Raw genomic sequence first — 288,358 nt, 5'->3', positions numbered from 1 at the left:
ATCAATGGCCTTTCTATACACCAACAGTAATAAAGAAGAAATGGACATTAAGAAAACAACCCCATTCACAATAGTACCACACAAACTCAAATATCTTGGAATCAACTTGACTAAATATGTGAAGGACCTATACAAAGAAAACTATAAAACTCTGCTCCAAGAAATAAGAGAGGACACACGGAAATGGAAACACATACCCTGCTCATGGATTGGCAGGATTAACATCATCAAAATGTCAATACTCCCCAAGGCATTATACAGATTTAATGCCATCCCTCTAAAGATACCCATGACATTCTTCAAAGAAGTGGATCAGACACTTTTGAAATTCATTTGGAACAATAAACACCCTCGAATAGCTAAAGCAATCATTGGGAAAAAGAATATGGGAGGAATTACTTTTCCCAACTTTAAACTGTACTACAAAGCAACAGTTATCAAAACAGCATGGTATTGGAATAAGGATAGGTCCTCAGATCAGTGGAATAGGCTTGAATACTCAGAAAATGTTCCCCAGAGATACAACCATCTAATTTTTGATAAAGGAGCAGGAAATCCTAAATGGAGCAGGGAAAGCCTCTTCAACAAGTGGTGTTGGCACAATTGGATAGCCACTTGCAAAAAATTAAACTTAGACCCCCAGCTAACATCATGTACAAAGGTAAAATCCAAATGGATTAAAGACCTCGATATCAGCCCCAAAACCATAAGATATATAGAACAGCACATAGGCAAAACACTACAGGACATTACAGGCATCTTCAAGGAGGAAACTGCACTCTCCAAGCAAGTGAAAGCAGAGATTAACAGATGGGAATATATTAAGCTGAGAAGCTTCTGCACCTCAAAGGAAATAGTGCCCAGGATACAAGAGCCACCCACTGAGTGGGAGAAACTATTCACCCAATACCCATCAGATAAGGGGCTAATCTCCAAAATATACAAGGCACTGACAGAACTTTACAAGAAAAAAACATCTAACCCCATCAAAAAATGGGGAGAAGAAATGAACAGACACTTTGACAAAGAAGAAATACGCATGGCCAAAAGACACATGAAAAAATGTTCCACATCACTAATCATCAGGGAGATGCAAATCAAAACAACGATGAGATACCACCTCACACCCCAGAGAATGGCACACATCACAAAGAATGAGAATAAACAGTGTTGGCGGGGATGTGGAGAGAAAGGAACTCTTATCCACTGCTGGTGGGAATGCTGTCTAGTTCAACCTTTATGGAAAGCGATATGGAGATTCCTCCAAAAACTGGAAATCGAGCTCCCATACGATCCAGCCATACCACTCCTAGGAATATACCCTAGGAACACAAAAATACAATACAAAAACCCCTTCCTTACACCTATATTCATTGCAGCTCTATTTACCATAGCAAGACTCTGGAAACAACCAAGATGCCCTTCAACAGATGAATGGCTAAAGAAACTGTGGTACATATACACAATGGAATATTATGCAGCTGTCAGGAGAGATGAAGTCATGAAATTTTCCTATACATGGATGTACATGGAATCTATTATGCTGAGTGAAATAAGTCAGAGAGAGAGAGAAAAACGCAGAATGGTCTCACTCATCTATGGGTTTTAAGAAAAATGAAAGACACCCTTGTAATAATAATTTTCAGACACAAAAGAGAAAAGAGCTGGAAGTTCCAGCTCACCTCAGGAAGCTCACCACAAAGAGTGATGAGTTTAGTTAGAGAAATAACTACATTTTGAACTGTCCTAATATTGAGAATGTATGAGGGAAATGTAGAGCCTGTTTAGGGTACAGGCGGGGGTTGGGTGGGGAGGAGGGTGATTTGGGACTTGGGTGATGGGAATGTTGCACTGGTGATGGGTGGTGTTCCTTTTATGACTGAAACCCAAACACAATCATGTATGTAATCAAGGTGTTTAAATAAAAAAAAAAAAAAAAAGACAAGAGAAAAAAAAAAAAAAAGAAAAATGAAAGACATTCTTGCAATAATAATTTTCAGACACAAAAGAGAAAAGAGCTGGTAGTTCCAGCTCACCTCAGGAAGCTCACCACAAAGAGTGCTGAGTTTAATTAGAGAAATAACTACATTTTGAACTGTCCTAATAATGAGAATGTATGAGGGAAATGGAGAGCCTGTTTAGATTACAGGCGGGGGGCGGGTGGGGAGGAGGGAGACTTGGGACATTGGTGATGGGAATGTTGCACTGGTGATGGGTGGTGTTCTTTACATGACTGAAACCCAAACACAGTCATGTATGTAATCAAGGTGTTTAAGTAAAAAAAAAGTGTGGAGACTGCCAAACCCTGCCACTCCAGCACCCCTACTTTTTCTTGTTTTGTTTTGATTTGTTAGTTTTTTATTTTATTTTCCTTCTCTTTTTCATTCCACTTTTCTCTTTCTTTTTCACTCTTGTGGTTATTATTTGGTGATTTATCTTTATTTTTATTTTTATTTGCCTGGTGCATTTTTTTCTTTTTTTTCCATTTTTCTTTCTTGTTTTTTTTTTCTTCTTTCTTTTTTTGGTAGTTGTTACCAAATTTTTTCTCCCTTTTTTTCTTATCCTTTTTATCTCCAATGACAGTGGAATGGATGCTCAATCTACATCAAGCTATAAAGTGGAGACCATTTGCACTAGCATCTGGGGGGTAATGTAGGGAGATACGGGATACATGCTGGGAACAGGGGTGGAGGGAGGACAGCACTGGTGGTGGGAATGCCCCTCATTCATTTTCACTAAGTACTATAAATGATGCAGTGAAAGATTTATAATGCGCTTTGGTCACAATAAAAATTAAAAAAAAAATACAGAGACTGACTTCCTCAGTTTTATAAGGAAAAGAACTGTAGACCACAGTCAGGCAACGAAGTTCAGAGTGCTCAGGTGATCGCTGGGTTTCTGAGCAAACGAGGTAGGGGACCAGGAAACTAGAGAAAAGGTCTGGAAACAGGAGGGAATATAGGATTGAGGGACCTCAGAGATGGCTGGAGGGCTGAAAGACCAACCACCTAGGCCCCTGTGTGGGGGCTGGGCCTATGGGCACCATGATTATGACGTCCTTCCCCAACCCTGTGACCTTTTGTGAGGTCAGTGGCAGTTGATGATGTAACAGAGTCTATATATATACATACATACATACATACATACATACATACATACATACACAGGTCCTGAGTGTTCTGGGCTCAGTTGCCTTAGGCAAATGCATGAGTTTCCCATGTATCCCATGGTCATGGAATCTGGAAGTACTTTTTTTTCAACCTTTCCCAAAATCCCATTTCCCTGCCCTGCTGGCTGGTATGGCCACCCTGACCTTCTGGGCTACCTCCTTTGTGTGATATTTTTATTACTTTGGCTACAAGGCATCAACTACAGTGCAAGGAACATCTATGTGAGATACCTGGTAAGGAAACAAGGCAAGTACTTGGGAGAATGAGTGACAGTGTCTCAGAATGTGACTGTTCAGAGGAAGAGGGAGGTTGGAAAGTCTAAAGCCAGGGTAGAACATCATTCATCTCACAGATCCCAAAGACTCAAGGAGTATGGTTTGGATGGTGGAGGAACCAATTTTATTTCAAATTTAGATATATTTTGGTGTTGAGGCTGAAACCAAAGAAAAACCCATCATACAGTGCTGCTAGAGAACTTTCTTTTAATTCTCAGCTATGCAGGAGATGACATATCTTATATTTTAGTTGTAGTCACAGACCACATGTGATCACTCAAACGGGAAAATCCATGTACGTTGATGAGAACACTGATGCTGAGCTTCTGAGAGTCACTGAGCAGAGGGAACCAGGGTACTCACAGGGTAAAGGCTTTATTCTATGAGTCTCCTTGCAGACCTCTGTGGACACCATCTAGTGTGAGCCAGACTGAGACTAAAACTATTATTAGCATCTTTATTGATAATATCTTTGTAAATCCTCAATCAAGAGACGTGATTCTGCATTCACTGAAGTAATACTGTGCTGCTAGATGAGGCTTCTCTGAGGTTCTCTAAGTCCCCACCTCACTCGTTTCTTTTAGCGCTTGAGGGCAGCCACCAGGAGAAAGCAGCCAGCAGTGAGTGGGAAGGAGAAGCCTTTCGGGAACTCTCCAAGGGGGCCTCTTCTCTCCCTGCCATCCAGTAAGTACCAGATCTTGAACATTGAGGATATCAGTTTAGATACTGTCTCTCAGAGAACTCAGGGACCCAGAGGGATGGAGGGAAGGCTGATCAGACAGATCCTGAGGGACTTCGGGTGTCCCACGACCCATAGCTTGGCATGAAGTGGGAGCTAGGAAGTGCCTACTGCACTTCAGGAGAAAATGGGTAAGGACATAGCTTCTTCTATGGGTTATATCAGGGTCCTATCAATAGTCACAAAGACGACAATACAAAAAGATTCAACTCATTGAATAGACACCAACCTACCATGATACAAAAGTCATTTCAGGAGTCAAGACATGTTCCCTAGTTATTTCAGATAATAGAAGTTCAGGATACAGGTTGGGAACCCACCTTGGAGCTTCATGCAAATGTGGTTTTGGGTAAAAAGACACAAATATTTTATTTCTAAGATCTGCATGGAAGAGACTGTCCAAGAAATCAACAAAGAGGTGACATTTTTTTCTAGGTGACAGCAGGTTTTTTTAGAATTTTTTTCTGAATGCCTGGGAGGAGTCCATGAAAAGGGGGTAAAAATAAGAAAAAGGTAACAAAACAAAAAAAAGCAAAAAACAACAAACAAAAACCCAAAACCAGCAACTAAAAAAACACAAACAAGCAACAAACAAAAAAGCAAACAAAAAGCAAAACAAACCACAAAACAACAAAAAACAGTCAAAAAATCCAAACCAGCAACTACATAAAAAAGTTAGCTGTTTCTTCTTCTTCTTCTTCTTCTTCTTCTTCTTCTTCTTCTTCTTCTTCTTCTTCTTCTTCTTCTTCTTCTTCTTCTCTTCTTTTTCTCTTCTTTTTCTTCTTCTTCTTCTTCTTCTTCTTCTTCTTCTTCTTCTTCTTCTTCTTCTTCTTCTTCTTCTTCTTCTCCTCCTCCTCCTCCTCCTTCTCCTCTTCCTGCTCCTTCTCCTCCTCCTCCTCCATTTTCTCCTCCTCCTCCTCCTCCTCCTCCTCCTCCTCTTCTTCTTCTTCTTCTTCTTCATTTTTTCCATCTTTTTTTTTTTTTGCAAAGTCACAGTAAGTGTTGGGTAAATTAGAAAGGAAATTCCCTTGGCCTAAGAGATCCTGGGTTCCTCCACCCTTGAAGCATCCTGTCATGGGAACAATTACAGGCTCCATGCACACTCATTTTCACACCTCAAGGTCTTTTTATGGTGGCAGTCAACTTTCCGCCCAGTTGTGGATGATAAAATCAGGCCTCTCTTACTAGAGATCTTCGTACTTACACAGGTCATAGGCTGAAGCCTAGGTAGAGTCTTTCTTCACATTTCTAGAAATTCTGTTTCACCACTGTTGTTGTAATCAGTCTTTTATAAATGGTGGTCTTGATTTTTGCACCAATCCTAGGACAAAGCCTGGGCTGAAGGTTTTTTTTTTTTTTTTATATTTCCAGAAGTTCTGTTTTATCACAGTTGTCAAAGTCAGACCTCTGGGACTGGAGATCTTGGTTTTTGTACAGATTCTAGGCTGAAGCCTAGGCTAGGGTCTTTTTTATTTGTCCCAGGGTAAGTACTGCTGCTGTCAAAGTCAGTCTTCTGTAGTTTCTGTAGTCTTGGCTTTTGCACATATCAAAGGACGACATGTCTTCTGATTTCATCTTACCATTAGGACAACCTGCTCTTAAATCAAGTTATTGCTGGTTCCTCTTTGTCAGGATGTCATAAAAACTAGCACAAGTTGGTGCTAGAGCAGTATTAGGAATTTCCCAAGGGAAGTTTAGTTCCTGGTGCTGTTGCAAGGAACTATTGTCAGTTCTATGTCTGGGGTCTAGGTCTTAGAATTAGAGGGTCGCTGCCTAATCACATAAAGTCTTAGTTGGCTCCACATGACACATGTTTAGGGTGAGAGGCACCCCTATATTATAAAATGTATGGGTTCTTATTCCTAGTAGAAAAGAGCTTGTTTCTATATATAAAACTTCCCTTTTTTTAGTATGCCTTTGCAAAAAAGGAATGGTGCCATATTATATTGCTGTTGCATTTGGGGATAAAAATGTCAGGCTACACAATCTCTGTGCCCTGGTTCTAAGGCAACAATTTTATGTGTTGGGTGCTAAAGTGTAGGGAGTTTCTGTCATTTCACTCTGTAAGGTGTTCCCTCCATGAATCATTATTAGCTATTTATTTAATAAGAATATGGGTTCTGAGTAATCTTAATGATATTTTATCTTAGTGATATTATTTCTCTTAATTAATTTTAAAAATATAACTAGCTTCAAAAAAGATTGTAACTAGTTTCAAAAAAAGATTAAGGATAAAATAAAACTTCAGGATGTTACAATTTACTGTTATAAAGGTTTGTTTCACTTTTTATATTTAGATTTTAGAAAATTTTGAATGTATTATTCAGGCATATACATTACATTGAAACAATATGTAATTAAAAGTATTTCACTTACCTGTGTCGATTACTTTAAAAAATATTGTTTTGTTTCACATTCATTGATGCTCATAATTTAACTTTGGCTCTATGTTTAGGAATCATTCCTGCCAGTGCGCAATAGTCCATATATGATGAAAATGAATAAAACCTCAGTCAATCACATGCAAGAGATTGTACTACCTACTGTACTATCCCCCTGACTAACCCAGGTTTGATAAAATATTAAGACAACAAAGGCGAAAAATATTTTAACAATGGTGTTTGGAATATTAGTGATATAATGCAGGTTATAAAAATGGGCCCTTACGGAGGAGGGAAACCCCTCCCATTCAATTTTCAAACTGGAGAGGGAGCTCGCAGTTGGACCCAGCAGAGCGCACATGCCAGAAAAGTCGTCCCTCTGTTTTTCTGGTATGTTACAGCGGGCAACAGATCTCCTGGGCTGAACACTTGGTCCAGGAGACTGGGACCCCCCCATGCCAGGCGGATCTTCATGGCCCGCCCGGCAACTCAGGCCCTGGGGGGCAGGTGGAGGAGGGAAACCCCTCCCATTCAATTTTCAAACTGGAGAGGGAGCTCGCATTTGGACCCAGCAGAGCGTACATGCCAGGAAAGCCGTCCCTCTGTATTTCTGGTATGTTAGGGTCGCTGGTCGGACAGAGGGCCACAGATCTCCTGGGCTGAACACTTGGTCCAGGAGACTGGGACTCCCCCTGCCAGGCGGGTCTTCATGGCCGGCCCTGGCAACTCGGGCCCTGGGAGGCAGGTGGAGGAGGGAAATTCCTCCCTTATGTATATTTGTCCCCTGGTTTCGTTTGCTAGTAATACTATTTTTCAATAGTCGCCAGCGCGACAAATGTACTGTTTAAGCATTATTCAAAAACGTTCCTGATACTAGACTGTTCCTAGGAATAGAATCAGGATGCCCAAGATTCTGATAAAACACTCAAATTGACCTTTATTGTCTAGTCTTTTATGTATTGCCTCTCCCCTCACCCCTTTGTCTCTCCTACCTCCTCATACCCAAACCCTGAACCATTATCTTCCCCTTATTCAACCCTCCTTATCCTCAGTTCCTGATTGGGTAGACACCAAGACTGACCTTCTGCTCCACCACCACCATCCAGCTTCTTATTGAATGACACCCTCTCTGTCCTCAGCTCATGCCTATACAAGCAACTACAACCAGCACGCCTGTTGACCCATGCTTGGTAGCCCCTCATGCCCCCATCAAACTATGGACTGTTGCATGATACCGGAATCAGCTTCAGCATAACCCCTAGTTCAAGGACAATATAGGGTTCTGTAATGCCACAAAATATGTCTCAAACTCAACTATCATCTGTTGTCTTCAAATACCCTTGTTTTCTTTCTTTTTTTTCTTTTTAAAACATAAAACGGTCACATGTATCTCTTTTGTATATCTCAGATGTATTCCCCTACATCTATAACTCTTTCAAATATCCTCATATAGTGACAATTTTGCCCACTAGATTAGTTATTTGATTGTTTGATTTTCCCCCTGTGAGATCTGTTTTATAAGCAATACTGGCAGAAGAATAACTCTGTATAGATTTCACGTTTATACCAAGCTACGGGAAATGTTAGACTTTATTCGTTGGCCCCCAGATGCACCAACAATATCTTGTGGCATTGCTTCTCTTTTGCATAGGCACATTAAAATGGGAAAATAATGCATATGTAAACAAGTTTTTATCTAATAGAGATGGGAACACAAATTTGGTAATGTAATTAGGCCTTTTACCCTGAACATTGGCATAATGATTTGGCTCAGGTCTCAGAAGAATGGGCATCGCCCATACACACCTAACTATGGAAACAACCACAATTGTCTTTAACACTCCCAGGATCCAAGCCTCTACCAGAGAAGTCCTACCACTGCTTTGGCATTGACTTACTCCAAAGAGTACTCCCAACACCCAGCATATGCCGAAACTAGAGGATGCTGCACATCAGCCTGACATCAACGAAAGAAACACACAGAATCCAGAGTCTTTAAATATAAAAGTCTGATACCAACTATAGCTAAAGTGTGCAAAAGTTTCACCGGGACCTTGAGAATGACTGGAGTTGGATAGACTGGTATGCCTAGAACCCAGAGTCTGTCTTATGCCAATAAACTTCTGGGGTGAGGCCTTTTTGTAATCAGGTCAAGGACTTTTTTTCCATTTTCTCCATTTTTCTGGACCTATGCAAACATTGGCGATTGCCACTGTCACACCTTTACTATATTTTTTTACTCTTATCCTTTAAGGAAAAAAAATACAACTTACTGAACTTAAAAACAAATTACTGTAGTAGAATGCCTGTCTCGAATACAGGTAGAGGATGGGAAGGGGGGAGGGGGTAATGTTGCACTGGTGAAGGGGGGTGTTCTGGTTATGACTGTAACCCAAATATGATCATGTTACTTAAATAAAAATATATTTAATAAAAAATAAAAATGGGCCTTTAATTTAAAAATGTAGCAAATTTTTTTCTTTTTCTAAATTTTTTTATTTTGAATTATGAGAACAAAAGATGCAAAGAAAGAGGACAAGGTAAAGTTACAGTGGAAGGACAATCACCCCTAGCATAATTCTCAGAAGAAGTCCCCTTGCTGATATCTTAACTTTGAACTTGAAGCCAAAGAAAGTTAAGATAAATAAAACAGAATCCATGTACAATTACTTTGTCCCTCAAGTCCCCAGATTGTAACACATTATAACATTTCTTAACAGCACACAAGGCAATCTAAAGCCATAAAACTTACGTAACTCCTTAAACATTACAGGCATAGTATTTTTTACATTTTCGTGTACATGCATATTAGCTTAAGTTAACCTCAAATTTTAAGTGGGTTTTTTCTAAGGATTAGAGTCAAAGGAGCACAGTAAAAACGGTGTTAGAGTGGCAATTGTTGTTTGCATAGGCCCACCAAAATATGAGGGGCATGGAAAGGACTAACCTTGGCCTAAATACAAAGAGACCCGACCCCTGAAGTTTCCTGGCATAAGACCAACTCCAGGCTCCAGGCAAGCTAGATCGACCAATCTAAGACATTGTCTGTAGTGCCAACACATTTTTATTTTTCACACAGTCTCTGTTGTTGGTATCATGTTTCTGTATTAAAGATCTTGGAATCTGCATATCCTACATTGAAGTCATGATGTGGAGTGTCTTCTCGTTTCACCTCACCATTAAAGGGCAATGCAGGAAGCCCTGTCCTGTAAGCAGGTCGTTGTTGTTAAGTCTTCTCAATGTTAATGGAAATCTCTTTTGAGCAGGTCGATGTCTGAGCAGTGGTAGGGTCTTCCATGGTAGAGGATTGCTTCCAGGTGATGTTATAGACAAACCTCACAATTAAGGGGCAATGCAGGAAGCCCTGTCCAGTAGGCAGGTCATTGTTCTTGTTAAGTCTTCTCAGTGTTAAGGGAAGTCTCTTTTGAGTAGATCAATGTCAGAGCAGCTGTAGGGTCTTCCCTGGTAGAGAAATGCCTCCAGATGATGTTATATACAACCTTGGATATTTTGTAGATGTCTTCTCTAGATCAGGGGTGAATGAAGAATGCCCATTCTTCTGAGGCCTGTGCCAGGTATTTATGTCAATGTTCAGGGTGTAAGGTCCCATTGCACTACAAGATTTGTGTGTTCCCATCTCTATTACATAAGAACTTATTGGTATGTATAGTATTTTCCCATTTTTGTGTGCCTAAGCAAACAAGAAATAAAGCCACGTGGCACTATCAGAGTATATGGGGGCGTAAGAACATTTCCAACAATACCATGACTTGGTTCAAACATAAGCATTAAACTGAAGGATTCTTTAACACTAAATTCCATATTGAGCAGTTCACAAAGAGAAAATAAAAAAAATGGGGGGGGGGAAATTGTCACTGTATAAGAAAATATTCAGCAAAAGTTATAGCTGTCAAAGAAAACACCCATAAAATGTTGAAAAACATGTGTCCTTTTTATGCCTTTTAAAACAGTTGGGTGGGTGTTAACTCTAGGGCACCACTTTGGTCTGTGACTTAGGACTCTACAGTACTTAAGTTAGAAAAGGTAAATGAGAAATAATGATGATAGGAGTTAAGGAAGTTAAAGAGAAATATGATCTTTTAAAGGGGTATTCAAAAGGACAGAGTACGAAATGGACATTCTGCATAAATAAAAACATAATTCAATGATAGTGAGTACTATTAATGTTTCTTGTGCAAGCGGGGGCTACTGCCCCCACACGATTTTGAAAATATAGACTGGAAAGAGATTACCAGTGACTTCAAGAAGCTGGGAGGCCAGAAGTTCAGAGCCCCACCCAGACCCTCCCTAAGGAGCTGAATGGATAATGGGGGAAAGCCTAGGGTACCTTCAAGCTCCACCAAGGGGCCCAACTCACCAGCTTGCCCAGGCACGTGGCCTGGGGAAGCCCTGGAGATCTGGAGCAAGGCGGTAGAGGGGTGCTGGGGTTACCTAAGTCCTGAACCCCCCCCAGGCCTGGTTAGGAAAGCCTCCAGCATGGCGGGGGGCCTGCCGAACCATGTAGCAAATTTTTAATCATCAGAACCATTTCAAATTCTTGCAAAAAAATTAGCAGAAGGGAAATTTAATGACTGCATTTTGCAATTATTTCTTAGATATATTTAAATCACAGACATAAACATAGGAAAATAGGGGTCAGAGCAATAGTACAACAGTAGGGTGTTGGCCTTGCTTGCAGCTGACCCAGGACGGACCTCGGTTTGATCCCCGGAGTCCTAAAAATTGGATATGGTTTGTTTTTGGAGGGTGCCACACTCGGTGACGCTCAAGGGTTACTCCTGGCTATGTCCTCAAAAAATCGTTCCTAGGGGCCCGGAGAGATAGCACAGTGGTCTTTGCCTTGCAAGCAGCCAATCCAGGACCAAAGGTGGTTGGTTCGAATCCCGGTGTCCCATATGGTCCCCCTTGCCTGCCAGGAGCTATTTCTGAGCAGACAGCCAGGAGTAACCCCTGAGCACCGCGGGTGTGGCCCAAAAACCAAAAAAAAAAAAAAAAATTTGTTCCTAGCATGGGGAACCATATGGGACACTGGGGGATTGAACCAGGGTCCATCCTAGGCTAGCGCATGCAGAGCAGATGCCTTACTGCTTGTGCCACTGCTCCGACCCCTGGATATAGGATTTTTATCAAACAAGGTACACAAGGTCCAAGAAGTTAATGAAAGGTGTTCAAGATCAGGTTATCCAGGGGCCAGAGAGATAGCACAGCAGTAGAGCATTTTGCCTTTCAAGCAGCAGATCCAGGACAGATGGTGGTTGGAATTCGGGCATCCCACATGGTCCCCCAGAGCCTACCAGCAACGATTTCTCCCATCCAAATACTAACCAGGCCTTACCTTGCTTAGCTTCCGAGATCAGACCAGATCAGGCATGTTCAGGGTGGTATGGCCGTAGACTACCAGGGGGGATTTCTGAGCAGAGAGCCAGGAGTAACCCCTGAGCGTGGCTGGGTGTGTCACAAAACCAAAAAAAAAAAATCAGGTTATCCCTGTTGTTTTTTAATTCTAATCAAAACGATGATATAGCATGTCACAACCATTAGAATGACTATCATAAACATAACAATGTGATGGAGTCCAGAATGTTATCCCTCCAGTGCTTTGTAAATTTGCCCACTGGTAAAGTGGCAAAGTAGTCTCTGATTACCTTTTCAATCTCTGTAGTGATTTTTCATTTATAATTTGGTTTATTAAGTTTCTCTGTCTCCCTTTCTTTGTGAGTCTTGTTAGTGGTTTATCAATCATGACTTCAATACTAGTGTAAAATACTTTAGAAATATAAAATAGCAACTACACACATTAATATAGTTTCCATTTAAAACAGCAAGTTCTTCCTAAAAATTTTCACGCTTGCAGCTACTACTTTGAGTTATTTCCAGTTAGGGCACAATTAATAAGAACAGCTTCCCATTACCAACCTAACATACCCAAAATCACAGTTATGATACTAATAATTATGATGATAGTGAAAGTATTATGTACTAGTACTGTATCTACAATGTGGCAAAGTTTAACTATTTTATTTAACTAATAATTTGTTTTATTTTTAGAACCCCCATCTGAAATAGCTACTATTATGATGTACAAAGATGAAATGACAATTAAAGAAGTTAGGCATGGTGTTGGAACATTATATAACTAAAACTCAAAAAAGAAATTTGTTTTTAATTATAAGTATCATGGGACCAGAGAGAGAGCACAGCAGGTATGGTGTTTGTCTTGCACTTGGCTGACCAAGGTTCAATTCCCAGAATCCCAAAGGACACCGAGTCTGCCAGGAGTGATTTCTTAACTTCAGTCAGGAGTAATACTTGGGTACCACCTGGTGTGCCCCACAAAATAAAAAAAGAATAGGCACTATATTATATTGTGTTGATGTATTTGAATGTATTTACATAGATTAACATCATATAGCAACCAATTATCACAAATTAAATTTAATGACTTATTTTCTGATTATTCCATTTGCCTTTGCTTTAAGTTTTCTTAGAGCAAACAATATAAAATAAACTTATTATATCTGATCTGAAGCTAAACTCATGGTGAAATAATAAAATAATAGAATTCTAAAATGCTAGGTAAAAGGGAAAAGTTGCTTCAGAAATGATGCTGGGATATACTAGTTACCTGGAGCTGATAGAAAGACAAATGGCCAAAAATTTGATGGCATGAATACAAAATAGCATTCTCTGACAATTATTACCCCCATTATTGTCATTATAGTTTAGGTACCATTTATTGCTTACAAAGTCAATAAATTTCACCCCAGCAAAGTGTCAAAGAAACTTTTTCAATGTAATGACATTACACCTAGTCAAGTTTTTCATTCCCCCCCCTCCCAACTTCTCCCCAAGCTTCATGGTTACCTCAGTTTTTTGTAAGGCAAGCTTAGTTTCTTTTTAAAAATAATAATTAATTTATTTAAGTATCATGTTTACAAAATTTTTCATGGTTGAATTTTAGTCATACAAAATACACCACCCTTCACCAGTTCACATTTCTGACTACCAGTGTCCCCAGTTTCCCAACCTCCTGACTCTTGGCAGAAATTTTATTTCTCTCTATATGTTTATCTCTCTCATCCTTTTATTTCCCCCTTTTTGACACTGGAGCTTGCACTACTGTTAATGGAGGAGTATGTGTCATGCATATCTCTTTATCCCCTTTTAGCATCCTGTTTTTGTCTAGAGTGATCAGTTCTAACTTTCATTGTCATAGTGGTCCCTTCTCTACCCTAACTGCACTGACCCACTATTGTGGCAAGATTCCTACCATGGACTGGTTCTCTGGGCCCTTTACTCTCTCTGAATATTATTACCACACTTTCTTTTATCTTTCTTATACCCTGCAAATGAATGATATTATTCTATGTCTATCCCTCTTCCTCTGGCTTATTTCATTCAGCATAATAATTTCCATATACATTCATGTATAAGCAAATTTTATGACTTTATTTTTTCTAAGAATCACAGAGTTTCCCATTGTGTAGACTTACCATAGTTTCTTTAGCCAATCATCTGTTCTTGGGCACTTGGAATGTTTCCAGATTCTCGCTATTATAAATAGTGCTGAAATGACATAGGAATGCAGAAGGCTTTTCAGCATGGTGTTTTTGGTTTCCTAAGATATATTCCTAGGAGTTGTCTTGCTGGATCATATGGAACTCAATTTCTAGTTTTTGGAAGAAAGTCCATATTGTTTTCCAAAAAGGCTAGACCAATGTACATTCCCACCTGGATTGAATGAGAGGGCCTTTCTTCCTGCATCCACATCAGCATTAGTTGTTCTTGTTCTTTGTAATGTGTGCCAATCATTGTGATGTGAGATGATATCTCATTGATGTTTTGATTTACATCTCCCTAATGATTAAAACTTAGCAAAAAAAATATATATAACCCCATCTGAAAATAAGGAGAAGATATGAGCAGACATTTCCTCAAAGGAGAAATATAGGTGGCCAAAAGGCACATGAAAAAAATGTCTGCATCATTAATCATTCAGCTTAGTTTCTTTAATACTGTCTTTTCCCTTGTTGATAGCACAGCTGTAGGGTATTTGTCTTGCATACTACTGATCTGGAACAGAGCAGGTTCAATCCTCAGCGTCCGATATGGTCCCTGTAGACTGCCAGGAGCTATTTCTGAGCTCAGAGCCAGGAGTACTCTGAGCACTGCCAGCTGTGGCCCCCAAATAAAAAAAATTCTTTACTATATATGAGTGAGATCATACAGAATTTGTTCTTCCTCTGACACATTTTTCTATCACCATACCCTCCAGGTCCATTCATGTTGCATCAAGATGCAAGTTTCATCTTTTCTTGAAATTGCTAGTAGTCCATTGTGTGTATATACTACAACTTCTTTGTCCATTTAGTTTATATTTAGACATTTGAATTGTTTTCACTTTCTAACTATTGTACTAAGAGCTTCAATAAACCTAGGTGTGCAGATAGCTTTTAGAATTAATGGTTCTGTGTTTTCAGGGTAGATGCCAGAAAGTGAAATCACTACATGTAGTATGGAAGCTCTATTCTAACATTTTTTAGAAATATTCATACTGTTTCCTTAGCAGCTGAACCAGAAAAATGTAAATATTAGTGTAAAAATACAGCAGATACCATTATTAATTTTCCCTCAAAGTTTCACTTCAGAAAAACAAAACAAAAACAAACAGTGCAGTGCGGACTAGCCAGCAACTCATAATGGAAAAATAGAATACCTTAGTAACTAGCTCAGGAAGTATTTAGTCCCTTTACTGTGTGTTTTTTTTTTTCGTTTCAATTAATATCCTTCCTATTTTTGTGCACTTCATTTCTTTGGGGAAATGTCCTGAATCAGATTTGATTGTGTTTTTTTTTAACTTTTTTATTGTGTGCAAAATATTCTTGGTATTTGCACATTCACAAAATGTTCTTAACCTCAATAGAAAATAAGTTAGAGAATATTAAAACAAGTCCAAATCATTAAGAAAACTTTTGAAATCCCTCAAGTGTAGGAATAATGTAGATAGAAAACAACAAATTGACTTAGACCAAGACCTTGAGAAATCTTTGAAAATATCAAAAATGGTTTCATAAGATAGATGCCTGTGTATATGTGTGTGGGAAGAGATAGGGGTTCATGATTACTTCTTTAAAAGAAGAAGAAAACAAACAAGAAAGATTTGGGTTGTTTTTGTTCTTGGACCACACCTGGCTGTGTTCAGGGCTTACTCCTAACTCTGTGCTCAGGAATTACACCTGGCATGCTCAGGGGACTATATGGGATGGCAATGGTGGAAACCAGGTCAGTCAATGTGCAAGAAAAATACCCTGTCTACTATGTTATTTCTCCAGCTGCAGGTTTGTATTATTTTAAAAAAAAAAGAAAAAGAAAAAAGAAAAGCACAAAGGGTCAGTCCTTATCGCACACAGCCTACCAGGCTTCAATCCCTGGCACTCCAGGTGGTACTCTAAGTCACCAGCAGTAATATCTGAACACAGCTGAGAGTGTTCCCCCAAAAAATCAAAAGCAAAACAAGAAAGCCAGAAATAGTACAGATGTTAAGGCACTTTGCCTTGCATGCAGTCAACTCCAGTTTGATCTTCAGCAGAATGTTTTCTTCCCTAGAACTGCTGGAAGAGATTGATGAGCAGTCAGGTATAAATTCTTAGCAGGGAAGGGCATGGCCCCCAAACAAACAACATACAAATAACAAACAAGCCAGAAAGAAGCAAGCTTCTCAGATTTAGAGTTTGATGAGGTATTAGTGTTATTACTAATACTTTGGTATTAGTGTTAGTCGAGTATGCCATCTAAGGGAGCTATCCCTTTCTTTTGCAATCAACTGGAAGATGACATGAAGTGCTGAGGCTATATAGAAATAAATCAAGACTGAATTCTTCCATTGCTAATGATATTTGGAGTGGGGGGACCCACACAAGACTTCACTCAGTCATTACTCATAGTGGTGTTCAGGGACCAAGTAGAATATGGGAGACCAGACCTCAGTAAGTCACATTCAAATCGAGAAGCCTAGATGCTCTATCTAGGGCATCCTTCGGCCCCATCCAGGCTGAGTTTTTGTTTGTTTGGGAGTCACACCTGCAGTGCTCAAGGGTTAGCTCCTGGATCTAAGCTTAGAAATCACTCCTAGCAAGCTCTAGTGACCTTATGGGATGCTGGGGATCAAACTCATGTTTTCCATCTGCAAGGCAAATGTCCTACACATTGTGCGATGGCTCCTGCCTCCAGACTGAATTCTTAATGAGTCTGTATTTTTCAACCAGCCATAGGAACTGCTTAAGATGAGGAAACTGGTTAAAAATGAAAAATGATATTATATTGTTTAAGATCAGAACATAATTATATTATAAACATAATGTTCTGAGTCATCTTCTCCCAAAATATAGGGCCCAAACTTGACTTCTCTCCTCCTATGAAATCATTCAGGACACATTGAGGCCTACATCTGTTTCAAATTCTATAAAACTTCTCATCTTTTCTGCTATTTATACTACAAACATGATTCCATTTTAAATATTACTTAGTTTTGGTTGTGTTGTGAGAATGTAGAAAGTGTTGACTAGAAGTGTTGATTTATACATTCCACAAATTTTACTAGAGTGTCTTTTCTGGTCTTGCCTCTGAACCACTGAAGAATATGACAGGCAAGGTCTTGGACTTTATGGAGTTCCATTCACATATCCAGAACACACACCATCATTTTGTACCTCTGGAGCTTTACACAAAATGGACTCTTGCTGTTTTTTTATTGTGTGAGTGTAAGAATCATAATCGGGGGGCCGGGTAGGTGGCGCTGGAGGTAGGGTGTCTGCCTTGCAAGCGCTAGCCAAGGAAGGACCGCGGTTCGATCCCCCGGCGTCCCATATGGTCCCCCCCAAGCCAGGGGCGATTTCTGAGCACATAGCCAGGAGTAACCCCTGAGCGTCAAACGGGTGTGGCCCAAAAAAAAACCAAAAAAAAAAAAAAAAAAAAAAAGAATCATAATCGGGGTCGGAGAGATAGCACAGTGGCGTTTGCCTTGCAAGCAGCCAACCCAGGACCTAATGTGGTTGGTCTGAATCCTGGTGTCCCATATGGTCCCCTGTGCCTGCCAGGAGCTATTTCTGAGCAGATAGCCAGGAGTAACCCCTGAGTACTGCCAGGTGTGGCCCAAAAACCAAAAAAAAAAAAAAAAAAAAAGATGCTACTGGCGAAGAAGGTACATCAATGATGACACAATGAATTACTATGGTTTCCATGTTGTTGAGGTTAGGATGATATGCAAAATGACACTTGTTTGATCTCTGCCTTCATATGAAAAAAATTTAACCTTAAGACTTAAAAAAAAGAATCATAATCATGTAATTATTACTTTGGGATGTGGGATTCATGTGCAAAAAAATAAGTCCAATTCTGAAAACAAATGAATTGTGATCTACAAAGAAAATCTAGAATGAAGCCCTTGAATAGAAGTTGATTTCTTGCTGACTGAAAAACCAAGAAATTACACACAGTTTTCATTGCATCATGCCAGGTGTTTTGCTCAATGGACAAAGATGTAGTTTAGTACACACTTGTAAATTGTGATATGAAGCAAGCTGAACCCAGATCACCATGAAGATGGTGGCCATTCAGTCAAGAGCATCTGACTGCTAAAACTTAACTTTGCTCTTGGCTAGGGAGACCCAAGTATAGCTTGCTAAGAACTTTCTCTCTTTTAAGACTTGAGTTACTATTCAAGCACGGATTCCTCAGGGCATATAGTAATCTGGGATACTTAACATTTATTCACTCTTCACCATAAATAAGAGTAAGTTTTTTTAAAAAAAAAAACTAATTTTTTCTTCAAACCCATATTGTTCCTTGAAAATGTATCTTGCTTGCTTGTTTCTGTGTATCTTTTCTTGCTCTTTACAAGAAGCCTGTAGTCTCTCTTGAATATATATACTTCCGTCCTTTCTTTCCCAAGACATAGTTCTAAGCAAGTTTTGTTCAATAAAAACTATCTTGATTTGCTAATCAAATAAATTGTTTTATTTAAAAAAAACATTAGTATGGGACTGGAGGTCATCAACCAATCATGTGTTTTGAATGCATGAAATCTGGTTTGCATGCATGTTCTGCCTCTGACACCCCAAAACAAATAAATATAATTTTTAAAAATAGCTTCTGGAGATTTTAGTTTAATTATAAAGGTATGCTTTATTCACTGGAACATTCATACACAATTTTTGTTGAAATAAAAATCAAACAAATTTAGAGGGAACTTGCAAAAAGCATTGGCCTGGGAAGAGTCAACCTACATTCTAGCATTGACTGCAATTTAATGGTTGGTTAAATATAAACCCTAAACAAGTGGAATAATAACTGGAGCCCACTTTCCATGTTTGTTAAACAAAAAAAATGCTTTTTTGTGACCTACCACCTTTAAGGTTTATTTTTTTCCTTAAAACAATATTAGAAGAAATTCTCAAATGCTGTTTAAAAATACTTAAATAATCATCTACCACGTACCTATCCCTTTTGTGCAGTATTTGAAATAGTCACATAGGAATTAAATCTCCTAATTACACATGATATTACATTGAAATGTTTTTGAAATATTAAGATGGCTGTTCTCTAGGCTTCATAACCCAGAGCTAAAGTTATGCACAGTGATCCTGTTATATACTCCTAAATTCTACTTTATCAAACAAAGCTGAAATTAATAGGGTTTTGGCACCTAATTGTTATTTTAATTTTTGTTTTTGGGCCACACCAGTGGCACTCAAGTGTTACTCAGAAATTGCTCCTGGCTTGGGGGACCATATGGGACGATGGAGATAGAACCGAGGTATGTCCTGGATCAGCTGCACTGCTCTACCGCTGCACTATTGCTCAAGCCCGAGGGTTTTGTTTTGTTATTTTCAACTCCAAAATCTGATTTAAAATAGCTAAAATATTGCCTGTCACTCTTTAGATACTCCAACTGTTTTACTTACAGTCAGTAAGAATTATAAACTTCTTTTTCCCAACCAGACAAGCAAAATTATAAGATTAATGCAAAATGTGTGTTGATTAAAAATAGTGAAGGGTTTCACAATATAGCAAGTTTCTCTTTAAAGAAAAAAGGTCTACCAATCTCTGCTTTATTTAAACTGTGACTTTGCCCTGTGACTTTTATTTCCATCAGGAATAATGAGTTCTACATGTCTTAGAAAAGAAAATGGGGCCTGAGAAAGTACAGCAGGTAAAGTACTTTCTTGCTCACAGCTGAACCAAATTTGATCCTGACACCCCCACATGGTCCCTGAGCACTGCTAGGAGTAATTCCTGAGTGAAAATACAAGAGTAACCCCTGAGCATTGCTGAGTTTGAACCAAAAACAACAATTAAAAAAAATAAGTGGCTTGACTCTGAATTCTGCTTCTCATCTGCTGCTTATAGAAATCCTCCTTTCCAAATTTTAATTTAATTGTTAGCCCTTCCTTCTCTGGCTCATTAACTGCCCTTCTGGGCAGGTTATCCACTGAACCCCCCAAAAAGTCTCCAGTTGCTTCACATGGGTGACGAACAATTTTCACCTTGCACTTCAGCCAACAAAAACGTTGTGTCATTTTACAAGCAGCAAAGTCCCAAAAGGCCACACAACTGCATGATAATAACATATGCAGAAAAATCATTTAAAAACTTTATGGCTTTGGGAGAACTAACCCAACACAGGTAAAGTTGGTGCATACTTACTCAGCCTCATGCCTGGACAAGTTTAAACAAGAACACTTACACATGAATTACCTAGTCTGTAAACAGAAACAGAACTGGAATTGAGATAATCCCTTGCAATAGCTTTTACTTAAGGCATGTGTATCTTATTGGCATCTTATCTAAGAAATAAGGGAAATAATACATTTGAGGAATGAAAGCTTTGTTATTTTAGTGAATGTGATTATTGAAATGCTACAAAATTCACATTCTGTCCCATTTAGAAAGAGACAAGACTTTTGCTCATGGAAGTCCAGTTGGAAATTAGCCTTGATAACTACTTAGTCCAAATATTCCTTGAAAATCTTTCTCGAAACCGGCTATCCTTTGCAAAAGCTGGCTCCCTGTGTGTGATACCAGGCGGGGAAAATCCGCGAAAGTACACCGGCCCAGTGGGGCTCAGCTGTGAAAGACTGTGAGTGTGACCTGTCTATGTCTGTCTACTGTCCTCTTGCGTGAAACTCTTGCGAGTGGGGCAAAAAGAGCCTCCAGAAACCTCGCTCGCCCAGACGCCATTTTCAGGGAGGGACTTCAGAGCATAAAAACCGGCTATCCTTTGCAAAAGCTGGCTCCCTGTGTGTGACACCAGGCGGGGAAAATCCGCGAAAGTACACCGGCCCAGTGGGGCTCAGCTGTGAAAGACTGTGAGTGTGACCTGTCTATGTCTGTCTACTGTCCTCTTGCGTGAAACTCTTGCGAGTGGGGCAAAAAGAGGCTCAGAGGAGCACGGCCGCTCCGCTTCGCTACGCGGCCGTGCACTCTTTCTAAGGAAAGAACTCCATTGCAACAAGAAGGAAAAATCACACTAAGAACGGCGCTATATCACAGAAGCAAACATTTCTCTCCAGACTGTCTTCTCTGTTGCATGCTCGGGCCTAAGATTTGACCCAGTGTGAAGCTTCATCCACGGAGGACTCCCCTCCCTTAGAGGCAAGTCAGCCCATCCAGAAAGGGAGGAGCCAGAGGAGTGTGCTGCCTACATCATATAGACAATGAATACCACTACAACACGTAGAAAAACCCACAATACAAATGTGACAATGGGGAAACAGCGCAGGCCAGCATCAGACATAGAGAATGAAGATGACAATTCTGAGGACCAGATAATGACTGAACAACTAATCAACCTCTCAGATAAGGACTTTAGACTAGCAATATGGAAGGTGCTCAACAGACTCCAAGAAACCATGGATCGAGTTGAACAGAACACTAATAAGAACCAAGAAAATATGAAGGCAGAAATGACAAAACTCCAAACTGAAATAACATGTCAACTAACAGGCCTGAAAAACTCAGTAAACGAAGTGAATGACAAAATGGATAAGCTCTGGGACAGGGTATCAGAAGCTGAGAATAGACTTGGTGCTGTGGAAGATGAGATACATAACAATTCCATACAGCAGGAGAGATTGGACAAAAAACTTAAAGCAAATGAGCAGACAATGGAAAAATTAGTCAAAGAATGGGAACAGACGAAAATAGAAGTCTATGATAAGATCAACAGAAACAACTTAAGAATCATTGGAGTCCCAGAGACCCAGGAAGAAAATTTCCAGGAAGAATCAATGGTCAAGAACATCATTAAAGAGAAACTTCCAGAGCTAAAGAATATATGTGATCAAATCCTGCATGCCCGAAGAGTACCAACCAAAAGAGACCCCAGAAAAACCACCCCAAGACACATCCTAGTCACAATGACAAATCCCACAGATAGAGACAGAATTCTGAAAACAGCAAGATCAAAAGGGGAAATCATGTTCAAGCAAGCTTCCCTGAGATTTACAGCAGACCTGTCACCAGAAACGCTCAATGCCAGAAAGCAGTGGTGGGATATTGTGACAAGACTGAATGAAATGAATGCTTCACCCAGAATACTATACCCAGCAAAACTCACTTTCCGGTTTGATGGAAGAATACATGGTTTCACAGACAAAAAACAGCTCAGAAACTTCACAGACACAAAACCAGTCTTAAGAGAAAAACTGAAAGACCTAATCTAAGACAAGACTACCCAAAAGACACACCAAATTTTGAAATAAAGATGGCGTTAAATCCCAGGACAATTCTTTCTCTCAACGTCAATGGACTAAATGCACCAGTTAAGAGACACAGAGTGGCTAAATGGATCAAAAAACTCAATCCAACCTTCTGCTGCCTACAAGAAACGCACCTGAATAGTCAGAACAAACATAGACTCAAAATAAAAGGCTGGAGAAAAGTTATCCAAGCAAACAACACCCATAAAAAAGCTGGAGTGGCCATACTAATATCAGATAATGCAAACTTTATACTCAGGAAGGTTGTAAGGGACAAAGACGGACATTTTATATTAATCAAGGGGTACGTAGAGCAGGAAGAATTCACTCTCCTAAACATATATGCACCGAATGAGGGGCCAGCAAAATATTTAATACAACTGCTGACAAATCTGAAAAATAATATCAACAACAACACAATAATTGTGGGGGACCTAAACACGGCTTTGTCAACACTGGACAGGTCAACCAGACTGAAACCCAACAAGAATATACTAGACCTGAGGAGAGAAATGGAAGAGGCCTAGTGGATATATATAGGACACTCCATCCCCAGAAACCTGGATACACATTCTTCTCCAATGTACATGGGACATTCTCCAGGATAGACTACATGCTGGCACATAAAACATACCTCCATAAGATCAAGAGGATAGAAATTTTGCAGACTACCTTCGCTGACCACAAGGCTCTGAAATTATTTGTGAACTCCAAAGGGACTCAGAAGAAACACTTTAACACCTGGAAGTTAAACAGCCTCATGCTCAATAACCAGTGGGTCCGAGATGAAATCAAGGAGGAAATAAAAAGGTTCCTGGAAACAAATGACAATAAAGACACAAACTCTCAGAACTTATGGGACACAGCAAAAGCAGTACTGAGAGGAAAATTTATAGCTTTGCAAGCACACATCAGGAAGGAAGAAGGAGCTTACCTGAGTAGCTTAATGACACAGCTAATAGAACTAGAAAATGCTCAACAAAAGGACCCAAGAACAGGAAGACAGAAGGAAATAACAAAGCTGAGAGCAGAAATCAACGAAGTGGAAACTCAAAAAACAATCCGAAAGATCAACGAAAGCAGAAGTTGGTTCTTTGAAAAAATAAACAAGATTGATAGACCACTGGCAAACCTAACAAAGAAAGAGAGAGAGAGAAACTTGATAACTCGTATCAGGAATGAAAAAGGAGAGATCACTACTGATATGACAGAGATTCAAAGGGTAATCAGAAACTACTTTGAAAAACTCTACGCCACTAAAAATGAGAACCTGGAAGAAATGGATAAATTCTTGGACTCTTATAATCTTCCACGGTTGAAGGAAGAGGATGTAGCATATCTAAACACCCCCATCACCATTGATGAAATTAAAACAGTAATCAAATGTCTGCCGAAAAACAAAAGCCCAGGTCCAGATGGATTCACTAATGAATTCTATCAAACTTTCCAAGAGGAACTACTGCCAATCTTGGCAAGACTCTTTCATGAAATTGAACAAACAGAAACACTTCCAAATAGCTTTTATGAAGCCAACATCACCTTGATACCTAAACCAGACAGAGACGCTACCAAAAAAGAAAATTACAGACCAATATCACTGATGAATGCAGATGCAAAGATCCTCAACAAAATCCTGGCAAATAGGATTCAATGCCTCATTAAGAAGATCATCCACTACGATCAAGTAGGTTTCATCCCAGGAATGCAAGGCTGGTTTAACATCCGTAAATCTATCAACATAATACACAACATCAATAACAAGAAAAATAAAAACCACATGATCATATCAATAGATGCAGAGAAAGCATTTGATAAGGTCCAACACCCATTCTTGATCAAAACTCTCAGCAAGATGGGAATGGAGGGAACCTTTCTCAATATAGTGAAGGCCATCTACCACAAGCCAGTGGCAAATATTATCCTCAATGGAGAAAAACTGAAAGCCTTCCCTCTAAATTCTGGCACAAGACAAGGCTGTCCTCTCTCACCACTCCTATTCAACATAGCACTGGAAGTACTTGCTATAGCGATTAGGCAAGAAAAGGATATCAAGGGAATCCAGATAGGAAAGGAAGAAGTCAAGCTCTCACTGTTTGCAGATGACATGATACTCTACTTAGAAAACCCTAAAGACTCTATCAAAAAGCTTCTAGAAACAATAGACTCATATAGCAAGGTGGCAGGCTACAAAATTAACACACAAAAATCAATGGCCTTTCTATACACCAACAGTAATAAAGAAGAAATGGACATTAAGAAAACAACCCCATTCACAATAGTACCACACAAACTCAAATATCTTGGAATCAACTTGACTAAATATGTGAAGGACCTATACAAAGAAAACTATAAAACTCTGCTCCAAGAAATAAGAGAGGACACACGGAAATGGAAACACATACCCTGCTCATGGATTGGCAGGATTAACATCATCAAAATGTCAATACTCCCCAAGGCATTATACAGATTTAATGCCATCCCTCTAAAGATACCCATGACATTCTTCAAAGAAGTGGATCAGACACTTTTGAAATTCATTTGGAACAATAAACACCCTCGAATAGCTAAAGCAATCATTGGGAAAAAGAATATGGGAGGAATTACTTTTCCCAACTTTAAACTGTACTACAAAGCAACAGTTATCAAAACAGCATGGTATTGGAATAAGGATAGGTCCTCAGATCAGTGGAATAGGCTTGAATACTCAGAAAATGTTCCCCAGAGATACAACCATCTAATTTTTGATAAAGGAGCAGGAAATCCTAAATGGAGCAGGGAAAGCCTCTTCAACAAGTGGTGTTGGCACAATTGGATAGCCACTTGCAAAAAATTAAACTTAGACCCCCAGCTAACATCATGTACAAAGGTAAAATCCAAATGGATTAAAGACCTCGATATCAGCCCCAAAACCATAAGATATATAGAACAGCACATAGGCAAAACACTACAGGACATTACAGGCATCTTCAAGGAGGAAACTGCACTCTCCAAGCAAGTGAAAGCAGAGATTAACAGATGGGAATATATTAAGCTGAGAAGCTTCTGCACCTCAAAGGAAATAGTGCCCAGGATACAAGAGCCACCCACTGAGTGGGAGAAACTATTCACCCAATACCCATCAGATAAGGGGCTAATCTCCAAAATATACAAGGCACTGACAGAACTTTACAAGAAAAAAACATCTAACCCCATCAAAAAATGGGGAGAAGAAATGAACAGACACTTTGACAAAGAAGAAATACGCATGGCCAAAAGACACATGAAAAAATGTTCCACATCACTAATCATCAGGGAGATGCAAATCAAAACAACGATGAGATACCACCTCACACCCCAGAGAATGGCACACATCACAAAGAATGAGAATAAACAGTGTTGGCGGGGATGTGGAGAGAAAGGAACTCTTATCCACTGCTGGTGGGAATGCTGTCTAGTTCAACCTTTATGGAAAGCGATATGGAGATTCCTCCAAAAACTGGAAATCGAGCTCCCATACGATCCAGCTATACCACTCCTAGGAATATACCCTAGGAACACAAAAATACAATACAAAAAACCCTTCCTTACACCTATATTCATTGCAGCTCTATTTACCATAGCAAGACTCTGGAAACAACCAAGATGCCCTTCAACAGATGAATGGCTAAAGAAACTGTGGTACATATACACAATGGAATATTATGCAGCTGTCAGGAGAGATGAAGTCATGAAATTTTCCTATACATGGATGTACATGGAATCTATTATGCTGAGTGAAATAAGTCAGAGAGAGAGAGAAAAACGCAGAATGGTCTCACTCATCTATGGGTTTTAAGAAAAATGAAAGACACCCTTGTAATAATAATTTTCAGACACAAAAGAGAAAAGAGCTGGAAGTTCCAGCTCACCTCAGGAAGCTCACCACAAAGAGTGATGAGTTTAGTTAGAGAAATAACTACATTTTGAACTGTCCTAATATTGAGAATGTATGAGGGAAATGTAGAGCCTGTTTAGGGTACAGGCGGGGGTTGGGTGGGGAGGAGGGTGATTTGGGACTTGGGTGATGGGAATGTTGCACTGGTGATGGGTGGTGTTCCTTTTATGACTGAAACCCAAACACAATCATGTATGTAATCAAGGTGTTTAAATAAAAAAAAAAAAAATTAAAAAAAAAAAAAAAAAAAAAAAAAAGAAAATCTTTCTCTACTCATTGATATCTTATCTAAATATGCCATAGTGATAAATGTACACAGAAATATTATGGGGATATGAGAAAACCCTTTCAAAGATAACCCTTTTATTACAGGCCACTTTAGATGGCCAATGCACAGAGTAGGAAAGGCTGGATGTGGCCATCCCTACAAAATACAGTGAAGAACTAGAGGTAGGAGAAGATATTTATGATAACTGAAGGACAAATATTCTCACCAACAATCATTTATGAGACCTACTCATATATCAAATGTATAAATTTTGTATATATGTCTTTAGCATATGGTCATATAGTTAAACTTTGATCTTCATATCATGGGTAACATTTGGCATTCTCCAATTTGCATGAAGTAACCAGAAGCAAAATCTATATTTGTATTTTAGCATTCATCAAATTTTCATTTCTGAATTGTACATGTATGAGCAAGAATAACATATTTTAAAATATTTTATTACATGATATATATTGTTACAGATACATAATGTACATGCATTATATATATTCCTAAAATATAAATGTTCTTTATAAATAAATACATTCTGTATACTATATATAAAAAGATATAAATTACTAATACACACACCTATAATTTTTTTCTCACTGAACTCTAAAGTAACCACTCTCCAAACTCTAATTACTTGCAGATTCTGTTTAGTTTCCTAAGATTTCTTGATCCTACAAACATTAATCTGCTCCAGGAAATTACACTGGCTAGTTGCCTTTAAAAATCCTTGACTAACTTTCAAAAGAAATTCCGTTCCTTCAGGAAGAGAAGATGTAATGTCCATTAAGTATTTGTGAGAAGATGAAAAGATTTAAGTGATTCAAAATTATCCTTAGTGCCTGCAGGTGAAAAGTCATATGCATCCCAAATGCAGAGCAATCATCCTCATTGATCCATATCCCTTAACAGTCCAGAAATTCACCAGTGGTCTATTCATTCATTTGATTGCATACTCTGTTCTCATTCAGAACCATCACGTTAGAGAATCCAGAAGTTTCATCTCTTTTCTCATGACTTCAACTGGATGATTTCTTCTAGAAAAGTAACCTCTTTTTTAAAATTATTATTCAAAAATTTTACATAAATATTTCTACACCAGAAGGAAAATATGGTTCAGATATTAGCATCCTTTGTACCCCCAAAGACACCTATAAAATGTCTTTCATAATAACATTGGTCTGATATTTATAGGTCACTTTTCTTTTATGGCACAAAAGCAACAAACATCCAACACAGAAAGCCTGTGTTGCAAAATTTCACCTTGAAGCTTGTCCGCTGCATGTCTGCATTCCACTACTTTCCCTCCATCTTTTTCCAGCATCTGACTTACTCACCTTACCACAATTTAACTTGAGATGCTAGATAGAGATCAGACTCTGGGAGGCTGTGGCTGAGGAAAAAAAAGAGTATATTTGATTAAAAACACATAAAAACACATAAAATATGTCTAAATAAACCCAATTGGTGGGCCAGATATATAATAGCTGGGGTAAGGCACTTGCCTGAGCACAGAGCTAGGAGTAAGCCCTGAGTACAGTTGGGTATGGCCCCAAAAGCAAAAATGTAAAATAAAATTTCTCTCAATTTTAGTGGCATAATCACAAACCAATCATACATGAATTGACACAGTAAAGAATCCCAATGGCTTTAATACATCATTTCATGGAATTCACCTGTATAGAAAAACATCTGTCCAAAAGAAAATAGTATGGGGCTGGAGAGATAGCATGGAGGTAAGGCGTTTCCCTTTTATGCTGAAGTATGGTGGTTTGAATCCCAGCATCCCATATGGTCCGTGCCTGCCAGGGGCAATTTCTGAGCATAGAGCCAGGAGTAACCCCTGAGTGCTGCCAGGTGTGACCCAAAACAAAACAAAACAAAACAAAACAAAAAAACAGTATATAATTTACAAGGCTTTCTTCCTGTCTTGCAATTGACTAAATTTATTCTGTACTCACAAATTAGAGAATTACTTGATATCTGTTTCTATAAAGATATTAATTGTATCATAAGAACCTGACCTTATGATCTCATTCAAGTATAATTATCTCCCAAAAGGTGCCCCTCCAAATACATAACATCCGATATTACAGTTTCAACCTCAGAATTTTCTGGGAAGATACAACTCAGTCCACTAAAGTGAATTATTCAGGAAAAGAGTCTCTGAGTATCAGTGAAGATTCACATCTGAAAAACAAGCAAAATCCCTTCTTTTTCCACCTTCCAAGGTGTTTTATTTGGGGGGGGGGTCTTTCAAGTTAAAAACAAAGAATAAATATGATTATTGCTGAAGTTCTTTAACCAGAATCTCTAAGTGTGAGTTTATGGACAATGACTAAAGAGTATTTTCTACCCCCAAACTAGCTTTTCAGTTTAATAATTGCATTCTGGGACTAAGGACAGCAGGAAAGACACTTGCCTTGCATTCAGCAAACTCCACTGCAATTTCAGCACCACATAGTTAATTCCCTGAGCACAGAGCCAGGAGTTCGCTCAGAGAATCACCTAATGTGTCCTCCAAACCAAAATAATATTAATGATAATAATTGAATTCTTGTTCATTTAGAGTTTTTGTATTGAAGAAATATACTTTATACTATGTTTCAGGTGGCATTAATGAAAATCAGTATGTCAAAAGTTCACAGTTGGAAGCTAAGTTCTATGCTTTATCTGGCAAAAAAAAAAGGCAACATTCTTTTTTAAGATTGTAGCCGAGGTTACATGTTTACAATAGTGATAAAATTATATGGTATGATGGACACATTTACTGCATCTCAGCATCCCGATAGTGCCCCAAAACCTCCATTCACTATCCTTATATCACTTCTAGTCCACTTCTTAATTCTCCCAACTCCCTCCACATGTTTGGCAAGCTGAATTTTATAATATAAGGCCAAGGTTTATTACTATTTGAAACGGTTCATTCCAAAAAAGGCATAATTTTTGAAAGGTTATTTAGGAGTTTCAGTTTTCTTGATATTTCTAAATTGACATCAAATGCCTACGTGGGAATATGATATTCTTAACTAATCATTCGTTTAAAATGCATTAGACACACTGATGAAGTTTGTTATACATTGTATGACTGTAACTCAATCATAAACAACTTTTTCTGTGAAAAATTAATGTATTATAAAAACCTTATAACCATAATGTTTAAATTAAAAAAACTCAAGAAAATATTTAAAAAGTATAAAAAAGAATATGAACTAAAATTTGCATTTTAAATACAACCTATACGCCATAATCTCTATGGAGAAATATATATGTTCAAAATAATGTAAATGACTACTTTAAATAAAACCTAAATTCTAAAAAAATGCATTAGAAAACATTTTAATTGAAAGAGAAATAGATAGGGGAATGAGAAAGGTTTTACTCATTTATAAGATATAGTAGGATATATATATATGAAATATACATTTATATACAAAGTTATATATAAAAATGATAGAAGGATATATAGAAAGATTTTACTCATAAGGTACATATAATAGTGTATATATATAAAATATACATTTACCAGTATATGTAAAGTTATATATAAAATATAATAAAAATAACCAGATACAATAGAGACAAGGGTCAGGAGGACCAGTCCATGGTAGGAAGCTTGTCAAAAAGAGTGGGGAGTGCAGTTAGGACAGAAAAGTTACCATTATGACAATAAATATTGTAAAATGACTACTGGATACTGAAAGGAGTTAAAGCAATGTGCATGGGCCCGGAGAGATAGCACAGCGGCGTTTGCCTTGCAAACAGCCAATCCAAAACCAAAGGTGGTTGGTTCGAATCCCGGTGTCCCATATGGTCCCCCGTGCCTGCCAGGAGCTATTTCTGAGCAGATAGCCAGGAGTAACCCCTGAGCATCGCCGGGTGTGGCCCAAAAACCAAAAAAAAAAAAAAACCAAAAAAAAAAAAAGCAATGTGCATAATATCCCTCAATAAATATATTGCATATCATAGTGTCTAACGGAGAGAGGAAATAGGGAAAAGAGAGAGAGGAGAGAGAGAGGAGAGAGAGGAGAGAGAGGAGAGAGAGGAGAGAGAGGAGAGAGAGGAGAGAGAGAGAGAGAGAGAGAGAGAGAGAGAGAGAGAGAGAGAGAGAGAGAGAGAGAGAGAGAGAGAGAGAGAGAGAATATGTCCCAGATGCAGGCAGTGAGGAGGAGAAGCAGGAAATGGGAAACATTGGTGGCAGGAAATGTGGACTGGAGAAGGTCGTTGGGCATTGTATGACTGAAACTTAATCATGAACAACTTTGTATCTGTGAAAAACTGTATTATGTATCGACTATATATCAACTGTATTATGAATAACCTCGTAACCACGATGTTTAAATAGAGTAATTAAAAATGGATAGGGTTGGGGCCAGTGAGATTGTATAGTGGTAGGGCATTTGCCTTGCATGTGGCCGACCCGGGAGGGACCTGGTTCGATTCCCAGCTTCCTATATGGGTCCCCAGCCTGCCAGGGACAATTAATTTTATTACTTTTTTAATTTTTTTTTGGAGGGGGTCACACTCAGCAGCGCTCAGGGGTTATTCCTGGCTCCATGCTCAGTAATCGCTCCTGGCAGGCTCAGGGGACCAGATGGGATGCCAGGATTTGAACCAATGACCTTCTGCATGCAAGTCAAATGCCTTACCTCCATACTCTCTCTCCGGCTTCTCCAGGGGCAATTTCAGAGTGCAGATCCAGGAGTAACCTCCTCTGAACGCCACTGAGTGTGGCCAAAAACCAATCAATCAATCAATAAATTAAATTAAATAAATAAAGTTTAAAGTTTAAATGGTTAGGGTAAAGTTTCAGATGATATGAGTAAGATTCAGCTTATTGTTCCAAATTAAGATATTTTTGTGGGGGCCGGGCGGTGGCGCTAAAGGTAAGGTGCCTGCCTTGCCTGCGCTAGCCTTGGACGGACCGTGGTTCGATCCCCCGGTGTCCCATATGGTCCCCCAAGCCAGGAGCAACTTCTGAGCACATAGCCAGGAGTAACCCCTGAGCGTTACCGGGTGTGGCCCAAAAACCAAAAAAAAAAAAAAGATATTTTTGTGGGGCCAGAGAGATAGCATGGACCTAAGGCGTTTGCCTTTCATGCAGAAAGAAGGTCATCGGTTCAAATCCCGGCATCCCATATGGTCCTCCGAGACTGTCAGGAGTGATTTCTAAGCATAGAGCAGGAGTAACCCCTGAGCGCTGCTGGGTGTGACCCAAAAATAAAACAAAACAAAAAGATATTTTTGTGGGCCCGGAGAGATAGCACAGCGGTGTTTGCCTTGCAAGCAGCCGATCCAGGACCTAAGGTGGTTGGTTCGAATCCCGGTGTCCCATATGGTCCCCCATGCCTGCCAGGAGCTATTTCTGAGCAGATAGCCAGGAGTAACCCCTGAGCACCGCCGGGTGTGGCCCAAAAACCAAAACAAAACAAAAAACAAAAAACAAAAAAAGATATTTTTGTGCACAAAAGAGAAGTACATGATGATGAGAATTAATTTTTTGTTTGGGGGTCAGGGTGATGGGTTCCATGCAAGGCACACATCTTACTCACTGAATCTCTCTGGTCCTCTCATAAGAATTTTTATGAAAATTCAGTTTCAAAAAGACTCTGAAATTCATTCATAATTTTTTTATTTTTAAAAAGGAAAGAGCAATCACTAAGCACATATTTTGTTTTTAATTCTAAATCTACCCAATGCAATTATGGCTACTATCATAAATTGCAATAAAGCATAATTTAATACTCCAGCAAGGGTGCTGTTAAAATGTGAACATTAACTTTCCAATAATTTCTAGAAATTGAAATGGAATCTGTTTGGCAATAAGAGGACATTTTGGATATCAACACAAATATTTTATGTAGTTATGTAACTATAAAAATAAATGTTTTATAAAAGTATATCCAGAAGGCCTTATAAGTAGGAAAAATAATCATAATTAACAAGACTTTGTAACATATGCAACTGCCAAAAATAACTTTAAAACCAACTGTAGCTGATGAGGTCACTGCTAGTCTTGTCATAAGATCTGACTACCTGGGGGAAATCTTTTTAAAGCACTTGAAATAATTCATTTTCCATCAATCAAAGTTGAAGAGAGCCTCCCTTTTATGTGGCTTTTTAGGGTGCCAAAGTCATGGAGTTGATCACATACTTCAGCTCTTGAAGCAGCTACTCTTATAATACAGGTGTGAATGTGTGAATCCACTAGTGCCATCTGGAAAAGAAGACATGAAGGACTATGTCTTGAATGTATGGTGGAGCTTAGATTTTGTTTCCAGGGTAATATTATCTAAAGCAACCAAATTTAAGAAAAGGATTGTGAAAGCACCCAGTGTTTGAATGACCATCTTGACCAAAGGGTTGACGTAAATAATGCTGCATTTTAATTTTTTAAGTTATAATAAGAGGTGGAAGAAGGAAAAAGGAGATTCAAGGGAGAAGAAAGAAGGTAAAGTGGGGAAGGCAGGGAGAGAATGAGAAGGCAATGGGGGACTGGTATCTAGGACCAGAAAAAGAGTATAGAAGGATGATGAGGACTGAACCCAGATTGGCTGCCTGTTCTATCTCTCCAGGTCCAATATCACACTTTTATCCAAATCCTTCATCCATGGTTAGGCTCTCAATGCTGACATACACCATCCAGAATGAGGATCCCTCTCAGTTCCTCAGAATCCACACAGGTCTCATGGTGTCAGCCCCATCGGACCTTGTGACACACTCCCAGCTTCTACCAGGTGATAACCCCTTTCTCCTCCCAGATCATCTAGATGGCCTCATCCTCTCACCTCCTCTAACTATCCCCAAATTAAGAGAAAGTACAGGGGTTAAGGTGCTTGTCTTGCATGCAGCTGATTCGAGTTCAGTTTCAGCACTGTGAATGATTCCCCTAAGTGCCATCAGAACTGACTTCATTTGGGGGGAGGGGGGTTTGGGCCACACCCAATGATGCTCAGGGGTTACTCCTGGCTATGTGCTCAGAAATCGCTCCTGACTTGGGGGACCATATGGGATGCCAGGGGATCAAACTGCAGTTTGTCCTAGGTTAGTGTGTGCAAAGCAAGTGCCCTACCACTTGCACCACTGCTCTGACCCCAGGACTGACTCTTAAGCACAGAACTCATGAGCACAGAGTGAGGAGTATGCCTTGAGCATGATAGGGTGTGGCTCAATATCTTCGCTCCTTAGAGCTAGTACTAAGGAGACTGCCTTGCAGGAAACTCTGTTCTGATCTCTGGAAATCCATCAGATTTCCCCAAGCACCGCTCCTATACCTTCAGTCAGGCTTGTCCACATGGTGAATAAGGTCACTCTCTCCCCTGAAACTGCTCAGTTCCAACCCTCAAATTTGGTGTAGGGATCTCAATCCTCACCCTAAAGGGATGCTAGTAGCAGTTGAAATGGTTAATCCTGGGATCTCCAAGCTTTCCAAACAGAACTCAATTGTGAGCAATTGAGCCTAACTAAACTTTCTGTCTCTGTTTATACTCACTGCCTATTATCTCCTCTAGTCAGACGTTTTAAATACAGTCTCATCAAAAGATTCCAGTTCTGACCTCTTCCTGAATTTCAGATTCTTATATCCAGATGACTAATTAAATTTCCTACGTGGTTGCAGAATTTTGTATAGCCCAAATTAAATGAATCTCCCTATCCCTACACACAAAAAAAAAAACTTAATTCCCATAATCTTTCCAATAAAAATTTCATTCTTTGTTTCAGACCAAAATCCTATGAAAGATTCTTGACCTTTCTCCTCTGTTATTATGTACAAGTTATGATCAAATACTATTCAAAATCCAAATATAATACCCACTCTCAGCACTACATAGATCACTGCCATACATCAGAGTGGTTGGTTCTCTGTTTCTAAAGTCTGTTGCCAACATAGAGGCCAGAATGATCTATGCATACCAGGTCCTCTCACTCCTCTGTTAAAGACCCCTCATTTGGGGCCGCTGAGGTGGCGCTAGAGGTAAGGTGTATGCCTTGCAAGCGCTTAGCCAAGGAAGGTCTGCGGTTCGATCCCCTGGCGTCCCATATGGTCCTCCCAAGCCAGGGGTAATTTCTGAGCACTTAGCCAGGAGTAACCCCTGAGCATCAACTGAGTGTGGCTGAAAAAAACAAACAAACAAAAGACCCGTCATTTGTTTTTTTTGTTTTTGTTTTTGTTTTTGTTTTTTTGGTTTTTGGGCCACACCCGGTAACGCTCAGGGGCTACTCCTGGCTATGCGCTCAGAAGTTGCTCCTGGCTTGGGGGACCATATGGGACACCGGGGGATCGAACCACGGTCCGTCCAAGGCTAGCGCAGGCAAGGCAGGCACCTTACCTTTAGCGCCACCGCCCGGCCCTAAGACCCCTCATTTGTAAAGAAAGATTCATCCTCCCATCTTCAAAGGCTTCCATAAACTAGAATGGTTCTTCATCTTGCCCCCATTTCTTGGCATCTCCTTCATGCTGTTTTAACTATATTCCCTCTCTTCTAGTTGCATTCCCCTTTCCATAATATTGCTGCCTCTATTGCTCTGAAATTTTCTTCCTTCTTGGGAGCCTGTTCAAACTTCTTCACCTTGGACCTTCACTCAATTTAAAACAATGCTTCAACTACCAGTCTGCAAACTGGTGCTGATTTAGGTGTAAAAGTTGAAAAACAATGGTCTGCCATAGTAGTTATCACTTCTGGTCTATGGTCTGGTGTAAAAGGAAGGCATTTAACACTTGGTAAATGTAAAATGGCTGAAAAACTTTGATTTAGAGGAGCTTGATTCTGGGGTCTGTGTTGAATAGAAATTAATTCTCTCAATGTTCTGTGATCTTTTTCCCAACTCAATTTTTCTCCTTAGTACTGACCATCATTGGATACACCTTTAACTTGTTCATTCTCTTTCTTGTCTTCTTTCTCAAGAATGAATCTCAGTGGGTAGTTGAGCTGTGATTTTTCTTCGTTCTGTATCCTCAGGCTCTAAAACAACTCCTCATCCCTTCCAAGCATTCTGATAGTTACTAAATGAATGAAATACAAAAAAGTAAATAAATAAAACCCCTTGCAATAAAAATTTTAATTTATGCTTTCACATCTAAGCAAATGGCAAGAATATATTTTGATACAGTCATGAAATACACTACTGTATGCAGTATGTTTGCCTTATATGAGGCTTACCCAGGCTAGATCCCCAGCACCTTATATGGTTTCCTGAGCTCAGGCAGGATTGAAGAGCCAGGAGTAAACCCTGATTACAGCCCAATGTGTTCACCATTTATCCCCCACCCCACCACCCCAAAGAGAATATATTCTGTCTCATAGTTTAAGTTTCTCATGTTTTGTCTTTTAAAAAATTTAGATTCTGAAGCTCACCACAAAGAGTGGTGAGTGCAATTAGAGAAATAACTACATTGAAAACTATCATAACAATGTTAATGAATGAGGGAAGTAGAAAGCCTGTCTAGAGTACAGATGGGGATGGGGTGGGGAGAAGGGAAAATTGGGACACTGATGATGGGAATGTTGCACTGGTGAAGGGAGGTGTTCTTTACATGACTAAAACCCAACCACAATCATGTTTGTAATCAAGGTGTTTAAATAAAGATATTAATTAAAATAAATAAAATTAAATTAAAAATTTAGATTCAGAAAAAATTAATTGGGAAAAATATATTTTCATATACCTTCTGCTTCTACAAAGATGCATAAACATCAGTGCTGTGTGATAGGCAGAGCAGCAAAATTCAAAACCAAAAAAGAAAAACATTACCAAGAGATTGAACTGCCATAACAGATACTTTCTGTTTTATTTATTACAAAACTACCAGTCATCTTATTCAGGACATGTTCCTATAAATTAAGATTCTCTAATAATAAACAGAATTGAACAGTGACTCAAAACTAGTAAATGTAATTTCTGAAAACTAGTTATAGAACATTTGTAGATGTAAAAAAAAAAAAAATCTCCTTAACAGGCAGAGACATTAGAGTTTAAGGGCCAGAAGGACCTGCTCACAATATGAAGCTCACCAAAAAGAGTTGTGAATGCTGTTAGAGAAATAACTACACTAACAACTAGCATGACAATGTTAATGAATGAAAGAAGGTAGAATGTCTGACTGGAATACAGGCAGGGATGGAGGAGGACATTGGTGGTGGGAAGGTTGCACTTGTGAAGGGGGGTGTTCTCTTTATGACTGAACCCCAACTACAATCATGCTTGTAATTATGGTGCTTAAATAAAAATTTTATTAAAAATTTCTCCTTAAAAAATAAGTAAGAAAAATAAAAACAATCTGCCGGTTCCCATTACCCACTTCTAACCCATCAAATGAAGTAAACTTGGATGCCAAGAGGCTCTGTCCTCAGCATTACAGCCCAAGCGCCTCTACTGCGCCTGCGCTTACGCCTGCACAAAAGGAGGGGTGACGTGTGCGCTTGCGCAGGAGGCGAAAACAAGAAAGATGGCGGCGCCCACCTTCCCCACGCCGCTGCACGGGCATGTGGGCCGTGGCGCTTTCCGCGACGTGTACGAGCCCGCGGAGGATACGTTCTTGCTGCTGGACGCGCTAGAGGCGGCGGCGCCTGAGCTCCGCGGGTGCGAGGAGGAGGGTGCCCGCGGGAGTGGGCGAAGGGCAGCCTGCACGGACAGCATACCGCCTACGCCCGTTGGCCTGCTCAGCCCCTGCAGTGATGCTTTCCCTGCAAAAGAGTAGAGGCTTTGCAGAATGATTGCAAAACTGCAAATTTGATTTTTCAGAATGATGTTTTTGATTTTTAGTGTCTTTCTTTGGGTCCCTTTTGCAGTTGTTCTAGCAAGCTAGACACTATTGGAGTTGGCAGTTTTAGAAAATAGTAAAAACTTAATTGCATGCTGTACTTTATAAATCCATGTAGCACCCATTGGTAACATGAGATGAACTAGGAGAGAGATACTAGCAGCACTGGGCCCTGTGCCCAGCCTATTAAGTCGCCTTTTCTGCTCTTCTAGCATCAGAAAGAAATGGCAGAACTGAATTTTTTCATTCGTTTCCATTTTTAATGTAAACATGTTTCATGGAGATTTTTATTTAATCTTAAACAGTTTAGGTACTTGCAGCTAGTGACTGAGCGCTTTCCCCTGGTACTTTACAAGTTGAAGTATCACTGACTTTTCATTGAACAGAATTGGGTGATGGCATATGCATTTTTGTTTTGTTTTATTTGCTGTTGTTTTATATTTTGAGCCATATCCGGCGGTTCTCCTTTTTATTCCTGGTTCTGTGTTCAGGAACCATGCCCTGCAGATTCAGGGGGACCATAGAGGGTTCATACAAGGGATCGAACCCAGGTCAGCCTCATGCAAAATATCCTGCCCGCTGTAATAGTGCTCGGACTCCACATATGAATTTAAAATCTATACTTAAAATGGGTTTTCCCCAAATTAACTGACAGATTTTACATGGTTTTTGCATTTAACCCTCTTAAAATTGGTAAGATCTTTTTTCAGTGTTATAAAACAACCCAGATTTTTTATATTGCTTTTCAGTTGTAAAAGATGAAACTTGGAGGTTTACTGGATTATAGAACAAAACAATATTGTTTTATAAAATATCTTTTTTTATATATATCCCAGAAGTATTTTAGAAGCACAAATTTTATTGCAACGGGGGCTGATTTTGTTATAATTTTTTGATAATTCTGCCGTTGGCGATCTCATTATATATGATTGTGATTGTTATTTCCAAATAGAAGCCAACCAGTAATATTTAACAATCTTCCTACAGTAAAATAAAGAACTATCAAATGCGTGGATTGATTTCCAAAGTTAGGAAACCTTAGAGTTAGATGTTGAATAGTTGTTTGAGTGATTATTAGGTGCTAGAGAGGCACTCAAATCTCATCAAATCATTTTCTATAATGTGTACTTTGGAGACTTTCTCTAATGTATATTTTATATACTTAAGATGTTAGGCAAGGAAATTTAATTAAAATTTAGTAGGATGAAGAATATTATAGCTAGCATTCTTAGGATCATTAATAGTCTTAAATACATGGATATTACCCAAATTCAGGGTGCAAGTAGGGCATTTTTTTGCTACATAAATGTATTATCAGTAAAATGTTAGCATTCTGCCTCTTAACATATGGAGGAATTATGAATGTTACATACTTTTAAATGGCAGAGTAAGCATCTTTCATAAATAATTTTAATGTATATTTTATTAGTAATCTCATTTTAGGGGCCAGAGAGATAGCACAGCGGTAGGCCATTTGCCTTGCATGCCGGGCGGGGCCCATTTCAATTCCTGGCACCCATATGATCCCCCAGCCTACCAGGGCTGATTTCTGAGTGTAGAGCCAGGAGTAACCCCTGAGCACTGCTGAGTGTGGCCCAACAACCAATCAATCAATTCAAAAATAAAGTTTAAAAAAATATAAAAAAAGGAAATAATTAGAAGCTTTTTGTTGGAACAGGTGATTTCTGTCATTACTACTATTTTTAAACCTACATTAATATTCTGTGGTGTTATATAATATTTTTAGACATTGAAGAATAACTTATATTGCTACTCCTCAAATTTTCATTTTTTGTGTTATGCACAAAGTGGTTGTCAGAAATTTGACATTTTAAATTTCTGTGTTGCCATCTAAGTATAAGTGATGGATGATGCTGGGGAAAAAACAGTAAAGATAACAATTATTTTCATTGATTACATTTTAATCCAACTGTACTAATATCTTATTTTTGTTTTTTTTTCAGGGTGGAAATATGCCTTGAAGTAGGGTCAGGGTCTGGAGTGGTATCAGCTTTCCTAGCCTCTCTTATTGGTCCTCAAGCTTTGTACATGTAAGTGTAAGTATAGCAGATTCACTCAAATCTATCCATATGTGCCATTACAGAGATTCACAGGTATGAGGTCTTAAACGAAATCAGTTTTCTAAGCTGGATTGATAGCACAGTAGGTCTTGCACACTGCTGACCCAGGTTCGGTTTCTGGTATCCCATATGTTCCCCTGAGCCTGCCAGGAATGATTTCTGAGCATAAAGCCAGATGTAATCCTTGAGTGAAGAGTGTGCCCAAAAAAACAAAAACAAAAAAAAAAAAACAAAAACAAAAACAAAAAAAAGGAAAAAAAAAGAAATCAGTTTTCTAAGTAGGTATAATATATCTAAAAATGTCTATTGAAGTTTAGTAAAGACTGAGATGGCAAACTATGCTTTCCTAATAATGATGCCAGAGTCAAAACTAGTTTATGCTATAAAATTATGTAATTTTAGCTCATCTCAATTTTTTTTATAATATATATAATTTTTATTTTGATCATAGTGTCTTACATATTGTTGACAATAACATTTTAGGTACATATTTACATAAAATCAGGGGGGATTCCCATCACCAATTTGTCCTCCTAGCTCATCTCAATTTTAATCCTTTTTAGGTGACTAATATATAAAATGATTTTTTGATAACTAAATGTATTCTTAAGACATTTGAGAATATAGAAAGTATAAAGAAGAACATTAAAGTTATATAGTTTTGTTTGTTTTGGGGGCTGCAGTCATTTGATGCTTAGGGGATACTCCTGGCTATGCACTCAGAAATCGCTTCTGGCTTGGGGAGACCATATGGGACGCCAGGGGAACAAACCAAGGTCCGTTCTAGGCTAGCGCTTGCCTTACCTTTAGTGCCAGTACTCTGACCCCAAAGTTATATAGCTTTTACCACACATGTCCCAGGTGTATTTTCTTTAGGTTTTCTTTATCATGAACATTTTTCTTTCAAAAATTCCATTGTTTTTTTTGTTTGTTTGTTTCTGTTTTTGGGCCATCCCCTTGCAGTGCTCAAGGGTGACTCCTAGATCTGCACTCAGAAATCACTCATGACAGGTTTGGGGGACCCTATGGGATGCCAGGGATCATGTTGTAAGGCAACCCTGTGCTATCTCTCTGGCCCTCAAACAATTTCTTTCAAGTATCCATGCTAGTAGCTTCCTAATATTCCATCATTAAATTCATTATTTGGGCCTGGAGAGATAGCATAGCGGCGTTTGCCTTGCAAGCAGCTGATCCAGGACCAAAGGTGGTTGGTTCGAATCCCGGTGTCCCATATGCCAGGAGCTATTTCTGAGTAGACAGGAGTAACCCCTGAGTACCGCCGGGTGTGGCCCAAAAACCAAAAAAACCCCCAAATTCATTATTTAATAAATTCACAAATATATGTGCCTATATATATATATATATATATATATATATATATTCCTCTACTCTTAGACAGTATATTGGTGTCCTTTGTAAACAATATAACCCATCTTTTTTCCTTTTTTTTTAAATAAAATATTTAAGCACCATGATTACAAACATGATTGTAGTTGGGTTACAGTCATAAACAGAACACCCCCCCACTTCACCAATGCAACATTCCCACCACCAATGCCTCCCTCCCTCCTTCCCAATCCCTACCTGTATATAAGACAGGCATTTTACTTCTCTCACTCATTAAGATAGTCATGATAGATGCTAGTGTAGTTATTTATCTAACTGCATCCACTACTCTTTGTGGTGAGTTTCATATTGTGAGCCAGTACTTCCAGCCCTCATCTCTATTGTCTCTGGGCATTATTACAATAATGTCCTTAATTTTTCTTAAAACCAATAGATGAGTGAGACTATTCTGTGTCTATCTCACTCCCTCTGACTTATTTCACTCAGAATAATAGATACCATGTACATTCTTTTTTCTTTTTTGAATTATTAAAGCATTCTAATGTACTTTAAAAAAACTATTTATTTATTGATTTATTGATTGGTTTTTGCGCCACACCTGGTGGTGACGGTCAGAGGTTACTCCTGGCTCAGCACTCAGAAATCGCCCCTGGCAGGCCGAGGCTCCATATGGGATTCTGGGAATCTAACTGATCCCTTTTTGGTCTGCCACATGCAAGGCCAATGCCCTACTGCTGTGCTATCTCTCCAGCCCCTCTAATGTACTTTTAAATCATTTCTATTAAAAGGACAAAGCATGCCTTCTACTTTTTAGTCACAGATTTCTCTCATGAATATAAAATATAATGTTCATTCCTCTTCTGTTTGCAGGTGCACTGATACTAACCCTGAGGCTGCAGCCTGTACCCTGGAGACAGCACGCTGCAATCAAGTTCACCTTCAGCCCATAATCACAGATTTGGTAAGCTGTTCGTCCTTGTCCGATAACAGCTCATTTTTTTTTCAAGCAAGTTAAGGTCAAACTGATTTTGGTTCAGAGCAAATTGAGTGATTAAGTTTGGTCCACTAAAGAGTGCTCCTCAGGACCAAAACTTAGGACAGTGGCAACACATTTATTTGCCTTGCTTGCAGCTGACCCAGAGTTGATCTCCAGCATTCCACCCATGTGGTCCTCTGAGCTGGCCAGAAGTGATTCCTGAGCATAGAACCAGGAGTAACCTTTGAGCATCTCCTGGTGTGACCAAAAACTGAAAAAAAAAAAAAAAAAAAAAAAAGTATGCACTCAGGGATCATTCTGATGGACTTGGGACTTAGGGTGCTGGGGATTGAAACCAGGTTGATCACATTCAAGGCAAGCACCCTACCCACCATACTATTGCTCTAGCCTTCAACGTATTTTCTTGTTTGATATAATCTTTCTTGCCCACAATACAAAGGGAAGTTCTTTTGTTTCATATAATGGCTCTGATCCTAGGCATTGTTTATCATCACAGTAACAAGTAATTGAGTAGAGAGCCTTTCTCACAGAAGTGACTCTTAAATCTTTTCTGTTGTCTCATGATATAAGTTTCTTGGTTATGAGAATGTGTTTAAACTGGCATAAAGATGTACACAAATCTATGCAGGACATTTGCCACAGACCTAGAGATTCCTTAATTATTTTTGTTTTCTACAAGTGAGCTAGCTCATAGTGTAAAGAGGTGAGCTGTGGTTGAGGTAAGACTTTTTTTCTGTCATGGGGAGGGAGGGCCACAATTGAGTGCTCAGTTATTACTCCTAGCCCTGTGCTCAGAAATTACTCCCAGTGATGCTCAGGGGACCATATAAATGCTAGGGATCAAACCAGGATAGCTATGTATGTACAAGGCAAGCACCCTATTGACTGTACTATCACTCTGGCCTCACTCTTCTGCTAAGAATTTCCACAATGATAGGTTAAATGCATTGTTATCTGTACCTGAATAAAATACAAAAATAGGGGCTGGAGCAGTGGCGCAAGGCATAAGGCATTTGCACTTAACGCACTAGCCTAAGACGGAATGAATGCTATCCCCTAGTATCCCATATGGTCCCCCAAGCCAGGAGTGATTTTTGAGCTCATAGCCAGGCACTTAATGCACTAGCCTAAGACGGAATGAATGCTATCCCCCAGTCTCCCATATGGTCCCCCAAGCCAGGAGTGATTTTTGAGCTCATAGCCAGGAGTAACCCCTGAGCATCATTGGATGTGGCCCAAAACCAAAAACAAACAAACAAAACAAAACAAATATAAATAAATAGGGACCAGAGCAGTGGCACAGGGCATAAAGCGTCTGCCTTGTGCACACTAACCTAGGATGGACCACGGTTCAATCCCCTGGCATCCCATATGGTCCCCCCAACCAGGAGCGATTTCTGAGTAAATAGCCAAGAGTAACCCCTGAGTGTCACCGGGTGTGGCTGAAAAACAAACAAACAAAAACAGAAAAATAAATACCTCCACTTTTGTTGGTATAGATTTTTTTTTTTTTTTGGTTTTTGGGTCACACCCGGCAGCGCTCAGGGATTACTCCTGGCTCTACACTCAGAAATCGCCCCTGGCAGGCATGGGAGACCATATGGGATACCGGGATTCGAACCACCATCCTTCTGTATGCAAGGCAAACACCTTACCTCCATGCTATCTCTCCGGCCCTAGTATAGATTTCTAACATCTTTTTTATCATAAAAATTGGTAAATACTTATAAATATTTGTTTGTTTATTTAATTCAATCTGGCTTAAATTTTTCCTGTTGTTGCACATTAGGTCAAAGGCTTGCTACCAAGATTAAAAGAAAAAGTTGATCTTCTGGTCTTTAATCCTCCCTATGTAGTGACTCCACCTGAAGAGGTAAGGCTTACAGCAATTCACTGCCAATATTTTCAACAGTTTTCTTTCTAAAATCAAATGAGTTTCATGTGACATCAATCAACTGCTTAGGATTTACACTTACTTGCAGTGAAATGTGTTCTATGAAATAGACTAGTGGGGCCTTAATAATAGATAATACTGCAGGTTGGGTGTTTGCCATGCACATAGCTGACATGGATTCGATCCCCTGCATCCCATATGGTCCCCCCAAGCTCACTAGTGATCCCTGAATGAAGAGCAGGAGTAACACTGGAGTATCACTGGTTGTAGCCTCAAAACAAAACTAGCAAACAGATGGATTCAATGATAAAGTAAAATTGGAAATCTCTCTTGCATTTTTATTTACTGTACAAAGAAAATGAACTTCTTTGTGTAAAAGAAACAGACAGGCAAACCATGGTCTCTCAGATCTACAAACTACAGAAACAGTCATGAATGAAAAGGAGGTTTGGGGGCCACAGGGACACAGAAGTGTTTCTGTTTCCCCACTGCCTACTTCTTGAGTTTATGTTTGCTCTGCCTGAGATGTTGATGTCACTATTGTAGGAGTCTGAATAAAAATAATTCCTCGGGTTCTGCCATAATTCAGTGTCCTAATACTTATATATACTCATAGGTGAAGCAGCTACAAAACAAGGATTTCCTGCAGGCTTAAAATATGTTTCATAAAGTAGAATCTAGAAGATATGAATTAGAAGAGAATGTGGTCTCTGATCAGAACTGAGTCAGTTGTTGGAAAGACAAGTGAAAGAAAAATTTCAGTGCACAAAGCATGGAGATTAAAAAAAAAGAGAGAGAAGGAAATCATGAAAGTAAAAGATGAGAAAGTAAAAGAATTTAGATCTGGGGGGGCCAGAGTGATAGCATAGCGGTAGGGTATGCATGCAGCTGACCCTGAACGGACCTAGGTTCAATTCCTGGCATCCCATATGTGCCTGTGCCTGTGCATCCCCTGTGCCTGCCAGGAGCAATTTCTAAGTGTAGAGCCAGGAGTAACTCCTGAGCACCACTGGTGTGACACCCCCCAAAAAAAAACTTAGATCTGAAAGATATACAAATAATAGGAATTTATCCTTATAAAAAGTTGTAACTATATTTCTTATATATTCAGAAACATGACATTAGGAGGGTTTAACAAATATCCGCCCTTAGCATACGTACAGGGCACTGTTTACTAACTTTAAATATGTTTCCTCACTTATTTCTGAGAGTGGACAAAAGACTGTTCTTTTTATTTAAAATTTTTATTGATGGGGCCGGAATGATAGCACCATGGGTCAGGCATTTGCCTTACACACAGCTGGCCTAGGTTTGTTTCCCAGCAATCACATGGTTCTCCAAGCCTGCTAGGAAGTAACCCCTGAGTTCTGCTGGGTTTGGCCCCCAATTTATTTTTATTGAGGCACCATGATCTGCAAAGTTACTGTGGTCGAGTTTCAGGCAGACAACATTCCAGCACCTGTTCCTTCACCAGTGTCCACCTCCCTCCACCAATGTTTCCCATTTTAATCTCTCCAACCTCCCAGCTACTGAAGACCACTTCTTATGTTTCGTTTCTGTTGCTTTTGAGCATTTGCTATTCCCCTACATGACATTTTTCTAAGTTCATAGACAAGGGAGGAAATAAATGGCAAAGATTATAAACCTATACAAGGTCACTTGGGCCTGGGAATGTTAATATGGAATATGTACTGCTGACAACTACTCATCAGGAAGATTGTGGTTCTAACTGTAAGTTGAGTCCAAACAAAACTTTTTCTAACTGACACAGGTAAGAAGTCAAGGAATTGAGGCTGCTTGGGCTGGAGGCAAAGATGGTCGAGAAGTTATGAACAGACTCTTTCCCCTGGTTCCAGATCTCCTTTCCCCAAGAGGCCTTTTCTACTTAGTTACCATCAGAGAGAACAACCCAGGTACTACAAATAACTTCATCCTGTACTGATCTTTTTTTTTTTTTTTTTTTGGTTTTTGGTTTTTGGTCTTTGGGTCACACCCAGCAGCACTCGGGATCACTCCTGGTTTCACGCTCAGAAATTGATCCTGGCAGGCTCGAGGGAATGCCAGGATTCGAACCATCGACCTTCTGCATGAAATGCAAACGCCTTACCTCCATGCTATCTCTCTGGCCCTACTGATCATTTTTTTAAAGCAACAATTAATCATGGCAAGGGGCAGAGACACAGTACAGTGGGTAGGGCCCTTGCCTGTACTCAGCTGATCTGGGTTCAGTCCCAGGCACCTCTGAACATTGTCAGGAGTAAATCCTGAGCACTTATTCAGGAGTACCACCTGAACACTGCCCATAAAACCCAAAAAGAAAAAAAGTTAATCTTGACCAGGACTCCACAAGTAACCGAGAATGATCCTGACATATTTCCAACAGCCACTATATAAGAGAGCTGTCCCCTGTAATAGAAGACTTTTTTTGCTATTTAAAAAATACTATCTTCTGGGGCCAGAGTGATAGTACAGTGGTAGAGCGTTTGCCTTGCATGCTGCTGACCAGGGAGGGGCCCCAGTTTATCCCCAGCATCCCATAAAGTCCTCCGAGCCTGACTGGAGTGATTTGAGTGCAAAGCCAGGAGTAACCCCTGAGCACTGCCAGGTGTGGCCCAATAAAACAAAAACGTCTTGTGGATAGACATTTTTTTCTCCATAGTTTCTGAACTTAATATTCAAATGTAAAATTGAAACTTTCTTCTAACACCTTACCCTCAATCGTAAGGATTTATTCTCTCCCAGCTAAGTCTTTGTGCCTTTAACAGACCTGCTTTAGTTCTAGGATGAATTCTTAAGTCTTGGACTTTTAGGTTACTTTGGAGCTAACTCTTGAACAAATGAGGTCCTGCACTGTAACCTCAGTTGGTTTTAGTTTTGGTTATTTGATTTTTTTTTTTTTTTTTGGACCATGCCTGGCAGTGCTCAAAGGTTACTCCTGTCTCTGCATTCAGAAATCACTCCTCGCAGGCACAGGGAATATGGGATGCTGGGGGTCTAACCCAAGTTGGCTGCGTTCAAGACAAACACCTTGCCTGCTGTACTAGTGCTCATGCCTGTTTTTTTGTTTTTTTTTGTTTTTGTTTTTTTTTTTAAAGACAGGGAAACTATGCTGGGGGTTAATGGAGGGGTTAAAGTGCTTACTTGGTATCCCACTGGTTTGAATTGCTAACACCATATATGGTCCCCTGAACACTGCTGGGTATGCCACCCCAAACAACAAAAAAGGAGATTTTGTTTAAAAAAAAAAACCTGAATAAAAAAAAGGAGGCTCCAAAAAAAAAAAAAAAAAAAGAAAAAGGCGGGGAGGGTTCAATTACTATGCAAAGGCAGTGTTGCTATAAAGTTTCTTCATACTGTCATTGACATTTTTCATTTAGGAGAAGGAACATAAGGCAGAAATGGGAGCCAAGGAATTAAATATGAATCACTTGCTGTAATAACAAGTATAACTAAAGATTGAGTTCAGAGAAGGTTCATACTGCAAAACAAGCCATACAGTCTCATGAGAAAATTTCAGCAACACCTTGAAAAATTGAAGTGCTCCCATTGGTCTGAAACCCAAGTCCCCTTTCAAGGAAATTGTACTTTGGTATACATTGTTTTCCCACATGAATAGAATTTTCCAATAGGCTGTGCTTATCATCTTCTTAATTTATCAGTGGTCATGCATACCCTACTAAATGATCTAATTGGATGATTTATTTTCATTTTAGAAGAGATTTTGAAAGCAATGAAGAACAAAGGTCTCCAGGGGGCCACTGCACTTTCCAGGCAAGCAGGTAGAGAGATGCTTTCGGTCCTGAAATTCACGAAGTCCTGATGTAAAGTGTATGTCCTTGATTGTATTTTATATATGTATATCAGATAATTTATTCAATTGAATGTGTATGCAAATATGTTGATAAGCTTATAGTTAATATATCTGTTTGTTTGGGGGGCCACACTAAGAGATGTTCAGGACTTACTCCTGGCTCTGCACTCAGGGATCATTCCTGGCAGGCTCAGGGAACCATAGGGATGCTGAGGATTAAACCCCAGTCAGCCATATGCAGTGTGACTGCTATACACACTGTGCTATTGCTTCAGTTCCTGGCATTTAAAATATCTGAAATGAGCAGGAGTGATAGCACAGCAGTAGGTCGTTTGCCTTGTACATGGACAACCCTGGATGATCCCATTTTCAATCCCCGGCAGGTCCCAGGTTCAATCCCCAGTATCCCATATAGTTCCCCAAGTCTGCCAGGAGCGACTTGTGAGCACAGAGCCAGGAGTAATCTGGGTGCTGCTGGGCATGGCCCAAAAACAAATAAACAAACAAAAATATCTTGAAATGGAAGTCATTTGATTGACTATTAAAATTTTGAGAAACTTGTTCTATAGAAGAAAGTGGAAGAGGAGGAGTCTCTTTTACCCAGGAATCAGATCTATAAAAATACTTGCAGAATATAAAAAAATATATATGTATATATACATTATTATAATGCATTTTATGTAACCATAATTGTCATTGATGTATAAAATATATAAGAAAGGATATTTCAGTATTAAGTTAACCTAAATGTCCTTCAGTAAAGGAATTAGTAAGTAAATTATAGTATTCATAGAACATAAGTTATTTGTCCAGGCATTTATACATACTTGATACTTTTGAATCAGAAAAGGATCATGATATATTTTTGAATATAAAGGCAATTTTGTACTGTATGTATTTTGTAAAAAATAAGAGGGTATGTTATATGTATATATAAGATGATCTTATAAGAATAACAGTGTGGGGCCAGAGCGATAGCACAGCGGTAGGGCATTTGCCTTGCATGTGGTCAACCTGGGATAGACCTGGGTTCAATCCTCGGCATTACATATGGTCCCCCCGAGCCTGGCAGGAGTGATTTCTGAGCACAGAGGCCTGAGTAACCCCTGAGCACCACATGGTGAGGCCCAAAAACCAAAAATAAGTGTGGATGAAGGAATGTTTATTTTTGTGGTTTTTGTGGTAGTGTTTACATAATAACATTTCCATGAAACTTTTATAAAGACTTGTATTGTTAAAAAAATTGTTTAGACATACAAACTGTCCTAAGAACTGAGGTTCCCAATGTAGAAGAGTTGATTGGGGTTGAATTACTGAGAATGGTATAGGGAAGTGATACTTTGGTGGGCAGAATGTTGTACGCATAAAACCCTGTCATTAACAATATTGTAAATTAAGGTGCCTCAAATCCCATTTTAAAATAAAGCTTATTTTTAAAGTAATTTTATCCACTTGCTCTTTATTCTGTTAATATGAAATATCTCCATTCTCCCTGATCAGACTTTTCCTTTTATCCTTTATCCTGGTTTCTTTTTTCTTTCAGCACATCTATCTCTATACTATACATTTTATTTTCCCTAAAATCAAGTTCACCTTGTATATAACACCTCTTTTTGTTTTTTCACCTTTATTTAAACACCATGGTTTACAGAATTGTTCACAATATAGTTGTTTCAGCAATAACTTGCTTTTGGGGCTGGTTTCTCTGCCTTACCACCTAATGGTGAGATGAAACCAGAAGACACTTCATGATACCCTGACATCAACATAGGTTCTGTGCAAAAACCAAGATCTCTAATTACATCTCAGGAAGAAATAATGAAGTCATAGAATAGAAACAAGCACTTGTTCACTTGTTCTCTAGGGGAAACTTGGGTTATTTTCTTCTGAGTCAGCGGTCTTCAGTTCTTCCCCATGGCCACAGATGGGTGTTACCTGTTCAGGCACAGCACAAAACCCTCTTGTCACCATGGAAAGAGGAGAGAAAGTAGAGGATGACACAGGAGTAGTTTTATGGGGCCAGTTTGTGGAGGTGGCATATGTCAATTCTATATACATTCCAATAGCTAAAACTTCTTTGGGGCCAAAAATTTCTACTACCCACTTATAAGTTGTTTTAAGGTACATTGAAAAGTCCTAAGGGGCTTAAGTGATAGCACAGCGGAAAGGGCATTTGCCTTAAGATGAAGTCTACCTGGGTTTGATCCCTGCATCCCATATGGTCCCCTGAGCCTGCCAGGAGTAATCCCTGAGCACAGAGCCAGCAGTAGCCCTTAAGAGCTACCAGGTGTGACCTAAAAATAAAAGTCTTAAAGATTGTTGCAGAGGATGGAGACTGAGTCATTACAACCCACTTATCAAATGTGTTTCATAGCTTTATTCATTTTAGCCTTTCAGCTAACTAGTACAACTGGGTAGTCAAATAGCATTCTTTTTGTTTGTTTTGTTTTTAGGTTTTTGGGCCACACCCAGAGACCCATCTCACTCCCAATTTAAAATGCAGTTTTAATGCTGAAAAGGTTCTAGATTCCAAGTAGTAAAAACCATACCATTAAGAATGCTATCTCATGGGCCAGAGCAATAACACACCGGTAAGGCATTTTGGCTTGCACACTGTCTACCCAGGACAGACTGTGGTTCGATCCCCCAGCATCCCATATTGGTTCCCCAAGCCAGGAGCAATTTCTGAGCACATAGCCAAGAGTAACCCCTGAGGGGGTGTGGCCCAAAAATCAAAAAACAAAACAAATAAACATGGCCATCTGCATACAAAGTCTGTGCTCAGTCCTTGAACTATTCCTATAGTCCCTTCTTCCTGTTCAAGATGACAAAATGCAGTTCCATGATTCCCACAAATTCCAATCACATTGGTCTAGCTTAATTGACACAGGCATTTGAATTAGCAAAAGAAAAAAACCTTATGTGTTTTGTTTTGTGGACCACACCTGGCAATACTCGGGGGCTGTTCCTAGTTGTGTTGGTGAGTCAAGCAGTGCTGGGAATCCAACCCACATTCTAGCCTGCAAAGCCCTGCACTCTAGCCCTTGGTGTTATCGAGATAGTGGACAGTGAAAAGGTCGCTGCCTCGCACATGGCTGACTTGAATTTGATCCCAGACATCCCATGTGGTCCCCAGGACGAGTGACCACAATTACTGCCAGACGTGATTACTGAGCAGAGCCAGAAGTAACTCCTGAGCACCACCAGGTGTAGTCTAAAACCAAGCAAATAAATAAATAAATAAATAAATAAATAAGGCAATAAAAAACTACTTTATTTTTGGTGTTTCAGAAGGTGGATGAGGGGTACAGGGCCACCCAGTGGTGCTCAGGGGAACAACAGCTGGTGCCAAGACTCAAACCTAGAGCTGCCACATACAAAACATATTCCAGCACTCAGAGCCATTTCTGCAGTCCTCCAAAATCCTCATGGTTTCAGAGGAGTGAAGCCTAGGTGAAGCCATTCTGCTGCTGTTTGGGGGGGCGCTATATCCAATCTATCCCATTGTGACTGTAGCTCCTAAGGCAGAGCTTTTGCAAGTACATCATCACAGCAGTAGGGACAGGGAGGATTATGGAGTGAAAACCTGGTGGTTCCCGTAAACCAGCACTAAGGGAGGTTCTGCAGGAAGACCAAACAATCTCAAAAGAAAAAAAAAAAATCAAAAGGATCTCAGCTCTTGCCCAACTTCAAGCTATCCCGTTAGCTTCAACATTTCACAGCTGGCAGAAGAAAGAAGACTGATAGAGACAAATAAAATAAACAAAAACAAACCCCTTTATTAGCAGCACTGTAACTGTTCTATTGTCTGGTGTCTTCATCTGTTTTTCTTTTTTTGGGGGGAGGAAGGGGGTGCAAACCAGTGATACTCAGGGGTTACTCCTGGCTATGCACTCAGAAATTGCTCCTGGCTTGGGGGACCATATGGGACGCCAGGGGGATGGAACTGCAGTCTGTCCTAGGCTAGCACATGCAAAGCAGACGCCTTACACCCTGCGCCACCGCTCCAGCCCCTGGAGCCCCTCTTCGTCTGTTTCTCCAAGTCCTATGGAAGCAACATGGCTGCATGGCTGGGCCTAAAATCTGTTCTCCTAAAACATTAGTTATACCTCTAAATAAAGCTGAACAAAAAAGAGAGAAGGCACAAATAGTGGGGATGAAAAGATCAGATTTACAAAAGAACAGAAATATTAATAGTCATTTAGCATACTAGGGCATTTGCCTTGTAAGTGGCAGACCCAAGTTAGAATCCCTAAGCACTTAAGAACCAAATACCGTTCTGTAAGCACTACAAGGAATAATTCTTGAATGCCAGGCCAGGAGTAAGCCCTGAGCACTTCTGGGTAGAAAAAAAAATTGGATGGGGCAGAGAAATGGCAGAACAGCAGGTAGGACATTTGCCTTGCACTTAGTTGACTCAGGTTTGATTCTCAATATCCCTTATGGTTCCCTAAGCACTGCCAAGAATGAGCCTTTAGGCAAAGAGCCAGAAGTAAGCCCTAAGCAGTGCTGGGTGTAGCCCTAAATCCAAAACAAATAAATATGTCCTGTTGAAGACAGCCACAGATCAAGACACATGGGCCCGGAGAGATAGCACAATGGCGTTTGCTTTGCAAGCAGCCGATCCAAAACCAAAGGTGGTTGGTTCGAATCCCAGTGTCCCATATGGTCCCCCGTGCCTGCCAGGAGCTATTTCTAAGCAGACAGCCAGAAGTACCCCTGAGCACCGCTGGGTGTGCCCCCCCCCCCCCAAAAAAAAGTCAAGACACATAGACTGAAGTCCTATAACTGAAAACAGCTTTCTCATTGGCAAGCTGTCCAAATGAAAGACATAAAAATAATAAATTTTCAAAACAATGATCAATGTATATAGGGAAGCAAGCTATAATTAGCAATAGTTGGGGAACTGCTAAGTAGAATTTTCTTACACGGCAGGGAGACCAACCTGCTCAGCCTTATGGAGCAATTTGACAACATCTAAATTCATAGGGTCAAAGTATTTACTGCTTAAGTTCTATTAAAACATTTGCAGGAATGAAGACTGCTTAAGATGCCCAACAGCTGAAATGACTGGCAAGCAGACTGATGTATTACCAAAAGCACTTCTATTTAGTGGAAAAGAATTATATGAAATGGAACAAAATAGGATATAACAGGATTTTTTTAATCATTTTTAAAAAGTGCTACTACATGGTTGCAAAACCAACTAAAATATAAAATCTTAAAAATAGAAGTCTCAGCTACTGAATAGAACAGAACGTGAACTCGAGGGATGGAAAGAGGAGATGCATCGTGGAGTATAAAAGAGTAACATTTTATTGAAAAATCAGAAGCAAATATGGCAAAATAGTTTGTGAGGAATACAAGGGAATTTATATTATTACTATTATTTTGTATATTTTAAATATTTTGTAATTAAAAAGAATTTTAATGGGCACATGTGGTTTACAATCAAATAAATAAACCACATCACAAATATTCTCAAGTAATAACATTAGTTATTTAAGCTGCAGAAACTTATATACATACACTAGTGCATGAAATAAGGTACATTCTAAACTGTAATTTATTTACATTAGGATTCTAAATAATTTGGTTAATGAGCTCCATATCTCATGCAATTTGAAATGTCCTATGGTAAAATTTTAGGGGACAGTATCTAGGGTTGTCCAAGCTACATAAATAAAATTGTAATTAATACAGTATATTGAATTTAGTCTTATTTTGGAAAGCTTTTTCTTTAGCACATAAACAGTAACAAGTTTTATATTAATATCTACAATTTTCCAAGATATGTGTTGAGTCGTAAATAAGGAATAAGGATTCCACTTAATGTCAGTATTTTATCAAAAATCTCTCACCCTATTAGTAATGTGGAAAACAATGCTGTTACTCCTATTTTCTTTTAGTTAGGATTTGGGTCGGAAACCAAGAAGTAAAAATACTGGAAAATTTATAAACAAAGTCATTATAAAGCCATTTTGAAAGGAGAAATGTTTAACTTTCAGCGTAACATGATTCTTTGGATGACTATGTCACAGGAAGGTGAGTTAAAAAGAAATTTTTGCTATTTGTACTTCATTTATTGACTCCTAGAGCCTCCAAGTTATAAAATAGTAACACTGAAGAGAAAATTTTGCAGACAGATAAAACTGGGTAGGAGAACACATTTATAAATACAACTCATGAATCTGTAAGTCACACTTCATTCTCAACTATGATATTCTGGCCACATTCATACTATTTCAATAATAGTCACTTTACCGAGTTGATGGTAAGCAGTAATTTTATTTAATGATTTCCTTTTTGCCAATTAAACATTTGCAACAAAAATGATTAGACAATATATCAAGTAACCTTGGTATTAGTTAGGCCAATCTTTAATGTAATGGAAGAAAGCAATAAAATCATTCCCAATTTAAATTTCGATCCTTATATATTTGGAGCACAAATTTTAAGTGTAACTATGGCAGGAGGCAAATTTTTTTTTTTTTGGTTTTTGGGCCACACCCCTTTGATGCTCAGGGGTTACTCCTGGCTATGTGCTCAGAAATCGCCCCTGGCTTGGGGGGACCATATGGGACGCCGGGGGATCGAACCGCGGTCCTTCCTTGGCTAGCGCTTGCAAGGCAGACACCTTACCTCCAGCGCCACCTACCCGGCCCCAGGAGGCAAATTTTGACCTATTTCAAAGGAGCCTGTTACATTGAATTTTACGTAGTACTAAAATTCTTAATTTCAGAAAGTTTAAAAAATTTTGCTATGCCATAACTTCTAATATAGTGTAACTTTGGCCAGTAAGGATAACAAAGTCTGCTTACAAAATTGAAATCCTTCTACAACATTTAAATTTCGTCTGTTGTTTTTTTCACCAAAATTGAGTTGAGATATTCTTTCTTCCTCTAAACAGAGAAGTAAGAACCACTCTGCTTCATGAACAAAATCATCTAAATCCTAGTTCTCTCGAAGTTTTATCTTCTAGAGACACACACATAGTCAAGTATGAATTGAATTTCATTAATACATGGAAATTCTCCACAGCGAAAGTTCAGGATCATAAATTGAACTTTCTGAATTTCATGACCTTTGATGTGGGAGGCACATTAAAGTTTGAATTATACTCTATATAGGACTACATAATATACTTCAAAACAGTTGTAGGTAAGCTTAGTGTAATTTTTATCATGAAAATAATCTACAAATACCAGGATATTAATGTTGCCTGACAGGAAGATTTCGGATCTATATGTCTGTGTAAATCAAGTCTGTCCATTTATATGCCTCACCTAGAGCACACATCAACAGACTGCTTTAGTATGATATAGATGTACAGTAATTTTACACAAATTCCAATTCTGTAATTTAGCTTTCTCCCATATTTATTTTTAAATATATAGAGACTATTAATATAAATATTTTCTTTCAAATATGTATTCTTCTTATGTAAAAGGAAAAGATTCCAAACATTTACAAAGCAATCTAAAGAGAAGCAAACCTGGTTTTGGAATTGTTTCACGTCAACCAAAATAATTTTCCAGAGAAGGTCCTATTTCAAAGTAATGCTCATTGACCTCCTCAAATCAACATGGTAAGCTGGATCCAAACGCCCGGCTTTCGTTGGTTTACTTCAGGCATCAGTTTCAATCAGGGAAGAAAAAAATAAATCTCAGAAAAAGGTCTCACGACAGAGTGGACAAGTGGATTTGTTGCTGGATGTAAACCATTTGTACTGTAAAAGGAAAAGATTTTGAAGTTTAAAAAAAACAAACCACATATACTTAAGGCAATTTAAATGGTATACAAAAAGTGAAAACTGGCAAATTTTGCTTCCTCCATTCACCTCCTATATCAATATATCAATATATATCAATATAGACCCAAGTATCGCTTCCAAAGTCATGAGTGAGGCTCAAGCTCAGAGCAGCAAGATATGTACAACTCCCTGGAAAGCAGCTGTATATAACTTTCTCTTTCTGTGTTTAAGAAAGCACAGCACATGTGCTCTATGACCTCATAAACATGGTACCTACATGTCCCCTCCTGAGATGTATACTTTCCGACTTTCATGCAAGGTTGTATACTGGAGCTTGCTCCAACTTCAGAGAAGCCCACGCTCTCTTGTAAGCATGTGACTTCCTCCCTATCTTCCTCCCCTTCCTCATGGCCTTCCATAAAGCCTATTTTGACTTTGAAAATAAGAGTAAAAGCCTCTGATGAGAGGTGGCCCCAGATTCCATTCTTTTGAACTCTTCTTTGGGGCCTAGATACTACAAGGCCATGAATTTTTTTGAGTGCTAAGTATATTAGAAACATCATCCATTAATGTGCCTTGAATGAATCCAATCTTCAGTTAAATCACTATTTAAAAGTAAAAAATTTTGATTTAGATGTAAAAATGCTAAATTCCTCCCATTAGAATGAAGAGTTTAACATTCAGTATTATTATTATTTTTTTTTTGGAATTCAGATGTAAGGCATACATATACATATACATAAAATATTATATAAATAAGTTAATTTAGTCTTACCAAGCATGCAGAATGAAACTTTTTCTTGCATGTTCTACACGCTTTTTTGGGAAGGGAATAGTTAAAACCATGAATGACTGAGAAACAAATCATACAGTCTTCAACACCCTCAAAACGTTTGTCCACATTATTTTTCCATAATGCTAAGCCTTCCATAATACTTCCATTCTGTTAACAAAGAAGAAAAAGAGTTAAGAGTATATGTGTAAAACCACCAATGCTGGCTATATTCAGTGTGTGTCTGTGTATGTAAAATCACCAGTACTGGCTGTATCCACTTATCTTAAAGTTGCATCATAGTTGGTTTTTAAAGTGACCTTCAAAGTCATACCATCTTTCATCTTTAAGGACAGATCTCTCAAAAATTCAGCAACAATGTGTCATGTTTTATAGTCTCAGCTTGTGGTTTAATGGGCTTTTAATAAGTAAGTTATTTACACCAGTTCTCGTAACTTCCTGACTAAAAATGATTCAAGCAGGTTACTTCATCTCCACTACTTTGTTTTATCACTACACTATCAGTAAATGTTTAAAAATAAGTTTTCTGGGCTGGACAGAGAGTACAGTGTGTAGAACACTTGCCTTGCACATGGACAAATTAAGTCTGATCCCCTGAACCACATACAGTCCCCCAAGCACCACCATGAGTGATCCCTGAGCAGAGTCAGGAGCAGCACTGGGTGTGACCCCAAAACCATCATCATCATCATTGCCATTATTTTCTATGCTGAAGAATGCTTTGAGATGCATCGTAACATGCAAATCAAAAACTAAAGAAGTTCAATAGTATGTCTAAAACTCAAGGATCTCTTAAGTTCTGATATTTCTCTAACCAGAGAAAAGCTGCAATATGAAAGTAATTGAGAAAAGGCTGGAATGATAGTATAGCAGGTAGGACATTTGCCTTGCACACAGCCGACCAGGGTTTAATCCCAGGACTCGATATGGTCCCCTAAGTACCACCAGGAATGACCCGAGTACAGAGCCAGGAGTAACTCCTGAATACTGCCACATGTAGCCCCAAAAGAAAACAAAAAGTATATTCATTACCATACAAAAAGATTGCCTCTCATGGGCCGGGCGGTGGCGCTAAAGGTAAGGTGCCTGCCTTGCCTGCGCTAGCCTTGGACGGACCGCAGTTCGATCCCCCGGTGTCCCATATGGTCCCCCAAGCCAGGAGCAACTTCTGAGCACATAGCCAGGAGTAACCCCTGAGCGTTACCGGGTGTGGCCCAAAAACCAAAAAAAAAAAAAAAGATTGCCTCTCACAATTTCCTTAACACCATATTATTATTATTATTATTATTATTATTATTGTTGTTGTTGTTGTTGTTGTTGTTGTTGTTGTTGTTATTTTGCCATAGTGGGATTTAAGCCAGAGCTTTACACATGCAAGGTTAAGTCCTATCCACTGAGGGATATCTCTGGGCCAATACCATGGTTCTGTAAAATCTCCAATGAATGCAAATGAAGTTAGAATCATTTATCCTGAAAAGCAATTATTGGGCCAGAGTGATAGCACAGCAGTGAGGCGTTTGCCTTGCACGTGGCCAACACAGGATGGACCCTGGTTCGAATCCAGACATCCCATATGGTCCCCCAAGCCTGCCAGGAGCAACTTCAGAGTGCAGAGCCAAGAGTAACCGAGTGCCGCCAGGTGTGACCCAAAAAAAACAAAAACAAACAAAAAACAAAGGTAATTGTTGTGTAGGACTAGACCAGAGCAATAGTACAATAGTACAGCAGGTAGGATGCTTTGCCTTGCATGCAATCCTCAGCATCCCATATGATCTTCCAAGCCCTGCCAGGAGTGATTCCTGAGTGCAGAGCCAGAAATAACCCACTGGAATATGATATATGGCCCAAAGACCAAATAAATGAAACAGCTCTAGCAGATTCGAGTCCTTTAGGCTTGTTCATTAGAGGAAACAGACTACTTCTCTTTCCTTGAGGCAGATGGCAGACATGTGCCATGAGCAGAGCACATGAGCACAGAGTCATGAGCTCTGCCCCTCGTGGAAAGCCAAGTGTGTGCACAGACATGCACCTGGTGGGTGAGGTATGTGCTCAGCTGCAGCATCCAGTTTCGCCACTGCTGCACGGCCACCCCGACTCTCTTCCCACTCTCCACAGTGATGGAACCCAGCGGGTAATTTGATGGCAACTGGATTATAAGTTCGATGACTATATCCTCAATGGAGTAAGTGGCCATTACTTCTCGAGTAGTGGCTCGAGCCTTCACCTGCAACACACAGAAAGGCCACACGTTATTTAAACTTACTATCTCCCTTATCTTTCGTGCAAAGAGAATTTTTCACAAGGGCCAGAACAGTAACAGCTCAGCGGGTAGGGTACAGCCCACCCAGGTTCGATCCCTGGTATCCCATATGGTCCCCAGAGCCTGCCAAAAGTTATCTTTGAGCTCAGAGCCAGGAATAATCTGGGTGTGGTCCCAAAACAAAGAAAAAACAAACAAAAATGAATCTTCATAGCTTAACCATTAGCAGACAAAGTCTTCATTCAAAGACATTGCTGAGGAAGAGAAAAAAAAATTTTTTTTTGGTTTTTTTGGGTCACACTCGGCAGCACTCAGGGGTTACTTCTGACTCTATGCTCAGAAATCTTGCCTGGCTGACTCGGGGAATGATATGGGATGCCTGGATTTGAACCACCGTCCTTCTGCATGCAAGGCAAATGCCTTACCTCCATGCTATATTTCCGGCTGAGAATGATTTATTTGAGACATGACCTATCTACTAAATACCTGTAAGTGCCATATATTTTATAGTCATCTGGGACAATCAATATTTTATATTTATTTATTTTTGGGTCATACCTAGCAGCACTCAAAGGTTCCTCCCAGCTCTATCTCAGAAATCGCTCCTGGCAGGCTTGGGGGACCATATGGGATACCAGAATTCAAACCTTCTGCATGCAAGGCAAACACCCTACTTCCATGCTATCTCTCCGGCCCCAATAATAATAATTTTTTGAAGATCTTTTCTCTTTAGCACCCCAATTCATCACCAAATCCATGCTGTTCTCTGTTCACCTTTAGGAACATTACTCTATATGATGACTGGGTGACTTACTGTTTCTAGGTGAATCACAAAAATTACATTCCATCTCATGGCGTTTCACATTTATCATACTGTTACTCTATACAAGCTTTCCCTCCTTTGACCCACTTCAAAGTCATCCTCTGTAACATCTGACTGACCCACTGAGCCAGGTGAACATTTTCTAGTGCAGAGTTCTCTTCCCTCTGTGCTGTTCTTCACTGCAAACCAAAAAGCAAATACAAGGTCCCTTTCCTTTATTTTTTTTTGGGGGGGTAGTAGCCATACCCAGAAATTGCTTAGGGGTTATTCCTGCCTTTGCACTCAGGAATCATTTCTGGTGGTGCTTAGGGGAACACATGGGTTAGGCAGAAACCAAACCAGCATGGAATGCAGGCAAGGCAAGTGCCTTACTCACTGTACTGTCTCTCAGGTCCTCCCTTAATTTTTGGTTAAGATTACATGTTAAGGCATACATGTACTCCCTGAGTCCATGAACATAGTGCCTGACTATACCTCTTGAGATATGCTCTTCCCTACTTTCACACTAAGGTTGTATTGGAGAAGCCCATACTCTCTTAAGCTCAATTCTTCTCTCTTTCTTGTCCTCACCTTTCCTTTCCTCAGAATTTCCATATAAAAGCCTATTTTTACTTCCAAAAAAAAAAAAACCCAAAAAGAAACCAACAACCCTGTAATAGAGTGCAGAAATCTGCCCCTATTATCCATTTCGCAGGTAACTGGTACATGGTACCTGGCATTGTAATAAATAGTTTGAGTAGATCAATGAATATTTGAAAATAATTCGATGGGGTCAAAAAATTATATTATTGTTTCAATCTACAAATAAATCCCAAGATCTGATAACCAGAGTCAGAAACCAAGATAACTCTGAATTGGAGAAATAGCATTGGGGTTACAGTGCTTGTCTGGTGTGCAGATGACCAGATTTGGTTTCCAGCACCATATGGCTCCCTTTAGGAGCAATTTTTTTTGGGGGGGGGTCACACCCAGCAGTACTCAGGAGTTACTCCTGGCTCTGTGTTCAGAAATCGCTTTTGGCAGGCTTGGGGTACCATATGGGATGCCGGGATTTGAACCACCGTCCTTCTGCGTCTAAAGCAAACACCCTACTGCTGTGCTCTCTCTCCAGCCCCCAACTCTTAAACACAGAGTCAAGAGTAACTCCTGACCACTGTCAGGTGTGCACCCCACACCCCAATAAATTCATTAGATAATTAATTTAATAAATAATTTATGAGCTACAATTGTGATGACACTGCTAACAAATGGGACAGGTGTAACCAATATTCAAGTAACTTGTCCAGGAAAAAAATTTCAAAACAATACTAACCGTCATGCCATTAAACAGTTGAGTGCTTGTTTGTACAGAAGATATTTCTTGAAAAGAAAGAACATTGCTGACATATTTGCTGGTAAATCTGTCTACAATATTGAAAACGCGCTTCTCACTACTATTCCACCACAACCTGACCATGGCAGGCAAGTCCTTTAATGTCATATGATAGACTGAACATGCCAAGTGCGGAATATGGTATGGTAGTGTTGCTGTTTCTGAGGAAAAAGCAAATTCATAGTTAGTAACATGCTTTACTTATGGAGAATAAGAGTAATCTTAGTATTTTCCTTAAAAAGTGATTTTATTCATTAGTCAACACTAGTGATAGAATTCATAGAAGAAACTATACCAGAGAAATCAGAACTCTGAATATTTACATTGTCCCATACATAAAAAAATGAACCATTCAAAAGGCAAAATGAGAAACTAGTGAGATAGAGAGGACATTGGATAAGGCACTTGGTTAGCATGTAGCCCAAGCCAGAATCAATCCCCAGCATCCCTTCTGGTCTCCTGAGCATCACCAGGAGTGATTATTGAGTACAGAGCTAGAAGTAAGCCCTGAACATTGCTGGGTATGGCCCTTGAACAAATAAACCTAAAAAGAAGGGCCATGGAATGTGGCTCAAGAGGTAGGCACCTTAAGGGGTTGAGAACATGCCTTGTATGTGTGAGGCTGAGTTGAATCCCCACCAGCACTGAGTGCTCCCCGCCATCACTACCAGATGTGACTGCTACACAACAGCAATAACAAAAAGGGATAGGAAGCAAAATGATGACTTCTATGAGCTGAAAAATAGGCCTAGAAAACAATATTGCATGTAAAGTAAAATAATGCAAATAAAGAACATATAAAAACAAAAGATTGGGGGGCAGAAGAGATAGATAGCACAGTGGTAGGGTGTTCGATTTCTGGCATCTATATGGTCCCCCAAGCTGCCAGGAGTGATTTCTGAGCACCAAGCCAAGAGCAACCAATCCATGAACACTGCTGGATGTGGCCCCCCAAAATATATTTTTCTATAGGGGCTGGAATGATAGCACAGCGGTAGGGCATTTGACTTCCATGCAGTTACTTAACCTGGGGCGGACCTGGGTTCAATCCCTGGCATCCCATATGGTCCCCCGAGCCTGTCAGGAGCAATTTCTGAGCTCAGAGCTAGGAGTAACCCCTGAGTGGCACCGGTTGTGGCCCCAAAACCAAAAAAAAAAAAAAAAAACAACAAAACAAAACTATTATTTCTATAAAACACAAAAAAGGAAATTGGCCTCCTTTTACTTTCCTTACAGCTCAGGGGATACATTTAAATCTCAGAATCTACACCTCAATATATACAAGATACAGTATCAACTGCAGATCTCTGTAGAAACAAGAAAATTCCTATTTGGGGGATATCCTCCTTAAGACTTATAAGCTCCCAAATGAAAGGAATCAATTTCACTAGTCTGTTTCTCCCAGGGTAACTGTAAAACAGTCATATGACTATAGTAGTTTGAGCTAATGGTTTTTCTTAATGAGGTAAGTCTCAAGAGACTCAAATACAAAAACTGAAATTCAGTGCAGTTTTAGCCACAGGATCTAGTCAAATGTCCCATATGGAAAACTGTGTAAAGACTGACACTTAACATTCATCCAACCAGAACCCACACAAGGAGCTACTGTCTGCACCTCTGGGGTAATTAAAGCTGATAAGCATACACTGAACTGAGAGCCACTAACATACTTCTTACTAACCTCTAATACTCAGATGGAGGTCTTCGGTAAAGAAGGTCTTCGGGTCTTTGTTTGAGGGCTCAACGGCTGTCTCTGTGTAGGTTGGATTTTCCGGCATAAGTCTGAAGAGGTGATAAAGCAATTTATTCAAACTCTTTGTTTTCCGAAGGTACATTGAATACAGGGCCCGAAGCTGGTGGAGAGCACAGAATTGTCAAACTGAATTAAACATCATTAGCATAACAGATTGTAAAAGGACACCATTAAAATGCATTGATTTGGGCTGGAGCAATAGCATTGCAAGTAGAGCATCTGTCTTGAATGTAGTCTGAAACCACAAGGTTCGATCCCCAGCATCTCATACAGTTTCCCAGCACCACCAGGAATGACTCCTGAGTGCAGTCAAGGGTAATCCCACTGACACTGGGAGTGGTAAAAGAACAGAAAACAAGATTACAAGGAAGTGGTTTACATAATATATGCCACGTTCTTAATTTGCAAATGTGTAATTCGATGGAACCTTTCCTCCTAACTAGCAGTTTTCACTGTGCTCTCATTTGGATATATGCTTCTAACAACTTTCTCAAAGTGTCCTCTATTAGTAAGTATCTCTCTAAGCCATAAAACCTATTCACCATTTTATACAATGAGTCATTCACTCTCTCCCAAGTCTTTCCTTCTACATCACACATTCCTTCCATACAATAGTTTCCCCAAATCCTGCCTAAGACTAATACAATTTTGTTTTTCTTTCTTTTGGGTATTTGGGTCCCATTCAACAGAGATGCCAATGGTCTCTCTGGTCTACTAACACCATTTTCTGGCTGGCCCTTCCTCCATCAAGTACTCCAGTTTCCCTTTGAATGGAGAACAGACTCAAGTAGTCCCAGAAAATGCTTTCAGATCTTCTCACAGCTGTTTTACAAATTAGGCAGTTGTACACTAAATTTAAAAATTCATGTACATGAGCCGGAGCTGTGGCGCAGCAGTAGGGCATTTTTGCCTTACACACGTCTGACCTAGGACGGACCATGGTTCGATCCCCTGGCATCAAGGATTTAAAAAGAAAAAAAGACAAGAAAAAAAAGTAAAATATGAAAGAAGTAAAAAAGAATTTTAATCATCTGGAAAATCACACCGGAAACTAATACCAAGTTATTTATCTTTGTATTGAAATATCAAAGAAGTCACATTCCATTGTTGTGGCTAACTTTCTTAAATGGGCATCCACCAAAAATGAAAAGAAAACCAAAGCAAATGTACATTTCCCAGCCTCCCAGCCTCCTAGGCAATAAAGTCTTTCTCCCCAAATGTCAGACAACAGAGACATCTAGTGGCTGCTAGAATAATCTGGGCAAAATAATAGATTTTTTTTTTTCACTTAGAGGTAACAGTTATATGCAATGATATTTCATTGATCTCCATCTAAATAATGATCTTAAGGTCAATTTCCAATGAATAGTCAGAAGTTGATCAAAGGAAAAAATAGTAAAATTCAATTCTTTTGAAATTACTACCTTGGTAATACAATATTCAATTAGATACATTTTGTTTCCTGCTATAAGGACTAGAGAAAAATAAATGAATGCAGGAGAAAAAAAAAAAAGAATGCAGGTACATTCCCAGGACAATCTTTGCAAAAACTGTGTGTGTATGTGTGTGTGTTTGTGTGTGTGTGTGTGAGAGAGAGAGAGACAGAGAGATAGAGACAGAGACAGACACAGAGAGAGAAAGACAAAGTAAAATAAGTGAGAAAGTGAAAAGCAGGGTCTGAAAATCAGTAATGTCTCAAGTTAAATGGATTGAAATGCAAGACACTTTCCACCCTTAAACGTAAAAAAAATTGGGCAGTGGGATGGGGTTGGAAGCCATACTCAGTGAGTCTGAGAGTCTATTCCTGGCTTTATGCTCAGAAGTGATTTCTGGTGGTGCTTGGGGGACCATATGTTATGCCAGAGATTCGAACATCATGAAAGGCAAAAGCTTTATGTCCTTGTTCTGCTCTTCTGTTCTCTCTTCTTTTTTTGGGGGGGTGGGGTGGGGGGTTGGGGGTGGGTTACACCCAGCAGAGCTCAGGGGTGACTGCTGGCTCTACGCTCAGAAATCGCTCCTGGCAGGTTCAGGGGACCATATGGGATGCTGGGATTCAAACCACCATCCTTCTGCATGCAAGGCAAACACCTTACGTCCATACTTTCTCTCTGGCCCCATCTGTTCTCTCTTCTTAAAAAGAGAAGGAAGAGGTTTAGAGCAGCAAGAGAAGCACATGTAGCACAATAGTGCCAAAAGTCGTCATGTGTTTACCTGGGAAGAAGCAGCTTTGAAGAAAGTGAGTATTAATTTCCAAGTGAGGAGGTATCCCAGGACATAACAGAAGTCTTCGCTCAGCGGTTTGATATTAACAATCTGTCCAACAGGAACACATCCCAACACATTTTCTAGTAAGTCCTCTTGAGTGCTAAGAAGAGACATCAGCACGGCTGGTGGAGACCTACAAACAAACATCAGAACTGCAGTTGTTTTTTCAAAAATCATTCCTCAGAGAAATAGCACAGCGGTAGGGCATTTGCACAGGGCCAAACTGAGACAAACCCAGGTTTGATTCCCGGCATCCGATATTGTCCCCCGAGTCTACCAGGAGCATTTCTGAGTGAAGAGCCAGGAGAAACCCCTGAATGCCACCGGTTTTGGCCCAAAAACCAAAAATAAATAAATAAAAGAATTAAAAACAAAAGCATTCCTCAGCACATTGACAGCAGGACTTAAGCCTTTGCAAGAAAGCCTCAAAGCTCAGAGTCCACTTTTACTTCTATTTCATGGAATGGTGATCATAGAATAAGAAATCATACTATGTTTTATATGTAAGTATTAGAGTATACCCACTTTTTCACCATATTGTCATTGCACCCCACAATAATATCAGTACAATTATTATTTGAGGGGTTTAGATCACACCCAGTGGTGCTCAGGAGTTACTTCTGTCTCTGCATTCAGGAATCACTCCTGGAAGGCTCAGGGGACCAAATGGGATGCTGGGATCAAACCCAAGTCAGCCATGTGGAAGGCAAATAAATCACTCCAGCCCCAGCACAGTATTTTTTTTTAAAGAAAAGTTTCATATAATGGTCATATGCCACATTTTTGCAAAAATAAATAATTTTGCTATATAGCAAAATGCTGTTTAGTAAATAAAACAGAGACTGAAGCAATAATACAGCAGGTAGTGTACCTGCCATGCTCACAGTCATCCTGAGTTTGATTCCTGGCATCACCCTAGACACAGTGGTGTCCAGGGTTCAAAAATCAAACAAACAAAATACATACTAACTATAAATTATTTCTGAATGTTAGTTACTACTGTCATTTTATTACTATTAAATTTTTTTATAACGAGGCTGGAGCTGTTGCACAGCAGTAGGGCATTTGCCTTGCACAAGGCCTCCCTGAGATGGACCTGGATTTGATTCCCAGCATCCCATGTGGTCCCCAAGACTGCCAGGAGCAATTTCTGAGCAGAGAGCCAGAAATAACCCCTGAGCACTGCCAGGTGTGTAACCCCAAAACAAAAATAAATAAATAACAATTTTTGTTGTTTGGGGCCACACACAGTGATGTTCAGAAATTACTTCTGGCTCTAAACTCAGGAAATCATTTGGGAAGCTGAGGATTGAACCCAGGGCAGCCATATGCCAGGCAAAGCCCTACTGATTGTACTAACACTCTGAACCTTTGAAATATTTTTTTAATGGAATCACTGTGAATTACAAAGTCACAAAGTTATCCTGATTGAGTTTCAAGCATACAATGTTCCAACACCAATCCCTTCACAGTGTTCACTCCCCTCAACCAATGTCCTCAATGTCACTCTCAGCCCACCAGCCTAGCTTTATGACAGGCACAATATATTTTTAAATATACTTAAGTTTAAAAATGGGCCTGGAGAGATAGCACAGCGGCATTTGCCTTGCAAGCAGCCGATCCAGGACCAAAGGTGGTTGGTTCGAATCCTGGTGTCCCATATGGTCCCCCATGCCTGCCAGGAGCTATTTCTGAGCAGACAGCCAGGAGTAACCCCTGAGCATCGCCGGGTGTGGCCCATAAACAAAAACAAAAACAAAGTGAAATGAACTGTGAGAATTTAATGAAGCAAAAAGTTTAAATAACTTACAGGGCTGGTTCTTCTTCTTCATCTCCATATGACTTTAAATTATCCTGATCATACTGTGGCAATTCAGGCATTAATCTGCAAATCAGACCATTATTTTATTTTAAGTTATGTAGTCACACCTACGAGCAGAAAGACCCCTATTTGTTTGGTGACATGCTGGCTCACACCCAGATGTGGCGAAACACAAATTGCAAATGAGGACATTGTGTTGAGCCCAGTTTTAAGTGGAGTTTTTGTTGCTGTTGTGTGTTTTGGAAACCATTAATGGTCACTACTCCCTTACTGTCAAAGCTATTTATTAAGAATGTTGACCTAACAGATTTTTTTATTTTTAAGTGGGGGGACAAGTATATGAACATGAATTTGAACCCCAGCAATCCCAGTATGACCTGCATCCACTGAGGCAATCCTGAGAGTTATTCTGTTAGGGATCCTTATGAGGAGGGGCTCAGAAGCTGGTGCAGTAGATTAGGAGAGCCCCAGGGCAAACACCAGGTCCTCAAATTAGTCCCAGAACCAGGCAGACATTGAAGAGATCAATTCCTCCCATCTAAGGTTCCCATGAAGGAAGAAAAACCCCCACAAATTTGGCATCCTGTTATAGTAATACACGTCCAAACTGATTTTGTGTGAGTGTATCTTAAAGACTAGCACGAACAGTAAAGATGAATTCTACTGTAAACTTCTATTCACTATCAAGTTTCCATAAATAAATAAATGTGTGTGTCTGATGATCATTCTAGAACATTGAGAATTCTTTTTTTTTTTTTAATATGGAACGCTTCACGAATTTGCATGTCATCCTTGCACAGGGGCCATGCTAATCTTATCTGTATCGTTCCAATTTTAGTATATGTGCTGCCAAAGCGAGCACACATTGTAGTGTGTAGTGTCTTACTTGTAGAGCATGTGGTAAGCAGCAATTTGCACAGGCCGAGCTCTGGAGAGGAGTAATGGGGCTAAAGTATTTAACAGAGTCTGGAGATTTTCTGGTAGGTTTGGTCCTTGGCCAGCAACCAATCTGGCAGGGAGTTTGTGATTCAACAGTTGATCCTTGGGGATGTAGGTTAAAGTTTCACACATGGGCTTCAATACTGCATTCGAAAAGGCCGTTTCAGATGTGTCTTTGTTTTCTCCTACGGAAAAAAGGGCAAGAAAACATATGTAATACTAAACAAAATGAAAAAACAAAAACAAAAACAACTTGACTGGTTTACAGACAAAAAGGAAATAAAAACTTGAGCTTTTAGAGAGGTTCTAACTAGCAGAATAAATCATACATTTTAGATAACTAGCTCACTAAATCATAAATCTCAATCTAATTAGATCACTCGACATTCTCAAGATTTAAAAACTTCTGTGGTCTTAACATAAATAAAGCATATATTCAAAGATACTTAATCATGTAATCAATCCAAACTTCTATTGTTCGAATTTGCAACAGTATATTCAGATACCTCGCTTATTGCTTATTTGTCTGTAAAGCAGAAGCATTTAAAAACTTTTATTTGGGGGAGGGAGTTTGGGCCACATCCTGTGACACTCGGGTTACTTCTGGCTATGCACTCAGAAATCGATCCTGGCTTGGGGGACCATATGGGACACCGGGGGATGGAACCGTGGTTCGTCCTAGGTCAGCACGTGAAAGGCAGACGCCCTAAAGCTTGCGCCACCACTCTGGCCCTTAAGATCCTTTTTTTTTTTTTTTTTTTGATTTTTGGGTCACACCAGGCAGCGCTCAGGGACTTCTCTTGGCTCTATGTTCAGAAATCACTCCTGGCAGGCTCGGGGGACCATATGGGATGCCAAGATTCGAACCACTGTCCTTCGGAGTCTAAGGCAAACGCCTTACCGCTGTGTTATCTCTCCGGTTCCAAGATGCTTTTTTTAAAAATTACTTTATTTTGGAGCCGAAGTGATAGCACAGCAATAGGGTGTTTGCCTTGCACGAGGCCAACCTGGGACTGACCTGAGTTCGATCCCTGGCATCCCATATGGTCCCCAGAGCCTGCCAGGGGCAAATTCTGAGTGCAGAACCAGGAGTAAACCCCTGAGCGCCACTGGGTGTGTTCCAAAAACTAAAAAAATTACTTTATTTAAATCACAAAGTGATTTAAATCACAAAGTTGGTTTTTTAGAAGCATATAAGACATTTTTGATGTGAAACATCTCTTTGTTTCTTTTACTATTTGAGTTTTTACTTTGGGTTTTTTCAACAAGTGATTTTCATTAACTATTTTTCTCCCCCCTCATACCCTCCCTTTTCACTTGCCTGTAACAGTCACCAAAAGAGGTAAAAGCAAACTGTGGATGCCTAGGGAAAAAAATTCTTTCCATTCACTGATTAGATTTGCAGGAAGGTTGCCAGCAGTCTCTGGAGTCATGGAGTCAAAGAAAGCACTGAGCTCACAGGCCAAGTCACAGCTGACACAGGCAAACAGCTGGACAAGTGGAACACAGTACAGTGCTTGGTTCTCATTTGTCGTCTGAAGAGATGGAAATGGAAATAAAAAGCACACTTGCATTAGAGCATCACAAATCCAGACAATAAAGAAAAAAACCCTTTCAGTTTAGTCAATTTGAACACATTTTGTTGTTGTTGTTGTTTTTGGGACACACCTGGCAGCACTCAGAGGTTACTCCTGGCTCTAAGCTCAGAAATCACTCCTGGCAGGCTCAGGGGACAATATAGGATGCCGGGATTTGAGTCACTGTCCTTCTACATGCAAGGCAAATGCCCTACCTCCATGATATCTCTCTGGCCGCTGAATTGATTTATTAAAAAATATTTTACACTTTTTTAGGGGGGCTGAAGGAGGGTGGGCTGTCCCCACACCATGCAATAGTCAGGTGCTATTCCTGGCGCAGTGCTCAGGAGGCAATATGTGGTGCTAGGGATTCAAGTCAAGACATGAAGCAAGATGGGCAGCTAGCCTTCTGCACCTCTCTTCAGGCCTCTAGTTTCTTTTAATAGGTGCCACTCTCAGCAACGCTCCGCCTGACAGATCCATAATTGGGGCTCAGTAGGAAATTCATACATGCAAACATGTATGAATGTATGTTTTACCACTGAGCTACAGTTCTAGCCCGTTAAGTTTTTCTGTTTTTTGTTTTTTATTTTTTAATAAGAATCTAGAGGCCAATGCAATAATACAGCAGGTAAGGTACTTTCCTTGCTTACTGCCAATCCAAGTTCGATCTCCAGGGGCCAGAGCGATAGCACAGCAGGTAGGGTGTTGGCCTTGCATGCGCTCAACCTGGGTTCGATCCCCAGCATCCATATGATCCCCTAAGCCCTTGCTTGTCAGTAGTGATCTCTGGGCACAGAGCCAGGAGTAACTCCTGAGTGCTCCAGGTGTGGCCCAAAAAAACCACAAACAAACAAAAAAAAATAAAACAAGTTCAATTCCCAAATGATCACCCTCTCCAGGAGTGATTCCTGAATATGAGGTAGGAGTCACTACCAATGAACACCATGGGATGTAGCCCCAAAACAGAAGAAGCTGGATTAGGCCGAGTTCAAAACTCTAAGCCCACAACTAAGCTGACAAAGCAGAGATTTAGACTATTTCCATTCTTCTTCTGTTGCAGACCCACAACTATTAGCCACCTGAATTGATTAATCTCTCGAATTGATTAATCTTTAATAGCTTATACTGGCACAACTATTAGCCACCTGAATTGATTAATCTCTCGAATTGATTAATCTTTAATAGCTTATACTGGCAACATGGGCATGGCACTTTTCTAGAACAATTTGCCTAAAATCAAAAAGATGGAAAGACTTGCCATGACAAGGGAAAGTCTGAAAGGCATATGCTGCAATATTATATGTATTTAAATGACCTCATAAAGAGAACGTTTTCGTAGCAGTTAGAAATCTGGTGACTGAGCCAGAGAAATAGCATGGAGCTATGGCATTTGCCTTGCATGCAGAAGGATGGTGATTCAAATCCTGGCATCCCATATGGTCCCCCGAGCCTGCCAGGAGCGATTTCTGACCATAGAGACAGGAGTAACCCCTGAACGCTGCTGGGTGTGACCCCACCCTCCCCCCAAATAAATCTGGTGACTGAATAATCTGGGGACAAATAGTGAACTCCCACTCTTTGACTATTCTGGTAAGAAATATACTTTATAATGTGCTCAAATATTTGCAAGTTCATTACAAGAATCATTTAAAGAACAAAATTTGGGAGCCATGTTTGGAGAAGGGTATGGAGAATTTTCATTTCATGTTATCTGGGAGGAAAAATAAATATAATAAAGACTATACAAGATTATGAATTATAATTTGTAAATTGTGCTGACACCCAGATATGTTGAGGAATACAAGAGGGACCAGGATGACAAAATTTACCTCCAACCAAGCCAGCATGGAGCACATGATGAAGTCCCATTCACTTTCTGCCAAAGGAGATGAGCAGTATTTCAGAAACAGGGAAAGGAACCGCATTATTTCTATATTTACACCCAGTATCTCTGGACTTACTTCTGAGAGATTACTATGGTAAAGACAAAAAAAAGTATTAGAAAATGTTATAGACCTTCAATGAGAAAACAGTCCAAGTCCTACTCATATCTTACTCAATGGTCTTATTTCTACAAAGCTCTGACTATGAAAATACATCATCTGGATTCATGACTGCAAGCAGGGAGGAAAACAGGGGAGAGGATACCACTTACCAACTGAAAAGAAAGACATCCTCATGATCTTTCTTCCAAGTTATTAGAATTTTTAATATGCCATTCAATAATTCTCCATCATCTATGCTTCTGGTTTTCAGGCAGGAATTGAAAATAGCAAGATGTCCAAAACCTCCTAAAAATTTCAATATAAAAATTAAAAAACATGATATTGTTTTCATTTAAAAAAATCTGAGTTTGAGAAATTTCCAATTTTCCTTAAGACGTGCCCAAGAAGAAGGGAAGAGCTTTGAAGAACATCAGCAAACGAGTCTTTAAAGCATCAGGGGGCAGAACCCATGCCCACTCCCAGGATCAAATAGGAATAGGACAGAAGCAGTGGATAAACAAAGCTTCACTCTTAACAATTATACTGTTTTCTGATTTTTATTACCCAAGCATAAATAGATCTTATTCAGCATTCCCTCCTCTCTAACCAAAACTAACCAAAAAAATAGCAAGAATAAATTTAAGTAAGAATGGAAAAGAGAATATTCTGTTCTCTAATTCACTCACTTATTCAAATAAGCATTCACTATAGCTGGAACTTTGTGTGAGTGAGGGAGGGAGAGAGAGGGATAGAGAGAAAGAAAGAGAGAGAGAGAGACAGAGAGAGACAGAGAAACAGAGAGACAGAGAGAGATTTTATTTGAAGCATCATGACTCAACAATACTACCAATGAAAATGTTTTGCACATCCAACATTCCAACATCACATCCTTCCACCAGAGCATCCACTTTCCTCCACCACTACCCAAGATTTCCCCTCCCAGCCACCTCTTGTTAATTCCAACTCTGTAAACTAGTCCTCTAGTTGATTGCCTTTGATTACTTGTTCATTCCCAATAAGCTCTGTGGGGCAGAAACCCATCTCCACTGCAGCAAAGAAGAGAAAGGAAAGACAGAGGGATCTTTCTCCTGTGTGGGCTATTTTATATCCCCTCCAAAGGTAACAAATGATAAGGAGGAAGTGCATTTAAGAAAAAGGAGGGACAACGAAGACAATAGCTGGAACTGATCACTTTAGACAACTACTGTTCGTTGAAAGGAAGTTAAGTGATCTGCATGAGACACTTTCAGCAACATGTCTACAAACCATGGTGCTTAAAAGGAAAAAAGAGAGAGAGCGAGAGAAGAAAAGTGTATGCCATAGAGGCAGGCTGGGAGTAAGGGTAGAGAAAATCCAGCAGGTTACTGGGGAAACTAGTGGTGGAAAATGAATGGTGAAAAGATGTGTGTGGGAATACTGTATGATCAAGCTCAACAACTAACAGTTTTTTAATTCTGTAGCTCACAGTGATTTAATTAAAAAATTCCATTTTTTTCTGGAAAGACTAATGGTATTTTATTTACCTCTATTACCAGTTCCTAATGAGAAAGTCTCAGCAATTCTATACTTCCTCAGTCTCAAGCCACTCTCTTCTCAATGCTTCAAGATTAACTTTCTTTATTCTCTCATTAAGACTACTCCAACAGCTTCCTGTTTGATCAACTCTTAATTTCTCCTCGCACATCTACCCTCTGTCCAAATACAACTGTCCAAATAATCTAAGATAAATGTAATTGTTTTCCCTTTCTCCTAGTTGGAACCAATATATCCTTACTAGCCACAGCTTACAATTCTTGTTCTGCAAAAATTCTGGTCTTATGACCCATTCTGTAATGTTCAGATTCTTTTGTTTATTTTTTAAAACAGTTTATTGTCTCATATTTTTGTATTACCCAGTTCATTTATGCCCTTAAGAAAAAAATCATACTTCAATTGACAATTTTTGGAAATGGCCACTGATATCCCAAAGCAGCAAAAACGCCTTTTTGGCCATTTGCACAAAGAATACATCTTTTTGCTAAAACAGATCACATAAGAAAACTGTGTCTGCCTTCTCTACAAGAATTACAACAAAACCAGATCTCTTGAGAGATCTGCTCTGCTTGCATGACGTTAGGTTTAAAAACGGGCATGAGAGGGGCTAGAGTGGTGGTGCAAGCAGTAGGATGTCTTGCATGCGCTAACCTAGGACAGACTGCAGTTCAATCCCCTGGAGTCCCATATGGTCCCCCAAGTCAGGAGCGATTTCTGAGCACATAGCCAGGAGTAACCCCTGAGTGTCACTGGATGTGGTCCCAAAACAAAACAAACAAGAAAATAGACACGAGGCTAGTCAGGACCATTATTACTAGTGACCCTGAGAACCACAATACAGTGCAATCTCTAGTGATCTGCAAGCAATAATGTGAGCATGGCAACCAAGTGTGACCCAGAGCAAACTAAACATGGGACCCAAGATACTGCAACAAGTACACCCTAACCACCCCTCCCAACAAAGGCAAAGGAAACAAAAGATAGAATGCAAAGTATTTTAAAAAGACAAAATCAAAGCTCTCTTCTAAGTATATATTAGCTAACTAAGAAATGAGTCAAAAGCTACAGGTAGAAATGATAGTACATAATATTTGTGATTCTAAATAATACTCAAGTATTCTATCATTTCTATACTCCACAATGACAATAGCCAGTCTCTGAGGAAACATCTGACTGTCAATTTGTTCTGTAGTTAAAGTGCAAACCAAGATTAAATCAGCAATAATTAAATGCATGTGTGAGGCAGGGGTTTTCGATACTAAAACACAATTCTTTCATTTGAAGCCATAATTAAGTCATTAAGATGCTTACTATAAAGTAACTAACCATTGGTGCTCCAAAGATCCTCTTTCGTCCAGGACAAAAGGGCAGGTATACACTGAGCAATGAATTCTTTCTTGTCTTCCTTTGACAAAAATGGACAGAGACTTTGAATGGTATGCATTTTACCTTCTGTTAGTGGGAAAAAACTGTTCAATGAAAAGAAAAAAAGTATGAATTAAACCTATCCTCAATAGTTATTCCAGATTCAGAGACAGCAAAGAAGCAGTAGTTCTCATTACTATACTAATGATGTATAAATGTAAGATATTGAGGGGTCGAAGTGACAGCACAGTGGTAAGGCATTTGCCTTGCATGTGGCCAACATTGGACAGATCCTGGTTCAATACCTGGCATCCCATATGGTCCTCAAGCCTGCCAGGAGCAATTTCTGAGCAGAGTCAGGAGTAACCCGAGGGCCACTAGGTGTGGACCAAAAACCAAAAAAAAAAAGAAGAAAGAAGATTGACAATACTTGCTCTACTTAATGGTGAAACACATATATTTTTTTCCTTTTTTTACACACTTCTATTTTTATATTTTTATTTTTTAGATAAGCATGTACAAACTTTTTCAATGCATATTTCTTAAAGTTATGTGAGGAATATATGACTATTCTTTGAAGAGTCAACTGCTTTGGAGACCACACCCAGTGGTTACTTCTAGCTCTGTGCTCCGGGGTTACTCCTAGCTCTGTGCTCAGAAATTACTCCTAGCAGAATCGAGGGTCCATATGGGATGCTGGGGATTAAAAAAAAAAGGGGGGGGATGGGCCTGAGTGATAATACAGAAGTTATGGCATTTGCCTTGCATGCGACCAATCTGGGTTATATACCCAAGATCCTATATGGTTCCCTGACATCTGCAAGAATGATTCCTGAGCATAGAGACAGGAATAACCCCTGAGCAACATCGGGTGTGGCCACGAAACAAATAGAAGAAAAGGAGCTTGGACAAAGAGTTGGTATAGTCATTAATATATTTGTCTTGCAATGGCCAACTCCAGTTTGATTCCTAGCATGACATATGGTCCCACAGGCTCCTATAGGAGTGAACCTTGAGCACCAAGCTAGGAGCAAGCTCTGAACACCACCAGATGTGGAACAAAACCCAAATAAACAAATAGTAAAAAAAAATTTTACTTAGGGAGTCAGGTGGGGACCTCCTGTAGCCATCTGGAGTCACTTGTAGCAATACTTGGCTAACTGGGCCAGAGAAGTTAATGCCAGGACCAAGAATGCACAGCTAATTGACTTCTCCAGAGGCTCAGGATACCTCTAGCAGTGCCAAGAGCCTCCAGGACTGAAGGAAACAGTCCCCCTAAGAATAAACCCCAAGGTTAGAATATTTCTAGATAAAAGTTTAGGTTGAGCCGGAGAAAAAGTACAGAGAGTAGGGCACTTGCATAGATCACAGCTGACCATGTTCAATCCTCAGCATCCCAAAGGTCCCAAAAGCCTGAGAACAGAGCCAGGAATAACTCCTGAGCACCTGAAAAGTCTAGGAAAAAAGAGAAAGAGAAATAATATAAAGAAATTCTGCTCAGGGGGCTGGAGTAATAGCACAGTGGCAGAACATTTACCTTGCATGTTGCCAACCAGGGATAGACCCAGGTTTGATCCCCAGCATCCCATATGGTCCCCCGAGCCTGCCAGGAGTGATTTCTGAGCACAGAGCCAGGAGTAACCCCTGAGCACCACTGAGTGTGGCCCAAAAGGCCAAAAAAGGGGAAAAAAAAATTCTGCTCAAATTCTACTCCTGGCTCTTTGCTCAAGGGACCATATGGAATGCTGGGGATTGAATCTGGGTCAGCTACATGCAAGGCAAGCACCCTCACCAATTATCACTGTATCATTTTCTTTAATTGCAAGCAAAAAGGATTCTATTTTTTTTTTTTTTTTTTTTTTTTTTGGTTTTTGGGCCACACCCGGTAATGCTCAGGGGTTACTCCTGGCTATGCGCTCAGAAGTTGCTCCTGGCTTGGGGGACCATATGGGACCCCGGGGGATCGAACTGTGGTCCGTCCAAGGCTAGCGCAGGCAAGGCAGGCACCTTACCTCTTGCGCCACCGCCCGGCGCAAAAAGGATTCTAAATGCAAAGTTTCAAAATCAGATTTTAATTTTCAATTTTACTGGCCAGGAATATACAAATCAATATTTGTATTTACTTCCAGACAGCAAAGAGACAGAAAAGTCTTAATGAGGGGACAAAGAAAGATACTACCAAAAGGATTTAAGGGAAAAGAGGAGATACTTATGAAATATTATTTGTTTAAAACAGTACAACATTCCAAGCCAGAGTGATAATACAGCAGTAGGCGCAGGTAGTGAACCCAGATTCAATCCCTGGCATCCTAAGTGGTCCCCGGAGCCTGCCAGGAGCAATTTCTGAGCACAAAGGCAGAAGTAATTCCTGAGCGCCGCCAGGTGTGGCTCAAAGACCAAAACCAAAACCAAACCAAAACAAACAAACAAAAAAAAGTATAGCATTCCACAGCAAAATAAAACAGTATTAAATATTTATGAATGGGGAAAAGACATGTGTGAAGCAAAAATAAGTTAAATTTTTTAAAATCTTTAATTCTCATTTTTGTCAATTTTCCCATTTACTAACCTGTGCTTTCTTCTTCAGTCACACCTGGTAATGTTCAAGGGATTACTCCTGGCTCTGCACTCAGGAATTACTCCTGGTGGTACTCAGGGATTATATGGGATGTGGAAAATGAACCCAGGTTAGCTGCATACAAGGCAAATGCCCTATCCAACGTACTATAGCACTAGCCCTAAACTATATATTTTAGTTCATTTGATATTGTTCATTAGCTGAGAGCTACCAAAGTTAAACTGCATTAAGTTACAAAGTAAAAAATATCTGAGGCCAGATAGATAGCACAGCGAGGAGGGTATTTGACTTGCACACAGCCAACTGGAGTTTGATCCCAGCATCCCATATGTTCCCCCAGGCTTACTAGGATTTGATTTCTGAGTGGAGAGCCACTGAATGTCATTGGGTGTGGTGCAAAAACCAAAACCAAAACTAAAAACAAAACAAACAAAAATTTTTTTCAATACCTTTCTTTTCTCTTATAATGCTGTTTTACTTCATCAGATGAAATACTTTGAGAAAGGATCAACTTAGCAATTATGAGAGACCAAAGGGTGCCATTTTCCATGGACCTAATTAAGGGAGAGAGAAGCAAACATGAAAATATATTTAAGATTTTTAAATACTGGTTTACCTGGATTACTCTAGCAGAATTTTAATTAATTTTTGGTTTTGGTTTTTGGACTACACCTGGCAGTCTCAGGGGTTACTCCCACTCTGCACTTAGAAATTATTCTTGGTGGTGCTCATGATGACCATATGGGATGCCTGAGATCATACCTGGGTTAACCACATGCAAGGCAAGTGCCCTACACACTGTCCTGTCTGGCCACAATTTAGCAGAATTAAAAAAAAAAAAAAAAAAAAAACAACACTTTGTGAAGCAGCAATTCACCATACATTTTTGCACCCCAGAAATTTGCCTTACCAAAAATAAAATTGCCTTACCAAAAAAACTGGGATCTTAGGCTTCTGAAACTCCTTCACAAGTGATACTAAGTTCTCACTCCAACAGAGCCCGACATTCACACACATACACACACACACACACACACACACACACACACACACACACACACACACACACTGAAACTCCTTCACAAGTGATACTAAGTTCTCACTCCAACAGAGCCTGACATTGACACACACACACACACACACACACACACACACACACACACACACACACAGATAACCCCAGGGATCAGACTAGAAGGGTCAAGGGTTACATAGAGCTCAGCAGCACAGTGCATAAACACACACACACACACACACACACACACACACACAGAGATAACCCCAGGGATCAGACTAGAAGGGCCAAGGGTTACATAGAGTTCAGCAGCACAGTGCATAAAGTGCTGGATTAAAGACCCTACAATTAAAACAAATATATAAAAACACTGAAGACTTAAGAACCAATGACTGGTAGAAGCTGTGGAAAAAAGAAATTCTAATTGTCTAAATGGTAGTAAAGCTCTTCAGCCTGGGCCAGCCTTTGCCCCTACAAATCTTCCTCAAAAAAAGAAAAGAAAAATCTCTTAAAGATAAGCAGTTCAGGAGCCTGAGCGATAGCACAGCAGTAGGACATTTGCCTTGCACGCGGATGACCCAGGACGAACCTGGGTTCTATCCCCGGCATCCCATATGGTCCTTCAAACAAGCAGAAATTTCTGAGTGCATAGCCAGGAGTAACCCTTGAGCGTCAATGGGTGTGACCCAAAAACCAAAAAGGGAAAAAAAAGATAAGCAGTTCAGGGGACCAAGCAATAATAGAGCAGGCAGGGGGTTTGTCTTGCATTTGGTCGACCCAGGTTCAATCTTTGCCCGGAACTCCATAGTGATTCCTGAGTGTTATCCAGGGTGAGTCAAAAACAAAACAAAAGAAACAGAGACAAAAATGTAGTTCAATGCAAGAACTCTGACAAACTAACAATTTAATAGTTATGACCTATATAGCAATTTGTTTTTCATTTCTACTTGCTCATCTGAGAAGTTGTGGTTACTTATCTATATCTGAAACAGTATGCAAAGCTGAACCTGAGAACAGTTGGAGAAAGAGTTGCAGATTCCATAGAGGCAGATGTGGGAGGCAGGATGGAAACTGGGAATGTTGGTGATGGGAAATGTATGTACCCTGGTGAAAAAAATGGATAATGGACACTGTATGACTGAAACTCAATCATGAACAACCTTAAAACTTTTGCTCATGGTGAGTCTATTAGAAAATTCATTAAAAAAGTAATTACTTGGGGCCAGAGCAATAGCACAGTGGTAGACCTTCACATGTGGCCGACCCAGGACGGACCTAGGTTTGATATCTGGCGCTCCATCTGGTCCCAAGCCAAGAGCGATTTCTGAGTGCATAGCCAGGAGTAACACCTGTGTTTTGCCGGGTGTGGTCCAAAAACCAATAAATAAGTAAAAAATAATTACAATCCTGGTGATTGTGAGAAAAATTATTTATTGTACATAATTTATTGAAGATTAAATTTTACTTTGGAATAATTATAACAGACAGTATAATGGAAAATAACTATAGGAACTAAGATCATAGTGCAAGTTCTATTATTTATTTATTCTAGATATTAAAAAAATACTTTTTTAATTTTTTTTTTTTTGGATTTTGGGTGGTGCTCAGGAGTTATTTCTGACTGCGCTCAGAAATCACTCCTGGTAGGCTTGGGATGCCAGGTCCGTCCCGGGTTATCTGCATGCAATGCATAGTCTCTACTGCTGTGCTACTGCTCCGGCCCTGTTACTAAAAGGCACTTAAAAAGAGTGATAGCACAGCAGTAGGGCATTTTGCCTTGCATGTGGCTGATCCAAGATAAACCTCGGTTCAATCCCCAGTGTCCCATATGGTCCCCCAAACCAGGAGCAATTTCTGAGCGCATAGCCAGGAGTATCCTTGAGCTTCATCGGGTGTGGCCCAAAAACCAAAACCAAACCAAACAAAAAAAGTACTTCATACCTTACAAGCTCTAATTTTAAAAGGGAAGAAAAGAAAGGATCGCATGACAAAATTACTGCTACTGACTTTTTTTTTTGGTCATAAGTCCTTGGAGATTCTTTATAGATTAGTAAAGGAGACAAAACAAAACAAAAAAAAACAGTAAAAGGGATTCTTACCTGTTAAACAACAACTGTAAGAGGCCAGAAGTCTTGCCAAGTCCACACAAGTTATCATATGTAATACCCAATTTTTGAAGCATTTCATAATACCCAGTTAGAAAAATAGGTGGGTCATCTAATTCTTCGTACCACTGCAGTGAATAGAGCAGTTCTGCAACTAACAAAGGAAAGCACATATCATGAAGTGGATTTGGGGAACAAACCTTTCAATCAGGGTCACTCTCTTCTGTGTCCCATTCTTCAACATAGTGTGCACTGGCTGAGTTCAAAACATCTATGAACAGATCTTTCAACTGAGACTTTATTAAAAAATTTAAAAACTACTACTCCTCTCCCAATTCTTACTTGGTCCCTTTGCTAATTATATAAAAATATCTCGGGAATCAAAGACACAGGAAACACTGCAGGAATTTTCCCAACAGTTTGTCACATAAGGTATAAAAGTTGCAAAACAGAATTAACTAGGGACTTCCATCAATGATGAATAATACAGGCCAACATATTAAGATATGGGTAAACGTATGACACAGGTCCTCAGTGACAAAGTAGTCTGGATTCAAAGGAGCTACATACAGAGTTAGCAATTAGAATATTAAATCTACCTTATAGGAAGGATTGTAAAAATTATAATACCAAGTATCTGTTTTAAAAAATTAACTGGAAAATCAGAAATTTTTGGGTTTGGTTTTGAAACCAAACCTGGCAGTGCATAAGGCTTACTCTGGGCTCAAGGATCACCCCAGTAGGGCTAAGATGACATATGGGGCATCAGGGATTGAACCCAGGTTGGCTATATGCAAGGCAAGCACCTTTGTAGCTGTACTAGGTTGACAGATTATTCATTTTATGCATTTTTAATGTACATGCAAAGCAAATGCTCTACCAATTGAGCCACATTTCCAAGGTCAGAGATTTCTTTGTATGAAATTGTGCAGTCAGAATTAGGAGTCAGAAGACTTGAGACCTGGAACTAAACCAGGCCTATCCTTTAAAAGCAAAGTAAAGCTAAATCAAGGTTTAAAAAAAATCTCTGATTGTGATAAAAAGAAGATAAAAATGTAGGTCAGAGGGGCCGGCAAGGTGGCACTACAGGTAAGGTGTCTGCCTTGCAAGCGCTAGCCAAGGAAAGATCGCGACCGTGGTTCGATCCCCCCGCGTCCCATATGGTCCCCCCAAGCCAGGGGCAATTTCTGAGCGCTTAGCCAGAAGTAACTAACCCCTGAGCATCCAACAGATGTGGCCCAAAAAACCAAAAAAAAAAAAAAATGTAGGTCAGTTTGTTATCGGTAATAATGAATAAATATAAATTATTACAACATTGGAATAGTTTCATTATGTAAGCAAGGTAAACAATGGATTCCTTTTCATGTCCTAATGGTACATGGAACTGCTAAACAAAATAATTGTGCCATATTTCTTGCATAGGGCCGACATTCTCCACTGCTAGTAACTGTTACAGAGGGCTTAAGCAAATATAATACCATAATTATGCAAATCCCCTCCTTTGAATGCCAATTTATACAGTTCTCACAGTTATATATAATTCAACATCATTTTCTGGAATGGGGAAGATTTTCTTGAAATCCTAAATCCTTGGAATTTAACATCAGAATCCCCAACATCCATATGGTCCCCTCCCTGAGCACTGCCAAGAGTGATTTCTGAGTACAAAGCAAAGCACCCTGAGCACCACTGGATGTGGCCCAAAAGAGAATATGGTTGCCTAAAACTCAACTATCAATAACTTTGTAAAAACCATTTTTAATTAAATTAAAAAATAATTCTTGGGCCAGAGAGATAACATGGGGGTAAGGCATTTGCCTTTCATGCAGAAGGTTGGTGGTTCGAATCCTGGCATCCCATATGGTCTCCTGAGCCTGCCAGGAGCGATTTCTGAGCATAAAGCTAGGAGTAATCCCTGAGCATTGCTGGTTGTGACCCAAACAAAACAAAAAATTCTGTTGTCTGTTTATAGGCCACCCCCAGCAGCATTCAGATCACTACAGGATTTGTGCTCAGAAATTACTCCTGGTTGAGGCTGGAGAGAAAGCATGGAGGTAGGGCGTTTGCCTTGCATGCAAACGGTGGTTCGAATCCCGGCATTCCATATGGTCCCTGAGCCCGCCAGGAGTGATTTCTGAGCCTAGAGCCAGGAGTAACCCCTGAGCACTGCTGGGTGTGACACCCTCCTCTCCCACAAAAAAGAGAAATTACTCCTGGTGATGCTTGGGGGACCATATAGGATGCCAGGGATAAAACCCAGGTCAGCTGTGAGCAAGGCAAGTGCCCTACCCACTGTGCTATTGCTCTAGCCCCAATAAAATTTTTTTTTCTAAAAAAAGAATAAGGCAGCTGAAGATTTTAAACTCCCTAAGGATTTAAACTGTACAAAAGATTATTCAAAATTATATTCAAAATTACTTCCAATTTCACATTTGTACTTAATGCCTCATATACTTACTTATTTTCTCAAGCTCATTATTTTCTAGAATGACTTCCTTTTTCAATGCAACTAGTAACATTTTGCTCAGTAATGCAGAAGTACACAAGTGGCTGGGAAGTTTCTTTGTATCTTCTTCAGAAACAGTATTGAAACACTCATAATTCAAACTCAATCTTCCTTCTAAGAGAGGGCTATGCAACCACTGTAAATAGAATACATTGTTATATTCAAAAGCACAAAACTGGAAAGACAGTAGGTAGTAGGTTGCTTGCCTCACATGCATACAGCTAACCTAGGTTCAATCCCTGACAACCCACATGGTCCCCTGAGCTCAGCACCAAGATTGTTCCCTGAGTGCATCTAGGTGTGGCCCAAAAGGCAAAAAAAATTACATTCAAAATGATGATATATTTTAAATTAGACTACCCATGCAATTAAGACAGGAAACAGGGACCAAATGTATGGTGGGTTAAGCACTTGTATTGTGAAGATTTGATTTTTGGGACCCCAAAAGGTGCCCTAAACACTTCCAAGAGTGTGATCCCAGAGCACAGAGCCAGGTGTAAGCCCTGAGAACAGCTAGGTATGCTACGAACACCCCCCCCCCCAATTTTTGTTATAATTGTGTTTGGTTTCTACTTAAAAAAAATCAAGATGGGGTTGGAGCAATCATACAGCAGGGAGTGGGCTTGCCTTGGATACAGCCTACCTGGGTAGATCCCTAAAAATAAATAAATAGAATAAGCAAAACAAAAGGGAAATGATGGACACATCAAATGATCCTTCACAGGGGTGTTCTGTTTATGACTGAAACCCAACTACAATCATGCTTGTAATCATGGTGCTTAAATAAAAATTTTATATAAATAATTAAATATAAATAAATAATATATATAAATATTTATATATATATGATATAAATTCTTCACAATAGAACTCAGTCTTACTAATCTTGTACCATGATTGCTGCCAATGTGAAATGGAGTCTTATTTATTTTTTTTGTGGTTTTTGGGTCACACCCGGCAGTGCTCAGGGGTTATTCCTGGCTCCACACTCAGAAATTGCTCCTGGCAGGCACGGGGGACCATATGGGACACCAGGATTCGAACCAATGACCTCCTGTATGAAAGGCAAACGCCTTACCTCCATTCTATCTCTCCGGTGTCTTGTCAATAGCAAATATGCACTATACGTAAAGGTAAAGTAAAACTATCATTTCATTAATCTTTTATTTCCTCCCCCAAGTAAAGCAAAATCTATTGGGGGAGGGGGTGTTTGGGTCTACTTCAGGCAGCACTTAGGCTCTTTACTAAGAAATCACTCCTGGCAGGTTCGGGGACCACACAGGATGCCGGAGATCGAACCTAGGTTGGCTGCGTGCAAGGCAAATGCCCTACCCACAGAGCTATCACTCCAGCCCCTGAGAATCTATTCTTGAATGAAACAAAAATATTGAAGTACTCTTCAGAAAAAGCTCTGCACTACGAAATTTAGCTTACCTGCATAGGAAGGGAGTGCCTCATCTTTTCCCACTCACTGCTGCTTGGCATTACATTTCCGATATAAATTCCCAAAAGGGAGGTATCTTCGCTCTCTAGAAATGCACTTAGCAAATCCTCCACAGTGGATAAAAGAACCTGAAGGCTGGGAACAGGGTAAAGATTTCAGAGTAGGGTGCTTTCCTAGCACGTGGCAGACCCAGGTTCAATCTCCAGCATCCCATATAGTCCCAAACCTTCCAGGAGTGATCTCTGAGTGCTGAGCCGGAGGAACCCCTAGCACCACTATGTATGGTACCAGAACAAAGACAAAGCAAAACAAAATACCAGGAGGTATTGAATCCTCCAACTAAATACTGAATTATTACTATGTTAGGGGCTGGAAAGATAGCACTGCCAAGAAGGTGGTTGTCTTGCACATAGCTGACCTGACTTCAATCCCTGGCATCCCAAATGGTCCCGAGTCTACCTGAAGTAAATTTTTTTTTGGGGGGGGTTTTTTTTTTGGATCACACCCGGCGGTGCTCAGGGGTTACTCCTGGCTCTCTGCTCAGAAATAGCTCCTGGCAGGCACGGGGGACCATATGGGACACCGGGATTCGAACCAACCACCTTTGGTCCTGGATCGGCTGCTTGCAAGGCAAATGCCGCTGCGCTATCTCTCCGGGCCCCTGAAGTAATTTCTGAGCAGAGAGTCAGGAGTAATTCCTGAGTGCTGTCGGTGTGGCCCCAAACCAAATAATAATAATTTAAAATAATAATAATAATTACTAGGGCCGGGTAGGTGGCGCTGGAGGTAAGGTGTCTGCCTTGCAAGCGCTAGCCAAGGAAGGACCGCGGTTCGATCCCCCGGCGTCCCATATGGTCCCCCCAAGCCAGGGGCGACTTCTGAGCACATAGCCAGGAGTAACCCCTGAGCGTCAAACGGGTGTGGCCCAAAAACCAAAAAAAAAAAAAAAAAAAAAAAAAAAAAAAAAAATAATAATTACTATCTTGTAACCATGAGGTGTCACGGTCACAATCCATTTAGCCTAAAACACAGGATGGCACCAATCCCACATCATTATCTATAAATAAGGAATACAGAAAATGGGCCACAACCCATTCCTCAATTAAATGAGTTTAGATAATCAGCAAAAAACAGCTCTTTTGGGGGATTTGAGAGAAAGTACTGCAGGCAGTGAGCTTGCCTTGCACAGAGCTAACCAACATTCAATCTCCAGCTTCTCATTAAAGTGTCACCAGGAATATTTCCTGAACACAGAGCCAAGAACAACGCCCCCCTGAGGGGGGCGGCTGAGAGATAGCATGGAGGTAGGGTGTTTGCCTTGCATGCAGAAGGACGGTGGTTCGAATCCCAGCATCCCATATGGTCCCCCGAGCCTGCCAGAAGCGATTCTGAGAATAGAGCCAGGAGTAACCCCTGAGCACTGCAGGGTGTGACCCCCATCCAAAATATATTAATTAAAAAAAAAAAGAATAACCCCGGAATAGCAGTCAGTGTGGCCCAAAACTCAAGATAAAAAACAAACCGAAACAAAACACTACAATCCTGGCAGAAAATGTTTGGATCTTCAAGAATCCTGTGAAGATTTTGAAATCTGACACAATCTTTCGTAGCCTCTCAGATTAATTGGGTTCTTAAGGTTGGTGATCGAGGTTTAAAGGAAACAGTGTGAGCAGGCACTGAAGGGCTGATTACCTTCTGATATCCAAAGAGCAAGACTCCACTTGGTTCTTCAACCACAGCGCAGATAAACGTAGGAAGGAACTTTGTTTGTATGTATTGCCAGGCTGATGGATCAATAGGTTCACACCAGCGAGCCAAGTGTTTCTCAGTTTGCATATAAGGAAGTCTAAAATCAAGAAGTCAAGAGTAACTTGTAATCCCATTTCAAAGTAATGAAAATCAGTAAAAAAATATCTGAAAAAGTACACTAAAGATGGGAGATTTTTAAAGTATTACTCAAAAAAAAAATAGACTTACTATTCAACTGTTTTAGTGATTCAATCTAACTCATACCATATAAATGAAAAATTGTCAATGGTTTTTAATGTTCTGAGATTTTGTTTATCAGAGCTGTGCTTTGGGAGATTTAAAAAACATGCTTTTTAATATTTAAAAGGGGGTTAGGGAGGCAAGTTATCTATAAATATTTTTATATTCTTTTCAAATAAGCCTGAATGCAAAAAGTAAAAAAATACAGTCTTTCAGAAAAGAAAAAAAATGAATACAGCCTTTTCAAAAAAGGCTAAGAGGCTTGCCATGCATGCAGCTAACATGGATGCAATCCCTGGTGGCACCCCATATGTTCTCCCAAGCACTGCCAGGAGTGATTCCTGAATGTAGAGCCAGGAGTAAGCCCTGAATATCACTGTGTGTGCCCTCAAAACAAAACAACAACAAAGACAATTTCAGGTCGGAGAGAGCTCAATAGGCTGAATGAATGCTTTGCATGTAGATGGCCTGGGCTTGGTCCCTGTCATTGCATGGCCCTCAGAGCATCACTAGATGTGAACCCTTTCCCCCAGTCCCAAAGCAGAGCAAGAAAGTCTCTGAGCTCCTTCCCCCAAAAATGGTATGGTCCCAGTATGGTCCCAAAACACATACAACCCATTCTCAAATTATTTTAATTTTATAAAAAGTAAAAAGCTTAACTATAAGTAGGAAGTGAAGTATTAATATCCCCATTAATAATTAATATATTAAGAGCAAGGAAACTGGGGCCAGAGCAATAAGATGGCAGGTAGGGCATTTGCTTTGATGCAGCAAACCTCAGTTTGATCCCTGACAACCCATATGATTCCCCCAAGCACTGCCAGGAATAATTCCTGACTGTGGAGACAGGAGTAATCCATGAGCACAGCTGGATGTAGCCCCAAAACATAAACAAACAAAAAAAAGTGAAGATACTGGAACCAGAGCAACAGTATATTTGCCTTACAAGTGGCCACCTGGGTTCCATCCTCAGAATTCCAAGTGGTCCCCCAAGCCTGAGTGCAAAGCCAGCCAGTAATAAGCTGTAGCCCCAAACAAACAAACAAAAAGGGCACTAATATAAAAAGAAATTAAGTAACTTAGACCTGCCTAAAAAACACTTTGCCTGGCACACAATAGATCTGTTTGCATATAGTATCCTGTGCACTAGCAGAGGTCATTCCAGAGCCAGAAATAGCCCCTGAGCATTGCCAAGTGTGGCTCAAAATCCCAAAATGAGTAAATAATGAATTAAACCTTTTACCAAAGTGAAGGAGTTAAAATCCTGTCTATCCTGATCCCTTCCAAAACTGTTTCTTTAATACAAAATACAAACCTGAAGTATAAATATGATAGATAGATGGATAGATGGTGATAGGTAAATAGATGATAGAAGATTAGATAGATGGGTAGATGGTTAATAGATGATATATAGAAAGATAAATAGAGAGATTGATAGATATGTACATGGTTTCTAAAGCTGAAAGTATTTAAGATTTGTGGCACTTTACTCAAATGGTTTTCAACTTTTAAGCATTATGATCCAATGAATCACACCTAGACTCACATTTCGAAGGTCAGGGCTGAAGATTTCCAACAAAACATTTGAGCAGTAGCATTTATTACCTGGCAAACGTGTTTTATCTTTGCTCTCAGCACATAACTGAAAGAGAGTTAATAATAAATCTTCGGATGATAGTTTTAGTGCACATCCTTCTGCTGAGCTGAAATAGTTATAGATCACATCACAGATGAAAGAGACGGGTGAATCCTTATTTTCAACTTCTGACAATTTCTTAGCTTTGACTAAAGTTCCATGAAGTTTAACAATAATTCTTTCAACATACACTTCTCGAATCAAATAATCTAGAGGAAAAAGATTCAAAGACCACCAAAAGATTAGCAGCAAATTCAAATACCTTCCTTAAAGTTAGCAATTACTTGAGTTATTTTTTGTTGTTGTTTTTAAATTAAAAATACTCTTTAGGGGGATTGAAGAGATAATACAGCAGGTAGGGTGCTTGCCTTAAACACAGTTAAACCCAGTTCGATCCCCAACATCCTATATGGTCCCCCAAGATTGTCAGAAGTAACCCCTGAGCACCATGAGGTATGGCCCAAAGCCCAAAAAGAAAAATGAAACTTCTTCTTTAGGGCTAAAGAGAATAGCTCACCAGCTAAGTGATGAAACTGTGTAATTTGTTATGTAGATGGACCTGGAAACTTTACCCATTTGGGTAAATTTAGTCAGAAAGAGGGACCAGAGCAGTAGCACAGCATTAAGGTGTTTTCCTTGAATACTGCTGACCTGGGACTGAACCGGATTCGATCTCCAGCATACCATATGGTCCCCCAGCCTGCCAGGAGAGCCACCAGATGGCCCAAAAGTAAATAAATAAATATATAAAATTTAGTCAGAAGGAGAGGAACAGGCACAGAATGATCTCTCTTCTAGGGAGACATAGAAAAAAGTGCAGTAGGGGAATAACCAATGCCCACATGCAAAAGAAACTGGTCTTTCATAGGAGGCTACCACTAGGGAGAGATGGGAGGGCGGATGGTAAGGATGACACTGGGAGAAAGATGGAGGAAAATGAACATTCTGGGATGTGGTGAGGAAATGAAACCCTATCGTGTAAAGTGTTATAAACTACAGTGCCTAAATTGAAATTTTTTAAATGATTAAAAAAGAAGGGGGACAACACAGAAAAGGACAATTCAAAAAAGTCAAATGTTTACTTATTAGGGAAATTTATATCAACAAATCAATGTTTTCTCTTATTCACATTCACACAAAGTTTCAATTTAGTGACAACAGCCACAATCTACAAAATTAGAGTGCTTTTACTACAATCAAAACACTTTAGAAGATACAACTATTCACTGTCTTCCAAAACATACTATAAAGCTTGTCACATTCTTAGAAAATTAAGACATCCAAATGGTGTACTTTAATACTCTTAAACCAACAGATGCAAACTATGATGCATGGAAATCCCCCAGACTGAAAGGAAAATGCCCCTGCTAAAAACAGAAAAGTCCAGTGGTTGCCTACCATTCGTAACATGCTGGGATAACAACAAGTTTAGCAGAGCCCATCTTTCCAAGAAGTAAGAGTCCGCAGATACTGGGGATTCAGAGTCCTTAGTACAAAGTTCATCGGCCAAGGTTACCAGTTTCTCTCCAAGGATATCTCCTTTGAGCCAAGGAGTCACTAATGCATGTTTATCTGAACTAGAGCATGCCTAAAACCATCAAATTAAAGGTTAGAAGAAGTCCTAACAGTACATCCATCCAAAACATCACTGTCATATTCTCTCTCTTCATTGACAATGTCCCAATATTGTTCCCACTAATCCTTGCTTGTAATACACTTTCGTGCTTTGTTCATGAAATCTTTTCAACATAGATATTCCCCATTGTCATTACTTGGAAGAAATTCATCCCATTCTTGAAGCATCATGCAAAGCCACCTGCAGCTTGATAAAGGTCTCCCCATTCACTCCCACATGTATTCATTGCTGCTTTTCTTGGAATTTCTAGTTCACTTAACTGGACAGCATTATTATCAAATGTTTCCTCTGTGTGTGTCTTGTTTCCAATGAGACTGTGAATTTCTTGTGAGTATATGTCTTAAACTTCTTTTTTTTTTTTTTTTTTGGTTTTTGGGCCACACCCGTTTGACGCTCAGGGGTTACTCCTGGCTATGTGCTCAGAAATCGCCCCTGGCTTGGGGGACCATATGGGACGCCGGGGGATCGAACCGCGGTCCGTTCCTTGGTAGCGCTTACAAGGCAGACACCTTATCTCCAGCGCCACCTTCCCGGCCCATGTCTTAAACTTCTAAGAGACTTGTTACCAACACTGCAGACATGTTCAATGAATAGTGAATAGAGGAATTTGGGAGACATATTTACCAATGCTTTATAGATACTTGAGTGGAGAGAAACAGAGACAGAGACAGGGACAGGGACAGAGACAGGGACAGAAAGAGGAAGGGAGGGAGAGAAAAGAGAGAGAGAGAGAGAGAGAGAGAGAGAGAGAGAGAGATCTGGGCAAGCAGGGGAGAGGGGGGAAGGGAAACCAGGGACATTGGAAGCTGGAAATGTTGATGGGTGAAAGGTGGTATAGACTATAAGACTGAAACTCAATCATGAACAACTCTGTAATCATGGTGTTTAAATAAAAGGAAAAAAGAAGTGTGCTTGTTAATTATGCTAAAATGAAAGAACAATTGAGCACAGTGGGTAGGGTGCTTGCCTTGCATGCAGCTAACCCCAGTTCAGTCTTCATCACTGAGAATGATTCCAGAGGACAGAGCCAAAAGTAGGCCCTGAGTACTGCAGGTGTGGACCCCAACCAAAAAAAAAATTGGGGGAAAAATTAAAGTTATATAATGGTAGTAAATTATGGGTATAAATTTAAACAGGGGGCCTTCTCCCAATTATATAAACTAGTTACTGGGGCCAAATCTGTGCAAGTGGTTTATTTCCATGGGGTAAAGAAGCAAGAAAAAAAATTGCGAATCCACCCCCAAAAGCATGCTGATCCATGTTCCCAGAGCTTCTTTTGCTTTAAAGGCTGAGAAGAAAGGAATTTGCAACTTGGTTCATTTCAAAGCAATCTGGAAAAAAAAAATCCAAGCGCAGATTGGACAGTGTCTATAAACTGCTTACCATTTTTATAAAAGTTGTAGCTAACCAAAGCTTTTATTTTAAAGCAAGTTTTAGTACTATTTCTGCTTTAATGGCATTGGGCAAATTTCTTAAATAACCAAGGCCTATTTCCTTATCTGAATAAAGAAAAGCTTAACCTAGAAAATCTCTAAAGTCCTTTTACTAAGTTATCACATGATTTCAACCAAAATTCAGTTAGTTTTTAAAGAAGCTAATTAAGGACTCTGCTTGTCCACAAGTTTAGAGGCATTTTAATACTAGTTTTCATATTAAAATTTGCAAATAAAACAATCTGCCTTATAGAATATAGAAGATAAACTTCTAAATAAAATGTCTTATCTAAGCAACTCTACAGAAAAACTCTAGACAACTTTAAAGGGATAAGGGGTGAGTTAAGGAGGGAAACATTGGGGCCGGAGAGGTAGTATGGAGGTAAGGCGTTTGCCTTGCATGCAGAAGGATGGTGGTTCAAATCCCAGCATCCCATATGGTCCCCTGAGCCTGCCAGGAGCAATTTCTGAGTGTAGAGCCAGGAGTAATCCCTGAGTACTGCCAGGTGTGACCCAAAAACAAAAACAAAAAAAACAAAAAAAAAAAAAAAAAAAAAAGAGGGAAACATTGGCTCTGGCTTCTCAATGCTGCCCTAGAAGAGAGCATTCTTCCTAGTAAATGTGAATAACTCAACTTCCTGGCACGTATGCTTAAACTGGGAGTGGGTATACTAGTTCTCTTATACGATTAATTTTCTTGCTCTAATTAGACAAGTTTGGTTATAATTGGGGATTTCTGATGATGACTAATAGGGAGACAGTACTGGAAAAGGATGCAAATGAATATTCTATAAGCACTTTCTAAAAAATAAGATGTTGGGAGAAACAGGGAGCTGCTTAATGGGGTATAGTTTCAAGGGTTGCAAGACAAAGTTCTGAAGGCTGGTTACTCACAATGTGAATATACTTAACACTTCTGAACTGCCTCTTAATGTTTGTGGTGGTAAATTTTACATTAGATCTCCGTAATAATGTAAAAATTGTAAATAACTAGTAAATACATAAAATATTCTTTTTATAAAGAAAAGTTATCTGTATAAAAATTTTCCAGGTTTAAAATATTTAGAAACGGGCCGGGCGGTGGCGCTAAAGGTAAGGTGCCTGCCTTGCCTGCGCTAACCTTGGATGGACCGCGGTTCGATCCCCCGGTGTCCCATATGGTCCCCCAAGCCAGGAGCAACTTCTGAGCACATAGCCAGGAGTAACCCCTGAGCGTTACTGGGTGTGGCCCAAAAACCAAAAAAAAAAAAAAAAAAAAAAAAAAAAAAATATTTAGAAATATTTCATTCCTATGACATGAACGCCATCATTAACTTGAAAAGCATATTTAAGACATTTAAATGTCTAAATTGATTATGTTCCTGGGTTTTATTACTCTTAGCAGTCTTTTCTTATTTGGTTAAGTGACAATCAAATAAAGGCCAAAAGAATTTGACTGAGGGAGCTGGCTAGATAGTGCAGCAGGCAGAGTGCTTGTCCTGTACATGTCAAACCTGGGTTCAATCCCTGATACCCAATAAGGCCCCTTAAGCCTACAGGAAGTGATCTCTGGAGCACAGAACCAGGAATAAGCCCTGAGCACTGCCAGGAATGGTCCCAAATGCTACCACATTCCCCACAAAACAAAAATAAATGGTGAGTGTACTATATTCAAAAGAAGAAACAATTTTCCTTTCCAGACAAAGTTAGAACCAGTTAAACTAGTTCTACAGAAGGAAATTAGAGGGACCAGAGTAATACTATATAGCAGGCAGATTACTTGCCTGCACATGGCCAATCCCAGCATCCCTTAAGATTTCCCAAACCCCTCAGGAGTGATCTCTGAGCACAGAACCAGGATTAAATCCTGAGTACCACTGGGTGTGGTCCACCCCCCCCCCCAAACACACACCATGAAAAAGAAATAAAGCAAAAGTAATTAGAATAAGAGTAAAATATTGAATCACCTAGAGCCTGTTTATTCTTTCCTGGCAGGCCTCTGCAGGAAGATTACAAAAAGATACTTAAATATCTTCCTAAATTTTGGGAAAACTCTATAATATAAAATAAGTTACTGAACACTGACAAGCTGACCACATACCAAGGAGTTCAGCAGATTTGACAAAAACCTGAGGTGTTACTATTTTGTGTTTGTATAAAAAATATTGTTTTAATTTTTCAATGTACCTAGAGACAAAAAAAAAAAAAGCACAGTGGTGTTTGCCTTGCAAGCAGCCGATCCAGGACCAAAGGTCGTTGGTTTGAATCCCAGTGTCCCATATGGTCCTCCGTGCCTGCCAGGAGCTATTTCTGAGCAGATAGCCAGAAGTAACCACTGAGCACCACCGGGTATGGCCCAAACCCCCCCACCCCCCAAAAAAAATTTTAAAGCTACCTTTTCAACAACTTGAAGAATAGAATTCCACTTCAGCTCCACCTGAAAGAGAACAAAGAGAAACTGTCTGTTAAGAAAAATAGCAAAACATTTTTCAAGTAGATAAACTTTTGCACAAAATGAAAACTTTTTTTTTTTTTTAGCTATTTCAATTTCTTAAAGTATGAAAAATTCTACTGTCTTTTTGGTTGTTCTTTATTTTGTTTAGGGGCCACCTCCACCGATGCTGAGAGATTTATTCCTGGCTCTCAGTGCAGGGATTACTCCTGGTAGGCTGCGGGGACATAATGGATGCCAGGGTTCGGACCCAGGTCAGTTGCATACAAGGCAAGCGCTTTACCCACTGTACTATTGCTCCAGCATCCAACATCCTACTTTTACTACCAAGCTTTTGTCAAGGAGTTTCATTTATTTTTTCAAATAGCTAGGTACTATCTTTAAAATAGTATTTGTGAAAAACAAACCAGAAAATAACCATGCATATTTCATTCTGCTCACCACTAGTTAAAAGTGTCTTGGAGGTTGGAGATATAGTACAGTAAGTAGGAAAGGCACTTGCCTTGCAAGTGGTCAACTCAGGTTCAATCCCCCAGCATGTCATTTGATCCCTCAAGCACTGCCAGGAGTAATTCCTGAGCACAGAGCCAGGAGTAATCCCTGAGTATCAAAAGGTGTAGCCCCAAAACAAAACAAACAAACAAACAAACAAACAAAAAAAACTGGTACCAAAGTGAACTGTTAGCTTTGAAAAGATTTACACACATTAATACCTCAGTTAGATCGTCCAAGATAGTTTTTCTCTCCAAATTATTGTCACAGCAATGGAGGGCACTATACAAAATATCCACCAAGAAGCCGGCATCCTTCCTTTGGTCTTCATTCAGCCAACCTATTAGTTTCTGGTATAAAAACTGCACCGCGGGATTCTTTTGCATAAGTTTGACTATTTCGAGAGGCTTTGTCTTGATAGTACCATGTTTTTCATCATTTAGCAGCATCTTAAACACTTTAGTTGAAGAGAAGGAGTTCAGCAGAGTAGACAGAAACCTCAGATGTTGCTTTGATTTGTGTTTGTTGACATAATTCATACTCATCTCTGCCAGCTTACAAACTAAATCTTCTAAAGGCCTTTGCCTCAGTGGAGAGAGATGATTTGCAGAGCTATTAACAAAAGAAGGTTCAGCTTTTAATTCAGAGACTTCACTGTTCTGTGCTTCAGATAATTCAAGTTTTTCATTGTCTGGAATATTTTCCGTCACTTCATCAGCAAACCTAACCTTACAAGCTTTTCTTTTATTGGACTTCAATGAGCTTTTTGGCTTCTGAAGAACCTGTAATAGGTTAGATACACCCACAACAGACTTCACATCCGCTTCGGGCTCATCAATTTTCTCAACACAGATATCGGATAGCTTTTTCCAGAATCTTAGTAGCACTTTCTCCAAGTTTTGAGCCATGATATCATCTTTTTCTGTATCTGCCTTGGCTTCCCAGGAGCCTAAAGTGTCTGCTAAATGATCAAATAGCTCTTCATCTTGCAATTTGGGGTCTTGGAGAACCGAATCGATAAAAGGGATCAACTGGAAAGACAGGGGGGGAGAGTTATAAAATTAAGCAAAGCATTTTAAAAACACTGCCATATCTCATTTCTTTTATTTTCTTTTTTTGTTTTTTTGGGGGCCACACCTGGTGACGCCCAGGGGTTACTCATGGCTATGTGCTCAGAAATTGCTCCTGGTTTGGGGGACCATATGGGATACTGGGGGATTGAACTCCAGTTCCGTACTAGGCTAGCGGCGGCAAGGCAGACACCTTACCACTCCACGCAATCGCTCTGGCCCCCACATATCATTCTTAGGGTCAGAAGGAACACATAACAGATTGAACAATATACTTGGCATGAGGGAGGACTAGATTCAATCTCTGATACCACATGGTTCCCTGAATACCACACAATCCTGAGTCACCGGTTACCAGGTATGGCCCCCAAAGAACCAAATGCCCCCCAAATTTCCTCAAGAGCAGTTTATTTCCTCAAAACTGTATTACTAAATAGCTTATTTTCAGGACCCTGAGAATACTCATCTGAGTATTTCTTGAAGATCATTTTCATATTATATAAGAACTTAAATTTTTTGTTATTTTATAATTGACCAGGATTTTTGTTTCCACAAATAATAGTAAGTGCTCCTTCTGAATAAATCTAGCTTTTTTGCTTTAATCTAACAACATGAAAGATATACAGAATTCACAAAGTTGGAATCACAAATCAACTAAAATATCAACTAAGATCGGAGCTTTCATACTTCATTAATTTACTTCCATAAGAAATCACATTTAAGAACCTATTCAAAAAAGGATAAATGTACTTGAGAACTTTCAAAGTAACATTATTTAATATCATATCATACAAACATCTCTATGTTCCATTTTACACTGTAGCTCCCTAAAATAGTCAGGGTCTGTATATTCAGACACTGATTTATACTTCACATTATCATTATCATGATAGCAACCAACAGAGCAGAGCACTTCAGTTTATTTGGTCAGAAATACATATTATTAGCAAATGATGAAAATGAAGTCTTTCCAAGAAAATCTAATAATTGGTAACACGACACAATGAATTTTCTTCTTCACAGAGAACAAAGCCACTTATGATTTTACATAATAAATACCTGGTCATTGATGAGCATCTCTTCAATCTCATCCTCACCTAAGTTCTGTTGCATTATAAAACGTAAGCATTCAAAAAAGGCAGATATTACTGCTGAGCACTCTGAAATGCTGGTTTTGATTTTCTCTGTTGAAAGCCTAAAAAGCATATAAATAATGGTGGTTTATTCTTTCATGAAGAAAAAAAATTAAGGAACCAAAATGAAAAAATAAAAAAGCATCATACCAAAAGATTATTTTATAAAATAACTTAAACTAGGGCCCGGAGAGATAGCACAGCGGCGTTTGCCTTGCAAGCAGCCGATCCAGGACCAAAGGTAGTTGGTTCGAATTCCGGTGTCCCATATGGTCCCCAGTGCCTGCCAGAAGCTATTTCTGAGCAGACAGCCAGGAGTAATCCCTGAGCATCGCCGGGTGTGGCCCAAAAACAAACAAACAAACAAAAAGAAAAACTTAAGCTAAAAACTAAAAAAAGACAACCCAAATACAACCTGATTAGAAACGAACATGAAGAACTGTTGGGGAAAAGGGTTTCTTGACAAAAAGAGGTCAACAAAAACTTTTTATTTAACTAGAGAGAGTGTGACTTGTGCCCCTGGACAGTTTTGACTCAAGGCACTCATATTCCATCACTGTTGCCAACAGGGGCATGGAGGTAGGGCATTTGCCTTGCACATAGAAGGATGGTGGTTCGAATCCAGGAATCCCATATGGTCCCCTGAGCCTGCCAGGAGCGATTTCTGAGTGTAGAGCCAGGAGGAACCCGAGTGCTGCCGGGTGTGACCCCAAAACAAAACGAAACAAAAAGCCACCGCCCCAAATAAAAAAAGAAAAAAAAATTTTCTATACATAAACAATACACATGCAAATTTAAGAGTGGTCAATAAAAACAAGTTTTTAATTATAACATTATTTGTATCTAAGGCCAGAGCACAGGGAGAGGGTGTTTAATTTGCATGCAGCTCAGGTTTGATACCCAGCATCCAACTGCCTTGCATGAGGCCCAGCCAGGTTTGATCCCAACATTCATATGGTTCCCCGAGCCTGCCAGAAGTGATTTCTAGGTGTGGACCTAGGAGTAATCTCTAAGTGCACCCAGGTATAGTCCCAAAACCAAAAGAAACAAGAATCTCACACTATTTGCTTCTGGCTTTAAGGCTTTACTTGGCCAAACTCAGGGACAGGAAGTGACAAGGATGGAATACATGTGCTTCAGACACTGAGACATCTTCCAAGCCCCCAGATTGGGTCTTTTACTTAGTAAGATCAAAGAGTTTTAAGTAATTTTTAAATTCACAAAAGTTTGTAAAAATGTTGCTGGTTTGGGCCAGAGAGATAGCATGGAGGTAGGGCATTTGCCTTGCATGCAGAAGGATGGTGGTTCGAATACCGGCATTCCATATGATCCCAGGAGCAGTTACTGAGTATAGAGCCAGGAGAAATTCCTGAGCACCACCAGGTGTGATCCCAAAATCAAAAAAAAAAAAAAAAAAGTCACTGGTTTATTTCCTACATTAGGACATTTGTATTTATTAACATACCAAACACTGGCTCAATGGGAAAACTTCATTCTAAAAAGACAACCTTTTTCACCCAGATTTTGCTATGTACTACTAACTAAAGTCTTGAAAATAACCAATAAAACATCTACAAATGTAGGTTGGAGCCATAGAATGGAGTACAGAGGGTAGGGGGCTTGCATCTCATGTGGCTAGTCTGAGTTTGATCCCCTGCATCCAATATGGTCCCTTGAATCACAATAGGAAGTGATCCCTAGTTTCAGGAATAAGGCCTACACAACACAGAGTGTAACCCAAAATCATGCCCATTCTCATTCTCTCTCTCTCTCTCTCTCTCTCTCTCTCTCTCTCTCTCTCTCTCTCTCTCTCTCTCTCTCTCTCCTCTCCTCTCCACTCTCTCCTCTCCTCTCCCTTCTCTTCTCTCCTCCTCTCTTCTCTTCTCTCTCCTCCTCTCTCCTCTTCTCTCTCCTTTCCTCTCTCCTTTCTCTCTCTCTTCTCTCACACCCCTCTCTCTCTCCCTTCTCTCTCCCCTCTCTCTCCCTTCTCTCTCTCCCCTCTCTCTCTCCTTCTCTCTCTCCCTCTCTTCCCCCCCTCTCTCTTTTGTTTGGGGGCCACATCAGCAGCACTCAGGAGCTACTCCTGGCTCTGTGCAGGCTCAGAAATCACTCCTGACAGACCCGGGGACCATATGGGATGCTGGGGATCGAATCCGGGTCCACCTCAGGTTGGCAACATGCAAGGCAAATGCTGTACCACTGTGCTATTGCCTGACCCCCCATTTTCTTTTTCTTTCTTCCATCATTCCTTCCTTTCTCTCTCCTTTCTCTATCTCTCTTTTCCCCTCTCCCTTCTCCCTCTTCCTGAAGTTTTATAGGTATTTGATGAGCAACAAAACATTTGGAGGCATTTAAGAAAGAATGCATCATCCTACCAATCTATGCAACTTTTTTAAGTCCTCAAAGCCCCAACAAAGTAAACAAGAGTCTAAATTCCTTACCCGGTCACTAGGCAGGTGAGAAAACTTTTGAAGAAATCCAACTTTGGCTCTGTGATGGTCTGAGGGAGTTTGCTGATAAACGGCAGAAGATAAGGGTATATGACAGAAGCAAGACCCCGGCCACCTTCACGAACAACAGCTGACAGCTTGGGAAACACACTTTTTTTTGCATTTACATGAAGCCAACAATCCTAATCAAAGAAAAGGTATCACAGCTAGTATTCTAAGCATACTTTTCTAAATTAATAGAGGACAGACTATCAAGAAATAAAGAGTAAACAGAGTGAAAGAGAGAGATTCAAATTTCTCCACTGAAAACTTAAACTTGGGGCTGGTGAGGTGGCGCTAGGGGTAAGCCTTGCAAGCACTAGCCAAGGAAAGACCATGGTTCGATCTCCCGGTGTCCCATATGGCCCCCCAAGCCAGGGGCAATTTCTGAGCACTTAGCCAGGAGTAACTCCTGAGCATCAAACGGGTGTGGCCCCAAAAGCAAAAACAAAACAAAAACTTAAACTTAAGGGTGTAGGAAATGTGCTACATACAGAATCAGGTACACTGTATCTCCAGCACAATACTAATCAAAAACAATTCCCTTCTCAAGGTTTGCAAAAAGAACAGCAAGATTTTCCATCTTAGTAGGATTTAAATATGACTTCACTTTATCAGGCCACATCGTTTAAGAATAATAGAATAGAATAGAATAGAATAGAATAATAGAAAATGACTAAGATGGAAGCAAAATAAAATGGCAATTTTGGGCTGGAGCAATAACACAGTGGTAGGGTGTTTGCCTTGCACATGGCTGACCCAGGACGGACCTCGGTTCACTCCCCAACATCCCATATGGTCTCAAGTCAGGAGCAATTTCTGAGCACATAGCCAGAAGTAACCAAACAAAACAAACAACAGCTTCAATTTTACAGGTTATGTTAAGATTCATTGGGGTCGGAGAAATAGCATGAAGGTAAGGGGTTTGCCTTTCATGCAGAAGGTCATTGGTTCGAATCCTGGCATCCCATATGGTCCTCGAGCCTGCCAGGAGCGATTTCTGAGCATAGAGTCAGGAGTAACCCCTGAGTGCTGCTGGGTGTGACCCCCCCCCAAAAAAAAAAAACAAGACAAAAGATTCATAACAAATTTGGGGCCAGGTATTTTATTTCCAAGAAAGTATTTTTTCCTAAAAGTTTTAAATATTACAAGCTGCCACACCCTTTCTCAAGTAGCTAGGACTTCAAAAACACACAACTAAGACAAGGATCCTCAGAAATACTGATGGCAACCCTCTAGCATACCTCAATAGTTGTAAGCGTATAAAGAACAGCTTCCCAGAGAGCTGGGCACACGATGGGGTCACTGTCATCGATGCTAAGAAGAACAGATGGGCTGACTTTGGATGCCTCCTCCTTCATCAGTTGTGGAATCCGTTGGCAAAAAGCAGAAATTAACTCAAAATAAGCTGAGCGAATCTAAGAGAAAGAAAAACACCCCACACGGAATCTGAATTAAAGTAAAGCTATGCTATTTTATTTGTGAGAATGGTAAATACACTATTCATATTAACTCTCAAAGTTAAGAAAACTAAAAGCTAGGGCAGGAGAGCATGGGGTTGTTAAAATGCTTGTCTGGCCTCCCACTGACTCTGGGTACCAATTTCTCAGCATCACACATGGTTCCTGAGCACTACTGGGTGTGTCCCAAACTCCCATATCCCAATCTCAAAATAAATAAAAGCCCGAACTGTACATAACTTAAGAATTTCAAAAGGATAGAGGCCAGAGTGATAGTACAGCATATAGGGCATTGGATTGGATCCCCAGCATCCCATATGGTCCTGAGCCTACCAGGAGTAATTTCCAAGCATAGAGACAAGACCCTGAGCACTGCTAGGCATGATCGCAGAACTGAAAAAGCAAAAATTGGGCCCAGACAGATAGCACAGTGGCGTTTGCCTTGCAAGCAGCCGATCCAGGACCAAAGGTGGTTGGTTCGAATCCTGGTGTCCCATATGGTCCCCCGTGCCTGCCAGGAGCTATTTCTGAGCAGACAGCCAGGAGAAACCCCTGAGTACCGCCGGGTGTGGCCCAAAAACAAAAAAAAAAAAGGAAAAGAAAAAATAAATAAATAAAATCGATCTACACAAACAAAAGGAACAAAAAGACAGGGCCAGAGAGATAGCACAGTGAGTAGTAGGGCATTTGCCTTGCATGTGGCTGACCTGGGAGGGGCCCGGTTCAATTCCCGGCATCCCATATAGTCCCCCAGCCTGCCAGTAGCGATTTCTCAGTGCGGAGCCAGGAGAACCCCTGAGCTCTGCTACGTGTGGCTCAGAAACCAATCAATCAATAGTTTGTTTTTTTTTTTTTTAAACAAGGAACAAAAAGACATATATTAAGCATAATTAGAATGAACAGCCAAAAGTGGATGATGAAGAACAAGATTAAAAAATAGGGGCTGGCGAGGTGGCGCTAGAGGTAAGGGTCTGTCTGCCTTGCAAGCGCTAGCCAAGGAAGGACCTTGGTTCGATCCCCCTGGTGTCCCAAATGGTCCCCACAAGCCAGGGGCAATTTCTGAGTGCTTAGCCAGGAGTAACCCCTGAGATTAAAAAATAGGGGGAGGGGCCAGAACAGTAGCACAGTGGTAGAGTGTTTGCTTTGCAGGACGAATGGTGATTTGAATCCCAGCATCCCTATGGTCCCCAAACCTGCCAGGACGATTTCTGAGCATAGAGCCAGTAGGAATACCCTGAGTGGCGCAAGGGATGGCCCAAAAACAAACAAAAATAAATAGGGGGAAAGCAATCACATGGTGCTTTCCTTCTTTGTATGAGCCCAACCCAGAGTTCAATCCTTTGCATCCCATAAGGGTTCCCCAAGCACCGCCATGAGTTAATTCCTGAGAGTAAAGCCAGGAGTAACCCATGAGCATATTGATTAACGCCCCCCCCCCAAACAAAACCAAATAAAAACAAAAAGGGGTATATTACATGAGAAGAGACTTGTACACTGAACAATTTTAAAGTGCCATGGGCAGTGATGAGTGAGATCAACTAACCAACTGCTAATATTAGCACCCTAGTAAATAATTTAGTAGCACTCTAGTAACACAGACCACTCATCTAACTCAAAGATGTATTTGCACGATAAACATAGAATGGAACAAAAGATGCAAGAGTGGGGATTTGGGAAAGGAGTCTGAATGTCGTAGAAAGCCTATCTAGAGTACAGGTCAGTGTTGGGGTGGGAAGGAAGGACACTTGGGATATTGGTGATGGAAATGTTGCACTGGTGAAGTGTTTTATATATATATATAAAGAAAAGACCTCCCAACGCTTACCACAGGCTGTGTTCTTTACAATGACTGTATAGAAAGAGGAGGTACATTAAATGCACCCCATATACACCTCAACCCAGGCCCTTTGCCTGGTCTGTACTGTAAATGGGTGAGAAAAAAAAATAATAATGTCTTAGAAGAGATACCTGAGGTACACTGTGTTTTCCATATTTCCAAAACTTATTCTGTGATAAAAGTGACTTAATTTTCTCTTCAAGCAATTCTAGCTCACTGTCAGGTAGCAGGCACAGCATTTTCTTTATGGCCAATAAGGAACAAGTTACAACACGATAAAATTTCGCTTTTCTTTCTTCCTCTGGAACAGTTCTTGAAGTGAAGAGGAAATAGAAAGATGAGGAATAAGTTATATATTTGCTGATTCTATTTTTACATGTTTTATCATCAAATATCTTCTGAAGTTAGCTAATTTGGTCCCTATCCCCCCTCACCACACACACATCAAAATATACACATATGTTCTAATCATATATTTTTTAACTAATACTCCGATGAAAACAGTTGTCTAAGTACATAGTTCTCAATAGAGGGCACACCTACCAAAGAGATCTTAATAGGCTGAACATTACTTTCCTTTATAAACTATTAATAGCTTAACTAGAATATGGGGGAGAGAAGTAAATGCGTTAATTTACTTCGAAAGATCTACTCATATTTCTTCAATTATTTCAGCAATGACTTTAAAGGAATATTGCTATGACTTATCAAAAGATTGGGCCATAGCAATAGCAAAGCAGTAGGGCGCTTGCCTTGCATGTGGCCAACCCAGGCTCGATCCCTGGAATCCCTTATGGCCAAGAATATATATTAGAGAACAGAGCCAGGATTAACTTCTGGTTGCCAAGAATTCCACCCCCTCCCCAAATAAAACCACAACAAAAAAAAACCCTAACCTTCCAAACCAAAATTAAGCAAATCCCAAGCAGATGATCTTCATGAACTCTTAAGAAATTGTTTCTGGGTCGGAGCAATAGGACAGGGTTGGGCATTTGCCTTGTATGAGGCCAACCCAGAACAAACCCTGGTTCGATCCCTGACATTCCATATGGTGCCCCGAGCCTGCTGAGAGCGATTTCTGAGAGCAAAGCCAGGAGTAATCCATGAGGGCCACCAGGAACCCCCCCCCCCAAATGCAGAAGCTGAACATGGGAAAAATCCAAAAACATACTTTGGTCAAGGAATTGAGTGTGGTAGGGACCGAGACAGAAGTGAGAATAAGGAGCTGCCTTGTCCGTAGCAAACCCCAGTCAATCCACAACATCATATTTAAGTGAGCTCTGAGTAGAGAGTAAGGAATAAATCCTAAGTACTGCTGGATGTGGCCCCAAACAAACAAAAGAACTCTATGGGGCCAAAGTGACAGGGAGTGTCTTTGCCTTCACAGAGCTGACCCAAATTCAATCCCTGGTATCCCAGATGGTCCCCCAAAGCAATTCTTGAGTGCAGAGCCAGAAAGTAAGCCCTGAGTACCACTGGCTGTGGCCCAAAAATGGAAAAAAATAAAAAATAAAAAACACCAAACAACCAAGTGTGGAATTCCCAAGTAACTCACACTGGATAGTGAAATAATTCCCAAGTGAAAGCATATGAAAGTATATGAAATAAACTTCGGATTTTCATGTCTCTATAAAATTCCTTTTTTAAAATGTCATGTGGGGAGCTGGAACGATATAGTACACTGAGTAAGGTGCTTGCCTTGTATTGTAACTGACCCACGGTTCAGTCCCCAGCACCTCATATGGTCCCCACTACGTAATGCCAGGAGTAATTCCTTTTTTTTTGTTTCGTTTGCTTTTGGGCAATATCCAGCGGTGGTGGCGGCAGTGACTCTCAGGGGTTACTGCTGGTTCTGCCCTTAGAAATCGCTCCTGATAGGCTCGGGGACCATATGGGATGCCAAGAATCAAACCCAGGTCCATCCCGAGTTGGCCGCGCTGTGCTATCTCTCCGGCCCCATAGGAATAATTCCTAAGTGGAAAGCCAGGAGTAACCCCTGATCATTGCCGAATGTGATCCGAAACAGCAAAAACGAACAAAAAATGTCACATTGTAGGACTACAAATATAGTGCAGGCAGTAAGATACTTGACCTTACATGTAATCTCTTCTACCATGACCCAGAGTCACTTTGGAGCAGAGCCAGGAATAGCCCCTGAGCAACACTGGGGTGACCCAAAAGTCTTCACTATCCCCATCCCCAAATTAAAAAAATATCACATTGTATGGAATCATCAAGAGACCCAAACTTTAGCAACATAAACTCAAAATGGGACCATCATACAGGCAGGCTGGGGCACAGGGGTTGTGTTATGGGATGTCGCACTTTCAGAACATTGGTGAAGGGTGGTCAACACTGATGGTGGGATTGGCACTGAAACACTGTATGTCAGGAACCCAATATGAAAAACTTTCTTTGTAAACAGCAATAAAATAAAATTATTATTTTTTGTTTGTTTTTGGGCGACACCCATTTGATGCTCAGGGGTTACTCCTGGCTATGCACTCGGAAATCGCTCCTGGCTTGGGGGACCATATGGGACGCAGCGGTCCGTCCTACGCTAGCGCTTGCAAGGCAGACACCTTACCTCTAGCGCCACCTTCCCGGCCCAATATAAAATAAAATTTTAATAAAATTGATTTAATTTAGATTTTTCAATAAACTTAAATTAAAAACTATATATATCACATTGTAATTATTACCTACAATAGTTACATAGACATGACTTACTGTGGGTCACTAAGAGTATCAGGAGTTTCTTTTATAAGATGATCTTGTAGTATCTATAAAAGAACACAGAGCTTTATGAATTTATGGAATTGTCAAGTGACTAAAGCATGAACATCAGCTTAGGTGGAAAATTAGCAAAATTAAGTAGAAAACATAAAATATTTGAATTTCCCCCTTTTCCCTTCCCTAGTACTGTAACTAAGGTTGACTATTGTTGGAAAGAGAACACACAAATTTGGCCATAGGAACTTTCCCTATATTCCCAGGAATACAACTGGGTGGCTAAGTACATGCACTATTTTTGTGAGGCCCTGAGTTCAATCCCTAGCACAGCTGGACATAAGCACAGCAAGAAGTGACCCCTCCTTCAAAAATGAACGTATAATTTGGTCTTATATAATGGAAAGTTGCACAAGGATAAAGAAAAGGAAGTTAAGAAGAAAAGGAAGGAGGTAAAATATATAGATTCTAATGTTCCAGGGGTCCTCAAACTATGACCCATGGGCTATATGCAAGCCCACTGGGTGTTTTTGCAGCCTAGCTGCTGACTCATCCCAGGCATATAGTATGTGTGGGATGTGTGCCACACTCTCCAACTCCCCTCCTTCTCCATCTTTCACCTCCTCCTCTCAAGTCTTGGGCAGGGGGTCCTCAAATTTTGACCCATGGCCCATTATTGTTCACAGTTTTTTTGTTTTGTTTTGTTTTTTGGCCACACCCGGTGACACTCAGGGGTTACTCCTGGCTATGTTCTCAGAAATCGCTCCTGGTTTGGGAGATCATATGGGACGCCAGGGATCTAACCAATGTCCATCCTGGGTCAGCTGCATGCAAGGCAAACACCTTACCACTGCGCTATCGCTCTGGCCCCATGTTCACAGTTCTTTTATAAAAATATAGTCCAGCGCTCCAATGGTCTGAGGAACTGTGAACTGGCTCCTGTTTATAAAAGTTTGAGAAACCCTGGTTTAGACAATGGTTATTATAGGAAATGTAATGGAATCAGAAACATAGGATTATGGGAATGAAGCCAAGTTGAATTTTTAGTTCTAGATTGAATCTTGTTTTTTTTTTTAAACTTTATTGATGATTGTAATTTTTGGATCAAAACAGGCAGTGCTAAGGGATTACTCCTGGTTCTATGCCTCTGCTAAAGGATCACTCCTAGAAGTGCTCAGAGAACATATGGAGTGCCAGAGATTGAACTCAGCATTTGCTCTGTGCTAAGCAAGCAACCTTCCTATTATATTGTCTCTCAGGGTCCCCATTCACTTCTGCTTCTTTATGTAATACTAAAATGACAGTTGTTTCATTTTTCTAGTCCATATATTAAGAAAAGCAAGTAAGGTGGAAAGAAATGAGAAAAGGCCATATGAGATAAAAACAAATTAAAGCCCACCAAAACAATGGCTCCTATCAGTCAAGTAAAAATGTTAGAAAATTATTGGAGGGCCAGAGTGTAGTACAGCAAGGAAGGTGTTTGCCTTGTATGCAGGTGACCTTGATTCAATCCCCAGCATCCTATATGGTGGTCCCTTTGAGGACTGCCAGGAGTTATCCCTGAGCAGTGCAAAAAAAAAAAAAAAATAAGAGGCCAGAGTAATAGCACAGTTGATAGGACGTTTGCCTTGCATGTGGCTGACCTGGGACCAACCCAGGACTGAAGCAGGACCAACCCAGGTTCAATTCCTAACATGCTGTTTGGTGCCCAGAGCCTGCCAGGAGTGATTTCTGAGTGCAGGAGTAACCCCTGAGCGTCAATGGGAGTACCCTCCCCACCCAAAAAAAAAGATAGAAAGAAAAATATTGGATAAACTTATATTATAGTATCTGCTAATAGAAATATATTTATTTGGCCCCCTGAAAGGGCTACCTTCAAATATCAAAGATTTCAAGTGCTCCCCTTTGATTTAGATCATTGTACTAGAAATAACAATAAATTACCACTCCTAAAGATAATAAAGAAACCTATTTAAGAATGTTTGCGGGGCCAGAAAGATACCATGGAGGTAAGGTGTTTGCCTTTCATGTAGACAGGGGTCTCAAAATCAATTTACCTGGGGGCCGCAGGAAGCAAAATCGGGGTGATCCTTGAGTGCAAAGTCAGTAGTAAGCCTTGACCATTGTGGGGTGTGACCCAAACAACTAAAACAAAACAAAACAAAACAAAACAAAAAAAGATTCCTCTAGGGCAGGGCCACAAAATGTTGTATGGAGGGCCGAAAACGGCCCTCGGGCCACGAGTTTGAGACCCCTGATGTAGAAGGTCGGTGGTTCGAATCCCGGCATTCTATATGGTCCCCTGAGCCTGCCAGTAGCAATTTCTGAGCGTAGAGCCAGGAGTAACCCCTGAGCATTGCCGGGTGTGAACCAAAATCCAAATAAAAATAAAAGTAAAAAAAGAGTGTTTGCTTCAGGCCAGAGAGACAGCATGGAGGTAGGGTGTTTACCTTGTAATGGTGGTTCAAACAAGTCTGCCAGGAGCAATTTCAAAAAAATGTTTGCTTTAGTACAGGGATTAAAGTGCCTGTTTTGCACTTAGCAGACTCCAATTGAATTCTAAGCTCCCCTAATAGTCTTCTAAGCACAAACTCAGCCAAAGCACCACCAAAAATACCTGTGCATTGCAGAGTTAGAGAAATGGCCCAAATCACACAGCCAACCTGGCTTCAATCCCCAGCATCCCAAATGGTTCTGAGCCTACCAGAAGTGATTCCTGAGCATAGAGTCAGGAGTAACCACTGAGGCTGTGGAGTGTGGGCACCCCCCACCAAAAAAAAAACTGATCATCCCTGCAGGCTAAAGGAACAGGACAGCAGGCAGGGATAATGTCTTGCATGCAACAAACCTGGGTTTGATCTTTGGTATTCTATATAAGACCCTGTGTACCAGCACTGTCAGAAGTAATTCCTGGGGCCAGAGTGGTGGTGCAAATGATACCCCAACATCCCATTGGGTTCCCCAAGCCAGAAGTGATTTCTGAGCACATAGCCAAGAGCATCACCAAGGATGACATAGCCAAGGAGCACATAGCCTCAGCGTCACCAAGTGTGGCCCAAAACCAAAAAAAAAAAAAAAAGGAAGTAATTCCTGGCACAGCACCCAGAGTAATCCCATGAGCCTTGCTGGGTGTAGCCCAAAAGCCAAAAGCCAAAAGCCAAAAAAAAAAAAAAAAAAATGCATACAAGGCCAGAGTGATAGCAAAGCAGGTAGGACATCTGCCTTGCATGTGGCTGACCCGGGTCAATCCCTGACATCCCATATGGTCCCCCAAGCTTGCCAGGAGTGACTTCTGAGAGCTACCAGGAATGATGCATGCCCCTCCACCCCCCAAAGTTTGAACCATATGGCTCCCAAGTAAAGCTGCCTGCCATAAAGGAGGCACTGCTTGATTGTAGCATCGTCCAGACAATATGATCTAGCCTAGAAATGGAGAAACTACATTTAACAATAAAATAATATTCTCTGCTTCAGTGGATATTTCTTGGGGGAATAGGGGTGCTTCTCCAGCAATGTGTTTAGCATTAATGTTAAATGCTTAACATTTTATTTTTTTCAAATTTTATTTTATTGTTCTAATAAAATAGGGGGAGGAAGGGAGAAGCCAAGTGTGTAGTATAAAAAGGCAAACCTTTGTGCATTCACACAAAGAATTACCAGAGAGTCAACAAAAAGAATAAAGTTGACCTTAATGCCCCTAAGGACTGAGAGAGAAAAAATGCCTGACCCAGCAAGAACTTACACTTGCGATTTCATCCTTACAAAACGCGATTGCCTCAGACTGCTTGCTAGGAGGGAAGGCAGCTTCAAAAGCTTCTCTGGCAGCAGAAGCAGCTGGGGAGTATGTGTCACACTGAGCCATCAACCAGTAGCCCATCACACTTTTTAAATAGGGGGCCAGCTGCTTCTTCACTTTAAGGATCAGTTTCTCAAAAGCTTGCTGTGTGGCTTCTCGTACCCGGCGGTCAGGATCCTGTTGGAAATGAAGTTATGACTTAGCCTGGCTCTAAAATTACTGAACAAAGGAACTCACAGTGATTCAGAATATTACAGATACACTATAGATGGCCCATTCATGAAAATCCACTGATGTAGATGATTAAAAGAGCCAGAATTACAATTAGGGTAGAGAAGAGTTTATTACGACAATGATAGTTGGAACTGATCACTGAACAAAAACAGGGTGCTGAAAGGGGATAAAGGGATATGTTAATGCATGGTATCCCTGCATTAACAAGACTGCAAGCCAGTGTCAAAAGGGAAAACAGAAGAGGGGGTTAGGGGGAGGGAGAGAAAAATATCTGCTCAGAGGCAGGCAGGGGAAAGGATGTGAAGGAAACTGAGGACATTGGTAATAGAAAATGTGTCCTAATGAAGGGTGGTGTACATTATTTCATTGAAACTCAATCATGAACAATTAATTTTATAACTACAGTGCTTAATTAAAACAAAAAACTGGGGCCAGAAAGGTGACGCTAGAGGTAAGGTGTCTGCCTTGCAAGCGCTAGCCAAGGAAGGACTGTGGTTCGATCCCCCAGCGTCCCATTTGGTCCCCCCAAGCCAGGGGTGATTTCTGAGCACTTAGCCAGGAGTAACCCCTGAGCAAACGAGTGTGGACCAAAAAAACAAAAACAAAACAAAACAAAACATAAAAACAGTGAGGGGCTAAGCAATACTTACAAGTGAAATTTTACAGAAAATTCTTGGCCAGTAGGGAAGGACTCCTTTTACAATGTCTGTGTCTCTTTCTGTACACATAGCTCCAAATTCCTGCATAGCCTGAAAGTAAATTATTAGCATCATCATGGATCAACAATCATAAAGCTGGCAATTGATTATGTACTTATCCTTTTCTAGAAGTTTTCTGTCTTTTATATACTGGGAGAAAAAATTATTTCAGCTTGTGCCTTAAAATTGAGTTTGAAGAGTTCCTACTATCAATGGTAGAAAATTCAAAACTTTCTTTTTTTGTTTTTTTTTTTTTGTTTTTTTTTGCGGGGGGTTTCATACCCAGTGACACTTACCCTGGCTCTGCACTCAGAAATTGCTCCTGGCAGGCTTGGGGGACCATATGGGATGCCAGGATTTGAACCACCATCCATCCTGGATTGGCCACCCTGAAAGGCAAATGCCTTACCACTGTGCTATCTCTTCAACCAACAAAATGATTTTTAAGAAATAGTGCAACATTGGCCCAGAGAGATAGCACAGTAGCATTTGCCTTGCAAGTAGCCGATCCAGGACCAAAGGTGGTTGGTACGAATCCTGGTGTCCCATATGGTCCCCTGTTCCTGCCAGGAGCTATTTCTGAGCAGACAGCCAGGAGTAATCCCTGAGCACTGCCGGGTGTGGCCCAAAAACCAAAAAAAAAAAAAAAAAAAGAAATAGTGCAACATGGGGCTGGAGAGATAGCTTATCAGTAGTGTTTTTGCTTTGCATATGCTTGACCAGGGACAGACCTGGGTTTGATTCCTGGAATTCCATCCAATCCCCCAAGCCTGCCAGGAGTGATTTCTGAGTGTAGAGCCAGAAGTAACCCCCGAGGGCCGTCAGTGTATGTCCCCTCCAAAAAAAGAAATTGTGCAACAAACCCATGTTTATGGAGCCGGTCAGACAGTACAGCAGGTCAGGTCCTTGCCTTGCATGGATCAACCCAAGTTCAATCCTCGGCATCCCATATGGTCCCCTGAACTCTGCCAAGAGTTTTCCCTTTGCACAGACCCATGAGTAAGCCCTGAGCACCCCCAGGTGTGTCCCGAAACCCAAAACAGGGAAACAAAACCCCCATGTATAACATAAGCAATAAATGTAAGCTAAGCATTATAAGCCTATGTGTGAGACAGAAGTAGAATATAAAAGAACTTATTAGTGACAGATGATGGTTCATTTTTCTTTATATAACATATACCAATAACTTTAACCAAAATTTTACTTGTGAAAAAAGAATAACTTGCTTTTAATTTTGTGGTGACATCTTTCTTCGAAAGTTTCCGTAGTACCATTCGGAAGTCAGAATCAACAAGACTGTCTATTTCTTCAGCTCCTTGGATGGCAGGAACATAGCCTAGTTCACTCTGAGATGTCCCAAATCCAATAAATCCCGGCACGGTTCCCTTTTCTTTGGCTAAGAGTTCTGCAGCCCGGCCACTGTTTGAAGGCTGATTAGAGAGGAGGAGGAAAAAAATCAGTCCTGGAAAAGCTCAGAATTTAACTTTGATTTCTTTTCAGATTCCTTGACAATTCCCGAGAGCTCAAGTTTTTGTTTTAGGACTTCTCCTTTCCTAAGGTGTCATTTACTGCAAGTGATAACACAGTAAGTAGATGGTTGTCCTGCATGAGGCCTACCCAGGTTCAATACCTGGCATCCCATGTGGTCGGTCCCCTGAGCATCACCAGGAATGATGACTGAGCTCAGAATCAGGAGTAACCTCTTAGCACTGCTGGGTGGCCCAAAAATAAGGGAGGGAGGGAGTGAGGGGAGGAGAGAGGGAGGTAAAATTTCAAAACTGAGAATGAAGGCCGGAGTAATAAAATGGCAGTAGGGCGGTTACCTTGCACACGTCCAACCCCAGAGGAAACCTGGTTTGATGCCTGGCATCTCATATGGTCCCCGGAGCCTGCCAGGAGTAATTTCTGAGTGCAGAGCCAGGAGTAGCCCAACTGCCGCTGGGTATGAGCCCCCCTCCCCCCCCAAAAAAAAACCTAAGGAGAGAATGAATCATTCAAAGTAAGATTAAGGAATTTTCTGACATTTTTATTGCAAATTTCTATATAATTCATGCCTAGACATAGGTATTCTGTGTAATGATGTAAAACTGATGAATGAGGTCTCCAGAAAAATAATACAGTGAGTAGGACATTTGCCTTGCATGCAGCCAACCCACCTCTAACCCCTGGCACCCCATAAACTCCCCTAAGCCTGTCAGTAATGATCTCTGAATAAAAAGCCAGAAGCAATCCCTTAGCATAGCTTTGTGTGGTCCAACACCACCCCTTTTCTCCCCCTGCCAAAAAACACTGACCCAATTCACTCTTACGTTTATAAAGAAGGATAGCACAGCAGCTATGGCATTTTCCTTGCATACAGAACACCTAGATTCAATTCCCGGCATTCCATATGGTCCCCCGAGCCTGCCAGGAGTAATTTCTGAGTATAGAACCAGAAATAACCCTGAGCACTGTCAAGTATAGCCACCAAACAAACAAACAATTAAAAAATGCAAAACAAACCAACTAAAAAAAAACAAACAAGAAACCACCAGAAGACGGACAAAACAAGCATATGTATGATAGCTGCTCCCAGAGGAGAATCACACAGATGCTCAAAGCCTGCCAATCTCAACTAAAATGATTCTGTTCAGTCATAAGGTCAAAAAAATCAATATAATGATAAGGATATTAGAAACAGTCCTTTGTTTTGAGTGACAGTCAGTGGCTGATTTGACTTAAGCATCCAAGAATTAAAGGAAATAGTTAGAATTATATAAACTAAGTATCAAGAGCATCCAACTTGGGGGGGGGGGGCGCACACCTCGCACTGAACAGCTGCATGCTGCTGGGGATTGAATCCAGGGCTCACACACACTTAGCTGTCTGTCAGACCTACAGCCCAGATCTCCAGTCTCCCGCAACACAATGTTCTCTATAACATCATTTTTGGTGTTATGGTGTTATGGTCTTGGGGACCATATGGGATGCTGGGGATCAAATCTGGTTTAGCAGTGTGCAAGGCATAAGTCCTAACTACTATTCTGTCTTCTTGGACCTAGAAAATTAAAATTATTTTTCAGTTTTGACTCCTTTAATAATCAGTAACAATTTAGGCTGTTATATTCATTTTTATAATAAATCTGTTAACAAATGATTCCTTGGTATAGAGCCAAGAGTAAATCCTGCACACTACTGGGTGTAGGCTCCACTCCCAAAATTCAAATTTCTAGTTTCCTAAAAGTAAAAAATTGGGGGAAGGGTCTCAACCAGTGGTGCTTAGAGGTTACCCCCAGAACTTTGCTTGGGGACTCATGAAAACATGTGGTAGCAGGAATGTAACCTATCACTAACACACAAAGCAAGCTCTCACTAGCCTTCTGAGCTAGTTGGGGGGATGGGGTTTGGGCCATATCAGGAAGTGCTCTGCACTTAGAAATTATTCCTGGTAGGGTCAGGGAACCATATTGGATGCCAGGGATCAAACCAGAATCAATCCCAGGTAGGCCCCATGCAAGGCAAATGTCCTACACCTGTGCTATCACTCAGAGCACCCCCTAAAAAAAATTTTTTTAATGCATTAATTTTGCACTTATTGCTTGCCATTGTTTTCTTTGGGCCATCGCTGGCCAAATACCCAGCAATATTTAGGGGTTACTCCTGGCTCTGCACTCAGGAATTGCTCCTCTTGGGCTCTAAAGACCAGACAGGATGTCAGAGAGCAAACCTCACATGCAAGGCTAATATCCTCCTCATTGTGCTATTGCTCTGGCCCATCAGTGCTGACTCTGAATTTTAAAATGATGATGCTGGGCCAGACAGATAGCACAGCGGTAAGGCATTTGCCTTGGACCAGCTGATCCAGGAAGAACTGTGGTTCTAATTCCCGTGCCTGCCAGGAGCTATTTCTGAGTGCCACCGGGTGTGACCCAAAAACCAATAAATAAATAAATAAATAAATAAATAAATAAATAAATAAATAAATAAATAAATAAATAAATAAAAATAGGGGTGGAAGAAATAGCACAGCAGTAGAGTGTTTGCCTTGCAAGTGGCCAACTCAGGAACAACAGTGGTTCAAATCCTGGCATCCCATATGGTCCCCCATGCCTGCAAGGAACGATTTCTGAGCAGAGAGCCAGGAGTAACCCCTAAGCGCTGCCGCCAGCTGTGGCCCAAAAAAACAAAAAACAATAAAATAAAATAAAATAAAATGATGATACTATTTTCTGTTACTTACTTGTTAAGCAAGACACTCATGTTTCAAAAATTAAGAACCCCCCTAGAGCAGGGGTCTCAAACTCAATTTACCTGGGGGCCGCAGGAGGCAAAGTCGGGGTGATCCTTGAGTGCAAAGTCAGTAGTAAGCCTTGACCATTGTGGGGTGTGACCCAAACAACTAAAACCAAACAACAACAACAAAAAAGATTCCTGAGTCCCGGCGGAGTCACCAAAAAAAAAAAAAAAAAAAGATTCCTCTAGGGCAGAGCCACAATATGTTGTACAGAGGGCCGCAAACGGCCCAGGGGCCGCGAGTTTGAGACCCCTGTCCTAGAGCCTAAGCCGAGTACAGTGGGTAGGACCTTTGCCTGGCATCCCATATGTTCTCCTGAACCCACCAGGAGCACTGAATGCAGAGATAAGAGTATGCCCTGAGCACTGTCAGGTGTGTCCCCAAAATTTTCTATAGATCACTAACGCATCTACTTTATTCTTCTCTGCCTGTCTTAAAGAGGAACTTGAAGTGGCAATCTCCAACTTATTCAGTAAAACTCAAACCTTTCCCCATCTGCCCTTCACCTTTCTTTGTTGTATTTTCTCACACTCTTTCTTTGCCACCCACCCTCCTCCCCACTCATTATTTTGCTGCCTTCATTTGTCTCAGTGCCAAAATGAATTCAAGGTTCTCTAGGTACATTAAGCTTGTTCATATTGTGATCTTCTATTTTTGTTTACAGGCCATTCCTGGCAGTATTCAGGGCTCTGCACTCAAGGCTCACTCCTAGAGAAATTCAGGGAGCCAACCATAAAGGTTACTGGTGATTAAACTCAGGTCAGCCACACTGATGCGAAAGATCACCAGGTATTTTATCTCCCATCCCCATGATGTGATCTTTGTAGAATCCTTTCTCTCTACCTGTAAATTTTTCATTCTGTTGTCCTAAGAAAAACAAACTCCTACTTTATTCTTCAAACAGCTGTGTTTTCAACATTTACCTCTCTCAATTCAATCACAGTTCTTTTCTACTGTCCCACTTCCTGCTCAGGCTTGTACTGTCATTCTCTAATAAATTGTATTGTTTACTTATCTGTCTCTAGCATCAAACTCATGGCTCATAAATAGCAACACATGTCTTTGACTACAGGAACTCAGTATTCCAAGTCTTTGCTTGAGTGAACAACACATGACTCTGAACTTTCTGGCTCTGTGAGCTTTGGGCAAATTCATTTTATATATGTCACTGGGGCAGGAGAGAGTATACAGAAGGGAAGGTGATGGTCTTGCAACCCAATACTGCATAAAGTACTCAAAACTGCTGGATATGTCCCCAAACCCAAACCAAACATATCTGTTAGTCTCAGTGACATCTTTTTGTTTGATGGTGTAGGGAAGAAAGGACCTGTCTTGGAGGACATTTCTGGTATAACAGAGTTGCTCACATCAAAGCAAACACCTTAACTCTTCCCTGCACTTCTCTAAAGAGTTAAAGTACTATCAGTTTAAACTAAATTACTATCAGTTTTAAAATGAGATCTTAGAAACTGAACATTAAGAAGAACTGTCGGGGCCGGGTGGTGGCGCTGGAGGTAAGGTGCCTGCGCTAGCCTAGGATGGACCGCGGTTCGATCCCCCGGCATCCCATATGGTCCCCCAAGAAGCCAGGAGCAACTTCTGAGCGCATAGCCAGGAGTAACCCCTGAGCGTCACAGGGTGTGGCCCAAAAACCAAAAAAAAAAAAAAAAAAAAAAAAAAAAGAAGAACTGTCAACATAAAACATAATTTGGGAGAGGTAGAAAAGGGGGATCGGAGGTAGGATATTTGCTTTGCACATGGCTGACCTGATTAGATTCTTGGCATCCCATATGGTCCCCCCCAAGCACCACCAGGATGATTCTTGAGTGCAAAGCCAGAAGTAAATCCTGAGCATTGCCAGCTGCAGCCAAAAAACTAAACAAAAATAAAAATAAAATGCAATCTCTGGAATAACACTTACAGAATACATTATTTTATTGTAAGGAACCCAGATACCTAAATACTACTAGGTGTTAATAATATACTGATATTAAGTTTCCTGCTTGTTTTTGTTGTTTGTGGTATTGTAGAATGGCATTATGTTTAGAATATATAAGCTTAAGGGGCCCGGAGAGATAGCACAGTGGCATTGCCTTGCAAGCAGCCGATCCAGGACCAACCACCGGTTGGTTCGAATTCCGGTGTCCCATATGGTCCCCCATGCCTGCCAGGAGCTATTTCTGAGCAGATAGCCAGGAGTCACCCCTGAGCACCGCCGGGTGTGGGCCCCCCCCCAAAAAAAAAAGAATATATAAGCTTAAGTATTTAGGAATTAGTGTCATGATTTCGGCAAATCTCATATAGTTACAAAAAATATTGAGAGCAAGAGAAAGCAGCTGTGTCCAAATATGAACTGTTGGTGAATCTGGGTAAAAGAACCTAAGGGTTGTTGCTCTGATTTGGAATATTTCAAAACAAAACCATGGAGAAGCAGTAAAAGAGATTTAAAGGGAACATAAAGCACTTGAGCACAGTTATGGCACATGGACGGTTACTACTATCACCGCCAAAAAATGGGGTAGTGAGATCTTTAGTGAGTGGATGGGAAATGGAAAAAAATTTCTCAAAACTGGGCTATAACTAAACAAAGACAGTGCCTTTGATTCTAGTACCATGTGCATGTACATGGGTGTGCACACATAATCACAGCACTAATTGTGAAGCTTTCATCCTTTCTAGGGATGCAACAAGTCGAGTTGAGTCTGGACCATATGCCAGCCATGGCTCTCCTTAAAGAGAGCGCTCGTGCTTGCAAGATTGCGTACAACCTGCCCTCATAGCAATTATCTGGGGTCCAGGGAGCCAAGCCAATAACTGCACCTGGAGACAATCGATCACCCGCTAAGTCAGAAGTCCAGCGGGGAAAGGGGAAGGGATAGAAGCCGAGAGAGGCCTTAGCCCAGGCAAAATTCAGGTGCAAACAGCACAAGACCTGCAAGGGAGGCGGAGACGGACAAGCAAAGCCAAGGCTTGTAGCGGGTACCAGAGTTGCAGAAGAGGAGGGAACTAAAGGTGAAGCATGAAAATAAATAAATAATAAAAAAAGGTGAGAGGCTCATTGCCCTCCACCCTAATGGCTTTGGCATGCACCGCCCCCCGACGGCTCTGGGGTACCCGATCAGCTTCAGAGCAGGTGTCAAGCAAGGCTCTGTACCCACTTAACCTGCTGGTCACCTCAATTCTGTCACACACACACACACACACCCCGCAGCTAACCTGGGAAAACTGACAGCGACTGGACCCGGGTCTGAAATCAAAATGAATGAACATCGTGTGATGAAGAAGAGCAGCTTGGTGGTCCTAGAACATCTTCGTCCAGGACAGGTTGGAGATTAATGCACCGTGGGGAGGGTGGTAGGCAGGGAGAGAGAGAGAGAGAGAGAGAGAGAGAGAGAGAGAGAGAGAGAGAGAGAGAGAGAGAGAGAGAGAGAGAGAGAGAGAGAGAGAGAGAGAGAGAAGAGCAAAATAAGAGAAGAGAGCAAGAAAGAGAAGCAAGAGAAGAGCAAGAAAAAGCAAAGAGCAAGAGAGAGAAAGAGGTAGCAAGAAAGAGAAGAGAGCTTGCAATAGAGGTCGAGAAAAGAGCAAGAGAGAGAAAAGAAAGAAGAGAGTAAGAGAGAAGAGAGCAAGAGAAGAGAGGTAGCAAGAAAGAGAAGAGAGAAAGAGAGAAGAGAGTAAGAGAGCAAAAAAGAAGAGCAAGAGAGAGAAGAGTAAGAAAAAGCAAAGAGCAAGAGAGAAGGGAGCAAGAGAGGAGAGAGAGGTAGCAAGAAAGAGCTTGCAATAGAGAGGTCAAGAGAAAAGAGCAAGAGAGAAGAGAGCAAGAGAACAAAAAAGAGAAGAGCAAGAGCGAGGAGAGCAAGAGAGAGAAGAGAGCAAGAGAGGAGAGAAAAAGAGAGAAAGGTAGCAAGAGATGAGAGCTTGCAAGAGAGGTCACAAGCCTCCCTACAGGGGCGCCCCACCACAGCCTCTCTCAGCTCGCCGGGCAGCCCCCTCGAGCAGCCCCAGAGACAAAGCGATCGCCAGGACTGCCCGGTCTTGGCACGTCAAGCCACACTCACCCTCAGGTTCCCCTTCGTCCGCTGCTTGTTCTTCCCGCCCATAGTGGCGGCTGCTGCGCCCCGGGTACACTCTGCAAGCCCGGGTAGACTCCGCCGGGCCACAACTTCCGGCCCCCGATGCCGGAAGCGGGTGCTTGAGAACGACTCCACCGACGAGCCTCTTCCGCCACCCTCCCTCCCTCCCTCCCTCCGGTCCCGCCCCCACTTCCGCTCCCGCCTCCCGCTGCCGCGCTTTGACCAATCGCCGAGCTTGCGTCATAATATTGGCCACGCCCACAGTGGAGTGGAGTGACGTCGTTCTGTCCAATAGAAAGTCAAAGGTTGGGGCCCGAGAGATAGCACAGCTGTAGGGCGTTTGCCTTGCATGCAGAAGGACAGCGGTTCGAATCCCGGAATCCCATATGGTGCCCCAAGCCTGCCAGGAGTGATTTCTGAGCGTAGAGCCAGGAGTAACCCCTGAGTGCTGCCGGGTGTGACCAAACAAACAAACAAAAAAACCCAATCAATAAAACCTCTCTTCTGCACTCTCCTGGAGCCAGATTTGGTCCATACCCCAAGTGTAACATTTTTACACTTTTTGGTGGTGTAATATCTTAATCATAATCAACCACCAATGTTTTAATAGTAACTAATGTTTAGATAATATATCAGTAGCATGCAATAATTACATCAAGCGAAGGCGGCAAAGGACCTTCTTTGCTGCCAGTTATCATAGGCTGTTTTAAGTTAGAAAACAATGACAACACTGAATACTGTAGAAATGATCTGCTCAGTGTATAATCAGTTCTTGAGGTAGCATGTTTTGTTGGCATATTTAAAACACTACCTCTGGATATTAACTCTAGTAAGTGAAAGACCACCTGGGAGACAATGTTAGGTAGTTGGCAAAGATGACTTGGTCCATTTTCTTCTGTTGAGCCACACCTTGCTTCTCCAATATCCAATAATAATCTATTCCCCCACTTGTGTAGATACAAATTTGCCCAAAGGGTAGTTTGCTTCCTCAACACAGATGGGAGGGAATACAGCTCTTAAGGCACTTGTTTTGCATGCAGAGCCAAGTGTGTGTTCTCTCTGTCTCTCTGTCTGTCTTTCTCTCTCTCTCCTCTTTCTTGATCTCTCATGTTTCATAAAGAAATAAAACAGTACAAATTAGCCAGATCATCCGATGGCCAAGAACAGTATGCTCTCATGACCAAAACAGTGAATTGTTGAAATCCAATACAGTATATTCAGATAGTTGCATAGAAGAGTCTTTTATTATTTTTTACTCGGTTTTTGGATCAACAGCTTGGTGTTTACTCCTTTCTGTGCACTTATGGGCCACTTCTGGTGGGATTCTGGTTCCATATGTAATTGAGCCCAGTTCACATGCAAAGTAAGCATCCTATCTATTGTATTATCACTTCAGCACCTAGAAAAGTCCTTTAAATGTTGGAAAATATTTCATAACATGGAGAGCCTCACAATATATAGTTTAATACTAAAAGGTAGATCACCCTACTACTCAATTTGACTGGCTTTAAAAATGGTAAATCAATAGCAGTAGGTAAAGGATTATTTTGGGTTTTTTTTAGCTACTTAAACACATGCAAAAACAGCATTCACACAAATGATGTGGAGATGGAACAAAACATTGAGCTTAAGGATTGATGCTTGAGGTTAGTTTTGTCATCTAAGAATTGCACAACTTTGGCTGGAAAGATACTGCAGTAAGACTTTTGTACATTGCCAGCCTGAGTTTCATCTCTGGCACCACATAGGGTTCCCAGCATCCAACCAGGAGTAAGTCCTGAGCACTGCCAGGTGTGGCTAAAAACAAAACCAACAAAAACTAACCAGCTATCATAAACTTTAGTAGGTGTGGCCCCAAAACCAAAAATAATAATAATAATAAATAAAAGATTTTGGCTTCAAAGTCACACCTGGTGGCACTTAGTACTCCTGGGTCTGTGCTCCAAGGCAGTAGTCCAGGACCTTATGCAAATTTGGAGATGGAACTTGGGTCAATTGTATGCAAAGCAAGCTCACCTACCTTTTGTACTATTTTTCTGACTCTCCTGATTTTTTTTATGAATAACAATGACACACAGTTACAAAGTTGTTGATGTCTGAGTTTCAATCATACAGAATTCCAACACCCACCCTTTCACTGGTTACACTTCGTGTATATAAACCTTGTGTATGATATACCTTGTTTCCCTTCCACTCCTCACCTGCACCCCACCCTGCTTTATCCTTGTGCAGGGGCCAATTTTAGTATATTTGTTGCCAAAGCAAGCACCAGGAGTGATTTCTGAGTGCAGAGCCAGGAGTAACCCCAAGCGCCACATGATATCACTAGATATGCTCCCAATCATGTTTGCAGTTACAGTGCGCATAATTGTTGGAAAACCTTGCCTTTACCCAAAACAAATGTGTTCCCAAACTTCCTTTTTCACTCACCTATACCTTTATTTGTTTGTTTGTTTATTTATTTATTGGTTTGGGGGCCATACCCAGCAGCACCCAGGGATTACTTTGGCTCTCTGCTCAGAAATCGCTCCTGGTGGGCACGAGGGACCATATGGGGTGCTGGGATTTGAACCACCCTTGGTCCTGGGCCAGCCGCTTGCAAGGCAAATGCCCTACCACTACGCTATCTCTCCAGCTCCTCACCTTTGACATGTAAAAGATCCACCTAGACTAGATTAGCTTGATATAGGTACTTTTGTCTCATTCAGCTCTCCCTCTCCAGGTTGAATCTAAATTGGTAAAGAGGTTTCAGTTTGGTGGGCCCAGGAGAGACCACGAAGGGAGAAGCCACCTGATTCCATGATTCTCTCCCTTATGCCTGACTTGTTTTATTAATTCTTCATGGTGACTCTGCTTCAGAACTGCTCACCCTGCATTGGAAATATGGCATGTGGATTCATTTTTACATACAAGTATGTGTTCACAAAGTGCCACGTTCCTAATTTCTAAGAACATCAAAGCATCTCCTCCATGGTCCAACTTCATCCAGAGAACATGATAGGAATCAAAGTTGGTGCTCCAACTCCCACACGAGCTCAGAGATAGTCAGGAAAGCTGACTACAATGAGGGTAGGGGGATACACTTTATTTTAAGCCTATTTTATTTTTATTGTTGGGGTTTGTGTTTTGGTTTGGGGGTCACAGTTAGCTCAAGGATTACTTCCAGCAGGGGTTGGGGGACCATATAAGGTGCTGGGGATTAAATTTAGGTCAGCTACATATAAAGCAAGCACCTTACCTGTTGCACTATAGTTCAACCATTTCAGCACTAGGACACCTGCCCATAGGTAAAAGTCCCCACTCTTTCCCCCAAGAGCAAAGCTACCATATTGACCTTGGCATCAGTTCCCAGATTGACCAGGCCCAGATGAGACCCAGCTTTCACACAGAAACACCACCTGCCCCCAGCATAGGGTCTCCAGCCAAGGCACATGCAGGAGTGAAGTTCACCTGGAATCCAACACTCTGCTTCTAAGGGCTAGTATGGCTCACTGGAGCTGCAGGGAATGGTAGAAAATGGGTCTGAAGTTCTAGAGAATCTCTAGGAACTCAGTGTCTGTATGTAGCACAGGTCAGCCTTTCATGCTAACGTGTATGGAATCTTTCTTGTCCTTGCTCGACTCATTTTGCCATTTTCTATGGGCAGCAAGACATTTAAGGCCTATGATGGTTTCCCAGGTGAGATCAGACTGTGTCTCAGTGGCAGGCTCCTTTGAAGAAGGACCTTACTTTGTTCTATGTGGGGTAGATGGAATTAATATTTTGGGAAAGGGAACAGGAAAAGAATGAGTGAGGATTTGTTCTTGAATACCTTTAACATTTGAATGCTTTGATCTTCTGTGAAATTTCACCAAAGTTGGATGCTATTGGGTTTTTATGAAAAAAAACTTGCTGGAGCTTTTAAAAAAAAAATGTCTTATTCCATCTGTCCAGTCTTGAACCCTGGATCCCAGACATAGAATCAACATAGTTCTTCACAACAGCTACAGGAAACAAATCCCATCCGGGACATCCTTAATAATGCTGGGCCACCAACAAGTGCCAGCTCTAATATGATATCCTGACAACAAAGAAAATGGGAACAACTTGACCTAAGAACAGGTTATCCTACCTCACCAGCTAACAATAAGGCAAAATCAGAAGACTTGTCACCCTTTGGTAGGTCCAAAAAGCCAAGATCATGATTTACAGATGACTGGCTACTAGAACCGTGACTGGACTGAATATATCTTGAGACCAATAAAAAAAGCCCTAGCCTAGGGTGTGGCCCAAAAACCAAACAAACAAACAAAAAATGTCTCAGGCTTGATGTTCAAGACCATGTCTTCCTGAACAGGTATTTCATTGGTTTATCTCTATTTCTCCCTGCTTTTTCCACTCTGGAGCAGCCTGTGTTCTAACAGGCACTTCCCTTCTTCTCTGTCCTCACATCTTTTTAGTTTATTTTGGGGCCACATACAGTGATACTCAGGGCTTACTCCTGACAAGCTCAAGAAATGCAATGGAAGTGCCTGGGATCAAACATAGGTCAGCCATGTGCAAGACAAGTGCCCTACTCACTGTACTATGATCAATCTAAGCTCCTTCCCTTAAGTCTTTCTTAGTAAGCTTCATTCAATATAAATTATTTTGTTTCACATCCAAATGTCTGAGCTCACACTGGGGAGACAGCTCACAGAACTGTAGTTCATTGTTCCCTTACCAGCAATCCCCAGCACTGGATGGTCCCTGATCCTCACTGGGGTGACCCCATGCACTGAATCCAACTAAGCTATGAACACATCAGATTTGGCAACAAAAGAGCTGAAGTTTAAACTTATGCCTCAGCTACTTATCTGTGAGACAGCTTAGGAGTATTAAGAATGTAAAAAAGTAGGGCCCGGAGAGATAGCACAGTGGCGTTTGCCTTGCAAGTAGCCGATCCAGGACCAAAGGTGGTTGGTTCGAATCCTGGTGTCCCATATGGTCCCCCGTGCCTACCAAGAGCTATTTTTGAGCAGACAACCAGGAGTAAACCCTGAGCACTGCCAGGTGTGGCCCAAAAACCAATAAATAAATAAATAAATAAATAAATAAATAAATAAATAAATAAGTAGGGGCTGGAGAGATAGCATGGGGGTAGAGCATCTTGCATGCAGAAGGTCTGTAGTTCAAATCCAGGCATCCCATATGAGCATCCCCTGAGCCTTTCAGGAGCGATTTCTGAGCATAGAGCCAGGAGTAACCCCTGAGCCCTGCCAGGTGTGACCCAAAAACAAAACAAAACTAAACAAAAAAGAACGTAAAAGGGCCAGAGAGGTGGCGCAGCGGTAAGGTGTTTGCCTTGCACGCATCTGACCTAGGATGGACCACAGTTTAATTCCCCAGCTTCCCATATGGGCCCCCAAACCAGGAGCAATTTCTGAGCATATAGCCAGAGTAACCCCTGAGCATCACCGGGTGTGTCCCAAAAACAAAAAAAAAAAGTAAAAATAGATGCAGGAGAGATAGTATACCAAAGTAAGGCAACCCCAACCATGCCTGAGTCACCAAAAGTGATCCTTTTTCGGGGTGGGGGGAACTTGGGTCACACCCGGCAACTCTCAGAAGTTACTCCTGGCTCTGTCTCAGAAATTGTCCCTGACAGGCTCAGGGGGCTATATGGGATTCAGAGAATCAAACCACCGTTGTTCCTGGGTGGGCTGTGTGCAAGGCAAATGCTCTACCACTGTGCTATCTCTTCGGCCCCCAAGAGTGTTCCTTGAGCATAGAGTCAGGAATGAGCACTGAGCACCACCATATATGGACCCTCAAAAAAAAAAACCAATGCAGGACTGGAACAATAGTACAGTGGGGCAGCCTGAGAGGTGGCGCTAGAGGTAAGGTGTCTGCCTTGCAAGCGCTAGCGTAGGACCAACCACGGTTCAATCCCCCGGCATCCCATATGGTCCTCCCAAGCCAAGAGCGATTTCTGAGCACATAGCCAGGAGTAACCCCTGAGTGTCAAACGGGTGTGGCTCAAAAACCAAAAAAGAAAAAGAAAAAGAAAAAAATAGTACAGTGGGTAGGGTGTTGGCCTTGTACATATTGGCCTGGGTTTGATCCTCAGCAACATATATGGTTCCCTGAGTCTTGAAGTGATCCCTGATTACAGAGCTATGAGCAAGCTTTGAGCACAGGTACTTGTGGCTCCTTCCCCCCCAAAAAAAACCAAGAAAACAAAAACAAAAGACCAACATACAAACAAAAAAGAAATCTAAGAGAATGCAGTCATTTTCTATTAAGGTGTCCAGAGATTTGCAAGGCTTTTGTTGCCATGGAAACTTGTTCTCTCAGTCCTGCACGCCTGGGACAAAAGAACTGCAGTGTCAGCCCTCACACTGTATTTGTGGCAGAATGAGAGGTTAGACTGGCTGAGCAGCAGCGGCTCTCCCTTTAATCATAAAAGCAAGAAAAATTTCCACCAACCTTATTTAAGGTTATGATTTTAAACTCAGTTCTCCTTTCAGTTCTGACATACTGAAATAGATTTTTCAAATGCAACACATACACTTTAGCTATACCATTGTCCTCATGTTTCTGAAGGGCACAAAATTAAACATCACATATCTTTAAAAAATATGTATTGGGGGAAAAAAACAAACAAAAGGTTCAAAATACTTTCCAGTTTTTCTACTTTGGTCATTGCCCTTCTACCCCAAAGAGCATTTGAAAAACCTCCCCACAGTGGCTGGCATTTAAAAACTGGTAGAGCTGACCAAAATCCATGTGGTTCCCTCGAGTTCCATTAACACTGAACACCTTTTCCTCAAAAATTGAAAATTTTCTTTGTGTTTCCATTTCAGCTTTTGCATCATCCAAAGAAATATCTTCTCGATGACGAATTAGAATTCTCTTCCAGTTTAATTTTCTGAGCCTGAAATAAAATTTTAAAGCAGACATTTTGAAAATGCCCATTAAGTCCCTAGAAACATGAATTTCTAATAATAGATCTCGCAATACTATTTCCTAGAAGTAAAGAAATCACATATCTTACTGGGATTTATTTTAACCACATGTAATTTGGTCCTCAGTCCTATATAAAACTCCTGTATTTATTTTTCATTAGTGCCTGAGTCAGAAATCTAAAAATGTAGAAACATGGGTCAGAGAGATAGTACAGAGGGCAGGGTGTTTGCCTTTTGTGCTGCTGGCCAAGGTTCAATCCCTGGTTTCAGATATGGTCCTCCAAATACCGCCAGCAATAAGAGCTGAGTGTAAAGTCAGGAGTAACCCTCGAGCACCACTGAGTGTAGCACATAAGGAAAAAAAAGAAAAGAGGGGCCGGCGAGGTGGTGCTAGAGGTAAGGTGTCTGCCTTGCAAGCGCTAGCCAAGGAAAGATCGCAACTGTGGTTCGATTCCCCCCATCCCTCCCCCTGCGTCCCATATGGTTCCCCAAGCCAGGGGCAATTTCTGAGCGCTTAGCCAGGAGTAACCCCTGAGCATCAAACGGGTATGGCCCAAAAAAAAAAAAACAAACAACAACAAAAAAAAAGTAAAGTAAAAACTACTGAATCTCAAACTCCCAAAGGGACTTCTCAGAAGCAGTCAGGAATATAGCAGAAAAAAAAAATTCTTTTGTTTGACCAGGTAAACTCAGTTAACAGCATCATGAAGATGCAGAAAGATTCAAATCCATTAAAATCTATAGGACTGTTGCTTATTTCTTAGTCAGGGGCTCAACACAGCATCTGTTAGCTACAAGATCGTCTCTTATGGGCAATTAGATAAGGGGAGGGATGCTGGCCTGCTGTGTGTCCTGTTTTATCCTCTGGTCTAAGACCCAATTTCCTTCAAATATACTATCAGAGACAATCTACTTTCCCCCTCTCTAGTAACTTTTTGGTACAATGACTGACCCAGCAATGAAAAACTGGAGAAAGCAAACCTTGACCAGAACTCTTCACAGGCGCTCTGTGGGCCTTCTACACAAACAACACCAGGTTTTCCAGGCATGCTAAAACCAGTAAGGGAAAGCTCTTTCGACCACTCTAGAATATTCTTTCTCTTGCATTTGTTGTAGATGTGATGGCTATAGATCCACAGTCTTGTGAGAAAGCGGTCTCCTGGCTGCACTGAGTTTCCTGGGGTCAGGGTGGGTGAGGAGTCTTTGCTAACATAGCCACAGCCATATTCACGAACCCACTCGGTGGCATTCAGTATACAGACATCGCCCAGACAATTTGTTTGCAGGTATTCGATCAGGTCTGAGTTCAGCTGAGTCTGCTGGGATCTACTTAGTACTACTGATCTGATTTAAAAAAAAAAAGTAAAGAACAAGATATATAAATTCAATCAAATTTTTTGGAACAGGAAACAAACATTAAGTACATTTATTCTTGGATCAATTTTGATTCGAAAGTTGGCCAGTTTCTGTAACATACCTGACAGTGATTTCGGGCAGGACTGCAGGATATTTAAAGGGAAGAATACAGGCCAGAGAAAACATCGCCTGAAAAATAAAGAGCCGTAAGAACTGTTTTAGATCTTGACAAAGTTTCAGGTTCTCCCAGAAACAAATTTAAGAGGCAGGCTGGAGATATAAAATAATGGGTAGGAGCCTGCTAGTCAACACGGTTTCGATTCCCCAGCATTACATATGGTTTCCCCCAACATCGCCGGGAGTGATTTCTGAGTGTCGAGCCAGGAATAACCCTTGAGCACTGCTAGATGTGACCCCAAATCTAACAAATAAAAGTAAATTAAAAAACAACAACAGGGCCGGTGAGGTGGCGCTGGAGGTAAGGTGACTGCCTTGTAAGAGCTAGCCAGGGAAGAACCACTGTTTGATCCCCCAGAATCCCAGATGGTCCCCCCAAGCCAGGGGCAATTTCTGAGTGCTTAGCCAGGCGTAACCCCTGGGCATCAAACGGGTGTGGCCAAAAACAAAACAAAACAAAACAAAAATAAATAAATAAAATGGTAGGGCCGGAGAGATAGCATGGAGTTAAGACATTTGCCTTTAGGGGCCGGGAAGGTGGCGCTAGAGGTAAGATGTCTACCTTGCAAGCGCTAGTGTAGGAGGGACCACGGTTCGATCCCCCGGCGTCCCACATGGTCCTCCCAAGCCAGGGGCGATTTCTGAGCACATAGCCAGGAGTAACCCCTGAGTGTCAAACGGGTGTGGCCCAAAAACCAAAAAAAAAAAAAAAAAAAAAAGACATTTGCCTTTCATGCATAAGGTCGGTGGTTCGAATCCCAGCATCCCATATGGTCACCCGTGCCTGCCAGGAGCGATTTCTGAGCGTGGACCCAAGAGTGACCCCTGAGCGCTGCCGTGTGTGACCCAAAAACAAAAACCAAAACAAAAAAGGAGGGGCCGGGCGGTGGCGCTACAGGTAAGGTGCCTGCCTTGCTTGCTCCAGCCTAGGACAGACTGCGATTCGATTCCCCCGCCCCTCCCCGCGTCCCATATGGTCCCCCAAGCCAGGAGCGACTTCTGAAGGCATAGCCAGGAGTAACCCCTGAGCATCACCGGGTGTGGCCCAAAAACAAAAAGGAAAAAAAAGAAAAACCAACAACAACTGAAGAGCTAGGAGATAACTTAAGTGGTAGAGTGCCTAGCAAGGGCAAGGCCTTAAGTTTTCTTTTTCCTTTTCTTTTTTTCTTTTTTTTTTTTTTTGTTTTTGGGCCACACCCACCAGTGCTCAAGGGTTACTCCTGGCTGTCTGCTCAGAAATAGCTCCTGGCAGGCACGGGGGGGGGGGGGGGGGGGGGGGGGGGGGGGGGGGGGGGGGGGGGGGGAACGACGACCAAATGGGACACTGGGATTCGAACCAACCACCTTAGGTCCTGGATCGGCTGCTTTCAAGGCAAACGCCGCTGTGCTATCTCTCCGGGCCCAAGGCCTTAAATTTAATCCTTGGTCCTATTACTTACTAATCCCACTTGGTCCTATTACTAACCCCAATTCACATTACCTCACGATCCTGTTGGGTATGTTCCCTATTTAAGAAAAATAAAATTGACAAGGAATTACCATGGCTTCCTCAGATACATCCAGGTTCACGTTGATAGTAAAGTAAACTTTTGAAGATCTCCCCTCCATGGTCTTCTTTTCAACACAATCCTTCAGTTCTGCTAAAGCCAGCTGGTCGTTTACAATGAGCTCATTCTCGCCTGGGAACATGCTGGCCAGCAGGTCTAACTCTGAGAGCTGGGCCTCTGCCTGCTCCACCTCCGTCATTCTGGGATATTCATTAGTGTCTACGGAGGCAAGTGGATAAAAGACTTTACATCAACAAGCCTGGGAGGAATCATGGGTACTGACTCAAAATGTATTTAGTTGTCTTTATAACTGCTGAAACTTACTGTTTCTCCCCATGATTCTCTTTTTGGATATTCTAAGCTAAGGGCCCTAAATAAGGAATATTCGTGGTAGAAAGCAGGGTAGGATTGAGAAAACAATAAACTAATAATATCGGAACACCAGATTTATTTGAATTCTGAGTTAGTCAGGCCTCTGGAATTACCACAATGTCATTACTATAAGAATCGGAGGGCCGGGCGGTGACGCTGGAGATAAGGTGCCTGCCTTGCCTGCGCTAGCCTAGGACGGACCGCGGTTCGATCCCCCGGCGTCCCATATGGTCCCCCAAGAAGCCAGGAGCAACTTCTGAGCGCATAGCCAGGAGTAACCCCTGAGCGTCACAGGGTGTGGCCCAAAAACCAAAAAAAAAAAAAAAAAAAAAGAATCGGAGCTGGAGAGATAGTACAATAAGTAGGGTACTTGACTTGCATAAGGCTCACTCAGGTTTGATCCTTGGCATCCTATATGGTCCCTACCAAGCCCTGTGTGGAGTGATCGCAAAACACAGAGCCAAGAATAAGTCCTAAGCATAGCTCGGCATAGCCCCCAAACAAAACTATACATATATGTACATTTTATATAGTTAAAATCCATGTAAATATTATTGTACTATCACATATGCATGGAAATTTACCAAATATAACAGTTGACACAATGAGAGTAGAGGTAAGGATTCTATTCACATGTTTTGGTATCATCTGAACTTTTATTATTAGACTATAGCGCTTCTAAATTCAGCAGAGAAAAATAGAGTTCACTTCTGAAAGGAAAAAGAGAGCTGAGTCCCCTGCTGTAAAGGACAAATGCCTTACCTTCTCCAAGAGAAGCTAAGCAAATTTAGATGTATGAATGATGGCTTCATGGGATTATTCCTCTCTTTTGGTAAAGGTTTATTGAGCAGGTACTATGTGGAAAGCTTAATCATTCCATCTATTTAATCTCTGGATCCAGATGAAACTAAGGAAACACAATACAATGAAGATGAATAGATAAGTGTAAAATAACGACTATGGGTATTATCATGGGGCTAAAGATGAAGGCATGATCAATGGACTGAGCTCTCCAAAAAGACGTGAAAAAGGCAGGATCTGGAATAAGCATTGGACAAAGCATAAGGCAGGCCCATAAAAGAAGAGGGCATTCTGGGGCTGGCATGGTGGCACTAGAGGTAAGATGTCTGCCTTGCCAGCGCTAGCCTAGGACGGGCATCCCATATGGTCCAAGCCAGGAGCGACTTCTGAGCGCACAACGAGGAGTAATACCTGAGCGTCACTGGGTGTGGCCCAAAAACCAAAAACCAAAATAAATAAATAAATAATAAAGAGGGCATTCGAGAGAGAAACACCTGCAAGGAAGGGAAGCTCTAAAATATAATATAGATCTAGACCTGTCCCTTTCCTCACAATCCCTACTGCAAAGGTCTCATGCTTAGACTCTATTTTCTAGTACTTTACTGGTGGTCCTCGAAACCCCTTCTTGTCCTTATTTTTTTGCTCTGAAATCAGGACTATGGTACTTTTATAGACTATAAAATCTTACTCTTCTGTTTTTCTTGTTTTTGAGTTCAATTTAAACTTAAAACAGGGCAACAGTGATAGTGGCCTCAAAACAAAACAAACAAAAAAAAAACACCTTAAAACAATCTTGGCAATAGTATAACAGATAGGTTGCTTGCCTTGTACACAGAAGACTTGGGTTCAAACCCCAGCATCCTCTTTCATCCCTTGAGCACAGCCAGATGTGATTCATATGTGTAGGGCCAGGAATAAGCCCTAAGCAACCACTGGCTGTGACCCCAAAAACAAAAAAACAAAAAGAAGGATAAAATAAAATAAGTAAAAATGAAATTTTAAATTAGTACAGCTGTAGGAGCAGAGTACTTGACTTTCATAAGCTGACATGGATTTGACCCCTGATACCGTGAGATGGTTACTAACAGGATACTGCCAGGAGAGATCCCTGAGCACAGAGCCAGAAATAAGCCCTAAAAAAAAAAAAAAAAAATTAAGCAAGGGGCCGGTGAGGTGGCGCTAGCGGTAAGGTGTCTGCCTTGCAAGCGCTAGCCAAGGAAAGGACCACGGTTCGATCCCCGGCGTCCCATATGGTCCCCCCAAGCCAGGGGCAATTTCTGAGCTCATAGCCAGGAGTAACCCCTGAGCATCTAACGGGTGTGGCCCGAAAAACAAAAAACAAAAAACAACAACAAAAAAAAAGAAATAAGCTCTGAGCACAGCTAGGTGTGAAACCAAAATAAAAAGAAAAGAAAAACTAAAATAAAACAGAAGGAGCAGTTGAATGGCATATTTAATGTCCATGTGGGCATTCACGTTTGAAAACTGGTCATCACCAGCAGAAAACTGGACAAAGACTGCACCAAAATTCTTTTTTTTTTTTTTTTTGGTTTTTTGGGCCACACCCGGTAACGCTCAGGGGTTACTCCTGGCTATGTGCTCAGAAGTTGCTCCTGGCTTGGGGGACCATATGGGACACGGGAGGATCGAACCGCGGTCCGTCCAAGGCTAGCGCAGGCAAGGCAGGCACCTTACCTTTAGCGCCACTGCCCGGCTCCCGCACCAAAATTCTTAAATGCAATGCCAAATATCACCAAGAAGGAATGGGAAACAGGTAAAGAAAATTCAGAAATGATCAAGAATGAAGAACAAGGTAATCTTTTGTACAAGAAGCCACAGGTAGGGGTAGAGGGAGTTTGATTTTACACAGTCAATTACATCTTCTCAGCTAAGGTAATAGCAGAGGAGAGACCTGACGGCATAAAAAGGTCAGATATTTATTTAGGGAAGAATTTTCCTAGAAAAACAAGCAGTAAGTGCAAAGTCTTGAGGAAGAAATTGGACCGGGTTGAGCAGTGGGATCCTAGAACTGGATTTTAGAAAATTAGGTTATAGGGCCCGGAGAGATAGCACAGCGGCGTTTGCCTTGCAAGCAGCCGATCCAGGACCTAAGGTGGTTGGTTCGATTCCCGGTGTCCCATATGGTCTCCCGTGCCTGCCAGGAGCTATTTATGAGCAGACAGCCAGGAGTAACCCCTGAGCATCGCCGGGTGTGGCCCAAAAAACAAAACAAAACAAAAAACAAAAAAAAGAAAAAAGAAAAAAAAGAAAATTAGGTTATGCGATGAAGTATGGGGCTGTTTAAATCGGAAATCATTAAACATGCCAACATTTGGGAAGAAGAGTGTGGGGGTCTTTGGGCCACGCTGATGCTCAGGGTTCATTCCCAGAGAAGTGCTTAGGGTCACTTCTTGAGGTGCTGGGAAATCACTAGTAAGGCTGGAGACTGAATCAGGATTAGCAGTATGCAAAGCAACTACCTAAATTCCTGTATTATTATTATTATTATTATTATTATTATTATTATTATTATTATTTGTTTTTTGGGCCACACCCGGTGACACTCAGGGGTTACTCCTGGCTATGCGCTCAGAAGTCACTCCTGGCTTGGGGGACCATATGGGACCCCGGGGGATCGAACCGCAGTCTGTCCAAGGCTAGTGCAGGCAAGGCAGGCACCTTACCTCTAGCGCCACCGCCCGGCCTAACTCCTGTATTATTTCTCCAGATTCAAGGCATGCCAACATTTTACCAGACCTGGAGGTCCAAAGAGCCACACTCATTGTGTGGAACCGAAGAATGCAAAAAGCGGAGAGATAGCATGGAGGTAAAGCGTTTGTTTGGCATGCAGAAGGTCAGTGGTTCAAATCCTGGCATCCCATGTGGTCACCTGAGCCTGCCAGGAATGATTTCTGAGCATAGAGCCAGGAGTAACCCCTGAGTGATGCTGGGTGTGACCCAAAAACAAAAACAAAAAGAAAAGAAAGAAGAATGCAAAAAGACTCACTAGTTGCTACAATGCTTGGAGAAGAGATGACAGTGACTTGGTCCCGAGTATGCGAAAAGTATTTACTGATGCATTTATATGTCAGGTGTAAGAATGATCCAAGCTTTAAGTAACTGGAAGAATGTATCTGTCTTTTATTTGCTTGGATGAGAGGGACGGTGGAAATCAGAAACCTGGGTTTAGGGCCGGGAGAGATAGCACAGTGGCGTTTGCCTTGCAAGCAGCCGATCCAGGACCAAAGGTGGTTGGTTCGAATCCCGGTGTCCCATATGGTCCCCAGTGCCTGCCAGGAGCTATTTCTGAGCAGACAGCCAGGAGTAACCCCTGAGCACCGCCGGGTGTGGCCCAAAAATCAAAAAAGAAAAAGAAACCTGGGTTTAGATTTAGAATGTTCTAATGAAGAGCCTATAGAAAACTCTTTTAAATAGAGATGGTCGTCAGGCAATTGATTGTATAGTTATGGGATATACAAGCGATCCAGCTGGAGATGCAATTTTGGGAGTAGCCAACATTTATTTGAAGGCATAATTAAGTGAACTTGGGAGGAAATATGATCTTATTGAAGGGATACCAGCAAAGAAGTTTGGGACCATCGGTTTGTGGACCTAAGACAACTCACTCCCCGAATTACTGCAGTAAAATAAATATACCTAAAAATAAAAAATTTAAAAAAAATTAAAAAAAATAAAATAAAAAATTAAAAAATAATAATAAAAGTACCTAAAATAAAGACTGTCGGGAGAATTCTGACTTAGTAATGTTGTGAGCAAGGCTGGAATATTAGTACAGCACGTAGGGCATTTGCTAGCAATCCTCTGTATTCCAAATGGACCTCTGAGCACCGCCAGGAGCTCAGTGCTGAGCCAGGAGTATCCCTGAGCATTGCTGGGGTGCGACTCTGAATCAATTAACAAAAGAAAAAAGGAATGCTATAAGGATAGAGAACGAAAGGAGTTCCCTGAGTAGAATCATTCTTTTTCCTTGCATCTCTTTTTATTTTTATTGTTTTTTTGGGTTTTTTTTTTGGGGGGGGGTCACACCCGGCAGTGCTCAGGGGTTACTCCTGGCTCTATGATCAGAAAACGTTCCTGGCAGGCTCAGGGAACCATATGGGATGCCGGGATTCGAACTGCTGTCTTTCTGCATGAAAGGCAAACGCCTTACCTCCATGCTATCTCTCCGGCCCCGTTACTCTCTTTTTTTTAAGAACAGAGCGGGATTCCGATTGCTTGCACATATGGGACAGCCGGACAAGTGTCCGGGATACACAGCACCAAACCTTGAGCCCAGGCGCAAAGGCCCATAAGAACCTACAGAGCCCGGTGGGTGGGCTCTGTCCTTGTGTGGGCGGGGCTCCAGATGCTTCTAACCAATTAGCGTAGTGCACGCGTGGGAAAAACGACTCTCATTTGCCCAAAGGTGGGACGGGCAGCCTGAGCCCACTGCAAGTACTGGGGCCGGAAGACTCACCTCTTGCCTTGCGACGCTCTCAGTGCCTTCACCCCGGGTTTCCTGGCTGCAGGCGCATTTTAGTACACAGTTTTAGTGATAGATAGATGACCCGAAAACTAAGAACCCTCACTGGTTGAACCCATGGGTCGGGCAGGGGTCAAGTGACACAAGGGACCGCGAGGCTATGCGCATGCGTGCACGACACGGATGTTCACGTGGACCCGGAAGCGGAAGTTCCCCTGGATTCCCGTTCCCCCACCTCCAGCGGGCGTCACAGGAGTGGGGCCCAATCCCTTGACGTTCTCCAGCTGATAAAAAACTCAGATGGCAAGATTTTTGCTGGTCCACCCAGGCTTCTTAATGGGCTTCTCAAAACAACGAATTAAATGAATAGGTTTTGCCTATTTCGTGGAAATTCAAATATAGTAGCACAGATTTTTTTATTTTATTTTTAAAGCTCGGTGATAAAGCAGACTTTTATTTACTACAGTAAGATCCAAATACAGAATAAAATCTAAGGCAATGCATTTTAGATTTCCAGAGTAGAAAACTTAGTTTTGGAAATAAAAATAGGCTATACTTTGTTTTTAAGCGATAGAAACTTGGTTGCATAGCTTAAAATCATAAGCTTAAAAACATTCCATTGATGATTTGACAAATTGACTTTCATTGATTTATTTTCTGATAATCCTATTCGTTATTCCTTTAAGCTTTGTCAGAGTCAGTAATATACAGTAAATTTGTTATATGCTTCCAAGGCTGGGAAGTGGGAGGGAAACTGGAGACAGTGATGAAGTAAAAGGGAAATTGGTGGTGACTGGCCTCAGAACACTAAGCTTGAAACGACTCTTATTACGAACAACTGTAAACAGCAGGATCTTATATTTGGAGAGGGGATCACAACTGGCGGTGATTCAAGGATTATTCCTGGTTCTGCACTCAGTAATTAACTCTTGAAGCTCCTGAGGGCGAGACCATGAATATACGGTGGCGAGGCATGGATCAGTGGCATGTAAGGCCAATGTTCTACTCGCTGCATTAATATTCACATACACAGGCTATTTATATAAAGCCACTTCCCAGAATGCCGCGTTCCGGAAGTTGTCACGTTCCGGAAGTTACCGCTTTCAGGGCGGTCACGCTGGTTTCAGGCTCTGTCGCCCGTCTACTCGTCCCCCGGAGGAAGACGAAGCTGGCTCTCCAGCTCCAAAGCCAAACAAACAGAGGGGGATGCAGTTATGGGCGCTGTCGCCGCGGGTGAGTCCCGGTTCCCGCTTCCTGTCATCACACCACGAGCGTCCCGCGCTAGCTGTCATCCGAAGAGCCTTGGAGGTCTGACCCTCTCGGCCAGGCCTCTCTTTAAGCACGTCATCCGGGGCATTTATCCACTCCGGGGTTCTCATTGGCTGCTTGGCCTGTCAGTTTCCGGAGTTGGCCAATGAACGGCCGCGACTGGCCGTCCTTGCCTACAAGTCCCCGCCCCTGTGGGTCGTGAGTTGCTAGGGCATCTTGGGAGGTGTGGCAGGAACTGCGCTGCTTTTGGACACCCTGAGGATTGGAGCTGGCTTTGCGGCCATGTGTGCATGCTAATGGGTGGTTGAAGACGCAGGATCTGTCACCTAACCTGTTCAGTACTCTTAGGGTAGTAATCTGCACAAAACTCGAAAGCCCTGCTTGAGACCTGCTGACATAGTTTTTCTGGACGCTTTCATTTATTTCATGGAACCCAACTGAGATGAGTAAGACTCGCTTTGATTTAATCTATTACTCCACCTTAGTTTTTGATTTAATGTCTCGCCTGATGATGCATTGATGTTTTACTACTGCTGACTGTCCTCTCCGATCTCTCTTTAGATGTATCGCAGCTATTTAGATATTTAGTGGATCTCTGTTCACAGCATGGAAGGGACCCCTTGACTGGCCTCTGTTAGCAGTAATTACAGTTCGTCTTTCTTTCACTTTTTCCTTTGGAGTCTTTGCTTTGGGACTTGCAATCCCCGGCGTCAGATTTGCTAGGATTCCTAGTCTGCACGCAGCATCCGACTTCATTCTTGTTCTTTCATTTTTCTTTTTCATCATGCTTGCTTTATTCTTTGGTATCTACTTTTACCCCTTGTAATCAAGCCTTTATGCCCCAGGTACGAGTCTCATTTTCGATTTCAACGCCCTAAGTATTCGTGGACGTCTGCCTCTGCCTTAACACCACGCTAGACGCTGTAGGCAAGACAGAAGGTATGCCTAAATCCTATGCTTTTTTATGCAAGCTTTCTGTTGCAGATAGAGAAATAGCATAGAGCCTGGTAGAGATTTAAGAAGCAGCCTTTGATAGGGGAGAAAAGACTGCTTTACTGGGGAACTTCTGTTGAGAAACTTTTCTGAAGTACAATGGTTGTCTATACCTCAGAAATGAAGAGCAGGGCCCGGAGAGTTAGCACAGCGGCGTTTGCCTTGCAAGCAGCCGATCCAGGATCAAAGGTGGTTGGTTCGAATCCCAGTGTCCCATATGGTCCCCCGTGCCTGCCAGGAGTTATTTCTGAGCAGACAGCCAGGAGTAACCCCTGAGCACCGCCGGGTGTGGCCCAAAAACAAAAACAAAAACAAAAACAAAAAAAAAAAAAGAAGAAGAAATGAAGAGCAAGGAAGATTGGTAACATTTGAGTAAATACAGAGGAACAGAGGCATAGCAGAGAACACCGCTGTCAGGGAGCAGAAGTCTAGGGCAGGACTGGAGGGTGCAGAAGAGACTGATTGACTGGAATGAAGAAACTAATGGTCTCCACTCCAGAAATCTGCTTGAGTTCACTCTCACTCTTTGAGTTGTCATCATTTTGTTTGTTTCTTGTCTCTTTTAGTTGTTTTGAAAATCCTTTGAGTAATGTTTATGACAGTTTGGAAGTTCAAAAACATTTCTTTCCTTTTGGGGGAGAGCACACCCAGCAACTCTTAAGGATTACTCCTGGCTCTGCACTTAGAAATTACTTCTGGCAGACTTGGGGAACCATATAGGGTGCCGGGATTAAACCTGGGTCGGCATTTTGCAAGGCACAATGCCCTACCTGCTTTGCCCCTTTCAGGCCCCCAACATTATTTCTTTTCTTCTTTTTTTTTTTTGTTTTTGTTTTTGTTTTTGGACCACACCCGTCGGTGCTCAGGGGTTACTCCTGGCTCTGTGCTCAGAAATTGCTCTTGGCAGACACAGAGGACCATATGGGATGCCAGGAATCAAACTAGATTTGTCCCAGGTTGACTGTGTACAAGGCAAATGCTCTGCTGCTGTGCTTATTGCTTTACCCCTTTCCCCCCAGCATTTTTTATCAAAAGTTTAATGTGGTTTTTGAGCCACACCTGCCAATTCTTAGGGCTTACTCTTAGATTTATGCTGTCCTGTAATCACTCCTGATGGGCTTGAAGGATCATATGGAATGCTGGGGGATCTCATCCCCAGATAGACTTGGGCCAGGCCCTACCTGTTGTACCCTCTCCAGCCCCATCAGTGCATTTTATAAAGGATTGTATATGCAAAGATTTGGAGATCAGACTTGGAAACTATTCAGTGCTTTCAGTGTTTAGGGGATCACAGACTTGGAAACTATTCAGTACTTTCAGTGTTTAGGGGCTCAGACTAGGAAACTATTTAATGTTTTCAGTCAAGATACTAATATAATGAAAATGCATATTGAAAGCTCTCTCTAGGATACCACATTGATTAGAGGGAGTTAAAATGGAAACAAGTACTTGGATACTATTTTTAGTCCTAAAGCTTTTTTTTTTTTTTTTTTTTTTTTTTTTTTTTTTTTTTTTTTTTTTTTTGTGGTTTTTGGGTCACTCCCGGCAGTGCTCAGGGGTTACTCCTGGCTCCATGCTCAGAATTGCTCCTGGCAGGCACAGGGGACCATATGGGACGCTGGGATTCGAACCGATGACCTCTTGCATGAAAGGCAAACGCCTTACCTCCATGCTATCTCTCCAGCCCCAGTCCTAAAGCTTTTAAGATAAGTAAATTATGTTAAATTACCTTTAGGGTGAGAATAAGAAATTTACTTTGTTTTATATGTCTCCATATGGTTTGTGTTCACTTGTCAGATAATGTATTTTATAAACACAAACACAGACCTTGTTTTATTTAAGATATCCTGAGAAAAGTTAATCATTTTTGGAAGTCATTTAGCATAAAAATTTGTGTTTTGAGGCAACTCCCAGTTTTGCTCTCAGTTCTACTTTGGGGGGGGGGGTTTTCTTAGCTTTCATAGGTGCTTGGGGAACCATGTGGTTGGTCATGGGAATTGAAGACTTGACAAGCTCATAGTGACATTAATTGGGAAATATTTACTTAACTTCATGTTCATTGATCTATTTTTCACTTATACAGTCAGAATTTTAATAGTCATCCTAGGAAAAATAACTTAGATATGTTAAGTGATTTTGACACTAAGTTATAAAGTGTGTCAAATACAACTTTCCAAAATTATCTCTATTAAAGGCTTCTGGGTACTTCCAGTATTTTTTTAGAGTGGATGTGTAGCTAGATTTGTCATCGTCTTTCAAAGCGAGCTTGGAAATTAAGAGATAAAATATTTGACAGTGGAGTTATGACTAGTTTTCACCTAATATACATAAGGAATCCTTGTATCCAAACTCTATAATATCAGCATAAGGGTTTGGTTTGGGTTGGTTTGGTAAGTTTTTATATCCTATTTAGGAAATTACAAAATTTTGGGGCCAGTGAGGTGGCGCTAGAGGTAAGGTGCCTGCCTTGCAAGCGCTAGCCAAGGAAGGACCTTGGTTCGATCCCCGGCATCCCATACAGTCCCCCCAAGCCAGGGGCGATTTCTGAGTGCTTAGCCAGGAGTAGCCCCTGAGCACCAAACGGGTGTGGCCCCAAAAACAAAATAAATAAATAAATAAATAAATAAATAAATAAATAAATAAATAAATAAAAAAGGAAATTGCAAAATTTTGCACCTATAGTTTGGCTTTGGGCCACACTTGGCAATGTTCTTGCTCTGCATTCAGGTGGTGGTCAGGGGTCCATATGATATGCCAGGGGGTGAAACTTGAGTCAGCCACACCCAAGGCAAGTGCTGTACTATATCTCCAGTTCCCAGAATTTTATATTTTATTTAGACTAAATGACCAATTCAGTTTGAATTGACTCAGAGCTAAGAAAATAAAGGACATTTTCTTAGATTCAAACATCTCTCCATAATCCTACATTATGTACTGAGAAGTTGAATGCCTAATAATTTAGAGTACGCTGAGAAAGAAGACACTGGGATCAATATCCTAAGCTTTAGAAAGTAGGGACAGTACTATTGTTCATTTTGAAGTTCTTACTGAAAACTAAGTGTGTGTGTCCTTTTTATATTATACAGTGTGACAGATTTGAAATAACACGTGGCTTGCTTCTATAACTGCGTATTAGAGAACTATGATCTATATTTTTTGTGTCCTTTTGTCAAAAAAAAGCTAACTCTTTTTGTTTGTGTGTGTGTGTGTTTTTAGGTAGTTATTCCGTGTCAGTAATTAATCCATAAAGTGCCAACATGGGAAAGAAACGGACAAAGGGAAAAACTGTTTCAACTGATGATTCTTCTGAAATTTTAGGTATTTTTCACCAGCTGAATTGCTAATATAATGTTTTCTTCCTAAAATGACATGTCTTTTAGTATGAGAGGAACATATTCATTGCTGTTCTTTAGTAATTTGTCTTTTGAGTTAATATTTTATGTCTACATGTTATTGTCTTTGATATTTTTAAGATGGTGTTCCATTGATATAAAAAACCATAGATGCACATTTCATTTCATTCCATTTCTCTAGGTAATCTACTGCTGTACATTTATGTACACTTCAACTTTTCCATCCCATTGTCTTAGCACAGATCCTAGAACTAAAAGTATAGAATTCAGTGGGAGAAATATTTTTAAATCTTTTGGGTTTTTCTGCTAAGTTGCTCTTCAGAAGTATTTTAGTAATTTATAGGCCCTCTAGTAGCATAATAAAATGCCCCATTCTCTTGTCAAAAGCTTTGTTGGGTTAATAGCTGAAAAAGTGCATTTTTCTACTTTGGTTTTATTTACTTTAGTACTTACTGGGTGAGATTCAGTAGTTTTGCCACATATTTTTGTTATTATTTGTTTTTGTTTTGGAGCCACATTCAGCAGTGATCTGGGCCTAATTTTGGCTCTTCATTCAGGGATATGGGGGATCATATAGGGTGTATGGGATCAAATCCAGGTAGGCTGCATTGTTCTATCACTTTAGCCCTGAATAAATTTATTTTTGAAGTTCAAATGAAGGGTAGTTTTTTTTTTTTTATATTAACTGAATGAAACTCTGTGTATTCCTTTATTTGTTTTCCTAGAACCTATATGCAAACATCTTAGAAAAGGACTGGAACAAAGTAATCTGAAAAAGAATTTAGTGAATGTGGAATGGAATATTTGCCAAGATTGTAAGACGGACAATAAAGTAAAAGATAAATCTGAAGAAGAATCGGAAGAAAACCCTTCAGTTTGGCTTTGTCTTAAGTGTGGCCATCAGGTATGCTTAGAGTTTGGTCAATTTGTGACTCTAGAAACTTGAAATTTGATGTAGACAGTATTACCTAATTACACAAGATACATAACTAAGATGCAGATGATGATCTGTGTGTAGGTGGTTTATTGAGCCATATTCTTGGGTACCACGCCAGAGAAGTGTAAAAGGAGACAATTTCACAGAGGGATAAACTGAATTAAGACACAATGTTGCAAGATCTCTACTCTTCCCTAGTAAACTCGAACTTCCAGAGAGGGCTGGGATGGAGTCAAGTGACCAGGCCTTTGAACTGACACATTTGGTCTTCTGATATAGTCGGCCTTGGAGAGATAGCAAACGCGGGCAAGTCAGAACCTTTCTGCTGTGTTGTGAGTTATCAGGCCACATTCCTGGCAGCTATTGGGATGAGTATCTTGACTTTGAAGTAAGGGTACATGGGTAGCAGAACAGTATACAGGTACTGCCATGATGCTAAAGGTGAGTCTTAGGGCTAGAGTGAGAATACAGTGGTAAGGCATTTGCCAGGCAGCTGACCCAGGTTTGATCCCCAGTATCCCTGATGATTTCTGAGTACAGAGCCTGAAGTACTCCGAAGCACTGATTGGTATGGTCCCCCAACCAAACAGGGCTGGAAAGAGTGTAGTGGGTAGAACACTTGCCTTGCCTATGGTCCCAGAGCTTCGTCAGGAGTGACTACTAAGTGCAGAGCCAGGAGTAACTCCTGAGCACTGCCAGTTATGGCCCCTAAACAAAAACAACAAAAAAAATGAGTCTCAGTTATCTTGAATGGTAACAAATTGAGATTATGTTTAGGAAACTGGGCAACTGTATAGAACTGTCATGATGCTTCAAGGTGACGCAGAAGAAAATATTAGAAAAAAAAGTTTTTTTAGTTAAACTTTTTAAATGAGATTATTAAAGTTCACATGCAGTTTAAGAATCCTAGATGCGGGGCTGGAGAGATAGCATGGAGGTAGGGCATTTGCCTTACAAGCAGAAGGACGGTGGTTCGAATCCTGGCATCCCATATAGTCCCCTGAGCCTGCCAGGAGCGATTTCTGAGTGTAGAGCCAGGAGTAACCCCTGAGTGCTGCCGGGTGTGACCCAAAAAACAAACAAACAAACAAAAAGAATCCTAGATGCTTCTAGATTTTGCCTAGTTAACCTCAATGGTGTTGTTTTACAGTCTAATGTCATATCAAGATTTTAACTTGATACAATTTATTAGTTCTTATCAGATCTCCCCACATCTCTGTGCATGTATGTCTATACACACACATACACTTGTGTCTCTACCTCAGTTAATGTCTGTAAGATTTTGCCAACTGTATAGGAAGAGATATACATCACCAGAATCATGATCCATAGAATTCTAAGGGTGTCTATTTTTGCCCCTTCATGCCCATATCCACCTCCCACTATAATTTTTCTATCTAGTCTTTAACAACCAGCAAATCTGTTCCTTATTTCTAAAATTATGTTACTTCAAAATGTTATGTAGTGAAAGAATTCATTATTAAACATATTAAATTGATGGAATCTAAGGTTCATCAAAGTTGTGTATCAGCAGTTTCTTCTTCTGTCCTTCCTACCTACCTACCTATCTACTTGCTGATTGATTGACCAAGGACCTTATACTTTGAATTATATGCTTTACTTCTGAGCTACACCTCTGGCCCACTTCATCCTTATATTAAGCACTATTTTAGGCAGAGTTGTACAACTGCTAGACATTCACCTTTCAGAGGATACCTAGACTTCTCCCCACTTTTTTTTAATAGGTGGGCCATACCACGTAGAGCTGGGGCTACTCCCAGCTAGGGCAGGTCACTCCTGGCAGTGCTTGGGGACCTTGTGGTACCTGGGATCAAACCCAAGTCTCATGCCTGCAAAGCCTACACTCGGCCTGTTTCCCTACTTTTCCAGCCTTGATATCAGTATTGGGAAATTATAAATAATACAGCTCCAACAAACATTGGTGTACATGTTTTGGTATGAACTTACAATTTCATTTCTCTGGGAAAAAATATTGAAGAGTGCAAATGTTAGGTCAAATGATAATTGAAAATGTTATATTTTAAGAAACTGCCAAGGGCTACAGGTAATATGGGGTAAAGGTGCTCATCTTGCATGTGGCTGGTCTGTGTGATCCCTGGTACCACATGGTTCTCTGACTCCTGGGTTCAGCTACGAAGACTCTTAGCACTGCTGGGAATGCCATGGATGCCTCAGATTTCAACAGGATCTCCTTGGTAACTTTGGGACTACCAGGCCAGGAAGCACTGTAGCTTCAGGCTAACTAATTTCAAAAAATTAATTTTTAAAATTATGCTTTGGGGCCATACTCAAGTGGTACTTAAGAGGTAATCCTGTCACTGTGTCAGGAATCACTCTGGGTGGGATTCAGGAGTTGAGACTATGGGCTGCAGGAGATTAAACCTGGGTAAACTGAATGCAAGGCAAGCACCCTACCCACAGTACTATTTGGTCGATAAGGTCTTTATTTTTTAAATTTTAAGTGACAGTTTCTAGATTATGAATTTTCTCTTTGTGTAGTGGGGTTTGTGACTTGGCTATTTGTGATTCTAATGTTTTTTTTCTCCCTGACCTTATTCTGGATTTTTTTTTTTAGGGCTGTGGTAGAAATTCTCAGGAGCAGCATGCCTTGAAGCACTATATGACACCAAGATCAGAACCTCATTGTTTGGTCCTTAATTTGGACAACTGGAGTGTATGGTGAGTTTTAGCTCATAAACCCACTTGACTGGAAATTAAATTACTGGAGAATGGAGTTGTTTGAAATGTTAAAGGGATAGTGAGAAGTTTTATACAATTGTAGTATTTGTGTAAATACCATCAATTTTGGACAATAATTAGAAATGTAATGTTATGTTTAGTATTTTACTAACACAAAAATTATAAGGGATAGAACATACTCCTCCTGTCATATTATGAAGTATATGTAGGGTTTTTAATTTAAAGAAATGGAGCACTCCAATTAAATTTTAGGTCAGTTGAGACTACAGTAAAAGTTGGTAATAAATTCACACAAAAACAAGGGTTAAGTTGGTGTGTTTATTTCTTGTACTCTCTAAGGAATTTTCACATCTTTAAGAACTAATAAATTTGTAAAATGTGTTTTGGTGATATGGTAGTTATCTTAAAATATGCATTAAAAATATTTGGGGCCGGAGAGATAGCACAGCAGCTTGCCGATCCACGACCTAAGGTGGTTGGTTTGAATCCAGGTGTCCCATATGGTCCCCCATGCCTGCCAGGAGCAATTTCTGAGCCAGGAGTAACCCCTGAACTCCACTGGGTGTGGCCTAAAAACAAAACAAAACAAAACAAAGAAACAAAAAAGGTCCATGGAGCCTGCCAGGGGGGATTTCTGAGAGTAGAACCAGGAGTTAACCCCTGAGCACTGCTGGGTGTGGCCCCAAAACAAAACAAACAAACAAACAAAAAGTCCACCAAGCCTGCCAGGGGCTATATCTGAGCATAGAACCAGGAGTAATCCCCCCCCAGCACTGCTGGGTGTGACTCCCCCCAAAACAAACAAACAAAAACTGTTTGACTTTGTTTCAAATTGTCATTTCAATAACATTTATTTTTCCCCACCATAATTATATAAAATTATATTTGTGCTAACCTTACCCATAATATATAGATGTTTTATTTTATTTTCTCCAATAAGATAATTTCTTGGTTGTACCTTTTTCCGAAATTACAGTGTGACTCCCTTTTTATATGTCAGTTCTTCATTTTTTTTTCTCTTTGTGATCTTTTGGAACATAGGTGTTACATATGTGATGAAGAAGTACAGTATTGTAGTTCAAATCGTTTGGGTCAGGTGGTTGATTATCTTAGAAAACAAGCTGGTATTGCCACTTCAAAACCAGGTAAAAATGACTTATTTCTCACTCTCTAACGTTGATTTATGGGCTTCCTGATTTGGTAGATTTGCTGTGCTGCATAAGTTGCATATAGGCAAAATGCAGAACTATTTGAAACTGCAGAACTATTTAATTTTTTAATAATTTGAAATAGTGAGAGGAATCAGAGAGATCATATAGGGATTAAAATTCTGGTCTTGAGTTCAGCTGATTCTGCTTGCCCTTTGCACCACTTACTTCTGAGTACTTCTGGGTGTGTCCTGATGTTCCCTGATCAGGGTCTGATATGTTGTAGTGGCACCCCTCTCTCCCCACCCTGTGTTCACACAATAAATCATAGACCCCAAGTGAGGCTAGAGAGCCTTTGAGAAATAAGATATGGAGAGTCCAGACTGGGTTTGGGCCGTAAAGCTTTGTTCCCGTTCTCTGACACCGGGAGTGATACTTGCAAAATATTTTTGGCCAAGTTAGAACTGTTTATTTCTAAGTTCAGGACTGTGTTTGTCGTAGTTTTGGGGGCCACATCAGGTAGTGTGCAGGTACTACCTCTAAATTTGGAAATGAGGACTGCAGAGATGGTCTTGAGTTAGGACACTCCTGTGTGAGTTCTGACTCAACTCCAGAGTCTGGGTTCCCAGGGCTACACCAGCAATGTTTGGAGGCCTCCAGGGCTTCAGGGAGAGATGCTCCGGCAACCCTGTGGTGCTTGGGATATAGCAGGGGTGGCTGCATGCGAGGCATTTGCTCTAACCTCAGCACTGTCTCTGGCCCACCAGGGTGTGTGTTTGACATATAGACTCTATTTAAATTTTTTTTCTCGGGGTCTAATAAATGCCTCAGGGACTAAAGTGACTATGACAAGTGTGCAGTTCCAGGTACTACAGCGACCCTGATAGAGCCGGCTCTGGGATCCCCTGGAGAGAGAAAAAAGTCTTTTGCCCTGTCATCTTTTTTTATTTTTCAATGTGTTTGGGCCACACCCAGTGATGCTTAGGGGGTACTTCTGGCTTTGAGCTCAGGAATTATTCCTGGATGCTTTTGGGGATCATATGGGATATATGGGATGCTGGAGATCAAATCTGAGTCAGCCACATGCCAAGCAAATGCCCTATCCTTTTATTCTCTTTTCAGTCTTGTGGCCACACTCTTAACTCTGTTACTTTATTGCTCACACTTAGCTTACATTTGCTTTATTGCTCACATTTTAGGAGGTGGGGGACACAACTGGCCATAATCAAGTCTTATTCCTGGCTCTTAGGTTAAGGGGTTACTCCAGATAGTATTGAGGGAAGTGGAGGGTCTGAGGGCCACGCCTAGTGGTGCTTCACAGTGTGGAGGTGTATATTTTAGTGGTAGTTTATAATATTAGGAAACATTTAAAGGCAAAGTGTTGGTAAAAATAAATTCTATTGGTAGAATTGTGTGTTGGTATGGTTATATTACATATTTTTCTAAATTTTTCTCTTTTTTTTTAAGCAGCAAAAGATACTGGGAATATGGAACTTGAAAATAAAAAATTAGAAAAGGAGAGTAAAAATGAACAAGAGAGAGAAAAAAAGGAAAACATGACTAAAGAAAATCATTCCATGAATTCTCCTCAAATAACTGTTAAAGGACTCAGTAATTTGGGAAACACTTGTTTCTTCAATGCGGTTATGCAGGTGCCAGTAAACTTTTTCACCTCTAAAAAAAAAAGTTTTCTTCCTATAATATTGTATTTTTGTTTATTTAACATTAGGCTCACCTCACACAAACAAGTATAGGTGATTGCATGAGATTGGATGATGAGAAGAGAATCACTCTTTGCAGTGATAAATAAGCTCAGAATTGCTTTTCTTTTTTGGTTGATACTTGGTTGTCTTCTGGAATTACTTTCACAAGTGTGCAAGAGACCGTGCAGTGCTGGGGTTTGAACCTGGGGCTCCGATATACTGTGTCTGTACTCCAGTCCCCTGACTCAGAACTGAAATATATATGAGTCAAATAGACTGGTCAGATAAGCACACCATAACTTTTTGTGTCCCAGGACAGATACAATAAAGGCTTTAGTATTGGTGATGATTTTCATTTTGCTAGATTAAATGTTAAAGTAATAGTCGAATCTTTTATTTTCCCTTTGATGATTGTTCTTTTTCCATCCTGATTTCCAGAATTTGTCACAAACACCAGTGCTTAGAGAACTACTAAAAGAAGTGAAAATGTCTGGAACAATTGTAAAAATTGAACCTCCTGATTTAGCACTAACAGTATGTACTTTAGTGTTTTTGTTTTATAGTCAGTAATTTTCCTCTGAAAAGTTTTGCCAGATTATTTTAAAGAGTTATTTGGCTCTTGTTTCCAACTTTCTAGCTTGTTTTGCTTCTGGCCACCTTACTAAACATTTCTAAGTTAATACAGTATAAGCAAAGTATTTTCTGCTGTGCAAGAGTGATTTCTTTCTTGAAAATATTCTGAATATTTGGTTATTTCTAGGCATTTGACATAAGGAATGAGTGCATTGATTTTTTTTTAGATTTTTTAAGGTGACTTCACTTGTGTAACTAGATTGCCTATTTTCGTTTTATTTTGTGTCCTCCTTTTCAGTTCTTACATAATATAAGGTTCAAGATATTGTGAAACTAAATGAGTAGGACTGAATTGTTATTAAAACAATCTCCGACCCTAAAGTGTCTGTCTGTCTGTCTTTCTGTGTCTCTCTTTCTCTCTCCATTTAAGAGAGGAATTGCTGTCTGAGGAGCATTAGCAGTAGTAGGTTGAGGGGTTGCAGATGATCAAATTGATGATCCCTAAATTTGACTGAGGAATATAATTTCTATTCCCATATTCAGGAACCATTAGAAATAAACCTTGAGCCTCCTGGCCCTCTTACTTTAGCTATGAGCCAGTTTCTTAATGAGATGCAAGAAACCAAAAAGGGAATCGTGACTCCTAAAGAACTCTTTTCTCAGGTCTGTAAAAAGTGAGTATCTGCTTTGATTGTGCTTTCGGTGCATCAGTAGGATGCTAAAAAATAATATTAAAAAAATAATAACAGTAAATCCATATATATGTATAGATACAAATACATATATATTGCAACATGGTTTTTGAAATTTGGATTTAAAATGTGCATTATGTAAAAGTTAAATTTGCTGATAGTATCTTTAGCCTAATAATAGTAAGAAAAAAATTTTGATAAATTCGGCCATGTCAAGATTTGTGATCTGATCCTGATGTCCTGTGTTTTGGTGGACTCACTGTTGCATCTTGTCTTTTCTTCACAGAGCAGTGCGCTTTAAGGGCTATCAACAGCAGGATAGCCAGGAGTTACTTCGTTACTTGTTGGATGGAATGAGAGCAGAAGAACACCAAGTAAGCAGACTTGACTAGTGTATTTTTAAATTTTTTTCAAGTTTCCTCTCCCCTGATGTTTGTCTTGAGGGTCGTTTAAGATATGAAAATTCGTTATTGAAGCCATATATTTAAAAAGGTATTTTGAAGGGCCAAAGAGGTACTATAGTGAGCAAGTCTCTTGCCTTGCAAGTGGCTGACTGAGTTGATCCCAGCACTGCCAGGAGTGAGCCCTTGAGTACTCTTTGAGTACTGCTGGGTATGGTTCCGAAACAAAAAGGTTTTATTTTTTATTTTTTGGTTTCTGGGTAACACCCTGCTGTGCTCTGGGGACATCAATATGATATGCCGGGATTCGGACCACTGTCAGTATTTGGTCAGCCCATGCAAGGGCAAACGTCCTACCACTGTGCTGCCTCTCATGTCCCCAAAAGGTTTTTTGATATCCTTTTTAACCTTTCTGTTTGTTCGTTTTTGGGCCATACCCACTAATGGTTAGGGATCATTCCTGGGAATGCTTGGGGATCATATGGGGCTGCTTGTAAGGTAAATGCCCTATCTGTTGTACTATCGCTCTGGTCCCATTTTTGTTTTGCTTTGTTTTTGTTTTGTTTTGTTGTTTTGGGTGGGTGGGGGGGTCACACCTGGCAGCACTCAGGGGTTACTCCTGGCTCTATGCTCAGAAACCGCTCCTGGCAGGCTTGGGGGACCATATGGGATGCTGGGATTCGAACCACCGTCCTTTTGCATGCAAGGCAAACACACTATGTCCATGCTATCTCTCCAGTCCCGATCCCATTTTTAACCCATTTTTTTGTTTGTATTTTGTTTTTTTGTTGTTTTTGTTTTTTGTTTTTTTGGGCCAGTGACGTTCAGGGGTTACTCCTGGCTATGCACGCAGAAATCGCTCCTGGCTTGGGGGACCATATGGGATGCCGGGGGAATTGAACTATGGTCCGTCCTAGGCTAGTGCAGGCAAGGCGGGCAAGGCAGACAAGGCAGACAGATGCCTTACTGCTGTGAGACTGCTCTGGCCCCAATTTTTTACCATATTTTAAAAGTAAAGAAAATAATTTAGGAAAATAGAGTCAGTGACAGGAAGAAGTACATATTGTGAGTTGTAAAGTAGGCATTAAAGAATACAGCACCAATTTGGTTTTGCAAGTATCTGTGAGGGTCCCTACAGGAAATTCTCAGGTAGTCTAATGCCTCTCCCAGTGATACTCGATTCTCTGCCAACTGGCCCATGATTCAAGGAATTAGGTTGGCCATAGGCACAGTGAGATAATACAGCAACCACTGTACTATTTATGGCCCTTTACTTAGGTTGATTGTTTTACTCATTAGTATGCATAAAAAGAACTAAAAGTGATTCTTCTTTCCATGATGCTATTTGATATATGTAGCATTATTGTTCTCTTAAGACTATATCCAGAGAACTGCAAGATACTGGAAAATGTTTTTTCTTTAAACAATTCTGTTTGAGTAGATGCTTACTCTTATCTGTCTATGAGTTTACCAGCTTTATAAATTTAGAAGGTATTTTCATTTGGTAAGAATCAAGGACTATGGGACCCGGAGAGATAGCACAGCAGCGTTTGCCTTGCAAGCAGCCGATCCAGGACCAAAGGTGGTTGGTTCGAATCCCGGTGTCCCATATGGTCCCCCGTGCCTCCAGGAGTAACCCCTAAGCACCACCGGGTGTGGCCCAAAAACAAACAAACAAACAAACATAAAAAGAATCAAGGACTATTTGTTGCATTTGAAATTTTTTTGTTAATTACAAGGATAAAAGCAGTGTATATGGGGGTGTGACTATAATTAATAATAGTACTAATAAATACTTTATTTTTTGGATGGGGGCTATACCTGGCAGTGCTCCAGGGTTACTCCTGGCTATATACTCTGGAATTACTCCTGGCATTCTTTGGGGGATCTTATGGGATGTTGGAGATCAACCCAGGTTGGCCACTTGTAGGACAAGAACCCTACCCACTGTACTATCTCTTCATCCATCCTAATAATTAATACATATTTTGCTCTTACGTTGTTTTTTGGTTTTGGGTTTTCATTTTTTTGGATTTTGGCCCATACCCAGCATGTTTAGAGATCACTCCTGGTGAGATTGGGATGCTATGATTCCAAGTATGGAACTCGGGTTCCTGCACACTGTACTATTTATTGCTCTAGCCCATAGTTTGCTCTTATTTTATGTTAAAAACTCATCTAGTATGTGAATAATTTGACTCAGTTCTCACATTCTGCATTCTCCCTTTCTAGATCTAAACCTTTATTTAAACCACATTCAGTACCTAATTCAAGATCTCCTAGTAATTGCTAACCTTTGAACACTGGGGTCTTTCCATGTAGCTCTTACTTATCCACAGTATGTAATTAGAACATATTTCAGTGGCCTTTCCAAAGGCAGCTTTGAAAATTTTGGTTTGGATAAGTTAAAACAATTTTTTTTGGTGTTTTGTTTTGGGGATACACTCAGAGCTTACTCCTGGCTCTGTGCTCAGGGATAACACCTGCAAGGCTCCGGGAAACCATATGGGATGCTGGGATCAAACCAGGACAGCTGCTTGCAAGGCAAGTGCTCTCCCCACTGTACTATTGCTCATAATCTAAATTTTCTTTTTGTGGGGCAAGGTCTTACTCTTCTGTGCTTGGCAGTTCCTCAGCTCTTTGCTCAAGGGTTGCTCCCCTATAGTTTTGGGGATTGAGCATGTGCATGTATAGGTTAAACTTTTTTTTGGGGGGGCATCACTCAGTGATATTCAGGGGTTATACTTCTGGCTATGCGCTCAGAAATTGCTCCTGGCTTGGGGGACCATATAGGATGCCAAGGATCAAACTGCAGTCTGTCCTAGGCTAGCACAGGCAGGGCAGATGCCTTACTGCTTGCTCCACCATTCCAGCCCCATAGGTTAAACTTTTTTGGGAGGGTGAACTTGCCCAAGCAGTGCTCATCAAGCCCAAAGACCCCTCCCAGCAGTCCTCAGCCAGCCAATGCATGTGGGTAATGCAGGAGCCAAGAATGCAGCTGCTTAGGCCCTCAAGAGATGACCCAGGTCCCCCTGGCCATGCTCAGGGGCCTTCATGGCTGCACCAGGCAGTGCTTAAGGCACCGAAAGGTAACAAGCATCAAACAAGGGCTGGCCACACAGCAAAGCATAGGTTCCTTAAACCCTATATTGTTCTCTCTGGTTCCAGGCTAAAATCTTGAAATGCTGACTGCATTCAAATGGGGGTTAGTGATTGCTCTATAATTCCTTCTAACCATAGTTAGTTAATTTTGAAAATGTGAGTTTAGAATGCTTAGTTCTATTCAAAAGCTGAGGAAACTACCTTTTGAGCTCTTGCATACAGTTTTTTTTTTTTGTTTTTGTTTTTGGCCACACCTGCAGCACTCACGGGCCACTTCTGTCTCTGCACTCAGAAATTACTCCTGGCAGGCTTCGGAGATCATATGGGATACTGGGGATCAAACTTGGGTTGGCTGCATGCAAGGGAAATGCCCTACCAGCTATGCTATTGATCCAGCCCAATGTGTACTTGTTTTCTAAGAAAATAATTCAAAGCGTTTTGGCTCCATAGTATAGTTAGGAGAAGGAAAGAAATTAAGTGGAGGAAGAGAAAGACAGATATGAAATAATGGGGGACAGGGGTCAAGGGGACTAGTTTGGTGCATTGGTGATGCAATAAGGAATGGCAGAACTAAAGAGCCACAACACAGAGTCAACAATAATGAAATCATCACACCCAAACTTTAACAACCAAACTTAAAAAGGTGCCTCTTAGCCCCAGGGTCCGAGGGCCCTGACACACACATATGCACACAATCTACATACACAACCGCACACACTGCACATTGCGGCCCCCCAGGCACACACACCCCCACCTACCCACCCACCCAGCCCGTCCCCAAAAGAAAAAAAAAGGTGCCTATTAATAATGGCAGGCTGAAAGGGGTGATGTAGAGAGATATGGGATGGTCTCTGGGAACTTTCGTGGAGAGACGTTGACACTGGAGGTGGGATTGGTTCTGGGACATTTTATTTTATGTCTAAGATTTAACTTTGAATAACTTTGTAAACTACAATGCTTTAAGTAAAATTTTTTAATTAACAAAATAAACAATAATTCAATTTTATTATTTCCATGTTTTTATTGCTTTTAGAGAGTGAGTAAAGGAATTCTCAAGGCATTTGGTAATGGTACTGAAAAGTTGGATGAAGAACTAAAAAATAAAGTTAAAGGTAATACCTGACTATTGAACCAAACTACATTTTTTTTTTTTGGGCCACACCCGGCGGTGCTCAGGTGTTACTCCTGGCTGTCTGCTCAGAAATAGCTCCTGGCAGGCACGGGAGGATCATATGGGACACCGGGATTCGAACCAACCACCTTTGGTCCTGGATCGGCTGCTTGCAAGGCAAACACCGCTGTGCTATCTCTCTGGGCCCACCAAACTACATTTCAATGGAAGACTTATACTTTGCATGTATTGAGAAAACTAAGTAATTACATTGAGTAGTAAAATTACGTCACCTTCTACTAAACTTAGCAGGATTATTTCCAGAGGGGGGATTTTTTTTTTTTTTATAAAACATCTTTCTGGGGCCCATATGGTCCCCGTGCCTGCCAGGAGTTATTTCTGAGCAGACAGCCAGGAGTAACCTCTGAGCACCGCTGGGTGTGGCCCAAAAACCAAAAGAAACAAAAACAAAAAATCTTTCTGGTCCAGGCCGGCATGGTGGTGTTAGAGGTAAGGTGTCTGCCTTGCCAGCGCTAGCCTAGGACGGACCGTGGTTCGATCCCCCGGCGTTCCATATGGTCCCTGAGCCAGGAGCGACTTCTGAGTACATAGCCAGGAGTAACACCTGAGCGTCACTGAGTGTGGCCCAAAAACCAAAAACCAAAAACCAAAAAAAAAAAAAAAAAAACCAAAAACAAAAACAAAACATCCTTCTGGGAGGGAAGGGAGGAAAAAAAAAGCATCTTTCTGATTTCAGCTGATCTTTTTTTTTTGGGGGGGGGGGTGATGGGCCACACCTAGTGATGCCCAGGGATTGCTCCTGGCTAGGCACTCAGAAATCGCTTCTGGCTTGGGGTACTATATGGGATATTGGGGATTGAACCAAGGTACATCTTGGGTTAGCTGCACAAGGCAAACGCCCTACCACTGCACTACCACTCTGGCCCTGGATTTTTTTTTAAAATTCTAAATGGTGCTCAGCTTTATATATCAAAACAATATCTGTAATAAAGCTATATTACTCATGCCTATAGTTAGAATATAGAGGTTTCAGAAGTGGCCTGAAATATCACCAACCTAATCCAATTTTCTTATTTAACTAATATGGTAGACCTCACTGAATAGCATATATTTTCTACTGACAAGATTTTGGATAGGACCTTTTTTCAAGATATGATTTTTGTTTTGTTATAATCAGAACTGGAGTCTATTGCTGCCATTTACATTTAAAAAATAAGATATGACTATCATGAATAGAGGAAAAAATAAGTATGCAATTAGAAATTTAAAAAATTAAATTTTAGGGCAAAATAGGTGAATAATTTTAACTTAATTATATAATAGTAATCAGTAAACTTTCTTTACCTTATAGATTATGAAAAGAAAAAATCAGTACCAAGTTTTGTAGACCGGATTTTTGGTGGTGAACTAACTAGTACAATCATGTGTGATGAATGCAGAAGTGTAAGTAGATGTTATACAGAATGGATTTTATTAATATATTTTCCCCATTTTGGTTTTTGGGTCATACTCAGCTGTGCTCAAGGCTTACTCATGGCTCTGTGCTTGCTCAGCTGGACTTGTAGGACCATAAGGGGTACCAGGGATTAATTCAGCTTGATCACAAGGCCACGTATGCTGCATGATCTCACCATCCCCACTAATACCAATAGGGTATGGTTTATTAGCTGCTTGCTGAGCTACTCAAATGCCTGATTATTTGTAGGAACTACCAGTACTCTTTACATCTTGAAGTTGGTTTAACATAAATATTCCCAATCCAAATTCCTCATCCATGTATCATATTATTACATTATTGTGGTGCCAACTTGGTGGTTCGTAGGGGTGGGACTTGAACCCAGGCATGTGCTCTTCTTTTTTTTTTGTTTTTTGTTTTTTGTTTTTTGGGCTAACCTGGTGACAATCAGGGTTTACTCCTGGCTATATGCTCAGATCGCTCCTGGCTTGGGGGACCATATGGGATGCCAGGGGATCGAATCCCAGTCCGTCCTATCCTAGCATGGGTAAGGCCTTACTGCTTGCGCCACCTCTTCGATTCCCAGGCATCTGATCTTCTATCTTAGTCATATTACAGCCTAACTGTGTGTAATTGGGAGAGGAACATTGTGCCACACCTGACTGGGATTATTCCTGTCTCTTTGCTTAGAAATTATTCCTGGCAGACTCTGAAGACCTTGTAGGATGCCATTGATCGAACCAGGGTCAACCATGTTTAATACAGATGCCCTCCCCCACTATGCTATCACTCCAACCCCTTGTGTGTAAATTTTTATTTTGTTTGTTTTTTTGGGTCACACCCGTTAGATGCTCAGGGGTTACTCCTGGCTTGGGGGGACCATATGGGATGCTGGGTGATCGAACCACAGTCCTTCCTTGGCTAGCGCTTGCAAGGCAGACACCTTACCTCTAGCAGCATCTCACTGGCCCCCTGTGTGTAAGTTTTAACTTAATTTTAGTTTGGGGTTGAAATTATTCTGTTGATAGCCTTCAGGGGAAGATTAAAATCTAACCATAGCTGCCGAAAATGACCTGCATAGTTCGGACAGATCCTATTCTCTCTACCCCTCCAGTCAGTTATTCTGTTTAATATTCAAAGTGAATCAACCATTTTCATCCTTTCATGTTTTCTTTTTTGCATTAAGGTCTCCTTGGTTCATGAATCTTTCCTTGATTTGTCTCTACCAGTTCTAGATGATCAGGTAAGATTATTAGTATTTTTTGATAGCCACTTTCTTCTGTTCAATAATAGTGAAAGTCTATTCCTAAAACTGCATGTAAGAAAGAAAAGTACAAAAAGAAATTATGGGGGCCGGGCGGTGGCGCTAAAGGTAAGGTGCCTGCCTTGCCTGCGCTAGCGTTGGACGGACTGTGGTTCGATCCCCCGGTGTCCCATATGGTCCCCCAAGCCAGGAGCAACTTCTGAGCGCATAGCCAGGAGTAACCCCTGAGCGTTACCGGGTGTGGCCCAAAAACCAAAAAAAAGAAATTATGATGCTTAATCCATTATGACCAAAATATTTTTCAAAATAAACTATAGCATGTCCCAGCCAATATCTAATACATTTAATTTATTTCTTTTTATTATACTTGTATGGGACTTTGCTTTTTCAAAAATTTAAAATAAAGTTTTGTGTAGTCACACTTAGCAGTGCTCAGGAATTTTTTCTTGCTCTGTGGTCAGGGACAATTCTTGGTAGAACTTGAGGTACTTTATGGGATTCTGGGGATCAAATTCAGGTGGCCACATGCAAGACAAGGGTGCTACTCACTGAACTATCTCTTGGGCCCTTTTTCTCCCCACCCCTTTTTTTTAACTGATTTGTTAATTTGTTTGTTTTCTCAGTATGTAAAGATTTCTTTCTGTTTCTTTCTGCTTTTGTTTTTGTTTTTCTGGCCCACACCTAGTGGTGTTTAGGGTTTACTCCTGGCTTTACAACCAGGAATTACTCAAAGTGGGCTCGATGGATTATATGGGTATGTCTGGGTTGGAAACCTGCTTGGTAGGGCCAGAGTGATATTATAGCACAGCAGGTAGGGCATTTGCCTTGCATGAGGCTGACCCAGCTTTGATTCTTGGCATTCCTAATCCCCAAGCATGCCAGAAGTGATTTCTGAACACAGAGCCAGGAGGAACCCCTGAGCATAGCTGGGGTGGCCCAAAAACTGAAGAGAAAAAAGAAAAAAAAGAAAAGAAAAGAGAAGGAAGGAAGGAAGGAAGGAAGGAAGGAAGGAAGGAAGGAAGGAAGGAAGGAAGGAAGGAAGGAAGGAAGGAAGGAAGGAAGGAAGGAAGGAAGGAAGGAAGGAAGGAAGGAAGGAAAAGGATAAATTTGATCATTTGGTCAGCTATGTTCAGGGCAAATGCCCTAGCCACTGTGCTACTGTCCTATCCCCTGCTTTCTGGTTTATGAGATGAATACATTTTTGTCCTGGATATACTTTGACCTGTGTGTGTGTATAAACATTTGAGTAACATGAACTTTCTTTTTACCAAACAATAATTCTGACATTTAATGATTATCCCATATTTCTATATTTTCTATTTTTTCCCTATTGAAAGAGTGGTAAGAAAAGTACATATGATAAAAATCTGAAAAAGGCAATGGAGGAAGAAGATAAAGACAGTGAGGATGAAAAAGATACTGATAGTTATATAAAAGAGAGAAATGATACTCCTTCAGGACCAAGCAAACATTTACAGAAAAAAGCAAAGAAACAAGCCAAAAAGCTAGCCAAGGTAAGTAATTAAGAAAAAGCCACTCTTTCCTAATTTTAATTTATAGTTGTTGAGTTTAAAGTCAGAATGACATTGGTAAATATATCTTCTTTATATATGGTCCTTTTTGTTTTGCCGACAGAATGAGCTCATTTAATTTTCTCTGCAGGGGAATTCCTGTTAGAGTAAGATGAAGAAAAGTTTGTTTCTTATTTTTAAATACTGCATTACAAATGTTAGTGTTAAAAATATTTTTTTGGATTTTTTTAAAACTGAATCACCATGAATTTCAAAATTACAGTTACTTAGATTGAATTTCAGTCAACACTGTTTCAATACCTGTCACTTTACCTTCCCTCAACCAATTACCAATTTCCTTTTTTTTTCTGTTTTTTTTTTTTTTTTGTGGGGGGGGGTCGATGTTCACACCCAGCAGTGAGGGATTATTGACTCTGCCCTCAGGGATCCTGGTGATGCACAACGTGCCACAGGGATATGGGGGATCCAAAACCAGATCAGCCCCATTCAAGGCAGGTACCCTATCTGCTGTATTGCTCCAGTTTCCCTAGGTTTTTTTGTTTGTTTGTTTTGTTTTGTTTTTGTTGTTGTTGTTGGTTTTGGTTTGGGGGCCATACCTGGCAGTGCTCAGATGTTCCTTCTGGCTCTGTGCTCAGGAATCACTCCTAGCAGACTCGAGGGACCATATGGGAAGCCCTACTACTGTGCTATTGCTATGGTCCCAACTTGATTTTTTAAGTAAACAAAAAGTTTACTATTTGTTTGTTTGTTTGTTTGTTTTTGGGCTATACCCAGTGACGCTCAGGGGTTACTCCTGGCTATGCACTCAGAAATTGCTCCTGGCTTGAGAGACCACATGGGCCGCCGGGGGATCAAACCATAGCCTGTCATCCTAGATCGGCCTTATGCAAGGCAAACGCCCTACCGCTGTGCCACCACTCTGGCCCTCCAACTTGATTTTTTTTTTCAAAGCAATTCTGGGGTTATAAGTACACTGACATTCAAAATAGAATGTTTATGACTGAAACGCAGCTATAAACATGTTTGTAATCATGGTGCTTAAATACCTATATTAATAAAATAAAAATCTGCTAAAAGTGAAATTTAGTTCCCAAGTGTGGGGCCTTGGTTCAACACCTGACATAGTCAAAAACCAAAACAAAACAAAAAGCAAACAAACAAAAACATGAGAAAGGAATACATTACATTTTTTGTTTCACTAATAACCTATCATGACATAATTGTTTTCACAGATTTCTTAGGTGTCTATCATTTTGGAGTTTTTTGGAAAAAACAATCAGATATAAATAATAAAAATGATAAAAAAAAACAATCAAATATAAATAATAAATGTAATTTTGGCTTTTCTTCCTTGCATGTGACCGACCCAGGAAGAACCCGGGTTCGATTCCCGGCATCCCATATGGTCCTCCCAGTCTGCTAAGAGTGATTTTTTCCCTTTATTTAAACATCTTGATTACATATATGATTGTGATTAGGTTCCAGTCATGTAAAGAACACCCCCTTCACCAGTGCAACATTCCCACAACCAATGTCCCAAATCTTTCTCCATCCCACTCCATCCCCACCTGTACTCCAGACAGGCTTTCCAGTTCCCTCATTCATTCACATGATTATGGTAGTTCTCTGTGTAGTTATTTCTATAACTGCACTCACCACTCTTTGGAAGTTCCAGCACTCCTCTCATTGTCTCTGAGGATTGTTGCAAAAATGACTTTTATTTTTCTTAAAACCCGTAGATGAGGGGCCGGCGTGGTGGCGCTAGAGGTAAGGTGTCTGCCTTGCCAGCGCTAGCCTAGGACGGACTGCGGTTCAATCCCCGGGTGTCCCATATGGTCCCCAATGCCAGGAGCGACTTCTGAGCACATAGCCAGAGTAACCCCTGAGCGTCACAGGGTGTGGCCCAAAAACCCAAAAAAAAAAAAAAAAAAACAACCCGTAGATGAGTGAGACTATTCTGTGTGTGTCTCTCTCTCTCCCTCTGACTTATTTCACTCAGCATGATAGATTCCATGTACATCCATGTATAGGAAAATTTCATGACTTCATCTCTCCTGACAGCTACATAATATTCCATTGTGTATATGTACCACAGTTTCTTTAGCCATTTGTCTGTTGAAGGGCATCTTGGTTGTTTCCAGAGCCTGGCTATTGTGAATAGTGCTGCAATAAATATAGGTGTGAGGAAGGGGTTTTTGTGTTGTATTCTTGTGTTCTTAGGGTATATCCCTAGGAGTGGAATAGCTGGGTCGAGTGGGAGCTCAATTTCCAGATTTTGGAGGAATCTCCATATTGCTTTCCATAGAGGTTGGACTAGAGGGCATTCCCACCAGCAGTGGATAAGAGTTCCTTTCTCTCCACATCCCCACCAGCACTGATTGTTCTCATTCTTTGTGATGTATGCCAATCTGTGGTGTGAGATGGTATCTTTTTTTTTTTTTTTTTTTTTTTTGGTTTTTGGGCCACACCCGTTTGACGCTCAGGGGTTACTCCTGGCTATGTGCTCAGAAATCGCCCCTGGCTTGGGGGGACCATATGGGACGCCGGGGGATCGAACCGCGGTCCGTTCCTTGGTAGCGCTTGCAAGGCAGACACCTTATCTCCAGCGCCACCTTCCCGGCCCCGAGATGGTATCTTATCATTGTTTTGATTTGCATCTCCCTGATGATTAGTGATGAGGAGCATTTTTTCATGTGCCTTTTGGCCATTTGTATTTCTTTTTTATCAAAGCGTCTGTTCATTTCTTCTCCCCATTTTTTGATGGGATTAGATGTTTTTTTCTTGTAAGAGTGATTTTCTATTTTAAACTTTATTGATTGACTGATTGATTGGGTTTTGGGCCACACCCAGTGGTGCTGAGAGGTTACTCCCAGTTTTTGCACTGAGAAATCGCCCTGGTAGGCTGGAGGAACCATATGGGATGCCAGGAATCGAACTGGGTCCCTCCCGGGTCAGCCGCATGCAAGGCAAATATTCTACTGTGTGCTATCTCTCAGGCCCAAGAGTGATTTCTGAGCGCATAGCCAGGAGTAACCCCTGAGCGTCACCAGGTGTGGCCCAAAAAACAAAACAAAACAAAAAAAGAAATTACTCCTGGTAGGCTCCGGGGATCATATGGGATGCCAGCGATCAAACCCAGGTTAGCTGTATGCAAGACAAATGCTCTACCCAGTGATATTACTCTAGTCCCAAAACAAATAAGTAAAAAAAATTTTTTTATTAATATTACAGAAAATTCTTTGGGGGGAGGATGGTTGGGCCACATCTGGTGGCACTCAGAAGTTACTCCTGGCTCTGCACTCAGAAATCTCCCCTGGCAGGCTCAGGTGTCTATGGGATGCCAGGAATTGAACCCAGGTCTGTCCCAGCTCGGCCCTGTGCAAGGCTAATGCCCTACCATTTTTCTATCTCTCTGGTCCCTCACAGAAACTTTAACCAAACTTTTGAATGAAACAACTTGAGGAGAAGATCCAAAGTGGCCCAGTGACTTGCCCATAGTAGTGCAATTAGGTGATGTCAAAACAGGGCCAGAACTCCTCTAAGGCCTGCTTTCAGATGCTGAGTTCCCCAATAGATTGGGTTGTGCAAATACAAGAACAAGTCACCAGAGCTTTTTTGCATTCATCCTGATTTCTTAAAATATTTCATCAAAATATGGTTGAAATTGTTAACTTCAGTTTTCTTGCTATACCTCTTTACTTTTTTCACTCCATTTAAGTATTTTTGTCTCCACATAAGTTTCATCTCTGCTATTTCTACAAAGCAGGAGAGACAATAATTCCTCATCCTCCATCACTGACAAACAGTGCAGTCACACATTATTATATCAAGAGCACCTAAAAATGTGTAAAGAGATCACTCCTGGTAGAGTGCTTAGGCAACCGTGTGGTGTAGAGGAGTGAAACATTGGTCTAAACAGATGCAAATCAAGCTCCGTATCAGTTCTTTCCAGCTTACTAGGCATTTACTTTATTAATAGGATTCTTTGAGTTTCTTTTTTTTTTTTTTCCCTAACATTTGGACATAGGCTGCCAATGGCAAAGAGATGTTTTAGGGGGTGTCATAGATTCTCAGAGTCCCCATAAGATTGGTGTAACAGTTTTATTACTCTAGCTTTCTTTTAGAACTGAGGTATCTTATTGCCTCTACTGTAATATTGTTTAATGATTGATAACAGTTATTTTTTCTAGTTAAGTTTATTTGGCCCTGAATAGTAAAAGACTTTTGTTATTGGTGCCTGAGATCGAAGCTAGGACTGTGTTTTCATCTTAGATACCTGTCTACCCAGTAGAGGAACTTTCAGTCTCAGAATTCTGGAGGTGGATTGGTTATTAAGCCGTTGAGATCAGTCATTATAGAAAATCTAGTGTGGCTATACAGGCTCTTTCTCTTCTGCTCTCTTTTTTATTTTGGTCAGTGCTGAGGATTGCTCTACCACTGAACATCATCCATCTCCTGTTTCTTTTCTTTTTTGGTTGAGAACCATTTTATTTATTTACACAGAATCAACGAAGGCAACAAAAAATTCAAGGCAAAGTTCTTCATTTAAATGATATATGTACCATTGATAATCCTGAATATGAGGAGTGTGACATTCCAGTGTCACTTCAGGAAGATGGGGATATTCAATCAAACTATATTTTACAAGAGGAAGTTCTAAGTAAGGAGTACTGTAGTGATGATCCGAAAGATGTGAACAACCAAGAAAAAATGATAGAAAGTATTCCTGACATTCAAAATTCTGTAGAGGAAGAAGATAAGAAAAATGCCCTCGTGGATACTGATCTGGAGGCTTTGGCCTCTTCTCCTGATGAATGTACTAGGAACTTAAATGAGGCCTTCCTGGAAGATGTGAGCAACCAAGAGGTAGACCTTTCCTGCGATTTTGAAAACCTCACCTTGAGCGTGGCTCAACCCGATGAAATAAATGTGGAGATCTTACAAGACACTCAGATTGCTGGGACTGTGGGCTATGAGGTTGTAAACGAAGACCCCGAGACCGCCTTCTGCACGCTTGCTGACAGGGAAGCTTGCAGTGCCGAGGAGTGCTCAGTCCAGCACTGTTTGTATCAGTTTACTCGAAATGAGAAACTCCGAGATGCCAATAAACTGCTGTGTGAAGTGTGTACCCGGAGGCAGTGGAATGGACCCAAGGCCACTGGCAAAGGTATTAGCTTCCCAGGGAAAATGAAATGAACTCTGGATCTGTGATCCTGGGATTGAACTGTAGCCTCAAATACACAGAGCATCCACTGTCTCTGCTCCATTCCTGACTGGGAAATTGATATTCAGAGGCACATTTGACAATGCATTTAGGTAGCGTCCTGTTTTCATTTTGCCAGGATTTGGGTAGCATCTGTAGGATCCTTTTTCTCTCCGGCTTCTCCCTGGGGGTAAAGCCTTGCATCTATAGAATATTGCTATTATTACACATACTGCTGTTTATTTCTTTGTATCCAGAGTTTCCTATTTTTGTTTTTTTAACCATACTAGGCAATGTTCAGTGTTCAGTGGCTACTCCCATCTTAGTGCTCAGAAGCCACTTCTATAGGTATTTGGGTGTGGGTGGGATGGGGTGGTCACACAGTGCTGATGATTGAGCCCAGTAGTTGCCTGCAAATGAACTCCCAGTCAGCTTCTATGATCTTTTTATTTTAAACAAGTCTTTCACAGTTATATTTAAGGTACGTATTGACAGTGAATTAGGGCCATTCCCACCACCAGTGTTGTCCTCCCTTCAACCCTGTTCCCAGCATGCATTGCATAGCTTCCCCTTTGCCCCTTGGAATGCTAGTGTGACAGGTTCCCTTTGTATATAACTTGGTATAGATCGGGTATCTTGATTCTGTTTTCATTGACTTTGGGTTTGTTGTTTAGGTCTGATCAGATGTTCTTTTTTTTTTTTTTTTTTTTTTTGGTTTTTGGGCCACACCCTGTGACGCTCAGGGGTTACTCCTGGCTATGCACTCAGAAGTTGCTCCTGGCTTCTTGGGGGACCATATGGGACGCCGGGGGATCGAACCGCGGTCCGTCCTAGGCTAGCGCAGGCAAGGCAGGCACCTTACCTCCAGCGCCAACGCCCGGCCCCCCAGATGTTCTTTTTTATTTATTTTTTTAAAAGTTTTTGGGCCACAAATGGTTTCACTCGGCTTACTCCTGGCAAAAAAAAAAAAAAAAAAAAATGGGGCCGGAGAGATAGCATGGAGGTAAGCCGTTTGCCTTTCATGCAGGAGGTCATCAGTTCGAATCCCGGCGTCCCATATGGTCCCCCGTGCCTGCCAGGAGCAATTTCTGAGACTGGAGCCAGGAATAACCCCTGAGCACTGCCGGGTGTGACCCAAAAGCCACAAAAAAAAAAGAAAAAAGAAATTACTCCTGGCAAGTTTGGGGGATCATATTGAATGCAGGGCATTGAACCCAGGTTCCCAGGGAACCATGTACAAGGCAAATTCCCTGCTGTGTTATTGCTCTGGCCCTATTCTGTGATATTCTATCTCCCTTGTTCTCATCAGTGTACTAAAGAGATGCCCAAAGTGGCCATAAGTGGGGTGGGAGGAGGCAGTCTGTCAACATGCAACAGAAGTGTAGTAATAATTCTCTCCTCCCAGTCCTTTTTCTTTTCTTTGATTTCCTATTATTTTAAATTGGAGGAGGGAGTAAAGCTATTTCAAGGTCTAGCTCTTTTTCAAATGTTGATCGAAAGGCAAATTGTGTGGTTTTTCTTTAGCAATTTTGATTTGTTTTGTTTTTTGTTTTTGGGCCACACCTGGCAGTGCTCAGGAGTGTCTGGTTGTCTGCTCAGAAATAGCTCCTGGCATGCACGGGGGACCATATGGGACACTGGGATTCGAACCAACCACCTTTGGTCTTGGATCGGCTGCTTGCAAGGCAAATGCCACCGTGCTATCTCTCCGGGCCCAGCAATTTTGTTACTGAGAAGCCATTGGCAAACAAGCCCACAGACCAAATTTGATCACTTGCCATTTTGGGGGTCTAGTTTCTGAGGTCTTAAAAATGTATTCTGTGGTGCTTTTAAATATTTATATTAAAATATGTATTCTGACAGATGAGCATTTGGGAGGGGGGTAGTCTTTGGCCCCACCTGCTAACAAACTGCACTCAGGAACTTCTCCTGATGGGTTCAGGGAACCATATGGGATGCCAGGGATCTAATCCACACAGTTGTGGGCAATGCAAATGCCCTACGTACTGGGCTATTGCTCAAGCTCCATATGCATTTTCAAATGACTTGCTGGAAAGGAACATTAGTCACAACCCACATTAAAAAAAATTGCTCCTAGGGCTGGAGAGATAGCACAGCAGTAGGGCATTTGCCTTGCACACAGCAGATCCAGGATGGATAGTGGTTTGAATCCTGGCATTCCATATAGCCCCCCCATGTCTGCCAGGAGTGATTTCTGAACGCAGAGCCAGGAATAACTCCTGAGCAGCGCTGGTATGACCCAAAAACCAAAAAATATAAAGTATTATCTCTTCAAAAGCAATTCTGGTAATGCTCTCTTTAGCATATAGTAACTATACTTAGTTATGTTTATATTTTGAAATCCATCAGTCAAGATTTGTGGAGATTTTTTTGTTATACAGAAATACCTACAAAATATCCTTAATTCTGGTTCTTGATTCACAAAGCCTAAAGCAGGGGTCTCAAACTCAATTTACCTGAGGGCTGCAGGAGGCAAAGTCGGGGTGATCCTTGAGTGCAAAGTCAGTAGTAAGCCTTGAACAATGGGGGGTGTGACCCAAACCTAAAACAAAACAAAAAAAAAAAGATTCCTCTAGGGCAGGGCCACAAAATGTTGTAGGAAGGGCTGTTTTCGGCCCGCAGGCCACGAGTTTGAGACCCCTGGCCTAAAGTGTTGTCTAGCCCTTTATAGGAAAAATTACTGATGCTTGAAATAATTTTATAGCAGAGATGACTTATTCAGAGGCTTAATATGATTTTCACACTCTACACTTTTTCTCTTTAGGTGAAAGGAAGCACGTTTACACTAATGCCAAAAAGCAGATGCTTATTTCTCTTGCTCCTCCTGTTCTCACTCTTCATTTAAAGAGATTTCAGCAGGTATCCCTATGTTTTACTCATATATTCTTAAAATGTAACACCTGCTTGGTTTTGTGTCAATGTATTGCTGTTCTCCTTTGGTTGTCTGTTAAACATATATGTTTTTGGATAAGAGAAAAATGTTTGCTGCATGCATGTCAAGGTGGAGGAAAATGTAGTTGCAATTGTTTAGTTATATTTGAGTTCATCTGTTCTTTTTATTTTTTATTTGGTTCTTGGTCACACCCGGCAGCGCTCAGGAGTTACTCCTGGCTCTGTGCTCAGAAATCGCTCCTGGCAGGCATGGGAAAACATATGGGATGCCGGGATTCGAACCATCGTTGGTCCTGGGTCAGCTGCTTGCAAGGCAATAATTGCCCTACTGCTGTGCTATCTCTGGCCCCAGGAGCAATTTTTTTTAAATAGTGTGTGCACTTAGTAAAAAAAAAAAAAAAAAAAAAAAAAACCAGCTCAAGATTAATTCATGCATGATCAGGAAGAATAGTCTATTAAGAAGACTGAACTTTGGGCTAACCCAGATTCGATCCCCAGCATTCCAAATGGTCCTGAGCTCCACCAGTATTCCTGAGTGCAGAATCAGCAGTTAACAGTTGAGCATTACTGCTGTGACCCAAAAACAATACAGAAAAAAAAGAAGACTGAACTTGGCTGGTGGTGGTTCTTTGGGACATGGGGTTGCAGACTTCTCCAGGAAACAGCTCAATCTGTTGTCTTTGTTTTTAGGCTGGTTTTAACCTACGCAAAGTTAACAGACACATAAAATTTCCAGAAATCTTAGATTTGGCTCCCTTTTGTACCCTAAAATGTAAGGTAAGTGAAAGTGATCTTTTCGGAAATCTTGTTAAAAGCTTGTAATAATGCCCTCCCATAACTACAGGATTATTTAATGCTGGCTTGGTTACCATGTAGTAGTACCATTGCTGAATAAAGTGGGTCTTTGATTCTTGTTGCCGGGAGATTCCCTTTTGTTTAGAGCCCAGCATAGCCCCTGACCACTGGTTATAGATGTCACCAAAAACAGATTGTTTTGGTAGCTAAGGCCTCAAAATGAAATTCTTTTTTCTGCTTTTTGGGCCACACCCAGTGATGCTCAGGGGTTACTCTTGACTCTGCAATTAGATTACTCCTAGCAGTGCATGGGGAAAGATGGGATGCTGGGGATTGAACCTGGATTGGCCACGTGCAAGGCAAGAACCCTACTCACTCTGGCGCCCAAAATGAAATAACTTTTTTTTTGGTTTTTGGGCCACACCCTGTGATGCTCAGGGGTTACTCCTGGCTATGCGCTCAGAAGTTGCTCCTGGCTTCTTGGGGGACCATATGGGACGCCGGGGGATCGAACCGAGGTCCATCCTAGGTTAGCGCAGGCAAGGCAGGCACCTTACCTCCAGCGCCACTGCCCGGCCCCGAAATAACTTTTTTTTAATATTTGGTTTTGGTTACTCCTAGTTTTGTACTCAGAAATCACTCCTGGCAGGCTGTAGGGACCATAAAGGATGCTGGATCCAACCCTAGTTGGCCATGTGCAAGGCAAACGCCCTACCCACTATAGGAGCTATTGCTTTGGTCCCCAAAATGAAACCTCTTATTGGGGGTAATCTCAGTTTCAAGTGGTTGACAGATGGTGATAATGCACATAACCCAGCTTGTTGGTCTTTCATTGGAGGCTCTGAGAAACCCTACATTTTATTACTGCTTAAAGTAGTCATGAAGTTAGGCTGATAGAGGCAAAGAGAACACAGCAAGGTCTTCGTTCTAAGTACTAATTCATTAGATCAGTGTGAAATGGCTTAGTGGATGCCGTTCTGGAGATTCAAGTTCTGGGTCCAGGGGCTGTTGGGAGATAAAACTCAAGAAAAGAACTTTCAGAGGCTTATCAGGAGTAAGAGCACTAGTACAGTGGGTAGGATGCTTGCTTTACATTCCATATGATCCCTCAAGCATCACCAGGAGTGAACCCTAACTAAGCACAGAAGTAATCTGAGTACTATTGTGTGGCCCCAAAATACAAAATAAAAAAAGCCTATGCAGAAGTTGGGCATCAGTGGGTGTACATTGGAGCACTTTTGAAAGGTTTATAGGATTGGGGTGTGCTGGTGCATGTCTGTATCACAAGAGTATGTCCTGCATTTTGTGAGGCCCCACATTGGATCTCTGTAAATCCTCTATAAGTGGACAGGATTATGAGTGGGTTTTCTTTACCAAATCAAGAGGCAGATTAGAGGTATTGGGCTGTAGTAGAGGGCACTGCTATTCATTTAGGGTTCACCTTAGATGGGCAAGTGAGCAAAGGTGAGTCAAAGGTGAGGTCCAGAATCCCTTAAGGACATTTAAGGGGCAGGGTTTGGGGGAGGCAGAGTACAGAGTACAAGTGCTACTTTTGCTGTTAAAGGCAAGAGTTAGGATATAATTGTGAGGCACTGAAAATTTTTCTCCTAAGACTCCTGATGAAACATTGACCAGAATTCAACTCAGATTATTTAAACTTTTGGACCAGGAAATTAGGTAGTTAAGTGGCTATAGTTCTTCCATTAGGGCCATCATAACTCTCTAAAAACAAAACAAGGTGCAACATGACTTACTAGACTTGAGAAATAGTCAAGGTGCAAGTAGTTCAGGTAAGGACTGATCTGTTCACAGTATAAAGGTAGAAACCCTTCTTAGTAGTTTAAAATTAAAATTAAACCATCCTCAACTCAAGTGGATCAAGAGTGAACTCAAAATTATTTTCATTTTTCAAGAATGTCGCTGAAGAAAACACAAGGGTTTTGTATTCTTTGTATGGAGTTGTGGAGCACAGTGGCACCATGAGGTCGGGGCATTATACTGCCTATGCTAAGGCAAGAGCTGCAAACAGTCATCTGTCTAATCTCGTCCTGCATGGTGATATTCCACAAGGTGAGAGATCCTAGAAAATGCTTTAGGATTTATAGCACAACTCAGAAAAAAAGCACACCTGAATCTTACTATTTATACTGTTACTTCTGGCAGATTTAGAAATGGAGTCAACCAAAGGGCAGTGGTTTCACGTCAGCGACACCCATGTGCAAGCAGTGCCTACAGCTAAAGTACTGAACTCACAAGCATACCTCCTCTTCTACGAGCGAATTCTCTGATATTCAAAGTGCTTTCTCGGGGAAATAAGTTCATGGCTTTTATAATGACTGTAATAAAGTAAGGATTAACTATAAATCATGTTCCCTTAAAATTAAATACGTGCCAGAAGAAATTGTGTTTATCCAAATACTGAAGGGAAAGGTATCAAAATCTACAATGGTTTTTTGTATTTGTTATCTTATTTTTTACCTGTCTTCAGCTTTTGGAAAGAATTTTGAATTACTCAAGACCTTTGTGCTAAGTATGTTAGGGTGGTGGGTTCAACATATCAATAAACTGACTGACTGGTCCCCAAAACTTGTTTTATTACTTTAGATTTATTATTTTTTAACCACTAGGTGATAAAATTTTTTGTCAGACTGCCTATGAAACTATTTTACATTTGTAAAATTTTCAACAGTTCATTTGTAATTATATTTGATACTGTAATATTTAAGGGAAACAGCAATTCTAGTCCATAGTTCCCCTAAAGTAGGCTCCAGAAATTACTTGGTCCTCAATCAACAAGGTCCTCAGTGTGCCAGATGAAAGCCAGTGTCTGAGTTGCATGCAACCCTACCAGACTTAAGGATACCAAACCTTTCTAAACTGCCCAACGTTCTCCATGACGATTTCTTTGCTGTACAACAAACCCTAGTTATGAACTATCACTATTAAAGATGTGTCATTAAGTATGACTAAGTGTATCACTAATCTTGAAACTTTTCAAAGGTGGGGGTGGGGGAACTAAAAATCAATTGTGGGTTTTGATTGAGTCCCTTTAAAGGATGAGGGTAGTCAATATTACTAAACTCTGCTGCAAACATCCTAAGTACATACATGAGCATGGTGTGTTCTAATGAGCCTCTGCACAAAGATAGGCTCCACCCACCCTCATAGAACATTTTGCTTTAACTTCCAAATAAGATTGAGACAAACCAGATCACTTAAACCCAAAATAGAAAAGCCAATCAAAAATGAGACCTTTTTATTGGTTTTTGAGCCACATCCAGCAGTGCTCAGGGGTTACTCCTGGATCTGTGCTCAGAAATCACCCGTGATAGGCTCAGGGGACTGTATAGGATGCTGGGGAATGAACCTAGGTCCATACTGGTGGGTCAGCATGGTGCAAGGCCCTACCACTGTGTTATCACTCTGGTCTCAAGAATGACTTTTCATAATGAGAATATGTTTAGTTTATTATCAGCTGAAGATACAAACACAAAACACTTAATTTAAGGAGAATGTGAAAACATTAGGCAACCCTAGAGTACTACTAACAAATACAATCTTCACCTACAAGTAAAAATCAAGCCATTCAATCATTTTGGTCTTCATCCCAGTCTTTCTTTCCACTTGGAGGCTTGGGCCCACCGGCTGGTTTTGCCATAATGATCTGTTAAAAAAAAAAAAAGAAGCAAAATCACAAGATCATACTTGGGAACACCTTTAGAAGAATGAGTTATTTTCCCACTAATCAGATTCAAAACTAAGCAACTCAGCAATCTTATTTTATACCATAAAAAACTAGCAGTTTTGTTAGCTTCCACATGACAGGAGTGGCAATGAAAAACACACTTATTAGTAAAGGGCATTCCAAGATACGCACTTCAAATGATCCAAAAAGCTGAACGTGAAAAATATTGGCATGCATGCATCGCTAGTACAGTGTAAATCAGTTTAGCACCTGATTGGCCATTTACATATGAAGATCATCTTGCCAACCATCTTTATCCCAATTTCCTTGGGAATTCGGAGCTTTAGGTCCACCTGCCAGTTTTGCCATTATTATCTATAGCAGTTGATAAACATATATATTAAATTAACACTAAGGTTTCCTACTACCAAGTTTTCTAGCACATTCACATAGCAAGAGGCATGTGCATAAGCAAAAATCTAACACCAACTTCCTTGATAACTTAAAACACAACAGTCTCTATTAATTTAAAATGCAGTGACTCAGTATTTGCCAAGTCTACTCTCCAGTAAGAAGTTTATGTGGGGCTGGGAAGAGTATGTCAGCCTTAGGCTCAAATTTAGAACAAATTTAAATTTGCTTTCCTCAAAGTAGCACTCAATTCTAATTACCACCAAACAATAAAACTTGAACTATATATTGTTAATTAAATTTATGTGATACCTTTGTTCCAAACATTTGGCTTATATCTTAATACTGATGTCCTAACAGTCAATTCCAACGTATTTCATTACCCCTTTTGAAAAGATTCAATTAGACATGCAAACCTGACATTCTTTAGAAAATTTTTTTTACCAGTAGCTAAAATCAAATTGCATTAGAATTTTACAAAAAACTCTTCCCTTTCTTTTTTGGCCACACCTGGCAGTGCTTGGGTTATTCCTAGCTCTGTACTCTGGAATCACTCCTGGTGAACTCATGAAACTAACCTTATGGGATGACGAGGATCAAATATGGGTTAACTGCATGCAGGCAAAGGCCCTTCCCATTGTTTTATTATTTTAAAATCTACTAGGAAGTAATTTTAAGAAAGTATTAATTTTTGGGGGGAGATTTTTTTAGGCCACACCCAGTGGCACTCAGGTTAGTCCAGGATTTGCACTCAGAAATCGCTCCTGGTTGGGAGGGAGCCTTAAGGCATGCTGGAAATCAAATCTGTGTCCATCCTGGATCAGCCGCATGCAAGGCAAATGCCCTACCACTGTGCTATCACTCTGGCCTCTCTAGATTTAAAATTTAAATAACAATTATCAGAGGCTGGACGACAGCACAGTGGGTAGGGTACCTGGTTTGCAAACAGCCGACCCAGGTTCAATCCCTGGCATCTCTTATGTCCTCCGAGCTCCACAAGCAGTGATTTCTAAGCCCAAGGCCAGGAATAACCCCTGAGCATTACTTGGTGTGGTCCCAACCACCCCCTCAACTCAAAACCCCAACAAAACAAAACAAAAATAATCATAGTAACTGGGCTTACAGAAAATTAGTGAAATTAAAACAATTTATCTAGCACTCCGTTATTCAGCACTTTTTTGTTTCTGGATCACACCCGATGACCCTTAGAGGATACTCACGGCTCTGATCAGAAATCACTCTTGGTGGGCTTGGGAGACCATATGGAATACTGGGGACCGAACCCAGGCCAGCCACATGTACAACAAATGCCCTATCTGCTGTGCTATCGCTCCAGCCTCCATTCAGCCTTTTTAAAAACTCAATTTACAAGTACTTTTTTTTTCAGAACGCTTATTTTACTTGAACCTAATGTAACTCCATCCACCACTATCGTTAATTATTTAATGCAACATCTGGCACCCGAACTCTGACCTGAAACCTGGACCCAACAAAACAGCGAATATGGTGAGATTTCTGCTCTTCTGTTTGATTTTGGCTCTTTTCAGATGGAGTCAGCCTAAAGTGTTTGGCCACGTGAAGCAATATTCAAAGATGGCCGCGACCCCTTCTAGGGGCAAAAATATCAGTAAAACAGGGGAGTTGAAAACTTGTATCACTCCCATCCAAGACTCAGGACTGAAACTTTGTTGCCGAAAATCCTTTTTCCAAAAACCTCGGCCTCCTCAGATACTGATGGATGGCCTTAATTGGAAAAGGTTCAGAAAGAAAAGGCTTTTACAAGCGGACTGATTTTCTGAGAATGACCTTCGGCTTGAATTTGGATTTCAACTTTGAAAATTTCGGACTGGACTTTTAGAACTCTGAACATCCAAAAGCCCCCTGCAAAAAAGCTGTGGCCTTGAAACCTGTTTGCAAAGTGCTGCCCGGAGGGGAGAAAAGGCAGCTGCAATCAACCAAGAACTCCGGCCCTGTAGCAGAAAAGCAGTGAAAAGAACCTAATCCGGCCCAAAGCAGCGAGCCTGGGATCTGCCCTCCAAATCAGAAAGGTCAACAACGCCAGGGCCTGGAACTATGGAAGTAAACCACGTGGTGAGAACAGAATGGGACAAATTAATCACCTGGATTTACGGTTTTAGGTAACGGTTTTAGGTGTAGGGACTAAGTGGATAGTCATATATTTTACTCATACTTGATGGGATAAGTTTTAGTTAGTGGTTTAAAAAAAAATTAAAACCGTTTAGTCCATTTAAAGATCTGATTTCTAACCGCCTGCATCTTTGTCTTAAGTCATTTTCTTTATAATTCAACTGTGTTTTGTTTTCCATAGCTAATATTTTCAATTGCGAAATGTTTTACTGTGTGTATTTTAATGTACTTAGCCTGTTTTTAAAATGTATGTTATGCATTTATGCTGTAGTACTTGTGTGTAGGGAAGGTTAATAGGAACAGAAAGTTCCCCCAATATAGTTTAAAAGTATAGGAACATGAAAGTTCCGGAATAGTGCTTGGTAGAAAAGCATTAAGAAAATTTTAAGTTACAGGTGTATAGTATATTTTGCAAAAATGTTATGTTTTTGAAAAGGGCTGGTATGTTAATTTTCACTTTATTACATTGTTGCATGAAAATATTAACCGCCTTTAGCTAAAGGTGGAGTCAGGATTACAAAAGGTTCTTTTATATTTCAGAGAAGGGGGAGATGTAACTCCACCCTTGATTTAGGTGTAGCTACCTGAGACCCGCCCATTTCTGGGAGGGGTCTTGGGAACCAGATTTTATGTGTAACCTTATCTGCAAGACCCAGCCAATTCCTGGGAGGGGTCTTGGAAAAGGTATATAAGGCCTTTGACAGAGGGGATTAGGGCTCTGCCTTTTGGTCTTTGGCCAGCATGGAGGTCAAAGGGAAGATGGCTGAAAGGAGTTAAGATGCAGGGCAAGCTAAGAATAGCAAATGCTTGGGGCCGGGTAGGTGGCGCTGGAGGTAAGGTGTCTGCCTTGCAAGCGCTAGCCAAGGAACGGACCGCGGTTCGATCCCCCGGCGTCCCATATGGTCCCCCCAAGCCAGGGGCGATTTCTGAGCACATAGCCAGGAGTAACCCCTGAGTGTCAAACGGGTGTGGCCCAAAAACCAAAAAAAAAAAAAAAAAAAAATAGCAAATGCTTAAAAGGTTATGATATAGGCCACACACATGTGGTGAATAGGGTATGAATAAAGTTGACGCTTCCTGATCCCTGTCTCTGGATGAGTGATTCCGCCTTTCACCTAAACCTGGGACCCGCCAGCTGGATGGGGGTTGTGAAGCCACGTGGCCTGGGATGGCAGAGAAAAATCTCTCCATCCATCCTTCACCATCTACCACCATTGTTAATTATTTAATGCAACACCTAAGATAGCAAATGCACTATGTATAATTGGGTTTTGGGACTATACCCAGTAGTATCCATAGTCCTGGCTCTGTGCTCAGGGGACCATGTGGAATAGCAAGGATTGAACCCAGTTGGACATATGTAAGTCTGCCTGCTAATGTCGCTTCAGCCCCTATACTATTTTTTAAGGGTACGAGCTCATTAAGTAACAATAACTGGCTTACTAAAATTTGAATGGACTCTTCAGATACATTTTGTATACACAGTGAGTGGATCTCCAATACTATAAAACATGAATTCCCAGTATAAATATAAGCTTCAAAACTGCCCGAGTAATACAAGGCCAAAGTACTATGCTACTATTATCTGGCTTCGTTAGTCAAGAAGTTCCTTAGAACTTCCCTAGCACAACTTTAAGCCAGGTGTCAATGTCCATTAGTTTCTCCTGTCCTCTTTTTTTCTTTTTTGGTTTTTGGGTGACACCCAGCAGCGCTCAAGAGCTACTCCTGGCTCTACATTCAGAAATCTGCGCAACGCAGACACCCTGACACCCTGCGCCACTGCTCCAGCCCCAGCCAAACTTTTATTCATAATTCCTGGCATATACAAACATTACATTTACTTAAACACTTGTTTACTTAAACCATATTTTATTACTGAAACACTATAAAAGTCCTACTAATTTAGAAAATACCCAGTTTCTTGTCTGTTTTCAATTCAGTATAAATATAAATATAAAAATTTTTCATGTTTGTCATCTTGAACTAAGGAAAGTTGAAAATTAAAAGAAGTAACTTTTCTTCCATTAATTTCTACTTAGCTATAATCTTCCAAGATAAATCTAGCATGACTTTTATTTTACAGGTTTAATTATAATTTAAGTACTTACAGGTGTCAATAGTTTATGATTAGGAGGGCACACATAATAGTGCTCAGAGATTTACTCGTGATGGTGGGGGTAGGCAGCTGTGGGACCATATGGGGTACTGAGGACTGAACTGTACTAGTTGCATGCAAGGAAAGCACTTATCCACTATACTATTTTTCGAGTACCACTTCTAAAATAACAGCATTTTGAAAATTTGTGAAAGTTATTTTATCTCTCAGTAGTCTTCATATTTCTATTTCTCCTTGCTGAAAATAAAGGGCAAAGGTAGAAATGATTTTCAACACCTTTAAGATCTTTCCAAGACATAATCAGTTACAGTAGAAAAATATATCTGAGGGGTGAATGACTGGGTTGGAACAACACTCAGCAAAATTGGGGTACCAGGAATCAAAACTAGGTCAGTCACATTCAAGGCAAACACTTTTACTCTTGGTTGGCCTATCAGAAAAGAAAATCTGGGGGCTGGAGTGATAGCACAGCTGTAGAGGTTTGCCTTGCACACTGCTGACCCGGGATGGACCCAGGTTCAATCCTTGGCATCCCATCTGGTCTCCTAAGCCACCCAGGAGTGATTTCTGAGCACAGAGCCAGGTTTAACCCCTGAGCTTCTGGGGTTAATTAATTTCATTTTAAATTATTTTATCAGAAATGTTATATTCAGTAATAAAAACAAATGCCTCCTTAAGCAGTCTAGGAAATAGCTAGGCAAAGCAGGTTCCCCTAGATATACTAAAATATGAAAGGTCCTTACACAGAAGGAAACCAAAAACCAAAAAATAGATAAAAATAGAAAAGAAAACGTAATTGCCTGTAACCTATCTCAGACCAGAAACTTTATTTTTATTAAAGTCGATGCTACTCTCAATATCTATTTCCAAGATTCCTTTAATAGATCATGCACTAACTTTCTTCTTTGGATTAACTGTATGAAGATGTTTCAGGACCAAAGTCTAAAATCAATCTAAAGTGGATGTTTTTTCCATCTTTAATTGCTAAGAATGTTAAATGTTTCTTTCACTGGGAAGATCTTGGTTTTTAAGTGAGCTTAAATATATACATATTCAACCAAAAGAGGAAGAAAAAAAATTGGGGAAACATAATCCCAATATGAAGGCAAATACTTTGATTAGAATGAGAATATCATATCTTCACTCTATTAGAAAAATAATGAGTGATACTCATTAATTAATATTTCTAAGATTTTTTTTTTTATCCAGGACACACCCAGCAATGTGGGTGCAGGGGAGAGGTGACAGAGGGTCATGCAATGCTGGAGAACCTAACTCAGGGCCTCAGGTGCTCTACACCTGAGCTATCTTTGAGGAAAGTTAGTGTATATAAAGATAATTTTTCCTTTACACTCACCTGATCCACTCTAAGGACAGTAACAGCAGCATTAGTAGCCAGTTTGATAGCCCAATATTTTCCCAGATAAGTATCTAGGATACCAGCTTCTAACATATCCTTTACAGCAGGAACTTCAGCCTGTTAACATAAAACATCCACTTTCATTTTAAATTCTTTTATCAGAAATATTATATTCAGTAATAAAAACAGATGCCTCCTTAAACAGTCTAGGAAATAGCTAGGCAAAGCAGGTTCCCCTAGATATACTAAAAAATGAAAGGTCATTACACAGAAAGAAAACAATTCTCTAGGGCAATCTCTTAAAACTTTCAGTCAGGATATTTTGCTGGAGAAATACAACAAATCAGTGTTGCCAGAGGCATTCCAGCTTATTACATGTTTGATTTTCCATTTCTGGTCACAGTATATTCAGACAACTTTTTTTGGGGGGGAGGGGGACTTTGGGCCACACCCAGAGGTATTTAGGGATTACTCCTGACTGCGCTCAGAAATCACTCCTGACAGGCTCGGGGGACCATACTGGGTGCTGGGGATCGAACCCGGGTAGGCAGCATGCAAGGCAAATGCCCTACCACTCTGCCATCTCTCTGGCCCCCAGACAACTTCTAATATTACCAAATGTTGGGGCCAGAGCAGTAGTGCAGTAGTAGGGCATTTGCCTTGTACGTGGCTGATCCAGACAAACCTGGTTCGATCCCCAGCATCCCATATGGTCCAAGCCAGGAGCACTTTCTTAGTATAGCCAGGCGTAACCCCTGAACATCACCAGGTGTGGCCCAAGCCCCCCATTTCTACATTCAATTATATTCCACCACATGGGTAATGACTGAGTTTAAGAAATGAAGCATCAGGCAAATCAAAAGCTTAAGTAAAATTACTTGCTCTCATATCAGAGTAATCTTATTGATTTAAAAAAATTCTGTACTATGTTTTATATATCTACAAGAGCAAACAATTAAAAGTAATACTTTCTCACATACCTCAATATCTAATCCAACATTTTTATTTCCTTCTTGATGCACTGCATAAAGCTTAGAGATTATTTCATTGGCCTTAACTCCAGAATTTTCCGCCAGTGCCCGGGGGATAGCTTCAAATGCCTCAGCAAACTTCTTAATGGCATACTGTTCTAGTCCAGGGCACGTCTGAAACAAAGAAAATTTATTATTCCACGTATTTTATTTAAGCATCAAGAAGCAAGTCAATATAAACTGAAAACTCTACCTCTCCATAGGATGTTATCTGTTTGGCTAATTCAATTTCTGTTGCTCCACCTCCCGGTACAAGACGTTTATCCTGCCGACAGATCAAAAAAAAAAGAAATTTTTACTTCACCAGTTCGTTACCTCACTTCAAATCACAAAGTTTTTAAGACTGAGTGATTCTGGACAAATTACTTTACCGTACAGAGCAGCTGGTGTATGACAGGGAAGACCAAAGTAAAGCAAAACAACCAACCTACATTTCCAGCAACTGAAGTACATTTTAGTCGAGAACAGCAGTCACCCCCTTACAACAACCTCGCATGTGAGCATCTAGCATAAACATTTTCGAAAATGATCATATTCATTGTAACGCATAATTTAAGGTTAAGGGAAAAAGATGCTGTACTTACAGCATCATTTATTTTAAAGTTTGAAATGTCTAGATGTGTGAACTTTTTGAGGCCTTATAATTCACTAAGTGAAAATGACTAATACTGACCCGTGTGAGAATTTTGAAAGTATTCACACCATCATCTACTGCTCTTTCTATATCATCCATCAGATTATCGGTAGAGCCTCGAAGAATTACAGTAGAAATGGCACCATCTTCTTTTTCTGACAAAAGTTTCAAGTATTTAAACATTAAAATAAAAGCAAACAAACCAAACTTGTCTAACTTGTCAGATTACTACACACCATGCTTGAAAACCACCACTTGTGTGTCTCCAACTTCTGAGAGGTAAACATTGTCGCAATGTCCCATTTCTTCTAGGACGGGCGGTGTCTATAAAGCAAGTGACAATTTTAATAAAAATAACTCACTGGGCACAATTATTTTTAATGTGCTCTCGAATACATACCAGCCTAGGAAGAGCTGTAGCACCAACTGTCTTACAAAGTCTTCTGAGATCCCATTTTGAGTTCAGTCTTAAAAAACAAAACAAAACAATGACTTTAATTAGTTTTCATCTCATTGGTTAACACAATCAAATGCAGAGATAAAGTAGAAACTATATTCTATCAGACTTTTGACCTGAAGATCTAAGTCCTAAATACACAGCTGCATCCAGAAACAGATGTTTAGGGCATTAACCTAGAATTGGGAGTTTCAGGATGTTAAGGGTTTCTATAGTTCTAAACCACTATGATAATCCTGAGATAAAGAAAAGCTTCTGCTTTACTTTGGGCAACTATTGTTTCATGAAGGTTAAGAATAGTTTTACTCCACATCAGGTGAAACAGGCAAAGTTGTCTTCCCAGTCCCATAAATACATTCATGGACTCTTATGTTCAGGCACCCACACCCTAGTTCAGTGTGCATAGGCTTCTTTTATCCAATCACTTGAGATACTGCTTTCACCTTGAATACATCCTCATCCCCTTCAAATAGCTTGATACGTAATCATTTGTTCACTCTTCATGTTTCTCAGGGTTCTTCCCTGTTCAAGACTAGAAAATCCTTCTGCTATTTAATCTCTCCTTTATGATCAACTTCACAGTATTTTTTCAACTTTATTTAATGACTGACTGATTGGTTTGTGGACCACACCCACTAATGCTCAGCTAATACTCGAGTCACTGAGTTTTCCCAGTTTTTAGGGTAAAAAAAAATTAGGCAGCGTCGGATTATACTTGAGTATATACAGTGTTTTGAATGTACCTGTTTTATAGCCTCACTACCAAAGGAGTTACAGAATAGGATAAAAGAACAAAGGTCTCTTACCTCACCAACATGATCTTGTATTTGTTGGCATAATGCAGAGCCATGTCTGCGACTTTGCCACCTGTTACTATAACATTTGCACCAGTATCAGCAATAGCCTTGACTTGTGCATCCATGAGATTTTCTTCGCCCTTACTGAAATTCATTAATTCCTCAGCAGTTTTTATCAAAACCGTTCCCTAGCAAAACAAGCAGACATGACCTTTAAAATCAATTCATGTTACTTCTTAGTCTTTTGACTACGATCAAGTAGGGGTTTCAGAACTATCATAGGCAACATTTTATGAAAGAAACAAAGACTTGGTAGAAAACAGATAATTATGAATTTATATTGAAGCAGAATATAGTCTGTATGAAACAAATAGGAATACAGTAGGTTCTTACACACCTTCCAAAAATGGACACCTTTGATCTCTTACATTAGCATAAAGGATGAATGAATATTGCTTGTTTATGTCAGGAATAGAATTTGGGGCCTCACACTTCTTTCCAAGTGGGACATCACTGAATTAATCTTTCTCCTATAGAACTATGCTGTGCAGGCCTCTTAAAGTATACCTACCTTTGTCTCTGTTATCATTCCATCAAAAGGACAAGAGTACACTGCTATTTTTGCATCTTTGACAGACATTATATCACCTTCAGTTTCCTTCTTAAAAACCATTCCTTGCAATACTGAAGAGGCATGGATACCTGAGCCCTACGAAGATGAACATAAAAATGTTACCTAATGAAAACCATGGGCTGTTGTTGAGCTGCATGTTGTAAATCCATCCTTTAGTATAAGTAATACAAGCACTTAAGCAGTGTAATATTAGGGAAGATAAATACTAGGGAAGTAGTAGACATAAATCTGTTCAATGATGCAAACACTGGTGGTAAGCCATTATTCTGGTAAGTCCTTCAATGTGTTTTGAAAAGAACTAAAGACAGAGCAATTTCTTGAGACCATTAGTTAGTTCTTCAAAGTGCTAAGTGTACTTATATAGATGAGTTTGTCTATAGAGGACAAACTAGGGAACAGAAATTTCTATCTCACAAACTTAAGATTTAAATGGGGAGGGAGAGTAGTACATGCATTCAAAAAATGCAAAACACACATAATGAATACTAATATATAAACACTCAGCTCACCCATGTGTATGTGTGTGTATATATATATATATACACAGATATCAGCTAATTGTAAGTAGCTATAGCAAGAAATGCAAATGTACAAAACTACAACTATAGATTTTACTTTGAATCCAAGAAGTGTGCGTGTATATGTATCTATTTCTTGTGAAGCAAGATAGTTTTTACTGAAATTATTTAGAAAGATGAGAGAGAGAGAGAGAGAGAGAGAGAGAGAGAGAGAGAGAGAAGAGAGAAGAGAGAGAGAGAAAGCACATGTTCAAGAGAAAACAGACTTCTCCAGAGTAGATATAGAAGAAAAGTAATAAGACAAACAAGATATGCCTTCTAGGGAGAACACTACTTTGAATAAGCCTGAAATCAACATTTGGTTGATTACTAACATTTGGGTTTAACACTTCACTATTAGAGACCTCCCTTTCATTCAACCTGTCTTTTATATATAATTTATAACATGAAAAATGATAGTGTTTCTGTATCATTCTCCTAGAGTCACATGGATACCCTAGTAAACTTCAATAGTAAAGTCACCTTACATAGCAATATCAAAATGCTGTATGTCATAAGGCAGGAGATTGTCTAAAACTTGAGGTAAAGCTTGTATCTAAATAATATTTTTCTTTTTTGGAAAACATGATCTATTTTAGATAATGCTAATGCCTTTTCTAAACTTACCAGGATTTTACAAACTCTGATGTTATCAACATTGAAATGGCCGGAATCAGGAAAAATAGATACTGTTAAGAAAATGAGAAACAATAAAAAAAGTATTATGGGCATCTGAGAAAATTTCAGTCATGGAAAAACATGTTTTCATTGACTGATATTTACTTACCACATGCCTGAGCAATAAGTTTGGCCAGAAACACTTCATTACCATACTGCTTGCTCATTACAGAGGTACGAAGCAGAGAAGACACTTCATCAACATCTCGAAGATTTTTTGCAGAACAACACACCAAATCAGGAAGAATTTCATGGGCTTTTCTGCAGGCTATTTCATAACCTTCAATAACCTTGAATATAAAGAGCAAAAGCAGTCCTTCAAAAGACAGAATTCTGAAAAGATTCAAATTATCTGGGTACTTGGCAATCAAGTGAAAAGGGCACAAACGAAGCAAGCATCTATTTACTGGTAAGGACTACCAAAGAGATAGTACATTGGGGAGGGCGCCTGCTTCATGTGCATCCAACTAGGTTTAATTTGATTCTGCAGATGGTTCTTTGGACACTGCCAGAAGGCCCTTGGTGGTCAGTTTTATAATGTAGGGTCAAATTTGTCATCATCTTATTCTATTCGATTCTGTTACTGTCTATCACAGGTAACTAGGGTGATTTTACCTGTCATCCCTCTGGCTTACTTTGTTTAACATGATACATTATTTTCCAGTTCCACCTGTTACAGCAAATTACATTTATCATCATTTTGTATCACTTCTTAGCAATCCATGTGTGCATATCAATAGGTATAGGTGTATGTATCAATCCCAATGTATATATCAATCTTCTTTATCCCTTTGTGAACTGACAAAATGCTGAGGACAATTTTTCCCAAATAAGGTTAATTTTATTATAGGCCTCAATGTGTGTACCAACTGTGATGCAAATATACTATAATGCAGCACACACAGTTGGCTATTCCTATTTAAGTTTAAAACAGTGCAAATTAGATAACAGACTATAAAGTGAGACTTGCCTCTGAAACTGATAGGCCAATTCTCAGAAGCTCTTCAGCTAATTCTAGAAGAGCTCCAGCAAACACCAGGACAAAGTTGGTACCATCTCCAACCTCTTGTTCTTGCATATGAGAGGCCATTACAACCATCTTAGCAGCAGGGTGCTGTACCTGGTAGAAGCAATGTGAATTAAACTTCAAATTAGAACATTTGGTTAAGTTGGGTAAGTTAAACCTAAAAGAACTCTAATGAGGACGATGAATGAATTTACCAAACTATAATCATACCAATTTTTAGTTAGGAAAGTTATTATCCAAATTAAAATAGGGTTTCTTCTACATTAAAACATTTAACTTGTAATTTTCGCATTATCAAAATACTTGTTTCTTAAAGAAATAACTTACTTCTAGCTCTCTTAAAATGGTGGCAGCATCATTTGTCACAAACAACTTCTCCAAGTGGTTGATAACCATCTTGTTCATTCCTTAAAAACGATGAAAACAAAAGAAAATACATCACTCAAATCCTGCCCAAATGCCTAAGAAAATGCAATGTAAAACATCATGAAATCTAGTAACATTATCTAGCACTTGATTATCTAGCTTTAAGATACATCCAATCAAAAACAAAAACAAAACAAAACAAAAAAAAAAAGAAAAAAAGGGGCCGGGCGGTGGCGCTAAAGGTAAGGTGCCTGCCTTGCCTGCACTAGCCTTGGACGGACCGCGGTTCGATCCCCCGGCATCCCATATGGTCCCCCAAGCCAGGAGCAACTTCTGAGCACATAGCCAGGAGTAACCCCTGAGCGTTACTGGGTGTGGCCCAAAAACAAAAACAAAAGAAAAAAAAAAAGATACATCCAATATATTATCTTTCTATTCTGGTATATATGCATGCATCCCTTAAAAGACACTTCAGATCTGGGCTGAAGAAATAGCACAGTGGTAGGGCATTTGCCTTGCATGCAGCCCATCTGGGGGGGGACTGGGTTTGATTCCCAGTATCCCATAAGGTCCCTCAGCCTCCCAGGGGCAATTTCTGAGTGTATAGCAAGGAGGAACCCCCAAGCGTGGCTTGGTGTGGCCCAGAAACCAATCAATTGATCATAAATACATAACTAAAGTTCAAAAAAGACATTTCAGATAACAAGTAGTTTAGACAGTGGCCACAACAGGCAATACTATCTAGCCTCTATCCCTGTAAAATAAATATGCCAGCAGGTCTGCTTAATCATATAATTTTTTTTATTTTTTTATTTTTTGGTTTTTGGGTCACACCCGACGGTGCTCAGGGGTTACTCCTGGCTCTGCTCAGAAATCACTCCTGACAGGCTCAGGGGACCATATTGATTGTCATGAATTGAACAGGGGTCTTTCCAGGGTTGGCCATGTACAAGGCAAACGCTCACGGCTGTGCTATCTCTCAAGCCCTTAATTACATTTTATAACAAACCAAAGAATCACCTAAGGCTAACTTTAGTAATGCATGATCATCTTATCATAAATGATAGATTCAAGATGGGGGGGGGGGGCAAGGATATTTTAACACCTGGCTGTGTTCAAGTATCACTTACAGTGATGCTCTGTGGACCTGTATGCACAGGTTTAGTTCACTGTAAATACCTTAACCACGATACTATCTCTCTGACCCCAACATTTCAGAATTCATAGAAACCAAACTAATGGAACGAAAATAACCAATCAAAAGTATAGTCAGTCTATTTTGTAAGTATATATCGATTAAAGTTAGCTGGAATAGGAAGCAGGAACTTTTCTTCTTGAAATGGTACTTTATGTAAGAGAACTGGCTGAGCATGTGTCACAAGCATGAAAATACTATCTAAATACAAGAGGCATAATTTTTTTACTCTCACTAAGATCTCTATTTTTCAAAGAGTTGTAGATGAAAATCTGGAAACACTTGGAATGAAGCAGGAGAACACATGCCTGAAGTTCATTCTGCAGCATCACCACCGCCCCCCCATGCCCTCTGTTTGGTGATCCCAGAGCACTACTGGGCCAAAAGACCTTTCTGTGAGGCCTATCTATGACACTGATAGGGTCAAGCATCCAATTGTTGCTAAGAGTAGTCCCTACTTAAATAACATCCACAATACAGCAATATTGTACTGGCATCAGCGAACTATGAAAGGCACTTTAATGCCATATTATATTAAATTACACATAATAGCCCCAGAGCAAGTTTGAAAAAGTCAGCACACAAAGTTCTATTACTGTATCTTTAAGTAACAAATTCATAAGTTACCATTGGGTCCATATGCTGTGCGAGTTGTTTGGGCAAGTTCTTTGCAAGCCTGAATGTTCCTGTATACAGCTTCTTCTAATCCTGAAAAATGCTGCAAAGAAAAATTTCTGATTAGACAGAAAAGTGAAACGAATTTTCTCCACCGGTTGTTTGGGAACAGGAATAATAATAAAAATAGTACCCATCTCACAAAATTGTTGAGATAAGCAAGGTTAATTTAATTTACATTAAGCAGGAAACCTGCAAGATTCATGCAAGGTAAGCGCTCTACCTATTGCTCTGGTCCAAACACAACATTTTTAGGGACCACATGCATTTATACATGAAAATACAGTCCAGGGGCCGGGCGGTGGCGCTAAAGGTAAGGTGCCTGCCTTGCCTGCGCTAGCCTTGGACGGACCGCGGTTCGATCCCCCGGTGTCCCATATGGTCCCCCAAGCCAGGAGCAACTTCTGAGCACATAGCCAGGAGTAACCCCTGAGCGTTACCGGGTGTGGCCCAAAAACCAAAAAAAAAAAAAAAAAAAAAAAAAAAAAAAAGAAAATACAGTCCAGCATGCAAAAAAAAAAAAATAGGAGCTTAGTATTTTCCAACTAGTCAGTGAAATACAATGTTGTTGCTTTGTGCTGTTAAGTTTGTAAATACAGTAGGTTCTCTGTTCACTAGGGGCTCCCACTTAACATTTGTCTTCAAGGACAAGTATACAGATTTTTTTGAAAGGTGGATGAGAATGTTGAACCACACCCAGCTGTACTCACAAACCCATATGCTGGCAGGGATCAAACCTTGGCCTCTTTCAGACAAAGCACTAGCTGAACTATCTTTCCCATGCAGCATATTCTTTAATAAACTCTTTTAAAATGTAACTCAATAAATGCACATATATAAAAAATCTGCTGAAATCACTGAGTTTCATAAATTCTACACAGATCTTAAAAACTGGGATTTACTTGTGGCCTTAAATAGGATTCACAAATTGCCTCAGCAAATATGGTTACTAACCAAGGGTTGAACTTTCATCAGAAACAATTCCCTTTTTGGTGGAGGGGGCCACACCCGGTAATGCTCAGGGGTTACTCTGGCTATGAGCTCAGAAATCACTCCTGGCTTGGGGGACCCTATGGGACGCAGGGGGATGGAACTGTGGTCCGTCCTAGGTTAGCTCATACAAGGCAAACGCCCTATCCCTTGCGCCACCGCTCCGGCCCCCATCAGAATCAATTTTAACCACCTGGCTGGCTTTTACTTCTGCTTCTTCCCAACTTCCATTTTAGGAGAGAATAGCTACCCCTCCCATAAACCCCATCATATGGAACTCTCCACCAGTTTCCCATCTGAGAATCAAATATAAATCCCTCTTCAGGGCTCTAAAGACCCTAGTGTCCTGCCTCTGCTGGCCTTTCAGTGAACTCTGACCATACTTCCCCCTATTTCTTTTTGTTGTTTTTGGGCCACAACTGTTGACACTCAGGGGTTACTCCTGTCCATACGCTCAGAAATCGCTTCTGGCTTGGGGGACCATATGGGATGCTGGGGGATCAAACCGAGGTCCGTCCTGGGCTAGCGCTTGCAAGGCAGATGCCTTACAGCTTATATTTCTAACAGGTCAAAAGGACTGCCACCTCAGATTTTTGTATCTGCATAGCCTCAGCCAGGTACCTGTTTCTTCATGGCTTTTGTCTAAATGTAGATTCATTTAGCTAAAAGCTGTCTTGGGGATAGGAGAGCTGAACTCTTTTTTTTTTTTTTTAACTTCCTGTCATCCTACACTGGCTATTTCTTTTCTCATAATTTGAGGTGAGCACTCTCCCATCCACCATTACAAGCAAACAGCTGATGCTTTACCAACATTTAAATTAAACACAATGTTTATATAGTTTGAGTGTTTTGGGGGCCACATCTGGTTGTGCTCAGGGATTAAACCCAGGTCTGCCACAAGCAAGGAAGAGCTTACATCCTATACTATAACTCCACTATCTTATCATTCTTGCATCCTGCCAAAAAGAACCTTAATTCCAGGGATGAAGAAATACTGTATTGCAGAGGATAAGGCACTTGCCTTGGAGAGTTTGGTTCAATGCCTGACCTCACTTAGGGTCCATCCCCAGCACCGTTGGATGTGACCCGAACTCCACCTCCAGCCCCCCCTACTTTGCTTTTAAAAAAAATCCTGCTGCAAATGGACTCATACAGTACTTCTTTAAATACAAGAAACTGACCAAAACAAGGGGTTGGGGTAGGGGGAGAAAAGCCAAAGTTTTAAGAGCCCAGGGGGTAAACATTAAACTATTACGCATTCAGGAAAATATATTTAGGATTAAAATAAAAGGAAAATTTCACTGTCCTACCAATAATAACCTACATAGCAACCATGTGTGTATGTGTTTGTAGATTCCTAACGTAAAGTCGTACGTTCAGTTAGCTGGAGGCACTTGTTTATGCACTGAGAACTTCCTCTGTGCATTTCTGTGTGTGTGGTATAATACGGTAATACTTATAAACTTTTTTATTGAAAAAAGGTACTAAGCATATATACACATACATATATGTATATAGATACACACATGCACACATACACTAAGGTATTAGCTCTAGACACTTGTTTATGCACTGAGAACTTCTTCCGTGGGTTTCTCAGTGTTTGGTATATATCATATGGTAACATTTATAAAGAAACCTTTTTATTGAAAAAAAAGCATATATACACATACGTATATACATATATACATGTATAAACGAGCACAACATACATGCACACATACACCAAGAGGTCAGGTACAAACACACAAATATCATATACACGCATATATGCCACTGCATGCACAGATAGATGATGCACAGCACAGACACACAGAAGGTCTGCAAAACGTTGATCTGAGTCTAGGTGCAAAAGGAACCTGGCAGTTAGTTTCACGGAGTGGAGTGAAGGACATGTAGCCCAGTGGTGGCCCTTGTAATTCATTCCATTGCCCCAGTTCATGGAGGTTTTGCATTTTCCGTGGGGCTCACACATGCACGCGCCCTCGCTGGGTGGGGCCGGGCTAAGTGACCCACGTGGCTCGGGGCCTCCGTCTCCATCCACCTCCCAAGGCCAGCTGGGTCCCAAACCCTCATCAGGCCGTGCCCCGGATGTAGGCACTCGGCCCTCGGACTTCTTCACCCCCTGGCTTGGAGACTATATGGGAAATATGGGACTCCGGGGGAATCGAATCGCAGTTCATCCTCGGCTAGCGCGCAAGGCAGATGCCTTTCCTGCTTGCGCCACCGCTCCGGCCCCACTTGCCTCTTTTTTTTTCTTTACTTTTTACCTACCTTCGCGCCCTCCTTGAGCATCTGGGCAAAGCCCGGGGCTTTGGGGACGTGAAGCGCCATAGCTCAACTAACACACACCAGCAGCCGCCCGTCCGTTCACAAGCTCGCGGTCAAGCTCCCGCAGGAAGTCGCGCGCGCAAGGCCTCCTGGGAACGGGGGGTCTCGCGAGCTTGGACGCGCCTCCGGTTCAGGCCGTGATCTCGCGAGAATAAATAAGCAGCGCCTACTATACTGGATGGATGGATGGATGGATGGATGGATGGATGGATGATCCCCGAGCTGGTCGAACCGAAGCGCCGAGCGCCCGATTCCAGGCCCATACGCATGCGCATGGCGCCGCCTGGTGGTCGAGTGTCCTCGCTACTTGTCCACGAGGCCTTGGCGCAATGGGTAAGGCGTCTGCCTTGCCCGCGCTAGCCTAGGACGGAACGCGGTTCGAATCCCCTGGCATCCTCTATGATTCCCCCTAGGGGGGGAGGGGGAGAGAGAGAGAGAGAGAGAGAGAGAGAGAGAGAGAGAGAGAGAGAGAGAGAGAGAGAGAGAGAGAGAGAGAGAGAGAGAAACCTTTCAATCACAGGCCCCTCCCCATTCCCCACCTGTCAGATCATCTATTTTTTTTGCCCTATAGGAGTTTTATGTGCATTTGGTTCAGTGTTATAGGACTACACACACACATACATACATGCAGCAGAACATTCTATCTAGACTCGTGCAGCTGATTTAACTTCTTTCCGACTGGGACAGATGCCTCAAAAAATGAGCATGTGTGTCAGGGTATTCATTATAGAGTTTATAAAAAGTATTTGAAATGTTAATTATTTTAAATTTGGGGGGGGGGGGATGAGCCACACCTACTGGTGCTTACTTACCAACTGGGCTGACTCCTGGTTTCCTAGACCTGCTTGTATGTCCTATGTTGCTAAGGTTACTTCAGGCTCTGCACACAGGATTTACTTCTTGTAGTGCTGGGGATCCGAATGAGATACTGGCAATCAAATCTGAATTGTCTTCATACAAGACAAGAGCCCTACCCGCTGCTCCACAAACACATTTGGTAATGTGTGTGTGTGTGTGTGTGTGTGTGTGTGTGTGTGTGTGTGTGTGTGTATTTATATATATTATCAAGAGAACCTGTGTATAAGACCAGGTTGTTTCTTCTCTGAACAGGAGACCTACTTTGATAGAATTTTAGGAGTATCTTAGCTGTGTGTGTGCAATGCTAGGATATTTTCAAAGTGTTTTCAAAGTCTGGGGTTAGGGTCAGAGCTATAATACAGCAGAAAGAGTGCTTTTCTTGTATGCAGTCGACCCAGATTGGATTCCCACCATCCCATATGGTTTCTCAAGTCCTGCCAGGAGTAATTCCTGAGTGCAGAACCAGGAGTAACCTGAGCATTGTCAGGTGTGGCCCCCAAATGACAAAATAAAAAAATAAAAATAAAGTCTGGCTTTGTGGGCTGGAGAAATGGTACAAAAATTAAAAGCACTTACCTAGCATATAGATAAATCTATGACCATGACGTCATTTCGAATTCTGACACTGCATGTAGCCTCCTGGACACTGTCAGGCATGGCACAGAGCCTGACAGAGCCCCTAGTGGCCCCTGAACGCTATCTGGTATGGCTCAGAAACAAATAGATTGGTTTGGATTTTAAGTAGGTTTGAGTAAGGATAATGTCAGAGGATTGATGGGTGCACACAGCAAGGCAAGGGTTTTGAGGTTTTATTTCAAAAAGCCTTGAGATATGAATGATATATGTTGATGAATCATTCCAGAAGTTTCTGGAGTGAACAACTAATTTATTTGTAAATTGAAATAATCTGGGTCAGTTTTCCTTGGATTAGTTAACATGAAAGTAGTAAAGGCATGTTAATATAGACAGAAAACTATGTGTCCAATGTCACATGTTGTTTCTGTCTCCCCTTTATTTTTCTTTCAATGTCAATTCTCACTTTGTTTAATGATTGGTAAAGAGGATTCTCTCCAGGAGCCCCTAAATGATTGAATCTCCTGGTGTCTTTCTTTGTCCAGAAAGCTTTTATGTTTTCTTTCTTCCAAGTAATAATGCAATCAATCCTGTCTGAATTCAGAAAAGGAAATTACCTACATATAAACAGATGCAGCATTTTCTAATACCAAAGGTCTCATTTTCAATATGTAGGTCTCTTCTCTCTATTTTTTCAGTTGCTTCTGTATAAAGAATAATGGCATATGGAATATGGCATAATAGGGACCCTAAAATAAGGTTCCCACACCACTTTATTATATTTAGGGGGGTAATTTGGGGCATACCTGATGATGCTCAGAGGTTACTCCTGGCTATGCACTCAGAAATCTCTCCTGGCTTGGGAGACCATATGGGACTGCTCCAGTCCTACCACTTTATTTTAAATATCTCAACCTTTTTTTTTTTTTTTTTTTTTTTTTTTTTTTTTTTTTTGGTTTTTGGGTCACACCCGGCAGTGCTCAGGGGTTATTCCTGGCTCCAGGCTCAGAAATTGCTCCTGGCAGGCACGGGGGACTATATGGGACACCGGGATTCGAACCGATGACCTCCTGCATGAAAGGCAAACGCCTTACCTCCATGCTATCTCTCCGGCCCCATATCTCAACCTTTTAAACTCTTAAATTCACTTTAGATTTTGGTTATATTAATCATTTGACAGAATGATTCAATTATGAAGGACTATGAATGGCAACTATGAATATTCAACTATGAATGACACAAATTCATAATTTTAGAGTCATATTTTTTAGATATAAAGGGAAAATCTTTCTCAGAAGTAAGGTGAAATATACCTGTTTCTGTTTTTCCAATTTGTTGCAGGCAGAGGTATGGTGGCTACCAAAGTATGACCATTCCTTTGGATAGGGAATAATTGGTGTATATTTATTCCAAAGATAATTTTGGAACAAAAATATGCACCTTCCCATTCAGAGTTTCAGAAATAGTTTAGTCAATCACTCTGGGACTATTCTAGAATTAGTAGCTCCTTTGAGTTCCTGTATCCGGGTGAAGTAAAAAAGAAATAAAATGTAATGTAGAGCATCTCTCTCTGCTTAAGAATTTGATGAAGATTTTGGAATGAATTAAAGTGATAATTTCCCCCATTTCTTAAAAGCTAGCACTGCAATCCTGGGCCTGTTTGGGCCTGCAGTGAACAAACTGGCCAAGGTTGAGGTCGAGAAAGGTGACATGCGGTGAGATGGACTTAAATTCTACTGGTGATGGCTTTAGATGGCTGGTGATTAATGAAATCTGTTTGCCAGATGGCGTGAGAGAGAAGTTTCCCTTCAGCTTTTGTGAATGGGTTGTTGAGCAACTAAAACTATGTCCATCAAAGCTTCTTGGAGTAAATTTAGCTGATACCATCATCCTTCCTTTGATGGAACACTAAACTGGCATATGTGAGTTATGGCAGAGACCAGGGAGCCCAAACTGTATTTCCCAGATTCCTGTGTGGTTGTGGTTCTGGATATAAATAATCTCCAACAATTAGATCCCCTTAATGGGAGGCTTGGAAGATGGTGGGAAGATAATGTCTATTTTTATGCTGCTTCAGCAGTTCTGCCAACCAACAGAGGTCACAAGAGGTTGGCAGGGCTAGTCCAGCAGTGACTGTGTGGAGGGGCAGTGGGTAGATGACTCTGTGCTACTGGATCATTTCTGTACTTGTGTGGCCTTGAGCTTAGTACAGACAAGAATTTCCTGATTCTGCATCTCTTGAACCTTACAAAAAGTTTATTCCCCAAAGGAACCAGTTCTGTGACAACTGGGATTAAGATCTACTTGAGATCAACTTATTTTGTTTGTTTTTTGTTTGGAGGACATACCTTTTGACACTCAGGGGTTACTCCTGGCTATGTGCTCAGAAATTGCTCCTGGCTTGGAGGATCAAACCTCGGTCCTTCCTAGGCTAGCACTTGCAAAGCAGATGCCTTACCTCTAGTGCCACTGCTCCGGCCCCAAGATCAACTTCTTTTGGGTTAGAAAGTAACATTATGGGGCTGGAGAGATAGCACAGTGGTAGGGTATTTGCCTTGCAAGTTGCCAACACAAGATGGACCTGGGTTTGATTTCCGGCATCCCATACTGTCCCTGGGCCAGCCAGAAGCAATTTCTGAGCCCAGAGTACGTTAAGGGAGGGAATTTCAAATGGTGCTTAGGAGGCCCAGGAGGCCATCCTGGTAATTATAAACCAAATAGGTTGGTAGTTCAATACAAGGACCCAAGGATGCAGTTCTGCTCAGGCCCTAAAGTGCCAGGGATTACCTGGGCCAACCAGGTAATTCTAGGGCTCTTCCAGGGCTATGCCATTTATTATAACTCTGTACTATCTTTCCAGCCCCATTAGAGTGGCATCTTTACATCATCCAGGCTTACTAAAGCATTTTAATCCTTGTAGTAAAACCACCTTCTGCTTTTTTTTTTGGGTCACACTCGGCATTGCTCAGGGGTTCCTCCTGACTCTTCACTCAGAAATCGCTCCTGGTGGGCTTGGGGGACCACATGGGATGCCAGGATTTGAACCTGGCTTTTTGCATGCAAGGCAAACATCTTACCTCCATGTTATCTTTCCAGCCCCCTCCCTTCTGCTTTTAATGCCTTCCTGAGATGATGACTGAGGTCATTTCTGTGTTTTGAACATTGGGAAGCTAAAAACTGCCAGGACCAGATATTTGGACTAATAGATTTTTATTCCAAAATCATTTTGTCAAATCCAATGTTTGTTCTTGGCATACAAATGTCTTCGGTTTGCATGAAATACATGGATGATGGTGCAGGTGTTGAGCTTCTTGTCAACCTGAAAGTTGTGTTTGGGGAGACCAGAAACCAAGCGCAAAGTGAACACAAGCCAAAACAATCACATTGGATTATATTAAACTGAAAAGTTACTGTAAGCAAAAGAGACACATATCAAGATAAAAGAAATCTGACTGAATTGGAGAAGCTGTTTGCACAACATATGTTCAATAAAAGGTTAAAGCCCAAAACACCTGCAGAGGGGCTGGTGAGATAGCTCACTTTGGAGCACATGTCTTGCATGTTTAATCCCTGGCACCAGTGGCCTTTGGAGACTGTTTGGAAAGCCCTAACTATCTGTTCAAGTAAACAAAATAACAACAGCAACAACAAAAACAGAAAGAGCTTATGAAATTTTGTAACTAAAAAACTATCAGGACTGAATCAGAAAGATAGTATAGGGGTTATAGTTCATGCTTCACATAAGGCCGATCTCAGTTCAACCCACAGCATCAAAGGCACCCAACAAATTATCAAATAAAATATATAATACATGTATATCATAGAGGAGAACACCACTTAGCTATAAAGACCATGTCCTGCTATCTGCAACCTCACAGGTGAATCCAAAGGATATTATACTTAGAGAAATAAATAAGCTAGATTTGGAAAGATAAACATCACAGAAAATTACTCATAACCAATCATATGTGCTATGAAGGGAAAACAAATGGTTGAGTTAAAAAATACAGAACTAAATTTTAGACTCTAGACCAATTAGTTATTACCAGAGGAAAGAGGAATGGAGGGTGAGAAGATCATAAAATGGGATACTTTGTACGGTAAAAAATAGAACTTTGAGGAGAATTTTATTTCTATTTATTTTGGTGGGCTGTACCAGACAAGACTCAGAGCATACTCCTGGCTCTGTGTTCAGGGATCAATCACTCCTAGTGATATTCAGAGACCACATGCAGTACAGGGGCCCAAAGCCAGCTTTATTGTATATAAGATAAGTGCCTTCCCCACTGTGCTGTGCACTGAATTTTAAGGGGCTGGTTCATTCAATAGACTTTACACACTATGCAAGTCACTCTCTTCAAACTGACAAATTTTGGGGGGAAGGAGTGGTGATTTGGACCACAATCAGTGATACTCAGGAGTGACCTTTGAGTGTACTCAGTGGATCATGTAGTACTGGGAGAAGAGCCTGGGTCAAAAGGATTTAACGCAAGTGCCTTGACCTCTGTTTCTCCAACCCTTGAAATTTACCATTTGAAGCAAATTTATTCAGTGCCATAGCTGCAAGGAAATTTAATTACTGCTTTAAAAGATCAGATTCAATAAATTACCTGGTGAAGATGTTCTTTTGTTAAAATTTGTATAGTCTTCTGATAATTGGGCATTTCTAACTTTGTTCAGATGGTCCAGGGTATCTCCTTCCCCATCACACCAGTGATGCTCAGAAGTTACTCTAGACCAGGAGTTTCAAACTCACAGCCCATGGGCCATTTGAGGCCCTCCGTACAACATTTTGTGGCCTGTGGCCGGCCTTCAAATATCGCAGTATTCGCGATTAGTCACTTACCGAATAATCGCAATAAAAATTGCACTAGTAAGAAAAAAATCGATTTAACATTTGCATACCCCAAGCAGTTCCATTTGGGGTATGCAAATGTTTGACGCAATTTTTTGTGATTTTTTATTGCAAATATTCGGTAAGCAAATAATTGCAAATACTTTGCACCTAGTGCAGACATCATTTCTGCTGCTCCTGCCCGCTGCCCCTTGCATTATCGGAGGCCTAAGGGAGAGAAGGAAGAGAAGTTTATTACAGAATTAGATTTTGTCATACCTTCATCATGACTTCATCAAAGCCTGCAATGAAAAGAAAGATTAATGACGAGCACAGACCATTTCAGGAAAAGTGGGAGATGCAGTATTTCTTTGTTGAGCACAGGGGCATCCCCACATGTCTTATTTTCTCAGAGAAAAGAGAAAGTTGCAGTGCACAAGGAATACAACTTGAAACGCCATTATTTAACTAAACATGCTGAGGAATGTGCAAAATATCAAGGAAATGAGAGAGCCAAGCGGGTTGCCAGTCTTAAAGCATGTTTAATGAGGCAACAAGATTTCTTCAAGAAAGCAACCAAAGAAAATGTTGCATCAGTCGAAGTTACATGGTTAGTGAGATGATTGCTAAGGCAGGGAAACCATTCACAGAAGGAGAGTTGTTTAAAAAAAATGCATGTTACAGGCTACAAGTATTATCTGTCTGGAAAAGAAAGGTCAGTTTAGCAAAATCAGCCTTTCTGCCAACACTGTGGCAGAGTGCATTTCTGACATGTCAAGTGACATTTATCATCAACTGTGTGAGAAAGCCAAATGTTTTGATGCATACTCAGTTGCTCTTGACGAGGGCACAGATATAACAGACACTGCGCAGCTCACAATTTATGTCCGTGGTGTTGATTGCAATTTTGAATTGACAGAGGAGCTGCTCACAATAATTCTGATGCATGGCCAGACCACCGCTAATGAGATATTTCAGCATCTGTTTGATGCCATTGAGAATGCAGGTTTGCCATGGAAGAGGTTTGTTGGAATAATAACCGATGGAGAGCCATGGATGACAGGGAGGAAAAACAGACTGGTGGCACTTATTTAAAAAAAACTTAAAGAGGAGGGTGTAGAGAAGGCTCTTCACTGCATTATCCATCAGCAGGCCCTTTGCAGTAAATGCCTGCCGTGTGACAATGTGATGTCTGTTGTGAAATGCATCAACCAAATCAGATCCAGGGGCTTAAGCACAGGAAGTTCCGTGCTTTTTTTAGAGGAAATGGAGTCATAATATGGAGATGTGCTCTATTTCACCGAGGTACATTGGCTCAGCAGGGGAAAATGTCTTGAAAAGGTTTTTGGAATTAAGAGAAGAAGTGAAAGCCTTCATGGAGAAGGATGGGAATGCTGTTTCTGAGTTGAGTGATCACAAATGGCTCATGGACTTAGCTTTTCTTGTTGACATCACACATAAGCTGAATGTACTAAACAAGATGTTACAAGGCCCGGGGCATATTATCAGTGCTGCCTATGACAACGCGAGAGCATTCTCCACAAAACTTGTGTTATGGAAATCCCAGCTCTCAGACAAACCTTTGCCATTTCCCAGCATGCAAGGAACTTGTGGATGCAGGCATACCATTCAGTGGGGAGAAATATGTTGATGCTATTTTTAAGCTAGAGAAGGAATTTGATCACAGATTTGCAGACTTCAAAAAGCACAGAGAAACTTTCCAAATTTTTGTGGACCCCTTTTTCTTTGCTGTGCAAGATGCCCCTCCTGTGCTTCAAAGGAGCTCATTGACCTGCAATGCAGCTCTGATCTCAAAGCCAAGTTCAGGGAGATTAGTGGAAAAGCAGACATCATGGGCAATTTTTGAGAGAATTGCCCCCCAGCTTCCCTGAGCTTTCCCAAATGTTCAAGCACACTATGTGCCTTTTTGGGAGCACATATTTGTGTGAAAAGTTATTCTCCACATTGAACTTCAATAAGTCAAAGTACAGGTCTAGGCTTAATGATGATCATCTTCAAACCATACTGAGGGTCTCAACTGCTTCCTCTCTAAAGCCAAATGTGGTTCAGATTTGTGAGAAGCACTGTCAAGTCTCTGGCAGCAAGGGATAGGCAAAAGATGCCATGTTCAGAAGAACTGTTCATGATCTTCACTCAATGTTCTATTCATGGTCAGAAGAAATAATTAAAACTGTTATTAATGACATTTGAAGAAATTTTTTTTGTGAAATCCCTTATGTGGCTCTGCCTCACCCCAAATTTGCCTCCTGCATCCCCCAGGTAAATTGAGTTTGAGATCCCTGCTCTAGACTCTGCACTGCAGGATGCTCAGGACTGAACCCAGGTCAGTTGCTTGCAGACAAGCAACGTATCTGCTGTGTTATCATTCTGGCCCCTCTTACCCCCTCCGTTTATTGGTTTCTGGGACACACTCTGTGGTGCTCAGGGGTTAATCCTGGTGGGCTCAGGGGACCTTATGAATGCCAGGAATTGAACCCGAGTCAGCTGCAAACAAGGCAAATGCTCTACCCTATGTGTTATCGTATCCCCTCCTTTTTGTCTTTTTGGTTACTGGGCCACAACTGGTGATGCCAGTTATTCCTGACTCTGAGCTCAGAAGTTACTCCTTGCTTAGGGGACCAGGGGATCTTAGGGGATCGAATCCAGGTCAGCCACTTACAAGGCATATGCCCTATCTACTGTGCTCTCTATGGTCCCTCTTTTTTTAAAGATAGGAACTCAATTTATTTTAACGATAAATTTATGGATTCCTTGTTATTATTATTCCTGTTATATATATATACATATATATATATACATATATATATATATATATATATATATATATATATATATATATATATATATATATATATATTGGTTTTGGGGTCACACACGGCAGTGCTCAGGGGTTACTCCTGGCTCTATGCTCAGAAATCACTCCTGGCAGGCTCAGGGGACCATATGGAACACCAGGATTTGAACCAATGACCTTCTGCATGAAAGGCAAACGCCTTACCTCCATGTTATTTCTCCGGTCCCAATGTTATAAATATTTTAATCCTTTCCCCACAACATAGGACAAGTCTGAATCTCTCAAGACAACATTTTCTGAAAGGAGCAGTCTTCTCTCTCTCTCTCTCTCTCTCTCTCTCTCTCTCTCTCTCTCTCTCTCTCTCTCTCTCTCTCTCTCTCTGCCAAATCTGACAATGTTCAGGGACTACTGGCTAGATGCTCTTTGATCACTCTTGGTGGGACCTGGTGGACCATACAGAGTGAGGGCGACTGAACCCAGTTGGCCACATGCAAAGCAAGATAACTATACTTCTATGGTCCCAAGGAATAGACTTTTTTTTTTGGGGGGGCCACACCCGGCGAGGCTCAGGGGTTACTCCTGGCTGTCTGCTCAGAAATAGCTCCTGGCAGGCACGGGGGACCATATGGGACACCGGGATTCAAACCAACCACCTTTGGTCCTGGATTGGCTGCTTGAAACGCAAACGCCGCTGTGCTATCTCTTCGGGCCCAGGAATAGACATTTGACTAGGCTTGTACACAGAAAAGAATTTTTCCTGTATGTAAATGTTATGCATATTTTTCTCAAGAACAAGATAGGGTCACTCACAGTTTTTATTGATTTTTATGTCTCACTTTGTAGATATGAAACATTTGTAAATAAACCTTGGCAATATTGAGACTGATTCTTATTAGAAATTAATTATGCCTTTATGTTAGCAAAAAGATCTGGCTTTGGAAGAACAGTCTCATGATCAATTAAATAATTATTTCAAAAGGAGTAGAACAGGGATTTGTTTCTATTTTTTTTTAATAAGTAATTAACTTGTATCACCATGAGATACACAGTTTGCTCATGTTTGAGTTTCAAACATGCCAGATTTGGCGAGAGAGAGAGAGAGAGAGAGAGAGAGAGAGAGAGAGAGAGAGAGAGAGAGTCCAACATAGTGTCCAACATCCTTCACCAGTACATATTTTCCACTACCAATATCCCCAGTTTGAGAGAGAGAGAGAGAGAGAGAGAGAGAGAGTCCAACATAGTGTCCAACATCCTTCACCAGTACATATTTTCCACTACCAATATCCCCAGTTTCCCTCCCCACCCTGCCCTCTCCTCTGCCTGCTTCTGTGGCAGATGTTTTTCTTCTTTCTTTTCTAACTTTTTCTCTGTCTCTCTTCTTTGTTTTCTTTTTAGACACTGTGATTTTTCAATACTGTGACTGAAAAGAGTATTGTGCATTATCATATTCCCTGCTTTCAGCACCCAGTTCTTGTTTAAAGTGACCATTTCCACCTATCATTGACGTCGTAGTTCCTTCTGTACCCTAACTGCACTCCTCTACTCTTTGTGGCAAGTTTCCTATCAAAGACTAGTCCTCTTCACCCATATCTCTATTTTCTCTGGATATTAATATTGTATTATCTTTTTTAATATTCCAATATGAGTCCAATTATTTTAAGTCTATCCCTCTCCTTCTGACTCATTTAACTCAGTATAATACTCTCCATATCATCTATGTATAAGCAAATTTTATGACTTTATTTTTCCTAATAGTTGTGTGACATTCCATTGCATAGGTGTACTATAATTTGTTTATCCACTCAACTGGTTTGAGTACTTGGATTGTTTCCAGATTCTGGCTATTGTGAATGGTGCTACAATGAACAAAGGAATGAAGAGTGTTTTTATGAATTGTGTTTTTGTGGTCCTAGGGTATATTCCTTGGAGTTATATTGCTGGGTCATATGGAAGCTCAATTTCTAGTGTTTTGAGGAATATACATATTTTTTTCCAAAAAGACTGGATGGACCATTCTATATTCTCATCAGCAGTGAACAAAGTCCCTTTCTCCCTGCATCAGCACTGGTTGTTCTTGTTCTTTGTGATGTGTGCCAGTCTCTGTGGTGTGAGATGGTATCTCATTGTTGTTTTGATTTGTAAATGTTGAGCATGTTTTGATGTGCCTTTTTTTTTTTACATTTGTGTTTCTTCTTGAGGAAGTTTCTGTTCATCTCTTCCTTCCATTTTTGGATGGGCTTGATGATTTTTCTTACTAGGCTTTAATAGTGCCTTCTATATCTTAGATATTAAACCTTTGAAGATCTATATTGAGTGAACAGTTTCTTCCACTCAGTGTCATTCTTTTTTGTTGTTATTGTTTTTTTGGTGGTCTCACCCAGTGGCGTCAGGGGTTACTCCTGGCTTTGTACATAGAAATCGCTCCTGGAAGTTACAGATGACCATATGGGATACCAAGATTCAAACCACTGTCAGTCTGGCTTGGCTGTGTGCAAAGCAAATGCCCTACCGCTGTGCTATCTCTCTGACCCCTCAGTGTCATTCTTTGATTGATTGACTGATTCTATGGTCACCGATTCCTTTGAACAATAGAAGCTTCTTAATTTAATGTAGTACCATTGGCGTATCTTTGCTTTAGTGGTGTTTTATCTTTGAAGATACTTTTAGCTTTAATGTCATGGATAGTTCTACCTAAGTTTTCATATGGTTTCATGACTGATATCAAGATCTTTAGCCCATTTTGATTTGACTTTTGTGTACTGTGTTAAAGAGAGGTCTGAGTTCACATTTTTACATGTAGTTGACCAGTTTTCCCAACACCACATGTTAAAGATGGTTTCCTTCTTTCACTTCATATTTCATTTCCCTTTATCAAAGATTAATTGGTCATATACCTATGGGTCTGTATCTGGATATTCAAATGTATTTCTTTGATCTGAGGTCTGTCTTTATTTAAAAAAACATGCTTTTTTAATGACTACTGCTTTATAGTATGATTTGAAGTTAGGGAAAGTGATGCCTCCTCTCTACTTTTCTCCAATAATTTCTTGCTGCAGACGCCAGCGCCTCTAAGCAGGTTCTTCGTGGAGTCTGGGAAACCTTCACGGGGAGAGAGTGGGAACACGAAATGGCTGGAAAAATGGAACATTATTGTAGAAATGAATTACCACACACAATGCATGGGGACTTGCGTCTAGAAAGACGAAGACAAATTTATTTTTTGAGCTGGGTAACTTTTAAGGGGTAAGCTCTGGAATGCGGGGTGTAATTTTGGAGATCAAAGAAAGTGGGAGATGGTCAGGGAAACAGAATGAAAGGCCATGGCTAAAATCTGCATATTAAAGAACTGATACTGAAGGTGAAAAGAAGTTTCTGTTGTGGGTTAGCTTTGTTTTGGGTAAGCAGGAGAAACCAGGTAATTTTCAGGGAAGTGGGAAGAGAGAGAAATGTTTTAGAGTTTTGGGGAAAACTGAAAATTGCTTTACTCATGAGCTAAGTTTTGGGAAAAAACATGATTTTGGCACCAAGGTAGCAGAGATAATAGAGAACTGGTCAGTGGGAGACTTTTGGTGGGATTTGATACTGTGTTTCTTTGTTAGAAAGAAATATTGAGGCCTGATTTCTAATAATGGTCAAAAATAAAGAGAGAGATAGTTACAGCCACGTTTAGAATTATAGCCAAACAATCCACGCGAAGGGTCAACTGATTTGACTGCTCTAAGCGGGCCTTTTTGGCAAATAATTCTTTTTCAGGAGTGCAACACTTCTGATGTGTGCCCTTTCTGAGTGGGGTGTAACAATTTCTTTAGATATTCATTGAGGTTTATTGTTCCATATTAATTTCAGAAGTGTTTGATCTATATCTTTGAAAAAAAATTCCACAGGTATCCTTATAGGGGTTGCATTAAATCTATAAAATGTTTTGATATGTACTGTCATTTTAATGATTTTAATTTTCCTAATCCATGGGCAGATTTTCCATTTTCTTGTATCCTCTTTTATTTCTTGAAACAATTTTTGTAGTTTTTATACAGATTTTTCACCACTCTTAGTTAAGTTGATTCCAAGGTACCGGATTTTTATGAGGCATAGTTGTGAAGGGAATTTTTTTTAAAATATCTTTTTCTTCTTTTTCATTATTTGTATGTAAAAAAGTCACAAATTTTGGGTTATTAATTTTGTAGTCTGCCACTTTACTATACAAATCTATTGTTTTCAGAAGCTTTTTGGTAGCATCTTTAGGATTCCATAAATATAGTATCATGTCATTGATAAGCAGTGATAACTTGACTTCTTACTTTCATATCTGGATGTCCATGATATCTTTGTCTTGCCTAATTGCTATGACAAATACTTTCAGTACTATATTGAATATAAAGAGTAGGCAAACTTGTGCTAGGTCTTTGAAGAAAAGCTTTTATTTTTTTCCCTATTGAGTATATAGTTTGAGCCACATTAATGTTTCATTGAAAACTTTAGGGTAAAAGTTAATGTGGTAATTCTTGGATATTTCTCCATTTTGAAATGAACTCAGAATCCTGGAGAGCATATTATTGGCACTTAAAGATTCTTAAGTAGGGGGCTGGAGAGATAGCACAGAGGTAGAGTGTTTGCCTTGTACGCGGCCAACCCGGATGGACTCTGGTTAGATTACCCGCATCCCATATGGACCCTTGAGCCTGACAGGAATGATTTCTGAGTGCAGAGCCAGGAGTAACCCCTGAGCACCACTGGGTGTGATCCCCCCAAAAACAAACAAACAAACAAACAAAAAAGATTCTTAAATGTTCACTCAAGATAATTCCTTAATATTTTCCCCTTGCCCTACTGTACAGTTTCTATAACCCAGATTTTCATTTCAAAATTTAAGTTCTGAACATTTAAAAATTGCAATCCTTGTTAAAAGCCTATCCATAAAAATTTATGTTTCAGAACAAGTCCATGAATGTTAGGCAATATATTTTCATTTTGAGAATAAACTATCTGTGGCTCAAGTCAGACCCTCAATATTCTAGTTACCTGGAGAAATGAGTTTGACTAATTACATTTTGATAGCATGCCATTACATAATAATATAGGCTAATCAAAGAAACAATGGGCTGTTGTCTGTACACTAGATCTGTTTTATTGTGGATGTGAAATGTTTCATTACATGCATCTCTCTTATATGACCAGTGGGGATATGCTATCTTATCATTCAGCCATTATTTTTATTCCATGCCCTTTATATATCTGACAACATATTTGTTTCTCTCTTAAACTGCTAGAAGCATTGAGCCAAAAATAGTCCAGCTCTGTCAACCATTTAAAGTTATAGCATATATTTCTGTTCTCTTTCCTTCATTTCTTCCACTCTCCTTCCCTCCTCCCTTCTCTCCTTCCCTCCCTCCATCCTCCCTTCCTTCATCCTTTCATCTTTCCTCCCTCTCTTTTTCCTTCCCTCCCTTTTCCCTCCTTCCCTCTCTTTCTCTCTCTCCTTCCTCTCTCCCTCCTTCCCTCCCACCCTCTCTCCTTCCCTCCTTCCCTCCCTTTTTCCCTCCAAATCTCCTTCCTTCCCTCCCTCTTTCCTTTCCTCCCTCTCTCTTTTCCTTTCTTCTTCCCTCCCTCCTTTTCCTTCATTTCTTCCTCCTTCTTTCTCTCCCTTCTTCCCTCCCTCCTTCCCACCTTTTTCCCTCCTTCCCTTCTTCCTTCCCTCTTCCTTTCCTTGTTCTTTCCCTCCCTCCTTCCTTCCCTCCCTCCTCCCTTTCTTCCCTCCCTCCTTCCTTCTGTCCTTCCTTCCCTCCCTCTCTCCCTCCCTCCCTCAGTCTTTCCCTCCCTCCCTCTCTCCCTCCCTCTCTCCCTCCCTCCTTCCCTCCCTCCCTCCTTCCTTCCCTCCCTCCCTCCCTCCCTCCCTCCCTCCCTTCCTTCCTTCCTTCCTTCCTTCCTTCCTTCCTTCCTTCCTTCCTTCCTTCCTTCCTTCCTTCCTATCTAGATTTAACAATTTTTATTGATTAGAAATACTTTCAGGGCCAGAGAGTTAGTATGGTTGGTAGGGCTTTCATGCTGTCAATTTGGGTTCAATCCTTGGCATCACATATTATTCCTCAAACCCCATTGGGAGTTGATTCTTGAGTTCAGAACCAGTAGCCAAGAGTAAACCCTAGGCACAGCTAAGTGTGGTATCCACCCCTTTCAAAAAATCGATTGAGCAATTTTTTTTTCTTTTTCCAGTTTGAGCCACAGCTCACGGGACTTAATGGGATGCCAGGGATTGAACCCAGGAATTTTCACATCTGTAGCATTCAAGGCAAGTGCCCTACCACTGTGCTATCACTCTGGCCCTGAACAAATCCTTAAAATTTGTCCCCATGGTCTAGAGGGATAGTACAATAGGTAGAGAACTTGCCTTGCATGTGGCCCAAACAAGTTCTATCTCTTGCATCTCATATAGCTTCCTGAGCCTGCCAGGAGTGACTCCTGAGAACAGATGTAATCCATGAGCATCACTGGTATGGCCAAAAAACAAATAAAAATCTTCAAAGCATTTTTTTCTCCATAGCATTTAAAAGATTTTTCCCAGTCTTTTATTTTGTATCTCTCCTCCCCTTTTCTATTGGTGTTTGTTTTAGTTTGGGGGCCATACCTGGCAGTGCTCAGGGCTTACTCCTTTCTATGAGTTTAGGGTCACACCTGGTAGGGCTCAGTGGACTATCTGACATAATGGGGATTGAATTTGGATTAGCCACATGCAAGACAAGTACCCTACCCCTGTTGTCTCTCCAGCTCTGTTTGATCTGTTGTTGATGCTATTGTCATGACCTGTGGGTGTTCACAGTTCTGGTTGTGTGGCTCATACATTTTTAGCAAAAGGACTTATTGGGGGTCTGGAACAATAGCACAGTTGGTAAAGCATTTGCCTTGCACATGGTCTACCTGAATTTAATTTCTGGCATCTCCTATGGTCCCCTACTGCAGGAGTAATTTCTGAGCACAAAGCCAAGAATAACCCCTGATAGCCTCTGGGTGTAGCCCAAAACATAAACATTAATATGAATTAGATTGCATACTTGCATACCTGCATACAGTATGCATTAGATTGCATACTTGCACATTTAGCTTGTTTATTTGTTGTTGTTGTTTTTTTTTTTTTTTTTTTTTTTTTTTGGTTTTTGGGCCACACCCGGCGAGGCTCAGGGGTTACTCCTAGCTGTCTGCTCAGAAATCGCTCCTGGCAGGCACGGGGGACCATATGGGACACCGGGATTCGAACCAACCACCTTTGGTCCTGGATCAGCTGCTTGCAAGGCAAACGCCACTGTGCTATCTCTTCGGGCCCTGTTTATTTGTTTTTTATAAGCTACATCATTTCCTGTAAGGAGTAAGGTATGATAGAAATGTAAATCTATCTAATATTTTATTCTCCATGTGCTTTGCACTCTTTTGCTTTTGTTTCTGTAATGACTTATTTGCACACTTTATTTGTAGTGCACAGACACATTTTGTCATGACACTGGGATCACCCAAGGTATCAAACTTAAATCCTCACACTTGCAAGGCAGGTGCTCTATAACTGAGCTATCATGCCACCCTAAATATGCATTTACATTGTTTATTGCTTTACCTATGGTATGAGGTTGATTCAAGAGGTTAAAAGCCCACTTCAGAGTAATAATGATGATTTTTATTAACCTAGGAGGAGGATTTAAAACATTTTTTGGCTAGAACTGTAAAAATGCTACATTCTAAGTAGCATAACCCCAATATATAAAAATTGTCGGGACAATCTCACATTAATACATGTAAATTCTATGAAATATGACAAGGGAGAGGCTGGAGAGAGAGAGAGAGAGAGTAAGAGGGGCAGTCAGGTGCTTGCCTTGCATTCAGCTAATTACAGTTTATTCTTCAACACTGAATATAGTCCTGAAGCATTGGTTTTTGTTTGTTTTGGGGCCACACCCAGTGGTCCTCAGGGGTTACTCCTGGCTCTGTGCAGAAATTACTCCTGGCAGGCTCGGGGGACCATATGGGATGCCTGGGATCAAACCTGGGTCTGTCCCAAGTTGACTGCATGCAAGGCAAGCACTCTACTGCTGTGCTATATATCTGACTCCCCTCCAAGCACTATTAAAAGTGAATTTGAAGCACAGCCAGGGGTGTGACCTCAACAACTCAAACAACCACCACAACAAAATAATAAGGGAGCAGTGAGGATGGGACTCAAGTGGTAGAGAGTTCGCCTTGCTTGAGTTATATTGTGAGTTCTAGTCCAGGCAAGATGCTGCATGGAATATTATGGTCTGGACTCCCAATATCCCCAATGTGTGCCCAGTGGTTGCCCAGCTTCACTGACTGCATCCCCTGCAGAAGTTTCATCCACATCAAGGAAGAAAACTAAGTTATCATCTTCAATGTTTTCTTCTTAAAGTACGTAGACTAATTGATTCATATGAAATTGCTTCTCATTTTTTTAGGCACTTAGTGCAAAACTTAACTTTTGTTGCTGAATCCAACTATCAATAACTTTGCTTAAATGTTCAAATGTTGATCGGTCATCATCATTCTCACTTGTCCTATTCTTAAGGTTTCAGCTATTTTTATTACAATGATTTTCACCAGGAAAACCATTAAGGTCAGTCATTAGTCTCAGAGAAACAAAATTAAGAAAGGATCTATGTGTCTATTTATGTAGTGGCTGGTTAGAGCAATTGCGTTTTCTCCTTGCTATTTGATTTAGCTGTTTCTACCCTTGAACAGATATTCAATCTTTTGACTCTATCCAGAATTGCACTATGTAAGCAAAAGTTAAATTACATTGTGAATGACCATGATGGAGGATAATGGCCACAAAAATTCCCCTTCAAAGATTTCTCCCCCTCCACCATCATAGAGATTTATTTTTTTTTTACCAACTTAGAAAAATAAAGTCTAACCACTGTTAGAAACAAACAAGAAACTTTACTTGACAATGAGGTAGCCAAGAGAATATGTTCAGAAAATGGAATAATATAAGTACTAGCTTAAGATGACTCTCAAACTCTGCAAAAAACAAACAAACAAAATAAACCAACTATGGGGCTGGAATGATAACACAGCAGGTAGAGTGTTTGCTTTGCATGTGGTCAAGCTAGGTTCCTTCCCCAGTGTCTCATATGGTCCCCTGAGCACCATCAGGAGTGATTCCTGAGCACAGAGCCAGGAGTAACCTCTGATCATCACCAGGTGTGGTCCCAAAACAAAAATAGATCACAAATGGAAAAGAAATGAGTTAGCAAGGAAACCATCTGTTTACAAGCTCAGCAGTTTGGGTTTTTCCCTTGATATATGGAATGAGCCTGAGGCCTTTTACAGAAGCCTTTGGAGCTGAACATTGTGAAAGAAAGCTCCATTCATGTTTCTTATCCAAAGAAAATGAGAACAAGTGGGGCAATGAGCAGTCCTTTTGGAAAATAATAAAGGTTCTTTCAACTGACACTCATTGTGACAGTGGAGAAACACTTCTGGCAACAAAGCTGGCAGTTTGGAAGATATCCACAGACTGTCATCCTCCAAAATGACCATTCCTCAGGTTGAAGAGGAAGCAGGTAGGGTGCTTGCTTTGCACACTGCTGACCCTCATTTCATCCTTGAGATTCTTTAGAGTCCCCAGAGCACTGCAGAGATTAAGATTGATCCCTGAGCACAGAGCTAGGAGCAATTTCTGAGCACAGCTGGGACACCGGGATTTGAACCAATCACCTTTGGTCCTGGATCAGCTGCTTGCAAGGCAAACACCGCTGTGCTATCTCTCCGGGCCCTAGTAGCAGTATTTTTAATGGGCCTTCTTAGGAGGAGCACCCTACCCTGTTCCAGGGGTCATTGGATCTGCACCTGGCTTGAGAGGTTGTTTAGTATGAGGAATTTAACCTGATGCCAGGTTCAGACTCCAATTATTTGAACTATATTCTCAGTGACTGTGAAGCAATTTTTATAGGAAAGAGAAAACAGGGGAGATCACCCAAAGAGTGAGTTGGAGATGAAAGTCTACAAAGATCCCTGAAGCAGGTCCAGAAAACCTAAACCAGATGTTTCAGAGCAAGGGTTCAGCCTGTTCTTGAGATGGTTAGGAATTCTGAATACTGTTCTTCATTTCTTGGGGGCTGTTTCATCCTTACAGCAGCAGGAAGAGACAGATACTTGCTATCAAGGACCTGGAAGACTCAAATGAGACTGGAAGAATTAGAGAAGTATGTTTGGGTCCACTTTAGTGAAGCAGCCTGGATTCATGTAATACACTTAAAATAATCACTGGGTATGAAGAAATAAAGTAAATAATAAAGCATATAATACACATACCTGACATAAGTGGTCATTGGACAGGTAAAATATGTGAACACTATCAAAAATTATTTTACTTATTTTTTTAATTTTGGGCCACACCCAGCAGCACTCAAGTGTTATTCCTGGCTCTGTTCTCAGAAATTTCTGCTCTCAGAAAATCCTGACAGGCTTGGGAACTTTATGAAATGCTGGGGATTGAACCAAGACCAGCTGTGTGCAAGGCAGACACCCTAGCCACTGCGCTATTGCTCCAGTTCCTTTTTTTTTTTTTTTTTGGATTTTGGGCCACACCCGGTGACGCTCAGGGGTTACTCCTGGCTATGCGCTCAGAAGTCGCTCCTGGCTTGGGGGACCATATGGGACGCCGGGGGATCGAACCGCGGTCCGTCTCCTAGGCTAGCGCAGGTAAGGCAGGCACCTTACCTCGAGCGCCACCGCCCGGCCCCTCCAGTTCCTTTTTTAAAAAAAATATTTTCCATGCTTTTGGAACTCAAGTATAAATCCTGGCTCTGTGCTTAGGGGTTGCTTAGACTCCTGGCTTGGTTCAGGGGACCATATGGATTACCAGGGATTGAATCTTGGGGGGCTGCATGCAAAGCAAGTGCACTACCTGCTCTATTATGGCTATAGTCTCTCACAAATGATTTTAATAATTTAAGTTGTAAAAAAAATCCTTAAGAAGCCAGAGAGAATACAGCACATGGGGCATTACTCATACACGGCCGTTTTGGATTTTGGATCACCAAAATCCCATAGAGTCCCCAAACACTGTTAGCTTAGGTATCACAGAGGATCCTTTCAGAAGACCATAGGGCCAGAAATGAACCCTAAAAACAGCTGAATGTGGTCACCTTCCAAATAATCCCCTCTACCCCAAAAGAGACCATCTTAAAAATCTTGTGATCCTTATGATAGGAAGGAAATTTATTTTCCAGAAAATTTATTTATGTAGAAAACATTCTTCCTCTACTATTATATATGAATAAAAAGTTACTCTATTTAATGTTAATTACTTAATATGATTATAAGCATTTTACTTAAATGCCAATAGTAAAACAATGCCAAAAAATTGAAAATATCAAGCCCCAAAGAAATAGTAAGTATCGAATGTAATGATGCCTCATAATTAGTAGGCAATTTATTTTAGTTAAAATATCATCACAATTTTTGTTATCATAAGTGGTATGAAATCTTACATTTAAATATACCACCAAAATATAAATAACAGGACTTACATATATATATATATATATATATATATATATATATATATATATATATATATACTCAATAGAGACACATATGATGGTCATCATCTCATTTTTTCTCTCAATTTGAGCGAAGGTTTTTTGTAAATTTTGTTATATAAAGAACCACAATTTACAGTTATTCATAGTGGTGTTTTAGGCATATGATATTTCAACTTTAATCCTGCCACCAATGTCAATTTCATCACCAATATTCCCATACTCCCTTAGCCCCCATCTCCATCCTCACCCCCTGGTCTGCCACTCTGATAGGCACATTAGAAAGTTCAGTGGTTGGAGCTTAGATCTATTTTTTTTTTCATTTTTTTAAAAGTCTGTGCTTTGGGTTCATAGTTATACTGCTCTCCCTCACCCCCAATATAACGGAAGCCCTGACCCTTGTCCTCCATTACTTCTTTTTCTCACTTCCTTCCTGCCTTGATTTCTTTCTTTTTCTGTTTTTCTCCTCCTCCTTAAGATGAGCAAATACTTTTCGAAATCAGGGAGACAGATCAGGGATATATACAGCAGTTAGGGTACACACCTAGCATGTAATCGACTTGGGTTCAATTTCTAGCACCTTATGCATCCCTTTCTTCCCCTCTTCCAGTATCAAGTTGCAGTCCAGAGACCTCTGAGCATTGCTAGGGATGCACTGCAGGTTCAGCTCAGATATCCCTAGCACTACAAGGTCCAATTGTATTTTTTTTTTTGTTTAGTTTGGTTTTGTGGTCACACAGCACTCAGACTACTCCTGACTCTGCTCAGGAATCCCTGCTGGCGGGCTCATGAGATGCCATGGATTAAACCCAGGTTTGTGTATGCAAGGCTAAGTGCCCTTCCTAAGTGCTGGCTTGGCAGCACTATTTCCAATAGCCAGAATCTGGAAACAACCTAAGCACCTGAGAACAGTTGAGTGGTTTAAGTATTCCATTGACACAATGGAATACTATGCAGCTGTTAGGAAAAAAATGAAGTCATTAAATTTGATTATACATCGATGGACATGGAGATTATTATGTTGAGTGAAATGATTCAGAGGGAGAGGGTTACACATAGAATAATATCACTCATCTGTGGGATATAACAGAAGTATAAGACTGTACGGTCATATTATCCAGAGACAATAAAGACAAGGTTCAGGAGAACCAGATTCCATGGTAGGAAGCTTGCCATGAAGAACAGAGAGTGAAGTTAGGACCGAGAAGGATCCCCTATGGCAATGATAGTTGAAACTGATCCCTCTGAACAAAACTGGGTGCAAAAAGAGTATAAAGTGACATGCAGGGCACACCCTCCATTAACAATAGTGCAAAAAGATTTTTTTTCTTTTTTTCCAGTGTCCAAAAGAAAAGAGAGAAAGCAGGAGAGAGTAAGAGTACATCTGTACTAGAGTACATATTATGCCCTAGAGACAGGAAGGGGAAAGTGAGAGGGAAACTGGGGCCATTGGTGGCAGGAAATGCAAAGGTTGTACATTGTATGACAGTAACTCAATCACGAACAACTTTATTTGTGAAAAACAACAACTGTATTATGAGCAACCTTATAACTAGTGTTTAAATTAAAAAAAAAAACCTGGAAGGTTTTTTGTGGCCTCCTGATCTCTGCCTACGCACCTCCTCTGCTCCCTCCTAAAACAGAAAAACAGAATAAAATATTGCCCTTCCTTTTGCAAAAACAAACAAACAAAAGAAAAAGATTGAAATGCTAGTGTCATGGTTAATATGTTATTTAAGGCCATATAGGGGTGGTTTGAGTCGGAATCTTAGCTCTCTCTCTCCATAAAAGGCAACATGGCTGCTCAGAGATTGCCCTGCAAAGGGACTGGGTGTTTTAGTTCCAGGTACTTTGAGGAGGATCCCTGAGGTGGAGGGAAAGCTGACTGTGCACCCTCCTGCCTTTTCCCATAAAACATCCTCACTGAAAGCAAGGACAGTGGAGAAAAGCAGCTGAGAGTGAGCTGATCTAGGGCTGTCTCTCCCCTGACTCTCCTTCCCTTTGGCCAACTGGAGAGGCTGGTTGCCTGTTGCTGAAGGTGCTGATGGAGGCTCTGGGACACCGGTTCTTTCCCTGAATACAAAACAATTTCAAGCCAAGACATTTAAGACCAGTTGAAAACCAGCTCTAAAATAGCATGTGATATCCTGAGGAAAAAATAAACCATGATTTAGTAAACGAAATGATCCACAGAGTCAGGGATGACTTTATAAGGCTTTCTCAGGACAGAAGATGAAGGGCAGTCAGGGGGCAGGAAAATCCTTGACATCCACCCCTAGGAGCTCCAGCTAGAAGTGGATTTCTCCAAGTTCATAGTTCAGGAGGTATGGTACCGGGCCCACCTCCCAGAAGTAACACTTATTTCTTCTTTCTCTCCTCTCATGTCTTTCTAAGCAAGTTTTGTTCAATAAAGACTACCTTGCTTCACGTAAGAAAGAAAAGAACAGAGAGAATAGATATTTTGGCTTCACAGTATGATGTGTAAGCATTTATGGTGTGACAATGACAAGGATAAGGTTGCTTCTGGTTGAATGAGTGCCCTATGTTCTGCTGAGAGCCTCCCATGTGTTGACTCATTTCATCTTCAGAACCTGCCTGATGAAATTCTTACAATGGGGTCGAGAACATAGCTCAAGTGATAGAGTAGGTAACCAGCAAATGCAAGGCCCTGAGTTCCAGCTCTACCCCTGCATGTTTCCCTGTCACCATTTCATTCACCAAATGCAATTCTTGGTGCTGCCTCTGTGATTTTCAGAATCACAGCAGACTGTATCATTTCTAGTATTTTCCAAAACGTTTGCACTTTACCTTCCCACCAATAGTGCCTGAGAGTCCCTTTCCCCCTATTCCTTCTTCTTCAATGCTTATCTATTCTTTTTGCTATTCACCATTCTCACAGGGATGAGGTGGAATCTCATTGTGGTTTAAATTTACATTTCCCCGGGATGGTTAATAATAATGAGCACATTTCATATGCAGATTAGTCATTACTATGTCCTCTTTGGGGAAGTTTCCATTGACATAATCTATCCATCAAACTTTTTTTGTTGTTGTTTTTGCTTTTTAGGCCAACATCTGATGCTCAGAGGTTAATACAGAGGAATTACTCCTGATAGTACTTGGGTGACCATATAGAATGACAGGGGATCAAACCTGACTCTGCAATATGCAAGGCAAACACCCTGAACTATGACGCTCCAGTTTCTAAAATGTATTTTCAGAAGACCACATTTGGTAATGTTCACGGCTTACTCCTTATTCTGTATTCAGGTTTACTCCTGTAGAAACTCTGGGATCATTTGCAGTGTTGGGGATCAAACCTCATTAGGCTGTGTGCCAGCCAAGCATACCTATTGGGTTACCTCTCCAGCCTCTGCAAAATAATTTTTTCCTCCCCCCCCCCCCGCAAAATAATTTTTTTTGTTTCAAATGAGTTGGTTTAATTCCAAATAGCACAGAATATGGGACAATAAAACACCTAAAAAGTATACTTTGGCAGGATTCAGGGCTAGGCTTACTGACTTTACAGCTACAGTAAAAACAGCTTAGTGAGAACCAAACAGGATAAGCAATTTGGTGAATTCTTGTTTTTTTTTTTTTTTTTTTTAATATAATTTTTATTTTGATCATAGTGGCTTACATATTGTTGACAATAATATTTTAGGTACATATTTACATAAAATCAGGGGGGATTCCCATCCCCAAATTGTCCTCCCTACTCCCCCGTTTCTGTCTTACCTCCCATTTCCTCTTCCCTCACCCCCAGGGCGGCTAGAATATGTGGTCCCCTCTGTCTCTAACCAACTACTTAGTAGTCTTGCATCAGTTTGGTCTTGATGCCTCCCTTATTTCCCCCTCTAAGTAGGGGCAGGGGTAGCTAGTTCAAGTTGCGTGGTTTTGCCTGAAAAAGAGAAAATAAATAAACCGGGGTAAGAGTTTAATACCCCGAAAATGGGCAGAATCCTTCTAGAGGTTCTCATCATCGATTTGGGAAATGAAGGAGAAAAAGAAGTTGAAACACTCCACCAGTACCAAAAGAAGTGTCAAATATCCAGTGAGGACTCCAGCTATAACGATAAGCACCACAAAAAAACAGATAAAAAATAAACCAAAACAAACTAAAAACAAACACAAACAAACAAAAAACACGCCGTGGTCTTGAAATAAGAAACATGGCGTAGCACATAACGAAAGAAAAGAAAGGAAGAGAAAGAAAAGAAAAAAAAAAAAAGAATAATTGGGGCCAACAATTTCAATAATCACATCCAAACTGAGGAATCGACCAAAATAGCTAGGTAAATAAAAATAATAATAACAATAATAAATGAAGGTAAGATATATATATATATATACATAACCAAGGTTTTGTGTTTTTTGTATTTTTTTTTTCCCTCCTGCCCTGGCACAGTAAATATTGGGGTCATTCGAAAAGGAATTCACTTGCCCTATAAGATATGGGGTTTCTCCGTCCTTGGAGTATACTGTCATGGAATCAGCTCTAGTCTTTGCTCAGGATCATTACTCTCCAGGTTGTGGTTTTTTTTTTTTTTTTTTTTTTGGTGTGTGGAAGGCTTCTGCTCTGTCCAGTGTGATACCGTCAGAGCTCTGTGTTTAGCAGTCCCAGTATCTGTACATATCCTGAGGTGGGACTTATGGTGAAGTCAGTCTTTGTGAATCTGGAGGTTCTGTTACCTCAGTGCCATTTTAATCCATCTTCTGTGGTTGGTGATCTTGGTCTTTGCGCTGAACCTAGGAAGGCATCTAGGATAGCGTCTTTCTTTGTTCTTCCAGAAGCCCCTTTCCGTTACAATTGTCTCTGCCGGACCTTTGGGACTGGGGATCATGCTTATTGTGCAGGTCTTAGTTCAAACCCTAGACTAGGGCTTTTTTATTGGTCCCAAGATGTATACAGTCTGGTCGTGGTTCTAGTATCCAGTCATCTGTAAATCACGATCTTGGCTTTTGGACCTACCAAAGGGTGCCACGTCTTCTGGTTTTGTCTTGTCGTTAGCTGGTGAGGTAGGCTAAACTGCTCTAAGGTCAAGTTGTTCACATTTTCCTCATTGTCGAGATATCATGTTAGAGCTGGCCCTTGTTGTTGACCCTGCAGTAATAAGGCTGTCCCAGATGGAGATTGTTTCTTACAGCTGTTGTGAGGAGCTGTGCCGTTTCTATGTCTGGGATCCAGGGTTCAAGGCTGGTTGAATGGTATCTAATCACCTGAGGTCTAAGTTGATTCCACATGACATATTTTCAAGGTAGGAGATAACCCTGTATTGTAAACAACTATGAGTTCCTATCTCTAGTAGATAAGAGCTCTTTTTTTTTTTTTTTTTTACTATGTAAGATTTCCCCTTTATTTAGTGTGCCTTTGCAGGGGGAAGTGGTGCTCCATTATATGTCGGAGTATTTGGGGTGGACAGAGTGAGTAACAGAGATAGGTCACATACCCAAAGACGATTAAAAAAAAAAAAAAGGAAATAAAAGTGTATGTGCCCACAAATGTATATGTAAGGCAAACATTTAAATAAATAAGTTAATTAAAAAAATATAAAAAAATTAAAATGAGTTAGCGAAGTTTTTAAAGGACCAATGTGGTGCAAAAGACTACTTTGCATTTGGGAGAGAACAGGTAAAGAGTTGGTGTATTACAGGTCTTATGCCTATGTTGGAAGTACAGTTTTCCCATTGTCTTTTGGATTTTTCTTGTGGTGTGTGGGTTCCCAGGCATCTTCCAATCACACCCCCTGCCCCCCTTCAGATTGGTAAAAATTTGCAGCTGGGAGGTCTTGGAAGAGTTCTTGCATTGGGGATACTATTGGACCTAAGTCCGGTTTCAAGAAACAGTCCATGTTAGGGGGAGTTGGTAGGGAGGGTCTCGCAGCATGTGTCCACAGGGGAGTTGGCTGTCTTTTCTTGCAGGAGACGATGTGTGGGTTCGGTTGGGTGTCCCCTCGCCTGGGTGCTGGGTACTGGTTCATTGGGTAGGAGGTCGATCTTGATGCCTAAAAGATTAAGGACTGAGGGTGGAGAGTTTTAATATGGTGGGAGATCTGGATGGGATTGAGGGGTGAAGGGATAGTTGGATTTCCGGGGGGGAGAAAGGGGAATATATATGGGAGGGGTATGAAGGAAGAGAAAAGAGAAAATACCGTAGAAAGGGAGAAGAGAAAGGGAAAAAAGTAAAGAGAAGAGTAGAAATGAAAAAGAAAAGAGAAAAAAAAATAGAGAGAAGAAAGGAGAGAATAGCAAGGGAATGCTGGTTTGGTTGAATGTGTTCGATGACTAGAGCCTGTAGTTTAGGTCTGTACATCGCAGGTACTGCTTTGGTGGTCTGACTGGTCACGTGCTTCGATTCCTAAAAGAAGGTTTAACCTAGAGATAAATTGAACGTTAAAGAGTTTTCTCGTGGCCGTCTCATAGTGCAAGCAAGGTATGGTATCTCGTGTGGTATCCCGAGTTGCCATCTTAGTTTGTCCGCCCTTTGTATCTAAGGGCGCCTGTGGAAAGAAAAGCTGAGAGGTTATTTTTAAAATATAGTAAGGTAAAGGGATTAAAACGTAGTGTTATGGTATGTTGCCATTGCATTACGTGATTTCCCGCGGTGTTCTATACTTGTGTTCCTGTTTACGATCTCTAAGGGATTATTGTGGGCCTTTGTTGTAGGAGTCTGGTTACATACCTGTTCTCTCCATGTTGCTGTTTCTGTTGTTGCTGTTTTCTTTGTGGTATAATGTGCAGTCAAGAGTTTGCATTGTTCCTTTTTCATGTATTTTGGACACTGCTCCCACGTATATGTTGACTATTACAGTGATCGGAGTTTCTACCCTGTTAAACCCTGTTATATGATTGTTAGGTATTAGTTGTGTATAAAATATATGTTCTAGGTGTTTCAGAATAGTGCTACCATTCTGTGTTTATCTTTTGTCTTCTGGCTTACTTCGTTTAACATAACATGATCTAGGTCCATCCACGTTGCTGCAAAGTCTGTGATTGTATCATTTCTAACTGCCATGTAATATTCCATTGTGTATATGTACCACATCTTAATGATCCATTCATCCGTTGTTGGACACCTAGGTTGGTTCCAAGATTTGGCTATTATACTGAGTGCTGCGATAAATAGTGGGGTGCATATGTATTTTGGAATGAATGTCCTTCCATCTTGTGGGTATATGCCTAGGAGGGCAATTGCTGGGTCAAATGGCAGCTCAATTCTGAGTTCTTTGAGCACTCTCCAGACTTTCCTCCATAGGTGTTGGACTAGGGGACATTCCCACCAGCAGTGGATGAGAGTTCCTTTCATACCGCATCCCCGCCAACAAAGGTTGTTTCCATTATTTTTGATGTGGGCCATCCTCACTGGTGTAAGGTGGTATCTCATTGTTGTCTTGATTTGGATCTCCCTGATGATGAGTGAAGGTGAGCATGTTTTCATGTGTTTGTTGGCCATCCTTCTGTCTTCCTCAGAGAAGTGTCTATTCATTTCATCTCCCCATTTTTTTATAGCTTTGTTTGCTTTTGGGGGGCTCAGCTTTCTGAGTGCTTTGTATGTTCTAGATATCAGCCCTTTATCTGATATGTCGAGTGAAAATATTTTTTCCCATTCTGTTAGCTGTCTTCTTGCGTTAAGCAGGGTTTCTTTTGCCATGCAGAAGCTTTTTAGTTTGATGTAGTCCCATTTGTTTATATTTGATGCTAACGTTCTTGCCATTGGTGCTCCATTCTCAAAGACCTTTTTGATATATAGGTCTTTGAGTGTTCTGCCTATTTTATTCTCAATAAACTTTATGGATTCGGGTCTGATTTCAAGGTCTTTGATCCACTTTGAGTTGATTTTTGTATAAGGAGTAAGGTATGGGTTGATTTTCACTTTCGTACATGTGGTTTTCCAGTTGTACCAACACCATTTGTTGAATAGGCTTTCTTTGTTCCATTTCAGATTCTTGCCTCTTTTATCAAATATTAGTTGGCTATATACCTGGGGGTTTATGTCTGGGAATTCTGTTCTGACCCACTGGTCTGATGTCCTGTCTCTGTTCCAGTACCATGCTGTTTTGATTACTATGGCTTTATAGTATAGTTTCAAGTTAGGTAAGGAGATGCCTCCCAGCTTCTTGTTTTTCAGTATTTGTTTGGCTATCCTGGGTCTTTTGTGGTTCCAGATGAATTTTGTGAATGCTTGTTCTAATTCTTTAAAGAATTGTGTCTGGATTTGGATAGGGATTGCATTAAATCTATATAGGAGTTTGGGTAGGATAGTCATTTTGATTATGTTAATTCTACCTATCCATGAGCATGGGATGTTCTTCCATTTCTTTAGATCATCTTCAATTTCTTTCTGGAGTGTTTTGAAGTTTCCCTGGTATAGGTCTTTCACTTCTCTTGTAAGGTTGATTCCTAGATACTTGATATTTTTTGATACTATCTTAAATGGAATTGTATTTTTAATCTCTCTCTCCTCAACTTCATTGTTTGTATATAGAAACGCTACTGTCTTTTGTGTATTGACTTTGTAACCAGCCACTTTGCTGTATTGGTTAATTGTTTCTAAGAGTTTTACTGTGGACTCTTTAGGTTTTTCGATGTATATCATCATATCGTCGGCAAAGAGAGATAGCTTGTGTTCCTCTTTCCCAATTTGAATTCCTTTGATTTCCTTCTCTTGTCGGATTGCTATTGCTAGGACTTCTAAGGTTATATTGAATAAGAGTGGAGAGAGTGGACAGCCTTGCCTAGTTCCTGATCTTAGTGGGAATGCTTCTAGTTTCTCACCATTGAGTATAATGTTGGCTGTAGGCTTTTCATAGATAGCTGTAACTATCTTGAGGAAGGTTCCTTCTAACCCTATTTTGCTGAGTGTCTTTAACATGAAAGGATGTTGGATTTTGTCAAATGCCTTCTCTGCATTGATTGATATGATCATGTGGTTTTTGTCTTTCATGTTGTTGATGTGGTGTATAATGTTGATTGATTTGCGTATGTTGAACCAACCTTGCATTCCTGGGATGAATCCCACTTGATCGTGATGTATGATCTTTTTGATGAAGTGCTGGATTCGGTTTGCTAATATTTTATTGAGTATCTTTGCATCTATGTTCATTAGTGAGATTGGTCTGTAGTTTTCTTTTTTGGTAGTGTCTTTGCCTTCTTTGGGAATGAGTGTGATATTAGCCTCATAAAAGGAGTTGGGGAGGATTCCTGTTTTTTCTATGGTTTGGAAGAGCCTATGGAAAAGTGGTAGTAACTCTTCTTGAAATGTTTGATAGAATTCACCTGTAAATCCATCTGGGCCTGGGCTTTTGTTCTTAGGGAGTTTTTTAATTACATCTTCAATTTCCTCTGAGGTGATTGGTCTGTTTAGGATTTCTAGATCTTCCTTTTCCAGTCTTGGAAGAGGGTGTTTTTCCAAGAATCTATCGATTTCTACTGGGTTCTCTAGCCTAGTTGAGTATAGTTGTTCATAATATGATCTCATGATATGTTGTATTTCTTGGGGTTCTGTTGTAATCTCTCCCCTTTCATTTGTGATCCTATTGATTTGGGTGTTTTCTCTCTTTTTTTTGGTGAGTTTTGCCAGTGGTTTGTCTATCTTGTTTATTTTTTCGAAAAACCAACTCCTGGTCTCATTGATTTTTTGTATTGTTTTCTTGGTTTCTATGTTGTTTATTTCTGCTCTAGTTTTTATTATTTCTTGCCTTCTGGATGTGGTTGGACTTCTCTGTTGCTGATGTTCCAATTCTTTGAGGTGATCTTTTAAACTGTTGGTTTTGTTATTTTCCTGATTCTTGACATAGGCCTGAATTGCTATGAGTTTCCCCCTAATTACTGCTTTTGCTGTGTCCCATAAATTTTGACATGTTGTCTCTTCATTGTCATTTGTCTCAAGGAATCTTTTTATTTCTTCCTTGAGTTGTTCTTTGATCCAGCTGTTGTTGAGCAGCATGTTGTTTAATCTCCAGGTATTAGTTTTTCTCCATTGCTTCTTCTTGACCTCAATTTTGAGCTCTGTGGCATAGTGATCTGAGAGGGTACTTCTAATGATCCTTACCTTTGTGGTCTTATATAGGTTGGCTTTGTATCCTAATATATGGTCTATTCTGGAGAAGGTTCCATGTGGGCTTGAGAAGAATGTGTATTCTGCTTTCTGGGGGTGGAGGGCTCTATATAAGTCTATTAGCCCTAAATCTTCTAATTTTTCATTCAGAGCTCTTATTTCTTTGCTATTTTTCTGTTTGGTGGATCTGTCCAGTGGTGATAGTGGAGTATTGAGGTCCCCTGCTATTATCACATTTCCCTTCATGTGTTTCTCCAGGTTTGCCAGTAGTTGCCTCACATATTTTGCTGGCTCTACCTTAGGTGCATAGATATTGACCAGGGTTAGTGTTTCTTGATCTAATGTTCCCCTGATCAGTAAGTAGTGACCCTCTTTGTCTCTGATCACTTTCTTGAGGTTGAATGCAATTTGGTCTGATATAAGAATTGCTGTCCCTGCTCTTTTTTGTTTTCCATTGGCCTGAATAATCACTTTCCATCCTTTTATTCTAAGCCTGTGCTTATCCTGCATCTGTAGGTGTGTTTCTTGCAGACAGCAGAAGTCCGGTTTATTTTTCCTAATCCAGTTCTCTACTATGTGTCTTTTAATTGGAGAGTTTAGTCCGTTAACATTTAGGGAGATTATTGAGAGAGAGGATTGTTGTGTAGTTGTGTTGTGTAGGGTGGTTTTTGTTACAATCGGGGGTTTGGATTGTGTAATTCGTCTTTGAGTAAGTCGTTTAGGATCGTTTTTGTTTGCACATATAGTTCAAATTCGTTCTTGTTTGAGAATGTTTTTAGTCTATCCTCCCATATGAATGTAAGTTTTGCTGGGTATTGGACCCTAGGTTGGAAATTTCTTTCATTCAGTCGTTTAAATATGTCATTCCATTGTCTTCTTGCTTGAATTATTTCAAATGGGAGATCTGGTTTGATTCTTATGTCCCTACATTGGTACTTGAGGTTTCTTTTCTTCCTTATTGCTTTAAGGAGTTCTTCTTTCTCTTTGTTTTTTGCCAATTGGATTACCATGTGTCTTGGTGTTTGTTTATTGGGGTCTATCTTATTGGGAACTCTTTTTATTTCCTGTATTGGCATTGCAGTATCCTTCCAGAGGGTGGGGAAGTTCTCCGCTATTATCTCTCTGACTACTTGTTCTTCCCCTTTCCCTACTTCCTCCCCTTCTGGTATACCCACAATTCTTAGGTTGTTTCTTTTGTCCTTTTTCATTAGATACTGGACCTTTCCTTCCAGTGCTTTGCCTTTTATTTCTTTGTTGGTTTCTTGATCATTTTTTGTTTGCAGTTTTCCTTCGAGTTCTTCAATGTGTTTCTCCAATTCTGTGTTTCTGCTTGTAAGGCTTGTTACTTTGTCTGTTAATTCCTTCACTTCTTTTTGTATGGAATCTCTCATGTTCTTTAACATTTCTTCTTTAATTTGGCTGATTTGTTCATCTATAGATTTCTTATACTCGATAGCTAGGGTTTCTCTAATTCCTTTTATTAATTCTTGCATTTCCTTCCTCATGGCTGCTTTTAGGTCTTCATCGCGTGTATCTGTGTATTTTGGTGGACTTGGAAGCTTGCAAGAGTTTGTCACCATATCTCCAGATATTAGTGATTTCCTTGATTTACGCATATTTCTTTGTATTTAATGGTGTGTTTTAGAGTGCTGTGCTTCTAATTTTCACCTGTTTTGATCTCCTGTGGTGTGGGAGTTGGTTCCCTCCCTGAGGGTGGTTCTAGAGGGACTTTTGGGTGAACTCGCTGAGGTTTTGATCCTCCTGTACTCTTTATGTGGCCTGGTTAGTTGTTTTCCTCTTTTGTTGGCAGCTAGTACTGGCCCTTTCCTGACCACAGTGGTGGGGGGCACTGTTTCTCCTCTCCTTTTTCTCCTCTCCTCTACTAGTTGGAAGTCAGTCTTCCTCTTTATTCCTGTCAGCAGGTGTAGTTCCGCTTCTGGCCACACTGGTTGCGGGCGCTGTTGAGCCTGACTCTCTGTTCCCTCCCTTATCTGGGGGTCAATGAAGCTCTGCTCCTCCGAGTTACCGCGGAAGAAATTCCCCCAGTCAAGCCCTCCCGGTAGCTGCTCTCAGCCCTAGGGGGGGTCTCAGGTCCACTCTGGGGCTCGGGGCTAGGTTGCTCTAGGTTACCTAAAGGTCCAGGGGGCAGGCCCAAGCTCACCTAGTCTATTCGTCCCACCTGTCCCAGCTGGGCAGGTGACTCCGGCCCACTAGGTACTAGGGAATGTCCTCCCCAGTCTACGCTCGGGTCAGGTGGGATGAACTCTGGGGCCTGGAAGTTGAGGCAACGGGTGGTGTGGTCTCTGTGCCAACAAGCTGGCCTCTGCAGTCTATGGGGGGGGGGGGTCGCGCGCCGGGTGGCTGGCGGCTGCGGGTCGTCCACGTGTGAGCACCCTAAAACAGTGCACTCACCATGGACGCCGGGGTTCCCTACTCCCCGTTGGCGCGGCTGGCCTCTGCAGTCTATGAGGGGGGGGGTCGCGCGCAGGGTGGCTGGCGGCCGCGGGTCGTCCACGTGTGAGCGCCCTAAAACAGTGCACTCACCATGGACGCCGGGGTTCCCTACTCCCCGTTGGCGCGGCTGGCCTCTGCAGTCTATGAGGGGGGGGGTCGCGCGCAGGGTGGCTGGCGGCTGCGGGTCGTCCACGTGTGAGCGCCCTAAAACAGTGCACTCACCATGGACGCCGGGGTTCGCTATTCCCCGTTGGCGCGGCTGGCCTCTGCAGTCCGGTGAATTCTTGTTTTTTAAAAAGTTTATTCTTAAATGTTTCAAAACACTTTATTCTAGCTACAGTTGGCAACAGAGGCTACTCAGAGAATCCAGGTATTTAACCAGGAATAGAATTATAGATCACCATTGCCTCTGGCATAATGAAGAGTTTACTTCTTGCCAGATTTCTTTTTTTTATAATTTTTTTTATTTTGAATTATGAGAACAAAAGATGCAAAGAAAGAGGATAAGGTAAAGTTACAGTGGAAGGACAATCACCCATAACATAATTCTCAGAAGAAGTCCCCTTGCTGATATCTTGACTTTGAACTTTCACCAAAGAAAGTTAAGATAAATAAAACAGAATCCATGTGCAATTACTTTGTCTCTCAAGTTCCCAGATTGTAGCACATTATAATATTTCTTAACAGCACACAAGGCAATCTAAAGCCATCAAACTTACGTAACTCCTTAAACATTAGAGGCATAGTATTTTTTACATTTCCATGTACATGCATATTAGCTTAAGTTAATCTCAAATTTTAAGTGGGTGCGTTTAAGGATTAGAGTCAAAGGAGCACAGTAAAAACGGTGTTAGAGTGGCAATTGTTGTTTGCATAGGCCCACCAAAATATGAGAGGCATGGAAAGGAATAACCTTGGCCTAAATACAAAGAGATCCTACCCCTGAAGTTTCCTGGCATAAGACCAGCTCTAGGCCTCAGGCAAGTTATCGTTCGATCCAAGACATTGTCCGTAGTGCCAACATACTTATCACACAGTCTCTGTTGTTGGTCTCATGTTTCTGTATTAAAGATTCTGGAATCTGCATGTCCTACATTGAAGTCATGATGTGGAGTGCCTTCTCGTTTCACCTCACCATGAAAGGGCAATGCAGGAAGCCCTGTCCTGTAAGCAGGTTGTTGTTGTTAAGTCTTCTCAGTGTTAAGGGAAGTCTCTTTTGAGCAGGATGATGTCTGAGCAGTGGTAGGGTCTTCCGTGGTAGAGGATTGCTTCCAGGTGATGTTATAGACAAACCTCACCATTAAGGTTGCCAGATATCTTAATCCCACCAGTGGCCAGGGGGCCCTTCCCCTTGGCCTTGGCTTTTAGTTTTGTGAGTTTCTTCTGCTCCTCCTTTTGCTTTTGCTTGAATGCCTTCCATTTCCTTGTCCTGAGGGCCAGAGTGGTAGCACAGTGGTAGGGCGTTTGCCTTGCACATGGTTGACCCAGGACGGACTTGGGTTTGATTCCCCGATAACCCATTAGGTCCCCAGAGCCAGGAGCAATTTCTGAGCGCAAAGCCAGGAGTAACCCCTGAATAGCACTGGGTTTGCCCCTCCCCCAAAAAAATTACTCCTGGAAGGCTCGGAAGACAATATGTAATGCTGAGGATTGAATTCATCAGCTATATTTAAGGTAAATTCCCTATCCACTGTGCTATCACTGTGCTATCACTCAGAAAATAGAAAATCACAAGTTTCTTTTTGTTTTCTTTTTTGTTGTTTGTCTGTTTTTCTTTTCTTTTTTATTTATTATTATTATTATTATTATTTTTTTTTTTTTTGCTATGCCAAGTATTTTCTATGTGGTCCCAATTGTTAATCTTTACTTTCATTTCCCTTGCATTTGGAATCTATCTTAAGCCTTTTTTGCTGTTTTTGTTTTTGGGCTACAGAAGGAAGCCCTCAGGACTTACTTCTGACTCTACTCTCAGAAATTTTTCCTGGCAGGCTTGGCTGACCATATGGGATTGAACCTGGGTCAGCTATGTGCAAAGCAAAGGCCCTACCCACTGTGTTATTGTTCCAGCCACCTCTAAATCCCATTAAAAAAACCCAAAACTGTCACACTATTAATGTCTGGGGAAGACATTTCTGAACTCAATCCCAGTCTCATGTAAAGATTAGAGCTAAAAACTAAATTTATATGCCCAGAGGGATTCTAGTTGTGTATAAAATCTATTAAGTTAATTGAGTAAGAACTTTATTGAAATACTATGCATTATATGACACCCACATCAAAGATGCTGAATTTTAAGACTATCTTTAGTAGAGAGCAGAATTGCAATATTTCATTTATTTTTAATAAGAGATCTAGTAAAGATAGATGCTTTAAGTTTTTTCATAGTTAAACTCTGAGAATTGAAACTTGAATAGACATATCAAACATATTTTTTGGGGGGAGGTCATACCTGGCAGTGCTCAGAGGTTACTCTTGGCTCTGTTGTCAAGAATCACTCTTGGCAGGACTTAGGGGACCATACAGAAAATGAGACACTGGGGATCGAACCTGAGTTGTGTGCAAAGCAAGTATCCTACCCTTTGACTGTTGCTTTGGCCCTGATCTAACTATTCTCTTTCTCTTTCTTTCGTTTTCTTTCTTTCTTTCGTTTTCTTTCTTTCTTTCGTTTTCTTTTTCTTTCTTTTTCTTTCTTTCTTTCTTTCTTTCTTTCTTTCTTTCTTTCTTTCTTTCTTTCTTTCTTTCTTTCTTTCTTTCTTTCTTTCTTTCTTTCTTTCTTTCTTTCTTTCTTTCTTTCTTTCCTCTTCCTTCCTTCCTTCCTCCTTCCTTCCTTCCTTCCTTCCTTCCTTCCTTCCTCCTTCCTTCCTTCCTCCTTCCTTCCTTCCTTCCTTCCTCCTTCCTCCTTCCTTCCTTCCTCCTTCCTACCTTCATTCCTTCCTACTTCATTCCTTCCTTCCTTCCTTCCTTCCTTCCTTCCTAACTTACTCCTTCCTTCCTTCCTTCCTTCCTTCCTTCCTTCCTTCCTTCCTTCCTTCCTTCCCTCCCTCCCTCCCTCCCTCCCTCTTCTTTCTTTCTTTCTTTCTTTCTTCTTTCTTTCTTTCTCTTTCTTTCTTTCTTTCTTTCTTTCTTTCTTTCTTTCTCTTTCTTTCTTTCTTTCTTTCTTTTTTTTTTTTAAACACCGTGATTACAAACATGATTATAGTTGTATGATTACAGTCATGTAAAGAGCACCCCCCTTCACCGGTGCAACATTCCCACCACCAATTTCCCAGATCTCCCTCCTCCCCACCCCCTACACCTGTACTAAAGACAGGCTTTCTACTTCCCTCATTCATTCACATTGTTATGATAGTTTTCAGTGTAGTTGAGCTGCATGTCCTGAGCTGCACCTACCAGCCCTCATCTCTCTTGTCTCTGAGATACTGTTAAAAATGTCCTTCATTTTTCTTAAAGCCCATAGATGAGTGAAACCATTCTGCGTCTTTCTCTCTCCCTCTGACTTACTTCACTCAGCATAATAGATTCCATGTACATCCATGTATAGGAAAATTTCATGACTTCATCTCTCCTGATGGCTGCATAGTATTCCATTGTGTATATGTACCACAGTTTCTTCAGCCACTCATCTGTTGAAGGGCATCTTGGTTGTTTCCAGAGTCTGGCTATTGTAAATAGCGCTGCAATGAATATAGGAGTAAGGAATGGATTTTTGTATTGTATTTTTGTGTTTCTTGGGTATATTCCTAGGAGTGGTATAGCTGGATTGTATGGAAGCTCAATTTCCAGTTTGTGAAGGAATCTCCATATCGCTTTCCATAAAGGTTGTACTAGACGGCATTCCCACCAGCAGTGAAAAAGAGTTCCTTTCTCTCCACATCCCCGCCAGCACTGCTTGTTTTCCTTTTTTGTGATGTGTGCCAATCTCAGTGGTGTGAGGTGGTACCTCATAGTAGTTTTGATTTGCATCTCCCTGACGATTAGTGATGTTGAACATCTTTTCATGTGCCTTTTGGCCATTTGCCTTTCTTCTTTTTCAAAGTGTCTGTTCATTTCTTCTCCCCATTTTTTGATGGGGTTAGTTGTTTTTTTCTTGTATAGTTCTGTCAGTACCTTGTAAATTTTGGATATTAGCCCTTTATCTGATGAGTATTGGGTGAATAATTTCTCCCACACAGTGGGTGGCCTTTGTATTCTGGGCACTATTTCCTTTGAGATGCAGAAGCTTCTCAGCTTAATATAGTCCCATCTGTTTATCTCTGCTTCCACTTGCTTGGAAAGTGCTGTCTCCTCCTTAAAGATGCCTTTAGTCTCAATGTCACCTACATGTTGTTCTATATACCTTATAGTTTCAGTTCTGATATCAAGGTCTTTAATCCATTTGGATTTTACCTTTGTACATGGTGTTAGCTGTGGGTCTGAGTTCGCTTTTTTGCAAGTGGCTAACCAGTTGTGCCAACACCACTTGTTGAATAGGCTTTCCCTGCTCCATTTAGGATTTCTTGCTCCTTTATCAAAAACAAGGTGGTTATATGTCTTTCTTTTCTCATTCTTTCTTTCCCTTTCTCTTTTTTCCTTTTTCTCTCATTCTCTCTTTCCCTCTTCCTCTCTTTCTCCTCTTCCTTCCTTCTTTCCTTCCTTCCTTCTTTTCTTACTTTCTTGCTTTTCTGCTCTTGAGTGGTGCTCATGGGTTATTTTCTGGCTCTGCTCTCAGGAATCACTCCTGGTAGGCCCGGGGGACCATATAGGAATGCTTGAAGTTGAACAGCATGCAAGGTAAACATCCTACCTGCTGTACTATGGCTCCAGTCCTAATCTAAATATTCTTGATTAAGAAGCTTAAGGACAGGGGCCTGAGTGGTGGTGTAAGAGGTAGGGTGTTTGCCTTGCACGTGCTAACCTAGGATGGACGCAGTTTGAGCTCCTGGTGTCTCAAATGGTGCCCCAAGCCAGGAGCAATTTCTGAGCACATAACCAGGAATAACCCCTGAGCATCAATGGGTGTGGCCCCAAAGCCAAAACCAAATAAGCAAATAAATCAACCAAACCAAAACATAGAAGTTTAAAGATAGGCTGGAGTGTTAGCACAGAGGGTAGGGTATTGCCTTGCACGCAGCTGACCCAGACTAACCCAGGATCAATCTCCAACATCTCATACAGTCCTCTGACCCTGCCAGGATTGATTTCTGAGAGCAGATCCAGGAGTAACCACTAAGCACCACTGGGTGTGCCTCCCAAATAAACAACAGCAACAACAACAACAAAAAGAAAATAATGAAGTTTAAAGAGAAGTACAAGAGATAACAATGCTTTCATTTTTGTTGTGTTCTATACAAGTGCTTCTTTTAAAACTTGTGATCATACTTGACAAAACATGCAGGATCATATTACATTTCACCAGGTCTTGAATTATGTGCAAGAAAGAAATATATTTTTTGAATTCTTCCAAGCTCCTTTGCATGAGCTCTCCTTTAGCTATTTCACACCCTGCAAAGTTTAATTTAACCGTGCTAGTTTTACTTGATAGGTTAAAAGGAATTAAATTGGTTTTAAAATAAATTATGCTGGAAATAATAAAAATGCTAAAAGGAAATATATCCCATAACACTAATACTATATTTCTTGAGGCTATTGAAATCTGGCTATTTTTATATTACAGGCAGTCTTGGCCAACAATTGTTCAATTTGTGGAATGTATTTTGGGGACAGAGAATTATCATGGTGTGTGTGTGTGTGTGTGTGTGTGTGTGTGTGTGTGTGTGTGATGTGCTGTGTCTCTATTGAAGAAGGAAGGGGGCTAAGCTTTCACTTTTTATGGTTCTGAATGAAATTTCCCCTCTAGGCTTTACAGGTTAATGTGCATTTGTACATTTGTAAAATGGCACTGAACCAGTGAAGAAACAACTTCCCAATTTAAAACGGCCAGCCTATTAGTTGCTCTGAGGAAATAACTAATCTAAAGGAAGGACCATTAGTTTTGCAAGTGTAGCAGGTGAATGTGGTGTTACTAATATTTTTTTTTAGTTTGTCAGACTGGGAAGAAAGAATGAATGATTAATTAACTACTAAAGAAGTTGGATTAAAATGAACAATATAAATATCCAAGCTGTTTCTTACATTGTGCCACCAACCTTTTTTTTAAAAAAATGAAACAAAACATAGGATTTACAAAACCAGATGTGAGATGTTCATGGATTGAAGGAAAGAATGGATAAAGGAAGGTAGACAGAAGGGAGGGGAACCAGGCAGGAGGAAAATAAAGAAGAAAGGGAATAACAGGATGTGATTACAATTGCCAAACTTCTTTGGAAATTGTTACCTTGCTTTCATCCTCATCACCTCTGAAACATAGAGAAAACTGTGATTGCAGTGATGGAGAAGTGTCACTTCTTTCCTATTTCACAGCCACTGCTGCTACTCGGCTTTTAAAAAACGGCCCCAAACAGCCTGCAGAGGGCGCGCTTTCCTTAATTTAGTTCTTTGCAACTGCTTCAAGAGAAAACAAGTTTTATAGGACAAAAAGCTGAATCCAAAGAAGAGAGGTGAAAAAAGATACGGCTACTCTTTTCTTTCCTCTAGCAAATGTCAGTGTAAGGCATAGAGAATGAGGGGCTTTTTATTTTTTGGCTGATGGAAAAATATGCATCTTGATGATGTTCTTTAGGTGGAATTAAAATCTTCAAGGACATGTCCTTCCTAATGAATTGATGATTTTTTAAGAGGTTGCACGTGTGTGTGTGTGTGTGTGTGTGTGTGTGTGTGTGTGTATACCTCCTTTCTTTATACTCCAGTATTGTTCAAGAGAAATATAATGCAAGCATATGTAACTTAAAATATTTCAGTAGTCATATTAAAAAAAAGTAAAAAGAAAGGCCTGAGAGAGAATCTAGTGGGTAGGTTGCTTACCTTAAATAAAATCTCTGTTGAATTTTACTACCTGCATATGGTCCCATGAGCACCACCAGGAGTGAGCCCTGCATATCCAAATATGGCCCCATCCCCTGAAAAACAGCAAACAGAAACAGGTGACATTAGTTTTACTATTGTAGTTTTGTTTGTTTTGGGGAGGAGGGAAAGAGAATCATATCCAGAGATGCTCAGGGGTTAACTCTTTTATTTATTTATTTATTTATTTTTGGCGGGTGTAGCCACACCTAGCTGTGCTCAGGGGGAACTCCTGGCTCTGAGCAGGAATGGTGGATCGTATGGGATGCTGGAAATCGAACCTGGGTGACACGCATACAAGGCAAACACCCTAGTTGTTGTGCTAATGTTTGTTTGTTTTGGTTTTTTTTTTTTTTTTGGGTCACACCCGGCAGCGCTCAGGGGTTACTCCTGGTTCTATGCTCAGAAATCGCTCCTGGCAAGCTGGGGGACCATATGGGATTCGAACCACCGTCCTTCTGCATGAAAGGCAAATGCTCTACCTCCATGCTATCTCTCCGGCCCCGACAGGAGTTACTCTTAATGCTATATTTAGGAATAACTCCCGGTGGTGTTTGAGGTGATTATATAATGGTGTTTGGGGATGCCGACGAGCAAGATCAGCACTCTATCTACTCTACACTCTCTCTGGCCCCCAAAATCTCTATTTTGGGCATAACCAACAACCCTACCCTGAAACTAGGTGATTCAATGGTTTCTTTCTGGCACATCCAATTTGAGAATTACATCTGCTTCCCCACCCAGCCACTCCTGATTAGCCTTGCTTCCAGATTTAAACTCCAATTAATGGGGCCATTAGCAACCTTCTCTAAAGAAGCGGCAGGAGGTTTCAAATTCTTCTTGATGGCCAAGAAGAACTGACATCAAAAGGTGGTTTGGGGTAATTGGGGTAATTGGGGATAATTGGTCTCATTCTGACTTTACCTTGACCTTAATCTTTATTTAGTGGTTGGTTTTTTTGTGTGTGTGCTGGAACAAGTTTGGCCATGTCGGAGGACCATCCAAAGGTCATTGAGTTGGCTGATGTCTATTGGATGCTCACTCAGAAGCCAATGTCTATTACTGTGCAGGGCGGAAATTCCCCACTCAGCTCCAAATAAGTATTGCATCCACATCTCTGGAAGCTTTGGGCTAGGAAACAATTTAGTTTTAATATAATTCTATATTTTTATTTTGGCGTGTTGTAATAATCAAAGATGGCACACAGGCTCCCTGACTGCTCACACATTTAGTTGGAGGTGCAAGTTGAGAGGAGTAGCCCAGGTGCATTGTTCATACACTTGGCCACACATTTATGGATGTTGACACTTGGTTGGTTGCTATGCTTGCCACATGCTTCCCAGGGGTTGCCCTGCAGTTGAGCACACAGAAAGACTATGGTTTGGGTACTTATGGGGGCTGCTGTGGTGCTCAGATATGGCATATGCCTGCCATATGTTGCTGCTGTGGTGCTTACATAGTTTTGTTTGTTTGTTTTTGGGCCATACCTGTTTGGACAATGCCCAGCAGCACTCAGGGGTTACCCCCCAGCTCTGTGCTCAGAAATTATTTCTAGCAGGCTCGGGGACCATTTGGAATACTGAGGATCAAACCTGGTTTGGCCTAATGCAAGGCAAATGCCTTATCCAGTGTGCCATTGCTCCAGCCTCCAGCTTTTTCTCTTAAAATATTTTTAATTTAAACACCATGAATACGAGGTTATTCATAATAGTTTTTTCACAGATAAAGTTGTTCATGCTTGAGTTATAGTCATACAGTATATAACAATTGTATATATCACCAGTGCGCATTTCCCACCACTAATGGCCCCTTTTTCATTTTACTCACTTTCCCCACTGCCTCTGGGGCAGGCATTTTACTTCACACTATCTCTTTTTCTATCTCTCTTTTATATTTTGACATTGTGGTTTGCAAATGAAGCTGTGCCATGAATATCCCTTTCAAACTAGATCTTTTACTCTAGTCGAACTCTCCGCTCTTTGTGGCAAACTTCCTACCATGGACTGGTCCTCCTAATTCTCATCTCATCACTTTTGAGTTGTAGTACTTTTTGGGCTCACATCCCTTCTTTTTTTTTTAATTTTTTATTTTTAATTATGAGAACAAAGATGCAAAGAAAGAGGACAGGGTAAAGTTACAGTGGAAGGACAATCACCCATAAACAGAATACTCAGAAATCCCCTTGCTGATATCTGAACTTTGAACTTTCAGCCAAAGAACATTAAGAAAAATAAAACAGAACCCATGTACAATTACTTTGTCCCACAAGTCCCCAGATTGTAATACATAATAATTCTTAGCACACAAAGCAATATAAAGCCATAAAACTTATGTAACTCCTTAAACATTGAAGACAAAGTACATTTTTACATTTCCATGCACATGCATATTAGTTTAAGTTAACCTCAAAAGTTTAAGTGGGTTGTTTTTCTTAAGTATTAGAGTCAAAGGAGCACAGTAATAACAGTGTTAGAGTGGCAATTATTGTTTGCATAGGCCCACCAAAATATGAGGAACATGGAAAGAAAAAGCCTTGGCCTAAATACAAGGAGACACTACCCATGAAGTTTCCTGGTATAAGACCAACTCTAGGCTCCAGGCAAACTAGTTTGTCCAATCCAAGTTATTGTCTGTAGTGGCATTACACATTTATTTTTCACACAGTCTCTGTTGTTGGTATCATGTTTCTGTATTAAAGATCCTGAAATCTGCATATCCTACATTGCAGTCAGGATGGTGTGGAGGAGCATCCTCTCGTTTCACCTCACAATTAAAGGGCAATGCAGAGAGCCCTGTCCTGTAAGCAGGTCGTTGTTGTCAAGTCTTTTTAGTGTTAAGGGAAGTCTCTTTTGAGCAAGTCGATGTCAGAGCAGTGGTAGGGTCTTCCCTGGTAGAGGATTGCTTTCAGGTGTTGTTATAAAAAATTTTGGATGGGGGCCGGGAAGGTGGCGCTAGAGGTAAGGTGTCTGCCTTACAAGCGCTAGCCAAGGAACGGACCGCGGTTCGATCCCCCGGCGTCCCATATGGTCCCCCCAAGCCAGGGGCGATTTCTGAGCACATAGCCAGGAGTAACCCCTGAGCGTCAAACGGGTGTGGCCCAAAAACCAAAAAAAAAAAAAAAAAAAATCTTGGATGTTTCGTAGATAGCTTCCCTGGTTCAGGGGTGAATGGAGGATGCCCATTCTTCTGAGGCCTGTGCCTGGACATTATATCAATGTTCAGGGCATAAGGTCCCATTACACTACAAAATTTATGTGTTACAATCTCTATTAGATAAGATCTTATTTGTATGTATAGTATTTTCCCATTTTAATGTTCCTATGCAAACAAGGAACAATGCCACATGGCATTATCGGCACATATGGGGGCCTTAAGAACAAGTCCAACAATCCCCATGACATGGTTCAATCATAAGCATTAAACTGAGGGACTCTTTTCACCAAAATTCCTTATTGAACAGCACACAAGAGAAGAAAAGATAAAAAGTGGGTAGAATTGTCACTGTAAAAGAATACTTAGTAAGAGTTATAGCTGTCAAAGAAAATACACATAAAATATTCAAAAGACATATGTGTCCATTTTATGTCTTTTGAAATAGTTGGGGGTTGTTAAATCCAATGCACGACTTTGGTCTGTGATTAGGACTGTGCAATACTGAAGTTAAAAAGGGTAAATGTGGTGTACTGATGGTTGTGGGTGAGAGAGTTAAGGAGTAATAATGAGCTTTGTAAGGGGGTGTGTAAAAGGACAAAATCTGTTGGGGCAGAAGGTTGGTCTTGGTGCCTAACAAGTTAAGAACTGAGGGTAGGGCCCAGAGAGATAGCACAGCGGTGTTTGCCTTGCAAGCAGCCGATCCAGGACCAAAGGTGGTTGGTTCGAATCCCGGTGTCCCATATGGTTCCCCCCCTGCCCCCGTGCCTGCCAGGAGCTATTTCTGAGCAGACAGCCAGGAGTAACCCCTGAGCAACGCCGGGTGTGTGACCCAAAAACCAAAAAAAAAAAAAAAAAGAACTGAGGGTAAAGAAGGTTAATTAAGGGGAAAATAATGAATCCCGGTTGGGAGATGAAGGAGTAGAAGGAGCTCTGGTGTGGGGGAGGAGAAATATGTCAGAGGGGCTATATACATTGTATAGCTGAATTGTTTATGGATTAGGCTTGGAGTCAGAGAGGACCACTGTATAGGAAGTCATGTCTACATATACACTGATTTTAAGATCCTATTTGAATGTTATCCTTGAAACCTAGAGCATTCCATTTATTTTTTCTTAGAAACAATCAAGAATTAAGAACATTTTTGGGTGAAGTTAAAAAGTATATTTGCACCCGTGCGCTTTTGAAAATGAATAATAGTAAGAAAAGAACCCCTGAATGGGGTCCAGTGTGCATAGGACAGGAGTTTGTTTCCCCAGCCTTCCCCCCAGGGCCCGATTTACCAGATCTGGCCCTGAAGACCAGTCTGGCATGGGGGGGGGGGATCTCAGTCCCCTGGACTAAGTGGTCAGCCCAGGGGGGCTATGACTAGCTGTCCTGCTCAGAGCCCCCAACATACCAGTGAAAGACACCCAGAAGTCCTGGCATGTGGAGTCTTCTGAGTGCAGCCTCTGCCTCTCTTCTTAAGGTTGCTTACACATAACCTGACTGAGGTCTTTCAGTAGTATAGCAGACAACAGAGCTATATCTCTCACAAAGCACAGCGGGGAGTATAGTACTTGATACCTATGGGACAAGAGGGTTTGAACTCATGACCATATATTTTTTGTTTGTTTATTTTTGGGGGGGCCACATCTGATGGTGCCAAAGGCTTACTACTGGCTCTATGCTAAGAGATTACTCCTCATGGAGCTTGGGGATCAAATGGAGGTGCCAGGGATCAAACCTGGATCTGCTGATGCAAGACAAGTGCTCTGTCTAGTCTACTATATCTCTCTGGCCCCTCAAATGACCATAGGTGGTATTGTAAATCACTGGCCCCTCAAATGACCATAGGTGGTATTGTAAATCACTGCATTATTCCTCCAGATTTTGGAACCAATTTTGAATTGGACTCCATGTGGTCTCTAAACTGCCATGCTGAGATTTCCAGGTGAAAACTCAGCAGTGACACTGTGAACTACAATGAAAAAAGTCACCCTCATTGATATTCTGTTCTGTTTGGGGCCACACCCAGCTACAATGGTGTGCAGAGCTAAATCCTGACTCTGTGCTTAGGGATTGTGCCTGGTAGCGTTCAGGGACCATATGGGATGCTGAGGATTGAACTCTGGTCAGCCATGTGCAAGAAAATAAATGCACTATCCCATGTGCTCTCTCTCCAGCTTGTACTGCAAAGAAGAAACTATTTTCTTGATTCTGCACTCAGCATTATTGCTCTGGCCCCAAGGTGTAGCAATTTGTGGTTGGTCTATTTGGTTGTTTTTTTTTTTTTTTTTTGCTTTGTTTATTTTGTTTTGTTTTGGGCTCCACCCAGCAATACTCAGAACTTATTCCTGGTTCTGTGTTCAGGGGTGACTCCTGGCAGCGTTCAAGGGACCATCTGCAATTTCAGGGATCAAATTAGGTTAGCAGGAAGTTGTTCCACTCAAGGTGCTTTCCCTCCCTTACTATCTCTTGAGCCCAGAGACTTGTCTCTTAGTCAAATCCCCACCCCAGTGATCTGATGTGTTCTATACTTAGATCCATTCCTCTGAAGGAAAGTTTCTCATACTCAACACTATTAATATTTTAAGAAAAATAGTCTGTTGTGAGGCACAAGTCTACCCATTGTAGGATGTTTATATGAGTCTCTAGTTTTGACCTACTAAATTCCAGTACTGCCACCCTAATTTGAGACCCAAAATATGCTCAACTCAATAATTACTAAGTATTTCCTAGGAGAATTCCCTAAATATACCCTAGGAGACAAAATACCCTAGGATAATGAGAATCTTAGGGTAAATGTCCCTGAGCACAGAACCAGGAGTTAGCTCTGAGCACTGCTGGGTGGGTCCCCCAAACAAAACAAAACCTAACCAAAAAGACTAACCACAAATATGCCCTTTGGGAGCAAGAGAGATAATACTGGGTGTAGAGCCAGGAGTAATCCCCAGAGCATGGCCATCACCGGATATAACCCCAAAACCAAATCAAACAACTTATTTCACATCATCTTTATATTTTCTGACTCAAGAATATGTGTCTCAGGCCAGAGCTATAGCACAGCTGTAGGCCGTTTGCCTTGCATGCAACCAACACAGAATAGACCCTGGTTGGATTCCTGGCATTCCATATGGTCTCCAAGCCTAACAGAAGTGATTTCTGAGCACAAAGCCAGGAGTAACCACTGGGCACCGCCAGGTGTGACCCAAAAACAAAAACAAAACAAAGGGAACGGAGAGATAGCATGGAGGTAAGGCATTTGCCTTTCAGGCAGAAGGTCGGTGGTTTGAATCCTGGCATCCCATATGTGCCTGCCAGGGGAGATTTCTTAGCATAGAACCAGGAGGAACCCCTGAGTGCTGTGGGTGGGACCCAAAAACAAAGCAAAAAAGAATATGTGTCTTGGGCTGGAGCAATAGCACATATGGTCCCATATGGTCCCCAGCGATTTCTGAGCACATAACCAGGAGTAACCCCTGAGTGTCACTGGGTGTGGCCTAACCCCCCCCCAATCCAACACCTACACAATACACTTTTATCAATACCATACATTGACAATATGCACAGATATTGTTTATTCCAAAATGGAAAGTATAAGGAAAAAACATTATTTTTTTCTTTTTTTATTGTATTCTTTTATTTATTTTTATTGTAAGAATTTATTCAAGAGAGAAAATTGATTAACATAATGAGGTAAACTAATATAACATAATATAGTAACATAACATATAATATAATTGATATAATAATACATGTAAGTCAAAGAAAGTTTCTGATTAAAAACACAATTTTTTTCATAATGGCTTACATATCTTTCACAGTAATATTTTAGGTACATATTAACATTGAATAAGGGGAATACCCATCACCAAATATGTCCTCCCCCCATTTCAGTTCCCTTTCTACAACCCATATGCCCCACCATAACCCCCCGGGCTGCTAGAGTAGTGGACCCCTCTTTGTCTGGCTTACTATTAGTGATAACATATCTGTTTGGCCCTGGAACCCTCCCTTGTTTCCCCCTCTATTTAGGAGGCAGAGCTAGATAAATTGAGGTGTGTGGTTTTGTTTGAAGGAAAGAAATGCAATAGATTGGGGTATAAAATAAGAGGAAAAATAAATAAAAAAGAAGTCAAAAGTCAAATACATTGAAAATGGGCAGAGTTCCTCTAGAGCAGGGGTCTTCAAACTTTTTAAAGTGGGGGCTGGATTACGGTCCCTTAGAGAGCTGGAGGGCCAGACTATATGAGCTACTAATTCCTACTCACACTGCACATATCTCATATAAATAATCTCATTTATCTCATTTATCTCATATAAATCTCATTTATCTCATATAAATAAAATGAAAACCATTTTTTTGGGGTCACACCCAGCAGTGCTCAGGGGTTACTCCTGGCTGTTTGCTCAGAAATAGCACGGGGGACCATATGGGACACTGGGATTTGAACCAACCACCTTTGGTCCTGGATCGGCTGCTTGCAAGGCAAACGCCACTGTGCTATCTCTCCGGGCCCAATGAAAACCATTTATAAATAAACAGATCATGCACCAATATTTCAATGGGAACTGTGAGCCAGCTTTTGGCTAATGAGATGGTCAATGTCTGGTTCCATATTTGTCACTGCCAGCCGTAACAAGTGATGCAAGGGGGCATCAGTTAATCTTGATCTGGTTGGAGATTTCAGATGTTTCATTCTTGAAAAAGTCTGTTCACAGGCATAAATGCTACCAAAGATGGTTACCATTTTGAGTGCATGGTTCCTGATATTTGAATATGTCTCAGAGGGGAGAGTTGCATAGAAATTCTAAAGGTTACTTGACTTAAATGCGTCTTTCAGAGAGTCACAATTCTGCAGTTCAGCCAGTTCCATTTGGTAAATTGTAAGGACATTTTCTTTTTTTTTTTTTTTTTTTTTTTTTTTGGTTTTTGGGCCACACCCGGTGACGCTCAGGGGTTACTCCTGGCTATGCGCTCAGAAGTCGCTCCTGGCTTGGGGGACCATATGGGACGCCGGGGGATCGAACCGCGGTCCGTCCGAGGCTAGCGCAGGCAAGGCAGGCACCTTACCTTTGGCGCCACCGCCCGGCCCCTGTAAGGACATTTTCAATCTCAACAGAAAATGGGTTACGAAAAAGTTGTATGTCCTGTTCATGGAGATGAAGCTCTTTGAATCTAAATTGAAACTCCTTTTGCAACAATTCTAGTGAAGCCAGACAACCTATGGTTTGTCCGCTGACAGGTTTTGAGTTGTTGGGAGATGACTGAAGTTTTCCTCCTGTACTTGTTTGATGAGAGGCCTAATTTTACTTCAAATGCTTTCACATGCGATGCCATATCACAGATGAGCTTCCCCTTGCCTTGAAGTTGCATATTGAAACTGTTGAGTAGCTCTGTTATATCTGTCAGAAAGGCAAGGTGCCATTTTCATTCTGCATCATTGAGCTCTGGTACTTCTTGGTTTTTTTAAAGTAGAAAAGCTGTAATCTGAAGAACTCAGTTATAGAAACGTTTCAAAACTCTCCCTCTACTCAACCAATGGACTTCTGTGTGGCATCTTCATGGGCAACATTTACCTCAGATAAAAATTCCTGAAATTGTCTGTGGTTTAGTGCATGAGTTCTAATGTATTTAACACAAGATACCACAGTTTTCATAACAGTCCACTTCAGTGATTTACAACACAGCACTTGTTGGTGGATGAGGCAGTGTATGGCAATTGGATGAGGATGGTTATGTTTGTCCATCTCTTGTGTAATGTGAGCAATTACTACTCTCTTAGACCCCACCATGCTAGGAGCACCATCAGTTATTATACTGACTAGTTTAACCCAGTCCAGCTCCAAACCATTCACAGTTTGGCAAACCTTTTCAAATATATCCACTCCTGTGGTTGTACCTTTGATACTTTGCAGTGCAGCAAGCTCTTCTGTGACTTCAAAATACTCATTTGTCCCACGCATATAAATGAGAAGTTGGGCAGAATCATGAACATCATTGCTTTCATTGAGTGCCAAGGAAAAATAGCAAAGTTTCTTTGCAGAGTTTTGCAAATGGTGCAGCAAATTTTCTACCATTTCTTCAATCCTTTCTGTCATTGTAACTCCTGAAAGGCTCACTGTACTAAATAAATCAGCCTTCTCTGGACACATCTCTTTGGCAACAGAAATAAGGCATTCTTTAACAAATTCTCCTTCCACAAATGGTTTGCCATTGCGCGCTATTGGCTTGGCAACTTGAAAACTTGCCCGCAGTGAGGAAGTATTTAACTGCTTCTGCTTCACAAAAGTATTTTGCTGAATATGTTTCAGTTGTAATATTTTATCTTTTCTCACTTCTCCAACCAAACAATCATATTTATCTTTATGTTGAGTTTGATAGTGGCATCGCAAATTGTAATCTTTGAACACAGCAACTATATTCTGGCATATCAGACACACAGCTTTTTCTTTGTACCGCATAAAAAAGTAATCGTAAGTCCACTGTTCTTTGAATATCCTACACTCACCGTCAATTTTTCTTTTTCTTGACATCATTGTTTCCTAGGGATTCCAAACTGATATTAGTGAAATACAAATATGTGAGTATATATACACACAGTGTATGAACTCCCATTAGTCCCTGATGTGAACACTTACCCCTTGCAGGCTTTTCTAAGCAGACCAGCTCAGTTCCTGATAGTTCAGTTATATCTCCCTATATAATGCCCAAATTGATAAGTTCGGAATCAGCATGTGAACACTGAAAAGGAATTGCAAAATGCATATAAAATTTTCAATGTAACCTCTTTAAAATGCTTCAGCATCGAACCTCTAATTTTCCACATGGGCAATTTGGCACCGAAGCCCTAAACTCCCAACCACCGCCCACACCCTAACTTTGATTTCGGCACTGAACGCCTCACCACCCCCAAAGGGGAATTTTCATATGAGTAACCCACAGTCCAATCGGGCAGAACCCCCCATCTGGCAAAAATTTATTTCTATGGCACTTTTGACAGACCTTTGGCAGTGGAGGGAGTGGAGGAAAACCTCACTGACAGGCAGGCACAGCACACAGACACCATGTTGCCTGGGGTGGAGCAGGCGCCTTTTTACATCATATAGTCACCCACATGTGGTACTCCTCGCCATGCGGCGTCCAACGCCCTCCAGTGATGTCATCAGCAATGCATGAGCCAAGCGCCAGGCACAAGGGCGCATCAGTGTCCCTCTCAACACCGCCCTCATGCCCACCCTCCCAGCACACAACATGCCGTGGGCGGAGGCGGTTGACGTCATCCCTGAGAAACCATGACACTGAGTGTATATGCTGGCAGGTATCTTGGCAACCAAAAAGCGCTCACTGCTGGCAGGCGGATCAGACTCCTCTGCGGGCTGCATGTGGCCCGCGGGCCATAGTTTGAAGACCCCCTGCTCTAGAGGCTTCCAACCTCAGTTTGAGAGAGGATGTGAAAAAGGTAATTGAAACACCACAACAATACAGAAAGAAATATCTAATTAAATAACCAGTGAGCACTACAGCAATAAAGACAGGCACCACATAATAGTCTTGGTTCTGAAATCAAATCATGCTCGAGTGCAAAAAGTAAGAGAAAGACAAGACAAAATAAAATAATATTGTAGACATCAACCTTAATCTCCACACCAAAATAAAGACATCAAAAAAAATCGATCAATCGATAAATAAACATGTGGAAAAATGATTGTTTTGTCCTTTTTTTTGAAAAAACATTTTATTTATTTTTTGGTTTTTGGGTCACACCTGGCAGCAATAAGGGGTTACTCCTGGCTCTATGCTCAGAAATGCCCCTAGCAGGCTCAGGGGATCATATGGGATCCCGGGATTTGAACTACCATCCTATATGCAAAGCAAATGCTTTACCTCCATGCTCTCTCTCTGGCCCCAAAACATTCATTTTTAATATTGTTTTTTTTTTTTTTGCTTATTTTTGCAGTGCTGGAATCAAACCCAAGATTTAACACATGCAAGCAGGTATATTATCATTGAGACATATAATTTACTTATTTATTTGAAATATCTCTTAGGTGTCAACCCTGGGAAAAGCACTGCTCTAGGTTCTGGAGTGAAGAAGAGAAATGATATTTGGTCTCAAAGACCCTGGAGTCTAGTGGTGAAGACAAACATCTAGAAGGCAACAAGAATGTAGGGTGAATGTCAAGATGGGGAAAACTACAGGGTGCTTTGGGAATTTTATAGCAGGGAAATTACCACCTTCCTGGACCAATCCAGGAGTACCTGGTGTCAACCCTGGGAAAAGCACTGCTCTAGGTTCTGGAGTGAAGAAGAGAAATGATGTTTGGTCTCAAAGACCCTGGAGTCTAGTGGTGAAGACAAACATCTAGAAGGCAACAAGAATGTAGGGTGAATGTCAAGATGGGGGAAATTACAGGGTGCTTTGGGAATTTTATAGCAGGGAAATTATCACCTTCCTGGACCAATCCAGGAGTATCTCCTTAGGGCCTTATGTTAAAGATTGGGGCTACAGTTAAACAAGCAAAAGGCTGATATGTTGAAAGATCTAAGATCTATTGATGAGTTCCTTGTTTATTGCTCAGTGGCATGGTGCCTGCTTTGCAAATGTGAAATTCTAGGTCTGAACTCTGGCATAAACTGAACCATAACAAAAACTAAACCGTACAAAGGTCTGGTAATGCAAGAACACAGGGGTTGGGTACAGTGGGGTCATGGAGAAGGGGGGACTGATTCCTTATGAGTTTGGAAGGTTACTACATTTAGTAAGATACACTTGATTGTAAGTGGCAGAGCTAACTCATAGCTTTAGAATGAGGAGAAAATCATCATCATCATTATCATCATCATCATAATCATCATCAAACATCATCATCATCATTATTGTTTTTGGGCCATACCCAGCTCTGCACTTAGAATGCTGGGGATCGAACCCAGGTCAGCCGCATGTAAGGCAAACACCCTACTTGCTATGCTACCACTCGAATCCGTAGGAGAAAATTATTGACTGATTGAAATGTCAGTTGTATGAACCTCAGGGTTATGTAATAATATCATCAAGTCTTTTACATTGTCCTCTACTTCCCTCTATGTGCTGATATTACTCTCTCTTTATTCAGAGGTTCTTATATGTGCTTTTTTTGGGGGGGTATACCTACAGTGGTTGGAATGGTGGGAGTAGACCATATGGGATATCAGGGATAGAACCAGGTTAGCCACATGTAAGGCAAGATTGGTTGTAGTTTCCTTGTTGAGCTACTACAAAAGGAAGTGAGGTCTCCTTCCAAGTTACAAACATATTTCTCTGGAAAGAATGATAAATTCGAACCCGCCCCAGGGACCCCAAACCTGAGCAGAGAGCGGACTGGGTGAGTCCCTTCCCCCCATGTGGGTGCCCTACCCCGCGGCTGCCCCGGAACCCCAAGCAACCCGCCCCAGGGACCCCAAGCCCAAGTGGAGTGTAGGAGGGGTGAGGAAAACTTTGCACCTGACCCACTCTGTGCCGCTGGGACAGGCTAGGACCAATAGACTGGGTGAGATTGGGCCGGCCACCTGGACCTTTGGGTGACCTAGAGCAGCCTACCCCCCTGAGTCCTGGAGTAGACCTGGGACTCCCCAAGGGCTGAGGGCAGCAGCTGGCAGGGTTTGGCTGAGGGAATTTCTTCTGCAGAAGCTCGAAGAGGGTGGAGCCCCATTGATTTCCAGAGAGAGTAGGGAGGATAGAGAGCTAGGTTCAATAGCGCCTGCAACCATTGTGGCCAGGAGCGGAACTGCACCATCTGACAGGAATAAGAAGGAAATTAACAAGACTCACTGAAGGAAGGCTGGCCTTCAGGTAGCAGAGGGGGGGAGAAAGAGCTAGGCTCAACAGCGCCCTGCACCATTGTGGCCAGAAGAGGACCTGCACTAGTGGACAACAAAAGGGAAAAGCAACAGATTAGACCACATAAAGAGCACAGGAGTAGCCAAACCTCAGCGAGCTCACCAAACAGCCCCCTCTAGAACCACCCTCAGGGAGGGGACCCATCCCCACACCACAGGGGACCAAAGCAGGCTGAATTTAGAAGGCACAGCAACCCAAATCACACCAATAACTGCAAAGAAATATGGGTAAATCAAGGAGAACCCTAATATCTGGAGATACGGAGATAAACCCTAACAAGTTTCCAAGTCCACCAAAATGCACAGATCCATGGGAAGGAGACCTAAAAGCAGCCATGAGGAAGGAAATGCAAGAATTAATAAAAGAAATGAAAGAAACCGTAGATACCGAGTATAAAAACTATGGATGAACAAATCAGCCAAATTAAAGAAGAAATGTTAAATAACATGAGAGATTCCATACAAAAAGAATTGAAGGAATTAAAAGACAAAGTAACAAGCATTATGAGCAGGAACACAGAGTTGGAGAAGCACATTGAGGAATTCGAAGGAAAACTGCAAACAAAAAATGATGAAGAAACCAACAAAGAAATAAAAGGCAAAGCACTGGAAGGAAAAATCCAGTATATAATAAACAAGGACAAAAGAAATAATCTAAGAATTGTGGGTATACCAGAAGGGGAGGAAGTAGGGAAAGGGGAAGAACAAGTAGTCAGGGAGATAATAGCAGAGAACTTTCCCACCCTCTGGAAAGAAACTTCTGTGCAAATCCAGGGAGTGAAGAGAGTCCCTAATAAAATAGACCCTAATATACTAACACCAAGACATATAATAATCCAAATGGCAAAACAAACAAACAAACAAAAAACAAAGAAAAAGAGGAACTTCTTAAAGCAATAGGGAGAAAAAAAAACCCTCAAGTACAAAGGAAGGGACATAAGAATCAGACCAGATCAACCATTTGAAATAATTCAAGCAAGAAGACAGTGGAATGACATATTTAAACGACTGAATGAAAGAAATTTCCAACCCAGGGTCCAATACCCAGCAAAACTATCATTCATATGGGAGGGCAGACTAAAAACTTTCTCAAACAAGAACGAACTAGAACTATTTGTGCAAACAAAGCCGATCCTAAACGACCTACTCAGAGACGAATTACACAATCCAAACCCCTGATTGTAACAACAACCACTCCACACAACACAACTGCACAACAGTCCTCTCTCTCAATAATCTCCTTAAATGTTAACGGACTAAACTCTCCCATTAAAAGACACATTGTAGTGAATTGGATTAGGAAAAATAAACTGGACTTCTGCTGTCTGCAAGAAACACACCTACAACTATAGGATAAGCACAGGTTTAGAATAAAAGAACGGAAAGTAATTATTCAGGCCAATGGAAAACAAAAAAGAGCAGGGACAGCCATTCTTATATCAGACCAAATTGCATTCAACATCAAGAAAGTGATCAGAGACAAAGAGGGTCACTACTTACTGATCAGGGGAATAGTAGATCAAGAAGTACTAACCCTGGACAATATCTATACACCTAATGTAGAGCCAGCAAAATATCTGAGGCAAATGCTCATAAACCTGGAGAAACACATGAAAGGAAATATGATAATAGTAGGGGACCTCAATACTCCACTATCACCACTGGACAAATCCACCAAACAGAAAAATAGCAAAGAAATAAGAGCCCTAAATGAAAAATTAGAAGATCTAGAGATAATAGACTTATATAGGGCCCTCTATCCTCAGAAAACAGAATACACATTCTTCTCAAGCCCACATGGAACCTTCTCCAGAATAGACCATGTCTTAGGATACAAAGCCAACCTATATAAGACCACAAATGTAAGGATCATTAGAAGTACCCTATCAGATCACTGTGCAACAGAGGTCAAAATTGACTTCAAAAAGAAGCAATGGAGAAAAATTAATACCTGAAGATTAAACAACATGCTGCTCAACAACAACTGGATCAAAGAACAACTCAAGGAAGAAATAAAAAGATTCCTTGATACAAATGATAATGAAGTGACAACTTGTCATAATTTGTAGGACACAGCAAAAGCAGTAATTAGGGGAAACTCAGAGCAATACAGGCCTATGTCAAGAAACAGGAAAATGTCAAAATCAACAGTTTAAAGGATCACTTCAAGGAATTGGAACAACAGCAGCAGCAGAGAAATCCAACCACAACCAGAAGGCAAGAAATAATAAAAACTAGAGCAGAAATAAACAACATAGAAACTAAGACAACAATACAAAAAAATCAGTGAGACCAGGAGTTTGTTTTAAAAAATGTAAACAAGATAGAAAAACCACTGGCAAAACTCACAAAAAAAAGAGGGAAAACACCCAAATCAGTAGGATCACAAATGAAAGGGGAGAGATTACAACAGAACCCAAGAAATACAACGTATCATGAGATCATACTATGAACATCTATACTAACCTAGGCTAGAGAACCCAGTAGAAATCGACAGATTCTTGAAAAAATACCATTTTCCGAGACTGGAAAAGGAAGAACTAGAAAGCCTAAACAGACCAATCACCTCTAAGGAAATTAAAGACGTAATCAAGGAACTCCCTAAGAACAAAAGTCCAGGCCCAGATGGATTTACAGGTGAATTCTATCAAACATTCTGAGAAGACATACCACCACTTTTTCATAGGCTCTTCCAAACCATAGAAAAAACAGGAATCCTCTCCAATTCCTTTTATGAGGCTAATATCACACTCATTCCCAAAGATGGCAAAGACACCACCAAGAAAGAAAACTACAGACCAATCTCACTAATGAACATAGATGCAAAGATACTCAACAAAATCTTAGCAAACTGAATCCAGCACTTCATCAAAAAGATCATACATCATGACCAAGTGGGTATTATATCAGGAATGCAAGGTTGGTTCAACATACACAAATCAATTAACATTATACATCACATCAACAACAAGAAAGACAAAAACCACATGATCATATCAATTGATGCAGAGAAAGCGTTTGACAAAATCCAACACCCTTTCATGTTAAAGACACTCAGCAAAATAGGATTAGAAGGAACCTTCCTCAAGATAGTTTCAGCTATCTATGAAAAGCCTACAGCCAACATTATACTTAATGGCGAGAAGCTAGAAGCATTCCCACTAAGGTCAGGAATTAGGCAAGGCTGTCCACTCTCTCCACTCTTATTCAATATAACCTTAGAAGTCCTAGCAATAGCAATCCGACAAGAGAAGGGAATCAAAGGAATCCAAATTGGGAAAGAGAAACTCAAACTATCTCTCTTTGCAGACGATATGATGATATACATTGAAAACCCTAATGAGTCCACAGTAAAATTCCAAGAAACAATCAACCAATACAGCAAAGTGGCTGAATACAAAGTCAATACACAAAAGTGAGTAGTGTTCCTATACACAAACAACAAATTCAAGGAGAGAGAGATCAAAAATACAATTCCATTTAAAATAGTATAAAAAAATATCAGGTACTTAGGAATCAGCCTTACAAGGGAAGTGAAAGACCTATACCAGGGAAACTTCAAAACACTTCAGAAAGAAATTGAAGAGGATCTAAAGAAATGGAAGAACATCCCATGCTCATGGATAGGTAGAATTAACATAGTCAAAATGACTATCCTACCCAAACTACTATATAGATTTAATGCAATCCCTATCTGAATTCAAACATCATTCTTTAAAGAATTAGAAGAATCAATCACAAAATTCATCTGGAACCACAATGGCCCAGGATAGCCAAACACATACGGAAAATCAAGAAGCTGGGTGGCATCTCCTTACCTAACTTGAAACTATACAATAAAGCCATAGTGATCAAAACAGCATGGTACTGGAACAGAGACAGGACCTCAGACCTGTCAGAACAGAATTCCCAGACATAAACCCCCAGATATACAGCCAACTAATATTTGATAAAAGAGGCAAGAACTTGAAATGGAACAAAGAAAGTCTATTCAACAAATGGTGTTGCTACAACTGGAAAACCACATGTACAAAAGTGAAAATTGACCCATACCTCATTCCTTATACAAAAGTCAACTCAAAATGGATCAAAGTCATTGAAATCAGACCCGAGTCTATAAAGTTTATCAAGAATAAAATAGGCAGAACACTCAAAGACCTATATATCAAGGAGGTCTTCGAAGATGGGGCACCAATGGCAAGAAATTTAGCATCAAACATAAACAAATGGGACTACATTTGTTTCTTCATGGCAAAAGAAACCCTAATTAACACAAGAAGACAGTTAAAAGAATGGGAAAAATCTTTTCACTCGACATATCAGATAAAGGGCTGATATCTAGAACATACAAAGTACTCAGAAAGCTGAGCCCCCCCATAACCAAACAAAGCCATAAAAAATGGGGAGATGAAATGAATAGACACTTCTCGAAGGAAGACAGAAGGATGGCCAGCAAACACATGAAAACATGCTAACATTCATTCATCATCAGGGAGATCCAAATCAGGACAACAATGAGATACCACCTTACACCAGTGAGGATGGCTCACATCAAAAATAATAAGAACAACCTCTGTTGGCGGGGATGCGGTATGAAAGGCACTCTCATCCACTGCTGGTGGCAATACCCCCTAGTGCAAAACCTATGGAGAACAGTCTGGAGAGTGCTCAAAGAACTCAGAATTGAGCTGCCATTTGACCAAGCAATTGCTCTTCTAGGTATATACCCCCAAGTTGGAAGGACATTCATTCCAAAATACATGTGCATCCCACTATTTATCGCAGCACTCAGTATAATAGCCAAGTCTTGGAACCAACCTATATGTCCAACAATAGATGAATGGATCATTAATTTGTGGTATTTATACACAATGAAATACAACATGGCAGTCAGAAATGATACAATCAGAGACTTTGCAGCAACATGGATGGACCTAGAACATATTATGTTAAACGAAGTAAGTCAGAAGACAAAAGATAAACACAGAATGATAGCACTATTCTGAAGCACCTAGAAAATACACCTTATATACAACTAATACTCAACAACAAATAACAGGGTATATCAGGGTAGAAACTCCAAACACGGTAATACTCAATGTATACTCAGGAGCAGTGCCCAAAATACATGAAAAAGGAACAACACAAACTCTTGACTACACATTATTCCACAAAAAAACCAGCAACAGTAGAAAGAGCAGCATAGAGAGAACAGGTATGTAATCAGCCTTCTACTACAAATGCCCATAATAATCCCTTAGGGATCTTATACAGGATCACAGGTAAAGTATACCATGGGAAATCACTGACTCCAAAGGAAACATCCCTTAACACTATGTTTTAATGCCTTAATCTTACTATATTTAAAATAACCTCTCAGCTTTTCTGTCCACAGGTGTTCCTGGATACAAAGGGTGGACAAACTAAGATGGCAGCTCGGGACTCAGTCACATGAGATACCATACTCAGCTTGCACTACGAGAATGTCCTGAGAAAACTCTTTAACATACACTTTATTTCTAGGGTTATACTTGTTTTAGGATTTGAAGCATGTGACCAGTCAGACCACATAGCATAACTGTGACGTGCAGATTTATACTGCAGGCCCTACTCATCGAACACATTCAAGCAAACTAGCATTCCCTTGCTATTTTCTCCTCTCTTCTCACTACTTTCTTTTTTCTTTTTCTTTTCTTTTCTTCTCTTATCCTTTTTCTTTTCTCTTCTCCCTTTCTTTCTAATGTATTTTCTCTTTTCTTCTTTCCTACCCCTTCCATATACTTTCCCCTTGCCCTCCCTTTGGAAATCCAACAATCCCTTCACTCCTCAATCCCATCCAGACCTCCCACCATATTGAAACTCTTCACCCTTAGTTCTTAATCCATTAGGCATCAAGACTTACCTCCTACCCCAACGAACCAGCACCCAGCACCCATGCGAAGAGACACCCAGTCAAACGCACACCTTGCCCCCCGCAAGAAAAGGCAACCAACTCCCCTGTGGACTCATGATGCACAGACCTCCTTACCAAATCCCCTACCATGGGCTGTTACCTGAAACTGGACTTAGCTCTAAAAGTATCCCCAATGCAATAACTCTTACAAGACCTCCCTGCCGCAAATCCTTTGCCAATCTCAAGAAGGCCAGGGGAGTGATGGAAAGGTGCCTGGGAACCCACACACAAGAAAATGCCAAAAGACAATGGGGAAACCTATACTTCCAACATAAGTATAAGACCGGTATTGCACCACCTCTTTACCTGCTTTTCCCCAAAAGTAAGGTAGTTTCATGCATCACATGGTTTCTTTAATTATTTTGTTAATTGATTTTTTAAAAATGTTTGTTCTATATATACATATGTGAGCACATATACTTTTATTCCTATTTTTATCTTGTTTGGATGTATGACCTGTTTCGGTTTTCTTCTCTGTCCACCCCGAAATGCACTGACAATATAAAGTAGCACCATCTCTCCCTGCAAAGGCACACTAAAAAAAAAAGGGGAAATCTTTTTTTTTTTTTTTTTTGGTTTTTGGGCCACACCCGGTAACGCTCAGGGGTTACTCCTGGCTATGTGCTCAGAAGTCGCTCCTGGCTTGGGGGAGCATATGGGACACCGGGGGATTGAACCGCAGTCCGTCCAAGGCTAGCACAGGCAAGGCAGGCACCTTACCTTTAGCGCCACCGCCCGGCCCCAAAAAAGGGGAAATCTTACACATAAAAAAGAGCTCTTATCTACTAGAGATAAGAACTCATACTTGTTTACAATACAGGGATATCTCCCACCTTGAAAATATGTCACACGGACCAAACTTAGACCTCAGGTGATTAGACACCATCCGTCCAGCCTTGAACCCTGGATCTCAGACAAAGAATCGAGACAGTTCTTCACAACAGCTACAGGAAACTAATCCCAGCCTGGACATCCTTAATACCGCTGGGCCACCAACAAATGCCAGCTCTAATATGATATCCTGACAACAAAGAAAATGGGAACAACTTGACCTAAGAACAGGTTATCCTACCTCACCAGCTAACGATAAGACAAAATCAGAAGACTTGTCACCCTTTGGTAGGTCCAAAAGCCAAGATCGCGATTTACAGATGACTGGCTGCTAGAACCATGACTGGACTGAATATATCTTGAGACCAATAAAAAAGCCCTAGTCTAGGGTTTGAACTATGACCCGCACAATAACCATGATCCCCAGTTCCAAAGGTCCGGCAGAGACAATCGCAATGGAATGGGGCTTCTGGAAACACAATGAAAGACACTATCCTAGGTTCCATCCTAGGATCAGTGCAAAGACCAAGTCCACCAACCACAGAAGATGGATTAAAATGACACTGAGGGAACAGAACTTCTAGAACCACAAAGAAAGACTTCATCATAAGTCCCACTCCTGGACCTTTGCAGATACTGAGATCTCTAGGTTCTGAGGTCTTATTTCATCACCCAGGATGGAGCAGAAGTTTTCCAAACACCACGAAAGCACCACCGGTAGAGTAAATGAACCTGAAAGGAGTCTATAGTTAATCTCGTGACAATATACACCAAGGGTGGAGAAACCCCATAGCGCTTAGGTCAAGTGAATTCCTTTTTGAATGACCCCAATATTTACTGTGCCAGTGCAGGAGGGAAAAAAAGGGCAAAAAGCACAAAACTTTTTTATCTCTTATATATTATTTTTCTTCAATTATTATTATTATTATTATTATTATTATTATTATTATTATTATTATTATTATTTACCTATCTACTTTTTGTTGATTTTTTTGTTCTGGTGTGGATATTGAAGTTGTTGTCCCCATTTATATATTTTTTTTCTTCTTTTCTTTTCTTTCTTTAGGTGCTCCGCCATGTTTTTTAACTCAAGACCTTGGCTTTTTTTGTGGTGCCTATTTGTTATCACTGGAGTGCTCACTGGATATTTGACACTTCTTTCTGTACTGTTGGGGTGTTTCACCTTCTTTTTCTCCTTCATCTCTCAATCCGACGATGAGAGTCTTGAGAAGGATTCTGCCCACTTTCGGCATGTTAGACTTTTACCCCAGTTTATTACTTTTATCTTCTTCAAATAAAACCACATAACTTGAACTATATAGTCCTTCCTCCCAGTTAGAGGGGGAAATAAGGGAGGCACCAAGACCAAGACTACTAAGTAGGAAGCTAAGTACAGAGGGGACCACAATTTCTTGCAGCCCTGGGGGTGAGGGAGGAGGATATGGGAGATAGGACGAACACGGAGGTGTAGGGAGGACAAATTGGTGATGGGAACCCCCCTGATTTTATGTAAATATGTACCTATAATATTATTGTCAACAATATGTAAACCACTATGATTAAAATAAAAATTATATTATTAAAAAAAGAATGATAAATTCATCAAGAATTATTGTAGGCTGCTGATTGTGATTTGTGTATGTGTGTGCATGCATGCATGCCACTATGATGTGTGATTCAATTACAATTACACATAACAGAAATGAAATATTCATTGTGGAATAAACTTGTTTTATTTATCAGAAAAAGGGGAAAATATTGTTGGGAGTCATAATTAAGCAATAGTCATCATCTTGAGGAAATATGAAAGGAGTCTTATTTATTTATTTATTTATTTATTTTGGTTTTTGGGTCACACCAGGCAGCACTCAGAGGTTACTCCTTTCTCTATGCTTAGAAATCGCCCCTGGCAGGCTCAGGGGACCCTATGGGATGCCGTAATTCAAACCACCGTCCTTCTGCATGCAAGGCAAATGCTTTACTTCCATGCTATCTTTCCGGTCCCGGAAGGAGTCTTTTTGCCTAAATAAGATCTGAGACTTTCCTAGAAACAACTCAAAAGATAAATTTGATCCATTTGGATTTTACCTTCGTACATGATGTTAACTGGGGGTCTATGTTCGCTTTTTGCAAGTGGCTAACCAGTTCTGCCAGCACCACTTGTTGAAGAGGTTTTCCCTGCTCCACTTAGGATTTTATGCTTCTTTGTCAAAAATTAGGAGATTGTATGTCTGGGGAACATTGTCTGAGAACTCAAGCCTATTCCACTTATCTGAGGGTCTGTGTTTATTCCAATACCATGCTGTTTTGATAACTATTGCTTTGTAGTACAGTTTAAAGTTGGGGAAAGTAATGCCCCTCATTTTCTTTTTCCCTAGGAGTCATTTAGCTATTCGAGGGTGTTTATTGTTCCAGATAAGTTTCATAAGTGTTTGATCCACTTCTTTGAAGAATGTCATGGGTATTTTTAAGGGGATCACATTAAATCTGTATAATGCTTTGAGGAGTATTGCCATTTTAATGATGTTAATCCTGCCAATCCATGAGCAGGGTATGTGTTTCCATTTCCGTGTGTCCTCTCTTATTTCTTGGAGCAGGGATTTATAGTTTTCTTTGTATAGGTCCTTCACGTCTTTGGTCAAGTTGACTCCAAGGTATTTGAGTTTGTGTGGCACTAATGTGAATGGGATTGCCTTCTTGACGTCCATCTCTTCCCTATCATTATTTGTGTATGAAAAAGCCATTGATTTCTGTGTGTTAATTTTGTAGCCTGCCACCTTGCTGTATGAGTCTATTGTTTCTAGAAGCTTTTTGGTAGAGTCTTAGGGTTTTCTAAGTAGAGTATCATGTCATCTGCAAACAATGAGAGCTTGACTTCTTCCTTTCCTATCTGGATTCCTTTGATATAGTTTTCTTGCCTGATCGCTATAGCAAGAAATTCCAGTACTATGTTGAAGAGGAGTGGTGAGAGCGGACAGCCTTGTCTTGCACCCAAATTTAGAGGAAAGGCTTTTACTTTTTCTCCATTGAGGATAATATTTGCCATTGGCTTGTGGTAGATGGCTTCAACTAGATTGAGAAAGGTTCCTTTCATTCTCATCTTGCTGAGAGTTTTGATCAAGAATGGGTGTTGGACCTTATCAAATGCTTTCTCTGCGTCTATTGATATCAGACATGATACCATAATGTATATAGAACAACACGTCGGTAAAACACTCCATGATATTGAGACTAAAGGCATCTTCAAGGAGAAAACTGCACTTTCCAAACAAGTGGAAGCAGAGATCAACAGATGTGAATACATTAATCTGAGAAGCTTCTGCACCTCAATAGAAATAGTGCCCAGGATACAAGAGCCACCCACCATGTGGGAGAAACTATTCACCCAACACCCATCTGATAAAGGGCTAATATCCAAAATATACAGGGCACTGACAGAACTTTACAAGATAAAAACATCTAATCCTATCAAAAAATGGGGAGAAGAAATGAATAGACACTTTGATAAAAATACAAATGTCCAAAAGGCACATGAAAAAATGCTCCTCATCACTAATCATCAGGGAGATGCAAATCAAAACAATGATGAGATACCATCTCACACCACAGAGATTGGCATACATCACAAAGAATGAGAACAATCAGTGCTGGTGGTAATGTGGTGAGAAAGGAACTCTTATCCACTGCTGGTGGGAATGCCCTCTAGTCCAACCTCTATGGAAAGCAATATGGAGATTCCTCCAAAATCTGGAAATTGAGCTCCCATTCAACCCAGCTATTTCACTCCTAGGGATATACCCTAAGAACACAAGAATACAACACAAAAACCCCTTCCTCACACCTATATTTATTGCAGCACTATTCACAGTAACCAGGCTCTGGAAACAACCAAGCTGCTCTTCAACTCACAAATGGCTAAAGAAACTGTGGTACATATACACAATGGAATATTATGCAGCCATCAGGAAAGATGAAGTCATGAAATTTTCCTATACTTGGATGTACATGGAATCTATCATGCTGAGTGAAATAAGTCAGAGGGAGAGAGATACACACAGAATAGTCTCACTCATCTACGGGTTTTAAGAAAAATAAAAGTCACTTTTGCAACAATACTCAGAGACAATGAGAGGAGGACTGGAACTTCCAGCTCACTTCATGAAGCTCACCATAAAGAGTGGTGAGTGCAGTTATAGAAATAACTACACAGAGAACTTCCATAATCTTGTGAATGAATGAGGGATCTGGAAAGCCTGTCTGGAGTATAGGTGGGGTTGGGGTGGGATAGAGGGAGATTTGGGAAATTGGTGGTGGGAATGTTGCACTGGTGAAGGGGGTGTTCTTTACATGACTGAAACCTAATCGCAATCATATTTGTAATCAAGATGTTTAAATAAAGAAAAAATAAAATAAAATGTTTTCAAGCTAAAATAAAAAAGAAAAAAGAAATTGCTCCTGATTTGGGGGACCATATGAGATGCTGGGGAATCTAACCATAGTCTGTCCTAGGCTAGCATGGGTAAGAAGACTCCTTACCACTTGTGCCACTGCTCTGGCCCTTTTTTTAAATTAATTTTATAAATAAATTACTTAATTGAATTATGAAAAAAAAAACAAAAGATGAATTTGGTTCTGAACACACTGTTGAGAGACTGAACTGTCATTTATAGTCAATAGATATTGGAACTTGCTTAAAAATATAAAAAGAATAAAAAGGAGATAAAGACCTTTATAAATGGAAAATAATTGGTATGTGAAATATGAGACAAGAGTTTATTTTCATTTTTAGTATTTCACTGGCAAGTTTGCCTTAAGATGCTTTTTACATTATACTCAGAGAGCTGCGATAACTTTAGCTCTAAGTTAGATATTTAGATTTATTAGTGATCTGTTTGGGCTATCCCTTCTTTCTAAGCCTTTTAAAAATTAATCTTGTCTCCTATAAGAATTATGGTCAAGTAACATAATATGCATTTACCACATTAATTGATTTTATATAAATTAGGCAGAAAAGCAATATTCCAACTTAAAACATGCAGGGATAAAAATTTATATATTTAGAGTTTGGTCAAATGAATTGCCCATTCGTGGTATAATATTGGGATTTAGTGGAGAGTCTTGAGAAATTTTTTCTCAAGTTTCAGCTCAGACAGACAATGGATTTCAACCATTAATATTGGACAAGGTCATAGATGGCAAAGTCATCTGTGAAAGACTACTGAAAGGTTCTGCAAATTGTTGTGCTTGTATAATTTGAAGGGATTGTGGGAAAACATCTAGTTCGAAACTCTCAAAGTGCTTTGGCTTACTATTCCCTTTTCCAAAAAAAAAAAAAAAAAAAAAGAAAGAAAGAAAGAAAGAAAGAAAGAAAGAAAGAACGAAAAGAAAAGTCACCCAGTGATTTCCCACAGGAAATCTCCCCTCTATAATTAGCCAAGAAGAAAATGTCCTCCCAATTGCTACCAAGGTGCTATTAGTAAGTGATGGCCCCTGTAATGTAATCTAAATTTGCGATGTCCATTATATTAATTATTCATGTTTTAATGAATTAGCATTAAAAATTCAGTTCCTTAGTCACTTTAGCTAGCCTCTAAGTCAGTGGTCCTCAAACTATGACCCATGGGCCACATATTGTATTTGTATCTGTTTTGTTTCTTCATTACAAAATAAGATATATGCAGTGTGCATAAGAATTCGTTCATAAGTTTTGTTTTTACTATAGTTAAACCCTCCAATGGTCTGAGGGACAGTGAAATGGCCCCCTGTTTATAAAGTTTGAGGACCCCTGCTCTAAGTACTTCAAAGACACATGCATGTAGTTAGTGTTCATGATGTTGGGTAGCACCTAGACAGAACATTTCTACCTTCATTTAAAAGGGCTGTGAGGTTATTATAATCTAGATAGCACCAAAATATCTGGTTCCCTTTCTTTGGAAATAAATAAAATAAATCAAAATCTTGATAGGGATTTTTCTCTCTCCTCTTGTCCCTCAGGAAGCTGTCTCAACTGTATCTTTAAAACAAATCTCAGATCTGCCCTTTTCCGTTTGGTTTTTTTTTTTTAATTTTTTGGGCCACACCCATTTGATGCTCAGGGGTTACTCCTGGCTAAGTGCTCAGAAATTGCCCCTGGCTTGGGGGGATCATATGGGACGCTGGGGGATCGAACTGCGGTCCTTTCTTGATTAGCACTTGCAAGGCAGACACCTTACCTCTCGCGCCACCTCTCTGGCCCTTTTCCCTTTTTCAATGCTACCCTATGAATCTGAGCAGATATAATCTTTCATCTTTTAAAATATGTAATTTTTCATTAAAGTCATTACCATTTACAGAACTGTGCATAATTATATTTGTCTCTCATCTTTACAAGTGCATCAGTCTGTTCCTATTTATGAGTGGTCTTCACTGATGGCCAGGTATATAGAATTAATCCTCAGGTTCTAAAGCCAGGACACTGGAGAGATGCAGGTCTGGAAGCAAACGTCCATCTAGGAAGTAATACACACACACACACACACTCACACACACACATGCACACACGCGTGCACATGCACATACATGCACAACGAGGGAGGAATGGATTCAGAAATTAATCTAGCATGTAAGCCTTCAGCCCCTAAGAAGCAGAAAGCTCCATGGAAGTCCAGAAATGCAAGAGAGCATTTTCCTGAAAATCCAAGTATTAGGAAGAAACAGACACACTTGGAGGTGGGATTAGGTGGTCTAAACACCAATCCAAGGTGCTACACTTAAAGATGTTTCCAACCAATGAGTAACAAGGTATCTACTGAGTGGGATGGGAGCCAATTAATCCCACAAACAAATTAATCCCACAGCCAGGCCAGTCTTTTAAAATCATAAGTCAAGCTGTAACAATGCTCACAAACACAATCACATGTTCGAACTCTTTTCTCAAATGAGACAAACTAAGCCATGAAAAATTATGGCTACACCAGCCCATGCAGCACAAAGCTAGCCATCTCAGGAGAGGGTGACTAAGTCCCAGTCTGCTGAAGCCATGCCTGCTGCCTTCATCACCCAGAATCACCATTTCCCTGATGGCCTTGCCTCATCACTATGATTCCCTGAGGGCATGCTGACCTGACCACACTTGGGGTTCACTGGTTGTTGGGTTGATATCATCAGAGCTTTTTTGGAACTGTGTGGGCACTCCCCCCCCCAAACCCCCATAATTTTTTTCCCAGGAAAGTCTGGCAGCTGTAACCATGCCCACAAACTCAGTCACCATGTTTGAACCTGGCCTTATTTCTGAAGGCTCTGCAGCTGAGTATATGCCCTAAAATTCAAAGTATCGTAGCTTTGAATTTCTGAACAACTTCATTTATTTTGTATTGTCAATTCTAAAGGAACACATCAATTTAATAGACTGTATATATAACAAAAAGAACTTAAGAATCCTCTGACATTGTATTAATGACTTCATTGGTGATACAATAATTTTCACAAATGAACTTGCTACTGTACTTTTTTTTCTTTCTTTTTTCTCTTCTCTGCCATTTTATTAATTTTTTATTTTCACTTTTTCAATAGCTGCTTAAACTTATCTGGAAACAAATGTATTATGATAAAAAATATCAAGTATGTGATACATTTTCTTTAAAGAAATAAAATAAAAATATTAAAAATATAAGTCAAGTATAAGTTTATGAAGAAAAAGAATGTAAAAGAAGAGTTCCTGGGAGACAGTGGCATTTCCTCTTTGTAACAAAGGTGGAATAAACACAGCACAGGCAAAGAACTTGCCTGTGGCAGAATTGTTGACAATCTAAATGAATGATCTGGCAGCAAAGTCTATAAGCTTGCAGCTGCAGCTACCTTGCTGAATGCTGTGAAACTGTAAAGGGTATTTGTTATTGGGCTTCTTTATTTTGATGAAGAGAAGACATCTTCACATTACTGTCTAATCTGCTTGTTTGTCAGGATTTTGCACCATCAGTTTTGAGTGTAACCAATTCCTGCGTGGGCTCTGGTTGAAGCCCTCTTAATCCTTTTACTCTGGAGATGTCAAGTGTCAGGCAGAGCTTTGACATGATTTATAATGAAAAGATTACCTTCTCTCCCCAAGACATAGTGTCGTTGCTGTAGAGTTTGAGAGCAATAGTTTTGCAGTTTGGGGGTTTGAAGCAAAGTTTAAAATAATTTGCTTTTTAGAGGGCAAAGATAGTATAGTGAGGAGCAATTTGCCTTGCATGCAGCTGTCCTGGGTTTGATCCCCGGCATCACATAGGGTCCTCTGAGCCTGCCAGGATTGATTTCTGAGCATAGAGCCAGAGTGCCACCAGGTGTGGCCCAACTTCACCCCCCAAAATTCAGTTTTAAGGACTTTGGGGGCCAGAGGTACAATACAACAGGTAAGTTGTTTGTCTTGCACACAGCCTACCTAGGTTAAATCCTCACCACATCATGTGGTTGTCTGAATATATAAGGAGTCATTCTGGAGTGCAGTACTGGAGGAAACCCTGGGCACTGTAGGGTGTGACTCCCCCCAACCCCACTCCCTCCCCAAAAAACTAAATGCAAAGAAATAAAAATTAGATCTTTGAAGGCATATTGACAAGAATTGAAAGATTGATAACTGAAGATGAATAGGAAGTCAGTAATAATAGTCGTTTAATAAAGATAAAGACCATCTCTGTTATAAACATATCCAGAATTATTCCGTTGTTGACCACAGTGTCCCTCTTTGACACTATACAGCCTCTCTTTCTCTGCTTCAACACTCTGCATCATGAGCTTTAACAAAATACTATTTTACTTTTGTTGCATTCTGTGGGGCTGTGGAAATACCTGTGGAGATCTCCCTGCACAGCAAATATTTAGGATAGGCTGAAGACCTCTTCTGTCTCTCCAGAAACAATCTCATCCCCTTTTGGACTCTGAGGGGCAGCACTGAGACAGCCATGACATCAGCTGCTTAACAACGGAGATTTCAACTTGAATAATTTTCTTCAGCTAAAGCAAGTGATATTCAAATCCTCAGCCCTACAAACATTCCCTGCTATAAAATCCTTTAAAATTTCTTCTTAGTTGTGACTAGTAAATGTTTATTAATTTTCATATTATTAGAGATGAATACTTTGTTTCTAATTTTACCAGGGAGCAACTCAATTGCTAAGAGAGTGTAGTAACTTTTCTAATTAAGGTCATAGAGCTAGATAAGGAAATCCCTTATTAATCAGTAGGTAAAGGAATAAATTATGGAGTCAAATTGAATTTAAAATTCCAATTATGTCACTGTCTAGCTGTTTTAGACTTAGAAAGATATTCAAACACTTTGAGTCTGTGTTTTCTCATCTATAAAGAAGGATAATAAAAGCTAGGATTGTTGGTTGTAGCCAGTTCACAGATATATATATATATTAAGTCACTTAAAGGAACATATTAGTTATTTATTGTAGAATTATAGGTAAATCTTGAAATTCTTGCTGCAAATAAAAAATTTTATTTTTGGTTATACCTGATGACTCTCAGGGATTACTCCTGGCTATACGCTCAGAAATGGCTCCTAGCTTGGGGGACCATATGGGGCATGGGGATCGAACATGGTCTGTCCTGGGTCAACAGCATGCAAAGCAAACACCCTACCATTGTGCCATTGCTCCAGCCCAGAATTTTTTTTTTTAATTTCACTGTTTTAGGCCAGAAATATGGGTACAGCTTAATTGACTACCTCTACTTTTTGGTAACAAGGAAGCATGATATATAGACCAGAGTGATAGAAAAGGGGTTAAACACCCACTTTCTCTGAATGATGTTACCTCAGTTTAAATCCTGAGACAGATATGATGCTCCAAGCAGAGTAAGCCATGAGCACAGCTGGGCATAATCCCAAATCACCTTCATCTGTACCCCATTTGATAGAATTAAGTATTTGGGGGTTGGAGATATAGTACTACAGTGTATAAGACACTCACCTTGCAAGTAATTTATTCCAATTTGAATCCTGGTATCTTATGTAATCAATACCCAAGAACTGCCAGGAGTTATTCCTGAACACAGAGTCAGACCCCCAAACAAACAAACAGACAAACAGAAACATAATATATCATGCCAAATGCCATGATCTGGGCATAAGAAGGAGGTAGAAGAATTGGGGACAATGTTAAAGGATGTATATCATCTTTTCAGCATTACACAATATATCACACAAGTATTACACAATGAGTATTACACAATGTTTGGTTGGGATTCAGTGCCTAGTCAATTTTTTTTTTGTTTTGTTTTTGGCTACACCAAGTGTTGATCAGGGGTTATCCTGGCTCTGCACTCAGGAATTACTCCTGGTGATCTCAGGGAAACCATAGAGGATGCCGGAGATTGAACCCAGCTTGGCTGTATGGAAGGCAAATGCCCAACTCACTGTACTATCTCTCCAGCCCCATGCCTAGTCAGTTTGTAAAGATACCTAGATAGCTATCTTTTTAATCCCATGTTCATATTTAGCTTCTGTTGCCATCATGACCCCAGTGAAATCTTTTATCAGTGACTTAGACGATGATATGAAACACATCTATTTTGATTATACTGTGTAGAAGCTTCTGAGTGTAACCCAAAGTCTTATATCATAAATATCCATTGGAGTTACTATATTGGCTAATACAGCAAGGCTCAATTTAGAAGTAAAAATTAGATCTAGGAGTCCTAATTTTATTGTTGTTGTTGTTATATTATTATTCTGTTTTGATTTTGGTTTTGGGCTATAATTAACAGTTCTCAGGACCTAGTCCTGGCTCTGTGCTCAGGGATCACTTCTGATGATGGTCAGGGGACCATATGGAATGCCTGAGACTTAACCTTCATTAGCTGCATGCAAAGAAAATGCTCTACCCTCTGTACTATCACTTAGGTTTTAAGGAATCCTAGTAGTTTTATTGGCACCGCAAAAGAGTGTGTAACCCACTGGTAGAGAGTGAGGAATAAAGAATGTGGGTGGTATAGCAGAATCAAATGTTCTTTCAGAAAACATATGTTTTAAATATTGCAGCAAATATTTGTAACAAAGGATCATGGCAATGACTCCTTAGAGGACCATACCTTGACTCTTGTCTTATCTAACTCTTCCTTCTGGAACTGAAGGCGGTGCCACTTCATGACCTGAGATGAGTCAGTCTGAATAAAGCTATCAACATGGCATAGCAGGACTCAAGAGCAACGAATATGGATGTGGTGGTTAATTTGTTTCATCAACTTGACTAGGATTAGGGATGACTGAGAGCTGATGAAACATTATATCTAGGTGGCCCTGGGAGAGTGTTACCAGAAGAGATTAGCATTTCAATCTATAGACTGAGTAAGGGATATTGTCCTCAGCAATGCATGTATGTAATTCAATCCATGGATGATGTAAGTAGCACAAAGAAAATAGATTGAACTGGAGAGATGGTACATAACTTGATGTGTATGCAGCCAACCTTGGTTTAATTCTTTTTTTTGGGTGGGGTTTGGTTTTTGGGTCACACCCAGCAATGCTCAGGGGTTACTCCTGGCTCTGTGCTCAGATTTCGCTCCTGGCAGGCTCAGGGGACCATATGGAATGCTGGGATTTGAACCACCACCCTTCTGCATGCAAGGCAAAAGCCTTACCTCCATGCTATCTCTCCGGCCCCTGGTTTAATTCTTAGTATCGCATGGTTCTCCAAATATTTCTGGGTATAGCCATGAAAGCTTCTGAGTACCTCTGTTGGGATACTGGGACCCTAGCAGCACTGCATACAGCCTGAGCCCTCACAATGCACCTCTGGCCTGATTGGCTGAGAATCACTGGAAGTGCTCTTCCTAGCTTTTTATGAATTGTGTATGTTCTATTATTTCTGTTTCTTTGGAGAACCTGATTACAGTGAGTTCATGGAAAAGTCATCAAGCCACTGAATTAATCAATTCTACTGTGCATTGAGTTTAGTCCTTTGTTTCTTAGTTCTTTGATCTCCAATGTTGGCTACTTGCTGTTAAAATCATCATAGTTATGAAACTCTCTACTTGAAGATAGTGGCCCTGCAGGTAGAAGAATTTTCTGTGTAGTGAGTTATTTCAAAAGGGCCATTCAGGTTGCATCCAAATCTCTTGCCCAAGGGTCAGAGAAATAGTATAGTGGTTTAAGTCACTTGCCTTTCACTCTGTTGACTTTGGTCCATCCCCAGCACTGTGTATGATTCTTGAGCACTATAAGGAGTAATTTCTGAGAAGACAGGAGAAAGTCTTAAACACAGCTATCTGTGACCCCCAAACAAACCAATTTAAAAAATAAAACCATTTCTCTTGCTCACTATTGGTTTCATTATTTTTTATTTTTTTAATACTTTTTATTTTTACCATCATGGATTAAAATTCTCTCACATCAATATTTTAGGTACATAGTGACATTGAATCAGGGGCATTCCCACCAACAATGTTGTCCTTCCACCCCTGTTCCCAGCATGCATCCCATATCCCCCTCCGTTGTCCCCCGGGCTGCTAGTTAAGTGGTCCCCTCAGTGTCTAGCTTGTTGTAGATTGGGTATCGTTTCTCTTGCCTTTGGCTTTGGATTTAGTAAAAGTTTTCATTTCATCTACATAAATGCTTGTGAACATTTATGTGGATTAAATATAAGTATAAATATAAGATATAATATATAAAATATATCCATAAAATTCCATTTACATTCCTGTCCTCCCACCCCTGTGCCTAACATAGATGCATATTTATTTTTCAATGAGTCTCAAACCTGTGTCCTTGAAGATTTTGTTATTCAAAGGGAGGTTCCTGGACCAGTGGTACCAGCATTAAAGGAGAAATTAGGAGCAGGATCACTGAATGAAACCATTTTGGACCTGAAAAAATGCAAATAGATCATAAATCACAAAGCTAAGACAAGAACAGAACAACTGAACAAGTCTGATCAGGTTGTATGAATCAGAACTGGGCCGGAAGAAACAATTAAAGCAAATGTCTGGATGGAACTTGAAACAAATTGTATTAATCACTCATTGTACCAAGCATTATATATATATTAGCAATCATTGTTAAACGTTCATATGTTCAATGAAAAATGTTCCCTAAGAAGCAATGTAGCATGTGAATGGGGCAAGAGTGATAGTACAGTTGCCTTGCATGTGACAGATAACGGTTAGATCCCCTGTACTCAACATGTTTCTCCAAGCTTGCGAAGAGCTAGAAATAAGCCAGGAGCACTGCTAGATATGGCTCCCCCCCCAAAAGAAACTCTATGCTAATTGCACTCAGGGCTCAATCTCTCAGCAACTTCCAGGTAGAGTGTGTGTGTAAATAAAGGAAGACCTCCCTCATACTTCTCCATTGCAGTCCATTTTCTGATTAGATTTCTGTAAACATCACTACTCCAGATGGTTGTTTTACTTTTTCTACCATATGTGAAACCTCACATATGGGTTCCTGAAAGTGCTCAGGGAAGTCCTAATGGTACTGGGTACCACCTCAAAGGATGTGCTTCAGCCCTTTGGGTTATCTCTCATGATCCCCAGATGATTATTTAAAAACTACAAATATTTTACTCCCCTACATAAGATTTTTACTCCCCTACATAAGATTTTTTCTTTTTTCCTTACAGAAATATTCTTAAGTGGCTAGAGCTATAGAACATTAGGTATGGTGCCACACCCCACTCAGGAAGAGCACACACCAAAATGTAGTGCTCTCCTGAAAAGGAATTATTTGCCAAAAAGGCCCGCTTAGAGCAGTCAAAATCACTTGACCCTTTGCGTGGAGGGTTTGGCAATAATCCTAAATATGTGGCTGTAACTATCTCTCTCTTTATTTTAAACCTTTATTAGAAATCAGGCCTTAGTAATTTCTTCCTACAACAGAGGACAGCAATCAATTCAGCCAAAAGTCTCCCATTTAACTGCTCCCTGTAATTTTTCCTACTTTGGCACCTAAACCAAGGTTTTTCCATAAACTTAGCTCAAAACAAAGTAATTTTCACTTTTCCCCCCCGAAACTCTGAAACATTCCTCTCTTCCAACTTCCCTGTTAATTACAAGCTCCCTTTTCACCTTCAGCATCAGCTCTTCATATGCTAATCTAGCCAGGGTCTTTCCTTTCTCTCCCAGTTTCTTTGATGTCTAGAATTTGCACCCGCTTTTCCCTGCCTCTACCTTTTAAAAGCTGCCAGCTTAAAAAATAAAATTGTCTCTCGTTCCTTGTAAACGTGAGTCCCCATACTATCTGTGTGGTTTCATTCATTTCTACAATATATTTTCCGTCATTAGCCATTCCGCGTGCCCACCTTTTCCCGTGGAATTTTTCCTGAACTCCACGAAGGATTTGTTTGCAGGTGCTGTAGACTGCAAACAAAATTTGGTTAACAGCAGTATGGTGTTTACCTTGTATGCAACTGACCTGGGTTTGAATGGTGCCTCAGACCTGGCCAGGAGTGATTCCTGAGTGCAGGTCTAGGAGTGAAATATAAACTTTAAAATAGGAGCCAGAGTGATATTACCATGAGTAGGGCACTGACCTGCACACAACTTACCTGGGTTTGCTTTTTGACATCCCATATGGTTCTCCAGGCATTGTCAGGAGTTAATTATTGAATGCAAAGCCAAGAGTAACTCCTGAGTATTACTGTTGTGACCCCTCCGAATATTCTCTTGGTATTCACTCAGGAAAATCTGTGATTTCTATTTAAATATTGCTGTCACAATGAAAACACACATTATGTGTGTGTGTGTGTGTGTGTGTGTGTGTATGTGTGTGTGTAGCAGAGAACAGTCTAATCATGTAGATGGTAGTTAAGTCTTTGTTGTGAGGTTTATACAGATGATGCTTTTCTCCCCAATTTTAAGAGCATTATAAAGTAATGGTAAATCAATAATATTTTAATTCAATAAATAAGGAAAACTCTTCAGGTTCTTCAATGTCTTTCCCATATTCCCATCCCAATGCTTATGGTCTCCTGCTGGGAGGCACCAAGTAATTGCTTGTGATTGCCTTCTTTTTCTTATTACAAATTTTAATTATTATTAATTAGGTTATATGTTTACAATAGTATTGATACTAATTATTTTGGTGTATACAGTTACTTACCACATCACTTCAGAATTATCCACCAATATCCTTATGTAATTTTCAGCCCACCTCATAATTATGCCTCCCACTCTCCCCTGATTGGTCATCTCAGTTTTGTAACCCGGGTCTGTGGTTTGATATCATTTGATATTGTGATTCCCTGATCTTGTTTCTCAATATGCCAGTGAGCAGCCCTTTCACAGACTCAGATGGCTGATTGAAAAATCAGCCATTTCTCCACCTGGAACCCAGCCTGGCTCTTTTTTGCTCTCTGCTCTTCCCCGCAGAGTGAATCTGAGAACCTCCTTTGCTCCAAGGGAGAGTTTGTCTGGATTAGAAACCTGACACTCTCCTGAGCCCAGGAGTGTTTGAAATCACACACAGGAAAGGGCTGGTGTGTGTCAACCTGCCCAAACGACAGAATGTGTGTGAGGACATCTCTAATTACAGCACCTCAGGAAGCATCACCCCAAAGCACGACTGCTATGAACTGCTGCACATCCTCGGGTTAATCCAGGCACGAAGGCAAGATGGTCTTTCTGCGTGGACCATCTCCTGATGTGACACTTCCTGCAGTTTCTTTGGGCCTTAATGACACCCTGAGCAGCTCCTGTGAGGTTCATAGGTCTGCTTTGTCTCCCACTAGATACATGACTATGAGTTACCAGCTCTACATAAGCCAAAGAGATAGTCCAGGGGCTAAAGCTCTTGCTTTGGTTGCAGCCAACCCTAGTTCAGTCCCCAAGATGACATGGTCTCCCAGGAGTGAAAGACCCAAAGTAGCTCCCTAAAGTGTGGTCCAGTCCCTTTCTCTCACATTGCCAGGTTTTCTCTGTTAAACTCTAGGTTGCTCTGAAGTGCCATACTGTAAAATTAGTAGTGATCAAGGAGGATTTCAGGAAGTATCTGTTTTCTGGAGAGAAGAAAAGGAATGGTCTGGACAGCTTCCAAATGTGCTGGTAGCCATCTGATTTCCACCCTATGCAATCTGACTTATAGGTGAAACTCAATTGCTGATTGGCCTTGGGACCTTTCTCCATATTTAAAAATTTCCCAAATGGGGCCACCCTGGAAGTGAGGGCCTGAATCACTCAGGGGAGATCTTGACTTGATACTGTTTGGCGTTGCTGGGGGACCACCAGGGCCATACCAAGTGGTGTTGGAGGGGACCATATTATGTTGGGATTCAAAGCCTATGCTCTTGCACTTGACTTATTTCACCAATCTTTGTTAGGGTCTCTAGGACCCAAATATGGCCAGTAGCCTTTGCCATGGAGGATTTTATATTTCAGGGTGGAATTTTTATTTGAATTTTCTCAATATTCTTACAGGGATTTCCCTTCTCTTTTAACTCTTCTCTTTGCCATGCCATTAATAACAGGTGGCTTTGATTCTTAGACTCTCTCATGTTCTGAATTAAAAACCAAGATGATAGGGATGAGGTATATGGGCCTGATGAGGAGCTTCATTTTAGTTCTTGAGTCATCCCTGTAAATTAATTGCATCAGAAAGGTTGAATTTCTGAGCAAAATGAGCATTGAAGTTCTATGGGTCCTTGAGGAAGAGACCTTGACTCTTTAGGGAAGAAGTAGGGTAGATATTGAAGATGTTAGATATGTTAGGAATAAAAAATACAGAGAGAAGTAAAGGGGCCTGAAACCACATGATAATTAATTTCAGGAAAAATGTATTAGAAGTTTTCTTGGAGGGGCATTCTTTTTTATTTTTAATTATAAGAACAATGATGCAAAGAAAGAGGACAAGGCAAAGTTACAGTGGAAGGACAATCACCCATAAAGAGAGTTCTCAGAAGAAATCCCCATGCTGATGCCTAAATTTTGAACTTATAGTCTAAGAATATTAAGAAAAATAAAACAGAACCCATGTACAATTACTTTGTCCACAAGTCCCCAGATTGTAGTACATTATAACATTTCTTAGCAGTACACAAAGCAGTCTAAGGCATGAAATTTATGTGACTCCTTAAACATTGAAGGCATAGTATTTTTTTTTTTACATTTTCATGCACATGCATATTAGTTTAAGTTAACATCAAAAGTTTAAGTGGTTTTTTTTTAAAGATTCAAAGGAGCACAGTAAAAACAGTGTTAGAATCACCTGGAAGCAATCCTCTACCAGGGAAGACCCTACCACTGCTCTGACATCGACCTACTCAAAAGAGACTTTCCTTAACACTGAGAAGACTTAACAACAACAATGACCTGCTTACTGGAATGGGCTTTCTGTATTGCCCCTTAATTGTGAGGTGAAACTATAGAGGATACTCCAATCCAACCTGACTTCAATGTAGGATGTGCAGATTCCAGGATCTTTAATACAGAAACCTGATGCCAACAATAGAGACTGCATGAAAAATAAAACTGTATTGGCACTGCAGACAATGACTTGGATTGAACAAACTAGTTTGCCTGGAGCCTAGAGTTGGTCTTATGCCAGGAAACTTCAGGGGTAGGGTCTCCTTGTATTTAGGCCAAGGCTTTTCCTTTCCATGTCCCCCATACTTTGGTGAGCCTATGCAAACAATATTTGCCACTCTAACACAGTCTTTACTGTGCTCCTTTGACTCTAACCCTTAAAAAAAAACCTCTTAAACTTTTGATGTTAACTTAAACCAATATGCGTGTGCATGAAAATATAAAAAAAATGCCATGCCTTCAATGTTTAAGGATTAACATAAATTTCATGGCTTTAGATTGCTTTGTGTACTGCTAAGAAATGTTATAATGTACTACAATCTGGGGACTTTTTGACAAAGTAATTGTACATGGGTTCTGCTTTATTTTTCTTAATGTTCTTTGACTGTAAGTTCAATATTTAGGTGTCATCAAGGGGATTTCTTCTGAGAACTCTGTTTATGGGTGATTGTCCTTCCACTATAACTTTACCTTGTTCTCTTTGCAACATTGTTCTCATAATTAAAAATAAAATTTTTTTAAAAAAGCTGGTAAGTGGAAGAAAGAAACAAAACAGTATGCATAGACCATTTCTATTCGGCAACTATAGGCATAAATATCTGTGTGAGTGAAAAGATGTATGTGTGTGTGTGCTTGAATTCTGAATGGATATACATCAAATTGTTTGCAAGGTTAGAAATGATTTTCATTTTCACTTTCCAAAGGGTTAAGAAAGGTTTTTCACTTTCTTTTATACTTTTATTTGTTCTGCATTTTTTTATCTTGAGCATGAAAATGCCAACTGAAAATTGGAAATTCTGTTAGCCAACTAAAAAAATGCTTTTCTTTTTTTTTTTATCTTTATTTAAACACCGTGATTACAAACATGATTATAGTTGTATGATTACAGTCATGTAAAGAGCACCCCCCTTCACCGGTAAAAATGCTTTTCTTAAGGGATACTTGTGTATATGAACATTCAAAAACCAAAGAACTTACCCCAGAGTAAGAAAGCCACAGAAAACCTTTGACAAATCATCCTACTTCAGAGATGTATACCTGGAAAACAGAATATCTAAAACAAACACACAAACACACAATTAACACCTATACCAACTGTTTGTGAAATATATACAAGAAAAAAGAGTGAAAATTAGAAGTCTTTATATTAAATTTTATGTTGTGTTATTGTAGTATTAGAAGTATATCACATTAAAGTTTACTTAAAAGGAAAAAATTGTCCCATACACTTGCTTTTATATGGTTAAAATATTTTTATATGGTAAAATATTTTGTTTATCATGAAACCCACTTTTTTGTTTGTTTGTTTGTTGCACCACACCCAGCAGCACTCTGGCATTATCCTGGCTCTATGCTCAGAAATTGCCCTGGCAGGCTCAGGGGACCATATTAGAGGTCAGGAATTGAACCCAAGTCCATCCCAAGTCACCGTGAGCAAGGCAAACAACCCTACTACTATGCTATCACTCCGGCCCCCAAATCCACTATTTTTAATTTAAATAAAAGTGTTCATTATATTGGTTTAAAAAACAGTGTTAGAGTGGCTAATATTGTTTGCATAGGCTCACCAAAATATGAGGGACATGGAAAGGAAAAGCCTTAGCCTAAATACATGGAGACCCTACCCCTAAAGTTTCCTGGCATAAGACCAACTCTAGGCTCCAGGCAAACTAGTTTGTTCAATCCAAGTCATTGTCTGCAGTGCCAATACAGTTTTATTTTTCACGCAGTCTCTATTGTTGGCATCAGGTTTTTGTATTAAAGATCCTGAAATCTGCATATCCTACATTGAAGTCAGGCTGGTGTGGAGCATCCTCTAGTTTCACCTCACAATTAAAGGGCAATGCAGAAAGCCCATTCCAGTAAGCAGGTCATTGTTGTTGTTAAGTCTTCTCAGTGTTAAGGGGAGTCTCTTTTGAGTAGAAGCAGTAGGGTCTTCCCTGGTAGAGGATTGCTTCCAAGTGATGTTATAACCAACCTTGGATGTTTTGTAGATGGCTTCCCTAGATCAGGGGTGAATGGAGAATGCCCATTCTTCTGAGGCCTGTGCCAGGTCATTATGTCAATGTTAAGGGCGTAAGGTCCCATTGCACTACAAGATTTGTGTGTTCCCATCTTTATTAGATAAGAACTTATTTGTATGTATAGTATTTTCCCGTTTTAATGTGCCTATGCAAGCAAGAAATAAAGCCACATGGCGTTATCGGTGATATGGGGGCATAAGAACATGTCCAACAATACCAGTGACTTGGTTCAAACATAAGCATTAAACAGAGGGACTCTTTCACCAAATTTCCTATCGAACAGTTCACATAGAGAGGAAAAGATAAAAAATGGAGAAAATCGTAACTGTATAAGAAAATATTCAGCAAGAGCTATAGCTGTCAAAGAAAACAGACATAAAATGTTGAAAAGATATACGTATCCATTTTATGCCTTTTGAAATAGTTGGGGTGGTGTTAACTCCAGTGCACCACTTTGGTCTGTTGTAGAATCAAATAATTAATAATTGAGGTGGATGGAAGTGGATGGCATCCCAGGCCACATGGCTCTGCAACCCCCATTCAGCCAGCAGGTACCAGGTTAGGTGAATGGCGGAATCAGATTCATCCAGAGACAGGCATCAGGAAGCATCATCTTTATTCATGCCCTATTCACCACATGTGTGTGGCCTACTCATAACCTTTCAAGCACTAGTTACTTTTGGCCCTGCATCTTAACTCCTTTCAGCCATCTTCTTTGACCTCCATGCTGGTCAAAGACCCAAAGAGGCAATGACCCAAAAGCCAGAGAGCCCAGCAGGGCAGAAACCCTTAATCCCCTGGCTCAAAGGCTTATCTACCTTTTCCAAGACCCCTCCCAGGAATGGGCGCAGTCTTGCAGGTAAGGTCACACATAATATCTGGTTCCCAAGACCCCTCCCAGAAATGGGTGGGTCTCAGGTAGCTACACCTAAATCCAGGGTGTTTTTGAAAAGGGCTGGTATGTTAATTCTCACTTTATTATGTTGTTATATGAAAATATTAACCCACCTTTGACTAAAGGTGGAGTCAGAATTACAAAAGGCTCTTTTATATTTCACAGAAGGGGGAGATGTAACTCCACCCTGGATTTAGGTGTAGCTACCTGAGACCCACCCATTTCTGGGAGGGGTCTTGGGAACCAGATATTATGTGTGACCTTACCTGCAAGACCCGGCCCATTCCTGAAAGGGGTTTTGGAAAAGGTAGATAAGCCTTTGAGCCAGGGGATTAAGGGTTTCTGCCCTGCTGGGCTCTCTGGCTTTTGGGTCATTGCCTCTTTGGGTCCTTGACCAGCATGGAGGTCAAAGGAAGATGGCTGAAAGGAGTTAAGATGCAGGGCCAAAAATAACTAGTGCTTGAAAGGTTATGAGTAGGCCACACACATGTGGTGAATAGGGCATGAATAAAGATGATGCTTCCTGATGCCTGTCTCTGGATGAGTCTGATTCCACCATTCACCTAACCTGGGACCCGCAGGCTGAATGGGGTTTGCGGAGCCACGTGGCCTGGAATGGCAGAGAAAGATCCATCTATTCATCGCTTTCCAGCTCCAGCCTTCTCAATCCTTAATTACTTGATTCAACATCTGGTGCTTGAACTGTGATTTGAATCCTGGACCCAAGAAAACAGCGAATATGGTGAGATTTCTGCTACTCTGTTTGATTTTGGCTCTTTTCACATGGAGTCAGCCCAAAGGGTTTGGCCATGTGAAGCCATGTTCAAAGATGGCTGCGACCCCTTCTAGGGGCAAAAATATCAGTAAAACAGGGGAGTTGAAAACTTGTATCACTCCCATCCAAGACTCAGGATTGAAACTTTGTTGCCGAAAATCCTTTTTCCAAAAACCTCGGCCTCCTCAAATACTAATGGAGGGCCTTAATTGGAAAAGATTCAGAAAGAAAAAGCTTCTACAAGCGGACTGATTTTCTGAAAATAACCTTCAGCTTGAATTTGGATTTCTACTTTGGAAATTTCTGACTGGACTTTTAGTTTAAATCACTTTGAACTCTGGACATCCAAAAGCGCCCTGTGAAGCTGTGGCCGAGAAGCTGCTTCCAAAGTGCACCTGGAGGGGACAAAAGGCAGCTGCAATCAGCCAAGAACTCCCTATCCTGCAGCAAAGAAGCAATACTCCTAAGTGGCAACACCTGCGGCTCGGTTCGGCTCAGCTCAGCTCGGCTCAGCTCTGCTCCGGAAGAGTGTCAAACCTGGAATCCACCCTTCAGATCACAAAGGTCAAATGGCGCGAGGGAACTGGCCAGCAGAAAGTTTACAGAAGCCACGTGGTGAGATCAGCGTGGGACAAACCAGCATCTGAACTTATGATTTTAGGTGTAGGGACTAAGTGGGTAGTCATATATTTTACTCATAGTTGGTGATGGGATAAGTTTTAGTTAGTGGTTTAAAAAAAAAGGAGTAATAACAGCTTAGCCCATTTAAGATCTGATTTCTAACCGCCTGCATCTTTTTCTTGATTAAGTCATTTTCTTTATAATTTAAATGTGTTTTGTTGTTTTTCATAGTTAATATTTTCAGTTGCAAAATGTTTTACTGTGTGTATTTTAATGTACTTAGCCTGTTTTTAAAATGTATGTTATGCATTTATGCTGTAGTACTTGTGTGTAGGGAAGGTTAATAGGAACAGAAAGTTTCCCCAATATAGTTTAAAAGTATAGGAACATGAAAGTTCCGGAATAGTGCTTGGTAGAAAAGCATTAAGAGAATTTTAAGTTACAGGTGTATAGTATACTTTGCAGAAATGTTATGTTTTTGAAAAGGGCTGGTATGTTAATTTCCACTTTATTATGTTGTTGTATGAAAATATTAACCCACCTTTGGCTAAAGGTGGAGTCAGAATTACAAAAGGGTCTTTATATTTCAGAGTAGGGGGAGATGTAACTCCACCCTGGATTTAGGTGTAGCTACCTGAGACCCACCCATTTCTGGGAGGGGTCTTGGGAACCAGATATTATGTGTGACCTTACCTGCAAGACCCTGCCCATTCCTGGGAGGGGTCTTGGAAAAGGTAGATAAGCCTTTGAGCCAGGGGATTAAGGGTTTCTGCCCTGCTGGGCTCTCTGGCTTTTGGGTCTTTGCCTCTTTGGGTTTTTGACCAGCATGGAGGTCAAAGAGAGATGGCTGAAAGGAGTTAAGATGCGGGGCTAGCTAAGAATGGCTGAATGCTTGAAAGGTTAGGATAGAGGCCACACATGTGGTGGGTAGGGCATGAATAAAGCTGATGCTTCCTGATGCCTGTCTCTGGATGAGTCTGATTCTGCCGTTCACCTAACCTGGGACCTGCCGGCTGAATGGGGGTTGTGGAGCCACGTGGCCTGGGATGGCAGAGAGAAATCCTTCACCATCCACCTCCATCCAGCTCCATCTTTAATTATTTAATACAACAGTCTGTGACTGAGAACTCTTCAGTACTGAAGGTAAAAAGGGTAAATGTGGAGTAATGATGGTAGGGGGTGAGAGAGTTAAAGAAAAAAATGAGCTTTTGTAGGGGTGTGTGAAAGGGCAGATAACAAAATGGACATTCTGCATACACAAAAACATGATTTAAGGATAGGGAGTACTATTAATGTATAGCACCCCTGCGCGGTTTTAAATATATAGACTGGTAAGAAATTACAAGTGACTGCTTTAGTGAACCAAGCAGCTCTCCGCACCCACAAGTGAAGCCTAGGGTGACCTTCAAGCTCCTCCAAGGGACCCACCTCGCTGGCTTGCCCAGGCATGTGGCCCAGAGGAAGCCCTAGAGATCTGGACCAAGGCAGTAGAGGGGTGCTGGGGTCACCCAAGTTCCGTACCCCCCCCCGGCCTGGTTAAGAAGGCCTTTGGCATGGCGGAGGCCAGCCGAACCCCATGCTGGAAGAGACTCCTGGCTCCCAGAAGGAAAAAGGTTCTTCAAGAGTTGGGAGGCCGGAAGTTCAAAACCCCCACCCAACCCTCCCTAAGGAGCTGGGTGGGGAATGGGGGAAAGCCTAGGGGAACCTTCAAGAGGAGGGGCATTCTTTTTACAGATCTTATTTTTATTTATTTATTTATATATATTTTTAGTTTTTGGTTTTTGGCCCCATTGGTGATGCTTAGGGTTTTTTTTTTCTGGTTATGTACTCAGAAATTGCCCCTGACTTGGGGGACCTTATGGGACGCTGGAGGATTGAATCATGGTTCATCCTAAGTCAGACACATGCAAAGCAAATGCCCTACCACCTGAGCCACTGCACAGGTCCCTAGATCTTATTTTTAAGATTTGACATGGAGGGTCTGAAACAATAGTAGAGTGGGTGGGGAACTTGCCTTGCAAGTTCTGGCTTATTTTCCTGCATCTTTTATCGTCCTTTGAACCAGATATAATCCCTGAGTGCAGAACCAGAACCAAGCTCTGAGCACTGCCAAGGTGGCCCAAAACCTAAAAAACAACAAAAGCTCAAAAGCTCAATGTGGAGAAACAAGGGGGTGGGGAGGAAGCAGAAGTGGTGGTATTTAAGAGAACATTATATCATTTATCCATGTGGGAAATGAGTTTTTCTCTGAGCGATCCCTTGACCTCATATCGCCCTGCACTGTGATGCCACTGGAAAAAAGGCTACATGGAGAGATAGTCACCAAGTATGGTTGAACAGAAAGATATTCTCCAAATATAACTTCAGGTAGGTAGCTACTCAAAGTTACATGTGAGGCAGTCCTCACTGGGCATTACAATCTTTTTTCCCCCCACAACAGGGACTTCTCACACTCTGCTCAGCTCCCTGACTCTACGATTAAGCCTGACTTGGTTTTAACTAAAATCAATGCAGGGACCAGAATGGTTAGGGTACTTGTCTTGCAAGGTGGTCGAAACAGGTTTGATTCCCCCAAATCCCATATTGTCCCCAAGCTTGATTCCTCAGTGCAGAGCCAGGAGGAGTAACCTTTGAGCGCTGCCAGGTGTTTCTACCCAAATCTAGATGGCCTGTTAATAGAATTATTGGTCCATGTAAATATGGTCAATCATTTTGGACATGGATTTTTGCAATAAAAGGAGTGAAAGTTTTCTTCTTATTAAAAAAGTAGATTACATATAGAAACCAAAATAATAAAATCATAGTAAAATAATGATAATACTAATTATGATAATAATTCTCAATCTATATAGAGTGACTCAGACATAAGTCAGTCCATCTTTTGCCATTTCAATTTTTAGTAAATGTGAAGCATCTTTCAGAGGAGATAGAAAAGAACTAAGAGTCAAGATACTTCTCTCATAGATTATCTGAACTTTTGACTCAGAGCCCTCAGGAAACTTGACTGTTTTTATTATTTTTTTCCATCCTCGGCTGATGCAAGTCTTTTATTTATGCCTGCCCATTGAACAACAGGACAACTGGACCATTTTCACATCTATAAAAGGCAGCCAGAGTGCTTCCTTTGATGTGCCCCACCTCTTCGTGGCAACCCCAGTCCCAGGCTAACTTGGTCTTCCCCATGTAGGGCACTGGATTCCTCTTCTAAAAGGCTCTAATTTGGGGATCAGCGCTTGAAATAATTCCAAAAGGTATACGGTTTAGCTTATCATTTAAATAGTTAAGTCCTTGCCATGACCATTTAAAACCATCTCACCTTTCATGTAGCTAAGCAGTTCTTTTTTCAAAATTGACTTGGTTGTGAATGCAACATCTCTTTTTTCTTTGCCCACTGCAATTCTGCCCCTATAAAAAGTGTTGATTGAAGGAGGAGTGTGAAATCTACATTCCATTTAGTCCCAATAATAACTACTTTTTGATTTGGGGCAAGTTACTCACCCTCTTTTGCTTCAGTTTCTGTATTTATAAAAAGGCATTTTGATGCATTCTAACCACATAGATATGGTTGGTTATTTGAGGGAGTCCTTTGTTTAATTTTGGCTATTGGTGGGGCATTTTGTTTAGTTTTTAATGAAATGTCAAAGTTTGGTTCTTTGCTCTGATTACAAGATAGCAACAGTTGATTTTGAGACTTTCCTTAGACTATCTGTGGGTGCTTTTCTAAGTGTAGGATTCTGGTCTACCTACACCCAGAAAGCAGGTTCTCTCTATAGGATAATTCAGAAGGTTAATATATTTTGAACTTTTGAAGTAGTGCCTAATACATATGTAATTTATGTAAATGAGAGGTAAATCTTAAAAATGACAGTAATTGGGGAATAAAGAAAATTGTTAATACTTTAAGAAACAAAGCATACTAATGATAAAATAGACATAGACCTTATTTGTTCTCTGGTTTCCTGGTAGTTTATTTATACAGATTCCATGTTTCCCTCAATAAAGTTCATTTATCCAATATCTATGTTTTACTGTTTTTAATGTCCCATATATAACATAGACAGTGGAAATATGTAGCTCTGAGTTCTGTTTTTTATGTTGCCTGTCTTTTTCCTTTCTCTGAGGTTTATAATATGCTAGAAAAGATGCAAGACATCAAATCTGTCATTGACTTGACTTTGAAATTCTTTTGAATTTTGAACTTTGAATTGACTTTTAAAATTTGGCGCTCAGGGGTTACTCCTGGCTCTGCTCTCAGAAATTGCTCCTGGCAGGCACAGGGGACCATATGGGATGCCCGGATTTGAACCACCATCTGTCCTGGATGGGCTGCTTGCAAGGCAAATGCTCTACCACTGTGCTATCTCTCTGGCCCCGACTTTGAAATTCTTATTTAATTAAGCCATAGGAGTTAGAAAGAGTCAAATACATTGTTTTCCCAAGAGATTTAATCAATCAACATTTCCATCAGCATAGAAAGGTAGTCTTCTTTCTTCTCATTTATGCCAATATTGGTTGTTTATAAAACCTTTCTGTGTGCCAATTTCTCCAATGCAAGGTGCTCATTTCATTCATGATGATAAGTGATGCAGTACATTTTTTCATATGCCTGTGAGCTATTTATATGTCTTCTTATTTATGTAGAAGAATAAGTAACTGAAGTTTCAGAACACTATTTGAAAAAGGTATTTGGCTCCTATGTTCATAACAACGCTATTTACAATAGCCAAGGTCTGGAAATAACATGAGTATCCAAGAACAGATGACTGGATAAAGAAAACTGTGGTATATGTGTATATATAAACACACACAAATAAATGGTGTGTATGTATTTTACTGTGTGTATATGTTATATATATACACAATATACACATAATTCCTGCAAATATGCATAAGTACAATTGAATACTACTGGGGTAGAAAAACATGCAACAATGAAATCTGCCACTATATAAATTGAACCAGAAGGAATCATGCTGAGTGAAGTCAACCAGAACGAGAATGATGGACACAGAATGATCTTTCTCATACACAGAATATAGAGACCTGGTAGGAGAATAATATATGGTCAAAGATAAAAAAAATCTGAGAACTTGTTTATAGAACTGAGCTGACAGGGGCTGAAGGGACCCTGAGACAATGGTGGAGAGAAGTGGACACTGGTAGAGGGTGTGATGTGAAAACATTGAGTGCATGAAACTGTAACACCGGAAGTGTAATAAATCACTGTGCCCATAAAACTAGTCAAGAAAATGACATTGGCCTTTAGTCATCAAAATATGAATAAAATTTATAAATGCAAATTATTAGAAAATAAATGTAAATGTTCACATTGGATGAGTTTTTTTCCTACACTACATTAGACCAGGGATGACTGAGGAGATTTAATATTTCTAACATTAAGGATGTCATTACACAGGCCATGATATTTTTTTTCTCTCATGTGTTCTCAAATGTAAAACTTTAGTTAAAATTACTTTTATGTTCTTAATATATCCTTAAAGGCAATCATTAATAACATTTCATCTCAATGGCAATAAAATGTTCTCAAATCCTTGCTTAGAAAAACCTAAAGGGAGGACAAAATACTCATCTATCCATATTCTATTTCTATTTAATATTCATTTACTTTTTCTTGGTTATAAAAGAAAATGTCATTCTAACTCATTGTGAATTTCAGGATCTAAATTCAGAAAGAGAATTCTAAATGCATGCTAATTAGACTCAGCAGAAGTTCTTTAAAATTTTGAATGTATAAATAATTTTACCATTCAATGTGTGAATTAGCTCTAGTTAGCCCCAGCGAGCTTTTGAAAGCAACATTTTTTTTTTTCCTGTTCAGGGATGTTTTCCTGCTAGATAATTCATTTCCATTTTCATGGCATTTAGGACATACATAAAGTATCCCATAATGCAGACATTTTTAGCCTGTTAAATATTGCTTGACTTCTCATTTCGTTCCTGCTTACCTTGAACTAATATAATGCATACCATCATCTCAAACTCAAAGCCATTTGAGAACTCTGATCTATTGCTAGGTTTATCAAGCTTTATACCCAGATCTCTAAAGGAGAAAAATCTCCTGTCCTTCACCACTAGAATTTTTTTTTCTGTTCCAGGAAAATGTCAGTTTCTATTTGTAGACTCTTCTAGGAAATCTTTATTCTCATGTAGCTACAGCAATGATGGGAAGCTGTCTCTTTGCTAATGGCCTTAACTGTGCTATTTCAGTATATCATTTGAAAGACTGGGCAGCCATTCATTTGTGGTTGATACTGTAATTCTTCACATGTATTTTTAAAGAAGTGGCTGGAAATATCAGAAACTCCATATCAGTTTGAATGCTATCACTGCTCAGGCACACATAGGATTGTCAGCAAAATGCTGTTTTGTGTTGGGCAGCTCCTATGAATTGAAAGTTGTGAGGCTAAAAAAGGGGAAATTGACAGGTGTCTTATTAGGCCTCAGCTATTAGTCATTTTTGTACCCACACAAGTAATTGACACTCAACTTTCTAAACAAGGATTGTGCATTTGCATGGCTTCAGAAAGAAGTCCTGCAGGGTGATTCTAGTCCACTATTTTAAGATGTGATGGCTTAATTTGAAAAATGTTTGGATGAACAAAACATGATCTCTCTTGGTGTCTTTTCTGGATGCCCTTGTGTTTCACAGTATAATTGAGGACTGAATGGATTTTGCTTGGGTAGGATGTATCTGATGACTAAGTGAATTTGGCAATAACATTGATGGGGAGTGTGTTAGTAACTAACTTCCACTGCAAAACGAAGAGAGATTATTCTGTTCTTTTTTTGATGATTGCTGTAAAATGTATTTTTAGTCTATTACAAATCAGTGTGCTCTTTACTGAATCAAAACTAGAAAAGGGAAATTTAAGAATATGTATATATGTATACTTTATTTTGAGATTGATGCTACATCTTAAAATGAAGGAATTTAGAACGATAAGGAAATCTAGAAAGTAGCAATAGTAAATGTCTTCCTTTCTAGATAAGGAAACAGTAGACAAAGACATTAAGTGACTAAATGAATTAGATATCAAGAGACTAAATGAGTTTGAAATGATTTCTGGCAATATCCACTTTGATAACAGGAAAAGACATCTACAAAGGTGATTTTTTTTAACCATTATACTTACACAGAAGATTGGTTTGCAGATGAAGAAATTTCTTTTGGCAATACACCGACTCTAATACTTTATTACCTCTGGATCTTGGAACAAACACCCATATTTCAGTTTATTTCTCCATGAAACAAAATAAAATTTAGGTATATGGCAATATATGTCAACATGTGTATATATCAGCAGTTCCCAAACTTATTTAGCCTACTGATCTCTTTTCAGAAAAAAACAATTACCCAGTGCCAGTATCCCCCTGGAATTCTACCCACTTAGATGAATAAAGAGAAAATATCCCCCAATTTAAAGCCTATGTGCTATTTTCCTGGTCTGTAAAATCAGTTTGATAAGAGTTATAGAAATTTTACTTAAAAACATTTTCTAAGAAGGCCACACATTGTTTTATGCTTGTTCTTTTTAAGTAATACCATTATCAAAATACTGGAGAATATTTAAAGTGATTATTCAGTTTGTAAAATTAAATTGGTCCTACTGCCCTTCCCTCTCCCTTCACAAAACCAAGCTACCATATTTGGTCAATTACATTTCCAGAGAATTATCGATTTATAGGTATCTAGAGAAAGGAGAGGCAATGTTCAATGACATCACAGAGGTAGAACTTTGGAAACCTGATGGTTGTTTTGACCAAGAAATAGCCAAAACAAAAAAGGTGAAGTCAGGCTCTTTGCATTAAAAAAAGTATATACTTGGATATGTCCAAGTATATTTGGTATTTGATTGTATTTTATTAAAAATTTAAAGTGTACAGGAAAATTTTAATGAAAACATTTTTGGGAAAAATGAAAATTTGAAACTTTCTGGGTTGGATGTCATTAGGGAGTTATTGCTGTTTGATGGCTGTTTTGTCTTTGGATCAGTGTATGGTAGAAAAAGACTATTGTTAAATTTCAGGAGACACATTAGAAAACTTATAATAAGAGGTGTTACATTAAATAATTAACGATGGAGCTGGATGGTGAAGGATGAAGGCCTTTATTCTTAGGCCATGGCCACGTGGCTTCATCCCCCATCAACCAGCGGGTCCGGGGTCCAGGAAAGCGAAGGGTATTGAACTCACTCACAGGCAGGCTTCAGGAAGCATCAACTTTATTCATGCCCTATCCACCACATGTGTGGCCTATATCATAACCTTTTAAGCATTCAGCCATTCTTAGCTAGCCCTGCATCTTAACTCCTTTCAGCCATCTTCCCCTTTGACCTCCATGCTGGCAAAAGACCAAAAGGGCCTAATCCCCTCTGGTCAAAGCCTTATCTACCTTTTCCAAGACCTCTCCCAGGAAATGGGCGGGGTCTTGCAGGTAAGGTCAAGTTACCTAGGAAGAATGGGTGGGGGATGAGGCTTCAAAGAGGTTCATTCTTTTATCATTAAATCAATGTTTTCTTTATGATAACATTAAAATAATAAATTCATCACAGTAGGGTAACTTGTTTTATATCTTCGTGGGTTTTCCCCCCAAGTCCTAGATTGTATTCTGAGGAAAGAAAGTTGCAAACATTGAAATATAAGATAAGCAGAATTTTCCTATAGTCAAGAATATTAAAACATTTTTATTCGTTCTCCCAAACCTTGATCTCTAAGTTAGTATAGAAATAGAAACACATATATCAAATATAATCAACTTTATAAAATAAATGAATAATTATAAAACAGTTTAAATTTAATATAAATTAAGTTTAAAAGTCAAAACAATGGCTATACATGCAGTTTTATTTCCGTTTGGGAAACTTGAAATCATCTCATGTCACCTTGGTTGTTAATTCTATAGGTTAAGGGTTTGTAAACTAACATCTTTTTTTAAAAAATAATTTTTTTATTTAAGCACAATGGTTACAAACATGTTCATAATTGGGTTTCAGCCATATAATTCTCACCTCCCCTTCACCAGTGCAACTTTATAACCACCATTGATCCCCCATTTTGTCCCTCCCCCCATCCTCTGCCTGTTTTCAGACAGGCATTGTATTTCTCTATCGTTGTTATAGTAGCTGTTAATGTAGTTTTTTTTCCCCTAACTGCACTTACTACTCTTTTTAATTAGCTTGTTGTTGTGTGCTGGTCATTCCAGCCATCTCTATGGTCTCTGGGTGTTATTATTATATTGTCTTTATTATTAATAATAATTTATTATCATATTGTCTTTTATTTTTCTTAAATCCCACATATGAGTGAGACTATTATGTGATTATCTCTCTCCTCTGACTTATTACACTCAACATAATAGTCTCTAAATCCATCATCGTAGAAGTAAATTTTGTGACTTCACTTCTATCAGCTGCATAGTATTCCATTGTATAGATGTACCACAGTTTCTATAGCCATTTATCTGTTTTGGGGCATTTGGGTTGTTACCAGATTCTGGCTATTGTAAATAGTGATGTTATGAGCATAGGAATGCAGAGGGCATTATTGTATTGCATTTTTCTTGTCCTAGGGTATATCACTAAGAGTTAAACCAACATTTTAGTTCAAATTTTGTCAAGTTAAAAATGATCTTTTATATTTTAAAATGGTGGATAAATGGCCAGAGGAGAATACTTTATGGTTATATTTGGAAATCGTGTAAAGTTCTTATTTCTGCATTAGACTTTGAGTCTTTATCCCTGACTCTTCAGATGTATCTTTTGCAAGCAGCCTACGTTTGTTTTAGTTTCCTGATCTAACCCATTACTCAAAAAATAGTAATTCTTGTTTAATTTTATAAAACTATGGACATATTTATGATCTGCTAAGTCATTATGGAGCCTGGAAATATCTGCTTTTTTAATGTGCATATTTTTGAGAATGCACAAGTTGTTCTCAAAAGACCTGGGAACTCCTCCAGGTGATTTGTCAACTGGGGGCTCAATGTCTTGACTTTGGGATACAGCACTGCTTGGGTCTTAGGAGGTTGTGGATCATAAGGGCTGTTTCATTGGAGCCTGAGAGCCTCCAGAGCTGCTGAGTGATGCTTAAGGAATCATGTGATGTCAAGGATCTAACTCGGGGTAGCAGGCATTTTAACCCTGGTGCTATTCCTCTGGTCCCTAATTTTCCAATTTTCTGTGTCATTTAGGTAACATAGTCACAATATTATTAATGTATATGGTTTGATTCCAAAGTCACTGCACCTTCAACAGCACTAAAGTCTCCAAGATCTTCAACCACTATCCTATCACTTCTCACCTTGCCTCCTATTCATTGTCCCCACTGCTCATGACTCTCCGTTGTGTAACGAAGGCCAAGGGACTGTCATCATTTGAGTCTGTCTATCTTTCTTGATTTGTTTCTGTTTTTACCACAGTTAAATGAGATCATGAATATTTGTTGGAAATGCCTATTTTTAAAAAGCATGAACTCAATAACAAGGCAAGCTTGGGAAATACTGGCCTGGAACACACCAAGTTTCTCTCAGTTGTTTATTGTATTGAATTGAGAAACTGTTCACTTTAATTTTGAAAATAGTGTTGCCATGAGCCACTGTGTCTGTCATAATTCAAAAGGAAGTATAGACTTCATGATTTAAAAAAACTTCAGTATTAAAAATTATTGGCCAGCAGAGAGCTCAGAGTTGAGTGGTATATTCCTTGTATGTACATGATCCTGAGTTTGATTCCTGACATTGCAAAGTCTCCCGAGCATAGTTGGGTGCTGTCCAGGAGGCCTCTGAGCACTAACTCAGTGATCTTGTGTTCCCAATCACTTCTGAGACTAAGTGGTGTCATCACCAGCTCTGAGGATTGAACTTTCCATTGTGATTAGTCAAATATTGCAGAGAGTGGTCCTCAGGCTTAAAAATAGCTTGGAAACACCCCCTAAAATAAAATTTTCACTGGGCAGTATAAACATACTTCTTATTTCTTTTTTTTTTTTTTTTTTTGGTTTTTGGGCCACACCCGTTTGACGCTCAGGGGTTACTCCTGGCTATGTGCTCAGAAATTGCCCCTGGCTTGGAGGGACCATATGGGACGCCGGGGGATCGAACCGCGGTCCTTCCTTGGCTAGCACTTGCAAGGCAGACACCTTACCTCCAGCGCCACCTACCCGGCCCCATACTTCTTATTTCTGTAAAAAAATTAAATCTATGTTTTATTAAAATCTACTATCAGAGGTCAGAGCAATAGTACAGTGGATAGGGCATTTGTCTTATATGCAGCTGACTCAGTTTTGGTCCCTGGCATTCCAAGAGCCTGCCAGGAGTGATTTCTAAGGATAAGGACAGGAGTAACTCTTGCCTGCCACTGGTGTGGCTCAAAAACAAACAAGTCTATATTCGGAGACATACTGTTATTATTTTTATGTTCACATGCAATACTTGCTGGCATCTATTAAATTATGAAAATGCCATGTGATTATTTTGGATAACAGTTGCAGGAAGGGATTCCACATTGGCTTCAGATACATTGTTCTCTGGAAAGTGGTTACAAAACCTAGAAATACATTGGTGTGCCCCTAAGAACAGAACTGGTGGCACAAGCAGTAGGGTGTTTGCCTTGCACGAGCTAACCTAGGACTGACCGAGATTCGATCTCCAGAGTCCCATTTGGCCCCCAAGCCAGGAGTGATTTCTGAGTGCAGAGCCAGGAGTAACCCCTGAGGGTCACTGGGTGTGGCCCAAAAACCAAAAAAAAAAAAAAAAAGAATGAAAAAGAGACGAACTGGTGATACTAAATAATATCACCTTAGATACTTAGATACCTTAGATATCTAGGATGACACTTGTTAGCATTTTCACTGTTTAAATGTATCCTTTGTGTTCATGTCTTGCCTTTTGGGGGGGAGGTTAAATCTGTCCTTTAGTAAAATCTTTTCCTTTGTAGCTCTTTGCCATACCACTCTTGCTCATCTTTGAGGTCCTATTTGTGGAAGTTTGCTCCAGGGACACTGCAGCCCAATCATCAGAGAGCCACGGAATCACTTTTGTGATTCTGGAGTCTTTTCTGAGTATGACTTACACTGTAGCTCTTTAAAATTTTAACAATATCATATAGATGATTATTTTAATTTTCTTTGATGTATATCTTTTCTTTATCTAGGTTGCTTCTTTTTTTAAAGCAGTTTATTTATTTATTAATTGATTGATTTGGGGGCCACACCGGCAATGCTCAGGGGTTACTCCTGGCTCTATGCTCAGAAACTGCTCCTGGCAAGCTCAGGGGGACCATATGGGATGCCTGGAATTGAACTGGGTCTTTCTCAGGGGCTGCATGCATGGCTGCATGCAAGGCAAATGTCTTACCTCTATGATATTTCTCTGGCCCCTCTGTGTTGCTTCTTTTTTTTTTTTTTCGGGAGATATCAGCTTTATTAATGGCCCCAGCCACCATGTGTGGCTTCTGAGCTAACCTTTTAAGCAGCCCCTTAAGCTGCCCTGAGTTTAATCCTGAATTTGCCATCTCTCAGTGCTGCCTACTTCTGTAGAAGCTTCTTGCTGAACCCCCCTTACATCCCTCAGGCAACCTGTTTGTTACCTTCCATAAACCCCTCCCAGAAGTGGGCTGATTGCCTCTCCAGGTGAAATTAGCATTTTGGCCTGGGAGGGGTTATACATATATATTTGCAACAAAGACATTTAATGTCTGAGACCTGGAACTAGGTAAGTAGGTTCACTATTTTATAAATATTTTTATTTAAGCACCACAATTACTAACTTCAGTTATAAAAAATGAACACCCCCCCCCCCTTCACCAGTGTAAAATTCCCACCACCAATGCCCCCAACACCATAACTGTATTAAGTCAGGCATTATACTTCTTTCACTCATTAACATTGTCTTGATAATTGTTAGTGTAGTTATTTCTTAAATACACTTACCACTTTTTGGTAAGCTTCATATCGTGAGCTGGTCCTTCCAGCCCTCATCTCTATGGTCTCTGAGTATCTGGGTTGCTTCTTAAGGGCTTCTTAAGAGGCAGAGGAGAAAGGTGCTGCCTCCTTATGGAAATTTCCTTCTAAAAGAGTCAGTGAGTTTCACTGTAATCCAGAGCTTCCAATTGTCTCAGCAATACTGGTATCACTTCTATTTTTCCTGAAAGCAAATCCCAGGACTGATATAGTATCCATCAGTTCAGGCGGGATCAGTTCAGGTGTGACTTTAATTTCCTTTGGATTGAAGTTAAAGATGGTAAAGATATTTGTCCAGATGAATTTAGATTATACAGCTGTGAAAACAGTTTGACTTTTGCTTTTCAAGCCAAAAAATTGAGAAACATATTGATTACAGCAAATTCAATTGGAAATTTCATACTTGCAGCCTGGTGTAGTAGAAATGGCATGAACTCAAGGTAAGAAAAAAATTTTTTTGAGTTTTTTAAAAATTACTTTATTTAAACATGGTGGTTTCTAAGTTTATTCATAATGTATTTGCCTTTTCCCTACACAAATGACAAAGTTGCTCATGGTTAAGTTTCAGTCTTATCAGGTATAACACCCTTCACCAGTGCATATTTCCTGCCACCAATGTCCGCATTCCCTCCTGTCCTCCTCCCTGTTTTTTCCCCACTGCCTGCCTCTGTGGAAGATACTTTTCTTTTCTCTCAAGATGAGAAAACTTTGACTTATCTTGGTTCTTTTTTACAGGATAATAATTTATCCTTGGGCCTGTTACTTAGATTGAATCTTGGTTTGCTTCTATGTTAAAGAGGAATGACAGTGTTGACTGTGGTGGTTTCCTAGGGCCATAAAAAAAAAAAGATCAAGAGAGTGGATGAGACACAGTTTAATAATGATAATAAATTAGCTAAGATGTTATTGCTAACCACAAAATAACATTGTGATTATTAGCAGGTGAAATCATGAACCATAAATAACAACCATAAAATATCCTGAAACAATGAAATTTAGAAATGCAGATAGTTTTATTTTTGAAATACAGTTAGTTTTATTTTTGAAATGCAGATAGTTTTATATGTGAATACTTCTTTTTTTTGGGGGGGGGCACATTCAGTGGCACTCAGGAGTTACTCCTGGATTTGCGCTCAGAAATTGCTCCTGGTAGGCTCAGGAGACCATATAGAATGCCGAATTCAGGCTAGAACTCAGGTCTGTCCTAGGTCGGCTATGTGCAAGGCAAATGCCCTGGCTCTGTGCTGTCAGGACAACCCCCATATATGTGAATATGTGAATACTCTTAAGTCAGTGATTTTTGGTCTTTTCACACTTGTGGACCAGCACTGACTGAAGACTAATGTTTGAAAACCACTATTAGTTAAGGATCAAGAATCTTGTGTGTGTGTGTGTGTGTGTGTGTGTGTGTGTGTGTGTGTGTGTGTGTGTGAACTAGCAAAGAGATTTCTGCAAAGCAGCACTTATCCATGGCCGAATTGCTGAAAACCATTGATCTAAATCCTGAAAATCAATGCAGTTTTCAGCTGTGAACATAACAAATTAGCTTCCCATTCATTATACTAAGAGAATCGTCTAAGTTCTTAACATATATATTTAACTTTCTTTCTTTCTTTTTTTTGGAAACAGACTTAGCTCTACAGAAAAATATATGAGAGAAAAGCAGAATTCCCAGGTATTCTTTCTCCCATATTGATCCCCCTAAATTTTCCAGTTATTCACATATTGTAATTGTGTAGTACATTTCTTAGATCAATGAGTAAACTTTGTTGCATTATAATTAACTAACATCTACAATTTACATTAGTCTTGATGTATGTCTGGCTACTTTGTCAAATATGTAATCTCATGCATGCACTATTATACTATGATTTAAAATTATTCATAATTTTGCCTTTCCATTATGTTGTGTAGCTGGAGAATACAGTAGAAGGCTTTTTTTGGAGCGACTTCTTTCATATTAATGTGCTTTTCAGTCCCCCACACCCTGCTTTTCAGTTTTTCTGACTTTTTTAAGCTCATTTCTTTTGTCATCAAATGACATTCATTCATTTATCCATTCACACATTCATTCATCCACTCATTCATCTTCCAAAGGACATCTTGCTTGCTTTCTAATTATAAATAAAACTTCTAGAAACATTCAAATGCTGGTCTTTGTGAGCATGTATTTAAAAAAAAGTCAGGAAAACACCAAGAAATATAATTGCTGGATGATATAGTAAGGGTAAGATAATTTCTTAAAGAAACCAATATGCACCCTTTTGGATTCCTAGAAGTATTTGGTATTGTCCATTTTGTGGATTTTAGTGTTCAAATCTCATTGCTGTTTAACTTATCTTTTCTGAATATGTGTGAAGTTCAGCCTCTCTCTCTCTCCTCTCTCTCTCTCTCTCTCTCTCTCTCTCTCTCTCTCTCTCTCTCTCTCTCTCTCTCAAGTTTTTGATCTTTCCCAGTAATTATTAGGAGTTACTAATGGCTCTACACTCAAGAATCACTCTTGGCAATGCTCAGGAGACCATATGGGATGCCAGGGATTGAACTTAAATCAGACCCATGAAAGGCAAGCACCTTCCCTGCTGTACTATATCTCCAGCCCCTTAGCCTCTTTTCATAAATTATTTGCCATATGAATGTCTTCTTTAGTAAAGTATCTGTAGAGATATTTTTGGTCCAATTTACATGGTATTATTTGTTTTTCTGTTGGGAAGTTTTAAAAGGTTTTTTTTTTTTTGGAGATTTTAGGTTCTTAGTCTTTTATACAGTATATAATTTTGTGAAGATTTCCATCCACTTTGTGGTTTGTCTTTGTGTTTACTTTTTCATTTCTTTTGTTTTGGGGCCATACCTGGTGACGCTCAGGACTCCTCAGAATTTTAATCCTAGCAGTGCTTGGGGGACCATATGTAATACTGGGGATGGAATCAGGCTCAGCCATGTACAAGGCCAGTGTCAAATCTCAATTCTTGCCTTTTCTTAAAAAGATATTTATCTTGACTGATTTTCCATCTACATCCTGGATCCAACGGTTTTGAAAGTCCTACTGAACTTCCAGTTGTTAGCACTTAAAAGGCAACACAACTTTCAAATTGCAACCCTATGTCCCCCGAAATCCCTTGGCAGCCACCATTAACAATGGGATGAGATCAAGTCATCAAGTCCATCCACCCGTGGCTCAACCTCAAACCTCACGTTCTTATCCGGGATCATCACTGCGCTCATCTGCAAGCCAGCCTGTGGCCTGTCCAAGTCGGTTGGGTCTTGCTGAGCTGATTGGAGAGGTCGGCATTTTTGTTCTCTAGAGTCATGCTATCTTTGCCAGTTTGCTGGAATGGACACAGACACCGATTGGGTCACGCTGAAGGCATTCCTGTCTTGTGAAGCAAGTCTGTTTGTATTTTAGGTTTGCCAGGACTAATGAATTAAAACGTTTGGACTCTCTACAACTTGCTGTTTATCAATGTCCGGGACAGGAGGAGGGTTTTTCGCTTGCGCTTGCTTTTTCGAGAAGCATGACAACATCCTGGCTTGCTCAGAGAGGGGGAGAAGAGGAGAGAGGGATTGTGGAGGGAAGTGTGAGCAGGAGGCCCCGTGGGACGCCGGGGTGGGGGGGGGTGAGAGAGAGCAGGTAGCAGCGGGCTGGCCTGCCAGCTGTCATTGTCCTTCCGAGTGTCACTGGCTGCTATGCGGCAGGTGCAGCCGAAGCTCTTCCCAAGTCTCTACTCCACAAAGGCGACGACTGGCTAAGGCAGTGGCTGGCCCTGGATCACACAAGTGCAGACACTCCACCAAGTGAGGTAAGGTAACAGGTGCGAAAACCGAGCTAGAGGCTCAGAGCACCAGCGACTTAACCAAAGCTCTGTTACAGCCGGGCGAGGAATCAGCAGGCCCATTTCCCCCAGGCGGTGTGATGAAAAGGCAAGTTGGTTTGGGGGGCTCTTGCAGTGGTCATACTTGGAGAGGCACAGACGATCTCTATTGTGCCCCGGGGAGGGCCTCTCCCTGGCTGTACTGATCGCTTATATTCACTCCTGTATAGAACCCCTATCAGAGATTAGAGATTACATGATCCTGGAAGCTGTGTTAAGACTGTGGGAGACTCAATCTCTTGGGTTTGATAAGTCCAGGGCGAAGTCTGGGGAAGCCGCAGCCCAAAGAGGAACGCAGCCTGGTTTAGATGTTGGGATAAAACTGACCGGTCCTTGTGCAATGGATAACAAGACCACTTTTTCTTTTAACTTTGACTTTCAGTGGAATTTTCTTCTTTTATTCTTTTTTATTTTTCTTTCAGCCATCATTTCTTCCCTTCCTTCCTTCCTTCCTTCCTTCCTTCCTTCCTTCCTTCCTTCCTTCCTTCCTTCCTTCCTTCCTTCCTTCCTTCCTTCCTTCCTTCCTCTTCTTCTTTCTTTCTTTCTTTCTTTCTTTCTTCTTTCTTTCTTTCTTCTTTCTTTCTTTCTTTCTTTCTTTCTTTCTTTCTTTCTTTCTTTCTTTCTTTCTTTCTTTCTTTCTTTCTTTCTTTCTTTCTTTCTTCTTTCTTTCTTTCTTCTCTCTCTCCTTCCTTCCTTCCTTCCTTCCTTCCTTCCTTCCTTCTTCCTTCTCTTCTTCTTTCTTTCTTTCTTTCTTCTTCTTCTTTCTTTCTTTCTTTTCTTTCTTTCTTTCTTTCTTTCTTTCTTTCTTTCTTTTTCTCTTTCTTTCTTTCTTTCTTTCTTTCTTTCTTTCTTTCTTTCTCTCTCTCTCCTTCCTTCCTTCCTTCCTTCCTTCCTTCCTTCCTTCCTTCCTTCCTTCCTTCCTTCCTTCCTTCCTTCCTTCCTTCCTTCCTTCCTTCCTTCCTTCCTTCCTTCCTTCCTTCCTTCCTTCCTTCCTTCCTTTCTTTCTTTCTTTCTTTCTTTCTTTCTTTCTTTCTTTCTTTCTTCTTTCTCTTTCCCCCTTTTTATTACTGTTTTTTTTGTTCAACAGAACAGTCTGTTCTCTTGCTCAAGAGCAGGTGGTTAACAAGAAACTTGATTCTCAGCAGATGACACAGAAATGTATGTCTAAGAGTTCAGAGAAAACAAAACAAAACAAAAAACCCTCTTAAGTGAACTGCAATTGAATAGGACCCTTTCTTAAGCCCCATGTTTCATGTGACTTTTCCCGAACTTAGAATGACCTGGGACTGGCCATTTGTGATGTTTAATGAACCAGCCAAGTAGGATCCCAGCTGGGTGAGAAATAGTTGCTGGTTTTTCTCCAAAATTCTATTAAGTGTTTAACATAAACCTGCTCCCTTTCCACATGCTGCCAAGGATAAGGCAGATGTATCTCTGGCTGAGGATCTGTGTATATAGCTATATGCATTCATTTTGGCTCTATAAATAATTGTGAAAACCAAATTCAGTTTCTAGATCCTATTTTTAGAAGAGAAAAGTTATGGGAAAGAGTCAAGAACTTTGCTGTGAGAAAATGTTCTGTAAACTCTGTTCCCAGAATCTCACTAAGAATGGCTGAAAGGTTATAGTTTGCCTTTTTTTTTTTTTGCCTTAAAATATCATCTGGAATTTTGGGTTTACTGTTTGCATGAGAAGAAAAGTAGAGGGTTTAGGGAAACATGACTGAAAAGAAGAAATTAAGTATATGTACTGAAGGAACAAATGCATGTTGTTATAACAATATATTTTATGGTCTTAGTGAAGACAAACCATCAAATATCTTGGTTGAAATTTATTTGGGCTTATTTTTTTTTCTTATAACAAAGAAATATTCATGGATTTCCCCCCAAGTCCTACCTGCCTTATCTATTGGGTATTTTCCATTCATTCTTTGTTTAATAATTAAATGGCTATCTCATAGGTGGGATAGTCTATTAAAAGGATGTTTTTGAGTTTAGTCTTTTTCTAGTATCACATATGGTGAAGATGTATAACTTGGAAAAATGTTTAAAGATTCATATATGATAATATATTTAAAGGACATATATTTATGATATAACTGTAGGAAAATTTTAAATGTCTTTTTTATTATTGAAATGATATATTATTATTATGACAATTTAGACTTCTGAGCAAGAAAAACTAGTCTACTGTGAAACCATCTGATATCCTCTTCAAACTTTTGAAAAATAGCTTCTTTATAGCTATAAAAATTTAAGACTGGTCAGTGTGAAGGAATACTAAAAATGTAAGGCCGGTGGAGAGTTGGCTCCATGCCGTCTACTTTATTCTAGATGTAGTTCCAAACCAATTCTTGTTTTTATAAATCAAAGCAAACGTTTTTAAATGTTGCAGGTGAATATTTTCCATGTAGGGGAAAAAGAAGTGTGGGACTCAGAGTATCTTAAAATAAGAAAATAGTGCCAACGTTCCCTCAGATTGCTAAAAGACTCTATACTGGAGGGAAAGTGACAACTACTCTCTCTTGTCCTTACAGCTGGAAGACCCAGAGCAAGGCCAAGGCTCAGGTGCCCTCATGATCAGCACAGCTAGGATATCTGCGGATAAGCCAGTACGCATCGCCTTCAGCCTCGAGAATGCTGCAGGTATTCTGCTTCCAGGGAAAGAGTACCTTCCCTGCTACCATATTTCCAGTTTCACTCAGGATGGTTTGAAAGACTGTGCTGTTGACCTGTCTTAATGGTGGGGCTTGTGATTTCCCACCAGGCCTTGGCTAAAGCTATTTCCAGACTATCTCTCTGGATGCTTCTTCCTTCTTCTCTAGCCCTGAAGTGATTTAATAACGTTTTTCTTTCTTTTTCATTCTCCACTTTAGATTGGTTAGAAAATATATGGTGCCATGATTGTTTCAAATGATAGTGAACTGGGTACATGATGAAAGGGCCTAATGGCTAAGATTGGAGAGTTGTGAGGTTTAATAAAAGCCATACTCCCTGTGATATGGCTATCTAATTAAGGCACAGACCTACCAACTCTGGAAACATCAGATCTCAACTATGACACCCACAGGACTTTGAAATGGGCCTTTTAAGATGGAAGGTGGAGAGGTGTGTGTGAGTGTGTGTGTGTGTGTGTGTGTGTAAGGAAGGCATAGGCACTCTGATGGAGAGAAGTTGACACTTTGATGGGATTGAAATATTGCAAGGCTAGGCTAAAACCCAGCTACCTAAAACTTTCTAAGTCATGGTTCTTTAATTAAATAACTGCTTTATTTTTATTTTATTTTATTTTATTTTATTGAAACATTGTGATTTACAAAGTTTTTCATAGTTGGGTTTCAGATATGCAATGAGTCAGGGCCAATCCCACCACCAATGTCTACCTTCCTCCACCAATGTAAACTCCTATTTTCAAAAATACCTACTAAACAAACAAAAACATCACCCCCCTACTTCCAACAGTATTTTCTAAAGCCTAAGTTTAAAATGCTGGTTTCTCACTGGAGCTCCCATACTTCTGGCTGAATTAAGAGACTTCACTGGGGTGATGAATGGGACAGTAAGGTGAACCCTCTTAAAATAGTAAGGTGTGGAGTGAGGGTACCCTACTTAGAGCCCTTCATCAAGGCTCCTCTCAATGACCTCTTCCACACATATTAAATTGTGCTGCCTTTGAGAGAGACCTCAGGCCATGACAGATCACAATGATGAGGAAGGAAAGGCTTAGGTCTCTTCACTGGTATCAGTCGTTACTTTCTTCAAATGCCATCTGCTATGATCACATAATCACATGTTCAAACGAGGTTATCACTTAAACCTTAGATATTTTGAGAATTAAATCTGTCTACGTATACATATCGTCTCATCTGTCTTATTGGTATGCTTTTTACAAAGGCCATATAGAAAATGCTCAAAAAACAATAATTAAGGACCAGAACAGTGTTCAAAAAAAGGATGAGAGGGTCCTGGAGATGACTTGAGGGACAAGAGCTCATACCTTGATTGCAAAGGTCACAAGTTTGATACCCAGTTCTGTATATTCCTACAAATATATTCATATGAATATTACTATTTAATGGTTTGCTGCATTCTCTTTAAAATGTCCCAAGAATGGCCACTTATCAAATTCATGTGTTTTGATAAAACTTTAAAAATAGTTGTCATTTATTTCAGGTAATTTCTACCTTCTAGTTCCATAAAAAAGATGGAAGATGTTTAAAGAACATTCCAAAAATTAAAACTATGCTTTTCTTATGATTAATGTGTCCCATATTTCTAGAAAGGATTTCTAACTAGAAATATCTAATTCAGGAGTTGGGTTTTGTATTTCTCAGTCTGTCTTAAAACCTGAGAGCACTCTTCCAAATTACTCAGCTCTCAGGCTGTCTGGCTGCATAATCAGAAGCTGTGGTGCAGATTGCAGAGCAACCATAGTGTTTTTCAGAAAGATGCTTTGCAGATATGCAGATATTTGGAAACACTCCCTCTGAATTCTTGAATAAGGAGTGCACTCTGTATCACACTGAGCGACACAACACTTGCCATCAGGAACGCTGGGCATGCCTTTTGAATTCCAGCGCATGTGGCCTGGGGGGGTAAAACAAGAGTTGCCTTGATTTTCATAATGTGTGGTAAAAACTAAGGTCAAATTTGGGGGAGTAATTTCATATTGGTGGATTCATTGTTGATGCATTAAGTGCTGTTTACAAGGAAAGGACACATCTCTGCCCATGAATATGGAATTGTTCATTTTTTGTGAGATTTGTGAAGTTATGTTGTAATGTAATTCCTTTTTTGTTGAAATTATGCACCTATTTTCTTGGAGCCAACTGGTGTTGATTAGGACAGATTACTTTGAGAAAATCAGTAGGTCTCTAGACCCATTTCTGTTACTATTTATATGATCTTGGCACATCACTCAACTTTGAGGAATTTTAGTTTCCCATAGGATGTGAACTAGGGGGCTGGAGAGAGAGCACAGCAGTAGAGCTTTAGCCTTGCATGTGGCCTACCTGGGACAGACCTGGGTTTGATTCCTGGCATCCCATATGGTCCCTCAAGTCTCTTAGGAGCAATTTCTGAGCACAGAGCCAGGAGTAACCCCTAAGTGCCACTTCTGGGTGTGGCCCAAAAACCAAAACCAAGCGAACACACACACACACACACACACACACACACA

The 288,358-nt window shown here is 40.5% G+C and overlaps 5 protein-coding genes and 2 non-coding genes across 7 annotated transcripts; 3 read left to right on the top strand and 4 right to left on the bottom strand.

The window, feature by feature from the left end:
- The first annotated feature begins 36,984 nt into the window (after positions 1-36,984).
- On the top strand, positions 36,985-47,545 carry N6AMT1 (N-6 adenine-specific DNA methyltransferase 1). Its single transcript, XM_049785817.1, has 6 exons — positions 36,985-37,118; positions 39,264-39,350; positions 41,598-41,688; positions 43,514-43,597; positions 45,390-45,531; positions 47,332-47,545. Exons 1-6 carry the CDS (start codon positions 36,985-36,987, stop codon positions 47,436-47,438), a joined length of 645 nt encoding a protein of 214 aa, XP_049641774.1. The 3' UTR covers positions 47,439-47,545.
- A 6,766-nt stretch (positions 47,546-54,311) lies between these two features.
- LTN1 (listerin E3 ubiquitin protein ligase 1) lies at positions 54,312-116,816 on the bottom strand. Its single transcript, XM_049785738.1, has 30 exons — positions 116,713-116,816; positions 109,611-109,814; positions 108,337-108,435; positions 107,399-107,629; positions 103,657-103,709; positions 101,058-101,238; positions 98,874-99,047; positions 97,582-97,772; positions 95,067-95,202; positions 93,159-93,968; positions 92,389-92,430; positions 88,344-88,533; positions 86,915-87,154; positions 85,013-85,166; positions 83,311-83,455; positions 81,829-82,012; positions 79,365-79,524; positions 76,700-76,804; positions 73,634-73,776; positions 70,945-71,080; positions 70,619-70,763; positions 68,531-68,744; positions 67,157-67,394; positions 66,259-66,333; positions 64,395-64,581; positions 62,112-62,283; positions 60,371-60,591; positions 58,005-58,199; positions 55,958-56,125; positions 54,312-55,158 (listed from the first exon to the last, which is right to left on the bottom strand). The coding sequence occupies exons 1-30, from the start codon at positions 116,752-116,754 to the stop codon at positions 55,096-55,098; spliced, it is 5,298 nt and encodes a 1,765-aa protein (XP_049641695.1). The 5' UTR covers positions 116,755-116,816; the 3' UTR covers positions 54,312-55,095.
- On the bottom strand, positions 67,026-67,132 carry LOC126026718 (U6 spliceosomal RNA). The gene has a single exon (XR_007501940.1). It is a non-coding gene; the product is annotated as a U6 spliceosomal RNA (small nuclear RNA).
- Positions 100,898-101,031, top strand: LOC126026354 (small nucleolar RNA SNORA51). Its single transcript, XR_007501646.1, has one exon. It is a non-coding gene; the product is annotated as a small nucleolar RNA SNORA51 (small nucleolar RNA).
- A 6,530-nt stretch (positions 116,817-123,346) lies between the features above and the next one.
- RWDD2B (RWD domain containing 2B) lies at positions 123,347-126,966 on the bottom strand. The gene is made up of 4 exons (XM_049785803.1): positions 126,726-126,966; positions 125,131-125,198; positions 124,635-124,997; positions 123,347-123,622 (listed from the first exon to the last, which is right to left on the bottom strand). Exons 1-4 carry the CDS (start codon positions 126,930-126,932, stop codon positions 123,388-123,390), a joined length of 873 nt encoding a protein of 290 aa, XP_049641760.1. The 5' UTR covers positions 126,933-126,966; the 3' UTR covers positions 123,347-123,387.
- A 6,936-nt stretch (positions 126,967-133,902) lies between these two features.
- On the top strand, positions 133,903-165,998 carry USP16 (ubiquitin specific peptidase 16). Its single transcript, XM_049785761.1, has 19 exons — positions 133,903-134,104; positions 134,504-134,597; positions 137,872-137,969; positions 138,730-138,908; positions 141,538-141,641; positions 142,704-142,807; positions 144,278-144,462; positions 144,952-145,047; positions 145,630-145,760; positions 146,065-146,152; positions 150,315-150,393; positions 151,765-151,856; positions 153,056-153,112; positions 154,471-154,647; positions 159,169-159,832; positions 162,654-162,748; positions 163,472-163,558; positions 165,490-165,646; positions 165,740-165,998. The coding sequence occupies exons 3-19, from the start codon at positions 137,909-137,911 to the stop codon at positions 165,862-165,864; spliced, it is 2,481 nt and encodes an 826-aa protein (XP_049641718.1). The 5' UTR covers positions 133,903-134,104; positions 134,504-134,597; positions 137,872-137,908; the 3' UTR covers positions 165,865-165,998.
- A 1,018-nt stretch (positions 165,999-167,016) lies between these two features.
- CCT8 (chaperonin containing TCP1 subunit 8) lies at positions 167,017-184,752 on the bottom strand. Its single transcript, XM_049785851.1, has 15 exons — positions 184,612-184,752; positions 181,300-181,390; positions 179,439-179,518; positions 179,055-179,204; positions 178,194-178,374; positions 178,034-178,095; positions 176,787-176,924; positions 176,225-176,403; positions 175,362-175,428; positions 175,198-175,285; positions 175,001-175,116; positions 174,521-174,592; positions 174,277-174,441; positions 173,294-173,413; positions 167,017-167,240 (listed from the first exon to the last, which is right to left on the bottom strand). Exons 1-15 carry the CDS (start codon positions 184,669-184,671, stop codon positions 167,163-167,165), a joined length of 1,647 nt encoding a protein of 548 aa, XP_049641808.1. The 5' UTR covers positions 184,672-184,752; the 3' UTR covers positions 167,017-167,162.
- Positions 184,753-288,358: the final 103,606 nt, after the last annotated feature.

This window comes from Suncus etruscus, chromosome 13 (assembly GCF_024139225.1).
Source record: "Suncus etruscus isolate mSunEtr1 chromosome 13, mSunEtr1.pri.cur, whole genome shotgun sequence".
In the NCBI taxonomy this organism is placed as follows: Eukaryota; Metazoa; Chordata; class Mammalia; order Eulipotyphla; family Soricidae; genus Suncus; species Suncus etruscus.
This window is presented reverse-complemented; position numbering and strand designations above follow the sequence as displayed.

Bases quoted from the DNA above. Each gene is read 5' to 3' on its own strand.
- LTN1 (XM_049785738.1), bottom strand. From the start codon at position 116,754: ATGGGCGGGAAGAACAAGCAGCGGACGAAGGGGAACCTGAGG. The intron at 97,773-98,873 runs GTATGCTAGAGG...TTCTTTGATTAG, and splicing joins ATACGCTTACAACTATTGAG to GATTGTTGGCTTCATGTAAA. The intron at 71,081-73,633 runs GTTAGTTACTTT...TGAAATTTTTAG, and splicing joins GGATCTTTGGAGCACCAATG to GAGGTTTTGGACATCTTGCT.
- RWDD2B (XM_049785803.1), bottom strand. From the start codon at position 126,932: ATGACGGAGGTGGAGCAGGCAGAGGCCCAGCTCTCAGAGTTAGACCTG. The intron at 125,199-126,725 runs GTAATTCCTTGT...TTTATTTTTCAG, and splicing joins ATGTATCTGAGGAAGCCATG to GCGATGTTTTCTCTGGCCTG. The intron at 123,623-124,634 runs GTTTGCTTTCTC...ATTTTATTTCAG, and splicing joins TGTGAAGAGTTCTGGTCAAG to GCTCAGAAAATTAAACTGGA.
- N6AMT1 (XM_049785817.1), top strand. From the start codon at position 36,985: ATGGCGGCGCCCACCTTCCCCACGCCGCTGCACGGGCATGTGGGCCGT. The intron at 41,689-43,513 runs GTAAGCTGTTCG...GTTGCACATTAG, and splicing joins AGCCCATAATCACAGATTTG to GTCAAAGGCTTGCTACCAAG. The intron at 45,532-47,331 runs GTACTACAAATA...TTTTCATTTTAG, and splicing joins CATCAGAGAGAACAACCCAG to AAGAGATTTTGAAAGCAATG.
- USP16 (XM_049785761.1), top strand. From the start codon at position 137,909: ATGGGAAAGAAACGGACAAAGGGAAAAACTGTTTCAACTGATGATTCT. The intron at 145,048-145,629 runs GTATGTACTTTA...TCCCATATTCAG, and splicing joins CTCCTGATTTAGCACTAACA to GAACCATTAGAAATAAACCT. The intron at 151,857-153,055 runs GTAAGTAGATGT...TTTTGCATTAAG, and splicing joins TGTGTGATGAATGCAGAAGT to GTCTCCTTGGTTCATGAATC.
- CCT8 (XM_049785851.1), bottom strand. From the start codon at position 184,671: ATGGCGCTTCACGTCCCCAAAGCCCCGGGCTTTGCCCAGATGCTCAAG. The intron at 174,442-174,520 runs GTAGAGTTTTCA...TCTTTGTTTCAG, and splicing joins AGATAACATCCTATGGAGAG to ACGTGCCCTGGACTAGAACA. The intron at 173,414-174,276 runs GTATGTGAGAAA...TTATGTTAACAG, and splicing joins ATGTTGGATTAGATATTGAG to GCTGAAGTTCCTGCTGTAAA.